Source organism: Dermacentor silvarum, chromosome 8, assembly GCF_013339745.2.
Source record: "Dermacentor silvarum isolate Dsil-2018 chromosome 8, BIME_Dsil_1.4, whole genome shotgun sequence".
NCBI classification, from domain to species: Eukaryota; Metazoa; Arthropoda; class Arachnida; order Ixodida; family Ixodidae; genus Dermacentor; species Dermacentor silvarum.
Window position 1 is genome coordinate 121,649,016 of NC_051161.1, and position 258,400 is coordinate 121,907,415.

Consider the following 258,400-nt stretch of genomic DNA (forward strand, 5'->3'; position numbering starts at 1 on the left):
CTCGCAGCGCAGCCCTAAACACGTCCCTGGTAACGTCTCTAAACCGATAGATCATTGCACAGGATCATTCTCGCTGTTACTACTGTTAGGCTGTTATAAAGCGCAACGCTGACCGACATGAGGCACAGTGGCAGAATAACAAGTATTACGTGAACGGTTGACCGTTCTGAAAGCACCGCCAAAACTATATAGTCGACGTATAGAAAGTTTGGCATTGTTTACTAACCAAATGTTGCATGCGCACGTGGTACTCGTTTTGAACCGCTCACTGTTTAAACGCATGCAAGACAAGGACGGTGTACATTTAAAAAGAAAAAAAAAACTTGTTACTACCGTGAAGAGAATCAAGGTTTGTTTTCGTTCCTGTTTGTTTTTATTGTTTCAAAAATGCATTTGTATAAAACTTATGCAATAAAACCACACTTTCTGAAAGTGACCAAAATGTTCTTGCTTGGCGTTCTCGGAATGAAAATGCTGGCCCGCGTAGCGTTAATCTGTGTTGCCAGAAGTTGGAACCCGAACAAGAGGAAAGCTTTATAAACGCAAGTTGCAAGAGACATCTGTGGGCATCTGGTAAGCATCGCTATGGATGACAGCGTTTTTGTTTTACCCGTGCTTTCAGGCCGCCAAGTAACTGTAACGAGAGCATACGGCCGTGAGCAAACAGCGCGCTGGTATAAATTTTGTACGGTTTCTTAGGGGTTGATTTCTGTCAAGATGATCGCAGACGTCGACAGCACTGGAATAGATCGCGGCTGCATTTACGTGCAACGCAAGATAAACAAAAAATTACGGAGATGCTTAGAAATTTCTAAGAATGTGAAGGCGGAAGCCTAGTTGGACCCATACCGATGTGGAATGAAGCTCTGAGCCCATGCGGCAACGTATACAATGCGCGCTAGCGCGCTGCGAGCGTGCTGCCACTGTTTCCAGAACGTTCTACTGGCGCCGCCGCTGACGTTTGTCTCCTCCTTCCCAGCTACGCCAGCGCGCTTGCCCTGAACGCCCCTACTGCACTGCTGCTGAAATTTCCCTCCTCCTCCATCATCTCCACCAAGGCCCTTTCCTTCAACACCCTCCCGCGCCACCCCTGACATGTCCCTCTTCCTCCCCAGCGTCACTGTTGCCCTTTCCCTCAACGTCCTCCGGCGTTGAGCGCGAGGGGCAGTATGGGAACGCTAGCACAGAATTGCATTTGCAAACGTTAGGGCTGGCCCGAAAACTTCTTGCCAGATTCGACGCACTGCCTCATATTTACTGTAGCTCCAAAGTTGTCTATGTTGCATTATTGCTGTATTCCACTTCCCCTTTATTTTATGATGGGCAGCGTTGGAGCTAGCTGTGGAAGAAAACGACGAACGCGCGAGCAGTGTCAAAGCGAGGCAAGCTCACTCACTTTTGTTGCGATAGCAATTATATGAACATTTCGAGCGGATTTCAGCCGTCGCCGTCGCCGTGAGGCTCCCTATAAAGTCCAAGGGCGATCAAATCGTCGCCGCGCGCCGTATGTGCGAGTGAAAGCGCGCGGGGGACGCGCGCTATCACGGAGAGCGAACGCACGGCGGAGAGCAAACGCGACTTCCGTCGCGCGAAAGGCCGTGGGGATATAGGAGGGATGGGAGGGGGGGCGACGCTGTGCTGCGGCACACCAAATGCGTATCTTGCAACCGAGCGCAAGGGGAACTGGCCCTGCAATCTCCCACGCGAAAGGAGGAAAGCGGGAAGGCAACGCGGGAGGGAGGGGGGGTAGCTTCTACTCTGCCAACATCTTCGCTTGTACTTTGCGCCGGTGCGGGCTGTCGCGCGCACCGTATCTTAAAAGCGATCTCCACACGGCTCTGACCTTTGTATGCGCTGTGCATTCGCCGCTAAGTTTCCGTTGAAGCGATAGACCGCACGAACCTTCGCTCGCTGCGGCGGCTGCGCTTGCTGCCAGCGTTTTGACAGTGGTTGTCTGCGGTCATCGAGTGTGATCTATTCATGTTTGCTTGTGCGCGCTGACACCACGCTTGTTAATTCAGTTAGTAAGCGAATGTGTCCAAGTTTATGCAGCCGATAAAACTACTATCCCTACTCCGAATAGTTCTCTACTAATTTGCTATCGCAATTGATGCTTCGCCTTTCAGGCGAAACTGCGACATTTTTTCTGTACCTCACAGCGATCTTCAAACATTCAGATTTAAGGCTTTCGACCTTAAAAATTATGTCCGAAACATCCTTAAGGAAAATTATCGTGGTGCGAAGCATTATATCATCATCAGCAGCAGCCTATATTTATGTCCACTGCAGGATGAAGGCCTCTCCCTGCGGTCTCCAATTACCCGTCTTGCGCTATCTGATTCCCTAACTTGCCCCTGCAAATTTCCCAACTTCATCATCCCATCAAGTTTTCTGCTGGCCTTGACTGCGCTTCTCTTGGTATCCATTCTGCAACTCTAATGGTCCACCTGTTATCCATCCTACGTATTATATGGCCTGCCCAGCTCCGTTTTTTTTATTAATGTTAATTATAATATCGGTTATCCCCATTAGCTCTCTGATCCACATCGCTCTCTTCCCGTATCTTAAGGTTAGGCCTAACATTTTTCGTTCCATCGCTCGTTGTGCGGTCCTTGTTCTCGGGCTTCTTTGTTAACCTCCAAGTTTCTGCCCCATATGTTAGCACCGGTAGGATGCAATGACTGTACACTTTTCTTTTCAACGACAGTGGTAAGCTCCCAGTCAGGATTTGTCAATGCCTGCCGTATGCACTGCAACCCACAACCCAATTTTATTCTTCTTTAAATTTCTTTCTCGTGATCAGGGTCCCCTGTGAGTAATTGAGCTAGATAAACGTACTTCTTTACAGACTCTTTAGAGGCTGACTGGCGATCTGGAATTCTTGTTCCCTTGCCAGGTTACTGAACATTATCTTTGTCTTCTGCATATTCATTTTCAACCCAATTCTTACACTTTCTCGATTAAGGTCCTCAATCATTTGAATACTTCTTCTAAGCATGCAGTGAATAGCATTGGAGAGATTGTCTCTCCTTGCCTGATCCCTTTCGTGATAGGTAACTTTCTACTTTTCTTGTGGAGAACCAAGGTAGCTGTGAAATCCTTGTAGATGTTCGCTAAGATAATCACGTATGCCTCCTGTACTCCTTGATTACGCAATGCCTCTATGACTGCTGGTATCTCTACTGAATCAAATGCCTTTTCATAATCTATGAAAGCCATATAGAGAGGTTCATTGTACTCCGCAGATTTCTCGATTACCTGATTGATGACATGGATATGATCCATCGTAGAATATCCCTTCCTGTATAGCCAGCCTGTTCTGTAGCCAGCCTGAAGTCAAGTGTTGCCCTGATTCTATTGGAAATTATCTTGGTGAATATTTTATACAATACTGAAAGCAAGCTAATGGGTCTATAATTCTTCAATCCTTTACCGTCTCCCTTCTTATGGATTAGTACAATGTTGGCGTTCTTCCAGCTCTCTAGTATACTTGAAGTTGTGAGGCATTGCGTATAAAGGGCCGCAAGCTTTTCAAGCATGATATCTCCTCCATCTTTGGTTAAATCTACTGTTATTACATCTTCTCCAGCAGCTTTTTCACTGGTCATGTCTTTCAAGGCCCTTCTAACTTCATCGCTAGTTATAGAAGGAGCCTCTGTATGCGGTTCATCGCTATTTCGAATGAAAGTAGCTTGGCTGTTTTGGGCACTGTACAGGTCAGTATAGAATTCTTCCGCTGACCTGTACAGTGCCCAAAAGTGTCTTCTGCATATTAATCTTCAACCCCACTCTTACAGTGTCTCGATTAAGGTCCTCAATCATTTGTTGTAATTCGTCCCCATTGTTACTGAATAGGACAATGTCATCTGCAAACCGAAGGTTGCTGAGATATTCGCCATTGATCCTCACTCCTAAGCCTTCCCAGTCTAAGAGCTTGAATACTTCTAAGCATGCAGTGAATAGCATTGGATAGATTGTTTCAACTTGCCAAACTCCTTTCTTCAAAGGTAACTTTCTACTTTTCTTGTGGAGAAGCAAGGTAGCTGTGGAATCTTTATAGATATTTTCCAAGCATTATATAATGGCTCCTTATTTAAATGACCAAACACTATATGAAAGGGTCAAAAGATGAGGTGCCAAGTCTATGTGCGCTTCAGGTGCACGGTATACTGTTCCTCTAGCACCTTAGAAGGGCGGAGCTTCGGACTTCGTTGCGGGTAATGTGGCCTGCTTGCCGAAATAACTCAGGACCCCCAATTTATTGTACAGTCACGTGACTCACCTTATTTGAACCTTAACTTTAAGAATTTTTGAAAGTGTTCGCTGAAGCACCCTGCATATATATCAGCCTGTGTGACTGTGTGTGCACTACACTGGTCGCCACCCTATGAGCCTCCCCCCCCCTCCCCGCCTTTAATGAAGGGAGACTTAAGCCCTGTGTGACGACAATATACACACGCCGATACAGGCAGTCGACCCTCGCGTAATAGCGAGCGTACGCATAGAACGCCTGTGGCGTCCGTTCGGCATCTTCTGCAGCCCACCTTCTACTCGCGGTGGTGGTGGGGGTGGCAAACATTTATTGTTCTTGAGCCTTATGTAACAAAACTACTTGTGAGGGGGCTCGGGAGCGCGTAGGGTTGCCGGGAGTTTGTGGCCCTCGGCGACCCTCAAAGCCCAGTCCATCAGCCGTATTTGGTCGGCTGGGTTGGAGCTAGACACCGCGGTCTCCCATCCCTCGACGTCGGTGAGTTGCCACTCGGAGGGCGGCTGGAGCTCAGGGCATATGAACATTATGTGCTGAAAGTTGGCTCTATAGGTGCGCCGCAGAGCGTACATTCCTGTCGATGTAGGCCTGGATGAACCAGGGCGAGAAAAGCTGGAGAGAGGAAGGTTTGTGCCTGAAGCTGGCGCCAGATAGTTTGCTGGAATTTTGGTTAAGGATTTGTGTGGCGGAGTATATGTCAACCGCACTTCGCGGTAGTGGAGGGTGATCCCATGATATGCTACCAATCGGTCTCTGGCGTTATCCAGGTCATCGGACGGCGTGGCTCGGTTGACGGCTACTCGAGCGACGGAATGGGCCATCTCGCTGCCTGGATGGCACGCGTGCCCGGGCACCCAGATGAGCGTAATTGGTCTAAGGGGAGTCTGACGATTGAGAATTTTCCTTGTCGGTTCATGAACTCGGCCTTTGGAGTAGTTGCGGATTGCAGTTTTGGAGTCGCTAAGAATAACCTCGGCAGCAGTGGTGGATATGGCCAGGGCTATGGCAGCCTCCTCCGCCTCGTTCGTGCCTGTATTGTGGCTGCTGTGGTGTAGCGAAGCTGATGTGAGATTACACTAACAGCATAGGCCGATTTGTGTGGGTAGCTAGCGGCGTCGACACACACCGTGAGGCGGTTGTGGTGGTATTGCTTGTAGACGGTTTTTGCCCTGGCCTGTTTGCGCGCCTCGTGATGCGCGGGGTGCATGTTTCTAGGCGGATAGTGAGGCATTTCTGTATGTCTGATGGTAAGGAACATGTTCCTTACCATCAGCTCTGCTACCCAGCTGGAGCTTATTTTTTGTCCGTTCTCCAACAGTCAGGACCGCAGTCCTGGCCTGCAGGAAAGCTGTGACATAGGCGTGTGTTCTCCCGCCTACGGGTACATCGGATAAGGCCTTCAGCACTGCGGTATGTTCCACATTGTCAAAGGCCTTGGTGAGGTCGAGTGCTAGTATGGCTCTTGTGCGTTTCGCATGCCGGGGGTCCAGGACTTCTTCAGAGAGCTGAAGCATGACGTCTTGCATGAATAGATGCCTGAGGAAGCCAATCATTGTGTGAGGGAAGAGATTATGCATTTGCATATTGTGTTGGAGTGTTTCTAGTATGACATGTTCGAGGAGCTTACCGAGACATGAGGTGAGTGAAATCAGCCGTAGATTTTTGAAATCTAGCAGCTTGCCTGGCTTGGGAGTAAAGGGGATCTTTGCATGACTCCACTGTGGTTGGAGGGTTCCTGCGGCCCAGCGCGAGTTAAAGAGTTGGGTTCTGTATCGATCTGCCATCAAGGTTTCGAAGAGCTTTGTTGGTGATCTTATCCTCTCCTGGGGCAGATGTGGTTCTGAGCTTATATAAGGCTGCCCGGACTTCCCAGACAATGATGTCTGCATCCAGTTCTGGGTTGTCCTGGTCAGTAGAAGGAGGTAAGGGGACCCTTGTGCTGTCCGCTAGATATTGGGTTTGCAGAGAGTCCAGCAGTGCTTGGGATTCCGCTGGGTTGCTGTGAAGCAACCGCGAAATACTCTTGCGCTGTTGGATCTTGTTGTTTTCGGGGTTTTTCAGGCATCGCAGGAATGACCACGCGTCCTTTAGGCCCAAATGGGCACTGATGCGTTCGCACACCTGCCCCCACTGTTGGCGTGTTAGGTGTGTCGCGTACTCTTCTATTTCCTTCACAAGGGCCGCGATTCGGGTTTTGAGTTCGCGATTGTGCTTATTGGCTAGCCAGCGTTTCTGTAAACTGTTGTGCGCCTCCCACATGTGTGTCTACGAGTTCTAAGTCTGATGTGGTTGGCACCTGGGATGTGACCTTTGTGGCGTCTCCCAGAAGCTGCTGCACCCACGTGTCCAGATTATCGATGGTTTCAGGTGCGGCTGCTCTAATCTTGCGATACCTGTCCCAGTCAGTAATGGCGACTTGGCACCGTGGTGTCTTAGCGCGCGAGTAAGGGTACCGGTGCTGAGGATAAAGTGGTCACTCCCTAATGAGTTTAGCGTGTTGAGCCATGTAGCATTGCGTTATGTGCTTAGTGAGAGTAAGGTCCGGGTTTGTGTTATGTTGGACACTGTTGCCTATCCGTGTGGGAAAATTGAGATGAATGTCCATAGAGTGGTACCTTTCGTGCAGTTCTTTTTGTATCCCCAGCTAGTATGATTTGCGTTGAAGTCGCCCACTATTACTAATAGGTTCCTTCTTCCGCAGGTGCCTAAAGTTTTACTTATCGCCGTTAGTAGCGGGGACGCAGGGCGCTTGGGGGGGGGGGGGGGGGGGGCTGTGGATGTTGAGCACATAAAGACTGGTGTCGTGTCTGTGTCGGGGAAGGAGTTCTACGAGCACTCCATCAATGTCCGGAATTTCAAGTGGATGGAGCGTAGCTGTATAATTTCGGTGCACCAATATGGCTACCCTGATGGAGGTCGCATGGACTGTCTCGAAAGGTGTGTAATTAAGGAGCGTCGCGGGCCCTTGTGTTTCTATGATTGTGGGTGTTTGAGGGCAGGGACTGTAGGTGGAGTTGCAGGTTGCTGCGCTTAGCCCTGTAACTCCGGCAGTTCCACTGCCATACCACTGCCCCGTTAAGATGTGCTGCCATGACGATGACTGTGGAGGGATTCAGCTACGGAGGCCGAGGCTGTAGAATTTGAAGGTAGCAGCCCATTGAGGTGAGTTTGTATTTGAGACACGGTTGCTTCCTGGGTGATTTGCCGTTGCTCGAGCGCCGTGAGTCTATTAGCTATGTTTGCCATCCAAGCAGCATTGTCTTTCTGCATAACCATGAGGCTTTGTTGCCTACTTTGTCCCCCTCAAATGAAAAGAACGTAAAAAGAGAGATGGGGTAAGCCCGCACCACCCGAAGGTATAACGGGCATAAAACCAATGAAAAGATAAATGAAATGGGGTTGTCGTTGCCGACAATGAGATAAACATAGGCTCCATTAAAAGGCGAGTTGGTTTCGCCAGTGGTCCGGAGTTATCGCAATGAAGTTTATTAAGACAGCCAGGAAAAAAAACGAAAGAAGATTAACTGCGAGGAGCTGCGAGCAGTGTGAGCTTGGAGCTGTGGCACTCCCTGGTGGCTGGCACTTCACATGACTGCAAGGCGGTACCAAGACACCGAGCCCGGAGACAGACGCCTGAAGAGCCCAGTGCATTGCCCGCCTCTGGTGAAGGGCTGAACGCAGGTAGCACAATTATGTCAGAGAGAACAAGCTAGAGAGTAAATGTGAGGCCGAAAGAAGTGATGAAAAGGGAAGGATGAGAAGGATGAGGCATGCAGTTAGAGCCATACAGCATGGGGCAGACCCTGCCTTTGACGGCATAAACTGTGCAGATGGCAAGTAACAAACATGCGAGAATAACATGAGAATGGTGACAAAGACAAAGGGGATGAAAGGAGGTAGTACAAAAAAGGGAGAAATTTAATGTGCATCCGTGAGAGGGGAGAGTCCTAGCTGCAAGAGTAGGGCTCGGGCGCGTCGCGAGTCTAACAACCTGGGAAACGTCGCCGGAGTCACAGCTGCAACCCCGCAGACCATTCTGAGCTGGACCGCAATGTCCGCAGTGCGCGGACACGAGGTAAGGTAGTGAACCGCGCCCTCGCACACCGCGCCACATGCGCGCAGGTTAGACGAAATCAGGTTAAACCGTTACAAATAATATGGAAAGTGGCCATGGTCAGTGAACAGGCGCACGAGATGGAAATTTGGGGGGGGGGGGGGGGGGGGAGGGACCACGTCGGGATCGCGCGCCTGCTGTTCACCCACTGATAAAGGCATGTGCCTTCCCCCTCCCGTTGCCAGTAGCTATGCCACAAGTTCTTCGATATGGCATAAAGGTGTCCACGAATGATTTTGATTGACGCGGCACACGGCCGCAGCGCGCCAATGGAACGCGCCGACGCGGCGGCCCCATCAGCAAGTTCGTTCCCCACCACCACGCCCCGGTGTCCCGGAACGCGGTGAAGAAACACGCGCCGTCAACCAACCTCGAGAGCATGAAGAGCGCGCTTGATCTAACGCACGCGTGTGTCCATACACCGTAAACTCGAAAGAGATGACAAAAGCGATAAGCAATCGCTGTACAAATGTACGGGAGCGGCGCCACGCAGTGTCGCCGCATAAATCACGGCCTCCGAAAATGCACATGTCTCTGCAGCGTACGCACTAGTGGCGCTCGGAAGGCAAAACCGACCAACCTCACAGAGACAACCGGACGGGTCAAACACGACATAGGCAGCACCGGCCACACCATCGGTAAATGACCCGTCCGTATAAATGTGATAAGCACGTTCACGAGAGAGTATTGCCGCCTGAGCGGGAGACAAGCGCGTGGATGTGTAACGAAAGCGTTCTCGCGGACGATCTGACCACGGGTCACAAGGGTATTCCACCTGATGTGGAAAAAAGGTGGTAGGTCCGTAATAGGTTACGTGACGCAGGGTAAAAGTAGAAAATTCTGCAGCCAGGCGGTCAAGTTCCACCGCGAGAGGAGGGCAGTTCGCGAGAATGTGGAGCTCTGGTGTGCGGGTGGTGTGGTAGGCGCCCGTAATTGCAATAAGTGACCGCTGCGCCGAGAGCACGCGGTTGGTGAGGTGAACGCGAGGAAAAGGAGTTCACCAAACGGGCGAAGCGTATGCAACCACAGGCAACAGAACTTGTCTGTACAGCCGTCGAATAATGGCGGAATTTAACGTATGACGTAATCGAAAAAAATTTAGTAATCGTGCTGCCAATATCTGGGCTTTAGTTTTGATGTAGTCCACATGGGCAAAGAAATTAAGTTTGTCGTGAAATACCACACCGAGCAGTTTAATTTGGTCTTTGTGCTGGAGAAAGGCACCGTTCAAGCGAATGGACGGATGGCTTTTTGATGTACCTATATGCCCGTTATTAAAGAATACAAAGAAAGATTTTGAACTAATTTTGACCTTGTTCTGTGCTGCCCAATTCCAGACCAAGGTGAGGACAGGTTCCGCCAAAACCAGCAGTTGCAGGCGCGACTCACCGGTGACGAGGATGATGGTGTCATCCTCATACGCCTGTGCATGAACCCTGTTTGGAAAGGGAAGGTCCAGCAATGAATAAATGATGATGTTCCAGAGGAGAGGGCTGCCTATGGAAGGTCGCGCGGACACCTCCCCCGCACAGGAGCGAGAGACGACACTGCGATCCGAGAGAAATGACCGGAGGAGGAAATAGATGTTAGAGGGGCACTGATGTTTACGCAGGAAGAACAGTACGGCATCATGCCAGACGCTGTCAAAAGATTAATACCGCGGGTGTTTTGTTCGACTTAAGTTTGTACAACCGTTGCCGCAAGGCATACAGGGCCAGAGGGGCACTCCGCGCATGTGTAAAGCCAAATTGTCGGGGGTGGATATGTTTACGAGAGTGTAGAAAGTGAGAAAGTGGTAAAATCGGGAATTTAGAAGACGCTCGAGAATTTTTCCGAGTAAAGAATTCGTGATAATCGAACGGTTAGGGGGACGACCTGGTTTCGGGATGAAAATAATTCTGGCCGCTTTCAATCTAGAAGTGAAATGGCCTAATTTGAGCGCGGCATTGAAGATTGAAAAAAAAAGTGGGGAAGCAGACGGAAGAGGTTTTGTACGAACATGGCGGTGAGCCCGTTCAGCCCCGGCGCAGCGCGAGGGTTGCCTAAAAACACCGCGTGCTCTACCTCAGTCTGCGTGAATGGCAGATCATCAGGAGAAGAGGGTATGGGCAACGAACCACGCCTCGTATGAAATGGTGAAATGCGCTATCCCCACAGTCGGATCGTCAGTGGCGACGTGCGCCTGCAAAAGCAGAGCCGCAGAAGCGAGCACAGAGGAGGTTGCACGACCGTCCGCACCTTCCAGAGGCGTAAGATGCGTCGCCGGCCGCAATTTACCAAAAGCCAGCTGAAAAGGTTGGCCAAAGGGAGTTTCCACGTGAGCTCATGGCATAGTGTTTTTTTTCAAACGAATCCTTTGCGCGTCTAATGTTGCGCTTATAGATCGCGGAGGCACGGGCATACTGTTGCCGGAGCACGCCGCGAAGGTCGGGCTCAGGCGTGTTCTGCAGCCGCCGCCGCATAGCACGCACCCTCGAACGTTCGATGGCCAGATCCGGCGTACACCAGCCATTCTCCCGGGGGCCACCTGGTTTTACCGTGCGCAAGTTAGCTTTATGGAGGGCATTGTACAAGCTATAGAACTTGTTTAATAGCATATCGAGCGAAAGGCCCGATGAAAAGTCGCAGTGAATGATATGATCAAACCAAGCGCAGCGCCGCAAGGACTCGAGGATCTGACACCGCGCAAAGTTGGTGAGGCGCTTAATCGGTGCGCATGTCGTGCCCGAGAACGAGAAAACCAGGTACCGATGGTCAGATAACGTATCGGCATCCGACACCGACCACGTGTACCCGTCCCTCGTCAAAGGAACGGAGGCAAGTGAGACATCAGTCCACGAGTGGGCGTGTGGAGTGTCAAACCTCGGGGGGGAGTCAGGGTTGTGTAAAATGCAAAGATCATTGGCACATGCAAACTGAACGAGCTGGACTCCGTGGGCATCGCTCGAAGAAGGTACCTAGAGCGCATGCTTCGCGTTAAAGTCGCTGGCTAAAATGAAGTTGCTCGACAAGTAACGCGAGAAGCACTGACTCAGCTCGTCCAGAAGAGGGTCCAACGGCCGATGAGGCGGGGCGTACGCCTCGACAACCACAAAGGCCCGCCCTGCGCTCTCAAAGCCAACGGCCACAACGTGTTGCGACACGTATAGCGGGAATAGGTCAAATCCGGGTGCCCGGGCCAGCAACATCACGCACTGGGCAACCGGGGGGATGAAAGATGGTTAGGTAATGCGGCACATTAGGGATTTTATCATCCCGTGTATAGCGATCGGACACAATCGCGAACGAAGGCAAAGCCCTCGCGTGTCATGTAATCCACAAGGAGTTTGGTCGCGTCGCGAGTATGGTCCATGTTAGCCTGTAGGAACTTCATATTAATTGCACTAGCCATGACGAAAAGCTGCGCCATGAAAGTGAAATAGAGGGCGAGGAAATGTAGACCACTCTCAAGACCGCGCATACCATAAAGGCCGCATTTGCGCCAGAAGAGGAATCCTTTGTGCCAAGCCGAAAAAATGAAAACAAATGCACCCTGTCCGCGCTCGCAGACAAAACTGGACGCGGATGTAAACAAACATAGCGACATAGGTAAGAAATGAAAAACAGGGCCTTTATTTTGTAGCGATGCCTTTCCGGTAATAATGCCTTTTCACGCTTATCGCGCTTTGTCAGTGGTCAGAGCGACGGTCCGCTCGCGTTATCAACGGGATCAGCCGGCCATGAGCGGTGGATGATAAGACTAGTATAAAATAATTTATAAGGCATCGCTACAAAATCGCGGCCCAGGGCGCGTCCCAGTCAGCAAAAAACTAATACAGCACCATTAGACAAGTCTGTCGAGTGTGGAGGGAAGCGCGCGGCGACCCCGAGCGCGCACTCGAATGCGGCGAACGGACGCCCCGCCTCGCGTTACCGCGAGGCACGCCCGTCGCAACAAGCGCACTGAGATCGCCGCGCGGCCCCCCAGGTTTAAAACAGGAGCGGCTATCCATAGTCAGTGTGCGCCGTCCAACGGGCGATACGACAAGCGAGGAGCGGGCACGATCTGTCCCCCGTCGGGTGCGAATCCGGGCGTCCCGCCCTGCGACACTCGTTGCAGCAAACTGCCACCTCTCCCCGTCGCACCGTGCACTGTGCCCCGAGCTGGTTGCCTGCACATCGAGTGCACACCGCCTTCTCTGGCTCCTGACGCACCGGGCAAGCACGACGAGGATGTCCATAAGTGGCACAATATGTACACATTGGCACGTGAATATCCTCCACCACCGCGGCAGAAGTCCACCCCACCGCGACACGGCCCCGAAGCATGAGTGAGCGGAACGTTGCCGGGTCGACCTCTGAGACATGCGTAAGATTGCCCGAGCGTTCTCTGAACGACGTTCGCACCGAGCATGTAGAAGGGTCTAGAGTCAAGTCCGGGTTTCGAGCATTGATTTGCGACAGCAGGTTGACAGCCGGGATATCGGGTCCACAGCTTTACATGCGATTTCCGCTTCTGTGCAATGCGAACGGACATCGAAGTATTGGTGACAACGTTGTTTTCAATGGCTGCCTTTAAGCGATCCATTTAGGCTTTATCCTCAGATAAAATGGTGAGGCCATGCGGCGTTTTCCGGACGGAGAATTCACCAATTCATTCCCTAACCGGATCAACATTGTTCTTCATAAGAGTGGACAAGTCCTGAGCCGCAGTGGCGGTAGGCACGAGAGGCGTGTGAAACATTATATGGGCGTGCTCTCGCCTGGTAACAGTGTCGACGACCTCGCCGCCGGACGCCGCAGACACGCCCGCCGGCGCACCACCATGGAAGACGCAGCATAGGAGACAGGAGGTGCCGCAGGCGGAAAGGCTCCAGGGTATGATACGGCGCTGGCCGTCCGCGTCCGCGTCAGCTGGTCGCACAGTTCGTCAGCGCGGCCACACTGTCTCGCCGCTACCGCCCGCATGTCAGAACATTCCTGGAGCAACTGACGCAAGTGACCTAGAATTTGAGATCGATGGTTATTGGTCACTTTACAGTTAGAATCGAACAAGATGTCCGTGATGTGTTTTTGGCACTCGACAGCGCGATGAAAAGACGCAGACAGCGCTTCATCAACCGCACTGCGAACGGAGGAGGGCACTCCGACATCATCAGGCCGTCTTCCACAATCGGCAGCATCGGCAGGCAGGTCACTTTCGAACTCTTCTGGTGTGATGTTTTCTCCTTCGACACAGTAGGCCATCTCCAAGGACAACTCTAAGGGGCCTAACGGGGTCGGAACAGACGCCGGTAGGCCAAGACCTAACCGGCTGTCTCAGCGTGGTGCTCGTTGCGTTAGGCGTAAAGAACGCCAAGCGCGTCGGCCACCGCGTCAGATGGAAAAGCTCTTCTCGGACACAAAATCCAGTCGGAAAGTTCAGAAAAAGGTGAATACGGGTGCCGTGCACCTTCACTGACCTTTGGGGACCGGTTTCAGACCATTTACAGTGAGATATCCGCCTTTTCGGTGAAAAATTAATGGAGCCGATATGAGGTGCGTCCGCTCTGCTCCACTGCTGGTGGCGTTTCTTCTACTTGCGCCAGCGCTGTGGTGCGTCCACTGCGGGCGCTATATGAAGCTCTCCCATAGCGTTACGCGGAAATTTCATGACCAGATGAAGAGTATTGAAGAACCCTGCTACGATGCCCTTTCGCTGAGATGCCGCAGCAAAGCAGGGCTCGTCTGATAGTCACTGTCATCGAAGTGTTCGGAGCACAAGCTCACGCTTTGACGGTGACGCTATGACGCTTTGACGGATGTTGGCTGCGATGGGCGCGCAGCGCTAATTCATATCCTTCGAAGCTTCGGCTCTGCCGGAAATGTACGACACGGCTTGTCTCGCCCGACAATACTTTTCTCACACCCTTGCGCGCAGGAGCGTAGATGCATTCTCCTGCGTTGTGCCAGGTGCTTTACTGATCTGATCATATTAAACAGCAGCACACAACACAAACTGCGATATAGAAGACTTAGGCACAAGATCCGCTTGCGAAAACAAGTGTGCGGCCGCGAGCAGCTGCGCAGTTCAGACGTCGTTCGCTGCCGGTCGGCGCCATCCATGAGGGTGGAGAGACGCGGGAGATGGCTCGCACGCCGGTATCCGGTACAGATAATGATGATGATCGTTTTGAACATGCACAATACAGATACAGACTAAGGTCACAGAAACGTCACTTCCTCTAGTTCACGGTGCGGCCGCCAGACGCGGTATTCTGCGAAAAATGTAATAAATTCATTATTTTCTGCGAGTTACTGCCTGAAAACAAGATTGTGTCCACCAATTTCAGCACCCAAGCTTTCATTTAGGCAAAAAATCTCGCCGGCAAAAGTTTTGTTCAGTCTTCCTTTACAGCATTCTTGTCTGGGTAGTGCTAGTTTGTCTCTGCGTGGTGCACAACCTCCGTATATATATATATATATATATATATATATATATATATATATATATATAGAGAGAGAGAGAGAGAGAGAGAGAGAGATCGAAGGAGGGACACGAATGGTAGTTGGCGGAGAACGCCGGTCGAAATAAATTTCGGGCTACGCCACTGCTACAACGTACTACAGATTGACTATGACTATTTTCGAACTCCCAAGATAAAAAAACATGGTTCTTTCGTTCGCTCAGTGCGACTTGACAGCTCGCAGGGACACTGACATCACCCGTTTTTTTTTTTTTTTGCGCTCTCGAGAGGAGGCGTTACATATTAGAGGAAGAGGACGACCGTATAGGTTGTGGTCAGTCGTGTTGTCTTGACGTTGTCGACTGTACTTACGCGCAAGAAAGGCGAAGACACCGTGCGAGCCATGGCGCGGCGTAAGTTCGAGTCCCTGTCCAAGTCATCGACGCCGCTGCCACGCGGCCGTGCGACCGTCAGGCCAGCGCTGGTGGAGCCTCCCAAGATGAGCATGGCCATGTGGGTCGCGCTCAAGAAGCACATCGTGCGACAACGCGAGAAGCAAAAGCAGGAACAGGAGGCCGGTGTTGCCAAGGCACGAGTACGACGCGAGCTGGAACTGAAGCGTCGCCAGGACGCGATGACGCTCCAGGAGATCCGCGACCAGGTGCAGCAGTCGGAGAAGAAGCTGGTCAGCCTCAAGGAGGAGAAGCACCAGCTCTTCATGCAGCTCAAGAAGGTGCTGAACGAAGAGAGCACCCGGAAACGGGCTCTTATGGAGGAGGCCAACGAGATGACACAATAACAAACCAAGATTCGATATCGTAATAGTTTTATTTCAAATAAAAAAATAAGTACTGCATATGGTCTCATGGTTTTATCAATATTATAGACAATATTACCTCTAGCTTAAGGCTGGAGCATTATTTTGAAGGATTTGTAAGTGGATAAGTTATTTTTTAAGGTGAACCAAAAAAATTGAAAAGGACCTTGCGTGGCCTTGCTGAGAGCGTCCTATAGTATAATGCTTCACATTAAAAAAAAAAAAACATTGTTGAAAAAAAAATTCAATACTTCGCCCCATGGCGAAGTATTGAAAGCGATTCCAAGGTCTGGCGTTGCGATGTATAGGTGTATCAGAACGCTGGCATGAGGAGGAGCGTTCCAGCGGCGTCGCACCTCGTCCACCTCGATGGTGCATGAGATGAGACGTTGGTCAGCGTCCAAAGAATAAACGATTGCATAAATTAAGCATGACGGTCAACGCTGTGGGGTATGCACACAGCCGCCCAGCAGGAACGCTAATGTCTGTGCGCACAATGTCCACGGCAAATATGCAAGCCAGAACGCTGCCCTGTCTCCCACAGAGTCATTTTCGCGGAGCGTGACGGCGCGTCCATTTGGCTTCGTCGCTTTTACATCCTCTACGCGCGGGCCGCTCACGCGTCGTCCACGGTAAAACCCCTGAAGTCCATAGCAGGACATCACGACAATACCGACACCTACGGTTATGGCTCAAATGTGCCTCGAGCGTCCGTATAGGTTCAGTCGCACTACCGAAAAATTACACCTCCCTTCCACTCAGTGAAGATGGTCGAACAGCGAAGCTGTGTTAGTTACACCGAGTGTTACGAGTGTTACATGTACACGTGTTGCACGTGATGCAATTGCGTAAACACAAGTAACACAAATGTACAACAGGAACTTATATTATAGTGAAACGTTGCGAGGCGAGAAGGCAGCGACTTCCGACGCTACTCGACGAGTGTCCAGTTCTCTGGTCGAAGCCCGCCGAGCCGCCGCCAAAGGTGACCTTCTGTGTGTTCTTGCCCACAAGCCGCTACTTATACATTTCATGTACAGACACATTTGCAGCACTGCGGCCTTAGGAAACACCTGCCTGGCCATTCCCTGTTGGAGCCCCGGGTGGCCATCCTGATTGGCGGCGCCGGCGGCACCTGCCTACATCTACATCCTGTCCAATCACAGCGTGCCGAAGGGCGCACGGATTACACCAGCCGTCAAGGGTGTGTTCCAATACTCGCCTTAGACGGCTAAATATACAGCTAAGTGGACGGCGGCCATCTTATAAGTCTCGTTCCAATTCTCACGAAGTTGTCAAAGTAGACAGCATGGCGAAGACAGCATCGAAGTCAAGCACGATGCAGGCTACTTTCCTGTCTAAACAAGATGGCGACTGAGCAGGGCGCTTAGAAACTCGACGGTAAGGTTGTCTGCGCACACAAAAACGTAGACACGCTTTTCAATACCCTTAATGTAAGCCACATCATGTTTTTCATACGTTCGCAGGCGAAAATACTTAAAATACAGAATTAATGTGTGCTTTTCTCAACTTTATTTTTGTCGCCGCAAGGTGGAGTCACGTCGCAGAAGCGTCTTCCAGACGGCATGAAACGCGTTCCATTACTTGGCCTCGAAGCTGTCTTGGCTATCTTCGTATACGTCAAAGTAGACTGTCTACGATGATGGAAAGAATTGGAACACAGCCCAAGTTTTCAATAAAACTATGTGCATGCCGCGGGTGCTGCCGGGGCGGTGGGTGGGTGGCCCTGGGGGGCTGTTAGGTTCACTGGTCTAGCTTCGCCACTGCTGGTGCCTTTCTAACCCCTTATTCAGGAGGCAGCTCCTCGACTTTGTTCCGGCTTTTAAAACTGCGTCAAAGGTGTCTGCGTATTTGTGTTTTGTCGTATACTTCAGGCTTGCCTCCGCTCTTTCTTTTAATAATTGGCTTTTCGTTTGGATGCTGTGGCATCCCCTTTTTCATTTATTTTACTATTGGCACCTAACGCCTGCTGCACCTCTCTGGTGGTGCGGGCTTCCCCATTTTATTTTTGAAATTTTTAAATGTTTGGGGACACAAAAACTGCAGTCACGGACACCGCGCGCGTTTGCTCCGAACGCGGGGAAACGCGGACGGCATCGGCATGCAGTTTTGCCCGTTGCGCGTTATCACTCCGGAGCCAGGGAGCACCGCCGGTGCGTAGCAGGCTACTGTGAATTCAATTTTGTCGACGCGAATTTTTAACAGCGGCGCTGTTTAAGCTCTTGGTTAGGCCGCGTAGTGCGAACAAAAACTGTGGGCCGATCCTGGAGCTAGCACACAAATGGTTCAAGCGCAATGGCACATACCCCTGTGAACGCAATGGCACATACCCCATCTTCAATGCCATTCAATGGGCCTGTAATGTATTTTGAATAAATAAAATAAATAAACTAGCAAAGCTGTTTACGCTCGAGGATGGTCCGTCCAGTGTACGCCGCAAAACCTACGCCTGGCGATGACGTCACCATGCGTCGCCTAGCGACGCTTCGCCCCAGCTGCGTAAGCCGTGACATAATCGCGCGCGCCGCAACGCTTCGCCTTAGCTTTGCCAAGCCTTGACGTCACCGCGCCACGCGGATTGGTTGCCGCGGCTGCGCAGACACGGAGCTAAGTCGTGACTTCACTGCTGCGACCCACGGGATATATAGCTCCGCGTCACCGCCGCGGCGACATCAAAGCCCCGCCGTCTCCGCGCCGAGCACATCGCCGCGAAGATGGGGCGGCCGAAGAAGGGCGTCTCTCCCGAAGCAGAGGAAGCGCGGCGCGAAAGCCGCCGCGCCGCTACTCGAGAGCGAGTGAGACGACTTCGGTCCGATCCCGAGTATCGCGCCGCCGAAGCGGCGGCGAAACGTCGGTGATTCGGAGAAGATCCGGAGTTACGAGCCCGCGAAAGCGAGAAAAATCGTTTGAGCGTACTGAAGCCTCCAGATACTTTAATGACCAAGTGTTCGTTTCTCCTTGGGCTGTCGATGATTCCGGGGTGATCTTGAGCAAAACGTGGCCGAATCTCGAAGCATAACCTCGCAAAAACTTGGCCGCGGACCGAGATAAAGCTAGGTGGGGTCGCCAGCTTCGCTGTTTGCTCCGTCTTCGCACCACTAGTGTGAAGCTGCCCCTAATTTTTTTCTACGCAACCTGTCGACACACTCACTTTTGGTCAGAACCTAGCCATATAGAGCTTCGCTGTAAAATGTGTAGAAACATTCGACAGTTATCGTCTATGTAAGTGAATAGCCGAACGCTGCTAGAAAGCTATTCGCTTTATAAAGGACTTATTCGCTTGAAGACGTATATTTGCTTTTAGTGACGACTTTTTAGTAGCATATTTAATGCAATAGCGTTAAGGGCCCCTGTCGCAGAAAATCCGGTGTCGGTGTCGGCATCGGCAGAGTTGTCCGTGAGCGAAAATTTTTGTATATATTTGGGTATATGTATAGGCCACGTGTATAGTGGTTGCATCGACTGGGCGGCCGGACGCGGGACCTACGGCGAGAGAGGTCTAACGGTAGGGGCGCACAGCGCCGCAGAAGTGCGACTCGTTCAGTCGGGGACCAAACGCAGACTGACCATAGAGGAATATAGTAAACGTAAAGAGTGGGCACTACCGTAGGTCTTTATTTATTATCTACAACTAACTTGATTTACAATCCACAGAACACACGAGAGAGGAGGTGCCTGCACACTGGCACGAATAGCGCTACTTTAGTTTCCTTTTTCAGGGGCTTTAGCTGACTGTAATGTTACTGTATATGCTCCCCTTGGGGAGCAGATACAGTCGCTGGGGAGCAGATACAGTAGCTCGCGAATAGGGGCGCGATACAGTAGCTCGCGCCCCTATTCGCCAAATCTGGTCACATGCGCAAGAAAACGTGGGCAGCTTGCACTAGTGGTGCAAGGCTGGAGTAAACAGCGGAGCTGGTGACCCGACCTAGCTTTTCTTCCAGGTCTTGCTAGGCTTGGCTAAGTTTTGCTAGGAAATGCCAAGTGCTGCTAGGCACGGTATTCCGAATCGTTTCGCCGCCGACGCGCAGATTCTCGATTGGGCGCGTGACGCGCTTCAAGATAAGCGGCTTCTTCGGGTGTCCGAATCTGCCTTGGTCGTCCCATTTCAAGGGTACATGTACTCGCCACAGCGTCAACGAGAGTTCTGCCGCCGTCGCGGCGTATCTGAGCTTTATTCTCCCGGTGATGTCACGGCCAAGCTGCGCCTCCACACTTGCCGGGGCTTGGCTGGTCGAAACCTGCCGAACCGACCGAACCTGTTGCCTCGGTGGTGCTGCTACAATTTCTCGCTCTCATCTTCTCTTTCCCTCTCCCGAGCATTGCGCGCGCCGCGCGCATGCTCTCCTTCCCTCTCCTTAACGTCCCATGTCAAGGCAACGTGTGCACGGCACCGAGAGGAGGCAAAGCACATGCCGGTCTGCGAGGTGGTTGCTAGGCAACCCAGGTGACTCATCGCTCAGCGATGCTTTCAGACTCGCGGCACAATTTATGGCCGGCTTAAACAACTTCGCTGTTAAAAGCATCCTTTTGAGGGAAATCCAGCTTCACGGCTGCGTCTGCGCCATAGAGTTATTATGGCCTGCACTGCCGCCCGCTACGCCACCGTCGTCGCGAGCTTCTTTGCGCTGCCGAGCCACCTCGCCTTCGCGGAATGAACGAGAAAGCACACTCTGCTGCTGAGCCGCGCCGTATCCTGCATTCAAGAAGAGTGGCTTTACTGCTTAACACAGATGCGTCGGCGGGCAAGATGGCGGACCTATGCGCAACTCTGCTACAGTACAGTGTAACTCTGCTCCCTACGGGAGCATATACAGTCCCTCCAATGACCGTCTCGTGCATGATGATGATGATGATGATGATGATGATGATTTATTGGCATCCCCTTTGAAACGGGGCGGCGACAAATAGTCACCTAGCCTGCTTTGGATCTTTGGATCGCAGCGCACCTAGTGGGATCAGCGAAACGCACCAGCCTCCGCGATGGCCGCCACACGCAGCAGAATCTCGGAGTCCACAATTTCATTTTCGTGTCCTTTATGATGTTTTTGTGACCAGTAACGTTGCATAACATCGAGTGATTCTATGCAGGTGCTTGTGCCGCTGTTTATATGTTGCGACGACTAGCGCACAAAGGTGTTTCACTTTGTGTTAGTTTTATGTCAATTAATATTCGTTAATTCATACTGTTAATAAGGAAGCAGAGCTTTATCATTTGTGATATTGTACTTCTAATAACTCACACCAAAAGGAGTATCGTAAACAAATGTGTCATGTTCCTTCAATATCAATCAGCTTGCTGGACAGCCAAGAACACGAAAATAGCAGACAAGAATTTGTTGCAGCAAGATTGTGACAACAGTGGCAGACACATGAAAATGGGAAGAAACTGCGAAATGCAAGTAATGGTGTGATGGCAACACACTTAAGACCTGTGTAAGTGTCCAGATAATTAAAAGATACACAGTCAAGCCAGCAATTAATTTACTCAAAATGGGATTGTTTTAGAAAGAACAAATGTGACGCTGTTTCTGGTACTTCTACGAAGGAGAGTTAAAAGAGAGTTTTAGAATAGGGGCCCCAAACGTTTCGGGGCCCCAAAGAAATAGCGTCGACACCACTGCGCATGCGCGAGACGCTAACTGCGTTGGGGTTTTGCGTTGGGCACGCTATTTCGCCGATTTAGCGGGAGCCCCAAAAGCAGCCCCAAAAGTTTTGCATCAACAAGCATGGCGGCACCCATCGAAGCGGCGGCTCTCCGAGTACCAAACTCGGCTTGATTCAAGGTAACGCGTGAAGTTCGTAAGCTAGGACAAGTGACTGCGGTTATCGCTTTCTCTCAACTAACGTGTGTAATGATTGATTCATTAGACGCCACTGATTCTGAATTCGATTGTCGATTTCATGGCTCGTAGGCCTAACATGGATTAGCTTGGCTGGTGAAGGCACATCAAGTTGGTTACTCAAAATTAGGCGCAATAAATCGCTTGCTGCTAATTGAATAACATCTTAATTGCAAATTAACGCAAAACTACGAAAGTCAAAATTACTCTCTTCCTATTATAAAATGGTATAGTTTGTTTTAAGATTTAGAATAGTTTTTCTTTGACACCGTAGTGGCGCTGCAAGCGCAAGACGCTATTCGCAAACGCAAAGCCCTATTCTAAAACTCATCACTCTTGCATGCCCCAACGCTAACACCCGCAAAGCTCTTTGGGGCCCCAAACTTTTGGGGCCCCTATTCTAAAACTCACTAAAGGCGCAACATAATGTTGCGCCTTTATTAAGGTAGCAACATTATGTGAATGTTTGCGTGCCAAAATAAAATGGCCAGATCAAAAATTGCTACCCCTGAACGTCATCATCTCGAAAAAGGGAAAAAACAGCGCAACAAACGACGACACACAGAAGGAATAAGACCAGTGACTCCCTCAATAAACATCTGCAAGATATTGGGATCTGAGCCAATTAAGCACTTCGACTTTGTTGGGGTCTTCACCTGCTGTCTTCGATACGTTTAAATCGTCTTGTGATACTTGGAAATTCGCCCTATAATGTGCATGATGTCCTTTGGCTGTAGAGTATTTGGCTGAGACGGAGCACATACCACGATATCGCGCAACACTACCACCTCGCAAGACGGACAAAACCCCAGCTCATCCCAAGCTGACCAAGGGACAAGAAGTCACCCGGCGCGGACTCTAAACCCACTCCTTTCCCAAACCACAAATGTACACACAGACCGTGACTTGACAGACGACCCACACTGCTCATTACGTGGGTCCATAGCCTTTTTTAAATCATATTCTCTGGGAGTGCAGGGAAGACCTCCCGCTCCCCCCCCCCCCCCCCGATCTCCTGGCCGCTCCCTCACCTGAAGCGTGGGAAGTGATAATCTGAGACTCAAACCTAGAGGTTCATCTTCGAGCCATCGAAAGAGCTGAGGAGGTGACTGTAAGGCATCGCCTGGTAGCAACCCCTCACTAAGCCAAATTGACACAATAAAGTTGTTTCCTCCTCCTTGGCTAACATTCGCAAACTGAGAGTACCTCATCTCTCTTCGAGTCGCGCCCGACTCCCTCACCCGTGCGGACATGCGTGAGCTTCGCTCCGGCGAGTGCGGCACGAACCGCGTGTTCTGCATCGTCCCCGACGTGCCGTGCGTTGATTGCGCGTGCTCAAGGACATCGGCCATCACCTCCAAGCTTGCGCTTGGATCCTCCGCGAGCAACGCGCTCCCCGGCCTGCTGGAATCGCACGCGCCCGAATGTTTTGCGATTTACACGTGCCACGTGTTCACCGCTGTACGTGCGCCTCGTGTGTCGGGTGTCCGCGCTCCGCGGGTGCGTGTCGTGTTTGCACCCCGCGCTGTAGCACGTGAATGTTGTGCACTACGTGAGCGCCGGCCTTCTCTCGTGCGCGTGCTCACGCATTGCTTGTGCAGCGTGCGGTAGCCCGTTCCCGGGTCCCACGGGGCCCACGGCACAACTCCCCGCAAGGGACATCGGCGTTCGGCAAGTGCGACGGTCGACATGCCGCAGCCCTTGGGCCTTGAGCTTCGGCATCGCGATGCCGCACGGGCAAGGGCTGCGGACATCGTCGACCAGTGGTTGGCGAGGCGTGGCGCGGCGCCGATCTGCCCCGGCTGCCTCTGCAGTGTTGCCAGGTCGGACGAGGCGGCGTAGCCCAAAGCTAGAGAAGTTGTAGCCCAAATGTAGCCAAACACAAAAAAAGAGCAAAAAATTTCGTAGCCAAATATAGCCATTTTTATTTGCAGTTTTATCCGTGTAAACATTTTCACATTCGACTACGGCAATCCTTTTTTGCACAAACCCTCGGAACAAAATGTCTGTGCCGCCGTGGTGGTAGACCCTTGAGCTCAACAGCGACATCATGCCTGCATACAGAACACTTTTTTGGTTGGCCCCGGAAGCTCTCAAGTTCCAGCGAATTTCTGCAGAGGGCGAAATCACAGTGCTTTTATTTTATGGCAGATATTATTAAGCTATTATTTTTAGTTATTTACAGAATTATTAACTACGAACTCTGCGTTAACTGTCGTGAGCGCAAAATAATGTTCAGCATCATCGACCTCTCAACTGACCTCTGCGTAAGGCGCAGAAAAAGTTCAGCTTTCCAGCGGTCTACGACGGCGACGTGCCCTGTGGGGATCGAGGTGCCTTCCCGCGCCTCGTCCCCCAGCTCGCGCGTGGCGCTTAGCTCGATCCCCGGGAACCGCCGCCGTAACGGCAACATGGCGGACATGGCGAGCGCGCCGGACTTACTTTCCCGCGCAAACCGTGCTTCTCCCCCCCGGGATCGGACTTGCCCCGCGAGACACGTCACCGGGACGCGCCCTGATTGGCCTCCCGCGCAGCGGCCCCCGGGCACCCTCTCCACCCGAGCTCTCGTCCGCTGAGCGCTTCCTCGCCGAGAGAGAGGCTCTCAGGCTCGCAACGAGGTGGTTACATGAGACCTTTGTTCTCGCGACTCCTCGTTATCGCGCTGGGCGGACCGCTACCCGGTTAGCCCTAGCGCAGCGGGCGCGCGTACTCGATCGGTCTTGCGGCGAGCCTTGGCCCGTAAGCGCCGTGACTGTAGCACTGAGCTGTACCTTGGGTGAATAAACCCGTGTTTGTTGGCGATCTGACTCCGGAGCCTTCTCTGCGCCGTGTCAGACAGTCGACGAACCCTGCCGTAGCGCCTCTGTGCGTTGCGGAGTGGAGGAGCGTCGTGCCCTTTCCTGACCGTCGCTCGTAGGGTAAGCCTTGTGCAAACCCATCTCCACATAACTGGCGCCCAACGTGGTTTCGGCATGGCATCAGAGCAGGCGCCTTCACGGCCCTCGTTCCTGCCTGACCCCCTGGCTGCGGACTTATCGTCCTTCGGAGCGAACGACACCGATAGCACGAGGTAGGTTCGCCTTCGCGACCCTCTGCTTTCGGCCACCGGGAGCGATCCCTTCCTTGGAGCGCCCTAGGTGATGTCGACAGCTCGGATGTGTACGCTAGTCCTATATATATCCACGCCAGTTACGGGTTTTATCAACTGTTTGAGACGCGCGGGGAGCAGGTGCCTACTAGCCCCTCCGGCGTGCTGTCTCCACTCGCTGGCCTTTGTCCCGGAGCCACCCCGCTTAGATGCTCGCACGAATACGCTCGCCGGCCTCCCTTTGTCCCGAGCGTCGTTCGTCGCGCCATGTGCCGCATCGGAGCCACCCTGCTTAGATGCTCGCACGAATACGCTCGCCGGCCTCCCTTTGTTCCAAGAGTCGTTCGCTGCGCCATGTGCCGCATCGGAGTCACCCTGCTTAGATGCGCGCACGCATACGCTCGCTGGCCCACCTTTGTCCCGAGCGCCTTTCTCGGACGAATACGCCGCGGTGCAGCCTTCCCGCTACGCCGTAGGCGCGAGCTCGCTCGCTGGCCTGCCTTTGTCCCGAGCGCAGTTCGGTGTCCCGTGCGCCGCAGCTGAGCCTCCCTGCCTCGCTGTTGGTGCAAATTTCTCGCTGGCCTCTCCTTGTCCCGAGCACAGCTGGGAAGCAATGTCGAGCGCGAGCCTCCTCGCTCAGCCGACAAAGTCGCCGCGTTTTCCGCCTACCGCTTGTCTCACGCGCATCCGAACGACATTTTCGACGTGCGTGAGTCACCCCGCTCCGCTGTCGATCCGTCTGCCGGTCATGTGAGGCCTCATGCGCCTGTCGGAGCGGCAGCCCAGCTCTTCTCTTTGCCGTTTACTGGCCCCATTGGGTCGGTTGTGCATTGAGCGGACCACCTGTCCGTTGGTCCTTTTTGCTCTCCGGAAGTTGGCGTTAGCGTACGTGCCGTTTGCCGTCGAGACGTACAATCCGGCTTAAGCGCTTGTGCGAGCCATCGGGCCGCCTCGCGCGCTGGGCGTTGACATGGCAGTGGTACCTTGTTCTGCGCTACCGGAAAGGGAGTTCAAACGTGGTGGCGGACGCCTTGTCGCGAGCCCCTGTTTCGGCGTTTGATCCTTTGGTCCGCCACTCCCGTGAGCATTCGCACCAAGTAGAAGCCGGAGCCTCAGTCTCCAATGGCTCGAAAGGCGCGACCCCCGACGGCGAAGTGATCCTCGGATTGCCAGCCCCGGGAGAGGACGTTTACCTGGTGGATCCCGTTACCTCATCGGGTATCGTCTTCAGCAGGCAGGAGTTACTAAAGGCACAGCAGAGCGATCCATTTTGTCGACGAATTGTCGACGGGCTCACAGAGCCGAGCTCCCAAGAGGAGCGGGGCGGCTATGCCGTCGGGCGCACCCGGACAGCTGGTATTGCTGTTGGCGCCGAGTGCGATGCAGCTGGTATTGCTGCGGGCACGTTGGATACGTATCTGCTTGACGCCGATGGAGTTCTCCTGCGCTACATCCCATCTGAAGAGGCTCCTCAGGAGTCTTTCAAGGTGGTGATACACCGCAGTCTAAGAAAAGCCACCCTGAGCTATTTCCACGACTCGCGGGTGGCCGGACATGCGAGTGGCCTTAAGACTTTCCAAAAGTTGTGCCGCTCCGCTACCTGGCCAGGCATGAAGCGTGACACTCTTCACTACGCCCGCTCATGCCGCGTGTGCCAATGTGTGAAGCCTCGCGCGGGCAAACCCCCCGGGCTCATGCAGCCAATCGACAGCCAGCTACCCTGGCAAGTCGCGGCCTGTGACATTATGGGACCTTTTCCCAGAAGCCGGCGAGGCTACGTTTTTCTCCTGGCTGTCACAGATCACTTCACGAAATGGGTTGAACTTTTTCCCCTTCGGAAGTTAACGGCACGCGCAATCTGGGACAAGTTGACCGAGGTCTTTAACCGCTTTGGCTTTCCGGCGGAGCTGATAACGGACAACGCGTCCTACTTCACGGCCAAGGTGTTCGTGGACGCGTGTGCTGCCTTTGGCATTAAGCACCGCAAGACAACCACGTATCACCCACAGGCCAACCCGACAGAACGGATTAACCGGAACCTCAAGCCCTTGCTCGCGGCCTTTGCCCAGCAACATAGGGATTGGGATGTCTGTCTTAACGAGATAGGCTTCTCCTTGCGGTCCACGGTGAACCGTTCGACTGGGTACACGCCCGCTTTCCTCAACTTCGGGAGAGAGCTGCCAAACCCCATGGACCGCGTTGTGCGGACCGGCAGCAGGGCGTGCGCCACGAAAGCCGGCCTTTCCGGCTACGCGGCGGAACTGCGCTCACGGATGGACGCGGCCCTTGACCTGGCCCGTTCCAACCTGGCAAAAGCGCGAGCTGGACAAAAAGCCCAGTACGACCGGTCACATAGGGACGTGCACTATGGTGTCTGCGATCTCGTCCTCAGACGCAACCATGTCTTGAGTGACGCCGCCAAAGGCATCTCTGCCTCCCTGTCGGCCAAATGATTGGGCCCGTACCGAGTGGAAACCAAAATGTCCCCTCTGGTATACAAGCTGGCTGACTCCCAAGGGAGACCAGTCGGCGGTTCAGTTCACGTCTCGGACCTCAAACCTTTCGTTGCCCGTAGCAACGACTGGGGAGAGGGGGAGGCGGTCAACGAACCGCAGGCAAACCGTGATACGGCTGGCCCCAGGTCACGCCACCGGTACAACCTACGGAAACGCACCTAGGCAGGTTTTCTCCCACCAGCTGGTAGCCGGACTTTATTCCCTACCACGCCGATGAACGGAGAGACACAGCTACGGTGCGAAGGCGCACGTTGAAGTGGTGACAGGCCCTTTTGGCCTAATATACCCTCTCGTGCTCACCCGCCTTCTGACGCGCCTAGTCAGCTTTCTCCCACTAGCAGGTAGCTGGACTTCATTCCCTACCATGCCGGTGAATGGAGAAATGTAGCTACGGTGCAAGGGCGCACATCGAAGCGGTGACAGGCCCATGTGGCCTAATATACCCTCTTATGTGTTGCCCAAGCCTCAGCCTGGCAAACGCCCCTTTATGGGCTGTCAGCCAGGCGGGCAACTTCCTTGGCACGCCGGCTATGCCGGGGGGCGTTCCTGTCCTTCACCTTGCGTCGTCCAGTCTGCTCCCTGCGTCTGGCTCCACTGTGCCACCAGTCTTGCTGACCACGAAGCCGGCTGTCCCTGGTCTTACCATGCCAGCCTGTTGCTGACCTCAAGGCCTGCTGCTCCTGGTCCTTCCGCCATGAATGACTCCTGCCTCTGGGGGCCACGAACCCGTGCCAGCCTTGCCTCCTGCTGCCTAGGCTGCCGCTAATTGTGGCTGGTCCCCAATCAGGTGCTGACCTCTGGCCGAAGAGGGTCACTCCGGCTGCCGCTGCTGGCCTGGCTGCCGGTTATCCCGGCCTGCTCTTCCTGCGCAATCCGGGGAGCCCAGTGACTTCTGTGGTTGCTGCTGCGCCAAAATGGCAGCCACGCCTCGCGCGTTCCTGGCTGCTCCAGTCCGGTGGACCTCGAGTGTTGCTGGCTGAACCATGGTGCTGCCCTGCCCCGTCTTTCCTGGGCTGCCGACTCTTCCACCTGGCAGGGGGTCCTTCCAGTGTGCGGAACTTTGGTGGCCAAGGCAAACCCCTGGCTTTGTGTCAAGAGAAGCGACGTCTTCACCTTTTTGGACTGCTGTGGCCCCTTCTCCCTGTCCTGGTCCTGAGGAAGACGACGACACCCTCTTGGACTTTGCCCCGTTGGCTTAGCCCTCTTTGGCTGAGTCAACCTTGCCACTTGGCCTCGGTCAGCCACTTTGGAGGCTGGCCTCGGTCTTTAGGAGGGGGGAATGTGGGGATCGAGGTGCCTTCCCGCGCCTCGTCCCCCAGCTCGCGCGTGGCGCTTAGCTCGATCCCCGGGAACCGCCGCCGTAACGGCAACATGGCGGACATGGCGAGCGCGCCGGACTTACTTTCCCGCGCAAACCGTGCTTCTCCCCCCCCCCCCCCCCGGGATCGGACTTGCCCCGCGAGACACGTCACCGGGACGCACCCTGATTGGCCTCCCGCGCGGCGGCCCCTGGGCACCCTCTCCACCCGAGCTCTCGTCCGCTGAGCGCTTCCTCGCCGAGAGAGAGGCTCTCAGGCTCGCAACGAGGTGGTTACATGAGACCTTTGTTCTCGCGACTCCTCGTTATCGCGCTGGGCGGACCGCTACCCGGTTAGCCCTAGCGCAGCGGGCGCGCGTACTCGATAGGTCTTGCGGCGAGCCTTGGCCCGTAAGCGCCGTGACTGTAGCACTGAGCTGTACCTTGGGTGAATAAACCCGTGTTTGTTGGCGATCTGACTCCGGAGCCTTCTCTGCGCCGTGTCGGAGAGTCGACGAACCCTGCCGTAGCGCCTCTGTGCGTTGCGGAGTGGAGAAGCGTCGTGCCCTTTCCTGACCGTCGCTCGTAGGGTAAGCCTTGTGCAAACCCATCTCCACAGCTCCCGACTTCTTTTTTTATGAGCCAAAACCAGCCTTTCGCGCGATGATATCTCGCGTTATTTGTCTTATCGTCCTATAATGTTTTCTCCTTTATTTTGCTTTTTTTTTCATTTAGCTTGGCCAGGGTTAGGTAGTACACACTATATATAGTGTCCATTTACATCAACCTGGCCGCCATCTTTGGTCTCTAGCACGCCAAAAACGTGCGTTAAAAAAGTGACAGACAACGGATGACACTCACTGTCAGAATCGGTACAAGCGAAGCTTTAAAATATTACTGCGCAAAACGGCACACCAGTGTAAGAAGCGCGCAGTCGTTTTCGGCAACGAGCACGTCCCGAACGTAACTCGCTCGAAATGGTAAAAGCCGCGACGGCGCACAAAGAGCAAAGGTAAACGACAAATTGATAACAGTGGTAATCCTGTGAAAACCGGTTACTCTCAAAAAGCAAAATATGTTGATGTACTAATAATAATAATTGCTGGGGGTTTACGTGCCAAAACCACAATATGATTGACAGGCATGACGCAGTGGGAGACTCCGGATTAATTTTGACCATATGGTGTTCTTTAACGTGCACCTAAAATTAGATTTACACGGGCGTTCCTGCATTTCGCCTCGATCGAAATGCGGCCGCCGTGGCCGGGAATCAAACCCGCGTCCTCGAGCCAGCAGCGTGACACCGCGCCTGCTAAGCTAACACGGTACGTGATGTTCACGTGACGTGGTGCACTGATGTCATCGTAGAAAACATGCTTCGATATTAGCACAATGAGTACCTGCATCTGTAGCGTTACGGGCAAATCATCTATAAGTGTTCAGCAAATGAACCCACCTTTGATCTCGGGGTCTCGCTCCCATTGTTCTTTACACTTTCTCGCATATTTGGCCCACTTCCCCGTGGTTCGATTATCCTCTCCGAGGAGGATCCGATCTTGAGTCCAACCTATCGAAATGAATATCGAATGTAAGCACGAACAAAAATTCGTCTCGGAGGAAAAGGAAAATGGCAGTAAAGCTTAGCGTGAGGAACGTGGAGCATAGAGAAACGCGTAGAAACGTGAGCACACTGGAGCTTATCTTCTACCCGTGCTTCCCTTTTTTCATGTCGGCGCCACGATTGCCTGACCCTATTTTGTTGCTCTCCCTTTCGGAGCATAGCCATGTTAGTACAGTGTACTGTGAAAACCCTCTACTCCCAAGCTCATCCCGATGCCCGGGGATCGGGTGTCTGACGGTGAATTCGCGCATGCACACACGCACAGCCGCGCTGCTGGCTCAGCCAGCTAAAACATAGCCTTCGAGATTTCTTTCTACTCGATCAGAGCCACCTCTGGAGCGTGGAATAGGGCGCCACTTATAGCCCAAACAAAGCCAAGTCGCACATTTTCAGTAGCCCAAATATAGACACATGGCCAACTCGTACAAGTCAACGCCAAAATTTTTTTTCTGCAGCCCAATTTGGCTATATATAGCCAAACCTGGCAACACTGTGCCTCTGTCGCCGATGTTCGGGTCCCATCGGGAGAGGTCCCAAATGATCTCCCCCTGACCACTCCAGCTCCCGCGGCACATGCAGCCCACGGAGACCTTCGAGCTAGTCACGGTGGAGCTCCCCGTGACCTCCGATGAGGAGGACATGGACGAGTGAACCTCCCGAAAGCGTGGCCGAGACAGCGAGGACGAGGAGGAGGTTCCCAAGCAGTCGAAGGGCCTCGTTGCCCTTCCCGACTCAAACCGGAAGCCTTTGACTCCTCCATCTAGCTCTGCTGCTGGCGAACAAGCTCCAGATGCAGCGACGGCGGCGACCAGCGCAGTGGGGCCTGCAGCTACCACCAATACTGCAGAAAAGACCGCATCAACTGCTGTTCCTAGGAGGCCGGCTACTACTCCCACCGGAGTTACTGTTTCCCAGGAGACGGCAGAACCTCGCCTTGAGTCTCACCGAAAGGTGCCGCAACATACTGCAGCTGACTTCCTGAAAAGGAATCAGCGGCCAGCCACAAACGTGGCAACGAAAAAGCAGAAGAAAAACAAAACAACAAAGGTCAAGCGCTCCCCTCCGGCTGGCGCACCCCTTGCTGGTTCCAGCTCCTTGCAGGACGCCTCACCGTCTACCCCAGCAACGCCCCCACAGCAGGCTGACCACAGACAGCCGACGCCTGAGGCCATGACCAGCCGGGCGAGGGCCCACGAGCCTGCTGGCAGCACCCCTGAGGTTCCCGATGACTTCAGCCTGGTGATGTCGCGCGCCGCCCGTCGTCGCACCAGAGCCACCGTGGCCCTGGCCTCAGATCCTGCCGTGTCAGGAACAGTCTTGTTCCGGCCCTCCGAGAAGGGCGGCTCCTTCGCGAAGGAGACGCGCCTTGCACTCGCCAGTCGCCAGTGCGACTCAGGGCGAGAATCGCGCGCCTCAACAAGGAAATCGAGTCCCACACGTCCCAAATCGCCAGACAGCAATGTGAGGAAGCATGCGCAGAAACTGACGGACGCATGCGTAGGGCAAGCAAATAGAACCTGCTTAAAAATCTCCTTAACAGCGATTAGTAATCCAGGAGCACTCTCAACCTCGCGTCGGATAGACTAGTAAAGAAACAATTCTCGATAGGACTCACAGAGAAGGAGGTGACCAAAAACCTAGCATACACATACGTCCCCCTGGCCCACAGTTCGGTCCGCCGGGGCGAGGTAATCGCTTACGAAGGCCATCGGGTGCCAGATCTGGACGATCCATTTGAGACGTCTGAAATCAGACACGTCGTCTGCAACCTTAACGGCAGATCGGCGCCGGGGCCGGACAGAGTCACGAATAAGCTCCTCAGGAACCTGGATGACAGGGCCATCGAAACGCTCACAGACGAGATCAACCGGGTATAGAATTCCGGCCAAGTCCCAAAATAATGGCGCACCGCCAAAGTAGTATTCATCCCTAAGCCGGGTAAGCCCCGCACATCGACAATTTGAGGACCATCTCTCTTACGTCCTGCATTGCCAAGGACGCTGAACAAGCGATCCATATCGTTGCACACATTAAGAGCAGGGAACTCTTTAGGCACAACCTATAGTCGGCTTCAGACAGTCCCTGTCAACACAGGATGCTATGTTTCTTCTCAGAAGGGCTACTTTTGATAAGACCCGCGACGTAAGGGGAATCCTCGCGCTGGACCTCTTCAAAGCTTTTGACAGGGTCAAACACAGGCACATACTGCGAGAAATTTCTGCCCTTAACCTGGGACGGAAATTTCACGACTTCACAACATCCTTCCTGGCGAATCGCAAGGCGCATATCAGGCTATGAACGGTTTCGGGAGGTCCTTACGAGCTGGGAAACCGCGGCACACCGCAGGGCTCGGTCCTCTCCCCGCTACTGTTCAACGTAGCCACGCATGGGCTTTCCGCTCGCCTCGCCGAGATCCCGAACGTGGGACACGCCATTTACGCGGATGACATTTCGATCTGGCTGCCGGGAAGATCAATGGCCACGATTGAACACTCACTACAGACTGTGCAAGAAACCATCGAGGGGTTCCTCTCCGGCACGGGACTTGATCTCTCCCCGTCCAAATCGGAACTCTTGCTGTACAGACAATCTAGGCACGGAGTAAGAAATCTCGAGCCTCTGGAAAGTCTCCCGATAGTTACCAAAGCCAAAAACGTCCAACCAATGCCGAGGGTAGACTCGGTCAAAATTCTAGGTCTGCTCATCGACGCCAAGGGTTGCAACGCGACGGCTCTCAATAAGCTCTCTGGTCAGGCTGGAAACGTCATCAGAATGATCACCCGCATCTCCAGCCGAAGAAGCGGGCTAAAGGAGGATAATCTTCTCAAAACTTTCCAGGTCTTCTTCCTAAGCCACATTACCTATTATAACCCCCTACCTCAATTGGAGCAGGGCGTAGAAGGCCATCTTAGACACGCGTATAAGAACGGGCCTCAAACGTGTGCTGGGACTTCCCCAGTCCACGAGCACGGAACGACTGCTGAAGCTAGGGCTCCATAACACGATAGACGAAATTATAGAAGCCCATCGGTGGCGCAGCTTTATAGACTATCATGCAGCAGGGTAGGAGTCAGAATACTAGACGAGGCGGGCATTCGGCCCAAGCACGACCCGGAGAATAAATTCTGTCTACCTAAAAACGTTAGTTCCCTAATCAAGGTAGAGGCAACTCCCTGAAACATTCACCCAGTACACAACGAGGGTAGGAGACTCGCCAGAGCTCGGGCAATCCTCAAACAGATCACTCGACAGGAACTACACGCTCTATTCGTAGACGCCGCTAGACATGACAGCGGAGACGCGTTCGCCATATCGGTGGTGGACGCGAAAGGCAATCTCTTTAATTCGGCCTCTCTGCGCACCTATCCTGCTCACGAGGCGGAGGAGGCGGCTATCACCCTGCCCGTACACAGCGCACATTCTCCCCTCTTCGTCCTCCCGGACTCGCGTACGGCCGTTGGGTCCTTTTCGACGGCGCGCGTATCGCTACGGGCGAATAGGATTGCGATCAATACGCTCACTAATTTCCGGAAAATCGGCACGTAATCTTATTTCCACATTTCATGGTTCCCGGCCCACCTGGGGAACTCGGTCCAACCGCACGGCTGCAATCCCAACGAGCGGGCTCACCGGCTGGCGCGCGATTTCACGACCCGCGCAGCCGACAACGGCCATCCTCGTAACGAGGCTTGCATCCAGAAAGACCCGTTGTGCACCTTTTAAGAAATCGTCTCTCACTACCCCTTGGAAAGGATGTGGTTCTCTTCTCCCCACCCAAAACTAAACAAACCATAATCTAGCACGCTCAGAATGCTACAAACCCGCACGTACCCCACTCCGCGGTCTCTTAGCAGGATAGACCCAGACTTCCCGCAGTCCTACCCCACTTGCGGAGCCGATTCATGCTATTTCGACCACATGCTCTGGCTGTGCCCAGCCCTAGAAAACTCTACACTTGCCACCAAGGAATGGTGGGCGGAATTCCTCAGAAGCGACAAGCACCACATCCAGCTCCAGGCAGCCCAGAGGGCCCGCGACATCGCAACGGAACTTCGCCTCCCGATGCCATCGTGGGCGGAGCCACCGACTCGACCTGAGGGTGCCTTCGGCTTCCCCGGGCCACAGTTTCTCAGGACCAAATAAAGTTCTTGTCACCGTCACTCGCTCGCCAAGGTCGGCCATGGCCATGGCGGCAGGGAGACGACGCAGTGACGACGATGGAATGACGAAGAAGGAATCACGTCAATAAAACGATGAAGGCGGTATGATGATCACGGCACGACGACAATGCGATGAAGATGAGAGTGGGATCACGAAGCTGGAATCATGGGGATAGAACAACCTCGGTGGCATCGTGACCAGGAGCCCGTTCAATCGACCAAAAAAGTTTACGGGCCAAGGGATCTCACAAAAAGCTGAATATCTCCGCAGCCTCAAAAAGCAGCCTGGTACTCGTATTTCCAGCCTCTACTGGTATGTGCGAACAACATTGTGATGTACGGTTTTACTGGCTACGTTTAAAGGCTGCTCGGATATTTAGCGTTTTCTGAGATCCCGTGGTCCGTAAACGTTTTTGGTTTTTTGGTCGATAGTACATATAGTGGTCCAAGTGAGTAGACAAAACATGGGTCATTGGGTCGGAGTAATTATTATTAGTTATGTAAACGTATGCACACAGCAAAAAGGGAAATAAAAACGGGATAGCAATTCTCTCCTAAAAAATACACCCCACCAACCCACTTGAAAAAGGAAGAGAAAATCGAGAAACCGAAGAGGAAGGAGGTAAAAGAAGGAAAAACGGAGAGGAAGGCACACCACAACGCATCACACTTTCACACGCAGAGTACGAGCGTTACAGACGAGTCTAGTCCCGTGGTTGACAAGAACTCCATCATAGCTTTGTGAGCTCATATTCAGGTGAAGCGTGACCTCTCGGAAACAAATCATTAAGCGCAGTTCGAACAAGATTAAGTTGTTGGAATTTCTTCAGCAACACATCGCTACAACTGTTGATTGTTAGACATTCTAACACCAAGTGCACAAGCGTTTCGCTGTAAGGTCCACATGCAAGGCACGAAGGGCTAGGCGCACGTCCTTGTCGGAGAAGGCGATGTGCGACATTAATCAACACATCAATGCGTAACTTTAGCAGTAGAGAACTAATGCTAGGAATTAAAACACGGCCAGAAATTAGTATCGGGTACGATCCCTTGGCGACACGTTCTTCTGGGTGTGAGCGCTGTTTGCGTTGGCGTATAAGCAGCCTAGCGTCGTCGCATGTGCATAAATTACCATCATCGAAGTCAAGGTTCAGCGCTGACGTCCCCAGTAATGGGGTCCCGGACTAAGGATCCCACCCAGTATGCAGGGCCCCACAAGGGGGCCCACACCTCTCTTTACACTGAATAAATGCTTTTTACCACCACCACTCATCAGCTTTTTTACTCACCACTCACCACTCATCAGATCAGCTGCCTCGTTTCCTGAGATATCAGTGTGACAGTATCCATTGAAACATCATTGTTCTTCCCTCAGATGACATTTGATGTGCCACACGTTAAAGAATTGAGCAAGCGTTGGAGCTAGACAACCGACAGAGAGATCCATGGGAGTCGCTTAAAGTAACAGCCTTTCACAGCTTCGAATTTAGAATGATGTGCTTGAGCGCCATCATAATCATCATCTTCAGCCTATTACAGCGAAGCTGTATATGCGTAGAATGCCGAGATTTCTTCGTCTCCGTCGACAGACAATTCCACCAATGGTAGCGGAAAGCGTGCGCCGCGTAAGCCGCTGGGTTCCTTGGAGCGCCACTAGATGGCACTCGCATCCGCGGTAGCGGCTGCGCCGGCCGTTTGGGGGAAAGAAAAAAATTAGTAGCCCCTCCCCTGGTCGAGGAAATAGGGGCAAGCGAAGCTTGTGTGCTTCTTCAGTGTTCCTCGGAACGAATTCCACTGACGAGTACCACGTTGCGCTCGAACCACAACCGGTCACACGCACTGCAGCTGGCTCCGAAGTTCCGGCCAAGAAACTCGCGTTGAAACCTGGCCGTCGCACCGGGGAAGTAGGCGCTAGCGTTGCTGAGGCGTGCACCACCGTTTTAGGGTTCCTGGAGGGCAAGACGACGCTGACGCTTGGCCTAAACATCGCGCTCCCGCAAGTCGGGATCCGCGGTTCTTTGCTAACGTTTCGCCTGGACTTCGGAAGCTCTCACACAAGCCCTTACCCGAGCGAGTTCGTGGCGCCGTTGCTCAAACGCAGCCTCCTCCTCGGCGGAACGCACCACGCGCGGCCTTCCCATCCCGACGCCGAAACTGATCTGAGCTGAGGGAAGGCCGACGGAGCGCGCGCCAACCCCCTTTCCTTTCCTATCCCTCCCCACGACACACCAAACGACTCTGATTTGTTGCGCGCGTCACGTGATCCGGCGCCTGCTCTTTCTTTCTTTTCTTGCTTCTTTCTTTGTTTCTTGTCCCTGGCTCATACCCGCATATCCCTGGCTCATACCCGGGTATGCACCACACGTGAGATTTTGCGTGACTACGTGTGGGGTCTCACATGCACTCTTGGGACAAAGGAACGACAACACAGTAGTGCAAACAAACGAAATGGCATTTATTGCACCTTTCATGCACTAATACATGGTAGCCGAATTACAACCAATAGAACATTCACATGGGCGCGCGACAAATCAAGGAATGCCGACTCACCGCGACCCGAGATTTGGAGCCGGCACGCTGGCTGACATGCAGCTAACACCACTGTTGGTTATGCAGGTCCTTATTGCAATCGGATCAGCGATCCTGCTTGGCGTGGATGACGAGCGGGCACTGCTCCCTCTATCGCCGAAACCGTCTTCGTCAAGTGAAATCGGATGGGCCACGGCGACAACCAAGTTCAACAGCGGACTGCCAGTTATCACCGGCTTACATCACCGTTTGGATGAGGCGCACGTCGACGACGAACTACTAGTCTCTGCTGAGCATCGAGGATCACGTGACATCAGCCGAACCTACTTAAACGCGCAGCACTTTGGCTTCGTAGCATTTGGAGCCGGCACGCTGGCTGACATGCAGCTAACACCACTGTTGGTTATGCAGGTGTACTTGCTATACATTGCAATTGCATGGTCCGCTATGCCGGCTCCTCCCATGATAAGTGCTACTGCGCACCGTCGCAGACGAATGTGCGCGCGATTGTCTTGTCGAAATTTCCGCCTCTTTGTGAATCGAGTGTTGTACTTGATTCTTCTTTTGTTACTATCGGGCGATGTCGAGCTTAATCCTGGACCTCTAACCAAAGCAGCAATAGAGGTACTCAAAAGTTTACAGATGGGTCAGGCAGCAATCATGAGCAAACTAGATACCATCGATACCAGGTTAGCCAAGCACGAGGCTATGCTGGCGGAAGTAAACAGTAGGCTTGGTGTAACTGAGGAACGGGTTGAAACGGTAAACAAATTAGTGTCGGACCAAGCAAATGCAATAATATCGCTTGAACAGCAAGTATCTGCCGTGCGAAACAAAAACGTCGATCTTGAAAACAGAAGTCACAGGCTTAATCTTGTCTTCTATGGAATAGATGACGGAAACCATTCTGAAACGTGGATTCAGTCAGAAAACTTGGTTAAAAGTATTTGCAAAGCTAACCTGGGGATCGAACTGAACTCGATACAAAGGGCACACCGTGTGGGTCGTTACAGCGATAGGTTCAAAAGACCAGTCTTAATAAATTTTTCTTCATATAACGAAAAACAGGACGTCCTGTCAAATGCTCATAAGTTCAAGGGATCACCCTACAGTGTGGATCAGGACTATTCATCCGAGACCCGACAAATGCGCAAGCGTCTGTGGGAATACGCAAAAGTTAGAAAAGCGGACAGCAATAACAAGGTAAAGCTAAACTTCGACAAACTCGTTATTAATTAACGGAAAAACCTTCACGTGGGACAGAGAAAAAAACGAAGTTGTTCCATTCAGGAAACAATGATGCAATAGAAAGGAAAAGAAACAAGTATGCCGTGACCTCGTTGATGTTGTAGTAAACTGTAGGAGTATAATAAACAAAGCCGACGAATTCGCTGGTCTGATAGAGTCCGTTAAGGCTGACATCGTTTTTGGCACAGAAACGTGGCTGAACCCGTCTATCGCGGATAGTGAAGTATTCCCTAAAGAATTCATTGCTTATCGGAAGGACAGGCCCAGCCTCGGTGGAGGGGTGTTTTTGTTAATTCACTCTTCTCTTAAGTCGTTTATGCTAGATCTTGATACCAACGATGTTGAATCAATTTGGTGCTCAGTCACCCTACCTGATAACTGCTTGTACGCTGTTGGATCATTCTACAGACCACCGGGTTCAAATTTAAAACGGTTACAATCTTTGTATGATATTGTTTCGGAGGCATCCCGGCAGCCTATTTTGCTTGCGGGTGATTTTAACTTACCTGACTTGGAATGGACAGAAGGTGATTGTGTACGCAAGGTTGGCAGCCGAATTAACTTAGAAATGAAAAACATTGTAAACACCTTCGGACTATTACAGTATGTCAATGCTCCAACTCGGAATAGTAACATTCTGGACCTTTTGTTCTGTAGCTCACCTACGCTTATTAGCTCGATTCATATAATACCAGGAATAAGCGATCACCACGCTGTCATTGCAAACGTTAAAACAGGTATTAACCGATCAACGTCACCCACATCAAGGAGAGTTTTTTTCTTCGAGTATCTCTCAGGTATCTATCTCTCAGGTATTCTAGTATCTCTCAGGAGCTCCTCGATCACTTGCCGGTTTTTGAATGTCTTGCTGAGGATACGACATCCATGATTTATGGCGGGTATTTAAAGATAAACTGCTTGAGCTTACGGACAAGTATGTTCCAAGCATAGATTCCACCAGACTCAAAAAACGTAAGAAACCCTGGGTGAACTCGCGTATTCTCAGAATAATTAAAAAAAGAAAGAGAGCATTTAATAGATACAAAAAAACTAAAAGTATGAATCACATAAATAAGTTATCTGAAGTAACACAGGAGTATAAGTTTGCTATAAAAAATACGAAGGAAGAGTACTTTAAGACACTCAACGACAGAATGAAATCTAATCCTAAACATTTTTGGAGGTTTTTAAAAGGATGCGGATTAGATTTTGTAGGAATAAATGAAATTGTTTGTAATCAACAAATAATTACAGATGATACCGAAAAGGAACGTCTTCGAATACATATTTTCCATCTGTCTTCCTACCTAAGTGCAACCATAGCCCTACACCACATGCAAGTACACTTCCTTTAATGGAACAAGTTGAATTAAGCGTTAGAGGCATCGAGGCACTCCTAAAGGTCATAGATGAAACCAAAGCAAACGGTCCGGATGGTAAATCTCCACGTATACTAAAGCGGTGTGCTACACCAATCTCGATGTACCTTTATCTAATCTATGTGAAATCGCTATCCACAGGGCTCTTACCTAATGATTGGAAAACCGCTCAAGTTGTACCTATTCATAAAGGGGGTTCGAAAAGAGATGTCGCGAATTACAGGCCCATCTCACTAACATCCATCTCGTGCAAAATCATTGAGCATATTTTATATACCGAGATAATGCGTCATATAACAAATAATAATATACTAATCAAAGAACAACACAGGTTTCGTAAAGGTCTATCTTGCACAACTCAATTAGTTGAGTTTTACCATGAACGGGCATTCGATGTTGACGAGGGAGGACAAGTAGATTGTGTCTTTTTAGACTTTCGCAAGGCATTCGACACAGTATCACATCCACTTCTTCTTACTAAACTTAAAATGTTAAATATTAACTCAAGTGTGCTCGCATGGATTGAAAATTATCTTTCTCAGCGTCGACAAAGTGTTGTTTTGAACGGCAAAAGCTCGGCATACGCTGATGTGACGTCAGGAGCCCCACAGGGCTCAGTCTTAGGGCCACTTTTGTTTTTACCTTATATAAATGATATTTCTATTGGTATCTCTTCATGTATATGGTTGTTTGCCGACGATTGTGTTGTTTATCGGAAAATTAAGAGTGAACAAGATGCGGCCATGTTACAATTAGACTTAGAATGTATTAATACTTGGTGTTCCACGTGGAAGATGAATTTGAATTTTAAAAAGTGTGTTCATGTATGTTTTACAAGAAAGAAGAAACGGATTGTAAGTCTTTACCAGATAAATAATACCCTGATAAAAAACGAACCTATATACAAGTATCTAGGTGTGACGTTATAATCTGACTGCTCATGGTCTGCTCAGTGCCCTACCAGCTCAAAAGCTGGTAGGGCACTCAATTTTATTCAGAGGAATTTGAATTGTTCACAGCCGAACTTAAAGAAAACTGCTTACTTAACATGTGTGAGAACGATTTTAGAATACGCTTGCGCCGTCTGGGACCCCACGCGAAAAAACTTGATAAACTTCAAAGAATTCAAAACCGAGCTGCTAGGTTCGTCCTGGGGCGATACGGGCGGAGAGAAAGTTGTACTCAAATGAAACACGAATTGAATTGGGAACCACTTTCCTCTCGGCGGAAAAAGTTGAGACTAAAGTGTTTACACCTCATATTTAATAATAAGACAGGAATTAGCAGTGAAAGCTACTTGACACAACCACATTATATTTCTCGGCGTAATGATCACTCTCTTAAAATCCGCGAGTAACGTGCCAGGACGAACTTGCTTGCGGATTCCTTTTTTCTCAAAACTATTGTGGAGTGGAATCAGCTGTGTGAAGAGCAAGTGTGCTGTACGAATGAAGATCTGTTTTTTTTTCCTACTGTGACCCCCCCTGCTATAACGCCTTCGGGCAATGCGGGGTAATTTTTGAATAAAGAATAAAGAAAGAATATGTTCGCCCCATATGCTGTGACACCATCGCCTAGTCGTTCACGTGTGCGGTCACGCGAACGGTGGCACGTTCGAACGATCCGTGTTCGTCCATACCGGTGTCCTGCTCTTAGCCTCGCGAGACAGTCCCGCGAAGCGGGCCAGCGCACGCGCGAAGCGTTCGTGCGTGTTGGTCGCCGATCCTAAGCCAAAGAGAGAGCGCCTTCAACCTTTCGCTCCCCAAGTCACCCCGCCGTTCGGTGGCGTTAGCATCGCGATACTCGCGCCATCTCTTGCAATGCGCTGCAACCACTACGACCACCCCCAGCGCTTAGCCACGCGGAGAAGCTGGATTACGGGAGACGCGAGCTATGCGGAGAAAACAACATGAGGGGACGCGTGAGAGTCGCGCATCCCCACGAACGCCACCGAAACTTATCAGCCAATACAAGCTTCGCTTGAAAAACCAGAAAGCTCGCCTTCGCGCATAGCGTTCGCCGCAAGCGTTTCCCGGCAACATTACGGTTGCATATGCTGCCGTTGCCGGAAAGCGGCAACTATAGCATACGAAGCAGGGAGTGACGTCACTACAATTTCATACGGAAAAGAAGAACCCACCTAGCAACTGATTTCATTTGTGCGGTGATAGCGCTATGTAAAGGCCACGCATGTAGTTAGGACTCCTGAGGAGCAGCGTGAACCGGATGAGCAGCGACGGGAACAGCAGCATCAAAACGGGCACTTATAGTTATCCCTATGTGAACGAATGCGAAAGCATTGCGACCACCGCGCGATGTCTACTCTCTTTCAGTCTTTGAGTAACTACATGACATAATCATTTTGATGCAACGGTTTTGTCACAAGGTGCGCACAGCTCAATGGGTTCGACTCCCAACAAAGGTCGGGAGTTCGATTCCCACCAAAGGCCATGGGTTAGACTCCCACTAACGGTCGTGGGTTCGGTTGCCGTAAATATATCTTAATTAACCCTGTCTTAATTATCTTTGCCCTAATTGACTTCGTCAACTGCCTCGATTGGTGCCCGCAGTGGTTGCTTAGTGGCTATGGTGTTGGGCTGCTAAACACGAAGTCGCGGGATCGAATCCCGGCCTCCGGGCGGCCGCTTTTCGATGGGGGCGAAATGCGAAAACACCCCTGTACTTAGATTTAGGTGCACGTTAAAGAACCCCGGGTGGTCCAAATTTTCTGGAGTCTCCCTCTACGGCGTGCCTCATAATCAGATCGTGGTTTTGGCACGTAAAACCCCATATTTTTTGGAACAGCAACGCCAATATGCGCAACGGCTCTGTGCTCAGGCTCGGCAGGACCCAGTTCAAGGCTACGTCACATTCGTTTATCGTATCAGGTGATACTGCAGCTTAGCTGGCCAACCACCCTCACAACGTGGATTGCAGCCAATCTCCGATTACCCTTGTAAGCTTGCGCTAGCTGATTCCAACTTGCGCCTGCAAAATTCCTAATTTCATCACAAAAGCGTGAAATTGCTCATTGAGTGAAAAAGCCGGCGTCTATCATCTGTTGGAGCAAAATGGCACCTAATTTCCCATTGACTGCGACGCCACGTCAAGAGCACGCCTCGACTGAGTAGAGCGGGCGAAAGGAAACACCTGCCGCGATAGCGCCCCAGGTGTTGCCTGAGGGGATAGGGCCTCGCCGCGACGCCACGTCATCCTCGCTCTCGGAACCCGGCGCACGGTCTGTATCTCTCTCTCTCACCCCTACTGGGCTTAGCTAACTGCTGCGCGCGCCTGTCGGCCGCTGTTACTTCCTCGTTGTCTCGTCGCGTAGGACGGCGGTGGTATGCGGCGCGTTGGCACCGCAGGCGGCTGCTGCTTGCTGGCTTGGCCAGCACGTACCGCTATGGTAAATTATTCGCAGCGCAAAACTCGAAGGACCACTCAGCGGCGTTCAATTGGACATCAATGCTTTCGTATTCACAACTCATAAGAAATGCTTGGTGTCCTCGGATTTTTTTATTTCTTTCCTTTTCCGGACGTTATGCCAGAACGCCAATGCAAATAATAAAATATGAAATTATTTTGAAAAACAGTATCGAACTAATGAAATGCAGGTTTTAATTGAGTTCCAGTACCGTTTTTTTGGGGGGGGGATTATATTTACTATTTTTTATCTGCGGCTCTCTACATCACCTTTGGCGCTGAGCCGTGCTCCCTTAAGGGCTGCAGAAGATAGCGCCAACCTTTCCCTTTCCCTCAAGAACCACTTATCTACATCACCACTGGTCTCCAGTCCGGCACTCTGAACAAAACGTTAGAGGTCCCCTCTCTAAATAACTGTAATAATAAACTCGTCTATGTCATTTTTTTCTATATTTTTTAATTATGTCTCCTCACAGGCATTTGCAACACGTTCTGAAAAGAGCAACACGGCACCAATTTGCAAAGCGCGCAAGCGAAACCGAAACTGAAGGCGGAGGCAAAATGCATGAAATAATGTGCCGAGAAGCTCCATCAAATATTAGCCTAATATGTACTTCGTCCGTAGAATCTCCAGCAGAGGAATTAAGCAAAAGAAAAGAAAAGAGTTGGGAAAAGAAAAAGAGAACTACAGTTTCATCCATAGAGTTTCACACTATAAAAACTCTATGGTTTCATCATTTCGTTCGCGCTTGCGAGCGCAGCGCCGCGCATTTGTGCGCGTGAAAGCGCGAGAGTCGTCAGAGTCGTGCGTTGCCATGGCGATTGAGATGGCGGAGGCGTTTCTGGTCGCAGCGGCCACCGGGGCCACGAGTGCATGAAGCTACCGCCAGCAACATCGATGCCCGAACAGTGGGAACCGACGCGAAGCAGCAAGTACGGCGTCGGTAAGTCTCGGAAGTGTTCGCAGACCGATGTCAGCGAGGAGGCAGCGTGCGTTAGGTTGACGGCGAGAACGAGCGTGTAGTCGCTGTGTTTGGCTTGGCGAGGCCACCTGTTGACGCATGAAGTTTCGCTTGGAGTAACTTGATGCGACCGTGTTTGAGAACAGGTGGCAATGCCCCTCACCAGCTGCGCGCGTGTACGCACAGGCCCGTGGCAGGCGGTGATGATGGACCAAAGAATCCGCAACTTGTTGCGGGCCCTGTCACCGCCTTTTTGGTCGTTCCCGTAGGCGCAAGTCACGCGAAGTAGGGCCGCGGAAACCCGTTGACAACACCGAGCACGGTAGGCCTGTCATCCGTGTCGGGTGGTAGCTTTTTCCTTAACGGATGCTGCACAAATCGATCGATGATGGGTTCTGCGAGCAGTTCACGTTTTGCAGCGGTGTTGGGGAAGTAAGTTTTAGAAAACAAAGTGTATAATATATGCATTCTACACTGAAGCTACGATGTCAATACAAAACTTTAAATAAACAATGGAACCAAAAATGACACGCAATGGGACTATGCTGGCGCTGAGCTGTGACACCCTTTCCTTCTATCCTTTATTGTATCATCGACACCGGCGATGTTATGTCTGGTCTGATGCGATAGAATACTGTAGCCAAATTCCGAGTCAACATGCCTCGACACCTTGATCCTTGATTTGCCGCGCAATCGCTCTTTAATTAATAAATAATTAATTTTTACCAGGGGACTTTAGCGTTCCTTTTTTTTTTTTTTTTTCTAAGCCGTGCAGCTGCATGCTTGCAGAGTCTCGGGTTTACCGCTCTATTTTCGTGGTAAACGTGAGCTGCAAGACACATTTCATAATTTTCACGGAATATCAATACATTGTAAAATTGGCTTATGCACGCAAAAAAAAATAAATGCGACCCTCTTTGCAAGCTATCCTCCTTGTGGCTTTCTTTTCGTCTTTATTGACGCAGACATATATCAATCCAGTGGAAACAACATAATTGCAAAAACATGCAATTCGACTCGGCAAAATATTTGGCTTTGAACATTCTTGTAGATTCGCATACTGTAAAATCATTCTGACCTTCAAAGCAATTCGTGTTGAAAGCGCATTGAAGACATGTGCATGAAATAATTGTAAGCTTGCTGTGATGTGCATTTACATCTGAGCTCTGCAGTTTGGCACACAGGCCACTGATCGTCCCATGCAAGTGGTTGTCCCCAGTTAGGAAAAGCACATCATGAGTGTCCATATGCTTAAAGCTTCTTAACTTTGGAACGAAGACCTGCACATTAATCTTTTGTTTATCTGCATCGGACGTAACATGGGCCACTTCCTCCTATTAAGTAAAATTGCCTAAGCCATATTGAATTGAATACTAATGTGTTCTCTCTAAAAAATTGGGTAGTTTCGCCCACAGGGGTCATTCCACATCAAATCAACCAGCGTTTTTTCCAGCATCACAGATATAGCCGAAAAAATTTGCACATGTATGTTGAAGGTCAAAACTTGTTCTCCACGTTTATTCTTGCAAAAATTTTTTAGCATTTTGGTGACAATTTATTTTTCCGCCAAGCTGAGCTACATGACATCAATGAAAATTTGTTTTTCAAATAAACATTGTATGATCCAGTCCTTCAAATGGTCTGTATGACAAGACAACGAAGTAGTGTGGCTGCCAAAATAGCCAATTTTTCAAATTCAAGTACTTTTGACACTGGGCAAATTGCAAGAGAATAAAAAGTACTGCCGGCAAGGTGTCATCATAGGCCCTTTTTACAAGAAACACGAGGACGAACCCAGCTGGTACATGGCATGGAAGGGGTTGAAGGCTTTTAACAAACAAGACTGTTTCCTTTCTTTTCGCTGCAGTGGTGGCCCCGTTTGCGGGCGACACTACAAAGCATGGCCTGCCGCTCTCACTCGGTCAGCCGGTGCACATCTTGGAGCAGTGTGGGGGTAGGTATCCTGCCTAAACCTTGAATGAGGTGCTGCTTATTTTTTAAGCCTTTGCAGGTAGTGTGCAAAACATGGCCTCACAATGTGTTTCTGGTTCCTGCAATAGCTTCCGACGTCTGCAGTACAGAAAAGCATGGCCTCTAAGATTGGCTTTCGTTACTTCAGGAGAGCCTGTGCCATAGACTTCATACTCTGCCCAGGCGGCGCTGCGGAAAAATCCGACACCAGCGCCCCCATCGCAGCCTTGGCGCAAACTGAGTAGTGCAGAGAGACCTGTCCGCAAGCTAAACTGTATAGGCCACAATGGACCCCCCCTCTTTCGGTTGTGTTGAGGCACGGTTTCCTAAAAATCAAGGACCTGGAAAGCTTCTTCCGCCCATCCACGCTTCGGAAAGGGAGGAAGCTCAGCAGAGCGAAGTGCGTGTACAATGTAAAAGAATTTCAGGTGTTATTTCGGCGCGCTGCAACTCGCAAGTACAGCGAGCATCGTACGACACCGAGTTCGAGATAAGCACTCCGACGTCCATTCTCTGGCGTGTTAAATTTGGCTATGCATATAATGTGAAAGCGATGAAGTACATATATGATTAATTCGGTTAGCTATGTAGCTTGTGGTCAGTGGTACAAAGCTCGCTTTATCAGGGGCGAATGGCCCTGGCGACCTTCGCCTTTACAGTTGTGTTCTCGCTTCAGCTTTCACTTCCTGTGCGTTCGAGCGTGTTATCACGCATCTTCGAATGTTCTCTTCATGGTTGTCTTCCGTTTGTATTTAGAGCAAATGGAGATATGTGCGTGTCCGCTTTCGCGGGGTACAACAGAAAGCAAAACAAACCTAAAGGAGGTTGCGAACAATATTTTGGGATTATTCGTTTGAACACGTGGTTAGCATTTGCTAGTTAAAACCGGAACGTTGAGCCTTCAGAACATACGTGCACGATGCTGCGTGGATTATTATGTTTATCATGCGTGTCTTGAGTCTGACTCTAGCTGCTCACTCCGTGATACAAGGCGCGTGCCACGGTAAGACTGCTGAGCTTCATAGTATGTGGGAACGTGACTCTTCCTCGAGACAGCCATCACGTTCATGACAATTTACAACGCAAGAGTAGTGTCGATAGCAGCGTTCCTTCCTAGCTTACGGATCTGTCACGGTTGCCGACGTGCTCGTCATTGTTTTGCGGGGTGCGCCAGCAAGTACTTAATGGCTTTATGGCAGTTCGGCGGCACGTCTGACTAGCGGAGAAATTCATAGCTCTCTTTCTGGGGGGTGTTAAATGCGCAAAACATTCGCAATATGAACCAAAATTAAGTTAAATCGTTGTTTCGCACTTGCTAGCTGCTTAGGCAACTTAGCAAGGGCGTCGGACTTTGCACTACTCAATCATTACCTCTTCGCACCAGCAGGTGGCGCTACGCGTCTTGCAAAACTCCAGAGTCTTATGTCTATAGACCTGGATTGGACACCTCTCGTTAGAGAGTTTCAGTGGAGTGTGTGTTTGTGGCCAGCTGTGGTCACCGTTGATCAGAGTTGATGCTGCGAGCTGCAGCAACTTCTGGAACACTGGATGCATCCATTAGAAGGACACTAAAAAATAATAAGTCGAGCCGTATTATTAGATCATGCTTCAGCAGTAGCAAAGGTGCCCGTCTTACCGTGAGAGGAGACATGGCAAGCCTTGAAAGGACGCAAATACAGAAGATGGGGTGATAATTCTACCTTGAAGTTCCCCAAGGGGACAGTGCTGGTGAGTTGGTAATACATTATGATTATATGTCAGAGCACCAAATAGAAAGGTATGGAGACAAGCACTCGTTTTCCTACTGAAGGACAGTTGGAAGCTGGTTAACTTGGAAAAATAGCAGTTGCCTTTGTCCCTTTCATTTAGTTGCACTGATTTACAATCAAATTAAGTTCCTGCTGTAAATCACTGTGATGTTGCTGGTTTTGACAATGTTTATTAGGGTCCACTTAATTGTTGAAGGACTGCATGGTGTATGTAGACAATGAGTGCAAACTTGCAAGAACCCTTCCCCATGGTAACACAGTCAGTCATTTGCCTTTGTAGTTCTTGGTTAGGCTTTGGAACCAGCGGCCAATGTCTATAGCATAGGCATGTACACAGGCCAGGGGGGCCACGCCCTCCTGTCAAGATAGAGTGCACAGTCGTTAGTGCCATGTTCGATGAGCTTCCTTGACAATTGCCATTGCCTTTTGTTGAGCAGGGCATGGTGCTGTGTACGAGTTATACTTCTATCATTCAGCATTGTGTAAAAAGAACACTACCTTTTGCTTTAAATAGGTTAAGACTAGATGTGTAAGTTATAGAATCTTTACTCATAGTTTCCATTTTTGCTGGCATCCTGAGTTGTTAATGCCTACTGCATTGAAAAATGCAGTGCAAGATTTTGTGGGAGCTGCTTTTCGTTTCTGGGAACATGTAACTTTTTAAGTGGCTTTGTGTGTGCTAAGCTTATACATTTGTGACTGCAGGACAATAAACACGTTGTGGATATTCTTGTACAAAAAAAAAAAAAAGAAAGCTGTTAACATTGTTTTATTGCACCATTTTGTAATACACTGCCAACTGAATGGTTTCATATCACTTAAAATAAGCTGCAGACAAGATACACACTATACAACAGTCTAGTGCATACGCTCTAGAAGTGTGATAATGATTATTAAATAAATAATAAATATTACATTCAGTGGTGGCTTTTCATTTCCTATTGAATTACCACAAACTGTCCCAAGGTGGGCAGCACATGAAAAAGAAAGCATACTAGGGTTGGGGCACTGCAAAAGTGTTGCAGTGCCCCCCCCCTCCCCCCCTTGAAAGTCCATGTGCATGCCTGTGGTCTTTGGGGTTGCTAAATGACAGTGAATAGAGGCCGGATCTTTAGGCATTAAAAAAGCGCGTTTTAGGCGCCAAAAATAGGCAGGCAAAACAACGCTTTAGGCCTCCAACGTCGTAAATATAGGCACAATAAATTTTTACATGAATGCAAATAATTTCAAACGAAGACATGCGCGGCCTATATCTAGGATAGGAAAACAAGAAATGTTATTGTCTATGATGGCACAAAGGCGCCAATAGTTGAACATAGCCGTGCAATTGTCTCATAAAACTGCTGGACTAATGACGATCAATTGGCTTCATTCAATAAGCACGCTGCTTATATTCATGTTTAATGGCCACTGTACTCGAGCGAAGCATATAGTGAAACAGGCATGAAAAATAATACTTGAAAGCTGGGAATACTGATTAAAAAATGCGATACTTTATGTCTGCCTGACGCAATTAAATTAAGACACAACAAAAACAGACAAATAACAAATGCAAGAGAGACTACGATTTATTAAGAAATTAGTATGTTCTTACATGAGGACTGTAGGTACAACTCTTGGCACTTTTCTCATATACAAGGACATTATCCGAATTGTACCGACCAGACGTCCCAACACTGCCAAATACACTTCCGCCCATTTGAAGTGCACATGTTTGAAAAAATCTGTTTGGAGAGCATGCGGAACGTAGTCTAAGAATCACTGTGAAGATTGTGGAAACAATAGCAAACTACCACCATCTGCAGATTTTCGGATTCAAAATTTATCCTCTTGTCACTGAGAATGATCACGTACTCTGAGAAGGAACGCCCGACGGTGGTGAACACCTTAAAAAGTAAATTACAAACAAAACAAAAGCCACGTGCACATCTAATTTTTCTTTCTTCTTTTGCTCTTCACTCTCCTTTCCCCTGACGGCTGCCCGCGGTTTCGCATTCGCCAACCGCTCGCGCAATGTCAGCGCGGTGGCGTATGCTGGCCGGCGCGTCCCATTTCAATGCTGCTAGCAGTTGTTTTCCGGGAGTTGGTTGAACTAAAGGACTAGGTTGAACCCCATAGAGTTCCGAACAGTCAATGCTGCCCGGTAACATGAATAACGGTCTCTAACTGCACTCGAAAGCGAAACTTGAGCCTAAATAGCGTTCATATAGGCGCCGATATTGAAAATAGGCATTTATAAGCATTTAGGCACAAATGCCAAAATAGGCATTTATAGGCACTATAAAAACACTATAAAAGCCCTTCTTAACCTCTAATTTATGCTCATATATCAAAGTAGGGCGATAGGAGCGCCAGGAACAAAAAAGGCATTTGCCTAAAATCCGGTCTCTAGTGATGAATTTAGGAGAGAGTCCAATACCAAGGATTTGGCCCACATGTAAAAACTGTCCTGATAATATGAAGTCTGTCAGTTAGTTTGCAAACTTGCAATCACACAGCACTGCACAAGCAGCTGTTCAATATTTCGAGAACTTGGTGTCGAAGTCTCTCTCTCGGCAGTGTTCACAGTCTATTGCACATTAGTGCTGAATGACATGCATTATTGTTTGTGCTTGTGCATGTGCGCTTTTGTGGAAAGATCTGAGCAGGAATTTAGAGTACTGGTAAGACATCAGATATCGTCTTATGATGTGTTTACTGTGTTTTTTTATAATCACTGTCACAATATTTCATCGCTTTATGTTTTTAGGTAAGAGTTAATTCATTACAAGGGCATATCTATGCATCTGGTATGTTGTTCAAGCTGTGCTGTTAGAGCTCTGAGTTTTTCAACTCAAGGCTTCTAGCCCTTTTATGAACATTCGCCATGCTATATGCAAGCTGTAGAGAAATTTGTGCAATATGTCTAAATAGTATTTGGCTGAGTACTTATCCAGTTCTGATTTATCGACCGCTACTCGTCTTGTCACAATTGTTGCCCCCAATTTAGACCTTTGCAGGCACAGCTTTGCCAGATAATAATGTTGATTGCTTTGTGGTTGGCTCTTTCTTACACCGCTTAACAGCGTCTGGTGAAACTGAACAAGAGTGGGAGGGAAATGTTGGAAATGTTAGAGCAGGTGTTCAATGTTAGTGTAATGATGAAAACAATGCTGTAAAAATAGTTCAAATAGTGTGCCTACAGGAGTGAGCAAGTTGTTAGAGTTTTAGCCTGCCCGTATATGTAATTACTGTATGCAGTTGCACGTATATGTAACATTACGAGACAGGAAGAAAGTTGTGTAGGTCAGAGAGTAAATGGCGATAACCGATATTCTAGTTGATATTAAGAGAAACATACATTAGCTGTACAGCCCATGTAATATGTTGGGCAGATAACTGGTGGACCATTAGAGTTACAGAATGGTTGCCAAGGGAAGGGAAGTGCGGTTGAGGACGGAAGGAAACTAGGTGGGGTGATGAAATTGGGGAATTTGCAGGTGCAAGTTGGAATCGGCTAGCGCAAGACAGCAGTAATTCGAGTTGGCTGGGAGAGGCCTTTGTCCTGCAATGGACATAAAAATGAGCTGCTGTTGCTGATGATGATATGTAATTACCATTAGTGGAATGCTAGGTTACTGTGCGCAGCGTGGTCAGTGGCGGCATCTTGTGGCACAGAGTTTAACCAGAGAGGACACACAGGTATTATTGTAACGCAGTAACTGACCATATGCTACTTATTGGCTGGTGTAGAGCATCAATAGCGATGCAATTCACACCATGCGACTTTTGCTTTGTAACACAAATGCCTATGTAACACAAAAACGTTTCACATGTTGTTGGAGAGAGCATCACAATGTGTTGCTATCAGCGTTGTTACGGTCATCCGTGTTTACCATGGCCCAGTATTTCCGTAAAGTGTGGGCAAGCTAAAACTCTCCATAATGATCTCCATAATGATAAAAAAAGGTTGCTTCATGACAGTGCACATGCATACACTTCACCATCTGTGTAAGATTTATTGGCAAGGAAACGATTAAGTTTGTTATACTGCCCACTGTACTTGCTGAACTTTGCTCAACTTATTTCTTTAGCGAAAGGGTAAACAAGTCTTGAAAGGAAGCATTTTGATGGCATTGAGGATGTTAGGGGTAATACAATGGCAGCTCTGAAGGCTGCTCCAGAAAAGGAATTCCAGAATTGCTTTGAAGAGCAGAGCAGGTGCTGGCTGGCATTGGTGTATAGTATAGAAGTCTATCACCGGGGTATTCATTGGTAAGGATTTGTCGCATATTTTTTGGGATCTGTTTGGTAACATAATTGTTGGGACTCTATTATGTAATATTGTCTTAGTGCTGCATGTTATTTTCGCATGTTGTTCTGTTCAACCTTTTATCATTGTAGTCATTCTATGATATTATTGGGTTTATGCTATATGCATTCATTCTGCACATTGCATTTGCTTGCATGTTATTATGTGCAGGTGCGCACATGTTTTGCTTCCCCTTATGTACAGGCCTACTTTGGGTGATTTTTAAAGAGAAATCATAATGAAATAAAAACTGTTGACACAAGAGTAACTTTGTAACAGACATGATTGGATGTTGAAAATCCAGTCACTTTTTTATCATGTCATGAAAACACACTGGAATGACTACTTTGCAGGATGGTACAGGGGTCATCGCATTGGGGACAAGGGTCAGAAGGTGAGTTTAGCATCTGCACACATTGGCTCTTTGGTTTTGCAGCATGTCAGCTCTGCTGTTCCAGTTGTGATGTGTTTATACGAGCTTGCTTGCACTTTGTGTCTGTGTTGTGCGGTTTCGAAAAAAAAAAAAAAAGCATCCTGAATGATATTGGCTGACAGCATCTCATGAGGCATGTCCCGTCTTCTTCCTCTTCGCGTAGCACAGCGGTCCTTTAATGGCAGGCTCATATGCAATGCCTCGTAACAATATTTAGCTTTACACTTGGAACCGCTGTGATGGGTGGGACAAAAATGGGGCAGTCCTTGTGCTGTTTAGCGGTCGAAAAAGGCAAGAAACTGTCGACAAAAACAGATTAGTTGTGGTGATCAATGGGCAAGGTTTGTACATCTTGACATGGTTGAGGAGTAAGGTTAAAGTGAGCACAGGAGGCAACAAAGAAGCAATTTAGTTGTGTAATCCGTTCAAAGAATAGTACACTGCCGATAGGGAAGGCCTGTTGCCTTGGTTTATAGGGTGTTTTAATATTGAAAGCAATCTTTAAAGTAAATTTAATGTAACTTGAGATGTGAGTAAAGGGGTTACCTGCATCACTAGAGCTTTTGATAAAAAATATTGTCATAAATGATATAGGAAAATGGGAGGAATTGCCGTGCATGGTAACTTGAAAGCTGTGTCCAAATGTAGTGGTGCACCTCTAGCTGCAGTCTGTTTTGCCATTTGTTTTTAGACGAGGTGGACACATTACATTACGCAGCCTTACACTATCCTAGCAAGACAGTGCACTTTAATTGCTCTTCTCTGCAGGGCATCTTCCCGGCTTCCCACATTGCCCTCAAAGCCTGCCATGTCACTAACCAAGGGTAAGTGTTCCGAAACTTTATTCTTGGGTTTCCTGCAACAATATAGTTAAATTATTTATTTTATCTTTAAAGGCAGGAACGCACTACATAAAAGGGAGGGGAGGCATCATTTTGTGTATATGCCAGTGTAACTTTTCAGAATGCAACATATTGTCACGTTGTTGTGACGGTGGACAACCACAGTGGCACAACGCAAGTCGCAAAGCTAACTGTTTATTGGGTGGACCTGTGCCCAGCAAAATGATGAGAAGTCGTCCTTGTATTAATGCAGGAGACCTTTGAGCTTTTTGTGCTTATACCTGGAAAGACTCAGGTTAATATTGATAGCTGGTTCAGAAACACGGACCGTTGTAGTAGCTTTGGTATAATCTGAGAGGACAAATTAATTGCCAACTATTTCTTCCATATATGCGATCTTTGTGCCCTTGTTCAGATGGTCATTTTCCTTTCTGAAGTTACTCTAATGTTATCGTTGATTCTGTCTATTGTCTATATTCTCACTGGACTTTGTGTAATTAGATTGTGCACGTGACGGGAATAGTGTTGTGCTTTTTGGAAGGTATGCAAGCGCCAGTGATTGTGCTTAAACCTTCAACGAGCCATGTATAAAAGAGTTGCAGATCATATTTCGATGATCGACGAGTGTGCTCGCCGCTATCATTGTGCTACTTGTTTTGCTGGGCACAGGTTCACCCAATAAACAAGTAGCAGAATGACAGCGGCGAGCACACTCGTCGATCGTGGAAATCTGATTTGCGGGTCAAGCACGTCGGTCTTTATACATGACTTGTCGAAGGTTCCAGCATAATTACTGGTGCTCGTGTACATTCTCGAAAGTACAGAATGTTCGCGTTGCGCATACTTTCTGATTAAACAAGGTCTGGCGAGAACATAGACAACAGATAGAATCAACGATAACATTCAAATAAGTTCCAAATGGTGCAGGCACGTCCAATGCTGAGTGATAACTCCTGTTAGAGGGTGAAATGTGTTCCCCGGAAAAAGGCCAAACAAGCACACATGTCAATGTAGAAAAAAAAAAATAAACACAAATCAGTGGGTCGCATAAAGGGTGCTTCAGTTAACTGTAGCCATTCTTTAACCCTTTGTGGTCCGAAACTTTTACCCACTTTCCGGCTGTTCGGGTCCGAAACTATTTTGCCAGTTTGTGGCGCCGCTAACAAAACCACCAACTGTGGAAGAAAAACTCATAGGATATTTATTTTTTCTCTTGCATTCTGCAGGCAACTCCTCTACCGATATTTGAGCAGCGTGTGATACCGCTCGAAGCATTCTCCTGGGTGCAGGCCAGGGTTGTTACTGCAGGTTTTGCAGAAAAACAGTTTCCCTCCTGCCTCTGTTTGTTTTCCGATCGCTACAAGCGGCACAGTCCTTGCTGCTTCGGCTGGGAGCTTGTAGATGAAATGGCTCCTCCCATCTAGCCTTTCCTCGCACTCCTTCCTAGCAGACGGGCCTCGCTTTTTGGCTCTAGCCCTCACGTCACCCACCAGCTGTAGGATGAGGTTGCGCCGGTACTGCAGGCGTCGCTGTTCTTTCTCACCATGATTCTGCAGCTGTGTATGCCTCAAAATAAAGCTGTTGACAATGCAAACCCCTAGAAGCTTTCACTAAATGCAATACCGTAAAACGCACGCGATGAAAAAGTGGTCATGCTTCTCAGCAAACCGCGCGAACCTGCTGTTCCATGCGCAAGTGAGAACGCTCTGGTATCCAGAAGCTGTGCTGAACATTGTGCTGCACCCTAGTGAAAAGAGAAGTAAACTTCAACAAACAAAGTTTATTTATCCCTCAAGAGATGGCGCATCGTGTATACAAAGAACGCGCATGAATCGCAGTGAGAAAAAACGCGAAATTTAACCCCCGAACCCCCTTGTCGACGGTGCCCGACAGCGGACCGCTACGGCCGTGTTGCGTTGTCGGGCCCTGCCCAACATCGGACCGCAAAGGGTTAAAAATATGCAAATGCTATGTAGCTGGACAGAACCAAGGTAATGCTGTTTGGGGTCGCTTGGAGATAGATTATTTTTTGTGTTTTGCCTGAGAACATATTAGTCTTAATAAATAATCAACTTCTAAATTGTTATAATTAGATTAAAAGTGTCAATGACAAAATTGTAGAGCAACATGAAAAACTCCTGATACAGCTCTGTAGCTCAATACGTGCGACATAGTGTTTTTCCGAGAGTGAAATAAGCCCGCAAATACACCCAAAATTGCCGCACGATTGGCCACTCAAGGCACTTTACTTGTATTGGCGGGCATCTTTCACGCATGGAAAAACACTTTTATGTAGCACGTATTGAGCAACAGAAAGCTGTATCGGAAGTTTCTCATGTTGCTCTACAATTTTCTCATTCACACTTTTAATCTAATTATAGTAATTGTAAAGTTGATTAAGACTAATTATCTAATTAGGCAGAATGCAAGACATAATCTGAGTATGTCGAAGCGACGGCGAACAACATTACCTTGGTTCTGTCCAGCTACGTAGCATTTGCATATTTTTGAAGTTTGGCCCAAGTTAAGGGAAACGCTCTGTGTTTAGTGCTGATGCTTGGTTCTGACCAAGCTTTGACTTGGTATGCAATGGGTGCAAGAACTGTAGTGGTTGCCTCAGGAGATGGTAAGGAGCATGTGGCCTGGTTTTTGCTTACATGTAGGGTTGTAGACTAATTATATCCAGATCATGGTAAGCTTGCCATTAGAGCATTATGAATATAAGGCAGTGGTGCATCACAGGTAACTGCTGACCCTTCTGCATAAGCCATTGATATTTGATACATATTAGTGCAGCGCTTAAGGCCTTTCTGTGCAGAGCTTGCATGCACCAAATGATGACATGACACCAAGTTTGAGTTATCGCCATGCGATAACTCAAATTTGGACCTTGCAAAGGCCTTGAAAAGGGCACTAAAGAGAAGAATTATTTGAGTCATAATAATAAATTACTGTTCTACAGTACTAGAAAAGCCACTCTTACCATGACAAACGGCTTGTTAAACCAGAAATGGCGCAAAAACAAAAGGGCTACGCAGTCTTAAGTTTCCGAACCAGCTAACCGTGATGATGAGCGTGCATCTCCTCCTGTAGCCTGACCATAGAGGCACATGGCTTTCTGCGCAACTGAGCGCATACGCTGCCCACACGCCGCATCTTAGGTGCAAAGATTTGGGTGATCCGAGATGGTTGGTGGCTTCCGAGACGTGATGACGCGACAGGCAGCACGAAGTGTTTGCTTTCTGTTGCTGACGCTCTTCTCACGCCAGCACGGTGACAGCGAGTGTTTGTTTAAGGGTCATTGAGTGAGATCTGTTCTTGTTTGCCTGTGCGCATGTTAATTACAGAATAGGTGCCAAGGTAAGGGAAGTCCAGTTGAGAACAGCAGAGAACTAAATGATGGGATGAAATTAGGAAATTTGATGGGGTCATCTGGCACCATCTTAGGCCTGAACCACAAGAATTGTAGATAGCTGGGGGAGGTCACATTCCTGCAAGCTCACAAGCTGTTATTGATGTTGCTTGCAGGCCATACGAGACAGTGGAACCGGCTGAAGGTGCCACGGCACGCGAGGTGGCCAGTGTGCTGCGTGAATGGCACCCACTCTGGAAGAAGCTGTACTTGGTGAGAGATAGAAACATATTTACTTGTGGTCAACTACAAACAAGCATAAACGGATGACTCCATACACAGAAACACAACACAGCACTGACTCTGAATGAAAAGCTTTATTTGAAAGGAATAGCACACATGGCACTTCTTCAGGAGAAGAACGCAACAAAAGAAATTCGTGATCAGGACTGCAAAAAACAGACATTTGAAAGCTTTCTGCATTAAAAAAGAATGGAAGATGCATGTGTCAGCCAAGCGTACATAGCATTGTCAAAACAAATTTTTTTTTAAGTGTCTGTTCTAACCTTTTGCAATCCTCGTCATGTGTTCCTTTTGTTCTATTGCTTGAGCTCATGATACACTTCTATAGATGCTGTACCTTTCACATAGAGCCGTCAGTTCAGAGTCAGCACTGTGCTTTGGTTCTATGTAGTCATCTGCTTTTTTTTTTCTTTTGCAGTGTACAATATGACACCATACTAAATCACCCAACTTTTATGCACAAACTGATATGCACAGCCGTGTGTAGTAATAAGCTTATTTACGTGCTGTGTCAGAGGTGCACCAACTGAAGGCACGGTGCCAATGACATCTTCCACAGATGTGATAAGCACTAGATAGGAGAAAAAGACAGTCGCTCTCTGCCACCTATTATCTTGGGGACTGGCCGTGATAAGTTACATGTAAACTGGATGTGCCTATGCAAACTGCTCCACAGCCAAACTACAAGAGTGGATGTGTGGGATGTTGGTACGGCATTGTTAAAACCAAGAGCATAAAAACGACAAAGAGAGAGGGAGACAGACATGACGTGCAGAGGGTAATGGTCTTCATTTGTTTTTTTTTTGTTTAAAGTAAGGAAACAAGAAAATAAATAGAGGGCTGTGGTGTTCATGCTTGTCTCGATGTCTTTTCAACTGTATGCTGATCACAAAGGCAAATTGTGTCTGTAAACTTCAACAACTGTGTAGTTGCCATTGTTCATTGAAGGGTCATTAAATGAACAGTTGAAAGAATGGTTGAGGAAGGAGCTTGCAAAACAAAACCCTGCACACTTTCGTTGCAAAGTTGTGCGAGTTCATTTTCTTTTTCATTTTTCTGCATTTTCTGAATTTCTGTTGAAGGCACCGGTTTCTATTGCATAGGTGAGGTTAGGCTGACTGAATATACAATTTCCTGGAATGGTTGGGCACATCAGCATTGCTTGGTGACTGTAGCTGCGTTGTATTAGTGTTTGCAGCAATTTAATTACATGTTTGCATTTTTGGCACCTAATATTTATTCTTCTGGCTAGCACATCTTCAGCATGGCTGCTGACACGGGTGAGCTGTGTTCGTGCAGATTGAAGACATTTAGTTCAAGTAACCTTGCTGACCTTAGGTTACTGTCACGTGTTGTTTGAAACTTGCCCACCATTGTACTGACCTGCAAGATGTTAGTGACCTGACTAGTACTCGCAAGTCTTTGTGTACCTTCACCCAACAGCAGGACTGTTGACAATGAGGGCAGGGTGGTGTTTCACGCAGGAGCGGGACGTGGAGCGGTTCACAGCCCTGCGGCAGGCCATGTCTGACCTGGTTGAGTGGCGGAGGCAGCTTCTGTCGGCCGCGCTGACCCAGGACCAAGAGCGGGCCCTGTGCCTCCGTGCTGCAGCGCGCATCGACTGGGGCAACCGGCTCCTGGGTCTATCCTTGGTGCCCCGAACCGAGGGGGGTGCTGTGGCTGATCCAGACCAGCTGGGGCCTGTTGAGCTCTTTCAGGTGCACGTGTCAAGTGCTGCAGCGGAGGCAGAATCACGACCCCTGCAGCAGCAGCCAACCCATGCGGGTCCACACCTGCGGCTGTCCCTGCGCCATGCAAGCACCAGTGGCCTGGAGCTCCACTTTGCCCTCTATGATGCCCAGGCAGGACAGTTCTTCAGGTAAGCAGCTCACCAGCGATCTACCTATCATGGTGACTCAATGGCTGTGGTGGTCTGCTGCCTAGCGTGAAGTCGTGGGTTTGATTCCTAACTTCTGTGGCTGCATTTCGATGAGGGCAGACTACAAAAGTACTGCGAGCTTTTGGTGGAAGTAAACTTGAAATGGTCCAAATGAATGCCGAGTTGTTTCATGGCGGCTCTCTCCCACAGCCCCTGCGTTCCTTTGGGATGTTGAATCCAATCAGTCAACCAATCGGTCAATCAGCAAATCAAACAACTAGGTTAAAAATGGTACAAAGAAAGGCCGTTAGATTTGCCTTTCGAAAATACAAAATGTTTTACTCTCCTTTACAGCTTATGGCCAGTGATAATGTTTGTACCTTAGAGCTTCATCATAAAATAGTCCGTCTTACTTTCTTGCATAAGCTTTTGAACGTCAAATTCAAGATCCCGATTCCAAGACATCTTGCCCCTTTAAGGACACGAAATAATCGACAGACGCAAGAGCATGCCCTAAAGCCTATTTTCGCGAAGACAAATTCATTTAAGTACAGTTGTTACCCGAGCACCATTTCCGATTAGAATTGGCTTTCAAGGTTAGCTTTTGAAGCGCAGAAGTTTGACCATGCGCTTGAAGGACATTTCATCAGTTAAATTGATCATTTGGTATCACTTTGACAAAATTTTTAGTATTATGCTGAAATTTTACATAATTTTTTTGTATGTGTATAAGGGTAAAGTAGACGTCCGTTCATTCAACTCCGGTTAATAAAATTTTTCAGTTAATTCGATCTTGAGCAAAGGTCCTGGACGGCACTGATAAATTTCTATGGGCCAAAACTTTATTATAGTGATCTCAATATTGTCCTTTGCCGGTTAATTCCAACTAATCAGCTTTGCCGAAATACAAATTGTTATGCAGTGAAGCATATGCAATTTATTGCGATGAAGCGTACCAAGAATGGAAAGGGGCCACTGTCACGTATGCGTTGACATAGTATGCGTTGCATAAATATACAGGTGCGCACGTGCAGTCTCTGGTCACAGTGCGAGCACCTAGACACCTAATAAGCATACTGGCAGCTGTTCAGAGCTGTGTCTGATGTTGCTGTGGCGATTTGAGCCCTCGTTTCGCCCGCCATGCCAGTCTCGTATATGGGACAGTTAGCGGGGCGTAGGTCGTGTTTCTTTATTATATGCGCTTGTAAGTGCTGTGCATCAAGAAGCACAGAAAAACCATCTATGTTTTGTGAAAGCTAGCAAAAAGGAAGGCGGTAAGATGAAAAACTCAACGTCAAGGGGGCGTTTAAAATCAACAAAAGAGCAGGGGTCGTTATGAAACTCCGAAGAACTGCCAGTAACATTATGCATCTCTATGCTCGTACTGTCACTGGAGATGGTGCATGTGCGTGCGTAAATTAAGGAATATGGGCTCTGACCCTTAACGGTGGCACCTTTCCCTTTCCTGGTATGCTTCCCGCATAACGGGTTGTATTGCGGCGAAGCTAGCTTTAAAGGCAAGTACTGCCAAGTGATTCAATGGCATGGTTCGGCATTTTTTTAAGACGATAGTCTTTCTTTTTTTTTCAGCCTTTTGTTTAAATCGACCCGTCGGATAATTCGACCAATTTAGTTGGTCCTGTCAGGATTTAATTAATGGAAGTTGCCAGCATAGATATTGTACAGTTGACTTCCGTTAATTCGACTCCATTAATTCGATCCCAACAGAAGGTTCCAGCCAGCGCCCATGCATTTCTATGGGCCCGAACACTTGTTATTTCGATCCTAAAATTGGCATTTGCCGGATAATTCGAACTTGACCAGTCTGCACGCACGTGCCTGACCCATATGGTGACCCCAAAACAAGCACTTTAGTAGCAGCGTCCATCTCAACGGTGCTTAGGGGACAGTGAGCGCATTGAACACACATGATCTCTCGTCACAGACGCTTATTTTCAGCCCGCCCTAGAAAGATTTTCAAGCAATAATGGTGGCTCACAATGTATGATTATCGTATTTACCCGATTCTAATGGGCGTCTTTTGTTTTCCAAGGAAATTGGGCCGAAAATTGCCTGCATAGTGCAATCGGATATGAAACCATAATTGCCTTTGTGGCGTTTGTATGCTTTACTGCATAACATTGCTGTAGTGTGGCGAAGCGAACTTTAAAGTTCTTGCGGTGAAGCTGACTTTAGGAAACTAGCCACCGTACTAAGCCATCAGGTGAGTGTTAGATTTATTCTTTGGCTAGGAGCTTTAAGTCATTTCTATGTTAGTTTTCTACTTTGCATGCAGAATGCTTGCACACGTTTAAATCAGAGGCTATTAAACTCGACCAAATACTGCCAAATGAAACAGCGGTCTGCGTTGATGTTTTCTTCTGCGTCTTGTATAATTCGGCCCGCCAGGTAATTCTGTTAATTTCATTGATCCCATCAGGGTCAAATTAATGAAAGTCGACTGTATAGCAATTTTATTTTCTGTTTGATTGTTGTGATAACACCTTATTAGTGTCTGTTCCTTCTACTTGTTTGTCACGTGAATGTACCTACCGTACTCATTCATGGTTGTACAACTTTGTTATATGAATCCACACTTGCCTGGGCCAGAGTGTGGCCTGCACTATATTGAAATAATAATAAGAATAAAAAATAGTTGCATACCACAATGGCTTGTCAGATGGATAACTGCCTCCACAACACAGTGGTGTTTCAGTAGAATGCATTTCAACATTTCTTTGAAGATGCCGGCATTTGTGACTATTATTGACTCTACTGCATCGCGAGTAATTGTCTCGTTCGTGCATTTAAGATGTATACATGGACTTGCACAGATTTCAAATGAGAACTTCCCGAAAGAGACTTTCACTCTTAGTGTGTTAGATGTCTCTTATTTTTTTTATGATCGTTTAACCTCGTGTTCCTCGTGTTATGATCGTGTTTGCATTACCTAATGCGAACATTTATATTGACTATTTTTATTCTATAGTATTATCAATCAAGTAAAAAGGGGTAGCTGTGCCATCAAACGGCAACAACTCCTCCTCTGTTTATTTTGATCTTCAAAAAAAGAAAGAAAAAGGAGAAATTTTACTGCATTTGACAACCACTGTTTAAGCATTATCCATGATAAATGTGCTTATTTTAGCTTTTTTGATTACCTCTCTTTACTGCAACCTTGGCAAGTAATTTTGCATTGTAGTTTAGATTTAGTAAGGTCCTCGTGCATCGCACATGTGCACCAAAACTTTGTAATGGAAAAAAAAAATCCTGCTGGTACGTACTTCCTCCTTTGCATGCGTCTTTCCGTGCAAGAATGCTGCTGGCAACCACAATTAAGTGTGATATGACTCGGTGCAGAAAACTCTGTGTGAGATGAGAAGGGGACAAACAAACAGTTGAACACTTCCCAACTAAGGTTTGTTGAGGTCACATGACGCAACCGTACCACCTCGCCCAGCTTTTAGTTCGTCTTTGTGAGCAAGCAGCACTCGACAAAGACTCGCTCCCATGCAGTCTGGCAGAAGTCTTGCATGAGACAAAATTCTTTCGTAGTCCCTGCTCGAGAACTTTGGTGACATGGTGAATAAAAACCAAGGACTATGCTTGAAGCAAACATGGGAGTGTTGCGTAAAATCATGAAGCATAGTGAGAAAAAAATGAAAAGAAATTATTGGTGTGGTAAGTATCTCAGTGCAAAACTTATGGGAAAAAAAAAGAGTAAACTTCCATTTTTTTTTTAAGTGCAGGTAGCACAGAGAAGTGTTCTCCTTTTGATGCTGCCAATAGAGCCAAAGCTTCTAGGAGGACAATCAGGTCATGGACTAAATATATTTAAAAAATCTATGAGTTATGGTGCTAGAACTTTGAGCTGTATGGAATTTTATGTGCTTATTTTAAAGAAGAGGTCCTTCTTTGTTTATTTCACTTGGTTGTAATTTTATACAAGCTTGCTTAATTTTTCTGGACAACTATGTGAAGAATCAGTTTTTCTAAACAGGGGGTACCAATGGGATCTGCGCAATTCAAGAAGTCCAGTAGACCAACCTTATTGATCCATCTACCTTATAACAAAACTTGTGAGACTTTGAATTGAAGAAGACTTCGAGAAAGACAGTCATCAGAATGTGGCTTTGAAGTTTTGCAACTCTTTTTTTTTTCTAGTGTAGACGTGCTGGGGTAGATTTCTTGCATTGTGCAGAAGGCATTGATGCCCCTTTTAGCAAAATCTGAGGAAATTTTTTATTCTTTGCAAATTTTTTTTGTGAGACTAAGTAAAGGCAACTTGCACAATATTAGAATAAAATGAGATAAAAAAAATTTACCTTTTATCCAAAATGAGCACATATAATTTTAAAAAATTTTTTGCCGCAGACCTAGTTCTCCCCTTAATACTGTCTGTGGCACTTGATACGGCATATATTGTGTCCTTGCGCATCACTACCAGAGTTTACTTGAAAGCTAGATTTCATAGAACAGTTAATTTTCCCTTCGCTTTCTCTGGCTTCAGCATCTGTCCACTTCATGATATTTCAGTAGTGTTCTAATCTTACAAAATGTGGTAGATTAGTGTTGGTTGCCAGTGATGATCTCTGTGGTGCCATCCAAAAGTGGTCTTGAGCGATAAGTGCACCGATGTTGCAACTTTGCCTCCCTTCTAACCGCTAATGGGCTATTAAAGCCCGCAATGTCGAGAGGGACTATACAGTGGAATCTCGTTGATACTATCTTCACGGTAAGCGGAAAATAAAGCGTATCATCCGAAAAGCGTATTATCCAACCAAATCGTATTATTGGGGGAAAAAAAAAACCTATTATCCCGGAAATCATATTATGCAGAATCGTATCGTGATTCCACTGTAGCAGCATGGAGGTGGACTCGCAATAAAGCTTAACGCGTACATGACTGCACAAGAAGGCGACAGGACAAAACACTCCTCTCAACTGACAATTGAGAACAGTGCCTTGTCTCGTCTCCTGCTTGGTCCACTGTTTGAAGGACACTGTTGTAGCGACAGTTTTGCTTCTTTCTTGCAGTGAAAATTTCCTGGTGAAGAGTGCTAAGTGTGGCCAGTCGAGCTTCCTGGCCAGCCATGCTGCTGTCTTCATGGTAAGCCATCCTTGATCTCACTGGTCACTTTGCTTTAACATGTAATTGCGCAGAAGAAAAGGGGGCGGGGGGATTACGAGAGGAAGATTAGTTGTTCCACTCACACCATCTCACCAACTCCTTGCACTGCAGCAAAACCCATATGTCACATTATTCTTAAATAAATTAGAACTGTCTGTCTGCAGATTGCAGGGAACCCTCTTAGAATCGTCCATGAGTTTCCAATAGTTCTGCAGGTACCACTGGAGTTCCCTTCAGTTTTTAATATCGGAGGGTTCTCATTAGGATCACGTGTGAGTCTTCAAATGTATCAAGGAGTGGGATGCTCATAACTGGCATTCGTGGCAATTTGTTTATACAAATCTGAGTCACTAGAGTGCGGTTATTTTTTGCAGGCATGGCATGATATATGGGAATGCAGTTGTGCTATGTGAAGTTAAGTAGTGTGTTTGAAGCAGTTGGCCTAGCTCTCTGTGGCAGTGCATTAGTAGAAGGGCTAGGGTTGGGGCTAGTTGGGTGTGCATGTTGAAGTGAAATGCACTAATGAGTCATAGAAATGCACTATGAAACGACATATTTGATACTTGGACAACCTGGACGTGCTTGTCCCGGTGTTGTGTGTTTGTTTTCATCGGTTGTTCTTGTGAGGCTTACTGGCATGTTTCACTTCATCATGCACTTGGCTAATGTAACAGTTTATTTATTAAGAACTTTCAGACTCCAAACATGCTTGTATTATTTAAAATTGAAGGAAGTCGTTGTGGCTGAGCATCAGATGATGCTTTGTACTCTCTTCACTAAGAAATCACGATTGTGGGACACAGTGTCTAGGGCTACGGCTGACTACAGCTACAGCTGATCTCTTTAATTCGGGTTGCAGCTGCACCACATAGCCATATTTTTCAAGGTTAGAATATTCTAATATAAAATTAAATTTATTCAATAGTAAAGGATGATAAGGCAATAGCTATTAATTAATAAGAAAATACTACTTTTCTGTCACCTTTGGCACCTGTCACTTGATCTGTCATTTTTAAGACGCATAGCGCCACCTTGTGAAAACTATGAGAAACAGTGTTTCTCCGTAGCTTCAAAAAGCAACATTTTAAGTATTTTTTTTGCATTTCTGCGAAGAAACTAAATTCCGTGATTTTTCGCAGAATCGCAGATAGCTAGTGCCTATAACCATGAGAAAGCGGAGAGCTTCATTAGGATAGTAAACTTATGAAAAAGTGAAATGCAAGCTTGCTTCTGGCAAACAGCTAGTAATGGAATGTTAAGAGCAGTTTTCATTTGCGTTATGCTAGCTGTATGATGGCAGTTTGCTGATATAAAACGGACTCAAGAAGCAGCAATGAGCTAGAAGCCGAAGTCTCTTTTTTTTCCCCCTCATTTAGAACGCTGTCAGTGACACATCGATGTGGTCAGGGCATATTAATTGTGAGCCTGGGCAAGATGAGTGACACTTTTGAGCAGGCATGATCAGTCCATGCGCTGCAGCAAAAATAAGCCAGTGTGCAAGCCCATAGTTTTTCAGAGAGATCACAGCTTAAGGACGCTTGTTTTATGATCATGCAATAGTGAGGCATAAAAGCGGCGCTTCACTCATGGGCATCTACTACGGTTTGATGATTGCACTCTTTTACAGTTAAGATTCGGTTTTTGAAGTTATTTTGTCTGGAATTCCTGACAGTGCAGAAAGTAGCAGCATCAGCCTTTCTGATGTCTGGAAGCGGTTATGCTCGGATGACTGGCTTCAAATATTGCATTAGGATCAGTTGTCTGTGCCAAGCATGCTGGCTTGGTACACTACAAGAAACTCCGTTGCGCGTAAACACCGGCGTGTCCGGTGCCGATGGCACGCGAAAGTGACCGAGAATATTATTGGTGGCATTTTGGAAAGACCATGTGGTCTGTGAGCGGCCAGTATGCTTCAATTTTCGTGATTTCGCTTATCTCGAAAGTCCACTTATCTTGAAACTCCATTTATCTCGGAATTTTTTTTCTCGTATTTTACAGCTTTGACTGTACCAGGAAAAAGGTAACGGGGCAGCGTCAGCAGCGTCGCTTGCACTCACTTTTTACTTGATGGCAGCTTGCTAGCTAAGCCATGCTTCTCCGGCTTATCTTTCCCCATTTTTTTTTTATCTGGTGCTGCTCGCGCGCACTTGCTCGGCTTCTCACTGCCACTTTTTGTGGCCTCAGGCCGCAGCAGTGAGCTGCGAGTCGGTCTGTATACTTCCCCCCCTCTGATTTCGGCTGCTGTCTGTGACGCATCAGTGTGGTCACAGCGTAATAATCGCGACTTTGGGAAGATGATAGGCTCTTTTTAGCAGGCACGATCAGACCATGCGCTGCGCGGCCAAAGGAAGTGAGCATGCGAGCCCACAGCATTTCAGAAAGATCGCAGTTTGATAGATTAGGACACTTGCTTCATGTTGGTTCGACGGTGAGGCATAAATGCTGCATCACTCGTGAGCGTCTGCTAAAAGGGTGACGATTGCGCTTTTCCATAGTTTTGGTTTTCGAAGTTAAATTATCCGGAATTCATTATGATGCAGCGTTGGCTTTTTGGATGCCTGAAAACGGTTGTGCTCAGATGACTAGCTTGAAATATTGCATTAGGATCAATCATCTTGACCCTGTGCCAAGCATCTTGTCTTGGCATACTGCCAGTAATGCCGTTGTCCGTAGAGCCAACGTTTGCGGTGCCAATTGCCATGAAAGTGACCAAAAATATTACTAGCGACATTTTGGAAAGGCTCCATGTGGTCTATGCACGGCCAGAGGGCTTATATTTTCGTGTTTTTGCTTATCTCGAAACTCCGCTTATCTAGAAAATTTTCTTGTTTTTACAGCTTCAAGTTAACAGGCATTTATTGTGTTCAATATGATCCTTCTATAACAGTTTGATAGTAGGGGTGTGTGAATATCAAAATGTTCGAATATGCATCACATACACATGTTTAATATTGAATAATGCACTTGCACATGCATTTATTAGCAAGTTTGGTTATTTTAACATGTTTGAACATTGAAATTATGTTGTTAACGATAAAAAGGTAGACTAGTAAGGCCGTTACACTCCAAGATTCTGTAGTTGACTCATTTAACTTTGAAAATTGAGTAATTACCACTAGCTGTCTGTTATCGCCTACCTGTGTCAACCAGCCCACAAATGCCCGTAAATTCAGAGGCATTTGACTCTGTGCCAGCTGTCACCCATTGCTTTGGCTGCCAAATGATAAGCTCCCAATTGGGGGTGACACTTGAAAAGTAACAAATCTGCAAAGCAAAAGCCGCACTCACACCTAACCAAAATGAAGTGGTGCTGTACTGCTTGCTATGGCCGTTGCTCAGAAAAGAACTGCAAGAACCATTGTCTTTTCTTTTTCCCATGTTTTGTGACGCATGCAAGCTGTGCTTCTGAAGCACAGCTTGTGCAGCAGGCCCCCTTCTGTTGTTTTCTTTCAGTGTGAGACATCTGATCGAGTCACTGTTGTCGAGGTACTGAATCTGCAAGAATATAACGCAACCACCAGTATAATGTGAGGTGTAATACAGTATACCTTATTTATAAAATGTGGTATACTGCAGGCACACCAGTTATAATATTTCAAGCTATTGCAATTAATACACAAAAACAAACTCTACATAACAGATGAAATAATTCCTTGTTGTTGTCTAAGATTTCTAAAACGATGCACTCCCACAATACGGACTAAATATGGACAGAAAATGGCATATCAGGAACCTTATGTATTAAAATTAATTCGAAGGAGAATTGAATTTCAGTACCACTATAAATATTTTCAAAAACATTAAAAACTTATTAATCATTTCTGAATTTAATAATCATTTCTGAATTAAAATACTCCCATCCATAATGTTTGGTATGGTTCTTTATCCACTTACTTTTTATCTATTTGGTGTGTGTAAATATATGAACGCGCGCAATATGTTTGTGTGCATACAAATATCTTTGTGTGTGGTATGAATATGTCTGCATGAGAAAATAGACAAGCACGTGTAATGTATGTTTAATGTATATACCGGGTGTGTGAGGTATTGGCTTCAGGCAGAGAATATCTCCAGCAAAAACTGACATATTTTCACCAAACTTTGGGAAATACTTCTCTTACGGTTTATTTCCACAATTACTCAATGAATCCGCCATCCGCAGCAATAAATTATTCAATTTGGCTTTGGAGACGGCTGCTTGCACGGATCAGGTGGTCCTTGGAGATGTTGGTCATTGAGTCAGCAATGGCGGCCTTTAGTGAGTCTTTTGTATTGTATGGCTGTTTGTTTGCCTCTCTCTTAACGACTCCCCAGATATAGCAGTCGAGTGGATTTAAATCTGGAGAACTAGGAGGCCACAAGTTGGGAGTGACGGGGTCGTAGAAGTTGTCAGCCAGCCACTCCTGGGTGCCGCAGGCGGTGTGGGCAGGAGTCGAATCTTGCTGAAAGACATAAGGTCTTCCTTTCGAAGCAGTCACTATCCAGGGCTTTACATCGGTGGCAAGCACCTCCATGTACGCGGCAACATTAACGCAGAGTCTTTCTGCAAAAAGGTGTGGCGGCATGACGTCAACCTCGTTGCTGACGACGGCTAATACCATCGCGGACGACAGAAATTTTGTGTGCATCACTGTAGGCACCTCATCAGTGCTTGCGCAAAGCCACTTGTCGTTACGGCGGTTAAATTTTTGGTTTTTATCTGAAAAAAAAAAAGAGCATTCCAGGCTCCTCAGGTCTCTTCAGCTTGCTTAGCAAGCACTTGGACCGGAGCAGACAATTCTCCCGAGTTTTCTTGGACATGAATTACCCCCTCCTCATGGCATGGGAATGGCACCTCAAGTCCTCGTGCACAGCGAGCCTCACTGTTGACTCTGCGACTTGGAGCTCCTTTGCAATGGCCCGCATTGACTTCCCTGGGTCGTCACTCACGATGACTTGCAGCCACCGGAGAAAATCAGTGCTTCTGACGACGTCTGACCGCTGACTGTGCTTTTTCCTTTTTTGCCACAGATGTCACGTCACCGCCAGAACACATCAGTTCTGTCCGCACCTTGTAAACGAAAGACTTCGCTACGTTCAGAAAGGTGGCAATTTCCAAGTCGCTGTGGTGTGCGGCCTGGGCGACGAGGACTGCATGGCGTTTCATTTCCTGCGTCAACCTGTACGCTTCCATCTTTGAACAAACTGCACATTATGAATGAGAAGGGGTCAACCAACAAGAAGCCGCACGCCTAGATAGATATGATGAGCCTGCCGGTGTCTATGGGGATAAGGAATAGTGTTCTCAAATACCTCGCGCTCCCGGTATGTATTCCATACAGTATGTCAGTAATATATAGACGTGCATAGACAAGGATACATCAAGTTAATGTACATGCACCACACTCTGCCAATTGTATTTATTCAAACAGCTGCTTTTTATGTTCCTGTACAGGATGTCTACCGGCCCGAAGGGCAGCAGCTCCACCTGGTGGTGCGAGTCATCCGCACAGGTTGTTTTTCCCTTGCCTCTTTATACAATTGCACATACTTTGTTGCTTCAAATTAGGAATAAACATGAAGCAGAGGATGGTGATTGTTTATAGCACTGAAATAATTCATTCCTTCATTTGTTTTATGTATTTATTTATTTGAAATACCTTGCAGAGCCCTTTGTGGGTAATTGGGTAAAAGAAGTAATGGCAGTGTTTTAATTTTTGGTATCAAAGAAGTCGTTTTTTTTTTTTTTTTGCAAGCTTTTCATGAAGCGTCAACTCTTATTTCAGAGGTAAATTTTGCACTGTGGCTGCTATGTACATTATCTGAAATTAGGCTTTTTACATCAGGTGGCCTTTAACAGTGTGGAGCATTTTAGCTTGGTGTAACATTCATACTGTTACTGTTACCACCTTTTTCAGATACCATCTATGCATGCACAGCTTGGCAAAGCTGATGATAACTGGCTGGGGCAGTAATGATGATAGTGGAGTGGTAACTTTATACTAAAGTCCGTGCCACACAGGCACAGAAATTGACATTAACTTGCTAATGCCTTAAAGCTTGATGCCATTTGCATGATGCCACACGGATAAACCTAGTTGCCTTAATATTATTCATTATCTAATGCTTATCTAGAACTCATTCAACTGAGAAATGCATACTCTCGACGCTGTAGCTTGCACAGTGCAGTGAATTTATGTATTTAAAACAGCCTCTTTCATGTAAAAATAATTTATAAATATCTTTCATCCATAGGTAAACCTTGATACAACGGACTACAGTCGAATGTCGTTAATTCGAACGTGCTTAATTCGAACTGCCGGTTCATTAAAACTGATGCTGTGGTCCTGTCAAAGTTATGTGTATTCCAGTGGGCGAAAACGCCCAGTAATAAGAATGCTCAAGCACTTGCGACGGTTAATTCGAACATGCTGCGCTCGGACAATGCTCTCAGCAACGCGCCAAATCACACGGTGGCGCCTCCGACCAGCATTGCTCTGACCCTGCCACAGAGGAAAAGCTTAGGAGAGACCCTTCAACACCACGTGCGAAGGGAGAGAAAAAGAAAGCCGGGGTGAAATTTTCACCCTCTCTCAAATGCCAAGGTTGCCATTTCTGCGTTGTGCTGGAACATGCGTGTATGTGCATCCCCGTCTCAGCCACCTGGAGAAAAGGGCAGTGAACTCTTCTCCTTTCTGTTTCTATTTTCTCGGCACGTATTGCCCACCAAAGGACCTCAAAACAAAGGTGGAGATTCTGCACAAAGTTGAGAAAGGCGCCCTTTGCAAGGCAGAAATCGCCAATAAATGTGACATCACAAAGAGCACTCTGTCAACTTACATCAAGAACAGGGAGTCCATCATTGCTGGGTATGAGAAGCAGCAAGTCCAACCACCCAGGAAGAGGTCGTGGACATCAGCACATCCTCAGCTTGAAGACGCTCTGTCATGTGGATTAAGCAGGTTTGTAGCCGGAACCACCCACTCAGTGGGCCGATAATTGCAGCCAAGGTGAAGGAGTTCACAACTAAGATGGCTGTTGAAGAATTCTCAGCATCGGATAGGTGGCTGTCACGGTTCGAGGAATGCCGTGGGCTCACTTTCAAGACTGTTTGCGGCGAGAAGGCAAACGTTGACACAGCCGCATGTTGTGAATGGCTCTCTGGGGAGCTGAAGGATCGCCTTGCCTCCTACTTGCTTGACGACATCTTTATCACGAACGAGACGGCACTCTATTACAAACTGCTCCCCAATAAAACGATCACTTTTCGGTGGGAAGAAAAGCAAGGAAAGGCTATCAGTGATGGTGTGCACAAATGCGACGGGCATGGAACGTTGCCGGTTGCTCGTAATCGGCCGTGACCATGAATATTTTTTTCAGACTGGGTCTGCGTACTAGGCAGAAAATTTGCCGCGAAAGGCCAGAACATTCTTCTTTTCGTCGACAACTGCACGGTGCACTGCAGTGTCGAAGGCCTACGTGCAATTTCTTGGCTTTCCTGCTTAAGAACACGACAGCTCTGCTCCAGCCCATCGACATGGGCGTCATCCAAAATTTTAAAGCCTTGTACTGCGGCTTAGCCGTGTCCGGGGAAAAGGGGATCCTGGAGGTTGAGCCGAAGCCGGGTGTTTGGACCATTATGGCCCCCCAGCGGAGGCAACACACCTCTTTGGCCTCGGCTTCACGTAGACGGCACCCCCGGACTGACCCACCCGGGGGAAATCGGTAGTTGCCTTTTCCTGTCTCTCTCTCTCCCTCCAACCTTCGTCTTTCTTACTTTCACTCTTTCCTGTCCTCTCTTTATTTTCCTTTCACTTCCGACTTCGCGGGCAGCAAGGGTTAACCTTGTGCATTATATCCTGCCTTGGGTATATGTATTGGTTATAGTGGTGGCGTACAGTTGGCGTTTGCAGGACCTGTCCCTTACAGACTCTGCAGCGTCCCCTTGTTGGGCTCCATGGTGGGTGGCTGGCGCCACCGCCGAAACTCATCCCACCTATATGGATAGCTCCTTTCCTGCACTTGCTGATCGCCGCCCGAAACGGGGGCGCAGCGAAGAAATATTCCAATTTTTTGGCTGACAAATTGAGAACTTTCCACGATACCACGTGGTACATAGTGAGAAAACTGACAAGTCCGTGAGAGTGATCTCACCCTTTATTGTTGCAAAGACTCTGACAGAGACTATAGGACCAGGTTACAAGGCGACGAAGTTGGCCAGCGGTGATCTCCTTCTGGAACTCCGCGATAAGAAACAACATGATAAACTACAGAATCTAGTGTCGTTTGGAAATTTTCCTGTGACTGTGACCCCGCACCGCACCATGAACACCTCCCACCGGCGGTGTTATTTCTGATGACGACATGTTGGAGCTCACTGAAGATGAACTTCTGGAAGGATTTAAGGAACAAAATGTTTTGGCTGTAAGACGAATCAAGATGAGGCGCAATGGTAAGGAGATTCAGACAAAACACATAATTCTTACGTTTGGTTCAAGTGTTCTACCCGAGACCATTGAGGCCGGATACGTCAAACTACGTGTCAGGCCATACGTGCCAAACCCGCTCCGATGCTTCAAGTGCCAAAGATTCGGCCACAGCTCGCAGAACTGCCGAGGCCGACTGACATGTGCTAAATGTAGTGCCTTGGAACACACATCTGAATCGTGTGAAAACTCTGTCCGCTGTGTGAACTGTGATGGGGAGCACGCCGCATACTCGCGGTCCTGCCCGTCCTGGAGGAAAGAAAAGGAAATTGTAACTATAAAAGTGAAAGAGAATATTTCATTTAAAGAGGCACGAAGGCGGGTAACCTACCTGTCTAAAACCAGCTTTGCCGATGTGGCGCGTCAGGGGGCAGCGTCACAACGGTCTCCGGCTACTGTCCGGCTCACACGTAGTGAGCCGGCGGTGACGCCATCCGCCCCCTCGGCGGCTGCGGCTACCACTGCTCCGCCATCTCACAAGAAGGGGCCATCGACCTCCGGGCTCGTGGCCTCAAAGGTCTCGTCCACCGAGACGAGGCCCTTACGTCAAACACTGCGCTCGCAAGAGCGCGTGTCCAGTGCCTCGCAAGAGCCGATGGACACAACAACCGGTCAGACGGCGCCGCCAGCGCCTAAGGAGCTCCGCGAATCTCGCGATCGTTCCAAAAAAGAAAAACCCCGCATCACAGGGCCCGACAAGGGCTCTGTAAGCTAATTTAGAGTCCCTTCACACACAGCGCAAACCTCTTTCTCAATATGGACACGCAAATATTGCAATGGAACGTTAGGGGACTTCTTCATAACCTCGATGACGTTAAAGAGCTCCTTCATAAATATAGTCCGAGGGTGCTGTGTGTCCAGGAGACGCATCTGAAATCAGGAAACACAAACTTTTTAAGGCAATATGGCATTTTTCGCAAAGACCGTGACGACGCTACCGCCTCGTCGGGCGGTGTCGCTATAATTGTCGATAAAGGTGTTGCCTGTCAACAATTAAACCTCCGAACTTCCCTTGAAGCAGTTGCTGCCCGAGCAGTACTGTTTGGTAAACTAGTCACTGTTAGTTCGATTTACATCCCCCCTTGCTATCAACTTTCCAAGACACAGTTTCAAAATTACATAGATGAACTTCCGCCGCCATATATAGTTGTCGGAGATTTAAATGCACATAACACTTTGTGGGGAGACTCTCGTTGCGATGCGAGAGGGCGCCTAATTGAAAACTTTGTTTTCTTCAGGTGCATCTATACTTAACCAGAAAGAGCCAACGTATTTCAGCGCTACACATAACACATACTCATCCATTGACTTAAGTATAGTATCGAGTACACTAATACCGTACCTGGAGTGGTCTGTTCTCAAGAACCCCTTAGGGAGCGACCACTTCCCTATTATGTTAAACTCAACAAAACAAGATGGATGCTTGCCAAGTTTTCCTCGATGGAACGTGGACTCAGCCAACTGGCAACTGTTCCGAGAGCTTACATGTTTATGTGGCGATGACATTGCTGATTTTAATGTAGACGATGCTGTGGCTTATCTAACATGTTTTATTATTGACGCTGCTACGAGATCTATTACGCAAACTAACGGATTGACCAAGAAGCGCCGCATCCCATGGTGGAACGATGAATGTAGGAAAGCACGCAAAAACCAAAACATAGCTTGGGGATTGTTTCGCAATTCTCCAACCACCGAAAACCTAATTAATTTCAAGCAGGTTAAGTCACAAGGCAGAAGAACCCGTCGACGTGCAAAAAGAGAGAGTTGGGAGAGGTACCTCTCTGGCATAAATTCTCACACAGATGAGGTGAAAGTATGGCATAGGGTGAATAAATTGAAAGGCCGGGAGTCGAACCCTCTGCCCTTAGTAAGTACCCAAGGAGATAACCTGGAAGGTCAGGCAGATTGTCTGGGCGAACACTTTGAATATGTATCCAGTGCATCTCATTACACAGAAACATTCATGAGGTTCAAAGAACGTGCAGAGCGACAGCCCGTTAATCGGAAATGTGCTCGAAATGAAGATTACAACCGACCGTTTAGTTTAGCTGAATTTAAAACTGCTCTCGCTTGTTGCAACACCTCAGCACCAGGTGCTGACCGTATCATGTATGAAATGATCAAGCACCTACACCCTGAAACATAAAAGACCCTCCTCTCTCTTTTTAATGTCATGTGGGCTGCTGGGTACATTCCATCTTCTTGGAAAGAAGCTATAATAATCCCTATACTTAAACAAGGCAAGGACCCGTCCTTGCCTAGTAGTTACAGACCCATTGCCTTGACAAGCTGTCTGTGTAAGCTCTTCGAAAAGATGATTAACCGGCGTCTTGTCTATCTCCTAGAAAGCAACGGAATACTAGATCCGTACCAGTGTGGCTTCCGAGAAGGTAGGTCGACTACAGACCACCTTGTCCGTATTGAGGGGATTATAAGGGATGCCTTCATACACAAACAGTTTTTTCTATCTGTATTTCTTGACTTAGAGAAAGCGTATGACACCACATGGCGCTTCGGTATTATCCGAGACCTATCCGCTATGGGTGTGCGCGGCAATATGTTGAGTACTATCGAAAGCTACCTTTCTAACCGTACCTTTCGTGTAAGGGTGGGCCGGGCATTGTCGAGGTCTTTCACCCAGGAAACTGGTGTCCCGCAAGGCGGTGTGCTTAGCTGCACACTGTTTATTGTTAAAATGAACTCTCTACGCATGGCTATTCCACGAACGATGTTCTACTCTGTATATGTAGATGATGTCCAGATTGGTTTTAAATCGTGCAACTTTGCTGTCTGCGAACGACATGTCCAGCATGGCTTAAATAAAGTGGCTAAATGGGCTGATGAAAACGGTTTTAGGTTGAGCCCACAAAAAAGCACATGCGTCCTTTTCACTAATAAGAGAGGAATAGTACCAGACCCTTCTATTGAGCTCTCTGGTACCACATTACCTGTAAGCAAAGAACACAAGTTTCTCGGCATCATACTGGACTCGAAACTCACATTTCTTCCGCACATCAAATATTTGAAGGCTAAGTGCCTGAAAACAATGAACTTATTGAAACTGCTGTCACGTACAACATGGGGCAGTGACAGGAAATGCATTTTAAACTTGTATAGGTGCCTTGTCGGCTCATGACTTGACTACGGCGCGATAGTCTATCAGTCTGCTGCACCCAGTGCTTTAAAGATGTTGGATCCTGTTCACCATTTAGGAATCCGCCTCGCGACTGGAGCCTTCAGGACAAGCCCCGTACAAAGCCTTTATGTGGAAGCAAACGTGTGGTCGCTCTATCTTCAGAGGACTTATGCCAGTTTTACATATTTCCTTAAAACAAATTCAAACCGTACACATCCTACCTATTTTACCATAAACGATACCACATGTGCCACACTATTTAATAATCGACCAACAGCGAAGCAGCCCTTTTCGCTACGCGTGAGAAAGCTCAGTGAAGAAATGGGTGCTTCAGTACTTGAACATTGCCTAATGCCTCCAGCGAAGCTGCTACCGCCGTGGCAGTGACTGCTGGTTGAATATGACACATCGTTTATTGAAGTCACAAAACACGCGCCAGATGCACACATTCAAATGCACTTTTTAGAACTAAAGTCGAAGTACTCTTGCCCTGAATTTTACACAGATGCATCAAAGTCACATGCTGGTGTTTCCTATGCGGCAGTCGGTCCGTCCTTCTCAGCATCCGATGTACTTTATCCCCAAGCAAGTATCTTTACGGCCGAAGCCTATGCAGTACTATCGGCAGTGAAACACATTGATAGACTGAAACTCCAAAAGGCTGTAATATTTACCGACTCCTTAAGCGTTGTTAAAGCGTTAATGATGCCGCAAAAACATAAACACCCTGTAATTATCAACCTCTACTCACTGATCTGCTCTGCTTATGCATCTAAACAACAAATCATAATATGCTGGGTGCCTGGGCATAGAGACATTGAGGGTAATGTTCTTGCCGACCAAATGGCCACATCAATAACATCGCACGCTATTAATCCTACAGCTGCTGTCCCTGTAACAGATTTGAAACCTTTCTTGCGTAAGAAACTGCGAAGCCACTGGCAACGCTTGTGGGATGCGGAAACAAATAATAAGCTTCACTTGATAAAGCCACAGTTAGGTTTCTGGCCCTCTGCATCGAAAACACGGCGAACTGATGTCCTATTCTGTCTTCTCAGAATAGGACATACATATGGTACTCACAACTTTCTATTGAGTGGTAATGATCCTCCAACCTGTGGTAGATGTGGCGAGAGGCTCACCGTCCTCCACGTCCTCTTGGAGTGTCGGGAAGCCAAAAGAGAAAGAAAGAAACATTTTCCGCTAGCATATCGCTATTGTATCCCTCTCCATCCTGCTATGTTTCTCGGTAAAGAACCGCTTTTTGACACCAACACAGTCCTCACATTCTTGAAAGATGTTGTGCTACATGTTATTAGCCCAATAAGTTCATAGCGCATCCTCTCTCGAGGGGATGTTGCTGTGATAGTTTTTATAGCACATGCCTTCAGGCCCTTGTGTTTCAAGAGCTCTGTTTAGGCACTTGAGCTTCTGGCTAATTTTTGCATCTTTAATATTTTGTAAGTCGTATCATTCCTTCGCGATGCATTGTTCATGTCCATAGTACACATAATTAGTCATTGCCATAATCTTATTACGTATAGATTTTACGCACTTTACAGCGACTGTTTTTAGGCCCATTTACAGCCATGTCACATCTAATGTTCATATAGTCCACTATTCATATACCACTAACAAGCCATTACCATCGTCTTGGCGCTCTTTGGCCACATCTGGACCTTGCGCCAATAAACCACAATAATCAATCAAAACCTTGTACTGCCAACATATTGTGGAAAGGATGCTGTTATGCCTTCACAGTGAGAAAGCGTATGCGATCGATCTCCTCGGTGCAGCACACATTCTTGCCACTGTGTGGAACTCCATTAAGCTGGAGACCATTGCCAATTGTTTTCGAAGATGTGGTTTCGTTGAACCCGTGACTGATGGTGATGTGGAAGAAGAGTCGAGGCAGATTTTGTCTGGCAATAACTGCGTGCCTGAAAGCGTCGGCAGTGTTCTCCCGGACGGCGTAACATTTGAGAATTATGTGCAGGTGGACAGCAGTGTAGACATGAGGCGTCATAAATGATGCAGAGAACATTGAGGCTGCGTGCCCTCAACAGGCTACATATGAAGACCCTTCTGCCCTCAGTGGCGAGGATTCTGACGCCAGCAATGAGATGCCCCCCCTCCACCTAGTGCAACTTCTCTTGCCAACAGAATGTGGATGCGGGGTTGGAACTGGTTTGCAAGCTTCGAGCGATGTTTATTGAGTTGGTGCAAGACAAATGTGTGCAGGCATGCATCACCGATTACTTCTGTTAGTGAAGGGTGTCCTGTAATTTGTAAAAACGTGTGAATAAATCTTCTGAAACTTCCCACTCGTGTGTTAGCTCAGTGCACAATGCGCCACTGGAGGTAAGTGCTCCATTCAATTAGCTTTCTTTAATTCGAACAAATTTTCGGGCCCCTTCGAGTTTGAATTATTAAGATTCTAGTGTAAACAAAATTCTCGATATAACGAAGTATTTAACTTTTAACAACTTCTTGTTTGTAGAACACCATTTATTTAGAACCTCAATATAACAGGTGTATTTATCAACAATTTCAATATAAGAAGTTTCACTGCTGCCGTGAAGGAATACTGAGACAATAAATGAAAACTTCCTCGGACGAAGATAGTCAAATCGTTGAATTGCAAGTGGCTGCTTGTGAACGTGCCTCTCAAATTGTGCATCGCGGGGCCAAGAGCAACCACCGAAGTGGTGCAGCACCATGTTCCATGTAAAGTCCAAGTGCAATAAGAACAAATACTATCACGCCCCACACACTCTATGCTTTGGGTTCGAGGGAAAGCGTGTGAGGGTGAGCCCAGAAGGAGTTCTAGCGCGGCCGTGGCTGCGCATGGCTGAGCGCATACACAGCTTGTGCGCCCCGTTTTAGAGGTATTTTGCTGTGTGCACGAAGAGTGGGCGTGCTGAGATGGTGCAGCGTCATGTGCGCTGTCTTCCAGCGCATTTAGTACTGGAGGTTGCGTAATCTCAACTTTCGGAGACTTGTTTAAGCGAGAAGCTCACGAAGATTTGCTCCCCGTCGCTGGTGCATCGTCCCACTGCGGGCAACACTATCAGCCGTTGGGGTGGTGTGGATGTAAAAGTGTGGCTGGCTTCGCCTAATTCGTACCGCCGATGTGAAGATATTGTTACACTGCTCTGCCCAACATTGAGGAAGAGGAGCTCGGGGCTGAAGAAGACGCTTCAGTGACTGGCCTGCTGTGGACTTGTCCTTATCAGTCGTGTACATATTGTAAACACATTAACCGTCTTGCTTCTTCCGTCCGCAACAATATTGTCGACATAGCATGGAACCTTATTTTTCGTTGCGGGCTGTCAAAATTGAACAAAAGGATTTTTTTTCGTCATTCAAATTTGCCCGATAATACGAAAATTTTTGTGGCTCCTTCTGTGTAAGATAAATCGATCCATGGCTTTACTTACTTGCATAAAAAGTCTAATTTCAATACAACATAATTTCTGTATTTATTTATTTATTTGAACATACCTTACAGGGCCCGATCAGGCATTTAGTAAGGGGGGCTTAGTAGAAGCTATATAAACAGGTGGGAAAATTCCACAAAAACACACAAAAAAGGTAAACAAGGAAAGCATGCTATAACAGAGCAGTAGAAACTATCGAAAATGTGATACATGTTGTGGGGGGGGGGGGGGAGCACTGATTAAATATGTCAGTAACCATGTAACACAAAAACGATAACATGAAAAGCGAACAAAGAAATAAAAATTTGAATCGTGAAAATAAACTGATAAGTTAACGCTGGTAAAAAATTTACTACAGGAACGCCATGTGCACATATGTAGCTGCGCAGACAGGCGAACAACCCCAGAGAACAATTTCACTACACATGAAGCAAATTGCCGATTTTACTGACTTTGTTATATCGATGTTTAACCTCTTAAGGGCTTATGACGACCTAAGCTCGTCATGAGCACTAGCCACTTTTTTGCTTATGACGACCTGTGGTCGTCATTGGTCTTCGATAATGTTCCAAGAGGCATTTGACGAGCCCAGCTCGTCAATGGTGCTTTTATATTTAAAACATAGATGGCAGCATGGGTTCCATCATTGGCACTTTTATTCAATGAGAGTTTGCACACTAGATGGCGGAATGCGTGCCTTGTGTTTCCCGCGTGCTATAAACAAACATGGCCACATCCGTGCGGTATTCTCATGCGGGAAATCTTTCTCCTTCGGATGATGAAAGCGCGAGTGATGAGGATGTTGGTGTCTTGTTTGATTCTTCAAGTGAAGATAGTGGGTCCGTTTTTACGGACAGCAACTCTGAAGTGAAGAAAGCAGCAATGATACAATCACCAGCTCCCGCAAATGGTACCGGGTAGACCCCGACAACATCCCAGCCAGATCTCCACGGTTTGAATTCAAGGGTTCTCCAGGAGTGACGAACAGACAAGCCGCTGCGTAGTCTGCTACATGAAGCGGGACGGAAATGGCAAAAACATCAGCAAGGAAACCAAGATCTGGTGCAGGTGGTGTGAGAAGGCTTTCTGCGCAGTGCCATGCTTTGAACGCTACCACACGGATGGTAGCCTCATCTAGTTTCAAGTGAACTGTCGAGGAATAGTGCATTTTGTGCATGGCAACCCAAATCCAACCCTTAGTTTCTGGAGTTGTAGAAATTTATTTCGGAATACACCTCAAGTGCCCAAGGTATGGGGTATTGCATGATCGAGCGAGGAATGACCAATGAAACATCTGCCGTAAAATGTTTTCGCAAATATTTTTCTGTTTTGAACATGTTACTGAAGCATTTCATGTCATACAAAAAATTGGAAATTCTGGAACAATTTTTTGTTTAATGAGCCCTTAAGGGGTTAACTGTACAATGTTTGTGTCAGGATTTGTACTTGACAGACATCATCAGGCTCACATTAGAACAGCTTCGACGGGTTAGGCGCCATGATGCTTTGGGGCTTCGGATTTTACATAAAGTGGCTGAAGTTGCTATAGTCGATTGCAATGTTGTAAAGACATCAACAAAAAGCTAACGGCACTGTAGTATGCTTGTTCTTACATTTCACTTTTCATGAAAGTGGAATAAACTTGTTAAGCCATATTATTTTTTTATTATTGAGTATCTCAAGATTGCTCAGTTTAGAAGATGCTGTCATCGGCATCGTCATGTAAAATGTCATTAAATTTGGACGTGTGTCAGCTCCACAGAAAAAAATGTCGTTAGGGAACTTAAGGTGTTAACGAATGAATCTCATTTGTCATTAAATTTGGACGTGTGTCAGCTCCACAAAAAAAAAATGTCATTAGGGAACTTAAGGTGTTAACGGATGAATCTCATTTTTTAGGACCTTGTGGCTCAGGTATAAGACATTATGATGGCCTATTTGGCTGGTTTAAACGGAGCACCCTGGTGGTGCTACATTGATCATGAAAGACACTTGTAAAGCTGCATTGCTGGAAAAAGTGGGTTTAATAGCATCAACTAAGCTTCATTATCCTAAGTGGAGCTCGTTCCTGCTTGTAGTAAAGCCCCGTTGCTGTCTTATGCCTAGAGTACACGGAGCAAGCTATCGGCATCCAAGTGATGAACGTCGTCATTTGGTGATCGCCAAATACCTGGCGTAAACTTTTTGATGCCAGCCACTGATTTGCTTAGGCCAGATAAATTTTTGCTAGGCAATAGCCGCCGCTGGAAGGGTCAAACACGTCGCCACGAACATGAACAAATCTGCATACAAAATTGCTTTTACTGTCATGCCTTGGCTTCCGGCTCCTCTTCTTGTAATGCCAGACAAGTTGCACAGTGATACGAACATAAATGTATTGTTACAGCAAAACCTTAAATCATCATCATCATCATCAGTCTATATTTATGTCCACTGCAGGACGAAGGCCTCTCCCTGCGATCTCCAATTACCCCTGTCTTGCGCTAGCTGATTCCAACTTGCGCCTCTGAATTTCCTAACTTCAACACTCCACCTAGTTTTCTGCCGTCCTCGACTGCGCTTCCCTTCTCTTGGTATCCATTCTGTAACTCTAATGGTCCGCCGGTTATCCATCCTACACATTACATGGCCTGCCCAGCTCCACTTTTACCGCCTAATGTCAACTAGAACATCAGCTATCCCCGTTTGTTTTGATTTTGATTTCATCGGACCAGAAAAAAAATGTCTGAATTAATGAATGTCAAATTATTGAACATTTCAAGAGATCAGTGAAGAAATGCTTACTTCATCAACGCACTTCTATTTACTGAATGAATCTGTAAATCTCGTTTCCATTTTGTACAAAATCAGTGCGGAAGCTGCAATTCTCATCATTTCATGGCTGATTAGTGCTCACAGCGACGAGGGCCTCACGACTACGTTCGCAGGGCGGCTGAGGCACAATACCTGCATCTTCATTTGAGACATGGTTTTCACTGCTGCACACATATACGTACTGATTATTTTTTTGCTGGTGAGCCAGTCGGCAACAGATTTTCCATCCATCGCGAAGTAGCCGGCAGGTTTATTGCCAGTGTGTGGGTTACGGTAGAATCTCTCTACATCCTCGACAGCTTCCTCCGTGTTTGTGACATTGCGTGCATATTGCACTGAGTCATAACGAAACTATTGTTTGCTACTACCGCAGTGGACTAAACTGTGGTCCCTATTGATGTGATCATGAATGGCGACTACGCAGTTCTGGAGGCATGCAGCCCACGTGGTTGCATGCGCAGTGGTAAATGTAAGAATAAATGCTATAAAGGGACGGATAGGCATGAAGTGTTCATATGTTTCTGCAAAACAAACTATTTCGGCATCAACGTTCATTACGTCACCAGAAATTAATCATGTAATACGTTTTCTGGCCCATGTAGATCCCATGTAAACAAGAAAATGTGCGAGGCACGCACAATAGAGAACAGCAGCTCCCTGCCACGGCAGCTTCATTGCAATACTCGCCCGCCTGTTTCACATGAAAACGCTGATGTGCACTCAGTTTCTAATTCTGGTGCCAGCAAATCACCTCCCGCATTCACAGCTATTGCCACCAACCCTATTGCGATAAGCATCTTAACCTGTCCTTTTCTCAGTGCGTGGTGTCATGGGAAGCGTACTGCATGCTTTTAATTGGTGATAGCCCAAATATGCCGTCATTCCCTGCCGCAGGCGGTGCTATGTGAGCATCACGTTTCGCTCCTGCGGCATCCTGCGTCGCCCATCAGGTCGATTTCATTTCGGTTTCCTGTCACGGTATTAAAAAACAGTGGAATAGAAAATACCAATACACATCTTGGGCTGTTAAGCCCCACCAGCTCGACCCACATCGGCGTCTTGTGCCTCGTGCTGCAACAATTCACACAACCCTTCGCATTACGTAGATGTCAACTGCAGCTGAGTATGTCAGATTTTTTATTTACGATCAAACATTTCCCAGTTAGTACATTTTTTCTTTAGTATTTTTCCAAATTGTATAAGCGAGGTTCTAATATTTTAGTAACATTTGTTGAAGGCAGGCAAACCACTAATTGCATTGTCCTTTGCTTGTGGTGCTATTTGTGGCAGTTGTGAGTGTGGATTTCTAGGTAGCAGTGGATCCTTTAACTCTGCACACGTTATGTAATGTATGCAGAAACCTTTGATAACAAAATCGCTTTATTCAAGGCATTACTTTCTTCGACCTGACCTTTAGCTTCGCTTCGTTTTTCTCTATGTATCTACAGAAATAAATAAAATAAATAAGCCGTTCATTCAAAATGTATTGTATTCCTGTGTTTTTTGTTTGTTTGTTTTTTCCTAAAGCTTCAGCTAATGTTTTATGAAAGCAACATAATGTAAGCCCCTTTTGTTAAAATTACGATTTATTCTGAACTTCTACTCCAATTAGGACTCCGTAACACCCTAGACCAATTAATCGAAGCACAGCGTCGGTCTCATCTGGAGCGTCTCACCGTCACAGAAACGGGCCGGCACATTCTAACTAAACTCAGCATCACCTACCACCGTCAACATGGAGACTAATACCCAATTCCACGAGACGTACAGACTTGGCTACATGCCGACCCTATTCCCAGAAACATGCATCCGGACTACAATAAAGAACGTCGGAAGGCAAGGGCGGCCTCCCTCATTAAAGCCTATGGCGACACCACGGGCTCACCTTCGTCGACGCAGCTGAATATCAAGACGGGCACCGCTTCGCCGCGGCTACCACAGTAAGCGGCTCGCTCAAACATGCCGCCAGCATCGTAACCCAAAACGCCGAGACGGCCGAGGAAGTGGCCATTGCCCTGGCTACCCTTGATCCGGACTGCCATACCATCGTGAGCGATTCCCGCACGGCAATCAGCAATTACATCAAAGGTCGTATTTCAAAACAAGCGCTACGTATCCTAAACCAAGCCCCTCACTCACTTGAAAAGCAAATCACTCTCGTCTGGTTCCCAGTGCACGCTGGCGACGTACATCCGCACCTCACCAACCTCAATGAGGTCGCTCACTCCGTAGCACGAGGCCTTGTCAACCGTGCCGGAGACAGCGCAGGTGCACCCGCGGAACGCGATCGCCTCACCAGCTACAACGACCTCACGAAATCATTCTATCTCAACAGAAGAACCTTGCCCATCCCTCATCACAGGCTAAACAGAGCACAGGCAACCACCCTTCGCCTGTTACAAACACGTACCCCTCACTAACACGTTACCACAGTATCTACCCAGACACCTACCCTAGTAACATTTGCAAGATCTGTAAGACTGAGGCAGCATCGCTTCCCCACATGCTATGGGAATGTAAAAACCAATATCCGACAAATAATACCGTGACCCTCTCGTCGAGATGGCACGCCGCCCTGCGCAGCTCCCAACTCGACGACCAACTCTGGGCTACCCAGCAAGCCTGCGAGGCGGCGAAGAGGCAAGACCTCGATGTCCCCACGTGCTAGGCCTAGGCCCAGCCAACTAAACTGCTGGTTTAAATAAAAGTTTGTTCCTCCTTCTCCTCCTCTCTGTTTCTTCCTGAAGCTTCAGCTAACATTTTATGAAAGCAACATAATGTAAGCCCCTTTTGTTAAAATTACGATTTATTCTCTGTCATTGGTAGGTTCTGTACACTGTAGCTCATCGAGCAGTGATATTAACATCACTCGGTTAATTGCATTATTCAATAATCACTGAATCTGAACCCATGACAATGCAGGCCGACTGTTGGGCGACAAGGGATCTGGCGACCACGAGAGCTATCGGCGGCCATTAGCCTGTGGTGTCATTGACCTGGCAACCCTGCCATGGGACATTGGTGGCGAGACTGAGCATGCTGTTCGCCTAGTCACGTGAGTGCCTCTCGTTGAGGGAAGGTAGCTTTTTCTCACAAAGTTAGTCCTGTGGTATAGGCCTAAGGCTTGTGTACTATCGTAGAATGTACATGCTGTCATGGACAGACATCGTTAGCATAACAAGAGCAAAAATGTGAGTGGATGCTATTATCTTCATGAACAACTTTCATATTAGCTCATTACCGATACTAGATGTGCTACCATGTAGTAGTGCAGCAGAGCATTACTTTTTGTGGAGACAGGGCCGCATGTTTCTACGAACTTCTGTCATTGGTTGGTTCTGAGTAACTTCATGAGTAACTGAAATTTATATCGATGAGCATCTCACAGGCAAACACCAACTGCGAATGCCCCATCCGCAATAGACACCTCTGCGTCGAGCACAGCCTCTTGATGGATATCCATAGTGATCAAGTTGCAGCCAGGATACTAGGGATACTATGGAATTTGAACTGTGGTGCAGTGATTACAATAAGATAAACTATGTCGTAGTATCATTTGGAATTGGGGTTGGCAGCGAGACTGCCACTTCATGTGTCTGCTGGTATGCCTATAAGGTTATGTGATTCACAGATGGTATGGGGATATGTGCAGCAGGTTCCACAAGAAAGTGAATGCTGACTTTTAAAAGCATCTTTAATGGTTTCTGCCACAATTTTTGATGCTCCACATGTAACACAAGGATGTAAATCGTGCAGTTGTTTATTTCCACTTTCTTTGTAGCCGTGATAATGACGACACTCAGGCTGTATAAAGCCCGTTTCACATGGTGCGATATTGCAGTGCGTTTTTCGCAGCTACAATTTCCGCAAATGCGAAATTCGCAATCCCGTTTCACATGGATGGCAGCTGCGTTTTTCGCATACTCGTTAAACATTCTGACTGGCGATGACGTATGAGCGCGCCGCCTCCTATTGGTTGTCTGTTTCCACCGCTACAGTGGTTACCAGCGCATCTGCGTTTTCGCAGAGAAGTTCAGCACGCCGAACATCGAAAAATTGCACGCATGAAGGGTCCGGCAGCCTATTTTCCGCAGCTGCGAAGTCGCAACTGCGAATTCGCACTTGTGAATTTGCAGACAAAATCACACCATGTGAACGGGCTTTATACTTTTTTTTTTTTCGTTTTCGAATAAGCTTAGTTGTAAGTCTTTGCACATCTGTTGCCATTCTTACCTTGTGTCTTGTCTTGTTTTCTACCAGTTGTTACCAACACATCTGTACCAACTAGCCCAGCCATTAGCCTTATTAAATAAAATGCCTACTGGAAGTGGGCTTACAAGCACCTCAGTAACAATGAAAGGAACATAAGTTGTCTTGGTATCGTTACACCTCATTATGGAGAGAGAGGTAGTCGAAAATTATAGGTGGGAATTTAAGAGACTGACAGCAGTATTGATCAGAGAGCACGCGGGGGTTGCCAATACTTTGATTTACATTAAGTGAAAGAAATGGAGTTGGGTAGGCATGTAATGCTTACAACAGGTAACTGATGGTCTATTAGAGTCAAATATTGGGTGCCAAGAGAAGGGAAGTGTAGTTGAAGATGGAAGATGGGTTGATAAAATTCGTAAATATGGAATGCAGTCAGCTTTTGCAAGAAGGAGCGAGGGTGCGCGAATATTTAAAAATTTTGAATGCCATCGAATAATATATTTTAATAGTATTCGTATTCAATTCGAAAACTAGGTACAGTCAAACTTCGTTAATACGTACTCGCTTAATGTGTAATTGCAGTTTAAATGTAGTCGTGATGATTCCCCCACCCAGCCCCATTGAACCCCATGTATTGGCTGACCGCTTAAGCCGTAGTCGATCATTGCCGACCAAAGGGTTAGTGCGTACTATTTCTGTTTCTTATCTACATGCACAGGCACAAAATCAGCAAAATCTCATGTGCGCAGACGTCCGATTCCCGAGTTGCGACACCCGGACGACAGTCACCAGCGATAGCGAACTTAAAACATGGCCACCATGACGTATTTCCTGCTCATACAGCTGTTGCTGATTGCCGCGCACAAAAGCATGGCCTTTCAGATTTGCTCCTGGTAATGCGAAGAAGCCGCCGGTACGAAGTGCGAATTCGCTCTCGCCGTCGAATTCAAGTAGTAACCGTGCAGAAGCACATCTTATTGCGAAGAGCATTTCTGCCGTCACCTTGGACGTCACTTTGAGGTTCCGTATAAAGTCCAAACACGGCAACATCGTCGCCGCGCGCCGTACACTATATGTGCGAGTGAAAGCTTGCGAGGGTCAGCCGACTTATCTCATGCGCGCGAGGGAGAAAGGCGGGGCGGAAGCGCGTTTCTTCTGTTGCGCGCGAGGCAAGAAGGGGAGGGGTTTACTTCGGCGGCAGCCGTGTAACTTCGTATCTTGAAAGCGATCTGCGGCGTGGAAAAAGTGCACGCCCCCACGGGCCCCATCTTCAAAGTGATCTGCGCACAAAGTGCAACTAGTGCCGGTAGCTTCGTAATTGCTGTGCTTTTGGCGTCTAATTTGCGTTGAAGCGAAAGACAGCACACTCGCTGCTGCTGCCGCGCCTTCTCACTCCAGCATTTTGAGAGTGAATTTCTGCGGTCATTGAGCGAGACGTGTTCATGTTTATCTGCGCTTGCATTACACCGTGCTTGTTAATTTAGTTGGTTAGTGGGGCCTCATGAACAAACTGGCTCACGGCCTTATCGAGTTCGAAGATGCCGTTGTCATGGCAAGGCTGCCATGGCGGCAAGTGAAGATTACCAATTTTTTGCTGCCTACCCGCAAATAAAGCCTGTCGGAGTGCGTGTGTTTGAGAGCATAGTGACGTAGTTCTTTTCCGGCCGGTAAGTAGCCGCTAAAGTGGTATTGGCGGTTAATTCATACATCGTTTAGTGCGTACCTAAACGTCGTTTCCGGCCAACTACGTATTAACGAGGTTTGACTGTATTCGAAAATTTGCGAATATTCAGTTGGATACAAATATTCAAGGCAAATCGAATATATTGCTGGCTGCGCAGGAGCAAGCACTGTTCATAGCATTTGTTTCTGTATAATCTAAGAATATGTGTCTGATTTTGTGAACAATTTTGTGATCTCATGCTGCTGGCAAAATTTTGCCTGTAAAGCGCTTAGCCATTAGACATAATAGCTTTGCCGGAAAGCCAGCCTCTCGGTAACAATGGTCATAAGTTTGCGGACAGTGAGGGTGCACTTAGAGCCCCATGAAAGGGGATGGGTCCAGCTGCGCAGAAGAATCTAACTGCAATAATACTCTTTCTGGAGGTATAGGGTCAATGGGCCGATCCTCAGCAGCAATGGGCTGCAGCATTGCATAGTGACGCATAGCAGCGTCACTATGCAAAAATGCCCGCTCCCTACCGTATGCCCATGTCATGCCTCCGGGCAGCGTATCGCATGCATGTTACGTTTCAGGATAGCGCAATGGCCGATCCACTACTTGAGTCTGCGCTCAAGTACAGATCTCGCAGGCGATATGCATGCCACGATGAGCATTATTACAGTGCCTGCGATTATCGGGGTAATGCTTATTGTTTGACAGCAAATGCAATGAGTGATGGCTAGCACAGGGTCAAATGCCTCTGAGTTTATGGGCATTAGTTCCAAGAGCACTGTCGGCCATATACTTAAATGTGTTCAGTGTGGAGTCTCGTGAAAGTGAAACTATCTCTGAAAAGGATCAGCTGAGAATACCGCCACAGTGCATATGGAAAGCAGGAAAGCATGTGCGAAGGTCGAACCGATTAGCCACCAAAAGGCATGCAGATCGTATTGGGTACACGCATTCATGTATGCAGTTCAGAGCTTTCTGTTACATGTGAGCACCCAAGGCTTCTGGTGTGTCTGTCGTTGGGCTTCCGCTTTCGTACGACAAACTGTACGAGATGGGACGTGCTAGGAGGCATTGGCTCATGCGGCCGCAAATGCTACCGTGCCTATGCCTACGTTCGCGGATTTACAATATAGCATCAAAATTTGAAGGTTCGTCTGTGCAGGCAACGCTGTAGCTGACCTTGTGTATGTTGCTGCACTCGAAAGAAAGCTTTTGCTGTGTGGCTCAAAGAAAGTCTATGATAAACTGACCGATCTTTAAAGTGAATAGTTTTCTTTGGCTCTTTCAGACGTTTTTTAGGTATGTCGGGGGTAGTGGTCACTCTGAAAGGAAAACGCCTCTTCGCTCTCTCTCTAGCTGGCTCTCTCACTCTTTCGTTTGCTCATTCGCTCGCTCGTGCATTGATTCGTTAAGGCTCTTTGTTTGCATTGACAATCGTCGTCGATGGTTTCGACACAACTTTTTTAAAGTGTGTAGGTAAGGAAAGAAACCATTTTAGCATGCTGGTGGGTGTAGGTCATGGTACACAGTATGCTTAATTCCTCTAATAAAGTGTTACTGAAACCTGCACTGCATCAAATTTTTTACATCTGCTTTTTTTGGCAGTTTTGGTTTCATAGTTATGCATAGTACAGTCAAACCTCATTATTACGTAGTTGGTCGGGAACAACGTTTAGGTACGCATTAAACGGTGTACGAATTAACCGCCAGTGCCAGTTTAGCGGCTACTTACCGGCCAAAAAAGATTTACGTCACCATGCTCTCAAACACACGCACTCAGACAGGCTTTATTTGCGGGTAGGCAGCAAAAAATCGATAATCTTCACTTGCCGCCGGCACCTTCGAACTTGATAAGACCGCGAGCCAGTTTGTTCATGAGGCCCCACTAACTAACTAAATTAACAAGCACGGTGTAATGCGTGCGCAGGTAAACATGAACCCGTCTCGCTCAATGACCGCAGAAATTCACTCTCAAAATGCTGGAGTGAGGAGGCGCGGCAGCAGCAGCGTACGTGCTGCCTTTTGCTTTAACGCAAATTAGACGTCAAAAGCACAGCACTTAAGAAGCTACCGGCACTAGTTGCACTTGGTGTGCAGATCGCTTTGAAGATGAGGCCTGTGCGGGCGTGCACTTTTCCCATGCAGCAGATCGCTTTCAAGATACAGCGGCCGCCGCCAAAGTGAACCCCTCCCTTTCTCGCCTCCCCAGCCATGCGCGACAGAATCGGCTTGCTTCCGCCCCGCCTTTCTCCCTTGTGCATGCGAGATAAGCGGCTGACCCTTGCAAGCTTTCGCTCGCACATACAGTGTACGGTGGACGACGACAATGTTGCCGTGTTTGGACTTTATACAGAACTTCAAAGCGACGTCCACAGTGATGGCAGAAATGCGCTTCGCAATAAAATGTGCTTCTGCGCGGTTACTACTCCAATTTGCTTTGACGGCGACAGCGAATTCGCACCCCCTACCGGCGGCTTCTTCACGTTGCCGGGCGCTAATCTCGAAGGCCATGCTATTGTGCTCGGCAATCGGCAGCAGCTGCATGAGCAGGAAATACGTCATGGGGGCCACGTTTTAAGTTCGCTATCGCTGGTGGCTGTCGTCCAGGCGTCGCAACTCGAGAATCGAACGTCTGCGCACATGAGATTTTGCCAATTTTGTGTCTGTGCGTGTAGGTAAGAAACAAAAATAGTACACACTAACCATTTGGTGGGCATTGAGCAACTACGGCTTAAGGCGGTCAGCCAATACATGGGGTTCAATGGAGGCTGGGTGGGGGAACCACAATTACACATTAAGCAGGTATGTATTAACGAGGTTTGACTGTTTTAGACTATAGTTGAAATTGAAGCTCTTCTAAGCCGTGTATTAAGTTTTATGGCCGGCTTATATGATGTTCTCACATCGTCCCAAGGAAGTCGTATAATCGGCGTTCCACTGTACTAGAATGTTGAGATAACATCTATCGCTGCAATACAGGCCTGTGTTATGTGCATGTGCAGCTGCAACGAGGCCGACTTCCACCAGCTGCACGAGTTGATCGTCCGTAAGATGGGCCACAAGATGGCTCCCCTGCAGCCCAGTCTGGGTGAGTGCATGAGAGACCTCAAATTGTTCAGATGCCAGCAATAGCTTAATGATGCTTGTGCGGTACGAAACAAACCTCGTCTCACATGGACATGCTTGAAATGCCAGAGAGTTACCGTTAAGGTGAGTTTAGCATCACTTTCTCTGCAATAAATAAAAGATTGCTGCAAAACACAGGTCCACTGTTAGACAGAACTTCGTTGGTATTCAGTGCAACAGAATGTTACTAATTCATTAGCTTCAGAGGAAAAAAGTCACTTGATTCTATTGAACAGAAGTTCTGTTGATAAAGAAAATATTTTCCTGGCTTTCATATACTAGAACTGTGCTATAATCATTGTTGGTGTTCCTTTTAAGAATAGACTGTACTGTACATCTTGATTTTGATGTACCTAAGTTGCCAGTAGCTTGCTACATTTTATGCAATGCTAGGAGATTTCCAAGCATGTGCAGCACTGTATTTTCAAGCCCAAACATTTGTAAGCCCTAAGTTTTGTGAGTCATTTTCTAATATTCGATATTTGATTCGACATTTGGCTCTTTTTTCTTGATTTGATTCGAAATCTATTAATTGGTATTTGCTCACCCTTACTTAATATGGAACATTGTAGCTTAGTGTGATACATGTGACGTACAACAATGTGAAGCTGAAGAGGTGCACTTGTGCATGTGCCTAGGCACATAAGGGCTGACTCAGCAGATGGATCATGCATCATGGTGGCTAAAACATTCTCATGGTACCACATTGATTGATTGATTGGTGAACATGCTGAGTTAGCTCACTGACCGACCAAGGCAGGACCACAGGGGGTCAGAGCTAATCTGGAGGCCCCTTTCATAGCCGCTGTGTTATCTTGTAACCTCAAACCTCATCTATCAATGGTGTGTTGAAATGTGTAGTGCTTGTAATGACACATTGCACCCATTGTGATTGGGCATCTGATGGTTATTCAGAAGATGTAGAAGTTAACACGCAGACACGCACGCACGCACGTAGATGTATAGACAAAACTGAAGGCCTATAGTTTCTTTGCACCAGTGTTATTAAGCATGAAATGCTTTTAGTTCCCTGTTGTCGGCGACCTTCAAGAGACCTTGAGCCAAAATCCAGAGCTGTTATCCGGGCACTCAAGACGAGGACGAAACAAGAACATCTGGGCATCGTTGCGAGAGCAAAGCGAGATCATCTGGGCAACCAGCCAAGAAAATGCAGTCAAGGCTGTTTCACATGATGCGATTTTCATGGTACTGGAAGTGCGATTTCCATCGCATGCGACGAAAATCACAGTCGCAGTTATTTTGTTCGCAGCTATTTTGCGGTCTGTTTTGGAAAATAGCGTCTCGCTCAACAAGTGTGATGCGTGCAGAGGTGGATTGCTGAATTTGATACGTATGCGAAGGGACAATAAAGAACTTGTGCCGCAGATTCTATTCTCCCATTTCTATGCGTTTGTTGACGCACTACATAGCAAACAAAGTGCATTTTTACCTTTTGCTTCATATGCCGTAGACACACCTATGCGAGTTCCCAATACTACGAGGTGTTCGATCCCCACGAGACGACATGCTCTTTTGGGGTCTTCACAATTTTAATTTGTTGAGTAGCATTCAAAGATCACGTGACAGAGCAGTTTAAATAATTGCAACCTCTGCAAGGGCAAATGACAAGGCAGCAAAGTACCTGAAGTTTCGATGTTGCGCTGAACGCGAGACCGTTTAGATGCATTCTTTTCCCGTCAGTTTTCCACATGCGTAATCTTCCCGACGCATCTTGAAAGATTATCTTGCCTCACTTGTTTATTAAATTTGACATGCCAAGCGTGCAGGCTATCGTAATGAATTTTCTACGACAGCTTATTTAACTCCGTGGCTTGAATAAACAGTCAATTTGTTTTCGAATAATCTATGTACGTAAAGTTGTATCTTCTCTGATGGAGAATTTTTTTTCATACGCAGAAACCAATAAACCTTGAATATATTGCGGACTTTTTATTCTATTCAGGCAGAGCGACACATAGAAAGCACATGAGACAACACACAGCACTGAACAACCAGCTGCGCACAGCTATGCATGTACGTCATGCATAGGAACTGCCGTTGTGCACTCCAAAACAAATTTAAACTTCAAAACGTTTTTAAAGTACAAAACACAGATATTATTTGGTCCTCATAAAGAGAGGTCAATTATCTTGTAATGCGCACGTGTTTTTCATTACATTAAAAGAATTATGCGGCGTGTGTGACAAAACCTGGCAGCAAGCAACCCTGGGCATTGCATCAGTCGCATTGTTGAAATCACAATCATGTGAATCGAGCCCTCAAAAAATCGCATTGCGACTCATGCGACTGCACCGATTTTTTTCGCTCCAGTCGTAGCATGTGAAACAACCTTCATGCGGTCTCTGGCCCCTAACCCCTTGTACAGAACTGCATTACATATGCTAGTTGCAGCCTAAACAAGTTACAAGAAAAATACTGCTTCCGATTTCTTCCTAATGTTTGTTCACGATATCATTGAAGCTGTAACTTCTAGTACACTGAAGCTTAATTTGTAATTTCCTGTAGCGATGTTCAAAAGGCAGATACAGTGCACCATACACTTTATTGTCGTCTTTTGGTGCTGAGACAGGGTTGCCTGTGCTCTTTTCAACGCCAGCAGTCCGTGAGTTCTGCGGCGCGAGTCTTGCGCCGCCTTCTTCGAGAGATGACACCACGCTGCTTGACTAGGCAACCATCCACGCCGTGGATGGTTGTTTGGTCGAGACGAGACTTGCAACAAGGTTCAGTTCAAAACGGGTTCATTTCAGCTCAGTAAGCTTACAGGCCTGTGTCGCGGCACCAATCTGCTTTGCCGATAGCCATTTCATTCTTACATTGGCTCTTGATTACGGGAGAGCCAGCATTTCTTGGCTTGAACTGAATTGGTAAATTTTCTACCAGCAGATGTTCTTTGGCATGGTTTTGTCAAAAACAAAGCTGTAACTCAACACATAAGGGGTCACAATTTTAATCCCGGCAAATTGAAAACGTACATATTGATTCATTTTAGCTTCACCACGACATCTGTATTTTTTTGTGCTGTTCTTATCTAAAGTTATTTTTTAAAAATCTATACTTGCTTGAGCAAATCAGTGATTGCTCGTGAGCTGTTCATAGGCTCCATAAGGACCAAAAATATGAGGACGGCTGCCTGTTTCGAGAAAACACATTGCATGTGGTATCTCGTGGACTGTGTTGTAGAGGCCCTTTATGTTTATGTTCACCCAGGACTGAGTGTGTGCTTGCGGCCGGTGTCAGACTCGGAGGAAGAGGGTCTACCCGTGGTACGCATGCGAGGCTTCCCCGAGGTGATCATGCCAGGTGACGTGCGCAATGACCTCTACCTGACTCTTGACCGGGCTGACCTGGCCGGTCCCGCCAAGAACATTGAAGCTCGCCTTATGCTGGTGTCTGCAGATGGACGCATCCTCCAGGTTAGTGGAGAGCTGCAGAATTCCTAGAAGTTTGTATAAAAGCTGATGCTTGCACTTGTTGGTACGAGATGAGGCTGTCACAAGGCTATGTTCTTTGGGTTTGCAGGTTAAACAAAATTACGATGACAAAACAGATATTGAGAATGGCAAGGCCACTTGTGTACGATCAGCACACACATACTGTATTAGCAGGACATAAGATGTAGTACAAGAGTTGGAACACGCAAGAAGACATGTGCAAAACCTAGTCAAAGCAAGGCATAAATACAACTGCTGCAGTACGTTTGAAAAAAAGCAAAAGTTGCGCCGGAGTTAGGGGCAGTGGACACGAGCATTGGGAGACAGGCTCACATGTATACGGAGACAGTTGGCGTAGGCGTAGCGTCGAATTCGAAGCAGAAAGGCAACAACTAGATGCCATTCTCATGTTCGCCAGCCAGACCTTGGCCACAACGCATGGAGATGCTGGATCAGCTTTGGTTAGATGCCCTTACAGCGTTCGTCATCACCTGGCTAAGAGGAGGAGCCTGATGCGGTGTCGGGCCCAGGTTGGAGCCTGCATCGACCTTGATCCAGTAACTTGGCAGGCTGCTACTTCCGCACCCTGGACACCATGTTCTCCATCCTGCCACATTCATAACTTCAAAGTGTGAAAAATAATTGAATTGGCATGGACAGAGGACACAGGCAGGCACTCATGTGTGTCCTTTTTGTCTACCTTCAATTTTGTTTTGTTTTTTGACGCTAGACATTTTTATGACTAGAACTGTCCAAAAACATAAATCAAAATGCCGAAAGAACCAGGTCTGAAACATCTTAAAGGACCCTGAAACGATTTTGACCATTTTGTACAAACGTACTGAGTCATTAGAGTAGGTCCTTCTTATCATTAATTGACGCATATAAGCGCTCCGCATAAAGCGTGTAATTTATTATAAGATATTAAAAAGGCACACCCGTCAGCAAAAGTATACAGACCATAGGGTCGGTGAAAAAAGTAAATTTCTTCATAATTAACAAGCATAAACTGAAATTGATGAGTACACTGAAAAGTTTGCAATGCCAAGTTTGGACTGCAGTCCTCAATTTCAAGTTGTGTTCATAGGCAGAGGAAAAAAATCTGCTTTTTCGCGCAACCCCTTGTCCATATACTTTTGCTCACGGGTGTACATCGCTACCGATCGCAGCACACCAATCGGCTGAGTTTTGTGACCAAGTGACGCGATTTGACCATAATACGCCAGTAGGGCCAGCTATTCGATTGGCTGCCCAGGGCGCGTCATCGATAATTTTTCCAACATTATGGTGAACAAATGTTGTTCGTAATAGTTTAGATGTTAGTTCATTTGTTTCTATAAAAAGAAAGTAACAGAAAGAGAATGCACAAGGACATGTATCACTACACTAAAAGCACTTCTGGGCCACAGCAAGTGCCGTCTGCTTGTGTTAAAACGTGCTCCGTGTTGACGAGAGCTGCGCGGTCAGTGTTGTTCTTGTTCTTTCCTTTCTGCGAGCACCATGGTTCGCCTTTGTTGCATTGTGGGCTGCAAACGTAGCGATGGGCGACATGTCAAGCTACGACATCGTGCCCTGCTGCAAAGCAGTAGACGAGTGGAGTGGCTGCAGCGCATCGGACTGTCGGTATTGAAACGGCGACAGCATCTACGCATTTGTGGCCGTCACTTCAGGTCGAATTGCCAAAATAGTTTAGCGTGTCCGGTATTCGGGTAAACGCAAGCACAAGTGTACTGGCCGTTTTACCATGTTTTACGTGATGAACGGAGGCGCTATTGTCAACTGCTTGCACGGTGCCCCAGCCACCTGGCGGCACAAAGCTCAACCAAACACAAAGCTAATATAGCAGTAACCAAGCTTTTCTACTTTGCTGCTGGCTCAAATTTTTGGCAGGAGCGTAATCTTGAACACATTGTCTTTTTATATGTTTAAAAAGTTTTACACTTGGTTACAGGATTATTAGCTCTATATTTGACTGGTAAAGCTCTGCGCCACCAGAAGGCTGGACTGTGCATGCCGTTCAGGCCGCTCACGTACGTCTACGAAGCTCCTTCATCACAGCGGTATGGAGGGGCTTTAGCTTACGTCTCTGGCTATATGTCAAAACACCCAGCTCGCCTGTGGGGACCGGAATGCCAGTCACGCTCGGCACTGTGACATGCTTGCAACGCACGCTACTTGATAGCTCTCGCTGGGGATCCACGGCCGGGCTGCTAGCAGAGACTGAGAGGTTGGAGAGCCTTCGCGCGCTGGCTCCAAGACAACCGGAAGTGGACAACATGTCACAACATGGCATAGAGCCAGCGAAGGCAGAGCTTAGCCCCAATCACTCGGCAAACGAGTTGAGGAGGAAATGCATGGCCAGAAAGGAGGGTAACTTGTAATGGTCCGTAGCTCTCTTAATATGAGACGCTTCACTTAAATTTTGACGCGAATGTTTTACTGTAGCTGTACCCTACGCCTCTACGAAATTTGTCCGAACTGTTTCAGGGACTCTTTAAACTGGAGCACTGAGTACTTGGTACATCAGGTTAGAACTTTGTACGAATAGTGTATGCACACAGAAAAATATGACTGGCCAAGATTTGAAATCATAGAGTGAATGAAACTCCAGTACTAATTGTCGTGTGCCTCAAGACTTGTGAAGAGACTGAAAAACTTTACTTGCTGTAAAAAAGCCTAATTTGTCGGTCAGGTTGAAATTTTAAAGAATTACATTGTGTACATGCAAGAACATCTGGTGAAATGCCAAAGCCATGGAGTGATTAGAGGTGTCACAATAAATTATCGAAGTACCATGGCAATCACAAAAATGTCCTTTTGAGGACCGAAACAACCTTTAAATTGTCCCTTTGAGGGATTTTGTACAGATTTTGAGCATACTTTACACATATCTGGGCTAGACATACAGGTTTCGAAAATGTTAATTTTAGGGCATCACTTGCACAAGATCGCACTTTCAATTAGCAGGTACCAGAGAGAAAATTGCACGCCTCACCGGCTTTGGAGGAGCCATGGCAGTGATTGTGCAGAGAGTGACATCAGTGTTCAAAAAAGCGTATGATCGACAGTGGTGGTGGTGGGTGGCACGAGTGTTGACTGCCATGGAAATGAAATGACAGTTCAGGTCAGACAAATGACCTATGTGCAGCTAGGGTTATCTTGCAGGGGGGGTGTTCAGGTGGTTCAGATGAGGGGCTAATCTATTACTAGAAATGGAGTCCATTGGAGTACAAATGGAGTGCAAATCTGGTTGTCCTCTCTTTTTTATACTTTGAAGTTGTAAATGTCTCGAAATGTTACGTACAGTTGAACCCACTTGTAAGCATCCCAGCTATAACGATTTATCGGTTAACAACCAAATTTAACTGCATTTAGGATTTTCAGACCCGTGCCTATTGAAGCTCTGTCCAAATATAACGAACACTTTCAAAAGTGGCATACTTTTGCAAATGAACACTTCAAACCAGTCCCAGTAAAAGATGGGTGCACGTGAAGCTTGGAAGTGCGACCGAACCAGGCACACGGCAGTGTGAATAGTGCAGATTTCAGAAGCCGCTAGGAAAATCACTGGGCCTCTTCGATTTTCCGTCCCTGACAGTCCCGGACTGCCTGAGATGGTGCTTTCAGCCACTGAGCGTTGCGTATGCAGCGTCTCAGGCAGTCCTGGGCAGTCCGAGGCTGCAAATCCAAGAAACCCACTCGCTTTCAACCCAGCTGGGGTAACTATGCTTTCGAGGCAAGTCTTCAGCGTGCTTCAGGGCAAGGCAGTGCAGGGTATGGCACAGGCCACGGCTGCAGGGTGCAGCCGTGGCCTCCAGAACAGCACTGGCACGTGCGAAGGTGCTATCTCGGAGTCCACGATGGCAAAATTCTCGTTATTGCGCAGTTCTCCGTGCAGCACCGCATTTACCACGCCTATTTGGACGATTTGGACCAATGGCAGCTCAAGTATTGCTATCTCATCGTTGCTGTTGATATTCACTTGGCCCGAGTCAGCGTGAATGCGGCACAACATGCCACTGCCACGCAATGTTGCAAAGAGTCGGTGACTACTACGTGGTTATCGAGAGATCACAGTTCATCGACGCTTCATTACGTTGTTGCTGATAATGGTTCGCGATGGCGTTGTAGCTTTGGAACTTTGTACTTTTTCGGCCAAAGTGACATAGAAAACGTAACGTAGAACGTAAACGTAGAATGCGTGTGGCTGATGCTGCAGCTGGTAACGGCAAGACCTTTGCAAAATGCCGGCATGTTGGAGCAGTTTCTACTTCCAGCCAACTACAAAGCTTCGCTATCGTATGGAGAATCCTCTCAGGGCCCCCCGATAGTAATATATATCACAAGCTTTTGCAGGAAAGTGGCAGCGGCTGCTCTCATAGTTTCGGAATGGCAGGTGATTGGAACTGGCCGGGCGCGGTTTTCAAAGAGCTACAATGCTGCATTTCGTTCTTTGGATTACATTTTAAACGGAAACATTCAGGTAGATGCGGGAGAATGCCTGGAAGAAAAATGGAAATACTGAAAATCAGATTTTCAGACCAAAGTGGTGTCGAATAGCAACTGCCAGTGCCAGTTTCAGTGCAGTTCATTTTTTCATGATTTGAAGGGAGAATTCACAAAACGAACTGCTGATACAATGACCGCTTTTCATGGAACTATCGAGTGTGTTATAATATGGGTTCGAGTGTATACCTATGACCATAATCGTGAGCCTCTTTTTATGTCCACTGCAGGTCGAAGGCCCCTCCCAGCGATGTCCTATTACCCCTCCCCTGTCTTGCGCTAGCTGATTCCAACTTGCACCTGCAAATTTCCAAATTTTGTCACCCCACCTAACTTTCTGCCGTCCTCGACTGTGCTTCCCTTCTCTTGGTACCCATTCTGTAACTCTCCTGGTCCACCGGTTATCTGCCCTACGCACAACATGACCCAACCAGCTCCATTTTGTTCTCTTAATGTCAACTAGAATATCGGCTATCCCCGTTTTTCTCTCTGATCCACACCACTCTCTTCCCGTCTCTTAACATTACGTCTAACATTTTTCGTTCCATTGCTCTTTGTGTGGTCCTTAATTTGTTCTCGAGCGTCATTGTTAACCTCCAAGTTTCTGCCCTATATTGTTTTTTTATTTTTCAATATTGCCAGTCTCTTTCTGAGACCATAGCATGTCGATATGTTAGCACCAGTAGAATGCAATGATTGTACACTTTTCTTTTCAACATCAGGGGTAAGCTTCCAGTCAGGATTTTTAAATGCCTGCTGTATGCAGTCCAGCCCATTTTTATTCTTCTATAAATTTACTTCCCATAATCAGGGACCCCTGTGAGCAATCGACCTAGATAAGCGCACTCCTGCGCAGACTCTCGTGGCTGACTGGCAATCATGAATTCTTGTTCCCTTGCCATATTTATGACCATATGATTAAAAAAAAAAGCTGTATTTTGGCTACCGGAATCCCTCTCCAACACAGCTGTAATTTATCTCTTAATCTTCATTCTTTACATGGAATGAGAGAGTGATAGCCAGCATCATCATTCATTGCTTACAAATGTTACAAGCTGCTTAGTAATCCAGTCGGGCATGGTACAAGGCAAGATCTATCGCTTCATTCAACACCGTGTGGATGCTCGACACGTTCACTGTCGCAAAGCTTTCAGGCCAAGTTTTGGAGCAGTGTACTATATTCCGAAAAACATGATGCAAATCCCAAGTGCTATTTGCAGCGTGCAGGCACTATTACTTTGGGACTCCTGACTCGATTCCTTTCCTCCGCGCTCGCAGGACTGCCTGAGCGGTGGCGTGGGTCAGCTAGAACCGTCGTACGAGTGGCGCTCCCTGGTGCTGTGTCGTACGTGCACCCCCAGGTGGGGGGAGGCTGTGCACGTGCGCCTGCCCCTCGAACCCCTGGAAGGGGCGCACGTGCGCGTGGAGCTACGACACTGCTCGGCACGCAGTGGGCGCGAGCCGCGGCTTCTGGCCTGCGCACTGCTGCCCCTGCTGCAGCGAGGCACTGTGCTGCCCAACGGGCCACACGAGCTGCCCGTCCTGCGAGCAGACCCACCGGGAGGCGCCCAGGCACGCCACGAGGCTCTGCACCTCACCACCTTGCTCATTTCCACCAAGCTCACCCAGAACAGTTGAGTGAAAGAAAAGTTTGTGCTCAGTCATTTGTTAGCAGCATAATGTGGCTTTAGCATAATGCGCGCCAGACTTTAGCATAATGCAGATTCAGCATGATAAGGGCCATATTTGAATTCTCATTATGGTGTAATAACAGTGCAGAAGCAAGATGCCAAGGTGGGCAGAGCTGGTTGGTTGGGATTAGGTTATTCCTTATGTCTGCGCTTGTTTTCCGCTGTTTCATATCGAGTTTATGCACAGTTCAAGTGGTGGTGTTCTTTTAGTGTAAATGTTAGGATGATTAACCCCTTAACTGTCGATGACGAGATAACTCATCATCACAGCAAGCATCCTCTGGTGCCAATGACAAGTTTACTTGTGAAATTTTGGCAATCTTCTGAAAAAATTGCCACCAAAATATGCAGGTTATGAAAAATTACGCGCTTCTAAAAATTTTTTGGGACTTTGTCACGGCAGTTAGGGGGTTAAGAAATAAAAGCTTGTTTATTTGGCTAGAATATTACGTTCGGCTCAATTTCGCTAGCATGATCTCACATAAGATTGTTGAGATGTTTAGTTTTCATCTTAAAATTAGCGATGCAATGATACGTAAAGCACAATCCGAATGGTGAAATGGCCTACTTAATCCTACAGGAAGAAAGGAGAAAGGGCTCCTTATTCCCAAATGCTGACGTTTCTCATGCTCCTAATAAAATAATCACAGTGATTGGGCTTCACTTGTGGGATGCCATCTTCACTGCAGAAATTTTACTTTTAGACCTGCTTTGATCTGAGAATAATGGTATGTGTTGGTGGGTGACGAGATGCATGTGTCTACCTGTGCAGGGGACTTGCTGGCATTGCTACGCTGGAAGGAGCAGCCCGACGATGTGCCACAGGCGCTGCTTGGGCTCACCAAGCTGGACGGTGAAGAAATTGTCAAGGTGGGCAGTGTCCAGTGCTTGCAACGTATTTGTTTTACTCAAGCAGGAAATGATTATTGTCCACTCTCCTGTGGTGGTATGGTAACTGTGGCAATCTGCAGTTGCCTAATGTAAGGTCACAGGTTCAATTTTCAGCAGGGTGATTATGCTTGTGTGCTTTTGTTTATGTTATGGATGTAATAAGATGCAAAACATTGTTAACAAAGAACCAGTGTTGCCAATTTAGTAGGGTTGTGCGAATAGTGGATTTTGAGTTCGAGGCGAATTCGAAGCCAACAGTGATTTTGGCCAAATATTTTCTAATCGAATATCGAATAGTTGCCGTTTCAAAATTTTGGCCGCTAAGTAGCATGCAAGATAATTATTGGATATGTGCAATGACTAAATGAACTAATTTGTGAGAATGAGACCACAATTAATTCAAGTATGACTTATTTATTGTAATACATTTGACAATGTTGATGTCATTCACTCATCTTATCGCTTTCTTTTGGAATATTATAGTTTAAATGTTTTGAAACAGTGTTTATGAGTTTTCTCGCAAATAAATGTTTGTGAGCAATTATGAAGGTTATGAGAACTTTTTAAAGGTTCGAAACTGGTTTCTATAACTTAGTGTCTGGACACGGCGGTGGTGAGAAAAGAGTGCTGGCAACCAGGGTGCCAAGATTGGCGAAGATGCAAAGATGACGCCAGCATATACCGGCTTATCTGAAGCTCGTTGCTCAGTTTCTTTTACCCATTGTTAAACAAAGTTGATGAAATGACTGCAATTAATATACAGTCAACGTCTGAATTTTCGGACTCCCTAGGGGCCGTGAAAATGTCTAAAAAATCGGGCAGTCCGGAAACATGAATGCATGCCTCCCAAGGGCTCAAATTGCCACAGGCGCTTCCGAAATAGCTCTAAAGGCCTGCCAGTACACTTATTTGGCGTATTGGTGCTCATACTGAGATAAGAGACTGCGGGTGCACGCTTGTATAATTAAGGAATACATACCATGTTCCGTGACCATTGCCCCTTCCTACTCTTGGTATGCTTCACCGCGTAACACTGCTGTATTAAGGCGAAGCTGAATTTTGGAAACTGGCATTATGCAACACGTCATGCTTTTTCGAGCTTCGAAGCCATTGACAAAGATCGCAAAGGCGGAGTCGGCGCCATTTCAGTTCGTCAACAGCGGCGAACTGTTTCAATGAAAGATCCAAAGGCCTGTGTGGCACACGCAGCACAGTCAGCGTAAGTTGGAGGAGGGCCTCTGTAGGAGCTCCAATTTCGGCACCACGCACTACAGGGTCTTCGCGGCGAAGTCTCTTCAGATAGTTTTCACGAGAACGATCTGAACTGTCTGCCCGGCATCGACGGGGAGCTGCAGCTTGTGCGTCTCTCTCCAAAGCGGTCTGCTGAGCCCGATGTTGGCTGGTTGCAGCCGTGCGCCTAGCTCTACGATTCGTTTCTTCAGCAGCGGTTCGTACCTTGCGAGGAGGCCCCATAACGTGCACTGAAGAGTAAACACAGGTATCCAGACTACGTGGCGCACATGTCACAACCCTTGACCCGTGGCACGGTATGTCGCTGCTGTTGATGATGGTGGCAGTGGTTTCTTGGCATCCCCTTCGAAACGGGGTGGTGACAAATAGTCACCTAGCCCTGCTAGAGTTAACCAGGCATAGAGTTGTAGCATGCAACTGCTATATGCCACTGCTACATCAAGGGACACCTGGTGGAATATAACGGAGCTGCAATGCTAAGTTTGTACGTATTGACACTACGCAGCGCGCATGTCACATCGCGTGTCCAATGGCGTGATATGATGCTAATGATGATGATGATGATTTTATGGCATTGCCTTTGAAATGGGATGGTGAGAAACTGCCACCTAGCCTGCTTGAATTAATCAGGTATGGCATACATGTTTTTCATTACATCAATAGTTATACATCTCCGTAATCTTTTTCTTCCTCAAGACTTCTCTATTTGCCTTGTACCGCTACCTATGCAACCGCTACATGGCGTGCCACCTGGTGTAACAATATGCAAATGCAATGCAAAGGGTGCACGTATAAACGCTACGCAGCGTGCATCTCGCATCGCAAAACAAGTGACACGATACGATGCTAATGATGATGATGATGATTTAATGGCATTCCCTTTGAAACGCGGCAGGGACATAGTCACCTTGCCAGCCTGATTTAATGAGGCACGCAACATATATATTTTTTTATAATCATGTGTGCAGCTCCTTAAACTTCTTTTACCTCCTCAAACCTTCTTTAACTGCCTTGTATCGCTCGCTACCTGTGCATATGCTACTTGTCATAACATGTAATAATATGCAACTGCAATGCAAAATGTGCACGTATCAATGCTACGTGGCGTGCATGTCACAGTGCCAGTCTGCAATTAAGACTAATGGTGAAGGGCACTCGTTCAAAGTGACACTAGATTTGCCTGTCTGACAGGGGTACTATAGCAGGATCAAGGCAACATGCCGCTACTTGTATCAACTTACGTAAATCGTTTACTGTGCAAAGCAGTTAATGTCACTTCTGTGATGGCACAGTAACAATGATGGCACCACACTGGTCATCTAGTCTAGGACATCTGGTTTGACTCCTTTAGTGCCAAATCTTATCTTTACACATCATTTAGCTTGTCTGTGAGAATGATTTAAACTATGCTCTAAGAGTGACCTCCCTCAAATTTGGCTCCCTAGGGCACATCTGCGTTGTGAAGTTGCGTACAAGAGATTATATAATGTAGAGAGGCACTTTGATATATAAAGTGTGATGGGAAACTTGGTTTCCTTTGGGCACAGGATTCTTTTAGTAATGACATGGCAGACCGGGGCCTTTTACATGCAACACGGATATACACAGAAACGCTAACACGGTACAGAACGGTATACATGCATGCGGACTAGAATAAGAGCTCTGAAGATGTCTGTCCATCTATATAGTGATGTGCTTAGCACTCATGTAGCACGACTTGCCGGTGTGCGTCGTCGTTGCGGTGCCCGTGACAGTTGTCGTTGCGGCTGCGTCACTGCGTTGTCCGACACTTCAGCTCAGCTGGTATGTTGCTTGCGACGGCCACGTCCAACACCGTCACCTTCACGCCTGCACCTTGTTGCAATATGGATGCAGGGGAGAGAGCAGGCTGGCAGAGCACCAGGCCACTGCTGTAACGGGCCAGCGGCTCGTCAGCCACTCCTGGAACGCCTCAGCTGCTAGCACATCGGCTTAGTCGGCAGGTAGCTCAGGCGCCCCAGTTAACAGCACGAAGCTCTGTACCAGGCCGTTATGACAGCAGGCCACTCGTGCGCAGGAGAGCCCAGCCATGAGCGGGATCCCACCCCAGGTCCACATGGTAGCAGGACACCCGGTCACCTGTACCCGAGCCTTGAACTGTCTGTCTGCGAACCGCCGTTCGAGACCTCCGCTCACTCTCACACTCTGCGTGCTCTGCACGCCGCTTCCTTGTTTGTTCGTGGCGTGTGGTCGTCTTCTTCCGCAATCACTATCACCAATTCTCCTCATGCTGCTGCTACGAAATCACCATCACTCCAAGCCCGTCACATCACTTTGTCCTGTCACAGCCACACGCCACAATCCACAATCCACATCATCACATACAGCAATGGGCAAGAATTTGTTTCATAGTTCTCTCCATTTTCTTGTCGCTTGTGAATGCCACATTTACTTTGTCGGGTTCAGTGCCTAGCAAAAAGGCATGAAACATCTCTCTTTGTTTTTTTCAGTTCCTGCAGGACATCCTGGATGCACTCTTCTCCATGTTCTCAACAGCTGATGGCAACTCGACACCCTACTCGGGCCTTGTCTTCAAGACATTGGTGAGAGCCCTGTTTGCTTATTGCACAATGCTGACCACTGAACATGGGAAGAAGATGGGCGATAGTGCCAACTCACCTGCCTTGCAGTGCACCTGTGGAAGGGATCAGCTGCCAAGTCGGCCTTTCATGACTAATTTGCTCGCCACTGCCACATGCCCACACATGTGGGGGTCGGGAGTGGAAAGAGTTGGTGGGGTGATGTACTTTGGAGAGGTTGTCAGGCAGATTTATTTCCTGATCTCTTTTCAGACTAGTCCTTATAATGTTTGTGCTGTCTTTGGCCCTCTTTGGCACTTCACTTGGCAATTTTGGTTGTTTGTGTACACAATGCTTGACTACAGACACAGAGAGGTAGCGAACGAGATTGCTGACAAGAGCAACGAAGTCCACTACTTGGGTGCTAGGTGCATATACAGTGTGTGTATGTATGTATGTATGTATGTACCGTATTTATTCGAATCTAGGCCGATAGTCTTTTACAAATAATCATATACGAAACTCAGCTTAGATTCGAGGATTTTGAAAAACGTGCCAGTATTTAACTGAAACTGATAAATATGGTGCATAGTTAGCGCTATCTAGAAAAGTCAGTATCGCAGCTGCTACTAGCCGCGCCAGTAACCAACTGCAGTACATGAGCAACGTCGACATTTTGACCTGCGTCATATCGGTATCTGTACAGTGTACTAGAATACATGGGTATCGGTAGTACAGTATAGACCACTTATAACGCAACCGCTTATAGTGCAGGACCAGACATAGTGCGGTCTTTTCAGACTTCCGTTAATTTTCCCATAGCACTCTATGTATACACATATCACTTATAGTGCAGTTGCGGGAAACGAAATACCGGTTACAGTGCGGCTGCCTGGCAGTACGGAAGTCAGCGGAGACGGCGAACGCTCCCCTCAAACGGACACCCCAAGGAATGCTCGAGGAAGAAAGAGAGACGAAGTGGAGGAGAAGGGCACGTGGTGCGAACGAACAGCCAGTGAGGCTGAAACCAGAATCATGAGTGCGAATCGTGAAATATCACGGTGCGCATAGTGAGCGAGGGCTACGAAACTTCCAACGCCGGCCAAGGCTCGCTTCACGATAACGGCAGCAAACTAAACTTCAGGTAGCGGGCGGTGCTGGCACGGCACGGTGAAGGGCGCACGCGGAGACCGTGGAATGTGAGGGAGGAGGGCAGCAGGGAAGCGGATTTCGCCTCGGCAACTCCGCCGCTTCGTTGGCTCCCCTTGCCCTCACTCGTAGCTCCCTCACTTTCGACTGTCACCGTGCGGGCCCGCCGCCGTTCCAGCCGGTCAGGCGCCAGCTCTCTGAAGTTTCGTTTTCTGCCGTTATCGGAAAGCGGGCATTTGCTGGTGTGGGCAGTTTTGTTGGCCAGCCTGGGACAGCGCCGCTGCTTCCCTTTGCGCCGTAGCCGCAGCGTGCAAGGGCACGTGGTGCGAACGAACAGCCAGTGAGGCTGAAACCAGAATCATGAGTGCGAGTCGTGAAATATCACGGTGCGCATAGTGAGCGAGGGCTACGAAACTTCCAACGCCGGCCAAGGCTCGCTTCACGATAACGGCAGCAAACTAAACTTCAGGGAGCGGGCGGTGCCGGCACGGCACGGTGAAGGGCGCACGCGGAGACCGTGGAATGTGAGGGAGGAGGGCGGCAGGGAAGCGGATTTCGCCTCGGCAACTCCGCTGCTTCGTTGGCTCCCCTTGCCCTCACTCGTAGCTCCCTCACTTTCGACTGTCACCGTGCGGGCCCGCCGCCGTTCCAGCTGGCCAGGCGCCAGCTCCCCGAAGTTTCGTTTTCTGCCGTTATCGGAAAGCGGGCATTTGCCGGTGTGGGCAGTTTTGTTGGCCAGCCTGGGACAGCGCCGCTGCTTCCCTCTGCGCCGTAGCCGCAGCGTGCAAGGTCAACACATGACTAGAAAGTAGAGGAAGCATAAAGGAGAAAGAAGGGTGCACTGCCATTTTCTACGCGTGGCTACGGTAGCGTGGCTGAGACGTCGTCACGTACACGCATGTTCCGGCGCAATGCAGAATCAGCGACCTTGCCATTTGAGAGAGCGTGAAATTTCCGCCGCATTTTTTTTTTCTTTCTTTTGTTTGTTTTGTTCGCGCGCGAAATTGAGGGGTCTCTCCTAAGCTTTTACTCTATGGCAGTGCCGGAGCAATGCCGGTCGGAGGTGCCGCCTCGTGATTTGGTTCGAATTAACGAGATTTGACTGTAAATTGAATGCAAACGTTCTAGCCGCATTCCTCGACTGCCACATATGCGTGGCGGCTCGGTGCACATGTTTTGCATATGTGCAGGCTTGAAAATTGTTGCTTTGGTTATAGTGCAGTACCGCTTATAGTGCGGATATTCGCGACTCTGGCGACTTACGTAATAAGCGGTCTACACTGTATCGGTACAGTGTACTAGAATACACTGTAGTATTGGTATGGTGTAGCATCGGCGCACGGCGTGGCGTTATCGTAATGGCACCAAACAGGCGATGCCACTATAGTGCCGCTTCCTAACGAATAGTTGTGCTAGCCGTAGATGCATCGTCAAACGTTCAAGCCAGGCAGGACTTCGGGCATCGATGAGAAAACCATCCGTAATTAGAGGGGGCCACGGGTGCGTGAGCCACAACAAGGATGGCATTTACTCAAGAACTTTGATTGTGCGCTCCTTCAAAAAGTGCAGCATCTGTAATGTGCTTGATGGTACTGAATATAGTACACTGTTTGAAGACGACAGCGATAAGGAAGATTGCGACGAGGCTGGCAGCGATGATGATGGAAAATGAGCTCGGCATTCAATAAATGCTGTTTCATTTTGTGAACGCTGTGCTCGCTTTTTGTTTGGCCTACATTCGAGGCAAGTTCTTTTTCTGGCTTCGGACTTTGGGGGGTCGACTTAGAATCGGAGTCGGCCTAGATTCGAGTAAATACGGTATGTATGTATGTATGTATGTATGTATGTATGTATGTATGTATGTATGTATGTATGTATGTATGTATGTACGTACGTGCGTACGTACGTACGTATCAGGAAAACAATTTCTTCAGACCCAAACCACTTGCCCAATTCAAAACAAAAAACAATTCTGGCTATGTGCTTGTCTTGAAAGACTGTATTCCATTTGGTTAGCTGTGGTCATGGTTATGCATGCGGCATGACACCTGCTGTGGCACAGTGCTTTATGCTATTTTCTTCATTCTTGAAAATTAAACTTGAGTTATTAATTATTACTGTCTTTATGTAATTCTGTGCCTGGTCCCTTGCAGTTCATGTCACACAGTTATGCCTGTTAGCCCAGCAACCTGCCCTAGAAAACTGAAGACAAGCGATGACTCAATGTGGACCTTCACCTGTATGCTGCAGTGCTTTTTAGACTTTCCTCTTAGTCCATTCTTTAATATTTCAGCTGATTCATGTGCCATAATGTGCTGTTCATTTGTAGGTGTCTGTGATTGTCTTGACAAACTGTCAGCTGAATTGCACAGCTGCAGTGTATCCTCTTCATTTGTGTTCTCATTAGTATCGCGTTTTGGCTGTCAGCTTTTCGTGACTAGAAGTTCGATTACAGGCAAATGCCTATTTCTTCTCACGTGTAAGGGCTGCACCCTTTTAACAATGGAGCAGTTTAAGTCAGGCGTAATGTGTCTGCTGAATCCAAAAATGTGGGCCGATCCTGGCGGCAGTGCAGAAAGGGTCCAAGCGCAATGGCACATACCCCTGTGAACTAGTGAAGCTGAGCCTGGTTAAGTCTAGCTAAGCATGGTTGGGACTACTTAAGCTTAGTCAGTTATTGATAGGCAATTGATAGCCAATTGATAGCCAATAAATAGCTAAACGATAATCGATCAATAACTTTAGGAAAATGCTGGGGATGACTTGGTAGTGCTTAGCCTAGCCCAAATACGTGGCCAATACCTTGTGACAGCCAATCGATAGCCAATCAATAGCTTATCAATAATCGATCAATAATCAATAAATTCCGGTAAATGCTGGGGATGACTTGGTAGTGCTTAGCCTAGCCCAAAAGCCAGGACTGGCTAGATGCCCATCAACTCCGCTGTCTCTTTAGCATGGCACCTCCAGTGCAAGCTACGCTAATTTTTTTGTTGTATCAGCACAAACGAAGAGTTAAGAAGTTGTATATCAGTGACTTTCTTGTGCCTATAAATGCCTGTTCCTCTCATTCATGCCTATATATGCCTATTCCTGCTTTAGCTCCTGTAAATGATTTTTTGAGGCGCTTTTCTGTTTCTTCTATTTTGAAAGCACATTCATTTATTCTTTCCACAAGAGCTGACAGAATGGCCAGACGTGTGGCGGCTGCCTTTCGATGGGGGCAAAATGAAAAAACATCCATGTACCATGCATTGGGTGCACGTTAGAGAACCCCAGGTGGGCAAAATTAACTTGGGAGTCCCCTAATATGGCGTGTCTCATAATCACATTGTGGTTTCGGCACGTAAAGCCCCAGAATTTAATTAAATTCCGACATTGGTGTATGCGATTGGTTGTGCACCTTGTTCAGAAGTTGTACCCTACTAGTGTTCTTCACCTGGTCAGGTACCAGCACAGTGCAGTGAGACTCAGGGGTAGACAGAGTATGTTCTCTGTGGCACTTCTTTGCTCAGTGGTCTATAGATAACAGCACAAGAAAAAAAAAAAGGCAGATAGCGAAAAATGTGCACACTTGCAGCTGACTTCATAACTGAATCCGTTGCTTTGACACATGGCATAAACATCACTGGTGTCGAAACATTGAATGAAAAAAAAAAAATCTGGGAACAGAGCGAGGAACAGACTAAAGATAAGCAATCTTTGAGTGGAAGTGTGGGTGCACATGCATACACAGAGCATGCCTCTGAATGTTTCTGCTGGCTTTGTGCAGGTGTACATACTCAGCCTCCTGGAGAGCCCCAAGTTTGAGCACTTCAAGCCGGTCTTGGATGCTTACATCAAGGGGCATTTTGCAGCTGCACTTGTCTACAAGTGAGCCTGTCTGCATGTTTAGTTTTGCTTAATTTATTCAATCTTCACTGTTCTGCAGTCCGTCCACCAGAGCACGCCGCAGGTGAGAGAGTGACAGTGCATGATGAGACTTCTGACAGTGAAAGGAAACAATTCACTAGCCACAGTGTCACATACTTTCAGAAATTTAAGAATGCTGAAAACTTGCTCAAGTTCTGCTGTCATTCATGTCCTATCAAAAATAATTTGAAGGAGCCGTTTGGGAGGCTTTGCATCTGACTGGGCGTGAAGCAAACAACAACACCGTCGTGAAGACATTGATGAGATGAGGGTGCTATGGCCGTAATGATGACAACCTGATTCTCTGCAAATTTCATCAATCGCAACAGTCATTAAAAGCTTGGCGTGTGTGGTTCGTGCACCACTATGTAATCGATTCCCTACACTGTATGTGCTTGTTGTTTAGAAGCGGTTGCTGTGATTAGCTAAACTCAACTGACAATTTCATTTGCTAAGCCTAGCTATTGCTCAAGTTTAATGCTCGTCAGAAGTCAGTTTTGCAAACAAGATTAGCCTTTGGCTGGCTGCTGGTTAGACTTGTGTTCAATGCTTAGCAAGGTTAAATGTGTCAGCTAGTATTTTATTACATAATTTGAAACATATGAGCTGTCAGCTGAAAGTACAGTTCATGCCTTGAACGACTGTTGAGGCTTTAACAGTCATTGTGGCTTATGACAGCACATAGCCTCTTACATTTTTATAATGCCCACACAGTGCTGCTAATACCAGGCATCACGTAGAAAGTGTTACTTTCCGAGATGTTGGTCACAGTCTATGGGGTTCAGTGAGAGTGATGTCATATTTCGTTCAGCACATACCACTGCTGCTGATATATAGTTGCATGCAGAAATGAAGCGCCAGCAAAGCACAGAGAAAGTTGTTGATGCTCTAGCAATGATAGGGACAAAATGTCTGGGAAGGTGACACTGCTACAATGGACCATTGGCTCCCACACATTTCGGAGCATCTGGACAAGCAGTGCAAAAGCACAAGAGGCCATGAGCAATGTGGTGGAAGTTGACGAGGCTTATTGGGAAAACAGCTATGCATATAGGTGATGTTCCTTCTGGTTCAAACAGATAAGGACTATGAAACAACTTATGAGCACAATTGAACGGGGCACAAGTAGACGTGACGACCACAAATGTTGTACCGAAGGGGATGGTGGTAGGTACGGGTACATTTAGTCTTGCAGAAGTATGCCAGTCTAAGAAAAGCACTTCATTTTATAGACCTTTTTTTTATGGGCGCCACCATATGGCAGAAGCAGTGGCACCTTCTATGGGCTGTCAGCATGCTGGCTTGGGCAAACGTGCTCCGTGTTGTATGCCAGGAATACTCTTGGTGGCAGATGCTGGTGGTTGTTTTCAGGCTCACACCGTATATTTAGTAGGACGCGGCATCTTCTATGTTGGAAATTGTCCTGTCATGTGTACTGAAGTGATTTAACTTGGCATTGTCAAAGTTTCTGCTGACAGTGAGGCGGATGGAGCACCCAAGTGCGATGTGTACGTGCGTGTTTGAGTCTACAGTCAGCCTCAGAGATCAGTTGTGTATACAGTCGAACCCACTTGTAACAATATTCAAGTGCCACGAAAATTCCATTGTTCTATCCGATAATTGTTATAACCGGGTTGCATGAAAAAAAAATAAGGGAATGGCAGAGCTGTTGTGAGAAAACTACAATGGCGTGGAGGCCAGTGCCCCTCCTCACCACCTTCCTCCATCCGGCTACTGATTGTGTTGACTCGTTTAACTGTTTAACTCTGCTTCCTGCGTGCACAAGTCGCGGCTGTTGGCGTTCAGTAGTGCGTTTAAATTGAAAAAATGTCCGATTTAACAATAAAGAAGTGCTTTCCACGTCAACACACTTTTATTTACTGAATGAACCAGCAGATTCCTGTTGCGCTCGCAGAGGAGAAGGCATCGCGACTTCTGTCAAAGCGCTGCCGCGGCGTGCGTCTTCATCTGGGACGCGCTTTTCACTACCGCGCGCACATCCCGATTATTTTTTCACCTGTGTCGCCATGTCGCCGCCCGTCGCGATTTAGACGGTGCTTTTCATCCTTGACAGCTATGCAGTGAGTAAAAACGAAACTTTGTTTGCCGCAACCTACTGAAGGCGCGCAACCGACACACGCACTGAATCAAAACGAAACAACCGTTTGCTGCAACTACGGACGAAACCACGGTCGCTATCGAAGTGATCATGGATGGCGACTACTCAGTTATGAAGGCATGCAGCCGACGCGCGTACCGAGTCAAAACGAAACTACTGTTTGCCGCAACCGCTGCGGATGAAATCGGAGCTGCTATCGATGCGATCATGGATGGTGACTAAGCAGTCATGAAGGCCCGCGGCCAACGCGGTGCTATGCGTGGTGGTGAACGCAAGATTGAAGCCTTTAAAGGCACAAATGGGCACGAAGCGTTCTGGCGTTGCTTTCATTCCAGTACGATTTTCACTAATGTCTATGGCGATCCGAACGCCGTTGCTGCATTTCAGTGTGCGTTAACGCCGTTTTGGCTCGATTGCGTCGCACATTTGCGGCACTCCACCAGCCGAGCGCTGTCAAGTTCAGCTAGCGCTATTTGTACAGTTGGCACGGTCCATTCATGTTTCGGAGGGTCGCGCGACGCAGAGCTATGAGCACAGCCCATTCGTGTTTGGAGGGGTGGTAGGGCAACGGAACAGAGGTGCACGAGGCTGGCGATGCGTAGGAAGATGGAAAACAGCGCGCGGTGGCATGCAACAGCTCAAATTTCTTATTTCTTTTTTATTTTCAAGGAGTTCGCATTCCATTCCCTTTCGGCATGGACACTCAGTAGCCATACTTCATCATTATAACCGATAATGCGCCATGGAGGCATTTTAATAAGCAGGTTATTTCATCATAGCAAACATACGAAAGTTGACGGTGCAGCAGCTTCTCATTGTTGTAACCGATATATTGTTAAAACCGGTATTGTTATAAGTGGGTTCGACTGTATTTCTAAAAATTTGTTTCACGACTGTGCTGTTGCTGTGACATTCTCCCTGTAATTCTATGCTGTGGTTTAGTAGCAAATGAGTAGTTAAGAAACACGAAGGATTATTGTAACAGCGTGAGTACTGTTCTGCTATGGAATAGTAAGTTTGGCTCTTCATTTGACAAACATTTAAATTGTTACCTGGATATACATTGTGCCACTACCTTGTTTATTGGACAAATGAAGTAGTTTTGTTTCGCAATAACAGCAGATAACATACAGTGTGAATCACACATGTTGAGTGGTAGTGTGGTGGGCTGTGAACAGTGCGAGTGTCCAAAGCAGTGGTAGCTGCTGGGTGAAAAAAGCATTTAAAAATAGATTAAAATCCATAGCCATCGCCCAGTGGGTAGGACGCCCGGCTCGGCTGCGGGACCTCTATGGTTCAATCTCCACCACCAGACATCCACTGGTTTATAAGATGGGTACAACAGTCTTCTGGCCAGGCTTTCCAAGGATGCATTGCTTGGGAGAGGTTCGAACAGACCGCTATGCTTGCTGTGCAAGAACCAAGAAAAACAAACACTACACAAATCTCAAAAGCAGTCTGGCAGTCCCATGCCTCCAACTTCTGAATAAGTGGGCATCCTTCCAAGCATCTAGAACTCCCATAGCTGCTGAGCACCTGGCTGGGAGTGCATTTGTACCTATTTTACTGGTAGGTGCCTGGCGACAACACTCGTCTGCCTCCCACAGCAACAACGGCCCACGCAGGGGCATCTGCTTAAGCAGGAGTGTGCTGTGTGGCCCCACCATGGACCCATGCACATTGGGGTTGGATCCTCCTGCATTTAACCGTGCGTGGCTTAGCCCTGTCTGGGGAAAAGGGGATCTCAACGCTCGGTTGTTTATATGGGTTCTCATGTCAAAAGAGCGCCCTCTAGGAAATTGCAAAGGTCTCTGGGTGTACCTTCTCCTACCAAAGCTTTAGTAAAATAGGCAAACATCTGCCATTGCTGCAGGAGGCAGACCAGTGCTGCCGACGGGTACCTACCAATAAAATAGGTACAAGCACGCTTCCAGCCAGGCGCCCGGAAACTACACCGTGTTCTAGACACTTGGAAGCGCTATTGCTGCACCTATTGTGAAGCATGGCAGTAGCGCACCCAGATCTCTGCCAGGGGGGGGGGTTGACAGTTTGCCAATACCATCTAAACAGCACTAATTTCGATTTCTTCACGGGAAATTGTCAAAAAATGCGCTTTTTGCGAGTGTGCAGACTTTTGCGCCTTACATCTTAGTTGCAGTACTCAAATGCGCAAGGAAAGAAAAGGGGTTAAACAAAAGAGGGGGGGGGGTTAAGTTGGCCTCAGAGGGGGGGGTTGCAACCCCTGAATTCCCCCCCCCCCCCCCCCCCCCGTAGGTGCGCCACTGTGGCATGGGACTGCCAGACTCTTTTTTTGAGATTTGTGTAGTGTTTTTGTTTGTCTTAGTTCTTAGTTAGCGGTGACAGGGCTCGTCACTTGTAGACATCAATGCGTCCAGTGCCAGTCAAGTGAAATATCGCAAAAGTGATTGTATTCCCAAAAGTGACTGACCGAAAATACCACTCCTGTTGATCGCACCATTTTGCCATTGCTCTCACCGTATTGCGCACAAATTCTTCACATTTGTGGAGCTCCAGTGCATCTTGCTTCATGCAGAAACATGCTTTTCAGGGGTCTGCTGCGATGCGTGGCACACTGTGCAGAGCTGGCCAGCGATGCCGGGGACGAGGCCCCTTCTGTCGAGCACTGCTTTGCATCGCTCGAATCAGTTATGCAGTTTGTTGTGCAGTCACGCCTCCTCCTCAGCCGTGCAACAGGCACTGACCCGAGCGAGGGCTTCTCGGCTGACCTGCAGCCCATGCTGGCGGCTTGCGAGCGCATGCTGACCGTGGGGGCCCCAGGTCCTCCCACCCTGGCACAGGTGAGTGCTCTGCACTTGATGATACTCTGACTTCCGAAGTCTTCATTCTGAGCTGGTTTGAGCATCTTTACAGTAGTTAACTGTGTTGGGTTCTTTCAGTTCTGGAATTATTTGTAGGCCGCATGTGATTTGCTGTCTGATTCTGCACCTCTTGAACACGTGGCAGTGACACATGACACTCTTAAAGCACCACTTTCAGAGAAAAAGGAGACTATGCACAAGGTGCTGTCGCAGCATGTCGGTGCGCAGTTGCATTCAGATACTGCAATTCTATAGATGATAATGAGATAGATGCTACACTGACACAATGCTTGCCTTCTTCAATGATTCTTGGCTCAATTATCAACTTCATGCGCTTATCTTGTCTTCTTGCAGCAACAGAACATGTGTCAAAGTTCGGTGTGCACTTACAATCCTGAGAGTAAATTGCCAGGTGACCTTCTCTGCCATTCCTAACCTTGTGTCGGTGCTGTTGCAGCCTTTCATTCAAACATTGGTCCGCTTGGCCTACGTATTTTCTGCTGCACAACAAAGGTATTTCATAGACCACAGCCACCTGATAAGTCACATACTTGCTTTTGTGGTTTACAATGCACACATTCAGCACATGAACGTTCGAGCTGTAGCATAAACTCAGCTCAGGGCCAGGAGGGGCTGGGTCACGAGATTTATGAAACAGTTCAGACTCAGCCTTTCACACAGACTTCAATGTGACAGAATCTCCCTAGCCACTTCGAGGGAAGCTCATTGCATTCCAGTGCTACCTAATTAAGAAACGGCTGGAGAAGGGCTACGAACTGGGTCAAATCGGGAATGTGGATGAGACGTCAGTCCACTTCAGTTTGAATTCCTTTGGTGTTCATGATTAATGAAAAGGGCTAAAGAAGTTGAGGTCAGAACTGCGGGGTATGAGAAGTAACGAACAACGACGATGCTGTGTTTCAGTGCTAATGGGCTGAGGAAGCTTGTGCCGTGCATTGTTTTCAAGTGCAAGACTCTTTTAAGCCAGAGAAGTGGTCTCTAAGAATGTCGTCGCATGCATTCACAGGAATGAGTGGATGGTGGAGGGCTGGGCCAAGGTGATTTGACCCAGCCCTCATGGCCCTCATGGATTTGAGCCAGCCCGCATGACGCTGCCTAACCCTGGGCAGCGCCATGCAGGGGCCTTGTTGTGTAAGGAGTTGCTCCTGGTTCTCCACTCCTGAAGCATTTCGTGAAGGGCATGCTTTCAAAAGGTTTTACGGGCATTGCAATAATACCCAGAGGCATGACGAGCCAACTGCAGCCGCTCAATATCGCTTTCAACAACCCATTCATCAATAGGCTTTGTATACATTATACAGTCGAATCCCCCTACAACGAATGCCGCTACAACGAAATTTCCGCCACAACGAAGATTTTAGGATTCCCCGTCAGCTGCCCATAGAAAGTAATACAAAAAAAGTCCCTTCATAACGAAGGTGTTTTATTCGGTATTTCCGCTTCAACGAACTTTTCGAGAACGAAACTGTGACTGAATTGAAATTGAAACTGCCGAGTAGTCAAATTAGAAGGCCCTTCCAAAGCTGTGACGATCGTATGTCCGCTTGAACGAGGTTTTCGCGAACGAAATGAAATTCAAAGTACCGGTTTAAGCCACTGCAATCCATAGCCACGCGTGATCACCACGCGCCAGGGGATCACCACAATCGCTGCCGTTTTCTGTGGTGTGTGTCCGGGTGAAATGGCTACGCCAACGAAGAAGCGTAAACTTCTCTCTCTTGAGGAGAAGGCACATACAATCGCCGAGGCAGAAAGCAAAAGGAAAAATCTCGCAGTTTCGCCCGCAAGGCGAAGCATCGGTTGCGATAGCAAGTTAGTAGACAGCTATACGAACTAATGATAGTAGTTTTCTTGTAAACATTCGCTAACTAAATTACCGGGCACGGTGTCACACGCACACAGATAAACATGAACAGATCTCGCTCGATGACCGCGGAAACTCCGTGTCAACACGCTGGAGTGAGACGCGGCAATAACAGCGAACGAATTGACCTCCGTGCCGTCACTCGCTTCACCGCGAACTAAACGTCGAAAGCACAGCGCACACGACTCTACCGGCACTAGTTGCACTTTGCCCCCATCGCAGATCGCTTTGAAGATGAGGCCCCCGCGGGCGCTCACTTTGTGCACGTCACATTTCAAGATAGCGGCCGTGCTGCAGCCGCTGTTGTCAACAAGATGCTAACGTCTCGTCGTTTGGGGAAAATGACTATCCGCTAGACACACCGACTCCGGCGACTGCTTTGAATGCAATGGTTCATTTTCGCCTCATCAGAAAAGTTATCCGTACCCACGACAATGCGATGGCTCTTTTAACGGACTCTGAGACTCGCGTAACACCTTTGCTTGCCGTGAAGCGTAAGAAATCCAGGCTGACCGACTTCGGGAAATAAAAATTCCGGTAAGTGCAAGCTTGCCAAGCTTGCCGACTTTGTCATAAATATGCAGTGAAATTGCGATAATTCAAACCGCTTCATTGCGAAGGTGCGTGTGCCGCAAAATGAGTGTTTCGCGACCAGCCGGGCACGCACATTGGATTAGGCGTCAGCCGCAATGTACGAAAAATGCTGTAACAGCGGCGCAAAATGCATTCTCTCGTGAAGTTGACACTTTATCGACTGCCGTCGGTACCTCTCAACCTTTGCCCCCCACCGCCATCGCGAAGATTTCCCTGACGATGGTTTCGGTTTCGTTCGCGGCTTTGCCGTTTGGCGTACGTACCGTATTTACTCGATTCTAAGCACCCCCTTTTTTTCGTGATCGCGATGCCCAAAGTGGGGGGGGGGAAGGGGGCTGCTTAGATTCGAAAAATCTCCGTGACGCTCGGCTCCGGCTACGCGCGACGCGCGAGCGTCACAAGTCCGCGCGGCTCTGCAGTCGCGCTGCGGACGCCGTGCCACCTCGGGAGTGCGACGGCTCCGGCTACGCGCGGCTCGCGGGCGTCACGAGGCGGCTTGGCTACGCGCTCTTCTTAACAAATTGGCGAATGCTTAGATTCGCGTGCAAACTTTTCCCCCAATCTTTTTCGCGAAAATAGAGGGGGGGGGGGTGCTTAGTATCGCGAAAATACGGTATATACATACCAATTCACGTCAACGAAGTTCCGCCACAACGAAATTTTTCGTGTGTCCCGTGAATTTCGTTGTAGCGGGACTCGACTGTACTATCCTATCAAGAAAGGGGTCAGGCACGGAAACACAATCTCTCCACTGCTATTCACTGCATGCTAGAAGATGTATTTAAGCTCTTAGACTGGGAAGGCTTAGGAGTGAGGATCAACGGCGAATACCTCAGCAACCTTCGGTTTGCAGATGACATTGTCCTATTCAGCCACAATGGGGACCGAGAAAGTGTAAGAGTGGGGTTGAAGATCAATATGCAGAAGGCAAAGATAATGTTCAATAGTCTGGCAAGGGAACAAGAATTCAAGATCGCCAGTCAGCCTCTAGAGTCTGTAAAGGAGTATGTTTATCTAGGTCAATTACTCACAGGGGACCCTGATCATGAGAAGGAAATAAAATTGGGTTGGAGTGCATACGGCATGCATTGCCAAATCCTGACTGGGAGCTTACCACTGTTGTTGAAAAAAGTTAAGTGTACAATCATTGCATTCTACCGGTGCTAACATATGGAGCAGGAACTTGGAGGTTAACGAAGAAGCTCGAGAACAAGTAAAGGTCCGCACAAAGAGCGATGGAACGAAAAATGTTAGGCCTAACGTTAAGAGAGAGGAAGAGAGCGGTGTGGCTCAGAGAGCAAACAGGGATAGCCGATATTCTAATTGACATTAAGAGAAAAAATGGAGCTGGGCAGGCCATGTAACGCGTAGGATCGATAACCAGTGGACCATTAGAGTTACAGAATGGATGCTAAGAGAAGGGAAGCACTGTCGAGGACGGCAGAAAACTAGGTGGGGTGATGATGTTAGTAAATTTCAACGTGCAAATTGGAATTAGCTAGCGCAAGACAGGGGTAATTGGAGATCACAGGGAGAGGCCTTCGCCCTGCAGTGGACATAAATATAGGCTGATGATGGCGTTATACTGACTGGCTGACATCCCTCACTCCTGACCATCAGCTCACTCCTGCCAAACACATCAACTGGGCTTCGCTTAAGGCAGTTTCATATGATGCAATGAATCGCATGACAGTCACAACGAATTCCCCCCCGCCATCTCCCTTTTGCGAAATCGAGCTGACGGGCAATGCCGGAATGCAATGCTGCCAGAGTGAAACATGACGCTCACTTCGCTCCGGCAGCAGCAGGAACAGCAGTGCATTTGGGGTATCACCTATTAAAAGCATGCACTTTAAAGTTCCAGTACACTTTGAAGTTCCAATGCCACTATGCCACACACGTGTGTGTGCTGTGAAACAGATAGGTGAAGATGCTTATTGAAATAGGATTGGCAGTGATGGCTGTGAATATTAACATGCGACAACCCTGCGAGATTTGCTGGTACCAGAAGAGGAATGTTTGCATGCTGACATTTTCACATGATGCGGGTAAGTGGCTACTTCTTTCGATTGCATGTGCCTCGTACCTTTTCTTGTTTACATAAGATCTAGCGGCCTGAAAACGTATCATATGATCGCACTTTCGTAACGTAATACATGAACATTGGTGCCGAAAGATCGTATTTTCAGGGAATGTATGAACGGGTAAAAAAGAAGCGTAACTGTATTGGGTCATTTTTTGTGTTCTCAACTGCAAACGTTGGCACCAGAAAATCATGCAACACGGTATCATATCAACGAGATTCTACCGTACTACGAGGTGTCCCTCACGAGAAGACATGGCCTTCGGATGTCGTCCCAACTTTCTGGTTTGTTGTGTACATGCTACTGGTGATATATGAAAATGCCACAGTTGTAGCGCGGTATGATTTTATGGACGGAGGAATTTGAAGAACATGCAACTACAGTTGAATTTCCGCCACAACGAAGATTTGCCGATTCCCCGTCGGTTTTCCGTAGAAAGTAATACAAAAAAACTATCTTCATAACGAAAGCGTTTTATTCCGTATTTCCGCTTCAACGAACTTTTCGAGAATGAAACTGGGACTGAATTGAAATTGGAACTGCAGAGTAGTCAAATTAGAAGGCCCTTCCAAAGCTGGCATGATTGTATGTTCGCTTGAACGAGGTTTTTGCGAATGAAGTCAAATTCAAAGTACAGATTTGAGCCACTGCGATCCATAGCCACGCGTGGTCATCACGCGCCTGCGCGAGACTGCACGAGATCGCCACAATCGCTGCTGCATTCTCTGTGGTATCTGTGGTGCGTATCCGGTCGAAATGGCTACGCCAACGAAGCGTAAATTTTTCTCTCGAGGAGGAGGCGGGGCATACGATCACTGAGGCAGAAAGTGGAAGGAAAAAAACAATTTTGCAGTTTTGCCCGAAAGGCGAAGCATCTATTGCGATAGCAGATTAGTAGACGGCTATACGAACTAAAGATAGCAGTTTTATCGGCCATACAAACTTATAAACATTCGCTTACTAACTAAATTACCAAGCACTGTGTCACGCGCACACAGGTAAACATGAACACATCTCGCTCGATCACCACGGAAACTCGCTGTCAACACGTTGGAGTGAGGAGGCGCGTCAACAGCAGCGAGCGAATTGACTTCCGTGCCGCCTCTCGCTTGCATTTCTCCGCAAAGTTCGGGAATTAATATCTCGAAACTGGTGTCATCCCGAGAATTCGTTCCAAGTGGACCCCCCTTGCGAACTCCACAGCTACAATTTGTAAGTTGCAATATGGGCCATCAGGTAATTAGTTAAAAACTTAATTAGTGGATTTCTGTTGATTATTCGATTATGCATTTCAATTTCTTGTGCAAGTAATGTCCGCCTCTTCGAGTATACCAACTCATGAACTAGAATTGTGCTATCTACCACAGGCAACCTTTAAGAATTTTTGAAAGTGTTCGCTGAAACACCCTATGGGCGTCTTGCGCTGGAGTTTGAGGTATAGTAGCGGCGCCTGGTGGCGGCGAAAAACGTCATCTGGGTAGTACCATCTTGGAGCCCTGGCTGTGGCGAAGCACGTTTCTAGCCCGCATTTTGCGTCGATTCGCACTTTTTTCTGCCCTGTTTCGAGTGCAAAAAGGCTCGTCACTTCTCACAGACCATGGCGACCAGGCTGCAAGCTGGCCGCAGCCTATAGTTTTACGAAAACGGACTCTCCGTGTGCCGTAGGACGTAGTGCTGGAAGCAGAAGACATCGGCGACGCCGATCCGGACAGACCTAGCTCAGCCTCGAAAAAGCATCACCGTCGTTACTGCTGCGTCGTGGGATGCCATGAACAAGAAGGCCTGAATCCCAACATCAGATTCTACAGTTTTCCTTCAAGGCCTCACGAAGTGGAGGAGCGACGGCGCGCTGGATAACTGCAGTTCGTCGCGCTGGGTAAGCGAAATGGAGGACCGAAATAGCAGCAGGCATGGCTGGTGATTCTCGATTCGAGACCCGGCCACAGCGAAAATTAACAATTCGACCAGTGCGAAGTGGTGAAGTGACCAGGTGTGTGCAAATGACCACAAATGGTCGGGCTGATTCGGTGACAATTCACAACCCCACTACGAGCAGCACAGGTTAGAGAGTTGAATGTGCTCATCCTTGACCACAAGCCAGCACGTTGAGGCAGCACAGCAAGGTAGTATTGATTATAGCACATCGATGTTCGAGCGCTGTCATTAAAAGCTACATCAAGCGAACAGTGCACGAGCGCGCGCTGCAGCGCGATTCGCACGTACGTACGTTACTGCGAGCTTATATGCATTGCATCAGTTATTTATCAATTGCTCGAGGGACAGATGGCCGCTACTACAGCGCAGGCATAATTACTTGTCTAGCGGCATGCAGTCAAGAAAGATTGCAGGAGGCCCGCCGTTTCGCGGCATGTCGAAAGACCGCTGCCATCGCGGCGCGTACGATAGTGCGCTCGAGCAGTTCGTACACCGCGGCATGCTGAAAGACCGCTGCCGTCACGGTGCGTACCGTCGTGCGCTCGAGCAGTTCCGTACACATGTCTGCAATTATCGCTGATGTGAATTCATTTATAGAAAGCATTTCCTCGCGTTTGTGCGCCTGAATCTAGCAGCGTGCAAACCTTACCTGAAGTTCAACTTTCGCACGTGTGTGACTCGCTTGACTTGCGATTGACACCGCGCGAAAACTTCGCCGCTTATTTATTGAACAGGCGTACACGTATTCGGCGTTGCATGATTTCTTGCCTTTACGCAGCATGCCAACCATGGAAAAATCTTCGGCGCCCGATATTCGCTGCAAGCCGTGGTACAACACAACCGAAAGTGGCGGGTCCATATTGTAAACGTGCTTCCCGAAGCAGACGACTGAGCTTGGTACTACCCAGTTTCGGATTGAGGGCGCTTTTTAGCACCATTTTTGCAGCGCCCCCTGGGCAACGCAAGAGCCCCATATATCACAGTACGTTTTCTAAGAAACTGCTTTGCCGTAAACATTCCTGCCTTTGCTTGCTTCTCTCTCTCTACCTCCTGAAAAACACATGGAACAATCTGGAAAGCAGGCAAACACCTTGTTTTTATAAACAGTAGATAACACATTAAACAAGAGTAAATAAATAATTGTGCAGTGAAGTGAGCCAGTTGTATCCCTTCCTGCGAATGATAGCATCCTTTCAAGTGCTGATGGTTCTTGAAGGTCCACAGCTTATCAAGTGTGCAGAGATATCGCGAGGCTTAAGCCATGCCCAGCAAGAGATAAGTGAAGTTGCTCGTAGGTTTGCAATTACATCTATTACTGTATAAACTCGGATAACAGATTAGAACAGGATGGGTATAACAGGTATAACAGAGTAGAAGATATTGATTTAAATTATGCTCTGTATACTACTTTCACTGGTATTTCAATGTCCAGTTGGGTGTCAATCTCTTATTATAAAGTACCTATCTCCTCGTTTGTTAGCTTATTCCTAAATATTTGCTCCTTCCCATCCTTGTGTTTTCCCTTTTTTCCCTTGTGTTTTCCACTACTTGTTACCGTACTTCATTATAGGTGAACAATAACGACGCACTCTGCACTTGTTGTAATGTAGTTGGTTTTTTTGTTGGATAGCATTCGCTCGATTATATGTAATTTCAATACTGTTCCTCCTCCCCCCTTATATAATGCCCTGTTAAGGGTCCTTAAGTGTAAATAAATGATGATAACGATCGCCTGTCATTGCTGCCTCTATAATTACAGTATCATGCAACTTGCAACATATGCAAAGACAGCATGACACTTGTGTATCTCAATCTTCTTTCTTCTTCTTCCTTCTGGGGTTTTACGTGCCAAAACCAGTTCTCAATCTTTTTTTTTTTTTTTGTTAGCTTGTGTGAGAGCTGCTGCTTAATGATTTATTCTGTGGTGTGATTTAATGGCATGTGTGTGCACGCTCCCCAAATTCCTATTCAGCTAAGCTTGCTCCGATTCATATTCATAAAAAGTTTATTCGGCCAGGCTGCTCAGCTCTGCACTGGAAGACCAACTTAAGGCAATCCAGCAGGCCAAAGATGCCGCCAGAGCCCAAGGGCTCGAGGCTGTCATTTACGTAGAGAAGCCTAGGTCTCGCAAATCTGCTGTACTAAAATAAAGTTTATTCCTCCTCCTCCTTGGCCAGGCTCACATAAACTCAGCTTCAAGGGCACGTCCAAGTCTTAGTGAGCTGTCTCTTGAGTGATTTAACAACCTATGGATACATTTCATGACATTGAAGTTGTCACCTGTGCGGCGCATAAGAAAGCATTGCATAGGAGTGATTCTTGACAAAGTTATTCCTCGGAATTTTGAGAATGACAGTGCACAAACGAATCTCATGAAACAAAACATTGACAGAGCATGCCTTTATGTTAAATCTTCTCTGACTGAAATAATAAAAGCGATAAACAATAACAGAAACCTGAAAACGATGAAATTTTATTGGCGTGGCTGTGCACTACCTCCGGGATCGGCCCATGCGAGAGGCCACGTTTCTACCAGAAAGCTCACCTTCGTGCATAGCGTTCTCCGCCAGTGTTTCCTGATAAACATTACGGTGACGTAAGCTGCAGTTGCCGAGAAGCGTGAGAAGCAGTCGGGGATCTTTGAATGCTATTGCATTCCACTCTTAAAGGCGAAGCTTAAGGGTCCTCCAAATGTTTTTGCTGATAGTGCTGGCTATCTGGCTATTACTGGGTGGTGACATTTTGTACATTTCAACACAAGGTTGAATAAATAACTGTGGTGCAATAAGTTAAAACTACGCTTGCATCACTGGAAGTACAACAATTAGAACATGATACAAACACATGCACATAATAAGATGCATATGAATGCAAAATATATGTCCAGTCTGAATCGCAGTTCTTCCAAGTTGACTGCCATATTTCGCAAAAAAAAAAAAAAAAAGCACAGGCCGGCGCTGCAATGAGACCACACATGGTCATGCCATGCCCCTGGGCTATAGGAGAAATGTACATAGAGCCTAGCAGTTACCATAAGGTAGCAGCCAGAGACTCTGGTGCAGTCTGCAGCTGGCCACACAACCACTTAGACAAGTGTTTTCAGTCGCACTTTTATTGTCTATATCTTAAAGGAGGGGTGTGTGCATAGTGATTTTTGAGACCGAATCGAATACTTTTATTGCGATAGCAATCATATGGACACTTAAAGCGCATTTCTGCTGTCGCCGTGAGGTTCCGTGTAAAGTTCAACGGCGATAAAATCGTCATCGCGTGCCGTACGCTGTGTGTGCGAGTGAAAGCATACGAGGGTGAGCTGGTAATTGCGGCTCAATGTAGCGCACGCGAGGGAGGAAGGCAGGCCGGAAACGCGCGGTCTTCTCTTGCGCGCGAGGCACGGGGCAAGGCGACTGAGAGGGAGGGAGGGAGGTGCGTTCTGCTTCATTGGCTGCTGCTCACAGCGCGGCCGCACGGGCGCTGTATATTGAAAGTGATCTGCGATGTGGCCGAAATGCGCACCCGCGTGGGCCTCATCTTCAAAGTGTATCTGCGATGGAGACAAAGTACATGCACGGAGTGCCGGTAGCTTCGAATGCGCTGTGTTTCGACGTTTTGTTCGCATTGAAGCGAGACGAGAGACAGCGCGAAGGTTAATTTGCTTGCTGCTGCTGGCGTGGCATTTTCACAGGGAGTTTCATCGTCGAGCGAGATGTGTTCATGTTTACCTGTGCGCATATGACACCGTGCTTGTCTAGTTAGTTAGTAAGTGAATGTTTACAACTTTATACGGCCCATTAAACTACTATGCTTAGCTTCATATATAGCTCTCTAGTAATTTGCTATTACAATCAATGCTTCGTCTTTCCGGTGAAACCAACTTTTTCTAATAGTTTTCGAATAAAAACGGCCGCTATCAGAATTAATAAAAACGCAGTTCACATCTCAGTATTCTTAATGTTATCAAGTTTCTGTCATTACATAGTATGTTCTGAAGCGTTCTTTATCAAAAGTACAAATGGAGCATTAGGAGCGAATAAGTAGTTTCTTCGCATGCACAGGGCTCTTCAGAGAGTGCGAATGATCACTGTACAGCATGTAAAGTCTGGCCACCTAAGTGACGTAGCCTCCTCCACTTTGCAAGTTTTGCATGTTTTATGTCTATAAAATGCCCGTGGGGGTGAAAATTCGCCGTACTTTTGCTCCAATTTTGTGTTTATTTGGAAAAATAATTTGGTATAATGTGAAATATTAGAAAAGTATTCGAAGAATATTTGCACTTACGAATAGTGACTATATACGATTCGAAAACCGGATCACTATTCGATTCGTTATTCGAAAGTTTTGAATATTCGCACACCCCTATGTGTGGTTGTGTGTATGTGGGGTTTTAATGTGGTCTCCTCAAAAATTTCACAATGTCTCGATTCTGAAACTTGCAAAGGTAAGTAGTTTTATTCCGTTGTTGTTCAGGAAGAAAGCTAATAAAAAAAAAGCTTATAGATATTCTCAATGCTTAACTCTTTCCCTCAGAAACAGTATGTAGTATGCTATCGACATTCAAGGAGCTTTTCAACAGCAAGAAAGAAATCATTCTCCCCTGTTTTGAGCATTAGGTGAATGTAGGCAATTCAAGCAGGCATAAAATTTTTGCTGATATGATCGGTTCGGGAATACCAGATCAGATTGTACCTTGAGGCTTTCCTTGCACTTTCTTATTTTGGTCGATTAATTTAGTTTGAAATGGCTCGTAATAGCATGCTCTAACATTCGTCAAATGCAGGTAAAGTACATGACTAACTTAACAGATTGGGATGCTTGCTTTAATTTACAGTGAAGGAACCATAGCATCCGCTCCACTTGCATAGGTTTTGGTAATCTGGGGTTTTCAGCCTCACCTTAAGATAATCTGCTGAAGCAGGTAGAAGCGCACGCATGTCAACAACATTGGCTGATAGTTCATATATAGCTTTCTACTTTACGCTTGCCACTACGAATACACAATTCTAGTGCTTTATCTTGTTATGTTGCAGACAAATGTACTAACAACAATTCACGTAAGAAAGCATTCCTCGAGAGATCACTCTGCGTCTAGGCGCACGACAAAAACCCTTTCAGGGACCTTTTAATAAAAGATCACCACCCAAGCACTCCGTACAGATGGTTAACCAGCAAAGCTGACACGTGCGGCTCAGATCTTTATCACTAGGTTAATCCCGATGGTTCATTAAAGTCTTTCTTAATTACTGGTTGGTTACATCTTTGTGTTTCTTAATGAGGTTACACACACGTTCGGCTGCGACGGAGAGAACGACGTCACTGACGGTATTGCCCGCAGTCCGCCGTTGTCGTATTGCCGCGTGCGATTCTTCAAAATTAAATCTGTCCATCACGTAAGACAATAAATGGCTCATACCCCCTTAAGCAATGGATCATACCACCGTAAACGCGGCCTCCCCATTACGACAGAAGAGAAGTGAAATTCTACGCTGGAATCATGAGCGGCAACGGAGCCAGCTGTGGAAGACGACGACGAACGCGGGAGCAGTGGCACGAGCGCGTTCGCGCGGTTTGCGCCGAGGGGCGCCAACGAGCCAGCTGTGGAAGAAGGCGACGCTCGAGTCATTGCTGATGATAGTTTTCGGCGTACAGGCGACAGAGGGACGAATCGGCTAGCCATGCACATACAGCTTAAAAGACCGCCTCTCTTGCATGATCGTGCGATAGTAAAGTCGATATCCCCGACGCCTATCGTCGAAAGCGCTGTGCCGTCCCCTAACGACACATCGAGTCGTGGTCACGCTTTTTCGCAGTGCGTGTTTGTGCAACGATCTACCACTGGCGCGCTTCTTTCTTGAAGCATAGCGCGCGCCGTCGCGCGGTGCCAAATGCAGCGTAGTCGGCTCGCCGGTTACAAGAACAATTTCTCGGTGACGTCAAGTTGAGGCGGTCAAGAAATATCGAACACATCTGTGAAACTATTTCCATGCATACGAATCGACTGTACTACCATGCACAAGCTTGGTTGTTACAGATAGAAAACGGTAGCGTTAACAACCTAAGATGGCGGCCCAAGATTCAGCGTTCTGACGACAAAGGGCGCGCCGTCTTAATTTTTCTTTTCTTTCTTTCTTTTTTAATGCGGCTACCTGTAATATATCATATCGCTATGTACACGTGCGCACGTTTGTAGTAGATATATTCGCGCCGTGCTGTGCTTGTAACGTACTGCATGGCCCTCCTGCCGCGTCGCTAGCTCCTAGGTGCGGATGGGATGGATAAATGCGGCTATTACTTTGCCGAACCGATTCGACGACTTCTCGTGCCGGCTGCTTTCATTTACGCGAGCGACACACCCGGAAATTCTGCAATGTTTGAAATGCTCGGCGGCGCGCGTGTGAACAGTAGTGCGAACCGCCCACGGAACTATCTCTATCTCCGGTTAAAAGCGTGCAGTATCTGTACACTACTGCGGGCTGCCATGCAGATATGAAAATGTTAATCGCGGTAGCCAGGGTCTGCGGCGATAGCCGCGTTAGTTCAAATACACGCGCGCGTGTGCAAAGTCTTCGTAGCTTCCGTGCGTTTTTCCGACGCCGGTCATCGGACAGCGCGGTCATCGGACACGCGCCGAAACCGGAATGATTGATTCGCCGGTCTCCGCATTTTCTCGAAAGGCGCTAGATGTTTTGCAGCGGAGTATGGTGGCTGCCGCAGTGCGGGTCGTGACGGCGCACTTGGCTTCTACCGGACACAATGTACGTGAACACGGTACGCACTGGCCGGTCAGCGATCGGCCACACTAGCGACCACGCAGCGATCGCTGATCGGGTCTCATCTACGTTTTAACCCTAACTACGTCGATGCACGTATTGACGAGGTTTACTGACAACACGACTGTACTTTCACGTAAGTCATCGCAAAAAGCGAGCGAAGGTGCCGGCCGCGCGGCGGTGCTGCGCATAACCGACATCGGGACGCGCACGGTTCGCGTGTATCCGTCAACAAACCGACTTCCGACCATAGAAGGGCCAGGCTTCATTGACGCGGCACCAGGGGTCGTATGGTGTAAGAATTCACTCTCCATTCAATTTGCCTTTCAGGTCATTGACCCGCGCGCCGGGATTGGTCTCCTGGTACTACGTGCGTGACGTTTGTAATCAATTGGCAGAATCGCTGGAAAATAATCTTTACGAAGTGGGGCCCAAGATTTATTGATATTCTAAACAGGAAAAAAATAAATTTCAGTGAAGCTGCATTGCAACAGTCGTTTGATCAATTCAGAGTTTTGGATGCCGAAGAGTCGACGGGGAACGCACAGAGTGAGTTTGCTGGAAAGTGACACTGGCCTCTTTTTTTTTTTTTCCTCGGCAGGTGTCCCTGGTGCATAGTCTGGGAGGGTTGCTGGCACGTTTGCGGGAAGTGCTTCCCTTGTCTGCCGTGGTGCGGGTGGCTGAGCGGTGCCTCGCTTGGCTGCCCACCCGGCCACACCCCCTGTTGGCCCAAGCACGCCTACATGCAATAGAGCAGACCATCACTTCACTCCTGTGTGAGCCCGCTGACCACGCCGGTAAGCAGAGGGTCTTATTGTTGTGATCCTAGATGGCGCTGCATCTGCAAGGTCACCTGACAATAAAGTAGGGTGACCACAAAGAGCGAAGATGTACAAACAAAGAGTTCCCAGTGATGGTTCAAAAAGTTTGATGTTGTTAATTCTTTGTATCTGGGTGTTTTCTCAAAAATATAGACCGGACATTAGGCAAAATAATAAGAGCTTGGTGGTGCAATCCACCACCCCGTTTCAAAGGGGACACTCATAGTTTCCATCCATCCACCAGGTGGTGTGCGGTTGACCTGCCTTCATTAAGTGGCACGGGGCATGGCGCAGACAACTTGATTTGGCCAGCTGAGGAGGCTGGCCACTGTCTAACAAACATCTCATCATCATCAGCCTATATTTATGTCCACTGCAGGACGAAGGCCTCTACCTGCGATCTCCAATTACCTCTGTCTTGCGCTAGCTGATTCCAACTTGCACGTGCAAATTTCCTAACTTCATCACCCCACCTAGTTTTATGCCCTCCTCTACTGCACTTCCCTTCTCTTGGTATCCATTCTGTAACTCTAATGGTCCACCGGTTATCCATCCTACGCATTACATGGCCTGCCCAGCTCTATTACATACCTATTAACCTGTAACACCTATATCCGGGGATGTCTGCAGCGCAGCCAAAGCTAGGGCTCATGTTAGCCAGTCAGTAATTAGAGCTGGCTTTGTGTTCTGAGAAGGGAAGGGGGCTCGACCCTTGTGGGCCACTGATTCGTAAAGCTTCTATTACAATGGCATTGTGCAGAGCGCAGTGAGAGAGAGGCAGGTGGTGGAGAAGACTTTCCTCTGGTTCCCATTTTTTCATTGGCTGACTACCCATAGCTTCTGCCACACTCCAAGTAGTTAGCGAAACGAAGTATCTGCAGTGCACACACACTACTACATATCTTCCAGGTTTTAGTCTGGAGCAGCAGTTTTTAGGAATGTCATTTTTGTAGCACTCTAACTGCTCAGGGGGTGCTAAAGAACAATGCTAAATCAGTTTCGAGCGGTAAACTTTTTTTCATAACCTTTATCATTGACTTTGCTGGAAAAGGTTAATTATTAATGGAGAAAAATGAGCACCAAACTTCCCTTGGCAAATTTTCATGTCGTAACCTCAGTGCCAATGCATCAGCATGACATCACAAATTTCCAAATGTATTTTCAAGTTATATGGGTTGTTTTGACACAGGAAAGGCTCTTGAAACTTCCTAGGTGGAGTTTTCGGTTCCTTCAGAATGCACTGTAGCCTTTCCTTACCGACCAACAATTGACTATGTCGGAGTATGCACCATCAATATCCGCTATGTCACAGTGAGCTTGCGTAGGAACTTGAGAGCGGCAGCACCCCTTCTCTTTTGTTTGTGCCTCTTTTCTGGCTTGCTGAACCTCCCTTCACGGTGAGAGCTACCACTTAGCTACTGCAGAAGCATTAATTGTAAAGCATTACTTTATATTTCTTTTTAGTTTCTCTTTAACCCTTTATGGAAGACTGTTTGCTACAGGCAGCACACTAGAAAACCAGTGTGCTCAAATATCAGTTTTGAGTACGAAGGTTCTGGCCAGAAGTCTTCGGCCAACACTGAACAAAACGCAGCAAGTAAGGAAGTGGGAATATTAAAAAATTTCAAATGCCATGGAATAGTATTCGTATTTGAACTGAAAACTACATATTTGGACATTTTTAGGGGTGTGTGAATACCGAATAGTCGATTTCAAATTGAATATCCAATCGAATCAAGAAATAAAATCCGAATATCGCATAGAATTTCAGAAAATGATTCACAAAATTTAATGCTTCCAAAATTTGGGCAAAAAAATACAGTGCTGCACATACTTGGAAGGCTTAGCATTGCATTACAAAAATATAGCAAGCTATCAGTTACTTAGGTACATAGAAATCAAGATATACAGCACGGTTCACTCTTATTAAAGGGCGCACAAATTAGTAAGCCAACACTGATTACAGCTTAGTTTTAGTATATGAAGTTGCACAAAATATTTTTTTTATGAATAGAATTTCTGCTGAATAGAATCAAGTTTTTTTGCCCCCTCTGAAGCTAATAAATTAGTGACGTTCTGTCGTACTGAATACCAATGAGGTTCTCAGTTTAATAGTGGACCTGTGTTTTGCAGTAGTATCTTATTTATTTCACAGAAAGCTTTTTTCTTTCCAGTCTTTAAAATAAGGGCCAAACCAACTTTACGGCAGCTCGGCTATTATAACGTCAATCTGCGCGACGGATAAAAGCATCGCGCATCTCGTGACTCGATCACTGCTCCACACGTAGTGGCGCTGTGCCATCTGTGCCGTGCCATCTGCGCCATTTCTTTGTCAGGTGCGGTGTGATCTGCCACCTGTCAAAGAATCTGAAATCTGGAGGGTCACGGCAAGTTCGCACGATGCTCGCAACCCCCCCCCCCCTCCTTCTCATCGTTCATCCGCCGCCTCACTTTCGTTTGCAAGGCAGTTTGTGGGCTTCCCGAATGTCACACAGCTGCTGCGAATAGATCTGCGTTGATTCGGCACCAAACCGTAACTTTAGTCGCCAATGCCTGATAAAGCAGCGCTGATTAGGCCTAATGGCTGAGGCAGTGTCGCCGTAATGAAAATTCGCCGCTGGCCGATGTGGTAACGGGCCACAAGCTGTTGCAAAATGCTTGCCGCTAATATGTTCGTATGGGTGGCTCATCAGTGATCGACGGCTATTAAAGCGACGTGAAGTTCATAATGCAAAAAGGTAAGGTGTGCAGACACGGACACAAGAGGAGAGAAGCGGACAACACGAATGCCGTGTTGAAGTTCGTCGCCACGTATCCAACACCATCTGCATGCCTATCAGCGGCTAATCAGCCAGATCATTGCACTTTACGAAATACGCGCTAGCTTTTCTTGTCGTTCCCTCTGTCCGTGTCGCGTTATAATTTCAATCAGTCCTGTCGACCCAGGTAAACCTTAATTTGTACCGACAGAGGCGGCCACAGCCTACACGGCGCTGTTCTGCGAATTGTGGCGTATGGCCACTGTGTGTGTGATCCCTGCATCGGGCTGCCGTCAGGGAGCACTCAGTGACAAAGTCTACTATTGCGTAAGCCGGGGCGGCCCGTCGGCGGTGTGCGAGGTGCTCCTTTTGCGCCGTAAATGAAGTGAAACGCTCGTTTGGGCAGCATCGAGCACGAGGGGCTCCGCGGCGCACGGGACATGTGGCAGTGCACGGGTCTATACCAAATATATCGAATATTAGAAAGATATAATAGTGTATATTTGTTTCGTGAATCGAATTATTGGAACGTTCACCATTCGATTCAGTGATATTCGATATTCTCATGCCCCTAGAAATCTTCTTTTCGAATTTTCGGCTGGATACGAATATTAAAAAATAACCGAACATATTAGTGGCTGTGTGGGAACAAACACGATTTTTAGCTGTAGCTGTGCGAAATTCTGTGACAGTTTCGTGCTGCTGGCAGAATTTTGCCAATAAAGCGTGCTCAGCCACTGAACGTGCAAGCTTTGCGGAAGAGCCAGCCTTCTAGTAGCAAGAGGCACGAGTGGGCAACAAGAGGGAACGAGGATGACTGCATAGAAAGAATCCGACTGCAATAAGAATGCTGCTTCTGAGAGAATAGGTATAATGGGCCAGTCATGAACAGCGATGCCCGCCTACATGGGCCTCACTATGCAACTATGCCAGCTCTCCGCCGCAGGCCTATGTTGCACCTCCATGCGGTAGGTTACAGTATTTCAGGGTAGAGCGATGGCCCATCCGCTACTGCAAAACATGCCCGAGCGATGATATGTTTGATCTTGTGCTGAATTTTGTGACAATGTTGTGCTGATGGCGTAATTTTGCTTGTAAAGTGCGCTCAGCCACGGGATGTCTAAGCAGTGCTGGAAAGCCAGCCGCTCAGTAGATATGGGCATGTGTTTGCCTTGTGTACCCTTGTAGTAAGATCTCGCAGGCGATGGCCATTACCACAATGCCTGCGCACATTGCAGTATGCTAAAAGGCGCCATTTTTTAAACCTGTATGGATGCATTATACGCACCTACTTGGAGTTACAATCAAAATAATTTTTCATGCAGTTGAAGGTACCTGTCCTCCTATTCCTGTAGTATAATGCCGTATAACTCGCATTGGATTGCTGATTGTGCTATATTCTTACAAATTCAGTTTCTTGACAACTATGAGTCACTCGGGTGTCTCAGATTGAAGAAAAACAACAGAAAGGGCTTGATGCACAAGCTGTGCTGTAGAATTCCTGCTTGAAGAGGGAGCAACACAGAAAAAAAAAAGACAATGGTCTTGCAATTTTTTTCCAAAGAACAGCCATAGTAAATAATACTGGACCACTTCATTTTGGTTAAGTGGACCGTTGCTTTTGCGTTGCTCATTTGTTACTTTTGCAGCTCCACCCCCAATCCTGAGCTTATTGCTTGGCAGCAAATACAATGAGTGACGCCTGGAACAAGGTCAAATGTCTCTGAGTGTACAAGTATTTAATGCTGCATAGTAAGGCACAGGTTGGTGACAACAGACAGCTAGTGGGAATTACTCATGTTTTCGAGTTAAAAATAAATGAAGTACACAATCTTTCAGTATTATAGCTTTTAATTTTATACCGTTGACAATGTAATTGCGGTGTTACAATGTGTTGAAATAACCAAATATGCTAACGAATGCATGTTCATATCATTAGTTGATATTTGATTCGATATTCAAAGCCAAGTATCTGTATTCAAAAATTATGATAAACCAGCACGTTCAGTTTTGGTTTTACAGACACTGGGTGGGGTTACGAGTTTCACTTTATGTTTGTTTTAAAAGAGACAGAGACATAATTTTTTGCTGCAAAATGTTTTCTAATGAATCACGCACCTAATTACGCTAAAGAAACAAGAGAATTGATCTTTCTGAAAAAAATTGTATTATAAACTTTGCATCATACCTACTTTCTGAAAGGCACAATACTCTGGCTGGCGTCTGTGCTCTCGTGCAGCGACAGATGAGTGGCACCTCCGTCTTGTGTGTGCGTGCGGAGCTGCAGTCGGGTCCCAGCTGTCGCAGGGTCGTCCAGAGGAGGCCACCCTGTGCGCCAAGGTGCTGGGGCAGCTGGTGACCGCAGCCGGTGTTGATGCTGCTCCAGCGCTGCTGGCACTAGTACCACCATTGCTCGAAGCCTTACAAGCCTTAGAAGACGAGGATCCACTACTGGTGAGGAGGGCTGCATGTGACTATGATTGTTTTGTTGTTGGCAAGGACAAGACCAGTAGACTATTGTTAGGTTTTAGTGGTTCATAGCGGGCAAGTTGAACATTAAAAAACTGATAACGCCTGCAAGTTTAGCATTAAAAACAGCTATAATGTGCCTGTACATGTACTATAATGTGCGTGCATGTACATTAAAAACAGCTATAACTCTGGCAAAAAATATATCTGAATTCAGATTGTAATTGGGAATGTACTGTCAACATGAAAGCTTTAATTTGTCTGCCTAGCATACAAATTAAAAGTTTATTAGTCAGGAAAGGAAGTGAGCACTGCACCGCAGTGCCTCCCACACAGTTTCTTGTGATTTTTGCACTTATAACACAGACTTTTCGGCGCTTCCGGCAAGTGACCAGCGTACGCGCAGCCACTCCCGGCTGTTGTCACTGCTGTCAGAACGGCCAGGGCCACGGTATTTAATGTGTACTAGAATACGGTTGAGTAGTTCGAGCGGCCCGGCGCTCCCTAGCTGATGCGCAAAACAACGAAAAATAGGCTGAGGGCACTGCGAGTGAATTAGATAACAGGGGGCGCGCACTGGAGCTGGTTCAGTGGGTGGGCGTCTCTGTCCCCATGGCCAGTATATCATAAAAATATTCCAATCTGTTTTTATGCCCATATGAGCGAGGGTCACATTTTGACATATCGCGAAGGGCTAATGGGGGATTTGGAATAAAAAGTCAGTTTTGCCTGTCGCGAAACATCGATTGCGATAGCAAATTAGTAGGCAGCATACAAAGTAAGGATAGTAGTTTTACTTGTCAACATTCGCTTACTAACTAAATTAACGCATGATGTTATGCGCGCACTAGCAAACATGAACACATCTCCCTTGATGATCGTGGTAACTCGCTGTCTTAACGCTGGAGTGAGAAAGTGCAGCAGGAGCAGCGATCAAATTGACCTTCGTGCTGCCTCTCGCTTTTCAGCGCGGACAAAGTGGCGCAAACACACACGCACGAAGCTATGAACACTCGCACTCTGTCCCCATCACCGATTGCTTTCAAGGTAGGGCCCGCGCTGCCGCGCCATACGCAGCAGCCTCCACAGAACGCCCTTCTCCCCCCATGCACATACAGTGCCTTGCGCATGACCGAAGACGGCACGCTTCCTCCGTGCTTTCCTCTCTTGCGCATGCGAAATTGAGCCATCATTGTGGGCTCACTCTCGCACGCTTTCACTTGCACATACAGCATACGGCGCGCGGCGACGATGTTATCGTCCCTGTACTTTATACTGAACATCATGCCTACGACGACGGCAGAAATGCGCCTGGAGTGTCCATATAATTACTATCGCAATAAAGACAAATTGAAATAGTTTTAAGTTATACCAGCCCAGGGTTGATTGTGGCTCTCTGGGTCTGCAGTGACATATGGTGACCCAGAAATTATGTTAGCGCGTCAATTGAACTGAATAATTTGATAACATTTTCTGCTATCTTCATGAGCGTCGGCAGGGGAATATCTAGTTCAATTGTAGTTCCACCGATGTTTTCGGCTTCACAGGAAAATATGCGCCGTGCCGCTGCTCGACCCATTCTTCCGTATTCTCATATGCTATAGCTACAAAGCGGGCTTCTGCTACCCCTTTTGTGTTGGTTGATTCTCTCTGTTTCATAGTGGTTTCGAAGTGCGCTGCCATATTCCATTATTCCACCAAAGTTAGATTGGCCTGCTCCAAGCTGCTCCAAAATGCAATTTTGTCTGCGCCAAACTGCTCCAAAATGCAATTTTGCTTGCTCCAAAAATTGCCCCAAAATGACATTGGGCAGTCCCATCCCTGCACTTACTTTTCACCGGTTCATACGTTCCCGGAAAACTCGATCTTTTGGCACCAACGTTCAGAACATCGCAAGACTGCGATCGTATGATACATTTTCCGGCTGTAAGGTCTCATGTAAACGAGCAAATGCACAAGGCGTGCACAATTGAGAACAGCAGCTGCCTGCCACAGCAGCTTCACTGCAATACTTGCCCACCTGTCTCGCCTGAAAACACCGGCGCACACTCAATTTCTTATTCCGGTACCAGCAAATCTCCTCCTGGGTCGTCGCACGCCACATTCACAGCTATTATCACTGCCAACCCTATTACGGTAAGCATTTTCACCTGTTTCACAGAACCTTGTGTCGTTGGAAGCATACGGCATGCGTTTAATAGGCGATAAACCAAACGCACCGCGGTTCCTTGCTGCAGATTGCGACTACAATCGTAAGATAAATTTACCGGCTGCTAGAACCCATGTAAACAAAAGGCACGAGGCGCGCGCGATCCAGAACAGTAGCCGCTCGCCGCATCAACTTCATGTCTCTCGTAAAACCACTTCTGCGCACTCAGTTTCTTATTCCGGTACCAGCAAATTTTCTCTTGGGGCATCGCATGCTGCATTCACAGCCATCACTGCCAACCCTATTACGATAAGCATCTTCACGTATCTGTTTTACAGCACGTGGGGCATAGTGACATCAGAAGTGTTCTGCACGCGTTAAGGAGGCGACAACCCTGCGCCACCGTTCCACGCTGCCGACGGCGCGATGTGAGCATCACATTTCGCTCTGCAGCATCCGGCGTCGCTCACCAGTGAGGTTTGCCGTCGCCGTCTTAAACACTACGTGATAGGAAAACAATAAAACGTGACTCGAGCACGATGATGCGCGTTGGCGCCTCTTGCGTTGTGCCATGACGATTCGCGTGACGCTTGGCATTACATAGATGTCAACTACAGTTGAGTCTGTCAAATTGTTTAGTTACTTCAGATCATACGTTTTCCCGGTTAGTATGTGTTATTTTTTCGCATTTTTTTCCATATCATGAACGAGGTTCTACTGTACACTGCATATGCTTCACTGCATAACTCTTCTCTATTGTGGTGAAGCTTACTTTTTGGAACTGGCATTATGCATTGTTTTTTAGACCCTAGCTGAGCTTTCTGCGTTTCGAAGCAGTCAGCGAGAATGATGAACGTGGAGTGGGCACCACTGCTGACAGCAGTGAATCCTTTCAATGAAAAACACTGCACTGGGCAGTAGGAAGCTTGGTAGCTTATGTCGAAGCAGCTAGGCCTAGCGTTGCAGAGTGCATGACAGCACAAAATGACGACACAACCATGCACCAAACACCATGTGGCTAAAGACAAATGGCTACAGTGGCCGCAGTGGCTGAGGCTGCCAGTGGATCGGCATATGAGAGCACTGATTCGAAGCTGCGAGGTAATCAAATTGGCAGTGGTTGTGGCTTCAATTAAAGGGACCGACAACCCCTAGAACGTGTCATGAGACATTGGTGGAAATGAAAAGACCATAATTTATAGTGACAGAATTGGGCAAGCTGTTTATAGTTTAAGTAGGAACTTTAGATTGGCATGAAAATTGCAAAATACAGTTAAGTGGCACACACTGGTGGTAAAACCTTGAGATGTAGTATATGAGATTACTGTACGTAAGTCAGCTGTTCTAAAGTGCCACATATATATTGTTTAAAATCGCAGTTTTTATGTTACACATGCATTTGCACTTTATTCTATGCATATTACTAAGTAAAAGAAGTTCATGTTAACGAGCAGCACTGCCTTTGTGGCAACAAGTAGAGCAGTGGAGCCGTGGCGCCCCTCATTGCATGACAGCACACTGAAATGATTTTGTGCATGCATGAATTTGCGAGTAAGTACCCCGAGTACTTACTCGCAACATACAAAACTTTAAGTTTTTTCTTTGTGTGCTGAATGCGTTGTACAGATGCTGTTACACGGATTTTATTCTATAGTTGACTTCTGTTAGTTCGACCCTGACAGGACCAACAAAATTGATCAGATTATCGGTTGGGTCAAGTTAAACAAGATGCATAAAAAGGTCAAAGCACCGCTCATTAATTTGCCAGTATTAGCCTTATTCTAACACACCTCCGAATCAAGTGTGCACCCACTTTTTATGTGTCCAAAGTAGAAAGCTAATGTATGTATGACAATAAAGCTCCTAAGCAAAGTAGAAATCAGACACACATCCAATTTTTAGCAAAAAGTGGTCGGTTTCCTAAAGTCTGCTTTGCCGCAACACGTCTGTGTTCTGCTGTAAAGCTTAGAATGCTGGGAAGGTGGTTTCGGTTTCGTATCTGATTGCACCGCGTAGGCTATTCTCGGTCGAACTTTGTTAAAAAAACAAAAAGGTGCATGTTAGAATCTGGTAAATATCATAATCAGAAATTGTGAGTTACAGTTATTACTTGAAAATCTGCCTAGTGCAGGCTGAAAAATAGCCTTTTTTGACAGGATGTGGTGTGTGTTCAGTGCATTCATTGTCCCCTAGGTTCAGCTGAAACAGATGGTGCCACTAAGTGGGTTGCTATCACTAGTGGGGTCTCCATAGGAGTCCGGCACGAGTGTGCTGACTAGTCAAGTTCGAATTATACGGCGAAGGCCAATTTTAGGATCAAAATAATGAAAGTTTGGACCCTTAGAAAAATGCATGGGCGCCGGATGGGACCTATAGTTGGGATCAAATTAGCTGAAAAATATAATTAACCAGATGTGAACTGTATTCTTGTAGTATAGACGTAGTCACTGTCCGACTTTCGGATGCCTGATTTTTCAGACCTGCTTTATTTGGACTTGATCATTCGGATTTCAGACAATCTACTCCATAAAACCAATTTATAATGGCGAGCAAAATTTCGGACACTCTACAGTGTCTCACTCCCTTTTTCGGAGTGGGAAGCTTTACTTGCTATAGATGACCAGCACATTGCAGATATGGCAGATCGGTCCTGAGATCACATGCATCAGGCAGGACTGACTGCAGAACGTGTGAAGCTGAGTTTGAGTTCATGGCTGGCAACTACTCTAAACATATATTTACCAAGTTTATATTTGCACTTATTCATAGGAACGGTGAAAAGTCATGTTTGTGCACCCATCTTGAAACAGTTTACGCAACATATCCTAAGCTGATGGTGTCCCAGAGCCATTTTCGCATGTGCGTTATCTGCTCTTGGCGACAATGCACATTGGGCTGTGCAATGGGTGAAGGCGAAATGTGCCTGTGTCCTTACTATCGCAAAATTCAAATAGGTATGATTTCAATAAAGTACAACATACAACAAAATTCTGTAACAAATTTTCTGCATTGCTGGAGTTGAAAACAGCAAACAATTTATCCTTGAAATCAGTTTTTTTTTAATGTGCAATTATTTGCACTTTCTTGATGTCCCCGTTTGTGTCCGAAAAATTGTTCGGCGACTGTATAATAAATGTTCCAGAAGAGTATTTTGATATCCTTTAGGCATCTGTAGTTTCTATGTGGCCTTCTTTTCGAAATAATCTTTGTCCTTTTTGTACTTACCCACTTGTTCCTCTTTTTCCTCTGGGTGCCCCTTTCCTTCCCTCTCTCTTGGCTGGGGCTCAAGACTGACCTCAGCTTCTCCATCTTCATCTTTCTTCTCTGTCAATAAATGTAAGTGCAGTTGTTTTTCTTCGAAGCCATAACTTCAGGCAGGGTCTTTTTTGTAAAAAATAGTATTTCATTAATTATTTTTCCAGTGCACATTGCTTTTATTCCTTTTTTTACACATTCTTATAGAATTGCCATAGGCTCTGTGCAGCTGCCTTATGTCACCACCAGCCCTCTAGCTGACAGCGCCATCTATGGTGGTGACTTCAGCTTTGGCAGGTGTAGCAGGCAGTGGTGTAGGATGCATGCATCACGCTATTTCTTTGTTTTCTTGTGATGTTAAATCATTTGCAGTTCTTAACAGACTTTCTGAACTTTGAACTTTTTATATATAAAGACTACCAATTGTAAAACTGACCATGAACTCATAAGTTCATGGTGCACAACAGAGATGATGGATGTGGAACATTCAGATGTCAAATGTAACACCCCAAGCCAGGAAGTATGTTTGCTGATTGTGGCATAATTTTTTTGTCTACAAAAACAGCCAGTTAAGTCACATCGTCGACCAACAGTCAACAAAGCTGCAATTTGCTAAAGGCAGTGACGGAGTCACCTGTCGTCCCCAAAGATACTGAGAAAGGGTACCGCAAGTCTGGCTGTATTCACAGATTTAATTTGTATCAGACTCTTTTCACACACCTTGATGCTGCATACATGCAGTCAATTGTGCAAGCTACATCCTTTTTTAGTCTAAAACTAACGAAGTCAGTAAGAGACATAGAGGAATATTAAGTTACATGGCATTCATATATTACACTTCTACAATTTCAAAGCGGCCAGTCTCACTCTGAGATGATGCTTGGCAAACTGGAGGAGGTTCAGAAACGAAACAAAAAAAGTAGCAACTACACTGTGAAAACACCAGTTTGCTGTGACGTCACGGATCTTGGCAACTGTCAACTATATTAACTACTTCTCAGCAGATGCTGTCCAAAATTTGTGACGTCATGAGGCACCAGTATGAAAACCTCAGCACTGTCTTTCGTTCGTGTCTTTCCTGGCTTAACAAGGGTGCACTCATAAGACTGATGCCTCTGGTATTCTAGAAGCATTGAAGTGTAATGCGCTAATCCAGCTTAACATTTCTTTTTAGTGTATCTTAAAAACCTTTATGACAGTGTCCTCGATATCAGCTTGTGGTAACTCGAAGAAATATTTTTTTTTGCTCGCTCTTGTATTGGCAAGAAATGTACAAGCGAAGTTCTACTGTTTCTCAGAAATCACCTTTGCCTGGGATACGCCCCCTTCTTACCTTATCATCCATGCTGCTGTGATAGTAACTGTCTATTGTGCTGTCCTCTTTGTGTCCACACTGCTTCAGTTGTGAATAACTGCTATTGCATGTAATACAAGGTTCTCCCCAGAACTTTTTGAGGGGTGGGTATCTTGGAAGGAGGGGGGGAGGGAATGAAGGAGGGGGCTAAACATGCAGCCAAGACTCTCTCTTTTCGGCAGTATGCCATTCTACCATTTTGAACTGTAAATTCACCAATCTTGCATTTTTGATGCAACACAGAAAACAATGGGAGCCAGTGATGCATTCTACCGCAATCACTAAACTTCAACGGAACAAAAAAAAAATGCACAGCTCAATTGCCGCTGTCAAAATTTGCGTGAAATGAAATGCATTGGCAATTTAAATTTGCGCCAGCCAATAGGAACGCGTCCTGTGTCCGCGTTGCATCAGTAACAAATCGCGATGGTAGCTTTATTCATTTTTTGTTCGCTTCTTCACGGCTGGACTGGACTCTGGCTTCATATGCTAGTATTTCTGCACGGCGAAATATGGTGATGGGGCTATCTGAAGCTCAGATCTCTTCTCTTTAAGATTGTTTCAAAATAGTGGCATTGCATCATTTGGTGTTAAGTTAAAAAAAAAAAAAAACAATCTGTAATTTTGACCAGTCAGCTGGAGCGGTGGGCATGGCATTTCCACTGCCACCCATTGTGGGGAGAACCCAGATGTAAAACATTGCGTTTCGCTTGAAAAACCTCCATGTTTATTTATTTACATGAATTGTGTACTGCTTAGTATGCTGTTCTCTTTCATTCTGCTGCCAACACTTGCCATGGTGACTCACTTGATGGCTGCAGGATTTTGCTTCTGAGGATAAGGTTACAGGCTTGATATGCAGCCATGGCAGTCACATCTTGATGGAGGAGGTAGCCAAGAATATACGTGCAAGGTTTACCATATTTACTTGAACGTAACGCGGCCGCGATTGTAACGCGAGGGTCGACTTTGCAGTCCATGAAAAAAAAGAAAGTGAATGTAGCGCGAGATGTCTGCACCACTGAGTGGTTCAGCAGCTTGGCGACTCCAGTCGCAGAGCTGGAGGATTTGTCAGTCAGCGAATTCACGAATTTGGTCACTTTCAACAAAAGCAACCTTTTACGACCAACTTGGTTGCGTGACCTTTGTCAGTCGCCGGTTTGGTGCCGACCTGTGTGTTGCTTTGGGACGTTATAAACCCCCACAAATTAATCAAACTGCCGTCTTGCCCCCCAGGGACCCTTGTCAGCGTGCCTGTTGGGTGTGGTGCGGGCACTTGGCGAGGCCCACTATGCACAGCTGTGGGGTGCCGATGGTGGCCGTGAGGGTGTGGCCTGTGCTCTGTCGGTGCTTCGGCGGCTGCTGCTGGGCCCCACCTTTCCCGCCGACTGGGCTGTCATGCGTGCACTCGCCAACCAGTGAGTGGAGTGTGTTGATACTGATGCTTTCTTTTCCTACCTCTCAAGGGTTTTGACGTCAGTTAGTTGATCGGTCGGTTGCGGGATCTTGCTTTTATGGCTCAGTGGGGATTCTTAGCACTTGTGCAGGAGGTGTGTTGGTAAGGAGTTGCATGGGAGAGAGTAAATGCGTGTGCGAGAGCATGTTGTGCCATCATAAGTTGGGTAGTAGTGTAGATGTGGCGAGGAGGTATAACGTTTGCGTACTGGCATGTCAAATTTATGTGTCGTGAGGACGTTAGAATGTGTTAAACACAAGCATTTGCTCAAAACTAAAGAAATTACATGTCCTAGTGGTGGGACTTAAACCAGGAGCCCCTAGGACAGCAGCCCAATATTCTACTCATTATTTGTTCAGGCTCTCGCAGAGCTTATGCTTTGAAAGTACAGTCAACATTAAATTTTTCAGTGGCTGCAAAAAGCGTACGAAAAATTTGGCAGTCCATAAAATTTGTGCACACTTTTTACTGCCCCCAAGGGCTCAAATCTCCTGAGGCACGCCCAAAACAGCTCTCAAGGCCTGTCAGTACACCTATTAGGCATGTCGGCACTTGTAATGTAGCAGGAGATGGTTGGTGCACACGTGTATAATTAAAGAATACATACGGTGTACAGTGACAGTTGCCCCGTTCCACTCTTGGTATGCTTCACCGCAATACAATGCATAGTGCTTGACTGCGTAACATTGCTGTATTGCAGATAAGCTGACTTTCAGGGAACTAGCATTATGCAACACTGGTACTTTCAGCCATACTTTCAGCCATACTTTCTGGACTTCAAAGCCATCGCGAAGATGACAAGGGCAGAATCAGTGCCATTGCTGACAGCACTGAATTCTTTCAATGAAAAATACAGCACTGAGCAGCAGGAAGCTTGGCAGCAAACTTCGAAGCGGCTAGGTCTAGCATGGCCACAGTGGCTATGGCTGCTAGTGGATTGGCGTGCAAGAAGACTGGTTTGATGTGGTCAGATAATCAAAATGGTGGCTGTGGCGGCTTCGATTGTTGCTCTTTGAGGCCTGTGGTCACAGCAAAAATTAAGAAAACCGAATGGCGAAAGGCTCCAGCATCTGAAATTTCAAACGTCCTTATACATTGGCTCTCTGGAGTGCGTGGCATTGCCTCGAAGGCATCCGAATTATCGGGCATATTGCGAAAAATTAGCCGTTGAGTATATTTCAGATGCAATTTTTGCTTCTGTGTATTGCTGGGTAATTGTTGCATGTAATTGTCTTTGCAACCTGTGTTTGTTTTATTCATAGTTGCTACAGTAGAACCCCGCTGTTACACTTCCCGGGTGCTGTGTTTTCCCGGCTGTTACGTCGTTTTTGGCCGGTCCCGGCACAGCTCCCATAGAACCCAATGCATTGGTAACCCCGCTGTTACGTCGCAACTGTGGGACCGTTCCAGCATCATACGTTGCGAACTGCCACACCGCGCCGGCCCGAGCGGCCATTTTGACTTTTCATGTCGCTTGGCTTGGTTGCTTGACAGTGGCATTGGCCGCCCAAAGTGCCGGGGGCGACACTTATTACGTATTTTCGGTTTCTGCCAGCAAAAGTATGGCCCTTGAGATCCGCATTTCCTATCTAAAGATGGTGTCTATGACACTGTTGTGGCCCTAAAATTGGTTTTGGCCCATAGATGTTCCGTATAAAGTCCGAGGGCGACAACGTCGTTGCCGCGCGCCGTATGCTGTATGCGCGAGTGAAAGCGTGCGTGGGGAGCCGACGACCGCGTCTCGTGCACAAGAGAAAGAAAAGCAGGGAGGAAGTGCGCCTTCTTCCGTTGCGCTCGAGGCACTGGCGAGGGAGGAGGGATAGCGGGCAGCATTGTGCTCTGGCATCATATTGCGCGGCGACGCACGGTCGCGCGGGCCGTATCCTGAAAGCGATCTGCGTGGGGGCAGAGTCTACGCAGTGTAGGTGCGTCGGCGGCTCGTAGCTTTGTGCGTGCTGTGTGTTCTCGGCGCTCAGTTTGCGTTGAAGTGATAGACAAGAGCATGAAGGTCACTTCGCTCGCTTCTGCTGCGGCGCTTAAATTCCTCACGCCAGCGTTTGACAGCGCGTGTCCGCACTCATCGAGTGTGATGTGTTCATGTTTGCCTGTGGGCGCTGACACCATGCTTGTTAATTAGTTAATAAGCTAATGTTTACCAGTTTATACGGACGATAAAACTACTATTCTTACTTTGTATAGCTTATCGCAATCGATACTTCGGCTGTCGGGCAAAACTTTTTTTTTTCACACGTAAGAATTAAAATAATATTGTGTGCAGTTCACCACTACTCCCATTTCTCAATTTTTCCTGTTTCCCGGCTCTTACATTTTTTTTTACGGTCCCGTGAAAAACGTAACAGCAGGGTTCTACTGTATTACAGTCGAGCCTCAGTGTAAAAAAGACAGATATAAGGATTTATCACATATACAATGAAGTAACCATAAATATTGTAACTTTCTTTCTTTTCAATGTGAGTGTAGTTGTTTATAACAAATATCGGGTGTAACGAAGGTACAGTTACACCCGATAATTAAACCATTATTATTATTATTATATTAAACCTCATTATAACGAAATCGCTTTACTTGAAATATCGCTTTATTCAAAATTTCTTCTGCTCCTGACCCAAACGCATGCATTTTAAGCCACATTACTCGAAGCACACAAAGAGCTTGACCCGCTTATAGCCAAGTGGCAAGCGGAGGCAACCCTGCCGCCCAGCAGTGGCGACCCTTTTGCGCATGCAGTGTCAAATTAATACCACCAATGAATTAGTCTCACGCAGGCACAGAACAGGCCACAGAAGTACCAAACCCACGACTGATGACCGCCTAGTAACGGGTACTAAGTGAGTGCCGAGTGCTCCCAGCTGTTTACTGAGGAGCGAACAGAAGCTGTCAAATTCCATGCTGCAATGTGCCCGAACCAGTAATCTAGGTTGCAGTCGCATTGCTGGTGTCCCCTGTGATAGAATCCACAAGAAAAAGTTTTCACAACACTTTGTGATGCCAGAAAACCGCAGCCTCTTGGCTGCTGAAGAGTGGCCAAAAGACAGCGGGCAGGCTTGCGCCATAACATTCCATGGGGTGCGCTCGATGAGCAAAGTTTTACCGCTTTAAAGAGCACTTCTGGTGATGAAACGTGCCAAAAAGCACAAAAGAAGTATCCCACTGATTATAAGTGCAATGTTCGACACAAGGAGCTATGTTAACAAATCGGGAAGACGACTTTGGGGAAGCTGGTCTAGAAATTTGCTCAGCCGCACACCATAATTGGCCTGCATAGCAATAAAACACCACCCCTAGCTTCGTTGCACTTTTGAAGGGGAAAATCGTCCGATAAGTTGCCGAAAATGCGAAAAATCCAAGCGTCGCTAGCGGCGAGTCAGGCTGTCATCATGGTGGGTTAACGCAAGCTGGTGTTTCCCTGGTGATTTTCTCGAGCCAGACATCCTCGATTTGCGCCATCTGACTTTAGACAAACGGTCTAAATGCGTGGTAGGGTCATTGAATTTTGTTCCTAGACAATGGTGCGGATGTGGACCATGCGCGAACATTGATACTCAAACCGTAGAATTGCACAGCTGTTGTCGACAACGGTATGCCGAAAAAGCTCTCGTTTTGTAAACTTACAGCTGCACACCTCGAGAAAAAATTGCACATTGATCATGCAAAGCCCTATACGGTTCAGCTTTCATGATCGCGCTGCGTACCCACAATGAGCGGCTAATTGTTTTTTGCGCACAACAAACACAACCTCAGACTCGAGCCACGGCATTTGCGGGGCTTTCCAGCGCGATACTCTCATAGTCTTCCGTGACCTGCACACCTCCCCCTATAAACGCGGCCACTGCCTTCCCCTCCTCATTCGCTCTCCAGTCTGCAGGCCGTTTGGACGCCAGTCTCTTCTCTCACTCGCCTTCATGTCAACTCCTCGCCACCTTGTTGCCAGTTTCGACATCGCTTCTCCTCCAAAGCTGCCCTCTTCTGCCCTGCGCTCCCGAGCACAACCTTCCACCAACGGGTGCCCTTCCGCAGTTCCTGCTTCTTTGTCTCCACGACTCCGGTCGCCTTTCTTCCCCTACACATGAAGCCAATACCAAGCCTGCCATTGCAACCGTCGCCATCACCAGTGGCGCACCGACGGTGGGGGGGGGTTTCGGGTGTTGTTAACTTGGCCCCTGAGGCCAAGTTAACCCCCCCCCCCCCACACGTCCAGCCCCACCAGTCCAACATGTACCTTCAGTGCTCTGTTCACATTGTCATTACAATTCAGGAGGTGGCTTGAGGTCGAATTTTCCTGAATAACACAAACACTCTATCACTGTCTTGTATTTAATTTTATTCATTCACTCTTAAATTATTTTGAGTAAAACACTAAAGAAATAAGCATCGTCATCATCCTTGGTGTCATTATATTACCATTATAATTATTAGGCATTTTATTTGCTGCTGGATTCCTCTGGCTAAAGCAAGGAAAGAGGCTTGTCAAGTGACAACTATGGTGCAGACGCGGGAGCACCTGTGACTGCTGCGAAATAAGGTTGAATGCATGGGCGGCGACCACAGCCTCGCGCAATGCTTGGTCAAATTAGAGCAGGTGTTGCTCGTGCCCAGTAAGAACTTGAAACAGCCAAAGCTCACTGCCTTTTTTTGCACCTGAATAAAGTTTTGCTTCAGTCAATACATTCTATTTTGACTTCCTCGCAATTGTGGCGCAATTAAAGCTCGACTGCTTTAGCGTTTCTCGAGTGGTCGCTTATATCGAATTACCGCTTATTACAAATTTTTTTGCCTTTCCACTCACTTCGTTATAACAAGGGATTACTGTATTTTTTTGTCAGATGCAACTTCATTGTAAAGAGGTTTGACTGTATTGTTAAATATGTTGTTCTGGTGATAACCATTGTATATTGGTACATACAAACAACTGTACAGTCGACGACCGATAATTCGGACTTCACAGGGAACGTAATTAAGTCCGAACCATGGAATGTCCGAAAAAACGAGTGTGCCTAAAGAATATCATTTTATTTACGTTTTAATGCCCCTTTGCAAGGAAGAAGTGGTCAATTTGTTGCTGCACACACTTCCGCTTATGTGCAACCAAGTACGCCTATATTTCTGCCGGTTTTCTGTTGTCGCTGTACGCTGATGCAAGGACTGCAAAGGCTCGAGTCAGATCCGCCTGGAACATCATCATCTTAGTTAGAGTTGCTGTTTGACAGTGGGAGAACTTGCTCAATTATTTCGTCATCGTTCAGTTTGGCACACAACACCGTGCTGTCAATGTCTGCCAACATCTTCAAATGTAACGGCGGCAGGAATTGGCACACCGCAGGCTAGCAGGTCATCAATGATGTCCGCATTTGAGCTCGATGTGGTAGGTGGCAGTTCAGGCTCTTCAGTTGCGGTAATTCGAACTGCGACTCAAGACTCATTCGGAGTCGGACTGCGAGGGGACCGATGGTGCCATTTGACGTGGCCTGTCGATAACTTCACAAGAAAGACTTCTTGAAGCCAACAAAGCGCTGTCTGGAACGCCAACTAAACAAACAGAATGGTGAGAGCGGGCCATGCTATGATCAGCGCTACGTATTGTACCAACAGTGCCGATTTCTACGCGCTGGACGTAGCCATGCACTGGGATGCCGGAATAGGATGTGATGATCGCGATGTTGATGCGACCTCACAATTCAGGCAAAGCCTCCAAGATCAGCATTCTAAATTTAATCTGAGGTGTCGTGCTGCAACCTAGACAAGGCCTTGGGGATTACCGTCTTATGTGTAATCTCTGAGGCCATACTTCATGTCTCATTGAGGTTGCCAGAGGAGATAATGGCGGCAGAATCCGCGTGCGTTAGTCAAGGACAGAGTCCGGATAATCGAATGTAGAGCTGGCAGCTGTCCGAAATATCAGTCGTCTTTACACGTTAAGTCTACGGGGCCAATGCTTGTGCTTGCTGCAAAGCTGTCCGAATTACCAAGCATGTCCAGATTATCGGTGCCGATTTATCAGTCGGCGCCTGTATAACATCTACAATGTGCCAAGTTGGCCTGCAGTATAATAATAAATCTCACATATGAATTGCTTCACTTGAGATTTGACTACATGGGCCTTCTTAAGCAGGCTTTAAGATGATCAGTAGAGACCGGATTATAGGCAAATGCCTTTTTTGTTCCTTGCACTCCTGTCGCCCCACTTTGATATATGAGCATAAATTAGAGGTTAAGAAGGGCTTTTATAGTGTTTTTATAGTGCCTATAAATGCCTATTTTGATGTTTGTGCCTAAATGCCTATAAATGCCTTTAAATGCCTTTTTTCAATATCGGCACCTATATGAACACTATTTAGCCTCAAGTTTCGCTTTTGAGTGCCGTTAGAGATCGTTATTCATGTTACCGGGCAACATTGGCTGTTCGGCACTCTATTGGGTTCAAACTAGTCCTTTAGTCCAACCAAATCCCGGAAACAACTGCTAGCAGAATTGAAATGGGACGCGCCGGCCAGCATACGCCGGCCAGCATACGCCGCCACGCTGACATTGCGCGAGCGGTTGGCGAATGCGAAACCGCGGTGAGCCGTCAGGGGAAAGGAGAGTAAAGAGCAAAACAAGAAAGAAAAATGTGATGTGCACACAGCTTTTATTCTGTTTGTAATTTAATTTTTAAGGTATTCACCGCCGTCGGGCGTTCCTTCTCAGTGTACAAGATCATTCTAAGTGACAAGAGGCACAATATTGAATCCAGAAATTTGGAGATGGTGGTAGTTTGCTATTGTTTCCATAGTCTTCACAGTTTCTTAGACTACGTTCCGCGTGCTCTCCAAACATATTTCTTCAAACATGTGCACTTCAAACGGGCGGAAGTGTATTTGGCAGTGTTGGGACGTCTTGCCTGTACAATTCGGATAATGTCATTGTATATGAGAAAATTGCCAAGAGTTGTACCTAACAGTCCTCATGTACGAACATGCTAATTTCTTAATAAATCGTAGGCCCTCTTGCATTTGTTATTTGTTTTTCTTGTGTGTTAATTTAATTGCGTCATGCAGCAGACATAAAGTACCGCTTTTATAATCAGTATTCCCAGCTTTCAAGTATTCTTTTTCATGCCTGTTTCACTATATGTGACACTCGAGTACATTGGCCATTGAACATGAGTATGAGCAGTGAGCTTATTGAATTAAGCCAATTGATCGTCATTAGTGCAGCAATTTTATGGGACAATTGCACGGCTATGTTAAACTGTTGGTGCCTTTGTGCCATCATAGACAATAACATTTCTTCTTTTTCCTATCGTAGATATAGGCCACACACGCCTTCGTTTTAAATTATTTGCATTTATGGAAAAATTTACTGTGCCTATATTTACGACGTTGAAGGCCTAAAACGTTGGTTTGCCTGCATATTTTTGGCGCCTAAAACGCGCTTTTTTAATGCCTAAAGATCCGGCCTCTAGTGATCAGAAATGCATTTCGGCAAAGTTGAGTACAAGTTTAAGGGTTGTTTTACACGAAGAACAAAAAAATGCACTGTAGGCTCATGCACAACCACTGTATAATTTCTGATTGTTGGCTATTTTTGCCATACCTAGAGCAGAAGTGCATGAGACTGCTACTGATATAGTTCTACCCTCTTGGGTCTTTCTGGAGGAGACACATAGAAAAGGTATCAAATTAAAAAAAATTATCAATGAAATTTTTTTAAAGAAAAATATGAACTACTTTTCACACCTCAATGTGATCCAAACAAATGCAGAGTGGTAACGTAACACATGAAGCTGATAGTCGCAGCAAACTTAGTGGCACCCATTATGCCAGTTTGATAAAGAATTTGTTGTTGTTCCACCACTATGAGTAATGCACAGCACAATTTATTCTGGAGGACTTTTGCCTTCACTCATCTGACCTCAGTCCTAAAGTTTGAGTGATTAAAAGATTATCCATAAACCAATGAAGAGGATCGCCGAAATAAATGAAGCTTGTCGTTGGTTGAAATGTGTTGGCTTCCTCTTACCGCTGTCAAGGTTCTTGTCATTTGCTGCAGCAGCTTCTTGTGCTGAGTCATTCTTTACTGTTCGACAAGCCGCTCCATTTGGAGCCTTCTGCGCAGTGTTGCGCAACATGCTAACCCAATGCGCTCGTGTAACACATGCCATTCAATTCAGATATATCTCTTCTGCTGAGCATACGTGTGCATCCACAGCAGTGGGAATGACATCACTGATGGCACCAAATGATGTTACGCTATACACATGCCCTCTCACATCCTTCTCTCCACATTCCCTCCACCTCTTTGCAGTCCAACCATCACTGCATCAGAGTCTGCACCACTTTGCCAAGAAAATTTTGCTTAACAAATCTGTTTTCAGAATCATATCACTATATTGAGCATTTGTAACCCTAGAAGGGATGACTGATGCGCTAACAAAATGTTGGGAAAAGTTGAACATTTGAAGGTGTAAATTCTTGTCTTAAAACAGCGAACGACAAAAGAAAGTTCTGTTGTACATTATTTTCCATCATTTGTTGCCTTATTTTGTTTAATAAAGCCGTATAACATGTGCAAGAAGATTGCAAAATGTTTTGCTAAAAGGTTTGCTTTTCAGCCAGATGGTTGCCATTGGTGGCTTAACTGAAACAGTTTCCTGTGAGTATTGTAGCTGGCTGATGGCTTTTAACTGGTAATTACAAATAGGGAACTCTTACAACATATATTAGCATGAAAATGCCTGAAGAAAAAAAATTATGATATCGTCACTTGCAACAGTGCTGGCTGAACTCTGCACAAGAGCCTCGGGAATAAAGAAAGGTTTTTGAAATAAATCACTGCCTACATGTTTGTTCGCACAAGTGCTCTTTCTACGTGGCATCCAAAGCATGCAAAACAGTTTGTGACCATAACAACTGTAATGTGGGCAAATTCCCATGATCGCAAAGGGTTAATACAATACACATTTGATACCTTTCATAGAGAGAGCGTGTTGCAGCTACTGCCCCTTTAGGGGCTCAGAACAGACGCAGCTGAACAGGTGCGGTGGCAGCAGCCGCCACCTTGTTCCAGAGGGGATGCACATGACATCCACCCATTGTTCCATCCCACTGTCATTACAGTGTGGCCCTGGGGGCCCTGCAGGAGCTGGCACAGCTGCTGGCATCACACTTTCTGCGACCGCTGGATGTTCTGCTGTGGCTACAGTACCTGCGGCTCGCCTCAGACTTCTTGGCCCAGCCATCCCTCCAGCTGGAGCACTTGTCGCCCACCCAGAGGGCACGCCTCACCGAGCGCTATGGCGACATGCGGCTGCTGGCGGGATTCCAGGTGAGTCTATGCCATGGTTTGCTTATTTGTGAAAAAGGCATGCTAGGACAAGCTTTCAATACCACGAACAGAGGAAAGACAATGTGAGGCAGCTTTTTTTGTTCATCAACTGGAATGCGATAAATGTGCGCAGAAGGGCTGAGAACACGATGGCAAATTCTCAATGTTGCCAAGCAGTAAACACATATTCATGTTTACATTAGGAAGAAAACAGCAGAATGAGAAAGTGTTTTTTGTCATGAAGGCAGTGAGGCAAATTAACTGCAATTGAAATTGTTAAAACGCATGCTAATGTTCAGGTGTTCATGTCAAAGAACTGGCTGCACTCTTTTCTGTTTATCATTCACATTCATAATCGTTAACTATAACGCCACAACTCGCAATGAATGATTACCATATTCACCAGATTCTAATACTCGCCTTTTTTTTTTTTCTTCCTAGAAAATCGTTTTGAAAATTGCCTGTGCACTATAATCAGATACGAAACTGAAACTGTGTTTATAGTGTTGGCAAAAGCCTACCATCAAAGTCAGCATCATCGCGCTTGTCATCACAAGATGGCTGCAGAACAAGTCCTCGCGTCGGATAATGACAAGGATATGCTGCTGTAATGCTACGTTAAAGCTCATTCAAAGGAAAAGGTATTTCTGGGGTGCGCAAATATTAAATTTTCAATCTTGAAGCGAATTTGTATGATGAAATCGAATAGAATATTTTTCAGTACAAATACTATTCGTTTTGCAAAAATATAAATGCATTTTTGCAAAAACCAAATGTTGAATGTCCTACAATGCGAATGTCCTACAACCAGAGGTATGAAAAAAAAAAGCAAGTTTATTGCGCAACAAGTAATATATAGTCGAACCCACTTATAACAATATTCAAGTGCCACGAAAATGTCATTGTTATATGCTCCTGACACTGCCCAAGCGGCGCGGCGATCGTCAGCGCCTCTCGCGGCACCTTCCATCAAAACTGATACTGACGGACCACGCTGCTCAGGCTGCCCGCACGGATCTGCCAACGTGATCGCATGTCCACGCTTGTTTTGAAACGAACAAATGGCGCACATTTTGCTGTGTGGTTTCAAACCAATCTTAAAATTAGATGGTCGGATACGCCCTGCCATTCGCCTTAAGGTGGCGGTTCCGCTCCGGCGGCACGTGCCCCCCGTTCTCAGTGCTTTTGGAGCGGCCGTGGCGGCTTTTCTACTTGGGAAGTGGAGTGGTGGTATATACCATGAAGGGGCCTGATTCTTGTGGGTTCCAACTATATATTATATAAAGAAGTTTATTATTGTGATGTGGAAATGAATGTACAGGGACGGGCCTGAGATGCGTGGTTTTTGCGAACTGTGTCTCGGTAGTGGCCATGTTTGGGGGGATTTGCTGTGTTGCGGCTTGCTGTGTGGCTTTAGGACGTATTTGTCTGTTTCCTGGACGCAGCAAAGTGATTTTGAATTTTTGCTTTTTGCATGGTTTGCTTTTGAAGATTGCCAAGTTTCGCGGATTTCTCTTGCGGGCGGCCCGGCAACTGCACGGTCGGGGAGGCTAGGTTTTGGATAGGTTGGAGTTCAGGGAATTTTCATCTGGTACGCGGGGTTTCATTGATGTACCTTCATTAGTTTTCCTAATAATGCGGCCGAAATCAAGTAATATTTAGAATTCTGGTTTTACTTTTGCCCATTTTTGCGGGAAGGTACTAAAGCTACGAAGCTGCGGTTTAAAACTAATAAAGGTACAAGAATGAAATTTTGCGTCCTGGGTGGAAGTTGCTGGAACTCTAGTTTGTCTAGAATTTGGTTTCCTTGAGCGTGTGGTTGCCGGGCTGTTTGCAACAGGGGTTTGCGATGCTTGGCGGTCTTCAAAGGCAAATTGTCCAAGGGGTAGGGGTTCAAAATTGTTTTGCTGCGTCTGGGAAACGGATGAGTGTGTCCTGAAGCTGCAGAGCGGGCTGCAATGCAGTGGGTGCGCTGGTTCCTTTTCGGTATGGTCACGGCTGGGACGCGGTTCGCGGGAACCATGTGTCTCATGCTTGTTCTTGAACATTTATTTCTAGATCAAATTATTCAATTTATTTATATTATATATGGCTGGAACCTGCAGGACTTGGGCTTTTTATGATGTATACGACAACTTTGTATCCTAAGTGGAGGAGCCGTCACGGCTGCTCCGGGGGTGCTGAAGGCAGGGGACTCATGCCGCCGGAGTGGGACCGCCGCCTTAAAGGGGAAAAGCTCTATGCTGCCGGGCACGTTCGCATCGTGAAAGAAGTCGCCGTTGTCACTGTGCTAGCGAAGTGTCACTCTCAGCAAGGCAAACAAGCAAGTCTTTGACGCAGCAGTACCGCCTTCCCCACGCTTTTTTTTTTTTGTCAGTCTTCGATGTCTTGCACATTTTCCATCGTAAAACAGCGGTATGAGAACGCTCACCTGCAGGACGGCGGCACACATGGTTCAGAAGTTTTGTATCACACGCGGCGATAACAACAACACGTTTGTCAGCTGGATTCCACACCGTCGACTTTGGATCAGTACCAGAGTTGCGCTTTCGCCGCTACAGGTGGCGCTGCCCTCGCCGGCAAACTCCACTGTCAGGAGCGTATAACCGATAATTGTTTTAACCGGGTTCCATGAAAAAAAAATCAAAATAGGGGGATGGCGAGATAACTATAATGGCAGGGAGGCCACTGCCCCTCTCCACCACCTTCCTCCATCTAGCTGCCGATTCTGTTGACTCGTTTAACTCTTTAACTCTACTTCCTGCGCCCTCTGATCGCGTGAACAAGTTTCAGCTGTTGGCGTTCAAGAATGGCACTGCTATGGTAAAACCTCGTTAATTCGGATTTCACGGGCCCGAAAAAAGTGTCCGAATTAACCGAATGTCTAATTATCGAGGGTATCAAGAAAACAATAAACAAATACTTTCCACGTCAACACGCTTTTATTTACTGAATGAATCAGCAAAATCCTGTTTCTGTCACAATCACAAAAGCAGTGCAGAAGCAGCAATTCTCGTAAACTCGTTAGTGATTAGCGCTCGCAGCGCCGAAGGCCTCGTGACTTTCCACAGCACAGCCTCGGCACGCGTCTTCATTTGAGACACGCTTTTCGCAACTGCGTGCACATCTCTATTATTTTCTTGTGCCCTGTCACCAGGTCGCCGCCCATCGCGATCTAGACGGTGCTCTTCATCCTTGACAGCTTTGCACTGAGTCAAAACGAAACTATTGTTTGCCGCAACCGCCGCCACTGTCGATGCGATCATGGACGGCGGCCTTGCAGTTCTCAAGGCGCGCGACCAACACACACACTGAGTAAAAATGAAACTGCCGTTTGCTGCAACTGCCGACGAAACTACTCAGTTATGAAGGCACACAACCGACATGCGTACCGAGTCAAAACGAAACTCCTCTTTGCCGCAACCACTGCGGACGAAATCGTGGCTGCTATCGACACGATCGTGGATGGCGACTGTACAGTCATGAAGTCACGTGGCCAACGCGATGCAATGCGTGGCAGTAAGCGCACGAATAAAGGTTCTAAAGGCACAAATAGGCACGAAGCATTCCGGCGTTGCTGTCATTCCAGTACGATTTTCACTGATAAGTATGACGATGCGAACTCCATCACTTCGTTTCGGTGGACACTAACGCTGTTTTAACTCTACTGCATCGCACATTTGCGGCGCTCTGCCAGCCCAGTGCTATTGACATTCATTCAGTCAGTGACATTCATTCAGTCACTTGGCGTGGTCCTTTCTTGTTTCGGAGGGTGGTGTGGCATAGAGGTATGGGCGCAGCTATTTCGTGTTTGGAGGGGTGGAAGGGTGATGGGAGAGAGACATGCAAGGCTGGCGGTGTGGAGAAAGATGGAAAACGATGCGCAGCGGCGTGCAACGGCTCAAATTTCTTTTTTCTTTTCAAGGAGTTCGCATTCCATTCCCTTTCGGCATGGATACCCAGTAGCCAGACTTCATTGTTATAACCGATGATGCAGCATGCGGGCATTGTAGTAAGCGGGTTATTTCACCATAGAAAACATACAAAAGTTGACGGTGCACCAGCTTCTCATTGTTATAACCGATATATTGTTAAAACCGGTATCGTTATAAGTGGGTTCGACAGTACAGAAAATTATGCTTTGTAGTCAACAAAATTCTCTAGTGCAATACTTTTGCTTGACAGTATCATAACTGCAGTTATTTAACTCTCACTACTGAGGACAAACCGGTCTTGTCATTGGAATTTGTACCACTCCTATCTGAAGATGAGCTTGGCCTGTCAGAACTGAAACCTGCAAACATAGTTGTGTGCTTGCAGACTTTAATTTTGACGGGGCCTGCTCGACCTCAATGGGAGCGGTACGGAATCCAGCGACAAGCCTGGCTCGTCCTCTGTAGTTAAAGGGTTAATGTTGTCATGAAGGAAGGATAGCTGCTAGACATGTTCGGGGAGCAGCGACACCCTCCTGCATGCCACCACTCATTCAGTCACTGAAAAGAGCCGCTCACTAGACTCACTAGTGTCTGGCATCTGCAGGCATCTCTTCACAGGCCAAGCCAACAGTGGGCACCATGCTTACACCCACCGCTCACATGAACCTTATTTTTGCCCCAAAATTTCATCACGCACATATCTTTCAACCGGTGCTTGTGGGAGCAAAAATTGCTCCCACAAGCAAGTGAAAACTGCTGCTGGTTGGTGAGCTTTATCAGTGCTTTTGACAGTGCTGGTGTGGAAGGAGCCTCTTCAGAAGCTTTTGTTGTTGAGGACATATCTGGGTTCCTTGGTGTTGAAAATTTTCTGACTTCTTCTAAAGCCAGGTTTTTAACCTAGTTTGCCATTGAAGCATCCTGGTGGTACTCAACTACTTTAGGACGAAGGTCTAAAAACATTGCCAAGGTCATTACTTGGTCAAATTTATAGTTTGGAAACAGTGTCTTTAGGCACTTAGCCAGATTAGTACTAGGCAGAGGCTTCCACCTGGCATATGGTATTGTCAAGATGCATTAAAAGGCAGCACAGTGTGGGTGCTGATAGTGTCGGCTAGCCATAAGCACCAGCAGGGACTCCGTGAGAGTGCTGCTGTCTTACTTTTGATATGCTTCACTGCATGGCAGATATGCTTCACCGCAGTACATTTTGTATGCTTTGCTGCATAACACGGCTGTACTGTGGTGAAGCTGAGTTAAAAAATCGACAGAAGCAATTTTTAGGGGTTTGGATATCTTGAACAATAAAATTGTCTTTCGAATCGAATCTAAGACTAACCGATTCAAATCGAATATTCAAATTTTCAAATATTCACATACTGCTAGTTATTCTGAATGCCAGTCTAGCAGCAACAAGGTCACGTCACACGTTTTCGGCACTCCAGAAACTTGCATGCGACGTAGGACGGACTGGCAAAGAGATAAGTCGAGGCATAGGCCACAGTCCCATATCAATTGTAGTGGAGCAATTTCGAGTAGTGTGAAATATCAAACAAGGAAGGTGACATGTTGTCTGTAAGAGACTGCTTGCCATAAAAATCTGCCCGAGATTAGCAGCAATGAACATGAAGTGTAAGTAAATTGCGATTCTGTGAAATCAAACAGTAGATTTCATTTCTGAATTTCAGAATTGGGGGCAGGCAGCATTTTTTGTTTTTTTAGACAGGTGCATGGTAGATTTACATGCACATTGTTTTATACTAAGAATTTTTACTTAGATTCAAGGGTGCGTTAGAATTGGCTGATTACTGCTTAATGAGGCAGCGGTATGTTTGGGCATCTCTTTCTGCCTCTGGCACAAAGCCAATCTAAATCTAGTACAAAGTAGGGGCACTCAGAAATTCTGTGAGTTGCATGCACACATGCTATCTCCTGGAGCATCCAATGTGTGTGGAACGTCTACATGCTTGCATGCCCATGTGACCACTGCAGGTACTGGCCTTGTGGGGGCGTCTGTGGGAGGAGGAAGGGGGCAGGTGTGAGCTGGTTTCGTCCCTGGTGGGGCCGCTGGTGCGCATGACGTTGGTGCGAGAAGCAGAGCTTCGGAGGGCCATGCTGCCCCTCTTTTACGACCTCATGGACAAGGACCTGCCCAAGGTGCGTTGGCTTCTATCAATTCCATTGGAACTGCCTGGCCCTCGAGAGCATACCAAGATGTGCAAGATTATGATCACAGCGCTCAGTTGCGTGAAGTACTATTGAGGCTGTCCTAGCATTGCATCTGCTGGTGAAAATGCCCTTTTCCTATCCAGGTGGAGTCCGAGCTGATGGAGCATCTAGACAAGCTGGTGACTGCAGGCAGCGGTGATGAGCAGTACCAGCAGCTCTTTACTTCTATGTGAGTGATTAAGCTTGGCAATACTGAACTACAGCAGTACATTCAGCAAATATCAGACAAAAGTCAACTAGTGCTGCAATGCGGGGTTGTTGTATGGCATCTTGGAGTACGATTGTAGTGCATATAGACAAGAATGCAATAAGGCACATGAAAGACATAGACTAGTGCCGTGTCTTTGTCTTTCGTGTGCTTTCTTGCATCCTCGTGTATATGCATTACAATTGCACCCTATGGGACAGACATTGGGTGTAATTGTCATGATTGCGTGAAGCTTTCAAATGGCATTATGCCTTCAAATTGCCTGATGCTTTTGAGAGTAGTGTGGAACGCGGATCGCTGAGGTGCAGCGAAGCACTGGAAATAAAAGGTTGTACTAAAAGCACCTAGTGGCCAATCTGCCAACAAAACGTAGCCTCCAAGACTAGCAAATAGCACTGTGCAGATCACTGAGGAGTCCCAAATCTCGGAGGACATGGTCAAAAGCCGGATAATTAACCAGATAGAGATGTGCTCGCTGTTCAAATTATGCAATAAAATTTGCATGGCAAATGTCAGGACAGCCGAAAACCTGCGAATTACATGGGTTTTCTAATAAACTAAATTCAAATTAACAACGCTTTATTGTATATTCTCGTACACTGTATAGCAAGGACAACTATGAAATAAAATTAGGCATGTTCGAAGAGTCGAATATCACTGAATTGAAAATGGTCGAATAATTCGATTCGTAAATCGAATATCTGCTATTCAATTTTTTTAATATTCTATATATTTGTTGTACAGACCCGCGAAGTACCACATGTCGCGTGCGCCATGGAGCCCCTTGTGCTCGACGATTCCCAACCAAACATTTGACTTCGTTTACGACACAAAAGGAGTGCCGAACGCGCTGATGGACGGCCAGTCCTGGTTGATGCAGTAGCAGACTTTGTCAATGCGAGTGCTCCCCGATGTAAGCGTGCTGCGGTGGCACACACATGGCGCCACCCACAAAATGGTGCTGTTCTGGCCAGGGCCGCCTCTGTCAGTACAAGGCTCATCTGGGTCGACAGAACCGATCGAAATGATAATGCGACGCGGAAAGAGGGGGAGCGGCCACGAAAGCAGTGCATATTTCGTAAAGTGCAGAGATCGGTTGATTAGTTACTGATAGGCATGCAGATCGTGTGAGATATGCAGCGACGAACTTCACGTTGCTTCAACAACCGTTGATCACTGATGAGCCACCCGTTTGAACATACTCGTGGGAAGCATTCCTTGACGGCTTGTGGCCCGTTCCCGTACCGGCCAGCAGCGAATTTTCGTCGTGGCTACACCGCCTCAGCCATTAGGCCTAATTGGCGCTGCTTCATCGGGCTTAAGTGACTAAAGTTACAGTTTGGTGCCACATTGACTATTCACAGATCTATTCACAGCGGCCGCGCGACACTCGGAAAGCCGACGAACTGCCTCACAAACGAAAGCGAGAGATGGCTGATAAATGAGGGGAGAACGTCGCGCGAACTTGCCATGACCCTGCAGATTTTAGAATCTTACAGGTGCCAAGTCACACTGAACCTGACAATACAACGACGCAGACGGCACCTGGTCTTTACTGTCGGCGCCAGGTGCAAGAGTCACGTGATGCGAGGTCCTTTCATCTGTCGGCCAGATTGGCCTTACGATAACCCACCTGCCGTAAAGTTGGGATAGCCCTTCTGCATTTTGGAGAATAACTGGAAAGAAAATCTTTGTGTGCAATAAATAAAAGATTGCCGCACCACACACGTCCACTATTAAACTGGGAACCTCATTAGTATTCAGTACAACAAATGTCACTAATTCATTAAGTTGAGAGGAAAAGCACTTGACAACAGAAATTCTATTCAACAGAAATTCTATTGGTAAAAAAACGTATTTTTCAGGCCTTCCTATACTAGAACTGAGCTGTAATAAGTGCTAGCACACTAATGTGGCGTTCCCTTTAATAAGAGTAGATCGTACAATATATCTTGATTTCTATGTATCTGAGTTACTGATAGCTTGCTACATCCATGGTATGCAATGCTAAGAGACTTCCCAGCATTTGCAGCACCATGTTGTCCAAAATTTGTAAGCATTAAATTTTGTGAAAAACATTGATATTCGATTCGATGTACAGCTTCTTTTTTTTTATCCTGATGTAATGTTTTATTTGAAATCTACTACTCAGTATTTGCACACCCCAAATTAAATATCACTTGTTCTACGTCATTATACACTAATTTTCCCAGGAATTTTTCATGACTTGTACATAATTAAAGTAAAGGTAAGTTATCTCAAAGAAAAAGGCAGCTACAGTCAACGATGATAATTCGAACATGCTTGATTATTTGGACAGCCCTGCAGCATCGCCACTAGCCCCATAGACTTAATGCATAAAGACGACCGAAATTTTGGACACCTTGCAGTGTGTCGTGCGATAATTCAGACTCTGATTGTATGACTTACCGCTAATATGTTGTCCAGCAGGTCAAGTAGCAATAGCGATAGTTGATCTTGTAGTTATCAATAAGAATTTGGTGCGTGCATTGACTGCACTTTCGTCTAGTTCTTTTCACAGTTCTTGCACTTCGTCATGGCCGACTGATCTCGTTGAGAATGCGACTGCTGATGAAGTGCGAAAAAACGTGAAAAGGAATAGCACAAAAGGCATTGCTAGAAAATCCCAGCCACTGAATGTCTAAGCTGCAACAAGTCATGTTAGTCATGTTAAAAAACTCGCACTGTATTCATGAACAATCGCTTTCGAAAGATACTTTCATTTTTGCGATATTTCACATGACTAGAACCGAATGTGTCAACATTGGCATTGAGCCAAGAATGATGTCCCTCGTAGACGCTAATGTATCTTGCGCTAGTCAAACAAAAGACAGCATGCTTGGCACTGTCATTGCTCTCTGTCAGAACTCCAGAGTTCCCACTAGCAATTTTTGTAGGTAACTATGGTTTATTTGAGGTTGTGATGCTGCTTTGTCTGCATCATAGCAGACGACTGATTAAGGACCTCTGCAGTTTGATGACTCGCATGCATTGCTTTCTGAAACCTGTATTTTCCCAACATGGTGCCTCTCAGCTAAACAGCTTGTTCACACTTAGCCCTTTGAAGTTTTATCTTAGAAAAAAAAGTAGTTTTCAAGATTTCCTTAATTTTTTCATAAGCATCCTGAATATCCAGATTCCTAAATATCCAGATTCGCAAAATACAGCCAGCTTGCTTTGCATGCACACTGTTTGGCAACAGAATCTTTTAACACAGAATTACATCTGTGCTTTACCTCTTACGTTCACCTGAAATACTAATTCAAGACAAGAGGCTTTCACTCAATAATGCGGTAGAGGCTCTAGCGTAATTATCTGAACAGATGATAGTTAAATGAATTGAAAACATCAAGGAATATATGTTCAAGCTCTGAAATTTGAATGGATGGCGAGAACTTGGTTGACGAGCCTCACCTATCTTTGGTGATATTGGTACAAACAGCTAGGAAGGGACAAGTACAGCTCATGCTTGTTAGTTCAAGGGTTAACAAGACTTGTCAATAGGCCTGTCACATGATTGCAAGTCTTGCTAACAGCACTCGCGTAACTCCACTCCATCGTGCAGTGCCACGTTGCATCACTCATGTTTGTCATTGACTCACTAGACAGCAAGGTAAGCCTGCATCACTGCAGTCTTTAATGCTGTATTTTTTTTGTCTGCGTGAGGATCAGAACAGGTACCCACCGCCGGCTTAGCGACTATGGTACTGTGCTGCTAAGCACGAGGTCGCGGGATCAAATCCTGGCCGCGGCGACCGCGTTTTGGTGGGAGTGAAATGCAAAAACACCTGTGTACCGTGCATTGGGGACATGTTAAAAATCCCCTTGTGGTCAGAATTAATCTGGAGTCTCCCACTAGGGTATGCCTCATAATCAAATCCTGGTTTTGGCACATAAAACATCAGAATTCATTCATCAGAACAGGTCATATGATTGTGGCTGTCGAGCGAATTGGCTAAGCTCTCTACGCTGAGATTTTCAACATATCCAGAGAGGGATGCTGAGAGGTGCATTCTGGCAGACCTATTCGGGGATGCTCATAGCGGTTGCATGCTTTGTTTCAGCCTTCTAGAAGAGGTGCGAAAGCGCAACCCCGTGTGGCACGACAGCGGTGTTCGATTCATCGATGCCGTCGGTCACCAACTTGACCGACTGCTTGACTATAGGTGGGTGTATGATTGTTCTTGTCATAGCACCCCGTCATTATGGTAGAACGGTTGATTGAAGAGACTAGCATTGTGTGCTTGACCATAAAACAATTGCAAGCTTTTGATTATTAGACTAAGCTCAGTCGCGGTGGGCTGTCTTTGCAGGAGTGTCATGGAGGGAGCTGAGAACCGGGACAAGCGCATGAGCTGCACAGTCAATTTGCTGGTGAGTGAGTCTGGATACTGCAATGATTTCATGGGACCTTGGTCTTGCTAAGGAGCAGGCCTACTGAGATGTTTCATTTGTAGTCCAACAATTCCATGTGTTCCATGTGTGGCATCTCCAAGAGCACAGAGGTTACATTTCGCCGTGTACATAGCTGGTACGGTCGCAGCAAAAAGTGCGAATAAGAGAGGCGTGCACAGAAAGAATGGTGAAACAAGGAAAAGACGCACCTCCGTTGCTAGGCGACACTTTTCTGACATTGGCTGCCTCACCTACAACGGATGTTGTACAAAGTTCTTGGCTGGAGGTATGCTACTGTGCTAACTAGTTTCCTGCCATCCGAAAGAGTGCTGGGTCCATCACTTTGCTTCACTGCAGGAACATGTTACAGGGTGACACAGCACGAGTGCATAAAAGGTGCTTGCCAGAATGATGGTGAAGCTGGCAGCATGCCTGTGCACGCTGTCCATCAACCATATGGCCTGTGCACTTAAAATGCAGAACTGATTCTGCCCCGAGCAAAATAACTTATCTGAGGCTGGTCAGGGTGCAGTACCAGAGGCTGGGTTATATGGCTTAACACTCTCAATATTACAGTATCACTCTGCTGCTGTGCAGGTGGTGCAGTAAGTTTGACTGGGCCTTGGTGACCTGGCGCAAAACATGGTAGGGAGCTATGTTACGTGGTAGGAGATTATCTGGAAGACCAACTCTTTGCGATGAGGACCATATAGGAGCACTAGGAAACCAGGAGAATAATGAGTGCCCTTATGATGGCAAACATAACAGAGCATCTGTGATGCCTGCGACACTATCATATAAAGGGCAATTAAACAGGTTAGACTGTTGCACTGTGCTGTGACATTCAACATTTGTGAACTGTGTTATGGGGCCTACAGTTGTGCGCTGTAGATGCAGAAGGAGCCCTTGTTGGGTCATGTGTACCTTGCTTTAAATGTGTCAAGAGTAACTTAATAAATTGGTTCAATTCAATTCTTGCGGGTACTCCCCATGGAGATAGGGGAAAAGCAATATTCAGGGCATCATTTCGTACTAACCTGTGTCCTACCCCTGATGCCACGCCGCCTGACAAAAGGCGTGACAGCATCGTCAGTTTTGTAATGGGGTCTCCACGCAGCCCAGAGGTGGATTTCTCCCTCATGTCAGTACTCCTCAAATGTCCTTGTAGGATGTCTGTTCAACCTTCACTGTGCCTACCCTCTATAATGTTCCATGGTCTCTTCTGTGCCTGGATGCACTCGAGCACAGCATTGAATTTGGGAGCCACTGTAAGCAAGTTTTAAAATATGTTTACAAGCCTATGAATGTTAGCATTCACGGGGTCGAGCACTGCAGGCATCACAAGTAATGTACTGGAAGTTGGATTGAGTGTATTTGCAATGCCAAGAACTGGGGGAAGGTGCTTTAACGAGAGGTTTTATGGAGCCCCTTAAGCCCGGGATACATGGAGCGAACTTTCTCGCCGAACTTCATGCGTCAAGTAACGACGCGGCGACATGACGCAGGATGTTCGCTGTGTCGCGATACATGCGGCGAACGCCGCCGCGCGTTGGCCGCCGTGTTGGCGGCGGTCCCGGCCGCCCGCTTCGAACTGAATTTGGCGTTGTCCTTGTAGAATTCACTTCGTTGGTAGCAAATGACTGCGTAAACAGCTTTCGCTTAGTCTCAGGCCGCTTCGACGACACAGTATTATGGGTAACCTTGAGTAGTTTTCGAGATCGCTTCTCGTTTCGAACGCTTCTAAGCCTAGCGAAAGAAATATCCGATGCCAGCGCCATCTATCGGGGAAGTCGGGAGATAGGCATGACGACAGCATGTGGCCTCTGAGATCAGAAGATTTCTGTTGAAGGTTGTTGTAGAGAGCTTGCACTGCTTGTCTCTTTCCTCGCAGATCAGCGGATATGGGATGTACAAAAAAAACAACGCGATTCCTGAGAGATCATACTAGGAACTAATCAATCGGTGCAGAGACATGCAGACACGGCAACACCAACGCGATTGCAGACGACGCAAAAGGCGCGCGCGCGCGCGAAACACCAGCATGCATTGCGACCGGAACTAGTGCCTCCTGATTGGCTGTCGTCCACCGCTGCGCGCTAGACGCTTCCGGCGGCGGCGTTCGCCCGACGAAAATGTTTGGACAGGCAGATCGGCTGCGGACGGCAAATTTCTTGACGCCGGCCGTCGGACGTTCGCCGCCCGACGAAGTTCTTTGCTTGGACGCCGGTTATTCGCTCCATGTATTCCGGCCTTTACTGTTAATATTCTTACTGGTGCTAGTGGTAGTGTCAAAGGCATGGAAATACTCGCTGAAATCTAGACTGTGCAGCAGTCCATGCCCATTGGTCATGACCCGCTGTGTGCATGTGCCCAATCACAGCGCTTCTACCGGGAGGAAGTTGGTCGCCAGGAGATGTTTGTGCGCTACGTGCACAAGCTGTGTGAACTGCACCTGCCGGCCGAGCACTTTGCCGAGGCAGCGTTCGCACTGCGGCTGCACGCCGACTTGCTGCCATGGGAGGAAGGGGAGCAGGGACGCCTCAAGGAGCAGCTCTATCTCAGCATGCTTCACTACTTTGACCGCGGCAAGGCAAGTCCTCATTGCACTCACCATGTTGGGGCATCTGTTGTTGCTCTTGTTTGCCGTGGACTTGGTGTGCATGCTTCCTATGTGGAATCTGAGTGATGCAGAACTGTCATCTTGCGCTTAAATATCACATTTTTGCGCATGTTATTCACTCCCGTACAAAGCCTGCAACTACATTTAAAACTATGGAAGGACTACAGTGCCTAAGTATCGCATAACTGACTGCTATGAAATATGTCTCTCATTCTGTACTGTGCTAGCACAATGCAAAAGTTTTGGGTGTGGCTTCATGGCAGTGTGAAGTGCATCGCCATGAAGCCTCCCTTGAAAGCCCGATTTTGATATAACTCATGGACCCACACTATACTCAAATTTCTAGAATTTTTGAAAAGGTATATACAGTGAAATCTCGATTAACAAATTTCAGGGGACCGCAGCAAATTGTTCATTATTCTGAAAGATGGTTATAGTGAAATCCCCAGAATTAGCAATGGCTATTAGCAAGTTAGAATGGCTTTTTTGTTTGTTGTTGCGTTTTCATTTTTGTTTTTTCAACTTTGCATGCCGTTCTTACTTCCTTGCTTTTATAGTGTATCTTGTAAACTTTTCGGGTTCATTCGTATATTTCTGCACTAATCGATGTTTTCATTTGTTAAGGTTTACTGTATTTTAATCATTATGTATTTACTGTACTGTCGCCCCCCTTACACAATGCCCCATGAGGGCTCTTTAAGGTACTTATAAATAAATAAATAATTAGGGCATCAACCCATCAGTTGTCCCCATATGAGCTATCCACGAAAACGTCGCTGTTGGCTCTCGGCCCATGCAAAAGACACGCTCATGCCGAGAAAACCACCAACAAAGAAGCTCCATGTCACCTCCAAATCGCTATGCTTCTTTTTGCTTGTTTGTTTTTCACATTCCTTGCCGTGGACACCGCAATTGTCTCACTCAAGCCGGGCACCTGAACTGTTCCATAGCGCAAGCGCGGGCGTGTAAACATTACCATCCGGTATGTGCGGCTGTGTGGCATCTCCAAGAGCACAGAGGTTACATTTCGCCGTGTACATAGCTGGTACGGTCGCAGCAAAAAGTGCGAATAAGAGAGGCGTGCACAGAAAGAATGATGAAACAAGGAAAAGACGCACCTCCGTTGCTAGGCGACACTTTTCTGAGCAGAGCAGAGCGTGTACTGATGCATCGTCGCCTCCACAAAAAAAAAAAAGAAATAGAAAAAAAAAGTGAAAAGAAAGAAACAAGTCTCTTCCCATTGTTGCCTCCCACCCTCCTGCATTGGTCTCCTCTGGCACCATCTCAAGGTTTCCGAACCCATGCGCTGCAACGTCTGCTTTCTGCGCCTTGTTGTTGACTGGCCTACTGTTCCTACTGCCGTGAAGGATACACGGAAATCTAAGAATTCCCAGATTTCTGAATACTAATTTGTAGTAATGAGGCATTGTTAGCAAGACATGGAAACTGAATAACGATCATTATTCTGAAAAGTTCGGTATTCTGAAGTTCAAAGTACTGAAATCTTTTTACGTTGGTAAAATGAGCAGTGACTTTATTAATCTGAAAAGTTTTTAATGTAGTGTTCGTAGTAACGAGGTTTCACTGTATGTGTGAAAATACAGTATATTCAGAGATTTGACAGAAACCTGCACTTAAGCTCGCAGAAGGTGCACTGAGTGTGGCAGCAACCGAGGTTTTCTCTCATTTTACATACCGATCACAGAGCCTTAAGGCTTGTTTATAGTCCATAGTAGTCCGCACGCCATCAAGCGCAGGTTGAAATCTGCAGCATCAAACGGGCTGCTGGAATGCTTCATTTTTATAGTCTACCATCGCCCAACCACAAGTGACGTTGAGAACGCACCGACGGATGGACAGAAGCTATCCGTTGCTCTTTCAGATAGGGGTGTTGGTGCATGTGAACGCTGGCCCATTTAATGCATTTTACCTACAATCATGCTTATCATGTTTTGCATGAACACAGCCGGTGCTTTGCATATCTTCTCGACTACTGATGACCATTGCTCCATTTGCGCTCTGCTGGGTACAAATGATGCGGAGCATTCCGGGTAGCACAAGCGTTGGAGTAGAGCATGTAGATTAGGGCAAATAGTGTTGGGCATACTTTATCTTGATGTCAGTGCCACTGGCATGCATTGACGGATGCCACTTACAACAGCCACCTTGCCACGCCTGACTGTAAAGCAGACATATGTCATCAGTGTGATGTGACGCTTCCATTCACAGATGTTACTTTATAAACAAGCCTTTACAGATGCATGACTAACCTCACATTGTGGTGCAAAGCACGGGAAAGAAAAAAGCTGCATGTTCCTGCATGGTAGCTGTCATTCTTTTAAACATTAGGTTTTCTTAGCTCGTTGCTCAGTTTCATGTCTGTGGCGTATGCATTGGAGATCTTGGCATTGCGCCGCAAGATGCTTCCATTGATGGAAGTGTACACAGAGCTTCCACCTATGAGAGGGGACAGTTTGGTCATGTGACACAAAGCTTGGCTCCTTCCAACTCCACCAGTTGGTGTTGCCCTCCGTGCATCGCATGCTCCGAAACTCGCCAATAGCACCTGCAGTATCATTGAGGCTCTGCCGTGGCATGGTCATGCCTCACCTTTCTTATTGTGAGTTAGTGGTGGTGCAGGCATTCGCCGGTGATGTCTACAGGAGTGCCAGCAGTGGTAGCTCGCTCGGCATGCTGCTGCGCGCCTGGCTGCGCCATCGTATGCGCCATTGTATGCTTAGAAAGCTGGTGAGCACTCAAGCATTGGAGAGGACTGTAGCAGTTTAAACAAGAACAGAGATCAGGTTACGACACAGGTATCCATATTTAATATTTTAGTCTATTTGCTGCTCAGTAGTGTACATTACGCAAATCATTGCTTTTTTTTTGTGTGTGATATGCATGCTTAGACACCTGTTCACGATGGAACTCTCTGTTGATGCAGTGCTGGGAGGAGGGACTGCCGCTGTGCAAGGAGCTTGCCAACGTCTACGAAGGCGTGCTGTTTGACTACGAGAAGCTCAGCACTATCTTGGTGAGCTACCAACCCTGCTGGATGTTAGCACTGGTCTCCTAGCCAGATTTCTGTTTCCCTTTCTTGCCAGAAAGGCCCATGGCACGTTTATTTTATTTTATAAGTGCTGTTCCTGAAACTGGCTGTTTCTGCAGCTTTAGCTCCGCAGAGCCAGTCAGTCGGCCCCTGTTTAGTGGTTTTGTGCCTAGCCAGTTATCATTCCGAGCTGAAATCTTTGGTAAGGGTAGGGCAGGGGTTTTTTCACTCTTAGATGTGAACTGCTAGCAAGATGTGCACTTAAAAATTGGGATTTGGGAAGTTCTTAGAGTTGGATTTTGTACATACAGTAGGTGGTTCACTCAGTGCAGTTGTGGGTAAAATTAGAGTCCCGCTATATTTTCATCTCAAACTTCATGCGACAGTAGGGTGGATGACAATTTTCCCTTTCAAGAATATTCCTCCACGTTGCAGGCTTCCACAGCACTTATATGAAAGTTTGCTATCCAGTGTAGTGCGTCTTGTTTTTTTATTTCTTATACAGTTAAACCTCGATGTGAAAAAGTTGCTAAAATCATCAATTTGCTTCATTATATTGAAATTCAACCTTTTAAGCAAATAAGTGCAGTTGCCAATGTACTTCTCTTACACGGAAGGGGCCGCGAAATTTTCTGTATTATCGGGCAATCAGAAAAAGCCAATTTTAATGAGAAAGAAATCCATTATATGTATGCCAAGTGATTACCGTATTCACAGTAAAATCTCGTTACAAGAGACATGGTTACAAGAGACACTCGGCTATAAGAGACATTTGAAGATGGTCTAGTTGGTTTTCCTATGTTCGCCATGTTAACAGCATCGCATACAAGAGTTGGTTACAGGAGATGGTTACAAGAGACATGTTTCCTGGGTCCCTTGAGTGTCTCTTGTAACGAGGTTTTACTGTACTTGCATAATGAACGCACTTTCTTTCCCGAAAAATATGTGCAAAGTTGGGGGTCATTATGCGGGGTAAAATTTTGAGCCATTCTTTTTTCGTGGCCACCTCTAAAAAAGTCGCTGTTTTGCCCGAAAGGCGAACCATTTATTGTGATACCAAATGTGTAGACAGCTACACGAATTAAGGATAATAGTTTTATTGGCTGTATAAACTTGCAAACATTCACTAAATTAACAAGCATGGTGTCAGTGCGCACAGGCAAACATGAGCTCATCACACTCTATGACTGTGGACACTCGCTGTCAAAACGTTGGCGTGAGGAAGCGCAGCAGCCACAGCGATCAAAGTGACCATCATGCTGTGTATCGCTTCAACGCAAACTGAGCAGCGACAACAGAGCTCACACAAGGTTATAAGCCGCTGTCGCACCTGGGGGGCTATTCTGTAAGAGTCCACCTAGTTGACTGTCCACTTCGGCTGTCGCCATTGGCTGCCGCTTCACGAGCGCAAAGGTGCCAGCCAGTCTCCTTCGCGCTTGTGAAGCGGCAGCCAATGGTGACAGCCGTGGCTGCCGTGAACAGTCCACTAGGTGGACTCTTACAAAATAGCCCCCCTGGACTCAGCCCCAGATGCAGATCGCTTCCAAGATAAGGCGCGTGCGGTTGCACAATGCGAAGTTGCTGCGCTGTCCCCCTCCCCCCGGCGTCATGCACTTGACGGGGTACGGCGCATCTCCTCCCCGCTTTCCTCCCTTGAACGCGGGAGATTGAGGTGCAATTGTTGGCGCCGACGGCAAAAATGCGCCTAGAGTGTTCATATAATTGCTATCGCAATTAAAGTAGAAAACACACGGTACGATTCGGCCTCCGATACGGCGTTCGATACAATCGTACCCGCCGGAGGCCATATCAGACGCCGAATCGTACTGTGTCTCTCCTACTTACGGCAGCAAGTCCAGGGTCTGTTCATTATGCAAGGAAAAGAAAAAAAATGCTTAACCTTTCACTCGGCCGCGCAACGCTTGAAACAGCGAAGCTGGGCGATCGCAGCACAGCATTTTCCCGAAGTACGTGCAAACTTGTCATCTTATTACTCATGATGATGATAATTTCTTTTCGCGCGTCTCGGACTTAGGTTGTCACTGCACGATGCATAGCGTAGCTTGCAACACTGACACCGTGTTACAGGGTACCTGCTCTGTGAATGCGTCTCCCTCTCTCTCTCGCTCTCATAGCTTGCAAAACCTCTGCACCTCGCAGAGCACGAGCGTGCGAACACGCCAGCTGTGGACGAAGACGACGACGCTCGAACGCAATCATATGGTTCACATAAATGCATGTTCTGTAAGCGTGGCTGTATAGCCTAGTGGTTACGACGCTCGCTTTGGGACCGGGGGTACGTGGGTTCGAATCCCGTCTCGGCAAGAAAGTTTATTTTCTTTCTTGGTAGTTTCCTGGCACGAACCACAAATTACAGCTGGCTTAAACAGCTTCGCTGTGAAAACACTTCTTGATTGGAAAAGTCAGGGGTGCGCTCATTACGTGAGTGTGTCTATTATGCGAGTAAATACGGTATGTTTTTTCTGTCAATTATCACACGTGTGACCATGTTTTGTGTAAATTGATACGATGACATTTTCGTTGAAATAGCCAGCAGCATCTGTGGACGTAAGCAGGTTACTGGCATGGGCAAGTGTGATTGGTCAAACGATGGAAGGCTACGTAAATCCCCTCGATGCAGAGGATGCATGCCCAGTTCCTGGAGCACATCCTGAAGGAGCTGAGACCTGAGCCCGAGTACTTCCGGGTTGGATTCTTTGGCCTGGGCTTTCCCTCCTTCCTGCAAGTGAGTATTGCATGTCTGCTTCAAGGTGACTAGGAGTCGTGGCCTTTACCAAATAGGAAACAGCCTGGTGGGCTACTTTCAGAATTGAATGAAGCACAGAGCTCAGATGTCTTAATAGCATCATGCGAATGGGCAACTGACTGTACCGTCCCATCCATCTACTGACAACCACTCGGGTATCAACGAGGGTACAGTCATATTCAATATGAGCTGCAACAGAGTGCTTGTGATACGAGGGACTGCGTGGGGGCACCGACATATGAAAGGGTAGCTTAATAAAGACCAGTAATTGGAATGGTGTTTTATTCTCGAATTTTTCTTATATCTGGGCCATCATGCAGTCTTGAAACTCATTCGACTACGTGTACTATGTTGCATTGCATATCGAATGTGACTGCACACAGTTTCTATGCTAAAATGTGGAGCGAGATCGCGCAAGCATCTCACTTTCCGAGTGTTCGCTTTGCTTCCTGCGTCACTGAGCAGGCAGCGTTCAATTCACGCTCCCGCCTCACCGTGCTGACGATCACTAACGAAAGTTTGGCCCCGGGAAATCACAAGCGCGCAAGAGAACATGCGGAAAGTGAGATGCTTGTGTGATCTTGCCCCTGAGCACTCAAGTTGCTAGCCTGTTCTGGGCTTCTGGGTTCTAGCAAGACAAGGTTGTACGAACCTTCTCTTGCAAGGAAAAGTACGTTTTGGCCGCAACAATATTTTGAAGGACGCGAGTTGTAGTTACGTTTGCTGGCTCAGTCTCGTTGCACTCATACTTGCCATTGCACAGCACTTGAAATAAGTTTGAGCCCATAGCTGCATGGTTGAGTGCAATAATAGAGATGTCATGCACGAAGGCAAGCTACTGCATTAATATATGGTCTTTTTTTTTTTTTCACGAGTACAAGAAACCTTGAGCGACAGCATACTGAAAAAAAAAAATAATCTTGTCTAAGCAATGGAGCGACTGTGGTGACAGCTGTTAGTTCATGGGCTGCATGTAAGCAGTGCTTCTAGAGGCTGCCATCATGGCCTCCATGATATAGTTGCCTCCATGATTGGAGGCCACGTGTACTGGATGTTTAGCTTTTCTTATTTAAAAAACAGGGGGGGGGGGGGGGGGTTAACCCACTGAACTGACGCAACAAATAAAAAAATGGAACTACAATTTTCCATTTTTAGGTTGTGGTGCCGAACATCTACGCATTAAAAAAAAAAAATAGAAAAGTTGGTTATGATCATCAGTCGGCTCGTGTGAGAAGTCTCGGCAGTCCACCTGCCAGGGTGGCTCAGTCAGCTAAGGCGTTGCGCTGCTGAGCACGAGGTAGCGGGATCGAATCCTGGCCGCGGCGGCCGCATTTCAATGGAGGCGAAATGCAAAAATGCCTGTGTGCTTGCGTTGTAGTGCACATTAAAGAACCCCAGGTGATCAAAATTAATCCGGAGCCCTCCACTACGGCGTGCCTCATAATCAGAACTGGTTTTAGCGTAGCACGCAAAAGCTCAGAAACAAGAAGAAGTCTCAGCAGTCCATCAGTAATTGCAGTGGGCCTCTTGGATTTGGTGTTCCGAACTGTCCAGGACTACCCAAGACGCTGCATACCCAATGCTCATTGGCTGAAAACACTGCCTCAAGTAGTCCGAGACTGGCATGGGTAGTCTAAGAAGCTTAGTGCTTCTGGCTTCTGTTCACTATTTTGCTTTTGTGCACGTGTGAACATCATGCCGCATAAGCAATGCCAGCCACGCACTTCAAGTTCTTAAAACATTGCGTAAAAGTTATTCAGGGGCCGACGATGGTAACCCAATGATGCTGCTGACTGAAGTGCCTTAATTTTGACAATGTGTTGAAGGACTTCGCCTCCGATGGCTTCGAGCGAAGTGCAATAATGTTGGTATGAATGTACTTTGCACAAGAGAATAAAGCATTCTAGTTAGACAGAAGCGTAAACTTCGAAAACTACCGCGGCATGCCGCCATTGTGCGAAGGTCTCGGACATCATGGTCCCAGCATTAGTACTGCGCGTCAGCCACACAAGAGTCGTAACATTACGTTATCTATGTTGCTTCCCGCGAAAAGAGAAAATGCGATGTTTGAAATGTAGAATGTCACCACAAACCATTATCAACAATCAGCAACGTGTAGATAAAGCGTCGGGGAACCATGATCTGATATCGGCATAATAAACGTCGATCCTTTGCAATATTGCGTGACAGCAGTGCGTGGTGCAGCGTTTACACCGACTCAGGCCGTCTGATTATCGACAGTAACGACAGGAATGTTTGAATGGCCATTGATTCCACGGTGGAAGGATGGTCGTTCCAAATCGTTGATATAGGCGTAATGTACATGTTGCCACATGGACAATTGCACAAAAACGAGAGTGACACCATTGTGGCATCCGATATCACACCAGTGCACACGCCAGTGCACGGCCCGCGCCATAGTGTTTATGCTGTACGCCTGCCTTGAAAGTGAGGGACTGCCTCCGCGGCTTCCGAAATCTGCATGTGGCAGTCGCTCGCTCATCTCGAAGGCTGTAACATCAGCGCGATTGGACTAGAGTGAGGCACACGCTGCCATGCACTTAGTTTGGTCGTGCTTCTGTGCTTTGGTACTTCGTGCATGCCCTTCTTTTACTATGACTGGGTTCTAAGTGTTCATTGTGTAAGAATATAGCAGTTTCATTAGGCATGGTCAGAAATTTGTAAATGCACTGAAATGTGGTCATTATAACCGATAGATTGTTATATTGGGGATTGTTATAAGTGGGTTCGATTGTACATATAATGTAATCCTCATCGTATTGCTCATTCTGTCCTCCAAAATTCATGCACAGAGGCCACTGTTCTCAGTGTCTGTGTGAAGTACAGTGCCTTGCACTAATTGCCCAACACCACTGTTGCACAATAGCTCAGTGCTTAGCACGCTGGAATCCCAAATGCATACTGCTTAACTGACGTGGTTTCAAATCCGGGTGGAGGCAGTTATGGAGAAGGCTTAATTTTCTTCACGCTGTGGCAATGATGATCCTGGGGATGACAAGGTAGTCAGCAACAACAAAAATTGTTGGTGTGTGCCGTCGATGACAATAGTTGTAGTCAGCATAACAGAATGGATGGATGGACAGACAGGGCAAACCCATTTTCTAGCACTTCACTGCTGTCACAGTAACAGTTTCATGCTAGCGCCATTCTTTCATCTAGCCGCTGTCCTCCTCATTCTCGCACTCTTGCACCATTGCCCGTACGCAATTGGCTTAGTGTAGTCACGTGGCATGGAAAAGGTTCGAAAGTTAGTTAACGTAGCCTGGTCTATGCCAACATACACTTCAATAAGGCTTTATTGAACGGAATGCAGTTTCAAAACAAGTATGTATTGAAAATAAATGTGGTATGACACACACTAGAAGCTATTTGTGTTTGCATTCATGTTGAGAGGTTTGGAACCTTCTGGGGGTGCTAGCGGTACTCTATGTTGGAGGAGGATTAGAGGAGGGGAGCGGGAAAAGAAAGAATGGTGGCACTATATTGAAACTTGACTAGGGACCTTAGTAGGAATGTACCAGCAGTCCACATTGCTGGGCCGCCAAAAGCACTGGTGTGGGCAAAGAGAAGGCGTCCCTCCTGAGATGACTGCTTCTCTGTGATGCAGAACAAGGTGTTTGTGTACCGGGGCCTGGCCTACGAGAAGGTGGGTGCCTTCAGCCAGCGGCTGCAGGGACAGTTCCCCGAGGCCCAGCTGCTGACACACAATGCTCCACTGGATGCTGCTCTGCTTGCTTCCACTGACCAGTGTATGTCGCACTGCCGTTGTACTTTGCAGCGCCTGAACGTGTTATGCTTGCATGTTACATGTGGTGCACATGACTTAGCTTGTGGCTGAAATTATTTCGCATGACGTTAATAGACAAATTCAGCATGTTGCAGCTTAGCATGCGACACCGTGAATGCTGTCTTTCAAAGTTTATTACTATACTGCCAGTATAAACATTGCTTTATGATTTCCAGACCTATATTTTACGCTGGAGAACTTGTGCAAGCTTTGTTCTTTTCCTGCACTATGTTATTTGGACTTGCTTTGAAATTATTCGACACATAATTACTACAACAGAATGGAACTGTTTGATTGGATTGTGGGACCTAATTGGCTAGTGGCAGTTTTTTGTTCCTCATCGTTGTTGTTGCCTGATAGTTTGCTTAGTAATTCCATCATATATGTCACTTTCACTGCCCAGACTGTGTCCCTAGTATTCTGTAAATGAATAAATAAACAATTACATAAAATTATCAAGCCCGCCACAGGAAAGAGCCTCTTCCAGAGGCTCTGCCCTACTTGAATAGATAAATTCCACCACATTCAAAGCACATGCACTGTGACCCTGCTCGCATCTCGATGACGGTAGCCTTCGCCACTTTTGCGCTGGACTTGGGTTAAACGCAACATTATGGGGAAAGCCAAGGATGGTGACATTGTGGATTTTTCCAGTTAATTTTAGGGGCAAGTCAGACATTGCATCTGCTCAATCCCACTCCCATTGTAGAATCCCAGTAGTTTCACCTCGCTGCATTTTGACCTCGAGGCAGTAACCGGATTTGTTTTAAAGGGGTTGGAAAGCTGGGCAGTGCTAGGTTTCAAAAAAATTCAGAGCCCTTCCAATACTGTGAAGATGGAAGCCAGCGAAGCTGTGACTATGGTGGGTCTGCTATAGTGAATGTTGCTATAGTGAATTTATATACAGTTTAACCTGCTTATAACGAACCTCCATATAAATAATTCCTGGATATAACAAAGTTTTTCTATTCCCCACCGTTACTCCATAGAAGCACATGTATTTGAGACCTCTATGTAACGAAGTGGCAGCGGGGAGACCCCTTCGAAATAACGAATTTCCCCGCCGACAACCTAAAGATTTCGCCCCAAATTTTGTCATTTTTGCGCGAGCAGCAACCGGACGCGCACCTTCTCCGCTGCGATGAAATCTAAAGCGACGGCGTCGCGCTTGGCGTGCTCGAATTCACGGCGACTGCGAGGCGAAAGCGAGCGCACGTGTGCGTGCATGCGAGCATGCGCGAGGCAGGCCTGCATCCCTCGACCCGGCAATCTTGCCAACGAGGGCATCACCTTTCCCCCCCCTTCATTCAAGCCTGATCCCGCCACTTACCGCAGCTGGCCTAGCCCGCCAAGCTGGCACTCTTCTTTTCCAGTTGATGTTGCCGAAGAAAAAAAAAACATTCTTTTTTTTTTTTTCAACGCGCTGGCAGCGCCACTCTTTGGTTACTGCGCAAGTCTGCGCTTCACTTCACTAACCTGCCACTAGGTGATACTATAGGGCCGTTTATGGTCCAATGTAACGCGAGTGCACGAGCGCAAGCATGCTACGTCGCGTTGGCGAAAACGACCCCCTCTATAGTCGAGCGCACCGGCGCAGCCAACGTAACCCGCGGCTTCCGACGGGCCCGGCACCGAATGGGCTCTTGACCCATACGTGTGTTGGTCGCACCGACTGCGCCGACCCACAATGCCAATTCGCTGCGAAGAAATGAAGGCACCCACGCTGCTTCGCCGACAGTCTCAGACAGCCGTTCGAAGCGATGTGCGGGCTTGGGATCGTTCTGCGCATGCTCTGAAGATAACAGCCGACGGCACGTGCGTCGGAGTATAGGGGAGATGGCGTTTCGGCTGGCGCAGCACAACCGGCGTAGCGTGACTGGCTGCAAACGACGCTGGCCTACGTCGGACTATAAACGGGCCTTATACGGCGTTACGACGCCATCGGTAAGCGGTAAGAATCGAGTAAACACGGTAAGCGTTTCTCTTTCGAATTTTCGTGCCGAACCTGCATATAACGAAATCCTCTTTATAGCGAAGTTTTTCGGGAATTTGTCAATTTCGTTATATCCAGGTTTAACTGTATTATCATTATTGCCTGTATTGAGTGTCTTCGGCATGGTCGTCAAAGAGCAAGGACACCGGTGTCTTGTTTTTGCCTGGCGCGATGGCCAAGTAGTGCGTTTGCTGTGCCAAGTCCACCCCATCGTCATAGACTAGCATATGAGCCACAACATTCATAGCCCCGGCACACTGCACGGCATTATCAGGATCCTGGAAGATGTGGTTAAACAAGCGCCTGTCCCATAGCAAGTCCAAAGGGCAACTGCGGATAACAGAGCTAGCGCAATTTCTACCTCACGAGACAAAGGGGCACGATTGGTGGGACATGCTGCAGCTGTGCATCACGACACTTGTGAAAGAGGCATCAGCGGTGCTGAGGGTTATAACAATGAGCCATCCATCCTCTGTTTTGACACTTGTGGTAAGGCACAGCTGGCGGGAAACCGCCAAGCACATGGAGCCAAAAATTGTTGATCTACTTTCGGTCTGTTGCCGGACGTGATCTCCTCGAACCGAGCCTATAACAGCTTCACCGTAATAACACATGCAAGAAAAAAATTTTGATAGTAGCTGCGCCCCCCCTCTTTCGTAAACGCAAGGGCCCATATGCCAGAGGGGTACTTGCGATAGTAGCTGTGCCCACCCTCTTTGGCAAGCGCAAGGGACCATATACCAGAGGGGTACTTGTAATAGTAGCTGTGCCCGCCATCTTTGGCAAGCACAAGGGGCCATCGGGGTACTTGTGATAGTAGCTGCGCCCCCCTCTTTCGTAAGCGCAAGGGCCCATATGCCAGAGGGGTACTTGCGATAGTAGCTGTGCCCACCCTCTTTGGCAAGCGCAAGGGGCCATATACCAGAGGGGTACTTGCGATAGTAGCTGCGCCCGCCCTCTTTGGCAAGTGCGAGGGCCCATATGCCAGAGGGGTACTTGCAATAGTAGCTGTGCCCGCCCTCTTTGGCAAGCACAAGGGGCCATCGGGGTACTTGCGATAGTAGCTGCGCCCGCCCTGTTTGGCAAGCGCGAAGGGCCATATGCCAGAGGGTATTTGCGATAGTAGCTGCACCCGCCCTCTTTGGTAAGCGCAAGGGCCCATATGCTAGAGGGGTACTTGCGATAGTAGCTGCGCCCCCCTCTTTCGTAAGTGCAAGGTACCATATGCCAGCGGGGTACTTGCGATAGTAGCTGTGCCCCCCCTCTTTCGTAAGCGCTAGGGCCCATATGCCAGAGGGGTACTTGCGATAGTAGCTGCGCTCGCCCTCTTTGGCAAGCGCTAGTGCCGATATGCCAGAGGGGTACTTGCGATAGTAGCTGCGCCCGCCCTCTTTGGCAAGCGCGAGGGCCCATATGCCAGAGGGGTACTTGCAATAGTAGCTGTGCCCGCCCTCTTTGGCAAGCACAAGAGGCCATCGGGGTACTTGCGATAGTAGCTGCGCTCGCCCTGTTTGGCAAGCGCGAAGGGCCATATGCCAGAGGGTACTTGCGATAGTAGCTGCGCCCGCCCTCTCTGGCAAGCGCAAGGGCCCATATGCCAGAGGGGTACTTGCGATAGTAGCTGTGCCCCCCCTCTTTCGTGAGCCAAGGTACCATATGCCTGTGGGGTACTTGCGATAGTAGCTGTGCCCCCCCTCTTTCGTAAGCGCTAGGGCCCATATGCCAGAGGGGTACTTGCAATAGTAGCTGTGCCTGCCCTCTTTGGCAAGCACAAGGGCAATATGCCAGAGGGGTACTTGCGATAGTAGCTGTGCCCCCCCTCTTTCGTAAGCGCTAGGGCCCATATGCCAGAGGGGTATTTGCGATAGTAGCTGCGCCCGCCCTCTTTTGCAAGCGCAAGGGCAATATGCCAGAGGGGTACTTGCGATAGTAGCTGTGCCCCCCCTCTTTCGTAAGCGCTAGGGCCCATATGCCAGAGGGGTATTTGCGATAGTAGCTGCGCCCGCCCTCTTTTGCAAGCGCAAGGGCAATATGCCAGAGGGGTACTTGCGATAGTAGCTGCGCCCGCCCTCTTTCGTAAGCGCAAGGGCCCATATGCCAGAGGGGTACTTGCAATAGTAGCTGCGCCTGCCCTCTTTGGCAAGCGCTAGGGCCCATATGCCAGAGGGGTACTTGCAATAGTAGCTGCGCCCGCCCTCTTTGGCAAGCGCGAAGGGCCATATGCCAGAGGGGTACTTGCGACAGTAGTTGCGCCCGCCCTCTTTGGAAAGTGCAAGGGACCATATGCCAGAGGGGTACTTGCTTTGAGGAAGTTTATTCCGACAACAGCAGGCGAAATCAGCTACAATTGAGCCGATAAAAAAGTCAGTGATCTAAAAAAACATTGCATTGATTGTCAGTCTATGCTGCTCCAAGTTTGCTGCAGCATGTGTGCTGCCTGTAGAGATAATCATTAAGAAAATGCATATACATGCCACAAGAAGTGTGGGCTTAGGGCAAATATTTGAAAAAAGACACGAATGTTACCTCACCCCCTTCTATTTTGTCTGCAAGATTTTTACAAATTTTTAAGTTCACAGGTTGGCAGGTGTGCTAAGAAGAGCTAAACAGGCCCAACAGCTACTACTTCGTCGTTGCAATGAGTGGGTGCAAGTTGCCGGTGATAGCTGTCAAGAGTACTGAAAGTTGGAGTGTGGGCTCGGGCCTCAGCAATGATAAGGAGTGGCCACAGACAGACATAAGCCACAGAGCAGCTAATCATATTTTTCCAGTGTCACTGCAAAACATGGGGAATCTTGGACATTAATGCCATATATGTCAACCTTCAATATAGTGAACATGAATATCACAAATTATCAGATATAACTATGTCAATCTAAAAGGTATATCGTCAACATCCGTATGCAACTAATACAGTAGACTTCTGTTAATTCGATTCTGAACGAAGGTCATGGCCGGCACCTAATCATTTGTATGGGCCAAAAATTTTTTTATTTCGACTTTAAGATTGGTAGGGTTGTACAAATGCCGAATAGTATATTTCGAATCAAATATCGAATGAAGAAAAGAAAAAAGCCGTATATTGAATCAAGTATCGAATATCAGAAACTTCTTTTACAAATTTCAATGCTTACAATTTTGGTCAAGAAAACATGGTGCTACATGCTCGGGAGTCTCCTAGCATTGCATAACATGGATGTAGCAAACTATCAGTAACTGAGGTACATAGAAATTTCTGATTAGAGTTCAATTTTAGTATATGACGGTCTGGAAAATATTTTCTTTATCAATAGAATTTCTGTTGAACAGAATCAAGCACATTTTCCCCCTAAAACTAGTGAATTAGTGACATTCTGTTGTACTGAATAGCAATGAGGTTCTCAGTTTAATAGCGGACCTGTGTTTTTTGGAAATCATTTATTTATTGCATAGAAAGTTTTGCTTTCCAATTTTTCTCTAAAATACAAAATAGCTATCCCAACTTTACGGCAGGTGGGTTATCGTAAGGCCAATCTACGCAACAGACAAAATGGCCACGCATCACTTGACTCGATCATCGCTCCGCGCATAGCTGGCGCTGACAGTAAAAGCAGATGCCGTTCGCACAGTTTGTCAGGTTCGGCACGCAATTTACCACCTGTCAGATTCTGGAATTGGGAGGGTCACAACAGGCACGCCCCCGCCCCCCTCCCCTTTCGTTCTTCCGCCGTCCGCGCAAACGCATGCAACCGGGCCATGAAACTTTCGCTGCCACCATGTAAATCCGAAGCTAGTCTTGTGACAGGCTGCTCGAAGCTACAAGAAGACACCAATGTGCGTCCATGAATGGCATCGGGAAGGAGAGGCGGCCTGTTGTACGGTGTGTTGCAAGGATGGCTGCCATGAACAACTTCCGTACACTGCCATCTTGTACACGCGCTTTTGTTTTCGAGGCGTTTTGTCGGCTTTCGGAATGTTGCGCGACTGCTGCAAACAGATCTGCGATGATTCGGCACCACACTGTAACTTCAGTCGTGGATGCCCGATGAAGCAGTGCCGATTAGGCCTAATGGCCAAGGCTGCTAGACAGTGTGGCCATGATGAAAATTTACCGCTGACCGATGTACTAATGGGCCAAGCTGTCGCGGAATGCTTGCCGCTAATATGTTCATACAGGTGGCTCATCAGTGATCGGTCCCGAGAACACGCGTGCAAGTTGGATTGATGGCTGTTGGGGCGGCATGATGTTTGTTGCCGCATATTCAACACAATATATCCGCGTGCCTATCGGTGGCTATAATCGGCCTGATCGTTGCACTTTACGAAATATCGAAATATGCATGGTTATTGTTGCCGTTCTCTCTGTCTGGGTGGCGTTATGACATCGATCTGTCCTGTCGACCCGGACGAACTTTGTACCGACAGAGGCGGTTCCGGCCAGCATAGGTGTCATTTTGCGAATTGCAGCGTTCGGGCGCTGTGTGTGTGATCCCGCATCGGGGAGCTCTCGCAGTGACATAGTCCTGCTGCCGCGTCAGCCGGGGCGGCCCGTTCACGGTGCGCTCTGTGCTTCTTTTGTGCCAAAAACAAAGTGAACTGCTCTCTTGGGAGGCATGAAGCACGAGGGGTTCTGCGGTATCAGGGTCGAATTAATGTAAGTCAACTGTATACGCTTACAATGAATGTAAAACATATTGAGGCCATTTTCATGTCCGATGTGACTTGATTATTACAAGGTTCAATGGTACAATCGCCAACCAATAATTCTGACTCAATGAGGACCACCTAACTATCTTCATCATCTTTAAAAAAAATGATTTGCCAGAACAGAAGTACAGTTAAACCTGCTTATAACGAACCTCCATACAACGAATTCCTGGATATAATGAAGTTTTTCCATTCCCCGCCGTTACTCCATAGAAGCACATGTATTTGAGACCTCTACGTAACGAAATGGCGGCAGGAGACCCCCTCGAAATAACAAATTTTCCCCGCCGACAACCTAGAGATTTCACCCCAAATTGTGCCATTTTTGCACGAGCAGCAACCGGAAGCACCTTCTCCGCCGCGACGGAATGCGAAGCGGCGGCATCGCGCTTGGCGCGCTCGAATTCACGGCGTCTGCGAGGCGAGAGCGAGCCTGCGCGAGGCGGGCCTGCATCCCTCGACCCGGCGATCTTGCCGCCACGGGCGTGACCTTTCCCCCTCCCTTCATTCAAACCTGGCCATATTGAAATGCCGATGGCGATATGGTAGCGCAAATAAAGGGTCGTACTCGAATCTAACACGGACTTTTTTTCCAATAAAACAGGTCCAAAAATTTTCTGCGCATTAGAATCGTTTCAATATGGCTGCCTCCAAAGCACTTCGAACCTAGCTCCTGTAGCTTCGACCATGTGCTGTAGTACGTGTGCTTAGGCATTAGTCTACCAATTTAGTTAAACAGCGAATGTTTACAAGGTTATACGGCCGATAAAACTACTATCCTTACTTCATATAGCTTTCTGCTAATTTGCTGTCGCAATCGATGCTTTGCCTTTCGGGCGATACTGGGACTTTTTTATTCATCGCAACTTTAGTGTATTGGGAGCAAATCTTAAGCGATAGTTGTATTTCTGTATGAAAGCATGAGGTGTGCGGTACTGTAAAGGATTTTTTTCTTCTCTTTTGGTCATGGAAAACGGGTGCGCGTCACAATTGAGGGCGCGTTAGAATCGAGTAAATACGGTAAGCGTTTCTTTTTCGAATTTTCGTGCCGATCCTGCATATAACGAAATCCTCTTTATAACGAAGTTTTTGGGGGAATTTGTCAATTTCGTTATATCCAGGTTTAACTGTATAAGTTTGTGAAAACTACTACCTAGTTCAACTGAATGTAGCACTATCCTTACATTAATTCAGATCAGAATGGACAGTGCTTGCATGGCCAAGCAGCCAGCCGCGAGGTGCTAGTACAGTTAAACCTAGACATAAAGAAATTGGTAAAAGTGGCAATTTGCTTCATTATATAGAAATTTTGCTAGATTGAAATTCGCCCTTTTATGCAAATTAGCACAGGTGCTTATGGATCTTTCTTAGATGGTAAGGGCTGCAAACATTTCCTAATTATCAGGCAGTCGAAAAAAATCATACATTTTGTTCAATTTAAGAGTCGGCGATGGAAGATATGGTTTCATGCCATGTCCACAATACGTTCACATCAGCAGTACAAAGTAAAGCTGGGCACGCTTTTGCGTGCCCACTCTTTGCACATGCCGCAGATTACCTTTAAACAGGTCACATGGGCTGTGAATGCGCCGAGTCGCAGTGACAGCCAAGCACACTGGCAGCCATGGCTGTGCTTGAAAAGGAGACAAGTGCCAACCTGCGCAATGGCCTGCCCCCAATTCCTTCCTCCACTCCACTAGCTCGTGCTTGATCGGATTATCGTGAGCTCGCTCCTCTACTCCCTTTCCCCTAGCTTGCGCGGGAAGATGGCGCTCATAAAGCCACTATTCTTCTCTGCTCGCCTTTGCAAGCTTTCTCTCGTACCCAAAGCATACAGCACGCAGGGTGTGATAGGATATTATCGCCCTTGGACTTCATACGAACGATGGCGCGGCTTTGTTTCAGTGGTTGCTCTTGGTCGGGCGGTGGGACTTGAGAGGTGCATTCGCAAGCAGCCGGTAGTAATTCAGCCATTTCAGTACTTGCGTCCACAGAAGTTTTCATATATTGTCATGGTATTCCTTCGCAGTGGCAGTGAAATATTGAATATATATTGAATATTTGAATATTCGATAAATTGAATTTCTGAATACATATTACGTTCTATGGGCAGGAAGTTATAAGTTAAATACTTTGTTATATCGAGAATTTTGTTATAATTGAAGTTAATGATATCGTAACTTTAGTTCCCAGAAGAGTCACAGGTAACTCACGAGCTGTAGTTTAGCGATCCATGTGATAAATAATTGTTGTTTGCCAAATGGAATTTGGCTGCTGAGTGTGAAACCTGCAGTTTTGACACACGTTTTTGGATGCAGACATACAGGTGTGTGGTGTGCGCCCCCTGGCGGAGCCACGTCCGGATCTGGAAGGGCGTCCCGAGTGTGTGCGCGCCTACTTTAGGGTGAACCGGGTCCACTCGTTCCAGTTTGACCGCCCCGTTTACAGAGACGGACCACCGGACAGAGACAATGAGTTCAAGGTGCTCCTCTCCGTCTTCCCCTTTCTTGTGCAGGAGTCGAGTGTGTCAGTTCTTTTTTTCTGTTCTACACTGCGTACTACAGTCATTATATAGAGCAGTGTCATCGTGAAACCAAAAAGTGCAAACTACCGACTACGAAAACCACAAACTATGAAAAATAATTAAAGCAGAAGTGGTCCGTGATGATAATCTGTTATTCAAACCATTTCTGAATAGTATAAACGATGCAAATAGGTCCAAAAAGTGGATACGATGGTATGACAACGATTGTCTGATAACGACCATGGGATGATGGGAAGGCAGCGGCGTGACAACCATGGCATGACGACAGTCTCGTCGATGACTACATGATGACCATGAGATGACAACGGTGCGACGACGGCAAAACGACAATGTGATGCCGATGCTGGAGTGACGCTGATGGGATGACGATGTTACATTGATTACCATGATATGACCACAATGGTATGATGCCAATGATATGATGATGACAGCCTGAAAACAAAGGTATGACAGCATTTGATTGACGACAGTGCAATCGCTACAACAAATTGACGGGGATGGAATGACCCCGACGACATGATGGCGACTTTGTGATAATGACGCAATGTCGACAATGGCATGATGACAATGATGATGACGGGGGCTTGAAGCAACAGAATAAAACAGAATAACAGAATAAAAATGACAAAAACAGCAACAGAATAAAAATAACAGGAAGTTGATGATGAAATGAAAATGAAAGAATGAATGATTACAATGTCATGAAGGCAATGTAGTCACGTTGACAGAATGATGACAGCGACGGCATGTTGCTGTTGGAGCTCCATCTGCACTCACATGCAGCACCTGCCACTGTGGGTTGTCTTAATTTGCACTTATCCGGTGTTTGCACTATGTCCGGTTGCTTTTCCAGCTGCGCTATCTACGGGATCAGCCTACATTTTTTGGAGACAATATTGGCACTTCCTTCTGCGTGACCTTGCTCTGACCTTGGCTCCGAATAGGCAAGGAAATGCTTCGCATTTAGAAAACTGCACCTTAGGCATTGTGGGAAAATTTGTTGCTGATGATTATTTACTAGAACATTAATGCCTTTTGCCACAGATTTTTGAGGACGTAATTGAACGTTATGCTAACACCGGATTTCTGTTAAATGGATGTGACTTGGCCTCAATTCTACAATTGGGACATTATTCTGAAGGGCATAATTAGAAGGTAGATTGGCAAAACTTTTTTTTAAAGAGTCCCTGAAACGGTTCGTAGACAGGGGTAATTGCAGATAACAGGGAGAGGCCTTCGTCCTGCAGTGGACATAAATATAGGCTGATGGTGATGATGAAACGGTTCGGACAAATTTTGTAAACACGTACTGTACAGCTACAGTAAAACATTTGCGTCACAATTTAAGTGAAGCGCTTCATATTAAGAGAGCTACGGACGATTACAAGTTACCCTCCTCCCTAGCCATGCATTTCCTCCTCTACTCGTTCACCGAGTGATCGGGGCTAAGCTCTGCCTTCGCTGACTCTGCGTCATGTTGTGACGTACGTTGTCGTCTACTTCTGGTTGTCTTCGAGCCAGTGCGCGAAGGCTCTCCAACCTCTCCGCTAGCCGCCCGGCTGTCGATCCCCAGCGAGAGCGATCAAGCAGCGTGCGTTGCGAGCGTTCTGTCGCAGCGCCCAGCGTGTTTGGTATTCCTGTAACCACAGGCGAGCTGGGTGTTTTGACGGATAGGCAGAGGCGTAAACTAAAGCCCCTCCATAATGCTGTGATGAAGGAGCTTCGAGACGTACGTGAGCGGCCTGATCGGCATGCACGGTCCAGCCATCTTAACCAGCCAAATACAAAGGTAATATTGCTGTAACCAAGTGTGAAATATTTTAAACATATTAAAAGACAACGGTGTTCAAGATTACGCTCCTACCTAAAATTCGAGCCAGCAGCAAAGTAGAAAAAACTTTGTTACTGCTATATTAGCTATGTGTTTAGTTGAGCTTTGTGCTGCCAGGTGGCTGCATCGTGCAAGCAGTTCACGTTTGCACCTCCGTTCATCACGTAAAAATAAACGTAAATCGTTCATCACACTTGCGCTTACACAAGTACCGGACACACTAAACTCTATTGTGGTAGTAATCCTTCGGCGTGAAGTGACGGCCGCAAACCCGTAGATGCTGGCGCCGTTTGAATAAACAGTACGATGCTCTGCAGCCGCTCCGCTCGTCTCCTTCCTTGCAGCGGGGCGCGATGTCGCAGCTTGACAAGTCGCCGATCGCAACGTTTGCAGCCCACAACGCAACAAGGGTGACCCATATGGTGCTCGCGAAAAGGAAACTAGACCAACACTGACTGCTCAGCTCTCGGCAACACGGAGCACGTTGTAACACAAGCAGGTGACACCTGCTGTGGGCTGGAAGTGCTTTTAGTGTAGTGATACATGTTCTCGTGTATTCTCTTTCTGTTACTTTCACTTTATAGGAACAAATTAACTAACATCTTAACTATTACGAATGACATTTGTTCAGCATAATGTTGGAAAAATTATTGATGACACGCCCTGGGCAGCCAATCGGATAGCTGGCCCTACTGGCTTAATGTGGTTAAATCGCGTTACTTGGTCAGGGGCGGCTGAAAACTCAGCCGATTGGCATGCTGCAATCGGTAGCGATGTACGTTTTTAAAACCTTATAATAAATTACACGCTTTACGTGAAGCGCTTAGATGCGTCAATGATCAGAAGGGCCTACTCGAACGACTCAGTAGGTTTGTACAAAATGGTCAAAATCATTTCGGGTCCCTTTAATTAGCTAACATAACACAGCAATTGATTGTGCAAATGATTGTGTGCCTCTACTAGTAACTCATCTGGCATAATAGAATTTCACTAATCTACCACAAGTGAGTTGTAATTAGTCTGTTTCCACTTTAAAAAAAAAAAATCACACGCTCTATTGATTTCTGTCCAGTAAACTTCAATTGAGAGTTAGTGCCACTGAGTGTATTTTCTGTTTGCGTTCACCGCTTAGCTAAGCCGTTTTCGCCAAAGATACATCTGTAGAAACTCCCCCTGGTGCCAGCTTTGGTATGTGTGCAGAAGAGGTATGTGTGGCTTGCAGGGCCTGTGGCTGGAGCGGACGACGTTGGAGACGGCGTCCAATCTGCCAGGGCTGCTCCCATGGGCTGAGGTGGTGGGCCAACAAACGGACTGGGTGCCCCCGCTGGTGCACGCGTGCGAAGCAGTCGAGGCCATGAGCAACGAGCTGCGCCGTCTCGTGGCTCTGCACTCGCGCGAGCCCCAACGGCCTCTGGCACCCCTGAGCATGCGCCTGGCTGGAGCCATCGAGGCTGCCGTCAACGGAGGCCTGGCCAAGTACCACCAGGCAGGTCCTTTTCTTGTGGTGTCTTTGCAATCTCCGTTTTACTCCTGTGGATCAGTTTCTGTGGGATTCTGGCATTAAGCACAAAGTTGCAAGTTCTGTTCCTGGCTGTGTCGGCCATATTCCAGTGGTGACAGAGGGCAAAAACGCTCTTGTGCCTTTTGAAGTGAAGCTTTTTTTTCCCTTCCTCTCACTTTGTTTGTCAGCTTCTGGTCTCTTCTTGCAAGATTGCAAGGGGTGTCAAGAAATGTAGCTAGCGAAGCATCAAGGTTATAGTTAATGTATAGGCTCCCATGGGGAGCCAGAGTTGGATGCTTGTTTCGCATTTGTTGTTTGCACTGCTTTTCACTGAGTGCTGTCCTGGGGAGAGTGAATCATATTGGTGAAACATACCGATAATAAACAGCATAAAATCCTGTACAGTAGAAACCTCACTTACATGTTCTGGAAAAAATGCGAGAAAAAATGCACCAATGATTACGATATTTCCTCACGCAAAATTTGAGCACAGCTGTATACAAGTTTTCATTACGCGATATATTGACTGGCGCAGACAATCAATCTCGTGCGGCACGTTGCAAACAGAGCAAAGTGTGGCGCAACTGCCGCGCTAATGAGGAGATCGTGAGAGGCAGCATGCAGGGTGCAACTACTGGGTGCACCCTGCACTGCACTGCACTGCAGTTATGATAAGTAGCAAGAAGAATAAGTAGTTTAATGATTGGAAAATGTAGAGAGGTCGGCCGGAAAATGGAGCATCTGGCCTGCTACTCTACGTAAGGGAAGGGGAAGAGGGGAAGAAAGAGGGTCAAGTAGGAAGATTCTTGTTTAAGTGCTGTGATTAGGCTCCTGAGCATATGCAGCATTGTTTTTTGCACAAAATTTGGAAGCATAAATGTTTGTGATAAATTTTCTGATGTTCGATTCTATATTGTTTTTTTTTGTTTTTTTTTCACAATTCAATTTGCTATTCGATTCGAAATCTACTATTCGGTATTCGCGCACCCCTAGTTTTAATTGTTTTAATTGGTCCCATTGACCTGGACGAACCTTAGACATTAGCACCATGGCTGGCCAGTTAAACTAAATTGTGGACGTGGCAACTCTCTCTTTGGGCTGCCTCCACCACAGGTTACTACATGAAACGGCCTAAGCTTATGTGTAAGCATAAAACTCAAAACTCAAGGGTGTCATATAGTCAAATGTGACTTTGCAACGATGTGCAATGCACATGGGGCGGCTTGAACAGGTGAAACCAAAATGCATCTGTAGCTTTGACCATCATGGAATTTCTAGTACACTATTTGGATGTAGCTGAACATTGACCGAATTTTGTAAACAAGCAAAGTGCCCAGGCGTCGTTAAAAACAATATAATTGATTTTACCATTAAGATTGCTTTTCTGAGATGCCCAATTATTTGAACATTCTTGTGGCCATGTCCATGTCTGAAAAATCTATTGGTGACTGTACTCGTAAACTAAAGAAAAAGAAAGGGGGGGGGGGGGGGGGCGAGGGACTCATGGCGTCATTGTGACACTTGATCCCTGTAATTTTCTGGTGCAGGCTTTCCTCAGTGGTGGTGATGCATCGAGCGAAGGGCAGGCACGGTTGCGGTCGCTACTCCTGGATCTGGTGAGTTGCTGGATGATTGGGCTGTAGAAAAATAACACTTTACGGACAGAATGTTTCTATCTGCCGTGAAAAGTAGACAGTGATATGTGAACTGTGCAAATTTTCATGCATGAGCACTGAACGTCGTATCCGATACGATCATGTAGACAATGTTTGCTCATTTGATTTTGCTGATAAATATAATTTATTTGCTGGTGACCTCGCTAAGCAGATCTTGTAGTCTGTGTATGCTTTGAATGTTTGTGGAGCAGTAAGTAGTGACAGGCATCTTGTTCTTGAAGCTCTAGGGCTATTGTAGGAATCCCCATTTCCTGCATCTGGATTGTTGTTGTCAATATTTTAGTACAAGTCTTGCATTCATTGTTCATCCCTCTTCACGAGACCTAGTAATCACAGATAAGCAGAGTTGAGCAATGTCCCATGTTCATTATACATAGAGATGAGTTGCTTCACATAGTTTGCTTTCCTGGAAGTCTTCATCATTTGAGAGGGCTGTTGAGTGTGCCTTCAAACAAACTGGAGCTGACGCACAGTGCCTCTTCCTACTTATTAAGCCTCCCCAGATGCATGCACAAGTGCATGATGCCACCCTTTTGTTGCACACATTGTTGGATGCACATCAGTGCTGAAGCAGTGGTTGCAGACCTTGCTTTTCCCTGTGTTGCCTATTGTTTCTCAAAGAAACGCATCTTTAACTGCACTGGACGTTTTGAAAGGCTCTGTCTCCATATTTTTTTTTAGCAAGAGGTGAAGCTTTGTATTGTGAACTTGTAGGTGCATGTGCTGGAAGGTGGCCTCTCGCTGCACGGGCGGCTGGCTCCGCCCGACCTGGGGCCCTTGCAGAAGCGGCTCGTTGAGCGCCTAGGGCAGCTTCAGCAGGCTGTGCGCGGTGCATCTGCGCATGGGTGCGTCCTATATACCTCTTATAGCGAAGTTTTCTTTGCCTACATCTCTGTGATTTGGCATGCCATTGGTGGCTGTCTCGCCAAAAAGAAGCTGTCACTGTTGTAACCACTGTATCGTCACTATCAAGGATACAATTACTTTTAGGAGATTTCATATCATGTGGCAGCATATGCTTTGGCATATAGGCCGACAGGGTTCCTGACTTAGTGCCAGGACTACTGTCGACTCGACTATATTCTGAGAATGCGTCCGGTGCCAGGTCATATGAAATCTCCAAGAGTGATCACTTCAGAATACTGCCTCAGCATTGTAACCATAGAAACGTAATATTTGGGTGCAGTCTTTGCCAAAATTATACGAGCCACGTTACCTGTGGCTGGCATGCTGACTACAGGCTGTTTACCATGTTCACTGCGACGTCGGTCACGGGTGGGTCATGGCAGTTATTCCTCCGCTGCAGCTGTGCAGGGCTTTTCCGCACTGCGCAAGCGACGTCTTTGCTAGAAATGAACGGAGAGAAAAAGTTCTTGTTGCTTCGAATTTGACGTGTCACATCATGGCGCCATCCCTCAGCAGCTTGAGGAAGTTTCAAAGGAGCACAACTCCTTGGTGACTCACAGGTGGGACATGACGCACCAGAGGGATATGATGAGTGACCCAGCAATGGGTCATCACGCACAGGAATCGGAACTTTAAATCTTGTTTGCTTCAGTGAGCATGTTAAGAGTTCCTGTGATATGCCAAAAGTGCAAAAAGTGCTAAGAGCTTCGTGAATTAAAACAATACTTGTACTCACCATCTATAGCCCTGGAATGTCAGGAGCTGAGCACCACAGGAACAACAGCAGACAACTTAATTAATGACATATGTGGTGAAGGTGCAGAGTTGCCCATAAAATTTTGGCAAAGGATATACATATTGGCACTTGGTGAAAGAGATTGTGTGTTTCTATGAAAGTATTCAGGAAGTAGCCTTGAAGTGACTTTCATGTGCTTCGTTGTTGCACTGAAAGAATGAATAAATGCTTCTTTCCCCCATCGACAGCTAAGTGGCATCTCTTTTTTCCAGTTCACCACGACCTGGCTCAGCGTGTAGCAGCAGTAGGTCGTCCACGTCATCGGGTGGACTCCTGCCTCCAGCGCATGTGAGTGTACAGACAAACTGGTTTGTTGCCTGTGGGGTTGTGATGTTGGGAGCATCTGTGAAAGTGGCTCATTGGCTGTGCGCATCCTGCTACTAAGCACGTGGTCTTGGGTTAGATTCTTGTGACTGAGAAATATGGTAGTGGATAGCTCTGAACTAATTTGGAGCATCTGAGATCTTTTGGTCTACCCGTAAAGCTGAGCACGCGAGCAATTTTTCATTCTTTCACCCACGGTGACAAGTTCTTTCGTGGCACTCCAAGAAACATTGTGAAAATTGGGGGAAGTTTACTGGCGAGGACACCAACCTGGTGCACTGTCACTGTGGCATGCAAAGGGGATGCTATCTAGTGTCTGACTTATGGGGTGCAGTGTCCCATAGGAACACCAAGGCTATGAGAGACGCCGTAGTGGACGGTTCTAGATAAATTATGACAACCTGCAGTTATTTAACATACTCGTAAATCTAAATACAGTCGACTTCCATTTAAGAGGGCATGACACCCAATTTTCAATCATAATCTGTATTGTGTGTGTTAATGCTTGTGTGTTCAAAAACAAGTTGGCAGAATTTTAGCGCATTTGGGCCAGCACATAATTTGTAATTGAATTTTTTGTATTACACTCAAACGGCATACAGCATAATAGTTGAGCAACACTGGCGCGCTCGCGCCTTTTGTTTACATTTGCTGCGCCAACTACAGAGGGGAAAAAAAACTAGTGGGAACGCGCGGCTGCTTAATAGAATCGTAGTTTTGTTGAGAATGGATCCGAGAGACATGTATGCATAGAATCAACCCAGCAAGCAATCAACGTGCATAACAATTTGCATTGTACAGTAGCGCCAGACTTCGTCCCCCGTGAATGGCTGGCTAAGCAGCACTGCACACATGAAGTATAATGAAATAAAGCTATAATAGTACTCAACAGTGCGGACGGACATCACCAGCATTTCGTGCCACACCAATATCATCTCTGTTGACCACGTTTTCTATGCTGTCTTCATCACTTGAGCTGGTGATGATGGGGTCGCAGTCAAAATGCGTATACGACGCCATTGTTGCTTCTGCTGCTCAAAGATTCGCCACTTGCTTCTTCATGCAAGGTTGGCGGTGTCGAAGACATGGCACAAAATATCTGGAGCAAATACAGTTACAAAGGGGAGCTATGCTCTGACCTCACGTGGTGCGGTGGCTGTGTTGTAGCAGATGATGGCTCAGTTCCATGCAGCACGTCACACATGACAGGGTAACATGGCGATCGGCGCCGGAGGGCGGGGTTTGCAGCCGGCGAGTTCTAGCCTCATTTTGGACAGAAATGTGCTTTTACAGCCCAGTTTTTACATGTGTGTAGCCATAATAGACCCTCTACTACAATTTCTCGTGGAAAACCACAAATTATTGGGTGACTGTGTCATGCCTCCTTTAATTCAAACTTGATGGTACTGACAAATTTGATCGAATTATCCAGTGGGTTGAATTAACCAAAATAAAGAGAAAAATTTAAAACACCTAGCTGATTCATTTTGCAATATTTGCCTTACCAAGTGCATGCCCACTTTCTTTGTGGGGAAAACTAATGTAGAAATGACATTAAAGCTCCTAAACAAAGCAGAAATGTAATGCGCACCCGATTTTCTAGCAAGAAAAATAGGGAAGGGTCTAATACGCGTTGCACAATACGGGCCGGTTTCCTAAAGTCAGCTTTGCCGCAGTACACTTGTGTTATGCAGTAAAGCATACAAAGGCTGCTAAGGTGTTCTGGTTTCGTATCCGATTGCACTGCACAGGGAATTCTTGGCCAAATTTCCTTCTTTAAAGAAATACTGTAATCTGTAAAAATACCGTAATCATACATTGTGAGCTATGGTAACTGCTCGAAATTCTTCCCAGGGCAAGCTAAAAATAACCGTTTTAGATGGGAGATGAGTTGTGTTCAACACATTCATTGTCTCTTGCCACTAAAGGGGTCACATAGGGGTCAGGCGCATGCATGCTGACTGGTTAAGTTGGAATTATCCGACAAAGGCCAACTTTACCATTTGAAATAATGTAAAGCTTTGGCCCATAGAAATGTATAGGCACTGGCCAGGACCTTCAGTCGGGATCGAAATAAAGGGAGTCAAATTAAAGGCAGTCTACTGTACACAAGCATTTTTGCACTTTGCTCCCATTGAAATGCAGCCACTGCAGTCGGGAATCGAGCCCGCCACCTTGTGCCCAGCAGCAGGACGTCATGCCATCTAGTAGTGTCTTCTAGACATGGCTGTGCAACGTGTGGGAGAGGGAGGCAGCAGCACAGCAATTGTGCTCCCCCTCTTTGTGCAACATTGCACAGGGCAAAAAGGGGGGCAGGTAGACAGTGAGGACGGTTTCCTGGGGAAGGCTCTCAGCCTGGTGTACAGATAGGGTTGATACCAGAGGCAGCATAACAGCTGCTTGCTGTCAGTGGTGCGAGTAGTCTTGGTATAGTAGGTAGGTCGGCAGAAGGTGTAGTAGGTAGGTTGGCAGGTCCTGGTAGGTCAGCAGGATAAGTGGACACTCACTCGTGCTCACTCACCTGTATTTTCGCAGGCTATGCATGCACTGACATTCAAGTCTACTCACGCGTCGGCACACACTCACATTCCTACTCGTGCCCTCTCACACTCACCAACAAACACACACACGTGTTCATTACAGTCAATGCCCTATTTTTTGTGCTCCTAGGGGTCGCGAAAACGTAAAAAAAATCAGGCAATTCGAAAAAATGAATGCATGCCATTTACTGCCACCAAGGGCTCTCAGATCACTACGGGCACGTCCGTAATTACCCGTAATAGCTCTGAAGGCCTGCCAGTACACTTATTAGGCATATTGGTGCTCGTACTGTGACAGGAGATTTTGGGTGCACACGTGTATAATTAAGGAATATACTGTGTCCCGTGACAATTGCCCCTCCCCACTCTTTGTACGCTTCACCGCAATACTTCGCATATGCTTCACCGCGTAACAGTGCGCTGCCTTGAGGCGAAGCTGACTTTTGGGAACCGTTATACAGCGTGTCGCACTTTCGGAGCTTAGAAGCCATTCACGATGATACAAAGGCGGAGTCAGTGCCATTGCTGACAGCAGCGAATTCTTTTAATGAAAAACATAGCACCGAACAGCATGAAGCTTGGTAGTGTACGTCGAAGTTGCTAGGCCTAGTGTTGGCGCTGGCTTGACACGAGGGCACTTTCACGCTTGACTGCTTGGACAACCTGAAGTAAAACTGCAACATTATCTCGTGCAGGATGAGCCATGGGATGGAGGGACCAGCAGCAGCTCTTCCAGCACACTAGCTGACCAGCAGCAGGTACGCACCACTTTGCTAAAAGTATGGACAAAAGAGAAAAAAAAATGTTAATGAAGTACTGACACAAAAATTCTAGATCAATATAACTGGTAGATTGCATTGCTGTGAGCCCATAGGTACCATCCATAAGTTATGTATGGTAAATGCAGCTTAGAATGCATTTTAATTTAATTTTGAAGTTCGTTCAAGTGACGAATCGGAAAGTGCAGCACCTATCAACATAGTCATCAGAGCAGGTACTATTTGTAAACAGCGTTAAGTCACGAGTTTGTGCGATTGATTTCGGTGACGTGCGGACAACATTGGCTTGTCTTGTCGGAAGACGTGTCAGCACTGTTTGCATTAGGTGTCTTGCACTGATTGCACATGAAATGTACGGGCAAACTTCTTATCGTTTATAGATTAGCAGGTTACAGGTGCCGTGGCCAGCAGTAGCAAAGCTGGTGGTGGCATCTTGTGACAATTTGTTTAACTACAATGGATTAAATAAAAATTTTTGTCGCGTCAGTGTTATTGTCAAAGGGAATTATTATAAAGGTATGGTACGTTAATGGTTATGTTGCTACCAACACTTTGCACCGGCAGTTGAGTAGAATATGTAAGCTGCAGTGTTAGTTTTGCGTGCTATCTGATTAGTCACTGCCTCCGTCACCAGATGTCTCTACCAGCGACTCACCAGATCTTTCTACCAGCAAACCGCAAGCGATAAGTTTGCAGGCAAGCTAAACGTGCTAAAGCACTATAATGCTGGGGTTGTGCTGCGTAGTGGACTTCTGTCTAATGAAGCATTATGATGGTGCCAGAAATGCACAGGTTTCCCACAAAACTAGCCAACGGAACAGAAGCACAGGTGGCATGACAGACGGTGCACTGGCATGCCTCACAGGTCTGCACGCTCACGTGATCATTGCTTTCTATAAGCATGCAACTTATGTCACGGGGCACAAAGTGCTTTTCGAAATCGAAACATGCATAAAAACTGAGTTAACTGATTACTGATTAGGTACAAAAACAGATCCCAGAGAAATGTGTGTCAGTACTGCTTTGAAGCCCAGATATGTGCCCTTACTTATGCAAAGACCCAGATGTTATGAAAGAGTGGCTATGGTGTAGCAGGCACCTTTTGGAAACAGTGCACTAGAAGTCCAGGTTATACGGCGTTGCATCACGGAAGACCCACTTCATACGATGAGTAGCTGTAAGCTGTGCAAGCCAGTGTCAGGCACACGCTTGAGCACGGCTGCAAACATAGATCTCTCCAAGTGTACTGCGGACAATGTGCACGCAGAAGTAATTGTCAAGACTCTCCGAGCAAGCGCCCCCACCCGTGCAAGAGCCCCCCCCTAACTTCACTGCTAATTTCAAATTTCCGCGCCTTCCGGGAAAGCGCCCCCCCCCCCCCCCCCCCGCTCCGGACCAGCACTGGCCTGCCACATCCAGTCCACGAAAATGATGGCAAATTCGGCAAATCGCACCGATGCGCATCGGGCGCCCGGATGAGCCATTTCATCGAATCATGGTCGTACCCGGGCGCCCCAGTGGGCACGCGAGTGCATCGGGGCGAACTGCGGCTGGCGGTCTGTAGTTTACGGACCGCCGGCCGACGGCGAGATCTGCCTCTCGCACGGCACAAAGGAGTTCCCTGAGGCACAGCGACGTGACCACTCGGTGACTAAGGAGTGGTCGCGGCTACGCTCTGGCATCACCGGCAGCTTCACCGCTGCTAATCACTCGCCACCGATATCGTCGCTAGGCCTTTTTCAGTTCACTTCGAATCTGTAGCAGACGGCGCTTCAGAACGAACCGCCGACGCTCCCAAGCAGCAATGTTTTGTTACCGTCCGTTGCCGCTTTACCCTCTCCTCACAATAATTTCACACGATCAAGAAAACATGCTGATATTTGCGGCGCCACCAGCGGCGATGCGAGCATGGCCGAGCCGCGGTTCGCTGTCCGCCGTCGGTAGCCATGCACTGCAGCTGAGCTTCACTTGTATCGGAACTCTCATTAGTGCTAAACGTTTCACCGTGGACATGGTTTTTGATAAAGTGAACATTACGCGTTACTTTACTCTCGCGGACATAATTTTGCCTGGAATAGAAGCTGCATAACCAATGTTCGGCGACGCGCCGGTGCAGCGTCCATGCGCTTTCTGTAGTTCTCTTGGTGGTTTTGAGTAACGGTGGTGTTGAGAGTGATAAACACCGCTAACAAATCTTTGGCTTAATAAAGTTCATGTTCAATAAAATTTTAATGCTATTCCAACTGCGCTTCTTTTTTTTTTTTTTTTTGCGGGAAAATTTTGTCGTGGCCATCTAGCCGTTGTCAGTGACAATCATGAAGCGGGCTGTATCTCATGCCCATCCAAAACAATCGCCAGTTATCAAATAAGTTTGAGATACTGGCTTCAATGTGCTCTTCATAGTTGAAACAGATTACGTGATCTATATATATGTAGCTCAGATACCATAGCATTGACTTTTGCAGCTTCTTATCCTCCAATTTGCAGTTATTCAGTGCTATGTGTAGTTAGCAAAGAGTGGTGGTTCTGTGATATAAAAAAATATGCTTGGGTACTGTGATATAGCATCTGTGGACATCCCTAATTGAGATTAGATGACATTGCATTCCATTGTGCTCTCACGCACTGCTGTTCTCATGCAGCTGGAAGGATCCACGACTGACAGTATGCCACCACCACTTCCACCACGAGGTAAGTTGTAGGTAATGTTTTAGCAAACCGGAAACTGACTTCTGGTTAACCTCCCTGCCTTTCCTCTCTCGCTTGCTCTCTCTCTCTCTCTTATCATGTTTAGAGTTGGTGCCCTTTATAATCTTTTCCTCGACACTGCTCTGAGCAGTCACCGATAATCATGGGCAACATCAAGGCGTTTAAGTGCACAACTCAATGAATGGGCAGAAAAATTGATCACACTCCAATGCTGCTAATAGGACAGTGGCACATCAAGTTGGACGGAGTGGCTGTGAGGTTTTGCCATTGCCTGAAGTAGCCTGTGCTCACAAAGACTGTGGCTCTCAGGTGAAAAGGAAGTGCTTTCAATGGTGTGTAAGAAAGAAAAAGCGAGCATGTTTCGGAAACACGGATATAAAGTTTGGTTGGCCATGCTTTATTTCAATTGAGCATCTACTGCTATAACGAAATTGAGAATGTAGTATCCAAATCAGTATCGGTTATTTTGAAGCAAATTTTTCTTTGCAGGTGCCTCGAAATATATAGTCCTGTAAAAAACTGTCAAATACAGTCGCGAACCGCTTTCTTCTTTTTTTTTAGACTGCCGATTTTTCGTACTTGTGTGATTAGTCGAACTTCCCTGCTGCACCGCCACTTACCCCTAGCACTAGAATAATGATAAACGAAATTTCAGATGCTGCACAACATTTAGGGCATGAACCGCGCCCACGATGTCACAAGCACAGTGGTCATGAGCAACGTTGCCGTCATGTCAACTGGCCTGAAACCACAACTTTAGTTGCAGACTCCCGACGAAACGGCGCTGGTTAGGCTTAGTGGCTTGAGCAATGCTGCAAGCAGAATAGTTGGTGACAAGCCGTCGCGGGAAGCTCGTTGTCAATATGTTCGCACGCCTAGACTTTATCGGCAGTCGAGCGGTAGATTAGATGCACAGGCTACACTGACGGCCGTGGTAGCGGAGTACGGATCCACGTATGGTTTGTGCGTGTCTGAAAAGTCTGCCGGGGGCGAAACTCACCAATAGCAACTTGAATTGGCACATATGGGACACGCGTGCGTGTTTTGGTCAGCAGCTTGGCTGGTTAGATGGCAGTTGGCACGCGAATGTGCCGATCCCACGTGATGACACTGATCGCACGGTTGCTTATTTGTGGCACTGCAGACCGTGCGCATGTATGGCATTTTTTGCGTATATAGCCCGCACCAAAAGTTTGAAAAATTTATCAGTATTGTCAGAGTGCGGATTGTATGGAAATTTCGCCTTGAGGTGTGACTTCGTGGCAGAGCATCGTCTGCTGATGTGAAGGTACACTTCAAGGCACAGTTCTCCACGATCTGCCCTTGACAGCAGTCCTTTACAGCATATCAGAAGATCGTAAGTCCCCAGAAATGAGAGAACAGAGCCCCAGGCTGAAGATATGACATGGAAGAGTTGTGCCACTGCGAGACTATTTTTTTTATAAAGGTTTGAACATTGTTTGCATTTACTTCTGCGGGTTATATGGATAGATTTTTTCTTTCCAGTGTGTTGTAATTGGGGATTTGTGTTATATGAGAACACGGGTTATACAGTGTAGACCGCTTATAACGTAAGTCGCCAGAGTCGCGAATATCCGCACTATAAGGTACCGCACTATAACCAAAGCAACAATTTTCAAGGCCCGCACATATGCAAAACATGTGCACCGAGCCGCCACGCATATGCGACAGTCGAGGAATGCGGCTAGAACATTTGCATTCAATTTACAGTCGAATCTCGTTAATTTCAACCAAATCACGCGGCGGCGCCTCCGACCGGCATTGCGCCGGCACCGCCATAGAGTAAAAGCTTCGGAGAGACCCCTCAATGTCGCAGGCGAACAAAACAACAAAAAAAACGAAAGAAAAAAAATGCGGCGGAAATTTCACCCTCTCTCAAATGGCAAGGTCGTCGATTCTGCGTTGCACCGGAACATGCGTCTACGTGCCGACGTCTTAGCCATGCTACCGTAGCCATGCGTAGAAAATGGCAGTAAACCCTTCTTTATCCGTTATGCTTCCTCTACTTTCTAGTCACGTATTGAACTTGCACGCTGCGGCTACGGCGCAAAGGGAAGCAGCGGCGCTGTCCCAGGCCGGCCAACGCCCGCTTCCCGATAACGGCAGAAAACGAAACTTCGGGGAGCTGGCGCCGGGCCGGCTGTAGCGGCGGCGCCTGTACGGCGGCGGGCGCGCACGGTGACAGTCGAAAGTGAGGGACGTACGAGGGAGGGCGAGGGGAGCCACCGAAGTGGCGGAGTTGGCGAGGCGAAATCCGCTTCCCTGCCGCCCTCCTCCCTCACATTCCACGGTCTCTGCGTGCGCCCTTCCCCGTGCCGTGCCGGCGCCGCCCGCTCCCTCAAGTTTCGTTTACTGCCGTTATCGTGAAGCGAACGTTGTCCGGCCTTGGCAGTTTCGTGGCCCTCGCTCGCTATGCGCGCCGTGATATTTCACGACTCGCACTCAAGATTCTGGTTTCAGCCTCACTGGCTGTTCGTTCACACCACGTGCCCTTCTCCTCCACTTCGTCTCTCTTTCTTCCTCGAGCACTCCTTGGGGCACCCGTTTGAGGGGAGCGTTTGCCGTCTCTACCGACTTCCGTACTCCCAGGCAGCCGCACTGTAACCGGTATTTCGTTTCCCGCAACTGCACTATAAGCGATACATGTATACATGGAGTGCTATGGGAAAATTAACGGGAGTCTGAAAAGACCGCACTATATCCGGTCCTGCACTATAAGCAGTTACGCTATAAGTGGTCTATACTGTACGTGGAAAAGTAGGGTAAATATTGTTGCTCCCGTGCCTGGTATCAGCACGGCAAGATGCCGACGGGCCATCGAAATCCACGAGGTAACCTTTTGCTGGCTCGTTGGAGGCACACTGATTGCATTTCTTTTGCATGACCTGATCGCGATCTTCTTTTGCTGGTATCTGCGTGTATGCTTATAACAAATATTGGAATTGGATATAACAATGATATTTTCATGGCTGTCATAACGAGATTCGACTGTAAATGCATTGGCAGGCAGTCATAAGCAGTAGGGACTAGTGCGTATAAATTGTGACTGCACGAACAACTGACCTATTATGTTGAAAACGTTCAACAAGCAAATACTATAAAGGCCAACAAAGTTTCAGGATAGCATAGGCTCTCCAATTTAGGTAAAGCATGGTGAGGAGAATAATCAGTTTGCAATATTTTTGTCCAAAAGAATTGTCTCTCGTCTCTTTCTAGACTGGCAGCTGTAAATGGGACTTCTAAAATGCATTCGCATTATCGGCATTGGCACCATGTTGTCAGGTATTTTATGATGCTATTCACTATACAGTGTAGACCGCTTATAACGTAAGTCACCGGAGTTGCGAATATCTGCACTATAAGCGGTACCGCACTACTAACCAAACAACTATATTCAAGCCCTGCACGTATGCAGAACATGTAGACCAAGCATGTAGACACACTTAGTACTATCGCGCACACATCGCGATTACGTTTTCGCCATTGAGCTGGGGAAAACATAATTGTGATGTAACCAGTGCTCTTCAAGCTCGACAGCTTTGCACCGAGTCAAAATGAAACGACTGATTGCCGCAACCGCTGCAGAAAAAGCCGTGACCACTATTCGACGCGATTATGAACGATGACAAATTCGCGGTGCTGAAGGCAAGCGCCCGACGCACGTACCAAGTCTGAACGAATTAACTACCATTCGCTGTAACAACTGCAGTCGAAACCTGCGGTCGCTATCTATGCGATCATCGATGGTGACTACTGCAGTTTTTAGGCACGCAGCCGACGCGCGTACCGTGTAAAAACGAAACTACTGTTCACTGCAACCGCTGCGGAGAAAACCGCGGCCACTATCGACGCGATCGTAGATGACGACTACGCAGTTACCAAAGCACGCGGCGGTAAACGCAAGAATACAGGCTTTAAAGACACAAATAGGCTCGAAGCAGTTCCGGCGTTGCTGTCATTCACGTACGATTTCAACTGATGGCTGTGGCGATGCGAACTTCGCCGCTTCATTTCAGGTTGGACGCTGGCGCCGTTCTTGCTCTTTTGCGGCGCACATTTGCGGCGCTCCTCGCTCACCGAGCTCCGAAAGTAGTCCGAATTAACCCTTGGGCAGCCAAATAAGTCCGAAATAACCAATTTTCCGAATTAACGAGGTTTTACTGTAGCTCCAAACTAAATTTGCGGGACACTGCTTAAATTGACAGCGTCGTTGGTGCGATATCGGCACTTCACGACACGCATCGCGACAGGTGCACAGAAACTGAAGCCGCGTTCAGTGCAAAACGCACCGCTGATAAGCAGCTGAGCAAAAGGTTTCTCCGTCCCCTAGGCAACCTACGCGCATTTTTTTCCGTTCATTTGCTCCGCGTCTCATGCTCCTCCTCCGCATCGCCCTCGTTGATCTCCTCTCCCATCGGTGGGCGCACCTTGTTGAGAAGCGTGCTCGCTGCCGCCCTTGTCGGCGAGATTTTCCCGCAGAAGCCACATTATAACCGGTATTATGTCTGACGCGGCTGCACTGTAAGTGGTATGCGTATACATGGAGTTCTATGGGAAAATTAACGGGAGTCTGAAAAGACTGTATTATATCCGGTCCTGCACTATAAGCGGTTACGTTATAAGTGGTCTATAATGTATTTCAGCAGAAAAAAAGCCTACCTGAGCAGTTTTTGTTTGCCGAGTGTTGCTCTTTTTCAGTGTTGTTTCCTGCTGACTCTTGCATGATTTTGTTCAGTGATAGAGTTCATTCAATGCTTCTCCAGTGCCACTAGCAGACTTGTTGGCCATCTTCCCCCTCTCTTGTCTTTCCTCTAATTTTTGTCATTGCTCTGCTTACCATTCCTGTGCCCTTTCCTCTTATGAGAGGCAGTTGACACCCTGTTTATGTCTCATTTATGTTTTTCACTTCAATAATAATAACAATAATTGATGCTTATTATAGTGCCCAAGAAAACCTATCAGTACTGGCACGCTTGACTCAATGCTTAAATATGCTGATCATAAAGCTAAACACAAGCTATAGAAAGATAAAACGAAACCATTATGTTTGTGTGACTTAAAGCAGGTAGAGCTTTGTACAAGACTTGTATAGAAGACAAGTTATAAAAAATATTCCTGACTGATTCTACTAAACAGATAACAAAAATTCATATTGTGCAGAGCAAGAACTTATTGGCACTCTTGGCATAGGAAAAGATGCGTATGCTGTATGAGCAGTGAGTGCCGTAAAACAAATAGTATATAAATGACGTAGTGTCAGCCTCTAAATTAACTTAAAACTCGCTGCAGGGCCTCCACCTGTGGAGCCGCATGCCACCCGGCCAACGTCAGCAAACCGCAACTCTCTCAAGCACGGGGACCCTCTTCTGCCTTGCAAAAATGCGGATCCCATTAAAGAAGAGGCAGCCAATGGGAACTGCGCATCTCTTGGTAGCTCTTCCATACATGATGTTTAGTCTGCATTTTTTTTTTTAATCTCTCTCGTGTCACTGTGTGTGGCAGGTTAGGTGGTGATGTTGAGATTGAGGTATTTAGATACAGTAGAACCCACATATAACCAATGCAGGTTAAATCAATGTTTCGGGCATGTCCTTCTTTCTTTATATAAAAGTTGACTGTGGATTTGTCACTGTTTGCTGGTGATGGCTACCGCTTTGCATTTGATTGATAATATAGGATAAAAAAGTTAAAAAATGTAACTCCTTACATTAGGGTAATGCTTGTGAGCGAGCAGTTGCACCAATAGGAATCATTATGTTAATTTTCGTTTATGTGATGAAAAAATACTTATTACAATGTTGTTACACAATGCAGTCATAACTACTACCAAGGTTTCCAGGACACACATTCGTATTTCACCTAGTGCTCCGGTTGTATAATGTCATGACCTACTGGCATATTTCCGTTTAGCAATTTCCACCTGTTTTTTTTTTTTCTAAATTTATTTGTACTGATAGGAATTTGCAGTGTTAGACTATTCCAGTTGTCCATAGATTATTAGCTGAGAGAATGAAAGGGCAAGGTTCTTTCTTTTTGAATTTCGTTCCTGAACTGCTGCATCATAGTTAGTGTAATCTCACGAATTTCATAGTGCTTCCACATTTTTTAGCTGTTTTTTTTTTCTTTTAAAGTAGTGTTCTCAGAACTCACTAGGCTGTGAATTTGGTTCCTTAAGAATGCAGTGTAGTCCTCATTTTTCGATAAACTAGTGCTGTTAACTGTGGTCCCGAGCGGACGTCATATCCAAACCTCGTGACGGCACAAGGAGACAGCTCGAGAGCTCCAGTCCTGAATTTTCCTTTTTCAGTCTTTGTTTTTATGGCTCACCATTATGCAAGGCTGGCGTTCCTAGTGCCACTTGCATGCATGTAAAATCTCAATTTATGCCTGAAGAGAAATTTTCGTACTCAAGTCACAAAGCTGTGATGTCAACCTTGGCGATAATTGATGTGTTGACTGACACAAATTATTGGAGTAGTGAAACAAAATTTACGGACTAGAACAAAACACACCAATTGCGCCGCGACTGTGTTCCAGCTGGTGCTGCACTTGGGAGGAAAAGCGCAAAAACCCTTGCTGTGTGTCAACCCTCTGCTTCTCAGAAGCGGGCATCAACTTTAATACAAGGAAAGGAGCGCAAGAATGACCTCACAATGTATTTCTTTTTTTTTCAAGGCAATCAGCTAAACTTGCTTGGAAATGTTGGTACGCTTGAGATCTTGTTTCCTCGTGGGAAAAAGGATAAACAGATTATGGACTTTTCTGTATAGTGATGCAGCAAGTACTTTGACCTACTGTATGCGCTCTAGTTATTATAATGTTCTTCACAGCATTCTTCTGCATACACTGGTTTTAACAGTTGTCAGATTATAACAGCGACATTTCGTTGCCATTTAAGTATTGTAATAAGTGGATGCGAATGTGTTGATGTATTGTTTTAATTTAAAGAAAGATAGGCATGACATTACATTGACAGCCCTGCTGTTATTTTTTCTGTGATGTATTCTAATCAAATGCCCAATTTGCGACGAATATAGTCTTCCTTCTGGGTTAAGGTGTTCAGAAATCTCATCATAGACCAAGGAGGAGGTTGTGATCTGTCCGTCCACTAACACACTCTCATAGCTTTACACACTGGGCAACATTTGTCAGTTGCAGCTGTCAGCATGTGAGATGTGGCAATGGCAATTGTATTAAAACCAAAGAAATATGTGCAGCTGGAATGGCTTTGGGAGTATATATATAAAAGATAGGTATTAATATACGTATAACTGTAGCCATGACTTGACATCCATGGAAGTGTTTTAACTGTGGTTGTAATGGTTGTCGGCCTATGCGCTGCATGGCTGCTGTTTTCGATTACAGTATTAAATAGTTGTTTCTACCCTCTGAATACATCGTATGTCTGCTTATTGGTCCTGGGACCATACTTTGGCTGTAATGTTGGCAGCTCGAGTCTCTATTTAAGATCACCATTCCGTACGATGGGCTGCAGGTGCAGGGTGTGCTGGTAAGGAGCACTGACACAAAATTTTAAAGCGAATGTTCCTTGGCAAAGACCCGCTTTTTGACAACAAATCAGTTTTAGCCTTTGTAAATTGTGTTAATATACTGCAGGTTCTACACCCACGCAATCCTAGCACGGCCTCTGAGTAGAGGCTGCTGCTGCGACAGCATAGCACGAGTTTCGCAGCCCTTGCATTCAGGCCCCTGGTGAGGCAGTAGTGGTACTCTCAAACTTGCACAACTTATCCTTTTTAAATTTGTCATCACTGCGTAACATATTATGTTCCTAGCACATCTCACCATAGTCATTGTCATATTTTTAATACATATATATTTTATGCATTTTGCAGCGACTAATATTTAGGCCTCTTTGCAGCCATGTTACATCTACCATTCATAATTTATTAGCATCTCATGACCACTAAAAAGTGAGCGCAGCCTCTTTGTGCTAAACGTATACAGTTTGCCGAGAGAGCGACAACGGTTTGGGCCCCTGTTGCGAAAAACATTAGACATAACGAAGCATAACACCATCATCGTTGTTGGGGATTTCAATGCTCCGCATCCGACATGGGGTTATCGCAAAGACACCTTTAAGGGGCGAAGCCTGTGGGCGGATGCGCAGCAGATTGGTCTCACTTTAATGACCGACCCCCAACAACCCACGTGCACGGGTAACAGCGTATGTGTGGACACAACACCTGATCTCACATTCACAAAGAATGCACAGTGGGTTAACAATAACAACAAAGGGGGCACAGTGGGTTAACAATGAAGAAAATTTGGGTTGTGACCATTTTATTATATCCACAACACTACACACAGGGCCAGCTAAAAAGCAGGGACGAAAGCTTGCAATGGTAGAATGGGACACTTTCAGGCAGATACAACACGAAGACGATGACACTGACACAGAGTCGTCCACCATCATCGACATCGATGAGTGGACCTTATAATTACATAGAGCCGTCAAGGAAGCCACTAAGGAGATCCCCGAGGAAGTGGGTCTAGAGGCAGCCGACAGCAAGCTCCTCCATCTATGGGAAGCACGTAGCAGCCTACAGGAACAGTGGAAGAAGCAACGGCATAGCCGCAATTTGAGACAGCGAATTGCGAGGCTCAATAGGGACATCGAGAACCACGCCAATCGCTTATCCCGGCAACAGTGGGAATCCACTTGCAGTAGCATGGAGGGCCAGCTGGGAATGAGTAAGACGTGAATCTCCTTCGATGTCTCTTAGACCCGGACAACACTAAAACAGTGCAGAGACAAAACCTTACCAAAATCATACATGGGTACCCAGGGACCACCGGGGAAATATTAAGCGAAATTAAAAATCTATATATTGTCAGTACACAGAAAGAGACAGAAAGACTACATGGGTAATGCGAACCCCTCTTTAGATGAGGACATAAGAGGCTGAAGTGAGGGCGGAAGTCATGCAGTTACGCACAAAATCGGCGCCAGGGCCAGATGATATCACGAACAAAATTATACGAAATTTGAATGATGAATCGATCACTATCATCACTAAATATTTTAATAAGTGCTGGGCAGAGGGATCAATACTGCAGCAATGGAAAAGTGCGCACGTGGTGATGATCCCGAAACCTGGCAAGAAACTCCAAATTGAAAATCTCCGGCCTATTTCTTTCACATCGTGTGTCGGGAAGCTGATGGAGCAGGTAATCCTTACGCGTCGCCAAAATTACATGGAGGACCGCGGGCTGTACCCTCTCTCTAGGATTGGGTTCATACCGCACCTCTCAACGCAGGACGTCCTGCTCCAAATTAAGCATCAGATCCCAGACGCTAGGGGCCGGGGTACAGGACTTAACGCCATCTTGGGCTTGGACCTCACGAAAGCCTTTGATAACATAAAACATAGTGCGATTCTGGAGAATCTCCAGGATTTGGGGGTGGGCCACAAGGCCTACACCTACATTCGGGACTTTCTCTCGAACCACACTGCCAAAATCACCCTCGGGAATCTTCGATCAGAAAATATAGAGTTAGGAAGTAGGGGTACACCACAGGGCTCGGTCTTGTCCCCTTTTCTGTTTAATGTAGCAATGATTAGCTTGCCGAAAATTTTAAGTAAGATCAGGGGCCTCAATCAGGGTCTCTATGCCGACAACGTCACTGTTTGGGTGACGGGTGGCAGCTAGGTGGAGATTACGGACACATTACAACACGCAGTGAAGGCAGTCGAGAGCTATGCTACAGAGAGGGGACTTAGCTGCTCGCCGCAGAAGTCTGAGCTACTGCTGGTGTATCCCACCACAAAAAAAAAAAACAGTACGGAGGACAACCCAACATAACACTCATGGCAAACGGGGGCCTGATACCCGTAGTGGAGCAACTAAAAGTACTTGGACTCCGGGTGCATGCGGACGGGAGGAATACGGAGACCCTCAGAACTCTAGAGATCAGCACACGCCTAATAATACGATTAATTAAGAGAATAGTCAATAGACGGTACGGCATGAGGGAGGCCAACCTGGTTCGCCTGGTGCAGGCCTTCGTCATTAGCCGTATCATCTATGTGGCACCTTAAACATTTGGAGCCGCAGAAAAGAAGCTTGAAGCCCTCATTAGGAGGGCATATAAGCAAGCGATCGGCCTGCTCCTCACTACACCCAATGACAAACTGTTGGAGCTAGGTATACATAACCCTTTAGACAAATTAATAGAGGTGCACACAATATCTAATCTAACAGGCTGACACTAAGTCCGACGGGACGACACATACTTGGCAAACTACATATTCAGTACGAAGAAGAGCACGGAACTAAGAAAAACATTCCTAAGCAAATAAGGAAGGATCTCCGTGTCCCCCCAAGACCAAAAAACATGCACCAGGAGCATCGCAGAGAGTGCCGGGAGGCTAGGCCTCGTTATGTCGAGCACAAGTATCAGGCCGTGGAGGGCGTGGTCTATGTGGACGCTGCAGAATATAGGAATCGGGTGGGTATGTCTGTGGTGGTCGTAGACACGGAAGGGGAGCACCTCGTCAGCGGGACTGTCACCACAGACAACCTTGAAACAGCAGAGGAGGCAGCGATCGCATTGGCAATAGCATCGACAAAATCAAAATTCATTATCAGTGACTCAAAGATCGCTGTCTTCAACTTCGTCAGGGGTCACATTTCCACGGAGGCGCTCAAAATTTAAAAATGATATAGTGACCAGCGACGGCGCGGGACGATCTATGTCATTGGGGCACCTGCGCACTCCTCTCTTCCTGGTAACGAGGTGGCTCACACAGTAGCTCGAGGACTTACTCGCCGAGCAAGTGAGCCAGCCCAGCCAGGGTCCAGAGGAGATCGCTTGGTCACATATAAAGAAATTACTTATCACTATCGGCCGGGACGGGCCCGATATCCCCCAGCTCACCCTGAATTAACTAAGGAACAGGCAGTGGCGTGGAGGCTCCTCCAGACAAACATGCCCAGTGTCCTGCAGCCGGTTTTATCCCGGAAATTATACAGAATTATGTAAAATGTGTAACAATAGAGCGGATCTGCCACGCATCATGTGGGCGTGTCCCCAGGCAGAACCATTCGAGGGCCGCCAAATAAAAGACCAAGGGAAATGGGCATCCTTGCTGCTCAGCTCAGACCACCACGAGCAAGATTGGGCGACCCGACTGGCCGAGAGAGCCACCAAGATACAAGATATCTCAGCCGTATCCTAGGTGATGGGGGCAGGAGCGTCTTCGACCCCCCCCCCCCCCCCCGTCTTTTGTAAAACGGGTCAAATAAAGTTGTTGTCGCTGTTCTCTTGTGACCACTCTTGGCGCTCTTTGGCCGTATCTGGCTCTCGTGCCACAACACACCACATCATCATCATTAAAGTCTCATCATCATTTCTTTGGATTGGTGGCCGGACTTTCGTGATTCAAAATTAAGATGCGGTTGTAGATGGCACGTGCTATCGTGCAATTGAGTTACTGGGCGCGTTCATCATGCGGGAGGTTTGTGGCATCGGAAGCTGTTGAGGTTAAGATACTGTTGTCGATGGTGGCACTCTGTCGAGCTTTCCAATTTGGACGGAATTTTTCCAAATTGGACGGAAGCATTCAACTGGTCAGCAGTCAAGATATCATATGCAATAGACGTTTAGAATATTGGTGTAAAAAGTGACGTTTCACTTCGTGAACGCGAGTTATGTGCAAGCATGGACGCTGTGAACATGCATAGTAAGCGCCACGGTGTCGAAGCACCGACAGAAAGTGCGCGAACGCGGTTGCTACATTGATCTTCTTCTATGGTTTTACGTGCCGAAACCAGTTCTGATTATGAGGCACGGCGTAGTGGAGGGCTCCGGATTAATTTTGACCCCCTGGGTTTGTTTAACGTGCACTACAACGAAACCACACAGGCGTTTTTGCATTTCACCTCCATCAAAATGTGACCACCGTAACTGGGATTCGATCCCATGACCTCGTGCTCAGCAGTGCAACACCTTAGCCACTGAGCCAGCACAGCAGGCCGCGAACATGCACAGTGAGCACTGCAGCGTCGAAGCAGAAATGGAAAGGGTGCGAACAGAGTGATTCTCTTCTCCATCTCCAGGTGCTTTCCTCCTCCGGAGCTCGCTTGCGTCGCGGCGACAAACATATAGTCTTGCCAGTTTGACAGACGGGGCATCTACGCTTGTGCGTGAAGCAGGGAAGATTTATACTACCAGATCCGTTGCAGGAATAGGTAGCGGTACAAGGTAGATAGAGAAGTTTTGAGGAAGAGGAAACAGATTAAGGAGATGTATACAAAAATGCTAGAATGAGAAGCATGTATGCATACTCGATTAACTGAAACAGGAGTACCCACCGCGGTGCGGTGGCTTAGCGGCTATGGTGTTGCGGTGCTAAGCACGAGGTCGCAGGATCGAATCTTGGCCGCGGCAGCCGCATTTCGATGGGGGCAAAATGCAAAAACGCCCGTGTCCTGTGCATTGGGGCTGCATTAAAGATACCCTGGTGGTCGAAATTAATCCGGAGTCCCTCACTACGGCGTACCACATAATTCAATCGTGGTTTTGGCACATAAAACCCCAACATTCAATTATTCGAAATTGAAACAGGTTAGGTGAGTATTTGTCACCACCCCATTTCAAAGGGGATGCCAAAAAACTATGGGGGCACTGAATAAGCAATTCTTGCTGTGTGCAAATGCGAAAGCATTACTTGTCACTGAGTTATGTCGCTAACGCAGCGAAACGTGCGAAGTGAGATCCTGCAGCGAAGCAACATTCACCACCCAAGCCCCTAACAATACGAAAGGCAGAGCGAGCGGCTGCGGACGATGAGTATTAGACGGTGGGGACTCCATAGCACCGACAGTTGCACCACGAGGTAGTAGTCCAAAAAACAGCGCTGTTTTTTCGACTACCAAACAGCGCTTGCATGTAGGCTACCTAGGTGCCACTCCTATCATGTGCCATGTACTGAATCACCCGCTTGGCAGAGCGCAACCATGTGCACACCCTCAAAGAGTGCTTGGCTATGGAGCGGTAGCAGCGGTGGTGGGGCCGAGGATCGAATCATCACTGTGGCCACTTTCTTTTAAAGGGGGGGTGACACGGTCACCCAACAACTTGCGGTTTTCCGCGAGAACTTGTAGTAGAGGGTCTATTATGGCTATGCACGTGTAGAAACTGGGCTGCAAAAGCACATTTCTGTTCAAAATATGAGCTAGAACTTGCTGACTCTAAGCCCTGCCCTCCGGCGCCGACCGCCATATTGCTATGCCATGCGTGATGTCATGCGCTGCATGGAACTGATCCATCGTCTGCAACAATATCAGCCACCGCACCACGCAGTGGCCGATTTTGTTGCTGCCGTTTGTTGGCGTATTTGCATATCGCATGCTATGTCTTTGACACTGCCAACTTCGCGTGAAGCAAGCAACGAATCTTTGAGCAGCAGAAGCAGCGATGGCATTGTATATGCTGCACATTTGGACTTTGACCCCATCGCCACCAGCTCAAGTGACAAAGACAGCAAAGAAAACCTTGTCCACAGAGATGCGCAAAACGCTGGTGACGCCCTTCCCCACTGGTGAGTACTATAGCTTCATTGCGTCATATTTCATGTGTATAGCGCTGCTTAGCTGTTCAAGGGGGACGAAGTCTGGCACTACTTCGCACAGTGCTGATTGTTTCCACGTAGATTGTTTGCAACCTTATTCCATGCATGCATGTTTCATACATCTGTACATAACAAATCTACAATTTTATTAAGTTGTTGCGCGTTCCCACCAGTGCTTTTCTTCGCTGTAGCTGCGTACGGCAAATGTAAACCAATGCCCATGCACAACATGTGCCTGCGCAAATGTGTCCTCGTTGCAAGAATTTTGCGCAATGTGCGCTTTAGGCAAATGTTTATTTGAACTTGCGTTATTGCACCCAATATCGGTAAAAAAAAAAAGCTTGACATTTGGTCAGGGCACTGCCTGCCGTGAGCCCCCAGCAGCGCCTCCCAATACTCGCTACATAAATCACTCGGCAGCGTTACAATTTTTTTCTTTTCAAGCAGTACAAAAAGATCGCCAGCCGCAAATACCATCTCGCCTCTTCAGTGGGGTTAGTTCAATGGGCAGTGGACATCACAAGCTCGAGCAATCATAGTGAGAAGGTGGCTGACAAATTTCTGCTAATAACCGTTTTAACTAACAATCCTACAGGGCGCATGTTGCAATGGCAGAGTTGTAGCCATTCGATAATATCTATGGTTACAATAAATTCTTCAATAGCGTGGGTTCAGAGATAAATGCTCGAAATGTGAAACATAATGCATTGCATGTTGCAGTTGCTCTCCTCCAGCTGCAGCACAAAAATGTGCAGAGCAAGAGCAAAGTAACCGAGACAATAATGAATTTAGCACACACTTATACCACGGAGGGGATCATTCTATTCTGGCGGCTGCTGCTTACGGCGCGGCCGTGCTGGCGCCGCATTTTGAAAGCAATCTACGATGTGAACAGTACGCCATGCCGAGTGCCGGTAGCTTGGCTTTCGACGTTTAGTTCGCATTGAAGCGAGAGACAGCACAAAAGTCAATTCACTGGCTGCTGCTGCCTTGCTTCCTCACTCCAGCATTTTGACAGCGATTTTCCAGGGTCGAGCCAGATGTGTCCATGTTTACCTTTGCGCGCGTGACACCGTGCTTGTTAATTTAGTTAGTAAGCGAATGTTTGCAAATTTATACGGCGCGATACAACTAATATTTTTACTTCATAGAGCTGTCTGCTAATTTGCTATCGCAATTGATGCTTCGCCTGCGACTGCGACTTTTTTTGTTCAACATCTGGGCTCTGCCTTTTTAAGTGACTACACGGGAGAGGCAAAATAGTGTATTTCAGACGATTTTTAAAAATCTCTTCCAGGTAAAAAAAAAAAACCCAATGCCTCATTTACTTTTGTCCCTGGGTTAATAGTAGTTGTTTATGTATTTTTGCAAGCAAGCTCACAAAGTCGAACATTCAGTAAGGCTTCATAAAAGGCATGGAAAGAGCATTTGTATGCCACCTGATAAAAAAAATTGCTTGTTTCAGGTGTCACTGTGGTCATTGCAGACAGATGGAAGGCAGAGCCTGCATTACAGCTCACCCAACCTTTATTGGTGGAATTTTAAATGTGCATTCCATAGAGATGGCATACCTGCACATGATGGCCCTGAATCAAGAAGAGGTCAATGCTGCTGAAATACACAGGCATAGTCACAAGTGACTACAATGTTGAACTCTTCAATTGAAATGTGTCTATGCAGTAGCTGTCATATCAGCTGTGTTGCAACGATTTCTATAATAGAAAGCACTATTTGGCTTGATAAAAACAGTAGCAAGCATGTGAATATGGGAAATAATTTATTCTGTTTTCAGAAGCGGTACAGAAACACGTATGTGGCTCACGCCTCTTCCTCCGGTATATGAATGACCTGCCTGTCAATGTGTCAACTGAAATCTGTCTTTACGCTGATGTGTCATAACGGCATATTACCACTTTGCAAGGTGGATATGGCACAGGCTGAATTCACTCACTGAATTATTGAATTGTCCTGTTCCACAGCCAACATCCAAAAATTCGTAGTTTCCATTTTTCTGAGTTACAAAGATCGACTGGAAAAGCCTGAGGAAAGTTGAAACATAAACCGGCAAACAGTGCATAAAAGATGGCACCTAAATAAGAAATAATAGTTATTTTTGGGCAGTTCAGTCAGATAAAATGAACGAAGGAGTCTCCATATTGTGATTACTAGAATCGTGAAGCAGTGCTGCTCACTTTTGTCCGTGTACTTTGCACTATTTTAGGCATGACCTCATAGAATGAAGTTATTCTATTAAGGCCGAAAAAATCTTGAGCTTACATGGGAGGTCAGGAATGAGGCCAAGAACATAATTTCAAACTTTTTTAAAGTGAAGAATAGTTCTTACCAAAACAAGCACACCATCTAGGGGCTCCGTGGTATATTCACGGTGAATGCTACTACTAAGCACTTTTTTCTGGCCTTAGAAGTGATTGACATATACATGAATTCCTAGTGGTCCCTTTCATAATTGTTCATGTTCTAGCAAAAGCTAGCCATGGCCAAGGAAACATTCAAAAGCAAGTTAATAAATGTTATGTATTAAAGCAGACAGACATGGTAAACAAGGTAACCCCAAAGAAAAATGGGACCACACTTTTGTGCCTCCGAAGCACCCAATATACTTTTAACGTTTCGACGGGTGAAAAATAAACTTCTTTCGACAGTTTGACTTCGCGCTTATGCAGTGTATTATGTTTGAGGAGCGGGGAGCAAGAAAAGAAACAAAGATAAGAGGTGAGTTCATTTAGGGTTCGTGTAATGTAAAATGCAACCTGCTCAGAGCCAAAAATATTCCATTATGGTAATAAACATTTTGACCAAAAGTTTAGAGACTTTTTTTCGACAAGCCCTGTGGGCTTGGTTTCCAGTTACAGTGAAACACGCGGTGACAGCGTAGTTGCTTTGTTGTTGCGCTGCTAAGCTTGCGAGATGGAATGCTGGCTGTGGCGGTCACATTTGAATAGGGGCAAAATGCAAAAGCGCCTGTGTACCACACATTGGGGGCACGTTAAAGAGCGTGCACCTTTAAAGAACGGTGGTCAAATGAATCCGGGGTCCCCCACTACGGCGTGCCTCATAATCACATTATGGTTTTGGCGTGTTAACTGCAGAATTTAATTTCAAGGTAGTTACAGGGAGCACCTATGTTGCCCAGCTCACCATCACGCTGCACGCTGCTGCAATATCGGTGTATATTATGCCGACTTAGTGATTTTGCCTTACGTAACAATGATGAAAATTGCAATTGTACTACAAACTATAATAAGTTGATATGGAGTTGAGTAACTCGTTATCGCAGTCCGACAAGTTGAAAAGGCACCGCTATCTATTATGAACCTTACCTTTAGTTCATCGTCAAACTCGTCAAATCGAAAGGAATTACTCTCGGCGTATAGATCCGGTCATGTCATGACCGGATTCTACCGGTGCTAACATATGGGGCAGAAACTTGCGAGGTTAACAAAGAAGCTCGAGAACATGTTAAGGACCGCACAAATAGCGATGGAACGAAAAATCTTAGGACTTATGTTAAGAGAGCGGTGTGGGTCAGAGATCAAACGGGGATAGCCGATATTCTAGTTGACATTAAGCGGAAGAAATGGAGCTGGGCAGGCCATGTAATGCGTAGGATGGATAACCGGTGGACCATTAGGGTTACAGAATCGATACTGAGAGAAGGGAAGCGCAGTCGAGGTCGGTAGAAAACCAGATGAGATGATGAAGTTAGGAAATTTGCAGGTGCAAGTTGGAATACGCTAGCGCAAGACAGGGGTAATTGGAGATCACAGGGAGAGGCCTTCATCCTGCAGTGGACATAAAATAGGCTGATGATGATGATAGATCCGGTGCATGCAGACTTGTGTAAGGTGCCGGTCTCATGTTGCGCTCTGTCATACCAGCCATATGTCTGCAGCACCGACGCAAGAAATAGGATAAAATTGTTGCCCAAAACCGTTCCTTATCAAAGAATGCAGTGAGAGACATATTTGAAAGCTTTCTTAGATCATTCAAAACTCATTCAGGTCAACCACTAACATAATAATTAAAAAATTACATTTTATTTTAGTCACCAAGCCAAAACCAGCTTTTTAAGGTGTCCATAATTTATTAACTTGATACAGAAAGGACATGGGCTGAAGAGTGGTCTCGGGAGAAACGGGAAAATATTTTCTGTGTCGACAAATAGCAAGAAAAACAACGCAATATTCTTACCTACACAGCAGGAGAGGTGTCTGCTGTATTCGGCCGCCTACCCATCCAAGTGTGAAGTTCTTTATCTTAACAGTACTTGCACACACGGCAACTGCCCCAAATTTGTGTCATGCAGCAATATTGTTGTCGGAGAGCAATATGCTCCACGTTTTCCTTTATTGTAATGAAAACATCTGTTCAACGCAAGAGAGAGCGGTTCCTGTTAACTTTTTGAGGAAAACGCTGTTTTATGCATTGAAGCACAAAGTTAAGTAGAACGCCCATACATTTCATCGGACACTTTGAAAATTAATATCTCGAAACTGGTTCAGTCCTGAGAATTCGTTCCAAGTGGATACGCCTTGCAAACTCAGCGGCTGTGATTCGTAGATTGAAAGATGTGCTGTAAAATAATTAATTAAAAAGTTAATTATCATAATTATGTTAATTATTCAATTAGGTATTTTGATTTCTCATGGAAGTAATGGCTGCCTCATCGAGTAGTTTAGGTCAAGAATTATAAGTGTGCTATCTGCCACAGCCAATTTTTAAAAATTTGGTGCAGCTAAAATGAAATAGCATCCCGAGTGAGTCCATCTGCATCTACTACTACTGCCGTAAGGGCTTTCTTTCCTCTGACCCATGACTAAATCATGACTAAAGAAGCGACAGTCGCGGAACAAGTAGCGATAGCATTGGCTTTAAGGAATAATAAGTGGACGCAAATTTACAGTGACTCTAAGATGACTATTAGACACTTTACCAAAGGCTTTGTAACCAAAAGGGCTGCCTAGCTGATTGGTGAGATGGACAGCCAAGGAATTGAAATCCGCTGGTTTCCTACACACATGGGGTCTGTTGATCCATCTTGGAGGAATTTGAACAAGATGGCTAACGCAGCTGCACGAGAACTTACTATCCGTGCACTACGCAACCAGTACCCCAATAATATGCTGGAGGAGAACAGGGACCAATTACTTACATATAATGAAGTCACGAAGCATTACTACATGAACAGAAGGTAATGATCGACCCACACGCTAAGCTCAATAGAGCTCAAGCGGTGACTCTGAGATTGTTACAGACAAGAACTTATCCTAGTCCAAACTTTATTGAGAAGCTATATCCAGAAAGAGAGATACCAATGAATTGCGAGAAGTGTAATGGCATCATTACTCTGGATCATATGCTTTGGCAATGTCCTGTGGCTTTCACAGACTGCAACAAAGAAAGAGACTGGTGGCGGCGAGTGCTTCACAGTGGAGTGCTTTTAGATCAAGTACAGGCCGTCCAGAAGGCTCACGACATGGCGGTAAGGTTAAACCTTACTGTCCCGACGTCGGAGCCGCCTGCGTCATCCTAAGGGTTGATCTTCAGGACCTGAATAAAGTTTATCATAACATACCATAGCTAAAATGAAACACCCTATATAGATATAAAAAAATGCCAGCAGATCCCACGCCCAGTGGGAATCAATGTTATGCAATGCAGTGTGTGGGGAGCCTACCAAGTTAACGAAACGACCATGAGAGCACCAAGACGTAGGCGGCTGTTTCATGACCTACATACACGCATGTCAAGACATTCATGTCATGCCCTATCATTTATGTTTATTATACACTCTTGTCATACTGTGCCAATTTTGGTACATATCAAGTTCACGAAATGACCATGAGAGCACCAAGGCATAGGCGGCTGTTTCATGCCTTACATGACATGCATGTCATGCCCTATCTTTTATGTTCATTATATTCTCTTATCATACTATGCCAACTGTGGTACATACCAAGTTAACGAAACAACCATGAGAGCACCAAGATGTAGGCGGCTGTTTCATGACCTATGTGACACGCATGTCATGACATTCATGTCATGACCCATCATTTATGTTCGTCATAGACTCTTGTGATACTGTGCCAATTTTGGTACATATCAAGTTAACGAAATGACCATGAGAGCACCAAGGCATAGGCAGCTGTTTCATGCCTTACATGACATGCATGTCATGCCCTATCTTTTATGTTCATTATATTCTCTTATCATACTATGCCAACTGTGGTACATACCAAGTTAACGAAACAACCATGAGAGCACCAAGATGTAGGCGGCTGTTTCATGACCTATTGACACGCATGTCATGACATTCATGTCATGACCCATCATTTATGTTCGTCATAGACTCTTGTGATACTGTGCCAATTTTGGTACATATCAAGTTAACGAAATGGCCATGAGAGCACCAAGGCATAGGCAGCTGTTTCATGCCTTACATGACATGCATGTCATGCCCTATCGTTTATGTTCATTATATTCTCTTATCATACTATGCCAACTGTGGTACATACCAAGTTAACGAAACAACCATGAGAGCACCAAGATGTAGGCGGCTGTTTCATGACCTATGTGACACGCATGTCATGACATTCATGTCATGACCCATCATTTATGTTCGTCATAGACTCTTGTGATAGATACTGTGCCAATTTTGGTACATATCAAGTTAACGAAATGACCATGAGAGCACCAAGGCATAGGCGGCTGTTTCATGCCTTACATGACATGCATGTCATGCCCTATCATGTTCATTATATTCTCTTATCATACTATGCCAACTGTGGTACATACCAAGTTAACGAAACAACCATGAGAGCACCAAGATGTAGGCGGCTGTTTCATGACCTATGTGACACGCATGTCATGACCCATCATTTATGTTCGTCATAGACTCTTGTGATAGATACTGTGCCAATTTTGGTACATATCAAGTTAACGAAATGACCATGAGAGCACCAAGGCATAGGCGGCTGTTTCATGCCTTACATGACATGCATGTCATGCCCTATCATGTTCATTATATTCTCTTATCATACTATGCCAACTGTGGTACATACCAAGTTAACGAAACAACCATGAGAGCACCAAGATGTAGGCGGCTGTTTCATGACCTATGTGACACGCATGTCATGACATTCATGTCATGACCCATCATTTATGTTCGTCATAGACTCTTGTGATACTGTGCCAATTTTGGTACATACCAATTTAATGAAACGACCATGAGAGCACCAACACGTAGCTGGCTAGATAGATAGATACTGTCAAAGTGGCAAATGTTCGCCAAGAAATGCTTTGCATTTAAAACGGTGCACTACAAGGCAGCTGCCTTACTTCGTTCACAGAAGCGTAAATACTTTCATCATCAGTTCAGCCACTCCAGATCTGATCACTGCAAAACTTGGTCCCTAAAAATTGAGCTCAGCGGTCGTGAGGCAAGCCATCTACATAAGATTATCGGGCGTATTGTAGCGATAGCTACATTACGCCAGGTTTTCGCTTTTTCGCCGTTGCCGCACTTTGAGTCGTGGCCGCAGTGTGACATCACACCAGGGCCCTCGATTCTCCAGCAACTTGGCTCGTCGCGGTCGCCGCGCGGCCACCGCTCCTGTCCTTGGGCGCTCGCCACGCCCTATGTGTGACGTCACACCACGGGCCTTGATTCTCCGGTGACTCGACTCGTCGCGGTCGCCACGCGGCCAGCGCTCCTACAGGCGCGTGTCCGCCGTTGCCTGGCAACCGCCACAGCTGGCGTGCTCGCTGCGACCTCTGTGTGACGTCACACCATGGGCCTCGATTCTCCGGCAACTCACCTCGTCACGGTCGCCGCGCGGCCACCGCTCCTGCCATTGGGTGCTAGCTGCACCCTCTGTATGCCATCACACCCCGCACTCCGCAGCTGTGATAACCGGGAGTACAGAAGGGGGGAGCTCACGTCGCCGCAGCCATAGTTGAGGTATGGATGGTGAGAAGTCGGCCATCCTGAAGGAGGCCAGTGGGAAACCACTAAGTTTAATACCAACACGTCTAATTACAAGCGAAGGCTAAGTCCAGCCGGGGGTCTGTAGCTATCGCTACTTCACTAGGTTTAACCAGAGCTAAACCAGAGCCAATTTTTTGGGGTGCAGTCAGTAATGCTGGCAGACAAGTTAAATACGTTTTTAAATGCGGAGCATTTTTTTGGCAAATATTGCCACTTTGACAGTATCTATCTATCTAGTTATTTATCTATCTATTTATTTATTTATCTAGGCGCTCTCATGGTCGTTTCGTTAACTTGGTAGGTACCAAAATTGGCATAGTATGAGAACAGTGAATGACGAGCATAAATGATAGGTCATGACATGCATGTCATGTGGGTCATGAAAGAGCCGCCTACGTCTTGGTGCTCTCATGGTCATTTCGTTAACTTGGTAAGCTCCCCGCACACTGCTTCGCATAACATCGATTCCCACAGGGCGTGGGACCTGCCGTTTTCTTATTAGTCTCTAATAGCACTGCTATGGCTATTGGCTTGTCTACTTTGTTTCATAGTGTACTTCGCTCCACTTACGGAATGTGCTGTAAAGGAAATTCACAGCATCTTCCTTGGTCTACAACAACAGATCATGCTGTTGGGGATAGACTATCTGTTAAGGTCCTGTGTTGTGACTTTTAGCTGCTAAAGCTTGTTTCCGTGAACATTAATTTTAATATGGTTAACACTCAAGTCATGCGTACGGGTGTAAAAGCAGTGCTCATGTTCCCTTTGGCAAAAGTGGAAAGAACACACAAAGTTGAAAATTACGGCACCATTTCTATCATTCCCTGTGCCCCCATATTGCTGGAAAAGCACCTGCACTCGGCAATGCAAGCTACAGTACGTGGTTTTGTCCGATTGTCATGCCTGTGGCTTCAGATGTTCTTGTGCGACTTTGTTCGCTATGCTTCATTTGTCTTTATTGACCTAAATTTCGAAGCAGTTAAATTTTGTTATTTTTTTTAATGCAGAAGGGAATAAGACTGAGCACATGCATAGTACTTTGCAAACTGTTGCCCTTATGATGCAAAATTTTGCCAAAAATGACCAATTTACAAAGTTGCAGAGCCGTTTAAAGTCAGGACGACAAAGTTTAGGCAAATCCACATACTGCCTATTGTTCCCGCACTTGCAGCTCCTTGTATGCTCTTGTTTCAACACTTGACAGGCAACATTGCAGAAGCTACAGGAGTGGTGTCATCCTAGAAGTGTCAATTCGTGCGTTTCACAGAGCGGTTGTTCTTCATTTGTGACACTTCCTGCAAAACAAATATACTTGTACATCAAAACTACAACTTGCAGACACAAGTTTACTTCAAATTTCATATTACATATGCATCTTTTTGCTTCCAGTAGGAAGCACACTATGTTTCGGTTGCGACCAAAGCGGTGCGTTATGGCCACTGGTTGCAAAATTTGGTGGCAAAAAGGTTCAAATCTGCGTCACCGTCTATGTAATAACCGAGTCATGTTTTGCAACATAAAAGTGTCAAACTTGATGCTAGATCAAATTACATGACACATGACAGATCTTTCTTTCATATGCGATGCAGTATATGCTGGTTGCAAATGCAAGCATTCGAAGCATTGCCTGCACGTATGAAATGGAGTATAGTAATTTTTGTAGGAAACTATGCTGAGTGAGACGCTGTAGTGGATGGCTCTGGATTAATTTTGATCACCTGTGCTCCTTCAATGTACACATACTATTTTTTTAAATATTAATGGAATTTTTAAAAATTGCCTGTGGCATATAGCACCAATCTACTCATTGAGCTAGATTACTCGAAGAGGTGGCCATTACTTACAGCGGAAATCAAAATGCATAGTTGACTAACAAAATTTCTCTAATCAAATATATAACTAATTACATCAGCAGACATATTGCCATATATGAATTGAGGACATTGATTTCACGAGGCACATATACTTGGAACGAATTTTAAAACTAGCACCAGTTTTGAGACAAGTGCTGTCAAACTTACATCAAGCATGCACTGTTGTTAAACTTACTTTTTATTGCGATAGCAATTATATGGACACTCCAAAGCAGATTTCTGCCCTCGTCGTCGCCGTCGCCGTGAGGTTCCATATGACGTCAATGGAGATGAAATCGTCGCCGTACGCCGCCGAACGCTGTATGTGCGAGTGAAAGGGTGCGAGGGACGCGCGCTTTCACGGGGAGGGAACCCACGGCGGAGAACAAATGCACGTTCTGCGCCGTGCTCCCTTAAGGGCTGCAGAAGTAGGCGTCTCTTTCCTCCTTTACAATCACCATATATGTAGAGCAAACGCGCCTTCTTCCGGCGCGCGAAAGGCCGTGGGGGGGAGGGGGAGGGAAGGGAGGCGACGTTTAGCTGTGGCACCAAGTGCCTATTTATATCAGAGGCTCCGGCAACAGTCACCAACGCCGCACACATTTTGTGAGAACGCGGGCAAAACGCCGACGGCGTCAACAAGTTCTGCGTGTGGCCGGTGTTGCTGCATGTCAAAGTTTATACAGCTGATAAAGCTACTATCATTACTCCATATAGCTCTCTACAAATTTGCTATCGCAATTGATGCTTCGCCTTTCAGGTGAAACTGCGACATAATTTTTTTTAAACAAAACGCCTTTTTATGCATTGAAGCTAAAAAATTACTGGAACACCAATGCATTTCATTTCAAAAATTGGCAACGCATATTTTGAAACTAGTGTCATCCTCAGAATTCCTTCCAAGTGGATGTGGCTTTTAAAGTCACCGGCTACAATGAATAAATTTCAAATATGTACCATAACGCAATTAGTTTAAAAGTTGATTAGAAGCAGTTAGAAGCAGTACAAAACAGAGCGGCCAAGATGTTCATCTCGTTCATCTTATCCAACTATGACCGGCATTCCAGTGTCACTCGAATTAAAGTAGTCTATTCCCTTCAAGCATTATGTACCCGTAGAAAAATCGCTCTTATGTCTGATACACAAATACATTCATGGCACAACACAACACAGATTACCACTTGTAACCCCACTACGTACTTCTAGGCGTCTTCATAACCACCTCAGCCTCACGTTAATATTTGGTAGAACCAAAACTTTGAATTGCTCAGCGTTGCCACAAGCCATAGCACTCTGGAATGATCTTCCTGATAGCCTTGTTTCCATCACTAACCGTGAAACATTCCACGAGAATTTGCACTCTCACTTCTTGTAAAAGTGGTTTTCAGTATTGTATAGAATTTTTGTAGTCATTAATAATGTTCCCTTGTTCCTGTTTATGCTTTATGTAATTTTGTTGTACTGCCTCCCCCATCACTCAGTGTTCCGATTGGAACCTGTGGTGTACTTATAAACAAAATAATAATAATAATAATTAGCAAAGCAAAAGTTAGAATTAGCAAAACTTTGTTAATTAGTGAAATATTAATTATGATTTCTCATGCAATTAATGTCGGCCTCTGAGAGTAATCCAGCTGAAGCAGCAGAATTGGTGCTACACGCCACGGGCAGTTTTAAAAAATTCTGTTAGCGATTTACAAAAGAAACCCGTATGCAATTATGTGAGCCTTCACACTCTGCCCCTGATCGGAATGTTGCTGCTGAATCTGGGAGGTGAATCCACGATCTTGTAACCAGTTAGCAGGACGGTATAGGCACTAGAGATGGGTTGCTCAGGAGTGAGCCGGATCTTGTGAGCGGCTCTTTTTAAAGAGCGAGTGAGCGGCGGTGAGCGCTCCTGAGCGCTCACCGCTCTTTTCGCCACAGCTCACTCGCTCTTCAAAAGATCCGGCTCGCTCCTGAGCGCTCAGGAGCGCGCCGCTCTTTTGAAGAGCGAGGGAGCTGTGGTTCAGTAAGTGAGCGGCGTTTCTGTCGGAGTTAGGAAGCCGGTTCGCTCTCCTTGAATGAGCCGTGCTGAACCGTTCCGTCAGAGCTGGGTCTTCTGCTGGGTTTCGATTTCTGACCGATGAATGGTGGCCGGTGTGGGCAGGCTCGCGCTACTGGTACTCGCTCGCAGTGTGTGGTGTGAGCAGCACTCCCTTTGGTTTTTTGTGCGTCCTATGGTGTGGCATCCGATGCGACCGAGGGGAGAAGTTAAGAAGTATTAATTGGCAAAGGATGGTACCGTTCATTTCCTGCTGCTGTTCGAACGATGTCTGACGACTCTCACCGATCGCACATCGTGCGCTGGTCCAATAACAAGTCGAAGATGGTCTTCCGTGTCTTTGAAGACAACAGGTGAACGTACAGTTTACGTCCTGGTCTTCATTTATGCTAATTAGTGTTGTCATGAAAATGTCGCCTATGACATCCACTTCAGTGCATTTTGTGAGCGTGTATCATTAGCACGTCATTAAAACGAGGTCAATGATCTCCTGTTGTAATAGAGCTTCATTTCTTCTTTTTTCTTTTTTTGTCCTGGCGTATGATGACATGATTGCCAGTATCGCGCGTGCACTCAAGAGAAAAAAAAAACGAAAGGTACATGCGGCAGTTTTGTGGATCTTTCGTATGATTTTTGTATATTACTTCAAGAAATGATTTCTACATTCATTTTGCATGGCATTACAGCTTCCTCATATTATAGTGAACATACGTATGTGAATGTCGGCACATATGTCGGAACATACGTATGTGAATACGTATGTGAATAAGGTTGAAACATAATGTACAATCATTGTGTGTTTTTATTTTGACAAAAGTTGATTTTAAAGTACCACAAAAACAGACAAGCTTCTGTAATGACAATGAAGTTAAATATTTTTTTTTTCTGAAGAAAGTACGTCGCATTCTGCCTGTCACAGTATCATAAGCATTTTATCCCCAATATCAGAAAAGAAAGTTTCATTACAACTAAAAATTCACGCTCTTAATATATGTAAAAATATTCTCTAAACATAGCAAAAATACCAATAACACGGTTATTAAATTATGCATATGTAGTTTTTTTTCAAAGCCAGATAACTATAGAATATGCATAACACAAGTTACACGTTTAAGTGAACCGGTGAGCCGTTCAAATGAACCGGTTCATTTCAGTGAGCTGAGCCGTTCCGAGCCGTTCACTGAAGTGAGCCGTTTTGCCCATCTCTAATAGGCACTGAGCCACCACAGCCAATCTTTCTGAGAATACGAGTGCCGGCTCAGACAACAATAACATGCTTTTGTTTGCTGCAACATGTTCCTGTGGTATTGCTCGCAGTTACACACCGCACACTTTTTCAATAAACAGAATACAGAAACAGTTGTAGCAGAATACACAAAAAAAATCAAGGTCATTTCCCTTGTAAGTCTCTTATTGCAGACAAGCCAGCTTTGATGAATGCTTTTTAGGTGGCTGCTCAGGGCCTGAAGATGCATGGCATGTATTGTGTACAGACTGCCATGCGCAAAATCTGCAGAGTTTGACCCCTTAAGCTTGATTCACGCTACCGGTCGGATCGCCGACTTAGTTCTCAGAGACAACCGTGACGTGGATGAGCTGCAGTTGAGACTCGCCGCTAGCAGCTGGTCTGTGACAGTTTTGTGTGCAGCATGATTCAGCGGCACTGAGCTCATTCGTTGGCTGATTCGGCAATCCATTCCATGATGTAAATCCTGCTTTACCAAACAGATGGTGTTGACCTACTGGGATTCAGACTCGGTACTAGTAATAAACCTTCCGTAATCTTTCGGGACTTCATTTAGCCATAGTCAGCCATAGCCTGCAGACTTTTCAGTATCACTGATAGTCTACAGCACAACACGTACATTGCTTGACTAGCAGGTTTATGCATGAAACACTATCTGTGAAATGATATGCCGCAAAAAGCATGAAATAGCAACGTGTCCGTGCTTGTGCATTTGTTGCCACAGCAACATTCAATTTAGCTACAAAAGTTAATTACCTGCCAGCTCAGGTGGTTCCGGCCACAAAGGTTGGTTTGAAGTTGAGAAGCGACATGCTACCAGACCAAGTGAAGTGTAATTCTCTTAAAACAGACCCAAAATTACTGCCAGAAAAGTGAAATATTTTGTAGGAACTTTAAAGTGCAGCTTATCTGAATTAAACGTAGACTTCGTGCATTGCATTTCCACACCCATCTTGGCATGTGGCTTGATTCTAAGTCTGTTTGAAATGGTCCAATACCTGTGCCACACTGGCATAGCATATGACTAACTGCTTAATGCAGTTAGTCATATGCATTCAATGTCATTCATGTGGTGCCACGTCGACATACTTAATGTAATTGAAACTTAATGCCATTTGAGGTGCAGTGCATTCGCACAACTCGTTCAGCTGTTGATTGCTTACTCTAAACTCCCAACGTTTGATTACCATAACTAATTGCAGTGCTGGCAGGCAGTGAGACACTTGCATTAAGCAGTTAAATTTTGGGTTGCTCTTCCTGCTTCTAAAGACGACCTTGTGCCAAAATGTATGTACAAGTTCAGGCCACTTGAAAATTTCAAAAACTTGTGCAGGCAAGAATGTCAGTCACATTACCTTTTTGAAACAATTGTGTGAAGGCCAAGATAAAAAATGTCACAAGGAACTGGAAAATTTTACAAGTGACTTGGGAAAAATACCAAACAGAAATGTGCTTGTAATATAACAAGCAAACTGGTCACTGCCATCCATACTCCACTTTTTCTGGTGAAATGAGAAAGTTTGTAATGAAGTCACGAAATTTGAGTAAATGATCAGGCTAGTCAAGGCTGCTGCAACCTCCCAGCACTCTAAAACACTGCCTGCAAAAGCCAACCTCTAGCGAGATCTTAACCAGGTGGGCTAATATGTCCAAATTCATTTAGAAACTTAAATCACTCTTATTGCAAAAAGTTTCATCGGTGAACTAAACAAAATCAAAATGCACATCTCATTTACAGAAGTCATCACAGTTGTAGCAAACAAATGTTGCCGTTGCAGAACTAATGTACAACTGTAAAACGGCTACAGCAGCAAATAAAACAATACGCAAGTGGTTTTTTCTGACATTTATTATCATTCTTGCATTCGCCATTAAGCTTGGTGATAGATGAATGGGTTGTTGGCTTAAGCTTAATTGTTCACTTTGTGGTGAACCTTCTTCACCATCACATTGGCCACCTCAGGATCCAGCACTGGAAAGTCTGGTGGTTCTTGAGTGGCCAGTGACGACTGGGAACACTGCAGGAGGAACTCTCTAGTGTACATCTTGAGGCCTGTGCGAATGCTGCAAGGTGCACCAGCAGCCTCTGGCAAAGTTGATGACGGGAGCACTTGCTGGTCATCGGCACTTCTTTCAAACTCTGGGGAACTTGCAAGTCCTTTCAGCTGCCTTTTCCCAGCTTTTTGGCCATTATTACTCAATGTCTTGAAGGCAGCTGAAAGCATGTGCTCATTAGTCTTGCTTGAACACTGTGTTGCATTTCCAAGGCCCTCAAATTGCTTAGTCTGACTGGGACCATCTCTGTAGCCTAATGGCTTCAAGTTACCTGAAGGCACCTTCTGGTTTTCAGTGTTGCGTGAAAATTGCATTGAGCCTACAAGTCTCTCCAACTGTCTTGTTTGGCTGTGTGCCTCACTACTAGCCAATGCAGTGAAGCCAGCTGAGAGCAGTTGGCCGTCATCCTTGTTTGAAAACTGTGATGGATTCAAAAGGCCCTTGAACTGATCGGGTTGACCAGGTTCACTGGTAGTGCCCAATGTTTTGGAGCTAGACGAAGGCATATGCTTGTTGTCAACACTTCTTGAAAACTGCATTGAGCTTCCGAGCCCATCGATTTGCTTGGTTTGTTCAGGTTTGTCATTACTGCCCCAAGCTTTGAAGTCAGTTGGAAGCATGCAGTGATTGTTGAATTCTGTAAGGCTTTCAAGTCCCTTGAATCGCTTATTCTCAGAAGGTCCACTGGTATCTCCAAATATCTCAAAACTGCCTTGTGCAGACTGTGCCTTCGTTGCATCGACAGACTGCAAGGTGTCCCTCAGTGGCCAAGCCACTGCATCTGTCACAAGTCTCAGTTCATCTTTTTCGTAAGCTTCAGCATGTGAGCTGTCCACCTGGCTCTTCTGAAAACTACTGTTTCCAACAGTTTGCCCCTGCGCATCCACTGCATCTGTGTGCAGCCCAGGCACTGTAGGTTTGTTCGATGGCTCAGCTGACCCAGAGAGCATACTAGACAAATCTTGGTTTGCAAGGTAAAATGTGTCAGCTGTTTTGCCGGAAAAGAAGTTCCGTAGTACACATGTGGACATATTCACAATAGTGCCGTTCGTTCCACTGATCTGGACGACATCTGTGCCAACAGTGATGGTCTCTACAAATGTCTTAACGTCGCCATCAGCCACAGCAGGTGCAGTCTTCTGAAACATATTCAGATAGTCAGTGGTTGTCCCATTGGCCCACTTTCCATCCTGCATTGGAGGCCCACTGTACTGAGTGATGTCCTCAGAAATTACTTTGGCCATTTCCACAACACCTTCAGTCTGCTGGCCTTGTGTACTTGCATTAGCATTTTTAACCCCCTCTTCGTTTCTTAAAAAGTGCTGCCGTGTAGCCTTAACTGGCATATCGGAGGTTCCTGACTCCTTCTGCATTTGTCTGTCTTGCAGATTAGGGCTCTCTTTCCAGATGCTATAGTTTTGAAAAGCAACCTCACCTTTTAGGGGGCCTTGATATGAGGCACTCTGTGGGTTGGCAGAATTTTCGGGATTCTTGATCTCTTGAGAGGCCCAGGGCAAGATCGGCGCTGCCGCAGGCTTGGTTTCCGCCTTGACAGTTTCCATTTGTGAACGCTGCTCCTGTTGCTGCTTCTGCTTGAACTCGCAGGCCAGTTTCACTGCAAAAGCGTCGTCGGGCACGAAGGACTCAAACCCTAGCTCTCCAAACTTGCGATCATAATACTCCATAGTGTCCTCATCGCTCTGCCAGCCCATGGCACGCAGTTCAATCAGTTCGAGGAGCATCAAGCGGCCGATAGCGTTGAGTTTGTCGTCACGGGAAGCGTTCCGCAAGGTGATGAAGAGTCTGTCCAACTGGTCTTTGAAAACTGGTTCCATATCAGCGCCCTTGACTTTCAGAAGGCTGCAGACGTCATAGAGAACGGTAGCGCCGTGGTTTCCATTGCCGATGGAAGCACAAAGTGATTCCATCTGACTGAGCAAGAGTTCGTCGGCTGAGGCGCACATTACACCGTCGATCGACGAGGTCATGTCATCGGCAGAACAGAGCAGAGGCGTCAGGTCGAACCCTGGAGGCTCTGCTGGACGTAGAGGTCGTGGCCTCTCGAGTTTACGAACATATTTCGTGTTTTTAACTGACATCTAGCTCTCCTGAACTAATACCTTTGGAGCGGTAAAAATGTGCGTTCCGTAGGCCTTTCCAGGCGTTCCAGAGTACGCAAGACGGGTCAGTGTCGTAGCCAAAGCATAGCCAAAGGTCAGGAACAAAGGCGCAAGATGATGATGATAAGGCGCAGACGAAGATATTAGGTACCACAGCAGAGCTAGCGGTGCGCCCGAAATGGTCTGATATTTTTCAGAAACGCACAGTGCGCTGCAAGGGCAAGACCACCCACCGAAAAGGCCGTTTTTCTTTGCGCTCAAGTGGTAATTTTCGATACTCTCGCGTCATCTTCCTTTGTCGGTGCGTCATTTCCTATCAATGAAGCCAGGTGGTCATTACATGTAACGGGCAAGAACGCGTGTGTCCGCGCCCTAGGAAAAATTCTAATAGAAATATTTTATTGGTTTCTATAGGTTTCATATCTTATTGGATTATGAAACGATCGATAGACCTGATACACTAACTGATTAACCTGTATTGGTCTATTGGACTATAAAATAACATGCCTGATACACTGGTAAAACTGATAGCCTATATACTAGCTGGTCTATTAGCTTACAGGTGTATTGGTGTTGGCAGTAGCACTGTGTACCAAAGTGGTTTGTTCTAGAAAGGTGCATTAATTGTTTATTCGTAAGCGAATATTTCTACGTGAACCCTCCCCCACTTCGAGCATTTATTGCGATAGCAATTATATGGACACTGAAAGAGGATTTCTGCCGTCGCCGTGAGGTTCCGTATGACGTCAACGGCGATGAAATCGTCGCCGCGCGCCGGACGCTGTATGTTCGAATGAAAAGGCGCGAGGGACGCGCGCTTTCACGGCGAGCGAACGCACGGCGGAGAACAAACGCGCGTTCTGCGCCGTGCTCCCTGAAGAGCTGCAGAATTAAGCGTCTCTTTCCTCCTTTGCAATCACCATATATATATATATATATATATATATATATATATATATATATATATATATAGAGAGAGAGAGAGAGAGAGAGAGAGAGCAAACGCAACTTCTTCTGTCGTGCGAAAGGCCGTGGGGGATAGGAGGGGAAGCGACGTTTAGCTGCGGCACAAAATGCGTATTTATATAAAAAATGTCACAGTTTCGCCCTAAGGGCGAAGCAATGAATGCGATAGCAACACAGCAATGTCATACGAAGTAAGGTGAGCGGCTTTGGTAGCAACAACACGCAGAACTGTTGTCGACGCCATCGGCGTTTTGCCCGCGTTAGCTCAAAATGCGTGCGGCGTTGGTGACTGTTGCTGGAGCCTCTGATATAAATAGGCACTTGGTGCCGCAGCTAAACGTCACCTCCCTTCCCTCCCCCTCCCCCACGGCCTCTCGCGCGTCTGAAGAAGGCGCGTTTGCTCTATATATACGGTGATTGTAAAGGAGAAAAGAGACGCCTACTTCTGCAGCCCTTAAGCGAGCACGGCGCAGAACGCGCGTTTGTTCTCCGCCGTGCGTTCACTCCCCGTGAAAGACGCGCCCCTCGCGCCCTTTCACTCGCACATACAGCGTTCGGCGCGCGGCGACGGGCGCTGAGCCGTGCTCCCTCAAGGGCTGCAGAAGATAGCGCCAACCTTTCCCTTTCCCTCAAGAACCACTTACCACCACCGGCGACGATTTCATCTCCAAATGACGTCATACGGAACCTCACGGCGACGGCGACGCCGACGGCAGAAATCTGCTTTTGAGTGTCCATATAATTGCTATCGCAATAAAACGTTGCGAGGCGAGAAGGTGATAAAGAATTCCGACGCTGCTCGACGCGTTTCCTGTTCTGATCTCGTCGAAAACCTCCGAGCCGCCCCCAGAGTACAGCGTACCCAGAGGCCCTGGCAACAGCCACCAACGCCGCGCGCGTTCGGTGCGAACGCGGGCGAAACGGCGATGGCGTCGACAACAGTTATGCGCGTTGCTGGTGCTGCTGCATGTCCAAGTTTATACAGCTGATAAAACGACTATCCTTACTCCGTATAGCTCTCTACTAAGTTGCTATCGCAATTGATGCTTCCCCTTTCGGGTGAAACTGCGGCATTTTTTGGCAAGGCAGCAGCAGCAACCACGGCCAGTACACACAGGAAAGCACTTTTACAACGAATTGTGGCCTGTAATACATATTTATATATAGCCCCATTTGTTCTATTCCTACAGATGTGCTAGTGGTCAGCTATGATCTCTACGAAATTACGCAGTGAAACAACAAACGGTACCTAAATATCCCGAGCACAACAAATAAACAGCTTGGAACGCATAAACCCTTTATTAAAGCGACGCCTTTTCTGCCTTCATTCTGGATGTTTGGCGCGTTTGCTTGGTTGACTTCTTGCCAAGCAACGCTACCAATATACAAGTTTATATCATGATCAGTACTTCTATTGCATCTATTGGGACATATAAAACATTTTATTTGTCCAATACAAGTTTATATCAGTACTTCTATTGGGACCCATTGATTGATTGATTGTACTTTATTGAGGGTCCTGCGAAGCTAATGCGGGGTGGGCCTTAGCCCCGGCCTAGGCTTCCTCCGCGAGCCCTTGAGCTCGGGCGGCTTCCTCGGCTCGCTGGACGGCCCAGAGTTGGTCTTCTAATGCGGAGCTTAGCAGAGCAGCCTCCCAGCGCGCCCTGCGGTTAGAGACTGCCTCCTCGTGGTTTCTGTGTATTTCGTCGTTTAAGCTCGAGCATTCCCATAGCATGTGTCCCAGGGTGGCGCTGGCATCGCACGCCCTACATTTATCCGTCGAATAAAGATCTGGGTAACATAGACGAAAGATCACTGGATTTGGGTACGTGTGTGTTTGCAGTTGTCTCCACGCAACTGCCTGCTTCCTACTTAATTTGTTGTGTGGTGGTGGGTATTTGCGTCTACTGAGCTGGTAGTGCTGCGTTATTTCAATATAGCTTGTCATACGTTCCCCCCATTCCCACTCCACCACGCATGTGGCATCGGCCAAGGCTTCCGCAACGGCTCGGTTCGTGAGCTCTCGAGCCGCCGCGTGTACCGCCTCGTTGCCGGCCAGTGGAGTGCGGGTGTGTGCGGGCGTCCATATGATGAACGTGTCGTTTTATTGCGATAGCAATTATATGGACACTCCAAAGCGGATATCTGCCGTCGCCGTGAGGTTCTGTATGACGTCAACAGCGATGAAGTCGTCGCCGCGCTTCGGACGCTGTATGTGCGAGTAAAAGGGCGCGAGGGTCGAGCGCTTTCACGGGGAGCGAACGTACGTCGGAGAGCAAACGCGCGTTCTGCGCCGTACTCCCTGAACAGCGGCCCAGAAGAAAAAAAAAAAAAACGAGAGCGGAGCCCGCCTGCCGGCTGCAGAATTAAGCGTATCTTTCCTTCTTTACAATCACCAATATAGAGAGCAAACGCGACTTTTTCCGTCGCGCGAAAGGCCGTGGGGTGGGGGGGGGGGGACGGGAGGCGACGTTTAGCTGCGGCACCAATGCGTATGTATATAAAAACGTTGCGATGCGAGAAGATGCGTAAGATTTCCGACGCTGCTCGACGAGTGTCCCATTCTGATCTCGTCGAAAACCTCCGAGCCGCCCCCAGAGGCACCGGCAAGTCACCAACGCCGCGCGCGTTCGGTGCTAACGCGGGCAAAACGCCGACGGCGTCGACAACAGTTCTGCGCGTTGCTGGTGCTGCTGCATGTCCAAATTTATACAGCTGATAAAACTTCGTATAGCTTTCTACTAAGTTGCTATCGCAATTGATGCTTCGCCTTTCGGGCGAAACTGCGACATTTTTTGATTGCACCAACGACACAAAAATTTCCTTGGCTGGTAGAGGTATACAGCTTCGAGCAATCGTGCCAAGTGTAATACTAAACGAAGTCGACTCCAAAATGCGATCTTTCTGCAATATTTGAGCAAGAACAGTGCAGCGGTGAGCGCAAAACCCTTTTTCGAACACGTGCAGCGAAATATTCAGGAACCTCTATTGACGTTCTTCGGAAGTATTGCTAGTTTGTCCGTTTCATTTTGCGGTCCGTACGGGAAATCGGAGCTGCCAAGCTCGTTAAAAACGGCCCTCAGCGGCGTAAGTGAGAAAGCGCCGCCACTCTTAGGGCCCATTCACACTTGGGACTAGGCGAGGTCGCGCGACCAATTGCGACTGGCGACCAGAAAACTACTCAAGACGAACGATGTTCACACTTACAAATGCGACCGACGAGTCGCTAAACCGAAATGTATCACGATATGCCGTTCACGTCTGCTTGAAATGTCATCGCCGCGTAAAATAAGCGTCAGCGTATACGGACGTCCTGTTCCTTCGCATCTGATTGGTTCAGCTGTTCTGCGACTGTGGTCGCGCGACTGAAAAATCGAGCAGTGAGCGACTGGCCCGAAACGGTTGCATTTCGAGAAAAGCGACCATTTGCGACTACTTGCGACTGGTCGCTTTGCGACCAACTTGGTCGCGCGACCTCGCCTAGTCGCAAGTGTGAATGGGCCCTTAGTCTTCCAAACTAACGCGGCTCCTCATAGGCATTGCTCAAAGTCTGGCTGCATCGAAGGGAAGGGGGGGGGGGGGGGGGATTCTCTAGTGATTCGAGCAAAGGTGGAGAGGGAAATAAAGAGGGAGAGAGAAAAAGCGGCTGACAGCTTTTTTGCACATGGTTTTATACGAACGGGCGAAGTGATTTTTAACGGTGTGTTTTTGCTCAATTTACGACGCAGACCTGAAACAAGCGATCCCCACGCTATGCCTGTGTGCTCGACGGTATCTGCCGTAAGAGAGCTCACAATGTAGCGAAGCGTCGGCACTTCTAATGTATGTCATATTATTCACGATACCACTATTTTATAGTAATCGTGACATCAAGAACAAAGGTGGTGTTTCTGAATAGTAACGACGGTATGGTGCGACAGACTTGTAAAACTAAGCAAATGTTAATGAAGGTTTGCAAAAATTGAGCTTTAATTACAGTTTACACAGAAAACGCGAGATTTACTTACACTTCATACAGACAATCAACGAAGCGGTTTAAATATTAATAAAATTGCTCTGCAAGTGAACGAAACGCAAATTATAAAAAAAAAAATAACAAGAACGAAGAAGTCCAGCGAGGGGGCTCTCAGATACTTTTTCGATACTGGTGGGGGGTCTGAGACCCCTCGAGACCCCTCTGACTTTAAGCACTGCGCATAGGGGACGTTGTTTTTAACCCTTTATGACGTTGTGTACACAATCGTGTACGCAAAGAAAGTGCGTCAACAGCAACATCATTGATGAAAATAATGGTACTTAACATGTGTCGCAGACATCTTGAAATTGTTCTCATTGAAATCGTGTTGCAAGTTTGAATAACGGGTTCAAAAATTGAGGACGCTTAAGCTTCGCCTTTAACAGTGGAACGCGATAGCGTTATCGGGCCCCATTCGCATCGCATTTTTCTTTGAGTAGACTTCACTCCAACACAGAACCTTGGAAAGCCAGCTTACAAAGACCAAGCTCATACCTAGGAGGGTTTACGGTAGCGCGATTAAAACACAGGACAAAAGAAGACACACAGGGACACACACATAGCACAAAAGAAGACACACAGGGACACACACATAGCGCTGTGTGTGTCCCTGTGTGTCTTCTTTTGTCCTGTGTTTTAATCGCGCTACCGTAAACCCTCCTGTATGCGTTACCAACAAGCCCACATTGCAACCCTCGTGAAGCTAACACCGATCCCCTTAAAGTCGGCTTCACTTTTAAACAGAAATGCATTGCTGGGAAGACGTTTTTCCAGGGGCAATATATGTCGTCTTATATTAAAATGTGAAGGCCCTAGGACGTTTTTTTTAAATTATTTTATTAATTGTTTGCTATTGCCCCGACGCCGAATGTGTCCAAAACGCATTAGGCAGGCTAAGTCCCAATTTGACCTGCCGTAAAACCCCTTGATGTTGGAGAGTAGCGGCGCTCTTTGATCTACGCCGCAACACCCTCGCCGGAGCCGTCATCCTCCTCTTTTTCTCCCCCTCTTTCGCGGAGCCAGCGCATCCGCCACTCTGAATGGCTGCGGCGCGCAATACTACCCCGTCAGGTGACTCTGACGTCACGAAAATGACGCGTAACTTGCTTTCGCGCGCTTTTAGTTTTTCCCGCCTGCCGTGCGCATTCCAAGCGGTGATCGCCCTGCCGCCTCGAACGTGTGTTTCCTAGGGTTTTCCGTCTTTCCGTAGGAATCTGAGCTTCGTTCTCCGTGGAATTGCCTTGCTGCTGTGCGTTTCAATGCAGCAGCAGGTCAGAGAAAGGGTTAGCATTATTTTCTTTCCCCCGAGGAGAATGGAATGTCGTGCCCCGGAAGCAGTGGCTCCATAACATCGGGAGCGCCTCTTCTGAGCACGTCGTTCTTTGCGATGTGAATCTTGCAGCTTTCCTTATATTTGTAGGTGAAGTTGCATGGAGATTTTAATGCTCTTTGCATAGCCAGACTCTTCGTTCAGTTCAATACAGCGCACCTATAGCTGTGCATATGGTGAGTCGCTGTTCTTTTTTGTCGACTCTTCGTGCCGTGGCAAAGCTTTTGTGCTTTCGCGTGTGCTTTAGTTTTCAAATGTATGTAATGTATAAATTAATGCCTGTACTTACTATTTTGGAATTGTGTGTGTGTGTGTGTGTGTGTGTGTGTGTGCGTGCGTGCGTGCGTGCGTGCGTGCGTGCGTGCGTGTGTGTGTGTGTGTGTGTGTGTGTGTGTGTGTGTGTGTGTGTGTGTGTGTGTGTGTGTGTGTGTGTGTGCGTGCGCGTGTGTGCGTGTGTGTGTGCGTGTGTGCGTGCGTGTGTGTGCATGTGCGTGAACAATCAGCGCGCGGCCGCGCTGAGTGTTCTGCGCTCATCGAGCTGCTTTATATATCGGTACATCCCCTTACGCCCACCCAGAATCCCAAGTTGTCTGTAGCACGGTGTTGTCTATACATGGGCCACTATAGATATGTGTTCGTCATCGTGATGACGTCATGATCGTTCCATTTTCGTCATTCGAGCTTTGTGATCCGACTCGTCATGCGTTGTCGTCACGCAGTCGTCGTCATACACTCGTCAACAATTTGTCGTCTCACCGCTGTCATGATGGCTTCGCGGTCATTTGATCGTCGTCTCTCCAGCTCTCTTATCTGACACTCGTCATGCCGTAGTCGTGATGCGTCGCCATGCAGGCTTCGGTATAGATTCGTCGTCACGCCGTTGTTCATACACTTGTCATCCCATTGTTCTCATACGTACTTTCGTTATGCCATCGTCGCCATTGTGTCGTCGTCATGCAGTCGTCGTCATGCAGTCGTCGCACATTCGTTGTCTTACCGTAGTTTTCATGCCGTCATGGTTGTTCCATCGCCTCCATTATAACTTCGTCATCTGACGCTCGGCACGCCATCGTCATCCGTCGTGGTCGGCGTTACGCTGTTAAGCACGATGTCTCGGGATGAAATCCCGGCCGCAGCGGCGGCATTTCGATGGGAGCGAAGTGCAAAAAAAAAAAAAAAAAAAAAAAAAAAAAAACCGTCCAAGCACTCCGTACAGATGGTTAACCAGCGAAGCTGAAACGTGCGGCCCCAGTGTTTAGCAGTGGGTTAATCCCGACGCTGTATTGAAGCGTTTCTCAATTATTCGTTACATGTTTGTGCTTCTAGTGGAACGCAAGCGCCAATCGCGGGCGGATGCTGCTAAGCACGACGCCGAGCTAACTCGAGATATCGAACGCAGAGGTAGGGCAGGTACGACGCAGAGAACGACGTCACTAACGGCGATGCCAATGGCGCGCGCACTCGGGTGCGACGCAGAGAACGACGTAACTGACGTCGCAGCCAATGGAGACGTTTAGCGAAACATGGGACGAACGATTTTTCGTTTCGCCTAGCCATATACAGCTTTCGCTGTAAGACGCCCGTGTACCATGCATTGGGCGCACACATTAAAGAATCCCGGTGGTCAAAATTAATCATCCCCGCTACGGCGTGCCTCATACTCAGATCGTGGTTTTGGCACGTAATACCCCAGAAATTATTACGTCATCGTCGTCACACAGACGTTATAATACCTTTGTCGTCAAGCCGTCGTCACCACGTGTTGTTCCGTCGACGTCAATTGTTATTCGTCATTCTACCGCAATCATGCGCGGCAACGATTCGTGGTCATAGTCATACTATCATCGTCACGTCATTGTCGTTCTACACTCGTCATCCCCTTATCGTCATGTCGTCCTCGCACTGTCATTATACCATCGTCGTCATTTAACAATCTCATTGTCGTCAAGCTGTCGTCGTTATACCGCCTTTGCCGTTCCATTGACGTCATTCCTCGTCGTCACTGCGTTGGCATCATACAGTCGTTGTCATGCCACCATACTGAGGGGCGACCATGTCAAGAGTGTGCCATATTAAAGTAGGGAGATGTCGAAGTATGTCGCATCTAGCCGAAACACGGAAGTCTCAGAATGATCACTACACAGTAAATAAATGTGACTTCAGGAATACGATGTGCGATTACACTGCTCAAATGCTAATCGCATTACCCTCGACTTTCATGGTGAGATGAGTTTGCCGCAATTCTTTTATTGCGATAGCAATTATATGGACACTCAAAGCGCATTGTTGCCGTCGTACTCGCCGTCGCCGTGAGGTTCTGTGTAAAGTCCGAGGGCGATAAAATCATCGCCGCGCGCCGTATGCTGTATGTGCGAGTGAGAGCATGCGACGGTGAGCCGGCAATCGCCGTTCGTGTGCAAGGGCGGGAAGCGGGAAGGAAGCGCGCAGTCTTCCAGTCGCGCACAACGCTCCGGAGGGAGGGTAGGGAAGTGGAGGCGCCGTGCTTTACTGCGGCCGTGCGCTCCCGCCGGGCCGGAAGGTTCCGGGAAAGGGGGGGGGGGGGTGCGTTCTGCGCAGCGAGCGCCCGCCCGCGCGGCTGTATTTTGAAAGCCATTTGCGGCGGGGGCAGAGTCCGCCCTACCTGTGGTTTCACGGCTAAGATCGCGTTGATGCCAGCACGAAGCTCAATTTACGCGCTTCAGCCGCGTTGACTCACTCCAGCGTTTTGGCAGCGAGTTTCCGCGGTCATCGAGTGAGCTTCGTTCATGTTTGCTTGAGCGCGCGTGACACCATGATTGTTGGTTTAGTTAATGTGCCTATGTTTACAAGTTCATACGGCCAATAAAACTACTGTCCTTACTTTGTAAAGCTGTCCACTAATTTGCTATAGCAATCGATGCTTCGCCTTTCCGGCGAAACTGCGACATTTTTTGTGCCATAGAACTACCAATAAGGCATGAAAACCATAATCAGCAATATTTCTTGTAGATCACTTGATTGACTTTGCACACTGCTTTAAGTTAAATCCACCCGATTACAGTGCGACGCTGGGCTGGCGCAAGTCTGCGTCCTCCTCGAGGCCGCCGAGGTCTGGCGCCGTTCGTGCGACTGCGCCGAGACGCAGCGCCAGAAAACACCCGTAAAAACTCCGAATGTTGGGCGGTTAAAGCGATTTGTTTTGGTGCCCAATTTTAAACAAGATCGTTGCCAGCGTGTAAGACTGTCGCAATCGCTGGAAACACTGCAAAACTAGAAACTTTATAAGGAAAAAGGCCCTCCCGCATGAACAGGTACAATGTTCGCGAAGGAAGGCAATCACGCGAAGGCGCGCCCAGCTATAGCTAGCCGAGTGATGGAGGCCGCTCCCTACACGAAGAGACGCAGGCCCCGTGGCTGTGGAAGCGGTTGGCGCCAGCGAGGCACCGGTGGCCTCGCAGCATGATGATCGATGATCGCAGGCACCGCACGCGGCCTTCGTTCGGGTGTCGGAAGGCGAAGTAGGGGTACTTGAGGTGGCGGCGTCCGCATGCGACCACCTCGGGACGCCGGCACCGCGGTCCGTGTTGCCGGCCCTCGCACCGCTTCCGGCATTCTTGAGCCGTGCTGAAGACCATGCTTCCGTTGCCAGGGCAACCGCCCGAGGGGAATGACCAGGGCATGCATTTCCTGCCATCGTGGTGCCACCAACTGGACAGGGTGTCCTGCCTGTATACCGTTCGGAAGGAGACAGTGCGTGACTGAGTCATCGGCAAGGCGTCCCTGCTTCAATCGCGTTAGACATGTCTATTATGTGGATTGACTTTGATGGTGATCGAATTTGCTCGTGTCTCGAATGGTAGTAGTCAGTGAGCGCTGTTCGTGCCTCATATACCACGTGTCCGAGGTAACGTTAGCCAAGCTGTTAAAGAAAAACAAACATTTCCACACGAAATTAAAGAAAGACCCGATTTAAGCCCTAATCTTCTTCTCTAATGAGACATGCTTCCGTTCACAACACGCACGGAGATTGCCGATGGACCACTGTTGTCCACTTAGCCTCACAAGATCGCGTCCATAGTCACGCGCTAAAGTACATACTTGACTTATTCTGTCCGGTATTCTCCTTTTTGTGTCCTCGTATCTTGCGCTTTAAGCCAAGCATGAGTTCTTACAAACTCGCCTAAATTTCATCTCTTGTACACGGGCCATGGGATGTGAGAAAACGAATTTCCCAGAGTTTGTGACCGTAGCCCGCAAAACGGTACAACAATGCGTGTTTCGCACATGCTATATAGTATGGGCTGGCAAATTGAACACCAGTTAGGCTGCGTGCTCAGGCTGCGGAAATGTACAGCTTATTAGGGGCGAAGCTCCTTAGGGTCGAGCCTTGTCCCCCGTCGCGCCGTTGTTGCCACGCTAGTACTCGCCGCTCCCGCTAGAGGCGCAGCTGTGCTCTCGTTTGATTTGAATGGCGCCCACTAGATGGCGCGGCGGCGCTCGCTCCACAAGGCGGCGGCGGAGCGGAGGGCTCGCAAAGCGGCTGCCGCGCGCGCTCGCCGCAAGACTCTGCGGTCTTGACGGCGAGTACTGACTATGTACCTGGCACCTAACCTGTCCAAGGGAAACATCGTCATGTACATCGAGAAGGCGATGCTGCAATATGAAACTGAATACAAACACGGCCCCTTCGTGCTCACCGGAGACTCTAACGTGGACATCATGAACAACGACTGGCTAGTCCAACACATGATGTCCCGCTACGATCTCTGGTGCATTTCATATGAATACAAACGTCCCACCACCATTAGGGGATCTTGTTTAGACATCGCCTTCTCGAACTTTAGACTACATCCAATTCACTATCCCTTGACTTCGTACTTTACACACCACAATGCCGTTATACTCAAAGGGAAACGTTCTCCTGAGCTTAAAGTCATATATGACTAAACAGAATCACGGGAACCCCCCCCTTGTGGTATGTAGAGCTCTTGAACAAAATCATCATCTACCCCCTGTGTAATTAATGAAACATTGTGTATATACTCTATCAATATGTAAATAAAAAAGATTGTGCATATACTGTATATATAATCGCACCACACCGCCGTGTTTCTGTGTCACATCTTTGTATGATGATCGAGTGGGCAAAATCTACGGAGGATGCACGGTTTACCAGATTACCTCCGGAGCTTCGCCCACTCATCATCATTCACGTCGTGGATATGGCGATCATTCTTTTTTTTGCAGATGGCGTTGTCCATAAACTTTTGACGCCGATTGCGAGCTTTACACTACATATCATTGGGCACATTTAGGAAACGGCGATCGCCGTCCGCGCATACCTGGCGCAACGTGTGAAGAGCGGCCTCTGGAAGCATTCTTGGCGCGGGTGCTTCGGGGAGACGCAGCTCTCCAGACAGTTGTCGAGGGAGGCGAACCGATTCTCACCTCGGTTGCAGATGTCCACCGCTTCCAACGCGTTCGTCTGGACGCAAGCGTTCGCCGCACGATGGTAGTGGAACTCGAGCGGTGGATGCCCGCAGAACGTGTAGAACACAGAGCCACACGCTGGACGGGTCTGCGCGAAGAGCACGGGTGAACCCTCTCAGACCGCTCACTCGTATATATAGACAGCGCGTACACGTGTGAATCACCGCATATATATATATATATATATATATATATATATATATATATATATATATATATAGTGCCCACTTTCCTGCGAATTGTATACTCTCGATCATGGCGCTACCTCGGTGGCAGCTGAAGCTTGCCTAAATATCAGCTTATGCCAGAGGAGCAGGTTTCCGGAATACATAACGCAGAACAACGCAGACACATCAAGGGCGTATTCTTGCCTTGATAATTATCAACAGCCCTCTTTTGACCCGGAAGCATGATTGCATAATGACACGCATCCAACTCAAATATTGCTCTTTGACTTGTTACCCGTATTTTATAGAGCTCTGCTAACTACTCGAGCAGAGGAGAATTTAATATAATTTTAAATGTTTAAATCAATATGGGAGAATGAAGAAACGGTGTCATTTTAAATGTTGCGTCAAATATTTATGGTGTTTTACTTGACAATGCCATGTAAAACCCTAGAAGACAGCATGCTATTGTATTTCAATCTCATTCCAGCACGATCCACCCATATAGTTTCCTGTTACTTGTTTGTGTAACCCGATTATCGCAAAGGGCCTCTGTGCTGCTTGTAATCGGCATTTCATGAAAACGTTCGCGCAAGCATGTCTACTCCTGAATATACCGGATGTATGTAGCTTTGAGTAATATTTAAGAAATAGCCGTTTTGAAGTAAAACGGATGGCTACTTCAGTGACATAGCGTCAGCGGCGCCGACCACGGCATGACGAAGTGATACGTGGTAGAGTTAGTCGCTAATTAACAAAAATCTATCAAGTGAATTTTAGTTTCAGCAGGCTCATCGTAATGGGGAAATTGAAGCTTTGAGAGTATCTATCTATCTATCTATCTATCTATCTATCTATCTATCTATCTATCTATCTATCTATCTATCTATCTATCTATCTATCTATCTATCTATCTATCTATCTATCTATCTATCTATCTATCTATCCGCCTACGTCTTGGTGCTTTCATGGTCGTTTCGTTAACTTGGTATGTACCAAAATTTACATAGTATGACAAGATTGTATGACGAACATAGATTATATGTCATTACATGAATGCCAGGACATGCGTGTCACGTAGGTCATGAAACAGCTGCCTACGTCTTGGTGCTCTCATGGTCGCTTCGTTAACTTGGTAGGTACCAAAATTGGCGCAGACAAGATTGTATGACGAACATAGATTATATGTCATTACATGAATGTCATGACATGCGTGTCACGTAGGTCATGAAACAGCTGCCTACGTCTTGGTGCTCTCATGGTCGCTTCGTCAACTTGGTAGGTACCAAAATTGCCATAGTATGACAAGAGTGTATGACGAACATAAATGATAGGTCATGACATGCGTGTCATGACATGTGTGTCATGTAGTTAATGAACAGCCGCCTACGTCTTGGTGCTCTCATGGTCATTTCGTTAACTTGGTAGGCTCCCCGTACACTGCTTCGCATAACATCGATTCACACAGGCCGTGGTATCTGCCGGCTTTTATTGCGATAGCAATTATATGGACACTCCAAAGCAGATTTCTGCCATCGGCGTCGCCGTCGCCGTCGTCGTCGCCGTCGCCGTGAGGTTCCGTATGACGTCAATGGAGATGAAATCGTCGCCGCGCGCCGAACGCTGTATATGCGAGTGAAAGGGCGCGAGGGACGCGCGCTTTCACGGGGAATGAACGCACGGCGAACAAACGCGCGTTCTGCGCCGTGCTCCCTTAAGGGCTGCAGAAGTAGGCGTCTATTTCCTCCTTTACAATCACCATATATGTAGAACAAACGCGCCTTCTTCCGACGCGCGCAAGGCCGTTGGGGGGGGGGGGGGGAGGGAAGGGAAGGGAGGCGACGTTTAGCTGCGGCACCAAGTGCGTATTTCTATCAGAGGCTCCGGCAACAGTCACCAACGCCGCACGCATTTTGTTCGAACGCGGGCAAAACGCAGAGGGCGTCGACAAAAGTTCTGCGTGTTGCCGGTGCTGCTGCATGTCCAAGTTTATACAGCTGATAAAGCTACTATCATTACTCCGTATAGCTCTCTACAAATTTGCTATCGCAATTGATGCTTCGCCTTTAAGGTGAAACTGCGACAACTTTTTCTAAACGGCTATCTTTAAATATTACTTAAAGCCTTCGTAGAAACACCCGGTATAGTGGTTGAAATTAATTGCTATGGTTGCGTCGGCATTTCGTTCCTTGTGCCGTGAATAACGACAAAATTATTCAGGCAAGCGGGAACCGCATGCCGCACGATTGGTTTCTAGTACTACGGCAAGACCCGTTGCTCGCAAATGTCTAAAAATCTCTCCCTTGTACATCGCGAATTCAGACACACTGTTTTAGTACAGCCAAACACGAGGCGACCACGGTTACAACAGCCCATCCCTACGCAGAGCTGTAATGAGTTAACTCCGGCGTTTGTTTTCCACAAGCAAAACTGTCTGAAAAAAGAAGTGATTATTTAGCGTAAATGCGAGAGAAATGCATTAGCATTCAGGCGCACCTGATTTAAACCGCGTTCACCACATTGTGTTGTTCAGGAGCTCACTCGACACACGTCCTGACTCTTCGAGAAGCGAAGTGCAACTTATGGTGGGCCGGAGCAGACCACTGTCAGTTGTACTATATATATGCATGTGCACCACGAATGTGACCGGCTTCCCCACACTTCGCATATAGTTTTGTTCACTTAGACACTCTTAATGTTAAGATATTAAAGAAGTCGTAGATTTGCCTGAAAGGCGCAGCATGGATTGCGATAGCAAATTAGCAGACAGCTATACGAAGTAAGGATATTAGTTTTACCGGCCGCATAAACTTTCAAACATTCGCTTACTAACCAAATTAGCAAGCACGGTGTCACGCGCGCACAGGTAAACATGAACACATCTCACTCGATGAACGCGGAAACTCGCTGTCAAAATCCTAGAATGTGCAAGCGCGGCAGCAGCAGCGAGGGAATTGACCTTCATGCTGTCTGTCCCCTCAGCGCGAACTTAGCGTCGAATGCACAGCGCATACGAAGATACCAGCACTCGGCGCACTTTGTCCACATCGGAGATCGCTTTCAAGATACGGTGCCCGCGCGGCCGCGCCTACACAGCAGCCGCCGGTGTAGCACGCCCCCCCCCCCCCCCCCCCCCCCCGGGTGCCTCCCGCACGCCTGAAGACGGCGCGCTTGCTCCCCGGTGTCCTGCGTTGGGCGCGTGAGATTGAGCCGTGATCGTCGGCTGACACTCGCAAGCTTTCACTCGCACATATGGTAGGCGGCGACGATGTTATTGTGCTTGGACTTTATACGGAGCATCACGGCGACGACGACGGAAGAATTGCACCTGGAGTGTCCATATAATTGCTATCGCAATAATAAAAAAAACGCAGATCCTACGCACTACGGGAATTGTATAAGCTTTGATAATCCAGCGAAAGCAAAACGGTGCACCACTATAAGAAACGCGCAGCGGATTTCAGCGCGAACGCTATCAGCAACGGTGGCGTAGTACCTTGCAGAGCTACGGTAATTTTTATTCAGGGTCAATATTCTCAAGACAATACCATACTATTCGCAAAATTTCGCGTGACTCGGCACTGGATGCGGCAAACCAGACGGCCGAGAGCGTTGTTGGCACTGTGCGAAGATAGCAAGCCTGGCGTTGTTGGCTTGGCATAGCTAAAGTCCCTATACCTTCGGAAAAGTACCGCCATCCTTTGAACAAGGCCGCTTCTCTCTCTCTCTCTCCTATATCTCCGATTGGACGACGATAGCGCACGCTCTTACTTCTTTATATTTTGTTTATTCCCGCCTCAGAGCTATGTCGAAAGTCCCTCTGCGCAGCCGCCGTCGCAGGCAGGCGCCCCTCGAAAGCCCCCGACGTCGGTCGGCGGCTTTCGAAGGGCGCCACCGTCGACTTGCTTTTGCTTTCGCAAGCAAAAAGTAAAGAAAAAAAATGTCACAGTTTCGCCCTAAGGGCGAAGCAATGAATGCGATAGCAACACAGCAATGTCATACGAAGTAAGGTGAGCGGCCTTGGTAGCAATATGAATTGTAGTAAACATGAGCTGATTAAGTAAGCAGGTGTGCTGCGGCGTAAGTAGACCGACATGAAGAGAGACTCGATGACCACGAGAAGGCGCGTGTGAAATGGTGGTGTTGATGAGAAGCGCTGCCCGTGGGCAGCGCGTGCGAAGGGACACACCTGTAGTGCTGCACTGCCGATCTGGGCAGCATTGCATGTGTAGCGTGCGTTGGAAAATGTGGCCCGACTATTACTAACTGAATGAACAAGCGTGGTGTGAGCGCGCACAAACAAACATGAAAAGATCACACTGAATGACTGCAGACAACGACTGTCAAAACGCCGGCAGCGCAACGTACCTTCACCCGCGCAGCGGGCGAAGGTACGTGCGGTCTATCAACGGAAACTGAGCGGCATAAAGGTCAGAGCCGTGTGGAGATAAGAGACGGTGCGGTCGAACGAACGACGAGCGCGGTTGTTGGAAGCGTAGAAGTGCGCCCGCCCCCCCCCCCCCCCCCCCCCCCCCCCCCATGCTCCCTCCGGCGCTGGCTTCCCGCTTCCTGGCTTGCGCGTGGGAGAGATAAGAGACTGTGCGGACGAGCGCGGTTGTTGGCAGAAGAGTGCCCCCCCTGCTCCCTCCGGCGCTGGCTTTCCGCTTCCTTGCTTGCGCGTGGGAGATTGAGTGCGTTCGCTCTCCGTGATAGCGCGCGTCCCCCCACGCTTCCGCTGGGGCATACGGCGCGCGGCGAAGATTTTATCTATACGGAACGTCACGGCGACGGCGACGACGACGACGACGCCGACGGCAGAAATCCGGTTGAAGTGTCCATATAATTGCTATCGCAATAAAAATGTCACAGTTTCGCCCTAAGGGCGAAGCAATGAATGCGATAGCAACACAGCAATGTCATACGAAGTAAGGGAGCGGCTTTGGTAGCAATATGAATTGTAGTAAACATGAGCTGATTAAGTAAGCAGGTGTGCTGCGGCGTAAGTAGACCGACATGAAGAGAGACTCGATGACCACGAGAAGGCGCATGTGAAACGGTGGTGTTGATGAGAAGCGCTTCCCGTGGGCAGCGCGTGCGAAGGGACACACCTGTAGCGCTGCACTGCCGATCCGGGCAGCATTGCGTGTGTAGCGTGCGTTGGAAAATGTGGCCCGACTATTACGAACTGAATGAACAAGCGTGGTGTGAGCGCGCACAAACACGAAGAGATCACACTGAATGACAGCAGACAACGACTGTCAAAACGCTGGCAGCAAGCATACGCCGCAACGGGCGAAGGTACGTGCGGTCTATCGCTTCAACGGAAACTGAGCGGCGAATGCACTTAAAGGTCAGAGCCGTGTGGAGATAAGAGACGGTGCGAGCGAGCGACGAGCGCGGTTGTTGGCAGAGAAGTGCGCCCCCCCCCCCCCCCCCCCCTTGCTCCCTCCGGCGCTGGCTTCCTGCTTCCTTGCTTGCGCGTGGGAGATTGAGTGCGTTCGCTCTCCGTGATAGCGCGCGTCTCCGCACGCTTCCTCTCGGGCATACGGCGCGCGGCGAAGATTTTATCTATAGGGAACGTCACGGCGACGGCGACGGCGACGACGACGGCGACGGCGACGACGACGCCGACGGCAGAAATCCGGTTCAAGTGTCCATATAATTGCTATCGCAATAAAACATGCGTTTTAGGAGAAGAGACGGCGGAGGAGAGAGTAGATGGCGTTACTTTTCCTGTATAGGGAATTGAGGCACAGCGCCAGATACGCTTTGACGCATCCGGTGCCGAGTCAAGCGCAAACCTCTGGAAAATGATCGTATAAGGGCAGTGACAGCTTCGATCTACTCTGCGAGATAGGCGACGACGGCAAACCAAATCGCAGGGACTATACTGGGGAAGTAGGCAAAGAAATATTTCCCGCTTCGCTTTAAAAATGCGCTAGTTGCAAAAGACAAAGACTCCTTCGTGCACTGTACCGCATCTATTCACGCAAGGAGATACCAAATGTACTCACTGGTCGTCGAAACGGAAAGACCAGCGCGTCCTTCTCGTCATCCTGAGCACCGTACTCACTACCGGTGAGCTTCTTCCGCGAGCTTTCCTTCGTCCGGTGTCCCGTCAAGGGCCTTTTGCGAGCGCGACGCGCAGAGCTCTTTGCCCTGGCCGTCGTTATTACGGAGGTCGTGACTTTCTTCCGGACACTCCTTGTCACGGAGTCGGGAACGGTGACGCCGGACACTCGGGTCGTTGGCCCTTCGAGAAGTCCTCCTGGAGTGTATACCAGTCCGTTGCTGTCGTTCGCGGCGAGTGCGCCGCGCCACGACTTGTCCAGGGCGCCTTCGTCGACGTACTGCGTGACCGGGAGCTGCAGCAAGACCCGGTGCCAGCGCACCACGATGGCGATGACGAACAGCAAGAGCAGTGCGGCGATCGCCGTCATTCCCGCCATGGGCACGCAGGTCGTCCAGGCAAACGGAGTGCCCGCTGCCGCACTGGCAGCGTACTTGGAACGGCGGTGTCGCTTCGGGGGCGCGGTCATCTGCTGCCCATCGCTGGCCGTGTTCAACGTGGCCGTCGTCCCGAGGGTGCTCGCTGAATTCACCGAGCTGTTCTCGTCGTCCGGTGTAGAGTGGGGGCTCCAGAAAGAGAAGGACGCACTGCTACGTCCCGACGGACCTTGGAATGTAATCAGTGGTTACGTTGGAATAATATGATTTAAACATAGAGAGAAATACAAATGAGACGGTCCTAAAGTTTCAGATTGTACCAAGACGCTCACGAACGGCGATTAGCCTAAAAACTGCACAAGCAGCCTGTAAAAATTATTTGCCGAACAAATAAAAACAGCCTAAGCAACTAGAAAACAAGGTTTGCGCAATATTATACAGTATTAGCGAATAAAAGAACATGCACATCACTCAATGCAAAAGTAAAGAACAAAAATAGTGCTAACCGCTGGGCAGCATCGAACAAATGTTCATCCGAAAGAAAAGCCTTACGGGACGATTTAAATGCAGGAAGCGATGAACATGATTTTAATGCGTCTGGTAAACTACTCAACAGTTTCATTACTTTAAGTTGCGAAGCCATTTTTCCATTATTATAGCGCACTATACGAAGTAAGAATGTTATCGACGAATTTAGAATCTAGTGCGGTCATTCTGTACGTTAGTAAATAAATGTCGATAAATACACAAGAAAGTTGCTTCACGAGCACCATATAGACGATGAGTACTAAATTTTAATAAATACACTGTACGGACAACCAGAAATGTATAATACACTAGCGTACGAACCCTTCAGCGTCCCTATGGATGAGAGCGGGGCTTGCCGAGCTTCTGCGGTTTCGTCCTGTGGCTGGGGATGTCGGTCGTCTACGCTGTCACTGTATGGCCTGTCACGTTGCGCCGCAGCCCTCCCCGGCTCTGGCATCGCGACAGGCGGTTCCAGGCTTGCTTGCTGGGCGTGCCAGTACAGTGCTTCCGGGGGTAACCACTGACCTTGTTCGTTCCATGCCCGATCTTGTGCCTGACCTTGTTCTCCGTTGAGGTGCACGGGCATCGCGTAGAAAGCGCCCGGGAATGCGCCGTCGTACAGAGGAGCAGACGGCTGTGCAGGGTCCATGTCGTTGCTTGCGCGGCTTTTTCTTAAGGCAAAGCGACAGACGGCGGGTTTGCAGATGGCTTCCTCCTTCAGTTCGCGTCGCGAGCAGCTCACCAGTAATTTGCGGTGACGGGCAGGGCGTACAGGAAACGAGCGCGCACATGATGATGATGATGATGATGATGATGACCTTGACGTCTTTCGCGCATACCCACTCACGGGGATCGGCCAAGAGTCGGGCAGGTTTTGTATATGTGCTAAGTGAATAAATTTAGCAAATGTATAATTTTGGTGAATATATTAAAGCGAGTAAATTCAAAGACGATTCAGTGGACAATAAATACATAAAAAGTGTACATACTAGTACAAGGGACAATAGCGCACAAGCCCCAGCTGCCACCTTTTCTTTGTCGGCACGAGCTAAGAAACAGCCATGCCAGATCAATCGACGCTCGGTTCCGCGCAAATAAACGTAATGCTAGACTCTGTAGGGATGCTTGCCAGGTACAATGGGCCTAACGTTGAGGGAAAACAGAATTAAAGTCGCAAATGAAATGTCGTAGTCTCATCTCAGCGTCTGCTGTTGTGCTACCGATTCGAAACTGGTTCGCTATTGCTATTGTACCTAATCCTCAGTTACTCATTAGGAATATGCTGTATAGAAATTTCGCCGCCGAGATTTGAGGCACCTATGAAAGCAGGTTCACTACAAGAAAGGAAAGCAATTCTAGCGACTCCTAGAATACTATATGTAAATAAAAACTTGTAATCCCTTTGACTTTTAGACAGTTTTGCAATTGTTCTATCGCTTCTTTTTCTCGGTAATGCCCACTGTAATACAATTACTCGTTTATGTGATTAGCATTTTTTGACACTTCACACACTTTGAGCGCACTAGCTTTCATGCTACCTTTCTGTATGGCTGCGTCTCAAACTGTTTTCCCGCTAACTTGGGTCAATGGGAAGTCAATAATCTAACCTAATGGGTACAGTATCGGGCTGAGGGAACAGGGTTTGAAACCAACTTGGGTCAATGGGTGTGTGCGGCCCGGTGTGTGCCGCTATTCAGTGAACCTCTCTGACGCTAACTTGGGTCGTTGGGAAGGTGCCAGTTGATATGTGGTGCTCTTCAGCGACAAAAAAAGTTCTTTAAAATTTCGCAAGTGCAGGACGGAATCGGACCCGCGACATATACAGGGTGTCCCAACGATCACGCACCAAGATGTTAAATTATGCAAATTCCACGTAGCTGGACAGAACCATGGTAAGGTTGTTTGCCGTCGCTTGGAGATACTGGGATTATTATTTTGCATCCGCCTAATTACATAATTAGTCCTAGTTAATTAATCAGCTTAGCAAATATAATTAGATGAAAAGTGTTAATGAGAACATTGTAGAACACGAAAAATAAAATCACCGCCCAAGCACTCCGTACCAGCGAAGCTGAAACGTGCGGGGCCGCTGTTTATCACTGGGTTAATCGAGACAGTTCATTAAAGTATTTCTCAGTTATTGGTTACGTCATTGTGTTTCTTAATGCGGTTACACACACGTTCGGCTGCGATGGAGAGAGCGACGTCACTGACGGTATGCCCGCAGTCCGCCGCTGTCGGTTGCGTTTGATGTCTCGAGTTTGCTCGGCGGCGTGGTTAGCAGCCCGCCCCCAATGCCGCTTGCGATTCTTCGCAATTAAATTGCTTCAAAATTAAATCTGACCGTTACGTAAGACGATGAATGGCTCATACGCCCTTAAGCAATGGCTCATACCCCCGTAAATGCGGCCTCCCCATTACGACAACAGAAGGGAAGTGAAATTCTACGCTAGAATGATGAGCGGCAACGCAGCCAGCTGTGGAAGAAGACGACGACGACCAACGCAGGAGTAGTGGCAGGAGCAAGTGCCGAGCACGAGAACGAGCGCAACCCGAGGGGCGCCAACGACCCAGCTGCGGAAGAAGACGACGTGGCTTGAGCCAATACTGATGATGATAGTTTTCTGTGGACAGGCGACTAACAGACACTTTTTCGTTTCGCCTAGCCATATAAAGCTTCGCTTTAAAACTCCTGATACAGCTTTCTTGGAAATGCCAGAGATTCAGCGAAAGACAAGTTGCCGTTCTCCAATTTGAATTTCACTTCTCTTCTGTCTACGCAATGGGGAGGCCGCGTATAGTCCAGACTCCAGAGGGGCAACGCGCCTGCATGCTTCGCTGGTCATCCACCGTCACAGTGTGGAATGGCTCATGATAGTTTTTGTTTATGTTGTGTGCAGACGTCCCGTCCCGATTGTCAATTCGACACATTTAGAAGTGGTACATTTACTTTCTTGAGCGCATCGGTTTTGCCTGTTCTTTATACCCGTGGTTCGCTTGCCGGTATGTTTATTTCGGTTTTATTTTTTGCCACAGACCTGCTTTTGCAGTACGTATACACTCTCATGAAAAATAATACCGTCACTTTAATTAGGCTTTCGTACGAAGCAAGTCTCTGGCGTGAAATTTAGCTGCGCGCGCACTCCTTCGATGCGGTGCAAGCGGAGCCTGTATTTTGAAACATTCTATGCCTATTCCATTGCTTTTCGCGTTTCGTCCGTGGTCAGAGCAACGATTCGGCCGCGTTATCAAGGGACTTTTGTTATCAATGAGATCAATCAGCCCTGAGAGACGGATAATAAGTTTGACGTAGAAATTAGAGGAAGGAATCACTGCGAAGCCGCTAAACCTGCCGTTGGAGCTCCTTCCGTACCATTATCAAGGTTATGCACTGGCTCTTCGGGTTGGCGACAGGCAAAGCAGTGGCTTTCAATCAGTGTTGCCCATCCACAGACGCTGTCAGATAATCCGCCTCCTTCTCACACGACAGGGTCGACACATTCTCACGCAACTAGGCCACCATGTTCCACTCCCACCCCCTGTACACGAAGCAACTCTCCCCAATGCTACTCGCTCACAACTTATATCACCACTACCTCGGTACATGCATCCACTATTAAATTTAGCACGACTCACGCTACGTACTGCATACTACATCCGCTACACCGCCCGCAATCCACATTGATCTTACGTTTACACAGATGACAGCACGTCTGGGACACATACAGCCATAGCTCTCATAGGTGAACATTGGCATGCCATTCACACAGTCATTCTCCCTCCCATGGACTTACATTGCTTACACGCCATAGAGGCAGCCATCACCCACGCTCCTTCGGCTTCCACTACCCGCTGTACCCGTCAAATTCACGGAGTCCATGGTCGCTTGCCGGCGCCTGATACATAACTTGCTCTCACACGACATCGCTCAACAAATACAACGCGACCTACACACCCGTTGCAATCGTCTGGATTCCAGGGGTGCTATGCAGGATGCGCCGAGTTTGGCGAAACTCGGGATCTTCACGAGCTCTGGCGACGCCCCAAGATGAAAGAACTAATGATAACAAGACAAAGTTTGTCCGTCGGCACACCTCCAGTTTCATTGGTTTATCTAGATTCACTCTGGGTGGCCATCATCCCTTGGGCGTTGCCATATGGGCGGTCGACAAACTGAGGCTCACGTGATCATACGGTCGGTGCATGGTCGTGCATTCTTTCACTTGTTTGTCGTTCCACCGAGCGCATTACAGGCACAAGCAAGTTATAAAATAAATGCATTTAGTACAATAATATTAGTCACATGAATGTGGGTTATAAGCATTTTAAAGTTTACAAGATGTACACTGAATGTGTATTAGACTAATTTGTAGTATAGTACGTTTCGCGTTATACCACGAGGGCACGCTCGCCCTCCTCTTTCTTCCTCTGGATTGGATTGGCACGGCTCGCTACGTGCTTGCGCTAGCATTTCCGAGCACAGATTGGTGTGCGCTTGGTTTTCGCACTGGGCTTTGAACAGATCGCTCGTTTCTCTTTCTCTTTCCTTTGGATTGATTTGGTGCGGCTCGCTACGTGCTTGCGCTCCCATTTCCGAGCACAGATTGGTGGGCGCCTGATTTTTGCACTGGGCTTTCAACAGATCGCTCGTTGCTCGCGCTAAAGTAAGGCTGCGAGACGAAGGGAGCGTCGGCTAGCGCAGAAGTGCTTTGCCGCGCGCTTACCGTGTAAGCACTCAGGAATGTCGGAAAACACTCATGCAAGGATAAAAAAAAACTACGCTTTATTTTCTTTTATATTGTGACGCACCTTCATACTGGCTAGCGCCGAGCGATGGCTTCTAACAAACGCAAGAAAGGGTCTTTGCAGCGCACGTGGCCGTTGAGTGCCACCACATTCATCCCTGGTGGGACTCCAGCATCAGTGCAGTTACTCTGTACCCACTGCTGAGGAGGTGGCGCTTCACTTTTTGACAATAACTTTCTATTTTGTGCGTGTGAACGCCCGTGTTGGTTTCCACAAAGTGCACGCTGTGGTTAACTGCCTCCCAATGCAGATTAAGACACAGCCCCGTTAGCATCCACTAAATTTGGGATACAGTTGCATGCGGCCAATTCGTCATTATGAATAACGGTCCCCGGTTGAACATTGGCTGCAATAATGGCGCCTAGCGTCGCCGCCTTTCGTCGGTCGACTTTGAAAGTCGCAGCACCCCTCAGGTCGCGCAGACCATGCCGAAAACCCATGGGCCACCATCTTTAACATCGTAATTTTGGCGGCTCGGGGGAACGTTGTCGCCCGTCATTAGGCTATTGCACTTTTGCCCGCCGCGAAGAAGGCACTCGTCGATTTGCGCTGTCTTCCCGGGGCCACCGAGTGGAGCTCGCGCCAGCAGCTCGTCCCTCGCGACCTCACGGATGTATTTCCTGCAGTGGGCGATGACGTGCTCCGACAGAGGAAACAAGTCGCCGGTCATCTCCTTCAACAGCCACATGTATACGGTTTTGCTCACGCAGGACGTGAGCCAAATAATTTGCCGCCCGGAAAGGCGGTCGTTCGGACGGCCGAGGCAGACCGTGTTGGCGAAGTAACTTCCTTCGCCTGTCTTCCCGTGCAGTGCAGCGGTACTGTGTAACTGCGAAAACTGCTTTCAGCACCTGTTGCACCGGAAGGCAGCCCGGCGTCCATTGAGTATTCATATATAATGTGGCCACTACGCCATCACAGATTGGTTGGTCCGGGTTGAACTCCACGTCCTCGCAGGTGCCCCAGTACTCCGATGACGACGCCAGACGTGGCCTGGGGCTGGGGCGCTGTGGACGAGCTTGCTTGAAACAGGAGAGAGCCGAACCGATCGCACGAACTATTCCTCCGCAGCCTAGTCACACCAGTCTGCGCTGGGAAAGCATATTTTGCCCGCCACCCTATCTCCACAGACGATGGCCTTCGCCTAACTCGTCACATAGCCAGCGCACTAATGTTTTGGAAAGGCAAAAATGACGCTGAAACTCTACGTCGGACATGTAGGTGAACGGGTACAGACGGTCATATTGACACTTGCTGCCGCTGGATGCGATTACACAGGCTGCTGCTGCCGCCACCATGTTCCCGAGTTCAACTCGAGGGGGGTTTCGCGATGTACGAGTTTGGCCCGAGTTCGCGTGTCAATCAAAACCATACGTCACGCCCCGCGGGAGGCATGTAACTCTTCTGCGCGCGCCCGCCACGGTTGGGCCACGCCCAACTTATTTTCCGGCAACAGCGACGTGGTGCGGAAATGAGAGGCATCAACAATCTTGACCACCGACAGAAAATACGCACAGCACACTGTCATCGGTGATGTAATGAGAACCACTATCAAAAACAAAGCGGCGACTTTCGCTGGCTTATGCATCTATCTTCTGAGGCTGTGATGGCCCCACAACATGGTTCATTGTCTGCATTGTAGCGACGTAGCGCACAGCGGAACGACACTGTCGCTGCTTGCAAGGCGTTGATGCGCCGTGGTGGATGACGATGCTGAGCAGTGGGTAGTGTTTTGCAACGTCAAGGTATCGCAGCTGTTGTTTGAGATGGCTGCTCTGTCATCGGTGACGTATCGGATCCGCAGTGTCACAAACATGGTCAGCGCCGAGAAACGCTCGCTTTTTTAAACCCAGTGCGATGGCATTTCATCACAAGCACGGCACACTAAATAGTTACAACCCCTTCCTGCGTTCTAAGTTTAATTTCCCAACTGCAGACAGGAGCCATCACCCGCCAAAATGCGATTGCTGCGCTGTCGTTACTATACCCATTTGCGATCGCTGTTAGCTCAGCAGCAGAGGCAATTGGCAAGCACATTGGAGAGAACAACACACTCAAACTCTGCGTATACATGCGCACGGAGACACCTTCATTGGGCAAGCGATGACAAGCGATGAATTGTGTCACTGGGCAGCGCGCTCTTCTTTGCAATGCATCGCGGAGGCTTCCCGCACGCAGATAAACGGGCGCATTTTCACTGTGCTGCGTCACTACGGACCCTAGAATACCGCACAGCCATTTTGCAGTGACAACCGTTGCTCCCGTCGTTTCAGTTGGTAAAGCGGCGGCCTTAATAGCCGCCTCAGTGATGTACCTGCGGTGAACAACCATGCCGTAGCGCTGCGTTGCCATTCCCCTAATAGTCAGGGAATGGAAAGATCATTGTCATGACTGACTTTATCAAGGATTAGAGTGCCTCGATGCGCACGGGCATCAAGGCACCCTATCAAGGATTAAAGCCCCTATATATAAAAAGTAGCGCCATCCACTTCCCTCCTCCTCCGTTCCACTATCGCGCTCGGGGCGACCAGCGCGATCGAGGCGCGATATCGACAGTGGTGCCGCCTGCGTCGGGCCTGCCGTGGCAGACGACAGCTAACGCGCTACTAGAGGAAATCCGAGGAAAACTTCGATCGCGGCCCTGCGGAGACGTTTTTGAGGCGCGATTTTGCTTCGTCAGTCAGTAACTGGTCTTAATAATGCCGTTTTGGAAGTAGCAACGCGATGATGCGAGACGGCGCAAATATCAAGTGTGCAGCAAGCGTTTGCGCACGCCGGATGGTAAACAAAAAAAAATGTCACAGTTTCGCCCTAAGGGCGAAGCAATGAATGCGATAGCAACACAGCAATGTCATACGAAGTAAGGTGAGCGGCTTTGGTAGCAATATGAATTGTAGTAAACATGAGCTGATTAAGTAAGGAGGTGTGCTGCGGCGTAAGTAGACCGACATGACGAGAGACTCGATGACCACGAGAAGGCGCGTGTGAAACGGTGGTGGTGATGAGAAGCGCTTCCCGTGGGCAGCGCGTGCGAAGGGACACATCTGTAGCGCTGCACTGCCGATCCGGGCAGCATTGCATGTGTAGCGTGCGTTGGAAAATGTGGCCCGACTATTACTAACTGAATGAACAAGCGTGGTGTGAGCGCGCACAAACAACATGAATAGCTCACACTGAATGACTGCAGACAACGACCGTCAAAACTCTGGCAGCAAGCGGATACGCCGCAGCGGCGAACGTACGAGCGGTCTATCGCTTCAACGGAAACTGAGCGCATAAAGGTCAGAGCCGTGTGGAGATAAGAGACGGTGCGAGCGAGCGACGATCGCGGTTGTTGGCAGCGTAGAAGTGCGCCCCCCCCCCCCCCCCCGCTCCCTCCGGCGCTGGCTTACCGCTTCCTTGCTTGCGCGTGGGAGAGATAAGAGACTGTGTGGACGAGCGACGAGCGCGGTTGTTGGCAGAGAAGTGCCCCCCCCCCCACCCCCCCCCCCTGCTCCCTCCGGCGCTGGCTTTCCGCTTCCTTGCTTGCGCTGGGAGATTGAGTGCGTTCGCTCTCCGTGATAGCGCGCGTCCCCGCACGCTTCCGCTGGGGCATACGGCGCGCGGCGAAGATTTTATCTATACGGAACCTCACGGCGACGGCGACGGCGACGGCAGAAATCCGGTTGAAGTGTCCATATAATTGCTATCGCAATAAAAAAGCCTTTTGCCCTCGCCTTGTCGGTTACGGCAACTTAAGGCGCAGCAGCATGCCATCACAACGAAGTTCTTGTCCCTAACACGTTTGATCCGTTTGTGCGTACAGCACTTTCGTCGCACAGGCCCGAGAATGGCAGTCGGAGCGCGCTGGAGAGAAAAAAATATACAAAAGCGCGACGCGAACTTCCACGTGACACGGATTGGCCAATGGGGGAGCGGAGGAGGCTGGGGCGACAGGAGGCGGCTAAGAGAGGGCGAGGAGGAAGCGCCGGGGTGAGCGCGGTGGCGGCAAGATCTAAGAATGGCGCTACTTTTATAAATATAGGGGTTTTATCAAGGATAGCACTGCAGCGCCCCTGGCGACTGCTCACCGTATGAACTCCCTCGCGCGTGCGACCCTCTACAATGTATCCGCTTGTAAGCTTTCGCCTCACTGTCGCCACTCGCGGCAAAAAAGTGTAAAATTTAATAATTCGCTCGATCTTTTTTTGTCATCAACCATTTATAGCATTCCAAACGAAAAACAGATACTTCAAGAAATAAAGTGTTTATTATTTTATTTGTTGTATTTTAACGTAATCGATTGAGGGAAAGTGTAGGCGCAACAATGCACCGCATGTGCCCTGTTCGCATTCGACGGAGGATAGAAAGATAATGCTCGAAAGAGGAGGCACGCCCTTTACCCGCCCTAGAAAGGCGTGGCAAGTGGCTCACGGCAAGTGTGCAGATAGACAGCGGTGCAGTCACGGTATTGCTAAATGGTGATAATACGTTGATAACAATATGCGGCGCTGGCGCGTTTTGCTTCGCAGTCTTCTGTGTTTGAAGCACGGAATCACTGTGCCGCGCAGGGTGCGCTCATGTTGCCATACGCGGCTTTATCTCGACATTTCTTTTTGCCTGCTGTTCTTGCACGTTCCTTGCTATCTCCGTTCACTGACTGCCATCGAGCAAACTCGGGTGAAACTCGTGCGAGCGAGAAACTCGGTGCATCCTGCATAGCACCCCAGGTCACAAGTGTATGCCGGGTAATGAAAGGGCTAACCTGCTCGCCCGAGAAAGTATTTTCTGGGCTCCCGTCATCCCTGGATCTACCCAGACGAGCACCGCAGCCTTATTTTCCTTCGAGCCATACAAGAGCGCGCCGCTTATTATCTGCCCTACAGCCACATATGACACGTCAACAAAGCACCGCCATTGGCAAATCGCAAACAGACACCCTTCCAACCCCAGCCCGCCTTCACCTTCTCCAAGGTCTCACAGGAGACCCCCGTCCCTGCATACACTGCGGCGACCACCCGAACACCAATCATATCTTGTGGATAGGCCACCTTCCCCTAGACTTCCTTATCTGACCTCTTTATCATTACCACCAAACCCCGGGTGGCTGATTGCAGCCACTACATATCAGGAACAGGAATACCTGGCAGCGTACATCTCATCCGCCATCAAGCACGCTGACAGAGGCGGCCTGGACCAGCGCCACCTAGATAGCACAAGGCCTGTGCGCTCTGCTTTATGACGTCATGCTACTATGCCCGAACTTTCCATTACCAAGCCTGGCGTGACGAAAGAGGGGAGGTCAAAATCACCGCAGCTTACTCGGGAGCATCCCCATTAGATTCTACGGCAGTCGGACCAGGTAGTATGACGTCATGGATCGGAGTGCACAGACCTTGTTGTCTACACTCTAAAAACAGTTGCACCCTTTGGAGCGTATTTTTGCCACAGAACAATAATCGTCATCTGACTTGCGTGGCTTTCCTTTCTTTAACGCTGTGCGCCCGGCACTTATCGGTCACGAACGATAAGAGCGTTATCAGCGTGACACAGCGTTCTCGACAGGAAAGTAGCAAGTGCAAAGTTTTCAAGATAGGAAACGCAAGCAAGACAGCTGACGATTATTGTTGTGTGGCAAAAATGCACCCCAAAGGGTGCAACTGTTTTTAGAGTGTAGGTGGCGTTGCCTGGACTCAGGCCTCCCTGCCTAGTAATCGACTGAGCGACAATAAAAGTTTTTTCTCAGTCTCAATCAGTTCAATCAGCTCATTTGAGGGCGCTGCTTTATGATGCAGGTGGGAGCACAGTCACGTGCTATTTTTCATATTTCGTGGGGTTTCTTTACCAGTCGGAATAAAAATTAGTACGCCATTAGTACGTCGCTGAAAATACCGCATTTAGATGCCATTTGGGGGTGCGTAGAAATAATGCCTCATTGACACTTTGATAATTAGGACAGTAGTAGATCTTGAGTGAAATAATTAATTACAATTACCTAATTCAATCTCAGTAACTCAAAAAATTACTGGCTGCTACTCCACTGTGCTGGAAACAATACGCACTAGGTTTTTTTTTCGAGTAACGCAATTTTGGAGTACACTTGCAATATCGACGGTGCAACGAAAAATTAGACGGCCTTCCACAAGTCAGCGAACGTTTATGCATGCCATAATTTGTGTTTTCCTCGCTTTCCTTGTAGCGTGCGAAATACGAAAAGTGCCGCGTAATTACGTGATTTGAAAGAACCAACATTATTCATAGCATGCGTGTTGCGACTCGGCAAACGTCGGAAAGCGGCAAGGTGTCGGTTTTGGTGTTGGCTTTCGCTAATCGCGAGCTGTTTGTTCCGTGTGACGATCCTAAAGAATGACAAACCCGTTGCTGAGTCAGCCTAATAAATTCCCTAAAATTAATTTAGGGACAACCGGTGTCCTGGCGTGCGGGCGTACACGCAAGAGTGTGTCGCTTATCGAATTTCGCGCACTAGGAGGAAATACTGGGGAAAAGAGAGAGAGAGAAACGAGAAGGGAAAGGTAGGGAGGTTAACTGGAGAAAAAATACCCAGGACATGGTGGCGCTGAAAACGACTAGATGGGATATGTGTTAGGGCGCAGTGACAGTTTACCAAATGAAGGTCATCCCATGATTGAAAAATTAGGA

The 258,400-nt window shown here is 47.3% G+C and overlaps 3 protein-coding genes across 3 annotated transcripts in view; 1 reads left to right on the plus strand and 2 right to left on the minus strand.

Annotated features, from left to right (window-relative positions):
- The first annotated feature begins 43,535 nt into the window (after positions 1-43,535).
- On the plus strand, positions 43,536-204,502 carry LOC119461652 (dedicator of cytokinesis protein 3-like). Its single transcript, XM_037723018.2, has 36 exons — positions 43,536-43,692; positions 45,578-45,664; positions 52,095-52,135; positions 52,943-52,998; positions 56,545-56,641; positions 58,156-58,550; positions 63,588-63,660; positions 69,116-69,173; positions 84,462-84,594; positions 90,429-90,514; positions 93,781-93,986; positions 99,789-100,143; positions 100,974-101,071; positions 104,833-104,925; positions 109,823-109,923; positions 114,651-114,900; positions 128,788-128,983; positions 134,006-134,220; positions 142,230-142,411; positions 151,566-151,773; positions 157,698-157,862; positions 158,018-158,103; positions 162,228-162,329; positions 162,477-162,537; positions 164,939-165,148; positions 168,123-168,212; positions 170,869-170,973; positions 174,623-174,764; positions 183,800-183,963; positions 187,080-187,343; positions 188,906-188,974; positions 189,749-189,879; positions 190,949-191,024; positions 194,296-194,358; positions 197,022-197,070; positions 202,399-204,502. The coding sequence occupies exons 1-36, from the start codon at positions 43,623-43,625 to the stop codon at positions 202,563-202,565; spliced, it is 4,944 nt and encodes a 1,647-aa protein (XP_037578946.1). The 5' UTR covers positions 43,536-43,622; the 3' UTR covers positions 202,566-204,502.
- Positions 204,503-225,698: 21,196 nt separating this feature from the next.
- LOC119461654 (uncharacterized) lies at positions 225,699-228,086 on the minus strand. The gene has a single exon (XM_037723019.2). The coding sequence runs from the start codon at positions 228,010-228,012 to the stop codon at positions 225,769-225,771; it is 2,244 nt and encodes a 747-aa protein (XP_037578947.2). The 5' UTR covers positions 228,013-228,086; the 3' UTR covers positions 225,699-225,768.
- Positions 228,087-237,593: 9,507 nt separating this feature from the next.
- Positions 237,594-258,400, minus strand: part of LOC119462386 (uncharacterized) — a 23,075-nt gene continuing 2,268 nt past the window's right edge. The window contains exons 3-4 of the mRNA XM_049672960.1: positions 239,666-239,901; positions 237,594-238,049 (exon numbers count right to left, since the gene is read on the minus strand). Of these exons, the coding sequence (XP_049528917.1) occupies positions 237,686-238,049; positions 239,666-239,901 (600 nt within the window). The 3' untranslated portion in view covers positions 237,594-237,685. The remainder of the gene's footprint in view (positions 238,050-239,665; positions 239,902-258,400) is intronic.

What these genes read in the sequence shown, in the direction of transcription:
- LOC119461652 (XM_037723018.2), top strand. Translation starts at nt 43,623, where the DNA reads ATGAAGCTACCGCCAGCAACATCGATGCCCGAACAGTGGGAACCGACG. An exon ending in GCCATGCTGCTGTCTTCATG is followed by an intron (nt 63,661 to 69,115) that starts GTAAGCCATCCT and finishes GTTCCTGTACAG; the next exon opens with GATGTCTACCGGCCCGAAGG. An exon ending in GGTCGCTACTCCTGGATCTG is followed by an intron (nt 188,975 to 189,748) that starts GTGAGTTGCTGG and finishes GTGAACTTGTAG; the next exon opens with GTGCATGTGCTGGAAGGTGG.
- LOC119461654 (XM_037723019.2), bottom strand. Translation starts at nt 228,012, where the DNA reads ATGTCAGTTAAAAACACGAAATATGTTCGTAAACTCGAGAGGCCACGA.